Consider the following 253,823-nt stretch of genomic DNA (forward strand, 5'->3'; position numbering starts at 1 on the left):
TACAAGGAGAGCACATTGTACCATATCTATAGGAACATGTACAAGGAGCGCACATTGTACCATATCTATAGGAACATGTACAAGGAGAGCATATTGTACCATATCTATAGGGACATGTACAAGGAGAACACATTGTACCATATCTATAGGAACATGTACAAGGAGTGCACATTGTACCATTTCTATAGGAACATGTACAAGGAGCACATTGTACCATATCTATAGGAACATGTACAAGGAGAGCACATTGTACCATATCTATAGGAACATGTACAAGGAGCACACATTGTACCATATCTATAGGAACATGTACAAGGAGCACACATTGTACCATGTCTATAGGAACATGTACAAGGAGAGCATATTGTACCATATCTATAGGGACATGTACAAGGAGCGCACATTGTACCATATCTATAGGAACATGTACAAGGAGCACATTGTACCATATCTATAGGAACATGTACAAGGAGAACACATTGTACCATATCTATAGGAACATGTACAAGGAGCGCACATTGTACCATATCAATAGAACATGTACAAGGAGAACACATTGTACCATATCTATAGAACATGTACAAGGAGGGCACATTGTACAATATCTATAGAACATGTACAAGGAGCGCACATTGTACCATATCTATAGGAGCATGTACAAGCACTCACATTGTACCATATCTATAGGAACATGTACAAGGAGAGCACATTGTACCATATCTATAGGAACATGTACAAGCACTCACATTGTACCATATCTATAGGAACATGTACAAAAAGGGCACATTGTACAATATCAATAGAACATGTACAAGGAGCGCACATTGTACCATATCTATAGGAACATGTACAAGGAGAGCACATTGTACCATATCTATAGGAACATGTACAAAGAGCACATTGTACCATATCAATAGGAACATGTACAAGGAGCACATTGTACCATATCTATAGGAACATGTACAAGGAGAGCACATTGTACCATATCTATAGGAACATGTACAAGGAGAGCACATTGTACCATATCTATAGGAACATGTACAAGGAGAGCACATTGTACCATACCTATAGGAACATGTACAAGGAGCGCACATTGTACCATATCTATAGGAACATGTACAAGGAGCACACATTGTACCATATCTATAGGAACATGTACAAGGAGCACACATTGTACCATGTCTATAGGAACATGTACAAGGAGAGCATATTGTACCATATCTATAGGGACATGTACAAGGAGCGCACATTGTACCATATCTATAGGAACATGTACAAGGAGCACATTGTACCATATCTATAGGAACATGTACAAGGAGTGCACATTGTACCATATCTATAGGAACATGTACAAGGAGCGCACATTGTACCATATCAATAGAACATGTACAAGGAGAACACATTGTACCATATCTATAGAACATGTACAAGGAGGGCACATTGTACAATATCTATAGAACATGTACAAGGAGCGCACATTGTACCATATCTATAGGAACATGTACAAGGACTGCACATTGTACAATATCTATAGAACATGTACAAGGAGAACACATTGTACTATATCTATAGGAACATGTACAAGGAGAACACATTGTACCATATCTATAGGAACATGTACAAGGAGCGCACATTGTACCATATCTATAGGAGCATGTACAAGCACTCACATTGTACCATATCTATAGGAACATGTACAAGGAGAGCACATTGTACCATATCTATAGGAACATGTACAAGCACTCACATTGTACCATATCTATAGGAACATGTACAAAAAGGGCACATTGTACAATATCTATAGAACATGTACAAGGAGCGCACATTGTACCATATCTATAGGAACATGTACAAGGAGAGCACATTGTACCATATCTATAGGAACATGTACAAAGAGCACATTGTACCATATCAATAGGAACATGTACAAGGAGCACATTGTACCATATCTATAGGAACATGTACAAGGAGAGCACATTGTACCATATCTATAGGAACATGTACAAGGAGAGCACATTGTACCATATCTATAGGAACATGTACAAGGAGAGCACATTGTACCATACCTATAGGAACATGTACAAGGAGCGCACATTGTACCATATCTATAGGAACATGTACAAGGAGCACACATTGTACCATATCTATAGGAACATGTACAAGGAGCACACATTGTACCATATCTATAGGAACATGTACAAGGAGAGCACATTGTACCATATCTATAGGGACATGTACAAGGAGAGCACATTGTACCATATCTATAGGAACATGTACAAGGAGCGCACATTGTACAATATCTATAGGAACATGTACAAGGAGAGCATATTGTACCATATCTATAGGGACATGTACAAGGAGAACACATTGTACCATATCTATAGGAACATGTACAAGGAGTGCACATTGTACCATTTCTATAGGAACATGTACAATGAGCACATTGTACCATATCTATAGGAACATGTACAAGGAGAGCACATTGTACCATACCTATAGGAACTGTACAAGGAGCGCACATTGTACCATATCTATAGGAACATGTACAAGGAGTGCACATTGTACCATACCTATAGGAACATGTACAAGGAGCGCACATTGTACCATATCTATAGGAACATGTACAAGGAGCACACATTGTACCATATCTATAGGAACATGTACAAGGAGCACACATTGTACCATGTCTATAGGAACATGTACAAGGAGAGCATATTGTACCATATCTATAGGGACATGTACAAGGAACGCACATTGTACCATATCTATAGGAACATGTACAAGGAGCACATTGTACCATATCTATAGGAACATGTACAAGGAGAACACATTGTACCATATCTATAGGAACATGTACAAGGAGCGCACATTGTACCATATCAATAGAACATGTACAAGGAGAACACATTGTACCATATCTATAGAACATGTACTAGGAGGGCACATTGTACAATATCTATAGAACATGTACAAGGAGCGCACATTGTACCATATCTATAGGAACATGTACAAGAACTGCACATTGTACAATATCTATAGAACATGTACAAGGAGAACACATTGTACTATATCTATAGGAACATGTACAAGGAGAACACATTGTACCATATCTATAGGAACATGTACAAGGAGCGCACATTGTACCATATCTATAGGAGCATGTACAAGCACTCACATTGTACCTTATCTATAGGAACATGTACAAGGAGAGCACATTGTACCATATCTATAGGAACATGTACAAGCACTCACATTGTACCATATCTATAGGAACATTTTCCAAAAGGGCACATTGTACAATATCTATAGAACATGTACAAGGAGCGCACATTGTACCATATCTATAGGAACATGTACAAAGAGCACATTGTACCATATCAATAGGAACATGTACAAGGAGCACATTGTACCATATCTATAGGAACATGTACAAGGAGAGCACATTGTACCATATCTATAGGAACATGTACAAGGAGAGCACATTGTACCATATCTATAGGAACAAGTACAAGGAGCGCACATTGTACAATATCTATAGAACATGTACAAGGAGCGCACATTGTACCATATCTATAGGAACATGTACAAGGAGGGCACATTGTACCATATCTATAGGAACATGTACAAGGAGAGCACATTGTATGATATCTATAGGAACATGTACAATGAGCACATTGTACCATATCTATAGGAACATGTACAAGGAGATCACATTGTACCATATCTATAGGAACATGTACAAGGAGCACATTGTACCATATCTATAGGAACATGTACAAGGAGCACATTGTACCATATCTATAGGAACATGTACAAGGAGCACATTGTACCATATCAATAGGACATGTACAAGGAGAGCACATTGTACCATATCTATAGGAACATGTACAAGGAGAGCACATTGTACCATATCAATAGAACATGTACAAGGAGAGCACATTGTACCATATCTATAGGAACATGTTTAAGGAGAGCACATTGTACCATATCTATAGGAACATGTACAAGGAGCGCACATTGTACCATATCTATAGAACATGTACAAGGTGGGCACATTGTACCATATCTATAGGAACATGTACAAGGAGAGCACATTGTACCATAGCTATAGGAACATGTACAAGGAGAGCACATTGTACCATATCTATAGGAACATGTACAAGGAGCACACATTGTACCATGTCTATAGGAACATGTACAAGGAGAGCACATTGTATCTTATCTATAGGAACATGTACAAGGAGAGCACATTGTACCATATCTATAGGAACATGTACAAGGAGAGCACATTGTACCATATCTATAGGAACATGTACAAGGAGGGCACATTGTACCATATCTATAGGAAAATGTACAAGGAGCGCACATTGTATCATATCTATAGGAACATGTACAAGGAGCGCACATTGTACCATATCTATAGGAACACATACAAGGAGCGCACATTGTACCATATCAATAGGAACATATACAAGGAGAGCACATTGTATCTTATCTATAGGAACATGTACAAGAAGGGCACATTGTACCATATCTATAGGAACGTGTACAAGGAGAGCACATTGTACCATATCTATAGGAACCTGTACAAGGGGAACACATTGTACCATATCTATAGGAACCTGTACAAGGAGAACACATTGTACCATATCTATAGGAACATGTACAAGGAGCCCACATTGTACCATTTCTATAGGAACATGTACAAGGAGAACACATTGTACCATATCTATAGGAACATGTACAAGGAGCGCACATTGTACCATATCTATAGGAACCTGTACAAGGAGAACACATTGTACCATATCTATAGAACATGTACAAGCACTCACATTGTACCATATCTATAGGAACACAAACAAGGAGAGTATTCTACCATATCGATAGGACCATGTACAAGGAGCGCACATTGTACCATATCTACAGGAACATGTACAAGGAGCACATAGTACCATATCTATAGGAACATGTACAAGGAGCACATTGTACCATATCAGTAGGAACATGTACAAGTAGGGCACATTGTACCATACCTATAGGAACATGTACAAGGAGAGCACATTGTTCCATATCTATAGGAACATGTACAAGGAACACACATTGTACCATATCTATAGGAACATTTACAAGGAGAGCACATTGTACCATATCTATAGAAACATCTACAAGGAGGGCACATTGTACCATATCTATAGGAACATGTGCAAGGAGAGCAAATTGTACCATATCTATAGGGACATGTACAAGGAGAACACATTGTACCATATCTATAGGAACATGTACAAGGACCCCACATTGTACCATATCTATAGGAACATGTACAAGGAGAACACATTGTACCATATCTATAGGAACATGTACAAGGAGCACACATTGTACCATATCTATAGGAACATGTACAAGGAGAGCACATTATACCATATCTATAGGAACATGTACAAGGAGCGCACATTGTACCATGTCTATAGGAACACGTACAAGGAGAGCACATTGTACCATATCTATAGGAACATGTACAAGGAGCGCACATTGTACCATATCTATAGGAACATGTACAAGGAGAGCACATTGTACCATATCTATAGGAGCATGTACAAGGAGGACACATTGTACCATATCTATAGGAACATGTACAAGGAGCCCACATTGCACCATATCTATAGGAACATGTACAAGGAGAACACATTGTACCATATCTATAGGAACATGTACAAGGAGAGCATATTGTACCATATCTATAGGAACATGTACAAGGAACACACATTGTACCATATCTAAAGGAACATGTACAAGGAGAGCACATTGTACCATATCTATAGGAACATGTACAAGGAACACACATTGTACCATATCTAAAGGAACATGTACAAGGAGAGCACATTGTACCATATCTATAGGAACATGTACAAGGAGCGCACATTGTACCATGTCTATAGGAACATGTACAAGAAGAGCACATTGTACCATATCTATAGGAACATGTACAAGGAGCGCACATTGTACCATATCTATAGGAACATGTACAAGGCGCGCACATTGTACCATGTCTATAGGAACATGTACAAGGAGAGCACATTGTACCATATCTATAGGAACATGTACAAGGAGCGCACATTGTACCATATCTAAAGGAACATGTACAAGGAGAGCACATTGTACCATATCTATAGGAACATGTACAAGGAGAGCACATTGTACCATATCTATAGGAGCATGTACAAGGAGAGCACATTGTACCATATCTATAGGAACATGTACAAGGAGAACACATTGTACCATATCTATAGGAACATGTACAAGGAACACACATTGTACCATATCTATAGGAACATGTACAAGGAGCACATATTGTACCATATTTATAGGAACATGTACAAGGAGTGCACATTGTACCATATCTATAGGAACATGTACAAGGAGCACATTGTACCATATCAGTAGGAACATGTACAAGTAGGGCACATTGTACCATACCTATAGGAACATGTACAAGGAGCATATTGTTCCATATCTATAGGAACATGTACAAGGAACACACATTGTACCATATCTATAGGAACATGTACAAGGAGAGCCCATTGTACCATATCTAAAGGAACATTTACAAGGAGAGCACATTGTACCATATCTATAGAAACATGTACAAGGAGGGCACATTGTACCATATCTATAGGAACATGTACAAGGAGAGCAAATTGTACCATATCTATAGGGACATGTACAAGGAGAACACATTGTACCATTTCTATAGGAACATGTACAAGGACCCCACATTGTACCATATCTATAGAAACATGTACAAGGAGGGCACATTGTACCATATCTATAGGAACATGTACAAGGAGAACACATTGTACCATATCTATAGGAACATGTACAAGGAGCACACATTGTACCATATCTATAGGAACATGTACAAGGAGAGCACATTATACCATATCTATAGGAACATGTACAAGGAGCGCACATTGTACCATGTCTATAGGAACATGTACAAGGAGAGCACATTGTACCATATCTATAGGAACATGTACAAGGAGCGCACATTGTACCATATCTATAGGAACATGTACAAGGAGAGCACATTGTACCATATCTAAAGGAGCATGTACAAGGAGAGCACATTGTACCATATCTATAGGAACATGTACAAGGAACACACATTGTACCATATCTAAAGGAACATGTACAAGGAGAGCACATTGTACCATATCTATAGGAACATGTGCAAGGAACACACATTGTACCATATCTAAAGGAACATGTACAAGGAGAGCACATTGTACCATATCTATAGGAACATGTACAAGGAGCGCACATTGTACCATGTCTATAGGAACATGTACAAGGAGAGCACATTGTACCATATCTATAGGAACATGTACAAGGAGCGCACATTGTACCATATCTAAAGGAACATGTACAAGGAGAGCACATTGTACCATATCTATAGGAACATGTACAAGGAGAGCACATTGTACCATATCTATAGGAGCATGTACAAGGAGAGCACATTGTACCATATCTATAGGAACATGTACAAGGAGAGCACATTGTACCATATCTATAGGAACATGTACAAGGAGAACACATTGTACCATATCTATAGAACATGTACAAGCACTCACATTGTACCATATCTATAGGAACACAAACAAGGAGAGTATTCTACCATATCGATAGGACCATGTACAAGGAGCGCACATTGTACCATATCTACAGGAACATGTACAAGGAGCACATAGTACCATATCTATAGGAACATGTACAAGGAGCACATTGTACCATATCAGTAGGAACATGTACAAGTAGGGCACATTGTACCATACCTATAGGAACATGTACAAGGAGCACATTGTTCCATATCTATAGGAACATGTACAAGGAACACACATTGTACCATATCTATAGGAACATTTACAAGGAGAGCACATTGTACCATATCTATAGAAACATCTACAAGGAGGGCACATTGTACCATATCTATAGGAACATGTGCAAGGAGAGCAAATTGTACCATATCTATAGGGACATGTACAAGGAGAACACATTGTACCATATCTATAGGAACATGTACAAGGACCCCACATTGTACCATATCTATAGGAACATGTACAAGGAGAACACATTGTACCATATCTATAGGAACATGTACAAGGAGCACACATTGTACCATATCTATAGGAACATGTACAAGGAGAGCACATTATACCATATCTATAGGAACATGTACAAGGAGCGCACATTGTACCATGTCTATAGGAACATGTACAAGGAGAGCACATTGTACCATATCTATAGGAACATGTACAAGGAGCGCACATTGTACCATATCTATAGGAACATGTACAAGGAGAGCACATTGTACCATATCTATAGGAGCATGTACAAGGAGAGCACATTGTACCATATCTATAGGAACATGTACAAGGAACACACATTGTACCATATCTAAAGGAACATGTACAAGGAGAGCACATTGTACCATATCTATAGGAACATGTACAAGGAACACACATTGTACCATATCTAAAGGAACATGTACAAGGAGAGCACATTGTACCATATCTATAGGAACATGTACAAGGAGCGCACATTGTACCATGTCTATAGGAACATGTACAAGAAGAGCACATTGTACCATATCTATAGGAACATGTACAAGGCGCGCACATTGTACCATGTCTATAGGAACATGTACAAGGCGCGCACATTGTACCATGTCTATAGGAACATGTACAAGGAGAGCACATTGTACCATATCTATAGGAACATGTACAAGGAGCGCACATTGTACCATATCTAAAGGAACATGTACAAGGAGAGCACATTGTACCATATCTATAGGAACATGTACAAGGAGCACATATTGTACCATATTTATAGGAACATGTACAAGGAGTGCACATTGTACCATATCTATAGGAACATGTACAAGGAGCACATTGTACCATATCAGTAGGAACATGTACAAGTAGGGCACATTGTACCATACCTATAGGAACATGTACAAGGAGCACATTGTTCCATATCTATAGGAACATGTACAAGGAACACACATTGTACCATATCTATAGGAACATGTACAAGGAGAGCACATTGTACCATATCTATAGGAACATTTACAAGGAGAGCACATTGTACCATATCTATAGAAACATGTACAAGGAGGGCACATTGTACCATATCTATAGGAACATGTACAAGGAGAGCAAATTGTACCATATCTATAGGGACATGTACAAGGAGAACACATTGTACCATATCTATAGGAACATGTACAAGGACCCCACATTGTACCATATCTATAGAAACATGTACAAGGAGGGCACATTGTACCATATCTATAGGAACATGTACAAGGAGAGCACATTATACCATATCTATAGGAACATGTACAAGGAGCGCACATTGTACCATGTCTATAGGAACATGTACAAGGAGAGCACATTGTACCATATCTATAGGAACATGTACAAGAAGAGCACATTGTACCATATCTATAGGAACATGTACAAGGAGCACATTGTACCATATCTATAGGAACATGTACAAGGAGAGCACATTATACCATATCTATAGGAACATGTACAAGGAGCGCACATTGTACCATGTCTATAGGAACATGTACAAGGAGAGCACATTGTACCATATCTATAGGAACATGTACAAGGAGCGCACATTGTACCATATCTATAGGAACATGTACAAGGAGAGCACATTGTACCATATCTATAGGAGCATGTACAAGGAGAGCACATTGTACCATATCTATAGGAACATGTACAAGGAACACACATTGTACCATATCTAAAGGAACATGTACAAGGAGAGCACATTGTACCATATCTATAGGAACATGTACAAGGAACACACATTGTACCATATCTAAAGGAACATGTACAAGGAGAGCACATTGTACCATATCTATAGGAACATGTACAAGGAGCGCACATTGTACCATGTCTATAGGAACATGTACAAGAAGAGCACATTGTACCATATCTATAGGAACATGTACAAGGAGCGCACATTGTACCATGTCTATAGGAACATGTACAAGGAGAGCACATTGTACCATATCTATAGGAACATGTACAAGGAGCGCACATTGTACCATATCTAAAGGAACATGTACAAGGAGAGCACATTGTACCATATCTATAGGAACATGTACAAGGAGAGCACATTGTACCATATCTATAGGAACATGTACAAGGAGAGCACATTGTACCATATCTATAGGAACATGTACAAGGAGAGCACATTGTACCATATCTATAGGAACATGTACAAGGAGCACACATTGTACCATATCTATAGGAACATGTACAAGGAGCACACATTGTACCATATCTATAGGAACATGTACAAGGAGCGCACATTGTACCATGTCTATAGGAACACGTACAAGGAGAGCAAATTGTACCATATCTATAGGGACATGTACAAGGAGAACACATTGTACCATATCTATAGGAACATGTACAAGGAGCACACATAATGTTCTGCCCCATAATTCATTCTTTAGCGATTTCTTAATTCTCCTAATTTAATTATGATCACCTTGTACAATAGATGTTTTTCATCCTTCTTATTCTCCTGCAGCATTGTGTAGTTTAGTAATTGTGGACACTCACTACATACTTTATCTCTTGTGTAAACGCATAAGAGACAGTCAGCCCTGTAATTCTATGTTGGTAGAGGTGCCAAGCCTCTCAACAGTCATCTGCAGACCCCATGCAGCTACTGATCACTGAGCACAAATAAATGAAAACCCATATTTAAGACGAGCAGAAATGTTTTACTGTCTTGTTTATTTGAAGAGAACCTCTGCAATAGATTCGTATTTAATCAGGCATTTCATATTCCTTCAATGATTATTTATTAGTGAATGTACTTTCAGGTTCATGTAAATGCACCAACAACTGCATAAGTACATAGATTTTACATTCAGAATGGGTTGGAAAAAGCCGCAGTGTAAATGCCATGCTCTGATTTCTGTCTATGTGATTATACAGGCTCAAGCAATGTTTATCCATAGAAGTTTGTCTAGTAAAAAATGGGTACAGGGGGCTAATAAAAGTCCATAAGGCTCCTATATTAATAGTCAGAATAAGGAGCCTGTCCACAATGTAGCAGTTTTAGGAGAAACTGTGTTCAGGCAGTAGAAAGATCCTAGTCATCATTGTTGTCCCTCACCTTTGAGGCTCCTCAAAGGTTCAATCCCGTTATCTGTAGTTGCCGAGCCTCAAAGTTTGGTAGTTATATGCATGCCCTTGACTAGAGAAGTGAGGTACAACTAGAGCTTAAGACCCTTTACATGGGCTATTTATTGGATTCTCGGATCGCTTGATCACCTGACAATTGGGCTGTGTAAAGGGACCATCAATCAGTCAACGATTGTTCATTCGTCGGTTGATTGTTCACTTTCAACAAGCATAGAATTACTTGCTGATAAGCTATACTTATTACCATATGAACAGGGAGATATACATCCAGCCTATGAGGCGGAATGATCATAGTAGCAATTGTTAGTTCCCATAAGCTGATTCTCAGCCCGTATAAAAGAAAATGAAATGAGTGCAGATTGACATGTGTTGACTGGTATTCGTTACACCAGGCCAAGAACTTAGCCATTGTAAAAGGACCATTAGGCACCCTAACACCCTCTTAAGTTACACCCTTGCCACCTGTGAAATTTCGACTTTCCATGTCAAGTTGATATTCTTGCACTGGATCGGTCTTCTCTGAACATGAGACTGGATGGTGTTATAAAGGTAGCCATACACATTAGAAAAAGGTAGGTTAATGGTTGAACTACTGTTGAAGGAACAAACATCTGGTGAACGTTCGTTTTACAGATGCAGTCATGCATATTTTAGTCGATATTGGCTATTAGAGTTGTTTAAATTACCATACATATTCAATTACACTAGGTGAAGGACAAGCGATCTTTCTTAGAGTGTTCTTAAAAACTAAAGTTCCTTCAGGCGACAGACAGATGAAAATTTCAAATACCGCTGACTTCTTTCCAGACAATTAAAGCCTATCATCGATTGGCTAAGATGATCGGTTATATTTCACCCGATGAATGACTATTTTGGTTGAAATCATCCATTTTCATCAACTTTAGTCTAATGTGTATGGGCACCTTAATTGATGCCTAAGAGTTTGGAGTCTGCAGGACAAGGGCACAAACAGCTCCAACAGGGCTTTCCTTAAATGAATAGAATTGCTTGACCTAGTCATTCCAAATATTTTTTTCCCGGAGACCTTCTAAAAGACTATACACATTATGATTTATCTGCTAAAAATGGCTCTGGAAATATCCTTAGATCATAATATCAAGGTAGAGATGACTATTGTATAGTGATAAAGCCAATGTCAGCCTTTACAATACTTTCCAACTGTTGTCTATAACAGTTATTGTCCTTCCCAATTGAAGTTTTTTACACCAATTTTGTAGCCCTTCATCCATATACATTAAGGTAAAGCACACGTAACGATGGAAAATATCCTTGGAAATATGATTGACAGAAAGCTCATAAATTAGATAGATGCTCCCTATCACATGCCATATATTATCCTCACCCATTGGCATAACTATAGTGGATGTGGTGGACCCCATGCGCAGGATCCTTAGGTGGCCCATAAGGCCTCTCTTCTCCATATAGGAAGTCCAGTATTATGAATAAAGCATTGTAGTTGGGGGCTCTGTTACAGGTTTTGCATTGGGGCCCAGAGCTTCAAGTTACACCTCTGCCCTTACCTTTAGATAAAGAGAGGTGATGGATTACTGGACTAAAGAAGACCTTTTATTTACTTTCTATGCAGTGAGTTCAACACTATACTGTACAGAAACCTGGGAAGCGAGTATCTGTGTTCGATCACATACTGTACATATAATTTAATGGGGCCAGACAAGGCTTCTTACAGTAACAGAAACACATGCCTCAGCACTGATACACATTAAACATCTGAATAAAATTGCACAAATGAGGTTTATACTAACTTCATAAAATGCAAGGTTCTTAGCACATATTCTGATCAAACATGTGGGCCCATCCACTGCATCCAGGCAAACCCGATTGGACAAGTACCTAGCTCTAAAAGACAGCTCTTTCTAAGCAAAGGGCCTCAATGGACTGAGGGAAAGTTGGACACCTGGCTATAAACTTTTGTTAAGCCTCCTTGGGGAGATGGGTGAACGGAGTGCAAGACAAAAGTGAAGGCAGCTACCCCCCCCCCCACCAATGCAATGTATACAAAAAAACAAAAGTCAACATTTCCAATAAATGAATTAAATGGGAAGGTACGCGTAAGTCATGGCTGCAGCAATTACAGTAACAGGAACACGAGCCTCAGTAGTCCTACACTTTCAATAGCTGAATAAAATTGCACAACTGTTGCTTATATTAACCACATAAAATGTAAAATTCTTAACACATATTTTAATTCAAGCATGTGGGCTAATCTGCCATACCTAGGTGAACCTTGTTGGATGGATAGACAGTAGAGATGAGCGAACGTACTCGTCCGAGCTTGATATTCGTGCGAATATTAGGGTGTTCGGGATGCTCGTTACTCGTAACGAGCACCACGCGGTGTTCCGGTTACTTTCACTTTCCTCTGTGAGACGTTAGCGCGCTTTTCTGGCCAATTGAAAGACAGGGAAGGCATTACAACTTCCCCCTGCAACGTTTAAGCCCTATACCACCCCCCTGCTGTGAGTGGCTGGGGAGATAAGGTGTCACCCGAGTATTGAAATCTGCCCCTCCCGCGGCTCGCTACGGATGTATTCTGACATTAGTTCAAGGAAAGTGGTATCGTGTTGGAGCTGCTATAGGGAGAGTGTTAGGTGTATTGTAGGCTTCAAGAACCCCAACGGTCCTTCTAAAGGCCATAAATCGTCTCTATATGCGCTCAGTGGGGCCGATAGCAGCAGCGCCGACCCCATTGAGAACATATAGAAGACAAATCCTTCTTTTCTGCCACAGCTGTAACAGCTGTGGCAGAGAAGAACGATGTTTGCCCATTGAATTCAATGGAACCAGCAATACAGCAGGTTCCACTGAATGCAATGGGCTGCCGGCGATCGCAGGATGAATGGTCGGGAAGGGGTTAAATATATAACCCCTTCCCTGCAATTCATCCAGAAATGTGATACACTAAAAATATATACCGGCGTATAAGGCGACGGGGCGTATAAGATGACCCTCCAACTGTCACCTTATACGCCGGCAATACAGTGGAGCAAAGAATAAAAAGCATTACTTACTTCTTCAGACGATCTGCGCCGCTCCTGCAGACTGTCACTCCTTCCTGGTGTTCTGCGGTGCTCCTGCAGGCTGTCGCTCCCTCCTGGTTCCCGGCAGAGCATTGCTTTCTCTACGAAAGGCTTTAAATCCACACCTCCAGAAACACACGTGCCTTCAGCCAATCACAGCCAATGACAGTGATGTCATTGAATTGCTGTGATTGGCTGTGTTTCTGGAGGCGGGGATTTCAAGCCTTTCATAGAGAAAGCTTTAGTCCGTGGACCAGGAAGGAGTGACAGTCTGCAGGAGCGGCGCAGATCGTCTGAAGAAGTAAGTAATGCTTTTTATTCTTTGCTCCACTGTATTGCCGGCGTATAAGGTGACAGTTGGGGGGTCGTCTTATACGCCCCGTCGCCTTATACGCCGGTATATATTTTTAGTGTATCACATTTCTGGATGAATTGCAGGGAAGGGGTTATATATTTAACCCCTTCCCGACCATTCATCCTGCGATCGCCGGCAGCCCATTGCATTCAGTGGAACCTGCTGTATTGCTGGTTCCATTGAATTCAATGGGCAAACATCGTTCTTCTCTGCTACAGCTGTTACAGCTGTGCCAGAGGAGAACGATCTTTACGCTGACAGTGCGGGGGGGGGGCCCACTCTTGCCGCTATTGTGGCTTAATAGTGGGACCTGTGAACTTGAGATGCAGCCCAACATGTAGCCCCTGGCCTGCCCTATCTGTTGCTGTGTCGTTCCCATCACTTTCTTGAATTGCCCAGATTTTCACACATGAAAACCATAGCGAGTATCGGCAAAATACAAAAATGCTCCGGTCGCCCATTGACTTCAATGGGGTTCGTTACTCGAAACGAACCCTCGAGCATTGCGAAAATTTTGTGCCGAGTAACGAGCACCCGAGCATTTTGGTGTTCGCTCATCTCTAATAGACAGCTTTAAAATACACTGCTGTTTGGGCCAAAGGCCTCTAATGGACTCAGGGAAAGTTGGAACCTGGCTATATACGATCATGGGACAAGGATCAGAATCAGTGCTAACACCACCAGCACACAACTCTTAGCTGTCTGATCCTCAAATTTATCAGGTGGATCACATAAATGTTTCCTGGTGAAAATCGTCATAGACAGGATCTACATTATTTTGGATTATGACGGTTTGAATGAGTGTACCCATACACGTCAGAGTTCCTGGATGCATTTCTCTACAGCTCTATCAAGCACTAGTGATTAGGGTTTTCCCGTCTAGTGTGTTTGTATCCACATGATAGGGACTCATTTTAGGTTTTATATAAACACAATTTGGGTGTGCATCTCTGGCTCTGTGGTCTTTAGGTCTTTAAAACTGCATCAACCAGATAAGGGGTGGTGGAATTTTTTTCCTTTACCAATTTGTCCCATTTTTATTTTTTTTATGCTTTAGGAGTCAGTTCAGTGAAAACCATTAAAAATTATTTTTGATTCCTCTGCCCCAGTGTTTTTTTATATAATTATATAAAAGACATAATAAATGTGGTGCAAAGCAGGTAAGACAGTTTTCTGACATAATGTCGCCTATTTACTTAGATACAGACCAGTTTCACACACTGGTCTAAGTAAACACTGTACCCAGTTAAGAGCAACAAATGTATTAAGAAGCACATAATAATATATTTGATTAATCTGGCGGCACCTCCACGTGCCATATTAAAGCCTACGCCAGCTCCGAACTGGAGCAGATTTTTGCTAGAATCTTCAAAAAAATATATAATCTCTGCAACACTGTTAAAACATATTAAACATTTGCTTTTATGGTATCAAAAATGTAAAACCAAGGGGGAGAACAGAAATTAAAAACAAGAGGGAACCCTTACGCGTTTCAAGCTGTTGTCTTGGCTTTAATCATAACTAAGTAAAAGCCAAGACAAGTTGGCTTGAAACCCATAAGGGCTCCTTTACATTGTTTTACATTTTTGATACAATAAAAAGAACATTTTTAACATATTTTTTACAGTGCTTAATAATTTATATATTTTATGGAGAGTTACCTGTCCTTCTCTAGAGTGGTTTTGTGTCTCCGTGTACTTGCATTTATAAACATGGACTTCTGATGTGTGATCGAGGGGAACTGGTTATTTGCATACATTTATATAGTCCATGTGACACGTCAAGTGATAGGTCATGTGACAGGCCATTCCCTAAATCTGGGCCTCAGTCACTTCTTAACAAAGTGTTGAAGTGTGTCGTAAATGCCTGAAAAGTTACAGTTTTGGTGTGTGACTTAATAAATAGGCTCCAATTTATGTCAGAAAATACTAAATCTGCATCGTACTTTAATCTATACTAATAGTAAAAGCAACTTAACGATCAGTATAAGATCTAGATCTGCCCAGCTGTGTCCAGTCTAAAAGACCAATATTCCCCAAGAGCATTTCCACACTTGCGACTGAATAGATATAAAATTCACTGTGGTACAGCGGAGAAGCGATATCTGGATTTATGTGGATCTACGTTTTACCTCCAGCTATGCATAACGTTTGTTTCTTCTATAACAATTTGTCTTGAAAGAGCAAAGTGTTATTAGTCTGACCGGCATTTTTCAGGCGTAGACAGGCAGAATAAAATACTGTTCATTAATCACTGTATCAATATTGTAAGTCACCACCATCCCATTATTTGTTGAAAATAAATAAGCAAAATGTGACATTTGGAAAGGAAACGACCAGAAAAGGGAAAATATCACAACACACTATTATTATAATTTGCAGGATTTCATTACCCATCATTCAACTACAGACATTAATTCACATGTCAATAGAAAATATGGGACACAGCCATCTGTCAATTTCCATGATAGCAAGAATAGAGCAAAAAGGCAAAAAAAAAAAATAAGAGCGAGAACCAATCAAAATGTGTTTAGTGAAGAATGCCTCCAGCTCAAAGCGCATTTAAAAGAATTGTTTGTGAAAGTTAAATAAAATGGTAACCACATTGGTTTCAAAAATGTGCGGACATCATTGCAAACAGTATCATGTAAGACTTACTGTACAGTTTAATCTGTGTGATTGACAATAAAATAAGCGACCTTCCATTCTACAACACACGTAACCATGTTAAGACCAGAGATTTTTTTAGATATACATTTTTGGTTTTTTTATCCCAGAGCCATAATTTTTTTTTTTACATTTTTCCATTGACAGTGCTATATGATGGATTTTTTTGTCAGACTGGTTGTCATTTTTAAATGGCACTTTTTAATATAGCATATAATGTATTGAATAACTTCATAGAAATGATGAAGTGCGGTAGAATGAAAAAAAAAAATCCTGAGTATAGGTCATCAATAGTGAAGTCCTGGAAAACACCTTTAACAGACAGGCTTTCATTAAGCTCCGAGCTGCCATGTCAGCCCATTGACATGATTGTGCCATGGGAAAGAAGATGGGGAGACAAGGGCTTCCCCACGATCAGCTTAGATGCCATTTATTGACTGCATTTTCTAAGTGGTTAAACATCTGTGATCAAAGCTAGCTGCAATTATGGCTATTGTCAGCAGGTGTAAGCTGTTCAAAACAGTTGGCCTCCCCTGGATATAGTGTGAAATCTGCTTCCAATCTACACCTTATCATGGAATCATAGAGATGGAATGGACCTCAGGGTCATCTGGTCCAATCTCTTGCTAAATGCAGGATTCACTAAATCATCACGGACAGATGTCTGTCCACCCTGTATTTGAAGACTTCCATTGAAAGAGAACTCACCACCTCCCATGGTAGCCTGTTCCACTCATTGATCACCCTCACTGTCAGAAAGTTTTGTCTAATATCTAATCTGGGTCTCCTTCCTTTGAGTTATTTTTAAAATTGGGATGCCCAGAACTGGACACTGCATTCCAGATGAGGTCTGACTAAGGAAGAGTAGAGGGGAATAATTACCTCACGTGATCTAGACTCTATGCTTCTCTTAATGCATCCCAGAATCGTGTTTGCCTTTTTTGCTGCTGCATCACACTGTTGATTCATGTTCAGGGCTCAGTCACACGGGCGCATCGGCGCCCGTGTTACTGAAGGTAGCAGACGGCCGTACCTGAAGATGGACGTCTCTCTGCAGTGCCGGAGGAAAGAACATGTGACCGGCTTCATTGCCGATCATGTGTTCTTTCATCAGCGCTGCAGAGAGACGTCCGTCTTCAGGTACGGCCATCTTCTGTCAGTCACACGGGCGCATAGGCGCCGATGTACGGGTGCCGATGCGCCCGTATGACTGAGCCCTCAGTCTGTGATACCCAAATCTTTTTCACATGTGCTGCTAATTCTCCCATTCTGTATGTGATTTTTTTTTTCATTTTTCTTGCTTAGATGTAGGACTTTGCATTTCTCCTTGTTAAATACCATTCTGTTAGTCACTGCCCACTGTTCAAGCTTGTCTAGATCTTTTTGTATCCTCTCTCTCTTCTCTAGTGTTAGCTATCTCTTGTAGCTATGTGTTGTCAGTTGAGCAAATTTGATGTTTCCCAATTCCCTCCTTTAGATTATTTATGAAAATGTTGAACAGCACTGGGCCCAGGACAGAGTCTTATGGTACCCCACTTGAGACATTCTTCCACTTGGATTTACAGCCATTTATGACCACTCTTTGAGTACAATTACTCAGTCGTTTGTGAATCCGCCTTACAGTTGCCTTGTTAATCCCACATTTGTTCATTTTTTCAATAAGTATGGCATGAGATACTTTGTCAAATGCTTTACTAAAGTCAAGAGATACTATATCTACTGCATTCCTCTGATCAACCCAGTCGGTGATTCTGTCATAGAAGGAAACTAGATTTATCTGGCAAAACCTGTTTGTTACAAACCCATGCTGGCGCTGGTTAATTACTTCATTTTTATCCAAGTACTTGCATATATGCTGTTCAATAATTTGTTCAAATATCTTTTGTGGTATAGAAGTCAGGCTCACAGGCCTGTAGTTTCCAGGGGCCACCTTCTTCATTTTTTTGAAGATAGGGACAACATCTGCCCTACTCCAATCTTCTGGGACTTCTCCTGTTCTCCAGGATTTTTCAAATATTACAGTGAGTGATTCAGCAATTACCTCTGCAGCTGCCTTCAATATCTTAGGATTAAACTGCATTATGTAAATTTTCCTAAATATACCTCATGCAGTCATGGAAGGTGTATGGAAAGGGCATGGTAGACAAGTCTGGTCCATGCATGGCAGATGTCAGTTGTGTTCAACAGCTGATAGCTGTTGGCAATGGTCACCAGCTATTTAGATGCTGCAGTTAACACAGACCATGGCATTTAAGCAGCTAGCCAGAGAGGAAGCAACTTAATCATGGTATGACAATGGGTTTCCCTAGTGGCTGGGGGCCTTGTGAAGGCCTATTAGGCCCTACCAGTTGCCAGGCTTACTAGACAAAAGTGCAGAATACTGTAATATAGAAGTATTACAGTATATGGTAAAAGTGACCAAGTGAAGTCCTCTATGGGCAAAAAAAAATGTTTTAAAAATCTGAAAAAATAAAAATTCCAAACACCCCATTTTCACCCTAAAAATATCTAAACAATATATATTTCACTCCACTTTAACATTTTTTAGAACATTATATTGCACATTAAATGGTACATTAATAAATGCAACTTGCTAACAAAAACAAGCCCCATATGGCTATTTTTACTGAGATATAACAAAGTTATGGTTCTTGGTAGATGGGCATTAAAAAAATTGAAAATGAAAATTGAATAAGGCTGATTTGAGGTGCCAGTAATATTGCTGCATATAAGTGCCCATGTTACAGCTGCAAGACTCAGGTGCCCTGCAGTTCTACTGAATAGGACTAAAAATAGAAGCTAAAATATAGCCATGGGAAATAAGTAGAGATGAGCGCACATACTCGTCCGAGCTTGATGCTCGTTTGAGTATTAGGGTGCTCGAGATGCTCGTTACTCGAGACGAGCACCACGCGGTACTCGTCACGATTAAATGAGCACTGACCATTGAATTCAATGGAGCCGGCAATACAGCCGGCTCCATTGAAAGCAATGGGTTGCAGGCGAGCGCGGGATGAATTTTCGGGAAGGGCTTAAAAATATAAGCCCTTCCCTGAAATTCATCCAGAAATGTGTAAAAAGTAAAAAAAAAAATATACTCACCTTGTCCCGGCAAACGGAGTTCAGCCGCGGCCAGCCAGCAGTTCTCCTGAACTGCTGTGAGTAGTATTCAGCAGCCAGGGATTTAAAATCCCCGCCTGCTGAATGAGCTGCCTCTGATTGGTCACAGCCTCACCAATCAGAGGCAGCTCTCACTCACCCATTCATGAATTCATGAATGGGTGAGTGAGTGCTGCCTCTGATTGGCTCAGCGCAGGGACCAATCAGGGGCAGCTCTCAGCCCTGCATGTTGCTCCTCGCCTGCCCTATCCATTTCTGTGTTTTTTACATGACTTTGGTGATTTGCTAAGATTTTCACAAATGAAAACCTTAGCGGAGCACCAGTCATATACAAAAATGCTGGAGTCGCCCATTGACTTCAATGGGGTTCGTTACTCGAAACGAACTCTTGAGCATCACTGAAAGTTCGTCTCGAGTAACGAGCACTCGAACATTTTGGTGCTCTCTCATCTCTAGAAATAAGTTATCATAAAGTGCACTGATCAGATTTCACAAGTTCCTACACAATGTGTGCAGCATCTGAGCGAGGCACGCCAAAGTGGGGGAGACCACGGGCAGGAAAGATGATTGTCATGGGTGGCTGTGCAATCTCTCCTAACAATGGTGGCAAGGTGCCTTACTCAGTTGCCACACGGCGGCAAAAAGGGTTTTTGCTTTTTCTAAGGGTTGTTTGTCACGTGGCACCAGGACCTCTTGAGGAATCTTGGGGTTAATTATGAAATAGCTAACATGAGTCCTGTTAGCTTTTGTTTGCAAATTGGAGGTACGCAGTTTACTAGCTTTTCTGGAAACAATTGAGCAATCACAATAGCAGACTTGCAGATTATGGCAGCATACAGTTAATGACATTGCTTCACAAATCCAGTTCAGTACATATAACACTGTTCTCTTCAATGCTCTCTCTATTTATTCCTAGAGCTTACCTAACAATACTCAGATCGTCCTAGTTACCTGTTGGGGTGTTTGATATGAAGGCTTTACGGCATTAACTGTAGCTGGTTTAAAGATGGGCCTCTCCTGCTTTCCCTGAATATATTTGAGCAGGGTTCAGTGTAACTCACTGTTAGTTGTAAAGGTCACCATTTTGTTTCTCCACAATGTGAGTTCAATCAGAAGCTGGTTTAATCTTGGCTTCCTACTACAGGCAACGCTCACTTCCTCTGGTATGTCTGCGGAACACCTCCTGCACGTCCGTCTCCGACAACACGTCTGGTCTCTTCCTCCTCCTAACTACAACTCCTCTTCTTTTCCTGTCCAATCCCGCTCTCTGCTTGCTCCTCCTCCTAACATCCTGTCTCGCCCTGAGCTTTTTCCTGCTCTCTGGACTTTCACTCTTTTCCCTCTACCAATTAGTGTTTGTGTGACAACCAGCCAATTAGTAGACATATCTTGCCAAGCAGTAAGTTTAGCTTGTAGAAAGAAAGGGAGAAAACATGGGTTTTCCAATGTACGGCACCTTCTAGGTCTCTTGAATGAGCAGGTGTTCACAGGACAATGAATGTGACTATTCTGGAAGACCCTTTGGGCCACTACAATGTGCATCACAGAACTCAACAGGTCCACCAGTACAGCAATACCTTTTATATAGAAGAATACTTCATTACAAAATAGCAGATCCTTGTGAGTACTGGTTCAGGTAAATCATATTTGCAACGGCTTTTTCATTAACTGCGGCCAATTTCTATGTTTCTTATTTGCTAAAAATGTAATCTCTTAGGAGAGGGGAGTCCTACACATGATCTCATCACCTGGTAGTAAAGGGATTTCTTCATGTTCCTCATAGCATCCACATGGTTTGTGTTACGTCTGCAAATGACGTGCTGGATCTGCACCTGCGGTTATGCACAATAATAGCCCAAAGTGCAGCAACTGAAACAAACAACAAAAAATAAATGGGAAGTCTTTCCCTTAATACGAGACAAGGGAGAGAGCCCTGCCTAACATGGCAGACTGTTCGCTTCGATATATGTGGGCCTGCACTTATTCCTGGGACCTAAGTAACCCTACTTGGCCAACAAAATAAAGGACAAGAAAAACCATCAAATGAAAACAAAAAGACAAACAACACTTAGCTGGTAATGAAGCCGCAAGACACAAAGCCGTCCTCTGTTATGTCACAGTGGACACCACGCTGTCCATGGGAGCCGCTTCCTGCCAGCTCAGATAGTGAGCAACTGACAATACACAGCACCCTAGCCCAGGTAAATAGCAAGCTAATTACCCATAGATGTGAGCACATTACGTCACACCTACTGAGCAAGAAGGTGCAGAACCATATCTAAAACCCGCACCAGACTTCGTTAATCCAGCAGCGATCTCAGCACTGCTGCAACAGTTTGCTTCTATATTATGTAGACCAGTAGTCAAGGTCCACTGGAGGATTCTCTGGAACCGATCAATTAAACCTCGTATTTATCTGGAAGGTTAGTGGAAGGGGATCCCCACTCTTTCGGTATATGTAAGATGTTGCGCAAGCAAGAAAGAAAATAAAAGAAACTTTACAGGAGAATATAGAAAAGTTTTCCGTTTTACTGAGTATGAGAAGTCAAGGGGACTAAGCAATAAAAATGAAGTTACAGAAGTGTGGTGTGATGGCTAAAGAATAATAAGTTCTATACTTTTAGTGATTATGGAGTTGGCTTGACCTTTGATTTAAACAAGATACCTTTCAAAGAGGTTCTGCTGTAAAAAATAAAACAGTCAGAGACATATAAGCTCCTAAAATGAGATTGTGTTAAGGGGGTTGGTGAAGAGATCAGTAGGTTGTGTAGTGCGGAACCAGGAAAAGCCATCTCATAAGACATTCTAAAGGACAAGTTCAACATAACATGAGGTTAAAGCCCTGTGTTCCAATTTCAGTATTGGAGTGGTCCTGGTGCAGTTATACATGTCATTTTCCTACGTGGCATTGGTAAACGAAATATGTGCGTCTGCCTACAACAATCAGCTGTCTGGGCATATTTAACTGCCAAATCCATGGTGATCACAGCAGTAACCTATTTTGATAGGATGTTTAGATAGGATAACTGTTCTTAAGGGAATGTATCTTGTTTTCTAGTTTTTAATTTCAATGATGTAGTTATTAGAGATGAGCGAATGTACTCGTTTAGGGCGATTTCGCAATCGAGCACCGCTTTTTTTCGAGTAACTGACTACTCGGGCGAAAAGATTTGGGGGGCGCCGGGGGTGAGCGGGGGGTTGCAGAGGGGAGTGGGGGGGGAGAGCTCATTGCTTCCATGTGAGTGATAATATCTCGGATGAATGTTGGGCATTTATAAAGGGACACTAAATGAGTAAAGCCCCCATCTGCCTCCAGAGGCTAGGGAAGAGCAGCAATACAGCATGCAAAACCTTTCCTGTGTGTAAAGTGTAGCTACCTAAGCTTATCTAGACCTCCAGCAGTACAACAATTGAACTGACTCTTAACTAATTCTCTGATCTTCTGCTGAATCTATCCCAGTCTACACAGTAAAGCTGACAAAGAAACCAGAAAGCCACAGCCTACTGTGTCTGCTCTAGTGACCAGTGTAAAAAAAAAAAACTTGGAGTTCATTCACTTTGCATTTTGTTACCTGACAAGAATAAACTATTTGCATGTCTATTCTTACTTTGCAGTAAAAGACCGGTCTTACGCAAACAGATTTAAATTGCGGATTCCGTGATCGATGTCCATGAGTATGATATGCTGTAATACGGGAGTATTGAAATGTATTGATTTTCACTGGTTTGCTTACACTTGTGGGAGGGAGTTGTGGAGTCCGCGAGTGGAAGAAAAATTGCAGTATGCTCTATTATTCTTTGGTTTCCTCGAGTATGAGCTCTCGTGGATGCAAATTTATATGCAAGTTTGCTAGGAGACCAGGTAAGAAATAGCATGAAGAAAGCAGGAATTTGTAAGCAGACAATGCTGGATAGAGTCTGGGGAGCAACACAACCATCCAGCCTGCTGTCTGCAACCTCTGCTTATTCTTCTGGGCTCTTTTACCATTTGTTTTTTTGGTTTTTTTTAAAGTGGTTTATGCTACTTCCAAAATAAGTAGTATAAACCAGCCAAGCATGGAGAGCAGAATCCCATTCTGAAGACTCTTAGAACATCTCTCACCATGACCAAACAAGGAAATGTCACCTGGGCGGTCGCCTGAGCGCTACAAGCGTGTTTCCAGGGGTTGGGCTACTTTCTGATGTCATTTCCTGATTGCATTCGTTCTTCTGCATGGACGATACACTATTCTTAAATGTACATCCGCATAGAAAACCACACACACATACGTTACCATACGCAATTAGCTTCCATGATCAGTCACATATCCACAAGCAGAATCCGACCCGCTCCTGTGAGCCCGGCCTTAAACTTTTGCAAAGTACTATATATAGAAAAAACACACCAAAAAGCCTTTATAATAAACATATTTTCTGATGATACATTTAATTTAAAGGGAACCTGTCTCATTTAATATGCTGTCCATTCTGTAGGCCGTTGTAAAGCAGGAGGGGCTGAGCTCATTGATATATAGGAAAATAGTTGAAATCCTTCAAATTATAATATCATAGAATCGCAGCAATAAGATCTAGGGATAAGTCAATTCCAAAAAATTCACTTAATTGTTTTTTCAAAATGTGAATCCCTCTGATTTCTTGTGAATCTTGAATCTGATAATCATCTTCTGCTGTAGCTTCACGGAAACTGGTAGTTGTTTAATAGTTAAAAACATCCAAATTGCTTGTTTTGTATTGTATAGTATTGGTAAGAAATGAAAAGAAAAATAAAGTCCAGTCTGACCTTGTCTACATTGTTGGCCTTTACACCGAACTATTCATATTATTTGATTCCACAGCCATTGATGGCTGTGATGACAATGATGTTTCTTGACAACTGGAACAATTTATTTTTAATGAAAATTTTTTCAGGTCTTCTCCCCGGTGAGAAGCAGCAGATGTCTGGAAGGAAAACCTCCTGCAGTACAAAATACGAGATGATAAAAGATGGTTAGGAAATAACACTATCGTTTCTCTATCAAGTTTCTTCTTCCTTATAAGGATAGGTGATACACAAATGCTTAAAAGCAGATTTAGCTTTATGCACATGCCAACTTCGCCACTATTTTGCATGGTAAGAAGACACTGATAGAAATGCATGAGACCTTCCCTACGAAGCATTGTACAGCAGCATGGAGCGCCCTATGCAGCCTACAGGGACAGCCAATGTCAGGGAACTAGAGAGTAACTTGACAGCACCTTGAGCAGACCAAAATGACTACCGACAATACTCAGGCACTCTCCAGAGCGGTAAGATGCCTGATACATGCAGGATTGGACGAGGAGTATATTGTCTAAAGTGCACCGGCCCTTTAACCCCTTAAGGACCAGGCTGTTTTGTACATAAAGGGACAGACACTTTTCAGGGATTTCATCCATGTGGTGGTTTTACTGCCCTATTTTCTTCCTTCAGCTACCCAAATTATTTTTGCTGCATTTTTTTTCGAGATATATAGGGTTTTTTGTTTAATATCTTTTTCACTACTTTTTTCAGTTTTTTTAAAAGTTTTATTAGGGGTAAAAAGCAAAAAATATATATTTTTTTAATATTTATAGTTTTTTTTACAAATTAGTATATGTACACTAAAATAAAGTATTGGAACGGGTTCTACATTTTGTTTTAGACGTTTTGATATATGGTATGTATGGCTTTGGGTTACAGGGCGCATACAGCAACGGTTTTGGTTGGCGTCAGCTTTGTTTTTTTTTTTTTATAAGGGCGCCTACCCACTTGCGTTGCCGATTTTCACGCATGAAAGATGCGGCGTTTTCCGCGCCGTTTTTTGCGCGTTTTTCGTGGCGTTTTTTGCAGCCCTCCATTGACAATCATGGGTGCATTAAGAGAAAAATAAGGAGACATATGCAACTGACAGTTCCTATGTGAAAAAACCCCATGAAACGGAAAAAAAACCCAGATGGACAAGAACACATTCTATGCTAATTGCTCTTGGGAAAAAACACAAAACATCACAGGAAAAAAAATCGCAAGTGGGTAGGCACCCTTAAATGTATATTTTTCAATTTTTTTCTGTAATTCTTTCTTATTTATGTAACTATTTTTTTTTACCATCTATGACCCTTATGACGTCATATAAAACCCCTGGGGGACTTTCACATTTTTATTTTATTTTTTACATTTTTCCACTGTAGTTGGGGCATCCATAGATGCCCCAGTTAAAGAGAAAACATCCACATGTAGTGACAATAGTCACTAATAGAGCTGGTCGGCTAGGACCCTGCAGCTCTGTTGTGCCAGGGCGCACCCAGAGGTCATGTGACTGCCGGCTCGCATAGTGGAAGAAACACTTCCACTTTCACTCTTTAGTACAAAGTGCTCATTGAGGAAAGGAGAAGGCAGATGTGGTTAAAAATTGCTCCTTTCTTCTCCTACAGGTTCTCAGCTGTAACTAACGGCTGACAACCCGATCTGCTCCTGCTTGGTTTCAGGTGCGATCAGACAGGATTAAAGCCCTGGACCAAGTGCCGTAAATTTACGCTGCTTGGTCATTAAGGGGTTAAGAAGCATGCATGCACCCTCCAGGCTGCTGACAGTGAAAGGGCAGATACCCGGAATGAGCTGTGGCCACCAGGAGGGGTGAGTCAACAGCTGTGGTGGCAAACTGTAATATGTATGATGCGTAATACGAAAGGGGGAATTTATCAAAACCTCTGCTAATAAGATTCTTGCTCTAATTTCTCAAATGCTCTTTGGAAACTGATTATATATATATATATATATATATATATATATATATATATATATATATATAATCTTTTTCAGGACTTGTTCTTCTTTACACTGAAGATAGTTCTTAATGGCATTGACTCTATATTTGGGGTTGTTGTTCTGCTGTAGAATAAATTTGGAGCCAATCACATGCCTTCAATTTTTGAAGAAATGTTTACTTTGCAACATTTTTTCCACACCTGCCTAAAACTTTTACACAGTACTGTAGACTGACACTTTGCAATACTTACCTTACAGATTCTACTCCAGACTGCTACCAGGCATGGAATGTTCACGGGAGTGGGGGATGCCCAAGACTGGTAGCAGGGTATCAGAGCAGACTTAGTAAGACAAGTATATAGTAAAGTTTGCTATTTAGCTATTTTGAGCCCCAGTGAATAGATTTTTTTCACTCATAGACAACCCACTTTTACTGTTGTTGATCTTTCTATTAGCTTGTAAAAAAGTTTGTTCGTGCAACTCCTTCTCTTGCATTAATGTTAAGTAATACTTTTCTGCTATGGATTGCTAAATGCAAGTCATTACTTAGAGTTAACTCCAAACTTAGCAGAAAATGCTGAAGATACAGAGAGCAACCCCTCTGGTGTCTTGCTGGGCAATGAGGGAGTTTAATAAATGCTTGGGTGGAAAAGATGAATCAATTGATGTAAGACCTATATTCTATTCTATGCTTCTATCTGTAAAGGATGATATGGAAGCAATTTTCTTTTTTGTTTCTGGCACCCTGAACTTGCACAGCAGGTTCCAGAGCGGATGTACTCTAGTCATGGAACAAGACTATAACACGAGTTGCGTATTTCTATAGAGATCAGTCATTGTAATAATTCACGTCTTCAAGTGCATTTTATAGCCTATCATTGTGAGCATCTGACATCTGCCTAGCCGGATTTTCATGCTACAGTAAATATCAGGAGTCGGGCATCAATACTGTCATTTATGTGACATATTTGACAGTATTGTGATGCTGCTGAATGTGTGATATTTAAATATGTAGAACGTTTCTATACTGTTTCAAAGTGTCAACTGGAGGAGGATGAATATCTTGCAAGAACCTCCGCTAAGGAGTTAAGGGGCTGCCATGACAGCAGACTAGAATGGAGATGGATCGAGCATGATCAGAAGGATTAGGTATGATTGGCTGCTCCTCAGAGTCAAAGGAAGGATTATTGCTGTGACACAGGAAGTGGTTGGACAGAGGAACTTTTGGACTGAGAAAGTGTAGGAGCTGCACACTGGGAGAGCGGCTCTGGGGGTCTCCCGATCTGAGTGCAGTGCTGCGAGGGAGAGTGGTGCTAAGACCACTGGAGATGACCCAGATAGCCAGCCATCTGCAATCTGCACAGAGAGAGAGAGATTGTGTGCCAACTGAATCAGCTCCATTGCTTAAAGAGAAGGAGCAGCATAGAGACTGTACGTGACCAGCGCTGCCGTCTAAGTTGTAGCTGCCACCATTCCAGAGAGATTGTATCTGTGATAAAGAGGGAGGGATCAGAATCAACACCAGCCTACGAAACAATGGATCATAGATTATATTTGCAGACACTGAGAAAATCTTTTGCCAACGGGGTCATAAGTGAGGTTTGGCCTCCGTAAATGTCAAAAGACAGTGGAGAGTTACGCAAGCCTTCTAACCACACAGCACCAATTTAGGGGGACAGAGACTGAGATTTACTGTTTTCAGGTTAAAGGCTTTTGGTAACCATCTTCCAGCTTTCTACCTGTGGACTACCTTCTGGATAATTCTTCATTTATCATGAACTGTCTGTCACACTCTGCTATTGTAGAGTTAACATCAATTGTGAATATTGCCTTATCATTTATTCTTGTGTCAAAGTACAGTATATCATCAGTATTGTGGTTATTAATGGTTACAATGCTAAACTAGTATAATGGTAGTTCTGGTTGCTAGTTAGTGTAAATGATAGTCAGGATTGCGGTACAGAACTAGGGAAGGGACATAACATTCCCCACTGTTTATTCGCACTTGCATTATCATTTTCTTTTGTCTAACAATTACAATATATATATATATATCTATATATATAGATATATATATTTGTCTGTCTCGTATCCTGATACTTGTGTCACCCACCATCTGCTGTGGCATATGACAGATCTATCCCTGTGACTTCCTGGCTCCCATACTTAGTATAGGTACAACTGCTCTCCTCAATTGTTTGCTGAATGTGCTCCATAGTTCCTGTCACTTTCCTTTAATAATGTTCCACTTGCAGCAAACAGATGAAAAGTCTTGGATACAGCAATGACGTCCACCTAGACATGAATGAGCCACACTACGGGCCTGGGTAATGGACATGCATGCACTCTGTGTGTCACTATATTGTGTCTCCTTTATTAACCTAGCAACTAGAGATGAGCGAACACCAAAATGTTCGGGTGTTCGTTATTCGGAACGAACTTCCCGCGATGCTCGAGGTTCGTTTCGAACAACGAACCCCATTGAAGTCAATGGGCGACCGGAGCATTTTTGTATTTCGCCGATGCTCGCTAAGGTTTTCATGTGTGAAAATCTGGGCAATTCAAGAAAGTGATGGGAATGACACAGAAACGGATAGGGCAGGCGAGGGGCTACATGTTGGGCTGCATCTCAAGTTCACAGGTCCCACTATTAAGCCACAATACCGGCAAGAGTGGGCCCCCCCCCTCCCAACAACTTTTACTTCTGAAAAGCCCTCATTAGCATGGCATACCTTTGCTAAGCACCACACTAGCTACAACAAAGCACAATCACTGCCTGGATGACACTCCGCTGCCACTTCTCCTGGGTTACATGCTGCCCAACCGCCCCCCCCCCCCCCACAGCGCACACCAAAGTGTCCCTGCGCAGCCTTCAGCTGCCCTCATGCCACACCACCCTCATGTCTATTTAGAAGTGCGTCTGCCATGAGGAGGAACCGCAGGCACACACTGCAGAGGGTTGGCACGGCTAGGCAGCGACCCTCTTTAAAAGTGGCGGGGCGATAGCCCACAATGCTGTACAGAAGCAATGAGAAATAGAATCCTGTGCCACCGCCATCAGGAGCTGCACACGTAGGCATAGCTATGGGGAATCTATGTGCCACACACTATTCATTCTGTCAAGGTGTCTGCATGCCCCAGTTAGACCGGGCTTTTTAATTCATAGACACAGGCAGGTACAACTCCCTATTGTGAAGTCCCTGTGGACCGACAGCATGGGTGGGTGCCAGGAAGCCACCGGCGGTACATAGAAATATCCCATTGCATTGCCCAACACAGCTGAGGTAGTAATGTCGTGCGTAATACAGGTGGGGTTCGGCCCACACTGCATGCCCCAGTCAGACTGGGGTTCTTTACAAGTGTACAGATGTGTTAAAAACTCCGTGTGCACCTACAGCATGGGTGGCTCCCTGGAACCCACCGGCGGTACACAAAAATATCCCATTGCATTGCCCAACACAGCTGAGGTAGTAATGTCGTGCATAATGCAGGTGGGCATCGGCCCACACTGCATGCCCCAGTCAGACTGGGGTTCTTTAGAAGTGGACACATGTAGGTTAAACTCCCTGTGGACCCACTGCCTGGGTGGGTGCCAGGAAGCCACCGGCGGTACATAGAAATATCCCATTGCATTGCCCAACACAGCTGAGGTAGTAATGTCGTGCGTAATACAGGTGGGCTTCGGCCCACACTGCATGCCCCAGTCAGACTGGGGTTCTTTAGAAGTGTACAGATGTATTAAAAACTCTGTGTGCACCTACAGCATGGGTGGCTCCCTGGAACCCACCGGCGGTACATAAAAATATCCCATTGCATTGCCCAACACAGCTGAGGTAGTAATGTTGTGCTTAACCCTTTCCAATCCAATTTGTATATGGTTTTCCTAGGGGGCTTACTCTTTTTCTGCCGTTATACAACGGCGCTATATGCTGGCTAAAGCCAGTACTGCATGAGCTGACACGTAGGATAGGCTCCGACAGCAGAGAGGCTGGCAATATACAGTAAGAGAACCCCGACGGACGTCTACCAACAACGGAGCTGTACAGCCTTAAACCCTAATGTCTTCACAGGTCACACAGTGGACTGGAAAGGGTTAATGCAGGTGAGTTTCGGCCCACACTGCATGCCCCAGTCAGACTGGGTTTCTTTATAAGTGGAAACAGATGCATTTATAATTCCCTGTGGACCCACAGCATGGGTGGGTGCCAGGAAGCCACCGGCGGTACATAGAAATATCCCATTGCATTGCCCAACACAGCTGAGGTAGTAATGTCGTGCATAATGCAGGTGGGCTTCGGCCCACACTGCATGCCCCAGTCAGACTGGGGTTCTTTAGAAGTGGACAGATGTATTAAAAACTCCGTGTGCACCTACAGCATGGGTGGCTCCCTGGAACCCACCGGCGGTACATAAAAATATCCCATTGCATTGCCCAACACAGCTGAGGTAACGTCAGCTGTAATGCAGGTGGGCTAAAAATTAATTTGATTACACTGTAGGCGAGGGCCCACAAAAATTGCTGTATCAACAGTACTAATGTACATCCCAAAAATTGGCCATGGCCAGCCAAGAGGGCAGGTGAAACCCATTAATCGCTTTGGTTAATGTGGCTTAAGTGGTAACTAGGCCTGGAGGCAGCCCAGTGTAACGAAAAATTGGTTCAAGTTAAAGTTCCAACGCTTTTAAGCGCATTGAAACTTATAAAAATTGTTCTGAAAAAATATTTGAGTGAGCCTTGTGGCCCTAATAAAATTGCCCGTTCAGCGTGATTACGTGAGGTTTCAGGAGGAGGAGCAGGAGGAGGAGGAGGAATATTAGACACAGATTGATGAAGCAGAAATGTCCCCGTTTTGGATGGTGAGAGAGAACGTAGCTTCCATCCCGGGTGCAGCCTACGTATTGCTTACGTATCGCTGCTGTCCGCTGGTGGAGAACAGAAGTCTGGGGAAATCCAGGTTTTGTTCATCTTGATGAGTGTTAGCCTGTCGGCACTGTCGGTTGACAAGCGGCTACGCTTATCTGTGATGATTCCCCCAGCCGCACTAAACACCCTCTCCGACAAGACGCTAGCCGCAGGACAAGCAAGCACCTCCAGGGCATACAGCGCTAGTTCAGGCCACGTGTCCAGCTTCGACACCCAGTAGTTGTGGGGGCAGAGGCGTCACCAAGGATGGTCGTGCGATCCGCTACGTACTCCCTCACCATCCTTTTACAGTGCTCCCGCCGACTCAGCCGTGACTGGGGAGCGGTGACACAGTCTTGGTGGGGAGCCATAAAGCTGGCCAGGCCCTTAAAGACTGTTGCACTGCCTGGGATGTACATGCTGCTCGATCTACGCACATCCCCTGCTACCTTGCCCTCGGAACTGCGCCTTCTGCCACTAGCGCTGTCGGCTGGGAATTTTACCATCAGCTTGTCCGCAAGGGTCCTGTGGTATAGCAACACTCTCGAACCCCTTTCCTCTTCGGGAATCAGAGTGGGCAGGTTATCCTTATACCGTGGATCGAGCAGTGTGTACACCCAGTAATCCGTCGTGGCCAGAATGCGTGCAACGCGAGGGTCACGAGAAAGGCATCCTAACATGAAGTCAGCCATGTGTGCCAGGGTACCTGTACGCAACACATGGCTGTCTTCACTAGGAAGATCACTTTCAGGATCCTCCTCCTCCTCCTCCTCCTCAGGCCATACACGCTGAAAGGATGACAGGCAATCAGCCGGTGTACCGTCAGCAGCGGCCCAAGCTGTCTCTTCCCCCTCCTCCTCATCCTCCTCATGCTCCTCCTCCTCCTCCTGTACGCGCTGAGAAATAGACAGGAGGGTGCCCTGACTATCCAGCGGCATACTGTCTTCCCCCGCCCCCGTTTCCGAGCGCAAAGCAGCTGCCTTTATGGTTTGCAGGGAATTTCTCAAGATGCATAGCAGAGGAATGGTGACGCTAATGATTGTAGCATCGCCGCTCACCACCTGGGTAGACTCCTCAAAATTACCAAGGACATGGCAGATGTCTGCCAACCAGGCCCACTCTTCTGAAAGGAATTGAGGAGGCTGACTCCCACTGCGCCGCCCATGTTGGAGTTGGTATTCGACTATAGCTCTACGTTGTTCATAGAGCCTGGCCAACATGTGGAGCGTAGAGTTCCACCGTGTGGGCACGTCGCACAGCAGTCGGTGCACTGGCAGCTTAAAGTGATGTTGCAGGGTGCGCAGGGTGGCAGCGTCCGTGTGGGACTTGCGAAAATGTGCGCAGAGCCGGCGCGCCTTTACGAGCAGGTCTGACAAGCGTGGATAGCTTTTCAGAAACCGCTGAACCACCAAATTAAAGACGTGGGCCAGGCATGGCACGTGCGTGAGGCTGCCGAGCTGCAGAGCCGCCACCAGGTTACGGCCGTTGTCACACACGACCATGCCCGGTTGGAGGCTCAGCGGCGCAAGCCAGCGGTCGGTCTGCTGTGTCAGACCCTGCAGCAGTTCGTGGGCCGTGTGCCTCTTATCGCCTAAGCTGAGTAGTTTCAGCACGGCCTGCTGACGCTGGCCCACCGCTGTGCTGCCACACCGCGCGACACCGACTGCTGGCGACATGCTGCTGCTAACACATCTTGATTGCGAGACAGAGGAGGAGGAGGAGGAGGGTGCTTTAGTGGAGGAAGCATACACCTCCGCAGATACCACCACCGAGCTGGGGTCCGCAATTCTGGGGGTGGGTAGGACGTGAGCGGTCCCAGGCTCTGACTCTGTCCCAGCCTCCACTAAATTCACCCAATGTGCCGTCAGGGAGATGTAGTGGCCCTGCCCGCCTGTGCTTGTCCACGTGTCCGTAGTTAAGTGGACCGTGGCAGTAACCGCGTTGGTGAGGGCGCGTACAATCTTGCGGGAGACGTGGTCGTGCAGGGCTGAGACGGCACATCGGGAAAAGTAGTGGCGACTGGGAACTGAGTAGCGCGGGGCCGCCGCCTCCATGAAACTTTTGAAGGACTCCGTTTCCACAACCCTATACAGCAGCATCTCAAGGCTGATGAATTTTGCTATGCGGACGGTTAACGTTTGAGCGTGCGGGTGCGTGGCGGCGTACTTGCGCTTGCGCTCCAACAGTTGCGCAAGCGACGGCTGGACGGTGCGCTGAACTACACTGCTGGATGGGGCCGAGGACAGCGGAGGTGAGGGTGTGGGTGCAGGCCAGGAGACGGTAGTGCCTGTGTCCTGAGAGGGGGGTTGCATCTCAGTGGCAGGTTGGGGCACAGGGGGAGAGGCAGGGGTGCAAACCGGAGGCGCTGAACGGCCTTCGTCCCCCCTTGCGGGGTGCTTGGCCATCATATGTCTGCGCATGGTGGTGGTGGTGAGGCTGTTGGTGTTGGCTCCCCGGCTGAGCTTTGCGCGACAAAGGTTGCACACCACTGTTCGTCGGTCGTCAGGCGTCTCTGTGAAAAACTGCCAGACCTTAGAGCACCTCGGCCTCTGCAGGGTGGCATGGCGCGAGGGGGCGCTTTGGGAAACACTTGGTGGATTATTCGGTCTGGCCCTGCCTCTACCCCTGGCCACCGCACTGCCTCTTGCAACCTGCCCTGCTGATGCCCTTGACTCCCCCTCTGAAGACCTGTCCTCCTGAGTAAGCGTTGCACACCAGGTGGGGTCAGTCACCTCATCGTCCTGCTGCTCTTCCTCCGAATCCTCTGTGCGCTGCTCCCTCGGACTTACTGCCCTTACTACTACCTCACTGCAAGACAACTGTGTCTGATCGTCATCGTCCTCCTCACCCACAGAAAGTTGTTGAGACAGTTGGCGGAAGTCCCCAGCCTCTTCCCCCGGACCCCGGGAACTTTCGAATGGTTGGGCATCAGTGACGATAAACTCCTCTGGTGGGAGAGGAACCGCTGCTGCCCAATCTAAGCAGGGGCCCGAGAACAGTTCCTGGGAGTGTTCCCGCTCCTGAGCAGGTGTTATTGTAGTGGAGTGAGGAGGCTGGGAGGAAGGAGGAGCAGCAGACAGAGGATTCGGATTGGCAGCAGTGGACGGCGCAGAACTGCGGGTAGACGATAGGTTGCTCGAAGCACTTTCTGCCATCCAGGACAGGACCTGCTCACACTGCTCATTTTCTAATAACCGTCTCCCGCGTGGACCCATTAATTGGGCGATGAATGTGGGGACACCAGAAACGTGCCTCTCTCCTAATCGCGCAGCAGTCGGCTGCGACACACCTGGATCAGGAGCTTGGCCTGTGCCCACACCCTGACTTGGCCCTCCGCGTCCTCGGCCGCGTCCACGTCCTCTAGGCCTACCCCTACCCCTCAGCATGCTGTATTACCAGTGATTTGATTTCACAGGCAGCTAATAAATTGGCGCAAGACTGCAGGCCAAATATAATTTTTTCCCTTTTTTGAAAACGAAAGGCCCCACTGCCTCTAGTGAATGAATAATCTAAGTTTAATAACTGTGCTGTTTTCCTGCTAATGTGTCACAGAACGTGAGGGTAGCAGAGTTATTAACTGTGGCAGAGCAGGTATTTTTTTTCCCAATTAAGGAAAGCAAATGGCGAAGCCAGGAGTAAAACGTAGCTGGGTGCGTATGATTTTTACAGGTTGCACACGCAGCCGACACGTGTCCACCGGCGTTAGTACGGACAGAGGCAGGACAAATAGAATTATTTTCCGTTTTTTTGCACCAAAAGGCAGCACTGCGTATATTCTATGAACATGAGAAGTTTAATAACTGTGCTGTTTTCCTGCTAATGTGTCACAGAACGTGAGGGTAGCAGAGTTATTAACTGTGGCAGAGCAGGTATTTTTTTTCCCAATTAAGGAAAGCAAATGGCGAAGCCAGGAGTAAAACGTAGCTGGGTGCGTATGATTTTTACAGGTTGCACACGCAGCCGACACGTGTCCACCGGCGTTAGTACGGACAGAGGCAGGACAAATAGAATTATTTTCCGTTTTTTTGCACCAAAAGGCAGCACTGCGTATATTCTATGAACATGAGAAGTTTAATAACTGTGCTGTTTTCCTGCTAATGTGTCACAGAACGTGAGGGTAGCAGAGTTATGAACTGTGGCAGAGCAGGTATTTTTTTTCCCAATTAAGGAAAGCAAATGGCGAAGCCAGGAGTAAAACGTAGCTGGGTGCGTATGATTTTTACAGGTTGCACACGCAGCCAACACGTGTCCACCGGCGTTAGTACGGACAGAGGCAGGACAAATAGAATTATTTTCACTTCTTTTACAAGCAAAAGGCAGCACTGCGTATATTCAATGAATAATAACTGTGTTGTGGCCCTGCCTACACAATTCTTTCCCTGCAGTATCAATGGAGGGTGGAATGCTCTGCAGAGGCGATTTTGAGAAGCAAAAAAAAATGCAGCACAGCTAACAGCAGCCTGGACAGTACTGCACACGGATAAATATGGCCCTAGAAAGGACCGTTGAGGTTCTTGAAGGCTACACTCACTCCTAACACTCTCCCTGCCTATGCAGCACTTCTGTCCCTAATGCCGGGTGCAACGCTCTGCAGAGCCGATTTTGAGAAAAAAAAAATGGCACTGCTAACAGCAGCCAACACACAGCTATCAGTGGCCCTAATAAGGACCTTTGGGGGGTCTTGAAGCCTACACTAACTACCAATTCTTTCCCTACAGCAGCTCCGGTACAAACAGCACTGTCCCTCACTAACTCACACGGCATCTGAGCCGAACCGCGGGAGGGGCCGACTTTTATGTTCGGGTGACACCTGATCTTCCCAGCCACTCACTGCAGGGGGGTGGTATAGGGCTTGAACGTCACAGGGGGAAGTTGTAATGCCTTCCCTGTCTTTCAATTGGCCAAAAAAAGCGCGCTAACGTCTCAGGGAAGGAAGTGAAAGTAACCAGAACACCGCATGGTGTTCGTTACGAATAACGAACATCCCGAACACCCTAATATTCGCACGAATATCAAGCTCGGAAGAACACGTTCGCTCATCTCTACTAGCAACGCTTCGAGGGGAGAATATCTGCATAATGTGGCAATGTTGAAGCATGCAACAATTTTTCTAGATGTGGAATATGTGAAAAAAACCTCTGTCCATTAAAATACTAAAGACCGCCTGTCTGTGAGTGATGAGTGACTGTGTGAGTTACATGTCATGATGTCATTGCCATATGATCAGTCACCGAGGCTCTGAGCTCCTGATCACATGATGGCGATGTCATCTCATGTGCTTCATCCCTATGCACTGAATGAGTGATTATGGGTGAACTACATGCCCCACAAACCTCTGCAGCCTCAGTTGCTATGGATACAGCAGTACTCAGTCTGGCAATTTGTAGCTGGTTGTGAGACAGCTGGACACCTGTGTGGAGACTCCAATAAATGACACCTCACAAATTTCCGCATACAGAGCTGTCAGTGCATATTGACCAACAACACTGAAGCATATTCCTTCACCACTATCTTCACATCTCCTGAACATGATATCATGTCATCTCAAGTACTAATGCCACAAACACCAGTCCAGCATTTATCAAATTGTGAACCGTTGTCCCGCGTTGAAACAAACCATCACTGTCGTGCAAGCATGTCACCACGGAGGGTTCAACGCCGCTGTGAAGCTAATGCAGCTTACATGATACAGTGACAAGCCACGATGTCTCCTCAGCCACCAGCTGAAGTTTGTAAATCTTGTGCAGCTGATATGCAAAAGCAATGAGTGAACATATCTCTTCAGCGGGACCCCCATCCCACCCCCTCTTATTGCAAACAGCCGGAGGGGAAAAGAAGGAGAGAGGCAGAGACACGGTGAGGTGGTGGTGGGGGGGGGGCAGGGGATAGACAGCTCAGATGGTAGTGTATATCGGTTGGCCGTGAAAACGGCAGCCGATATACGCTCGTGTAAATAAGCCCTCAGTGTGACCCGTTATCTTTACTTTTCCATTGGACATCAAACTGGAACTACAGTCTAGTCAACTTGAGGCTACATCTATATCAGCACTGCTGCACTAATAAAAGGAAGACTTTGTTAAACTGTGATAAAGACCAAACTGGTGTACTGTTTCTGTAACTTCCATAAGTTGTAATGGAGAGAGCAACATGCATGCTCAACCTACAGATTTAGCAATCGTTAACATGACTGGCAAATCATAATAATTCGATTTATAGCATTTCAGTACTTTGTATCTAAGTTATCATAACGTCTTAAATGTCAAGTTAGCTTTTGTTACATCTGTACATGCCCCTTCTCCTCTCCTTATCAGCAGATGTCAGCCATTTTGCTTGACACAATGGTGGTCATGGGTCATCTGCTCTCCTGAAAGGTGGGAAATACAGTTCTGTCAAGGAAACTGACCAACAAATTCAGAGGACAACGACAGGTTGAATGACATGTAAAACACAGGAGGGTTCTGAGTTGTTAGGTGTGTGAAACAATACAACTGATGGTAGAAATGATCTTGACCTACCCTGACTGAATCTGCCTACAAACCAGAGCACTCACTCTGAAAAGGGCAACCACATGGCTGTAACCTAAATTGATTCCCTAAACGTCCCTAGGTGCACGAGGGGGTGCTGATAAGTCTTTGGCTTTGTGTTTTTTTTTGTTTTTATGGTTACGAATGTTATATCACATGAAAGCCTTATGTGTCTAATACATGTTTTCAAAATTTTGTTTGTAGCTTATGGCAACAGTGATCTAGGCACACGGGAAAACAAAATGGTGGAGTCTAAGGTGATATTCACAGCAAATGAGAGCAGAGGAGTGATAACATTCTTGTTTCTGCAAGGAAAGTCCGCAAAGGATATTCATGGGGATATGTCGCAGAAATTGGGGGAATCAATGCCCTTCATATTCTACAGTTAAGAACTGGGTTGCCAAATTTAAAACGGGCCACTTCAACACCAATGATGAGGAACGTCCTGGACAACCGAGAGAGGTTGTTGTTCTGGAGATCGTCGATGCTGTGCACAACCTCATACTGGAGGATCGGCCAATTTCAGCTAAAGTAATAGCAGACATCATGGGGATTTCTCGTGAATGTGTTTGTGTCATTATCCATGAACATTTGAACATGAAGAAGCTATCTGCAAAGTGGGTCCCCAAATGTTTGACAACAGATCAGAAGAGCATGCGAGTGAAAACTTCCCGGTCCATTTGTCAGCATTTCCGGACTGATAAGAACTTCCTGGATCGACTGGTCACTATGGATGAGAACTGGATTTATTTGTATGACCCTGAAACCAAGGAGCAGTCAAAAGAGTGGAGGCACTGTGGTTCTCCTCACCCAAAGAAGTTCAGGGTGCAAAAATCAGCCACTAAGGTGATGGAGTCTATGTTCTGGGATAAGGAAGGCGTGCTGCTAGTGGACTATCTTCAAAATGGTTCCACAATGAATGCAAGGTATTACATTGAACTTTTTGACCAATTAAAGGCAGCTCTGAAGGCCAAAAGGCGAGGCAAGCTGTCCAAAGGAATCTTGTTCCTGCAAGACAACGCCTCCACTCACACTGCACAAGCAACCACGGCAAAACTGGTGGAGCTAGGCATCCAGCTGGTTGACCACCCACCTTCTTCCCCAGATCTACCTCCCTCTGACTATCATCTGTTTCCAAACCTGAAGAAACACCTCAAGGGTACCAAATTTCACACCATTTCTGATGCTATGGCTGCTACGGATGACTGGTTTGAGGCACAACCGAAATCCTTCTTTTTGCAAGGCTTTCAGAACTTGGAATACCAATGTAAGAAGTGTGTCGACATCAGTGGGTAAAGCCAAAGACTTATCAGCAGCCCCTCGTAATATGAAGGAGAAGGAATATACAAGGACAGGGCAGAACAGAATAGACAAACTAAGGTCAGACTTCCAGAGCAACAATAGTTAGTTCCAGAAAGAGAAACAAACAATCATAATCCAAAGTCCATAAAAGGAAGGCACTCAGAAGCACAATGGTAAACACCCCTAAGCACTGACGCTGTGTCAAACCAAACCTGCACATGCACCCGATCCCCATCGTGCCTTGACATGACCATTTGTTAACACAATTTTGCTTTTACGCCCATCATTCTGTACTGATTTATTCCTTAACATATCTCTTCAAATCCCCTGCATGTAATATATATATATATCCTCCTGACATATACAAAAAATAACTAGGCATCATGCATATACTGTACATTCATTATTTATGGCCATCAAATAGAGCCTTTCCTTTGTATATGGTACAACATATAAAAATACATCTGAAAAGACAGACTGTGATTGACACGAATATCCAGGGAAGCAGAGCTGACAGATGGAGCTTTACACACAGGTAGAAGAAATACATAGATACAGATGTAAAAGTTCACATATACTCTCAAGGGCATTCTGATACTAGCAGGCTGGTGACATTACATTGTCAATCATTTGCACATTAGGGTCTACAAGAATTCTGTTATCTGAGTGATTGACAATAAACAAATATGCAATAAGTGGATAACACTGAAAGTCTTACCCTCGGCAAACAAGAATCCAGCACATCACAGCCCAGGAAAGGAATAAAAGAGCGACCAGAATGATGGATGCTATGGACGCTCGAGGAAGTCTCCCAGAATCTGAGGACATGAAAATTGTAACAACATATTGGTTTAATAGAATGTTTTATAGAAGAAATTCTGAAAAAGTCAAAAATTAACTCTGAAAACCATTTAAGATTTGGCTAATGAAACCCACTAATCATTGATGCTATTATGATACATATAAATATTTTATGGAACAGTCTTAGCTTTTAATCATGATAACCGTCTACTAAAGGAACATTTCATGATGGTCCTAATATGTTACAATCCTCGGCATAATTGTAGCTGTAAAACATATTATCGAACACAATAGGATGTTGTGTTCAACTCCAAATCGCCAAATAATGATGAAAATGTATTGTGACAGTTATGTAGCCAACGCTACAGCACAATTATTCTCATAGTCACCTGTACGCATTGCGAAAGAAGCAATTAATCTGTGACCCAGAATGTCAAAAACAAGAAGGAATATGTTTAGGAGCAGGAGACTGCTAACAAAGCTCATAGTGGTAATAGACCAGTCATTAAGGGCCATTTAAGGATAGGAAATGACAAAGCTTTAAAGAAAATTCTTTTAGATTTTATAGCTTGCATAGCAGTAGCTTTCTAAAAGTTAATGTCCAACATCTTAACAGGCCTTCTAAGATGCATAAGGCTTCCTACACACGGGCGAGCATGATATCGGGCAGTAAAACTCAGCTGATATCGAGCTCGTGGACATGCAATGTCCCTGCGGATGGGAGGCATTTTTGTGTCAAAAACTCCTCCCACCACTTCATTACAGGATCGGCAAGTTTTTTCCATTGTATGCAATGGGAAACCTTGCATTGCATGCTGTGCTATATCTTTTACGGCCCCATTGAAAACAATGGGCAATGAGTTCCGAGGGAAGGCCCAAAGATAGGACATGCTGAGATTTTTTCAATTTTCAAAAGAATGGGGTTCATATTCTTGTGTCTTTCAATGCACAAATCTCGCACGATTTTCTACGCATCACTATGATATCGCGGTGTCGGCCTCGGCCCATGTGATGTGCCTGCTGAAGCATGTTCGGTGCTATTCAATGCTGAATAGTTAATTTATCCCCTCTGTTTGTTGGCTGACTTGGGTAATGGGCAGCTTATCTAACCAGTAATTTTCTTTGGAGATTTATACCCGCTCATCTGAACAAGTAATGCCAGTTATACTATACGGGGGGTGAGGAATGAAGTGGTTATTATGGACAGAGTTTGGTGCAGTGTATATTAAGAGTCAAGTTGTACTGTTTGCCTCTTGTTCAGTTCAGCCCCTTTAGTGTATCTTCTGTCTAGTGTTTCCTGTTTGTTATTGGATCTATCCTGTTTGGCCATATTTGGGTGCCATCTTTATCTCTTACTCCTGGAGGGAAAGGTTGCTGTCGCAGTATTACCTTTTTCAGGGCAGTTGCTCCTCTTGTTAGGCAGGTACAGTCACTTTTAGATCAAAGATAGGATCCAACTCCCCTTGTTTGTGCCTTTGTGTGTTTTCTGTTCCCCACTCCTGTCTAGTCATTGTGGACACTGTGTCATCTTTGCCAGATGTGACAGTCTGGTTTGGCTCATATCCTCAGTCATGTTGCAAAGCCTATTAACCCTTTCCAATCCACTGTCTGACGTCTGAAGACATTCTGATTGAAGGCTGTACAGCTCCGATGTCGGAAGACATCCGACAGGGTATTCTTACTGTAGATTACTGGCCGCTCTGTTGTCGGGGGCCTCTTCAGCATGTCTCCTGCCACAGTACTCTAGCCAGCAGATGGCGCCATTGTATAATGGCAGAAAGAGAAAGCCCCCTAGGAAACCCTAAATCCAAAATTGGATTGCAAAGAGTTAAAAGGTTGCATATTGACTTACAGAGAAGCCATCTCCCCATACAGTAGGTGTACTGCAGAGGCATTGTGCAATCTCCCATTTGTATATTTTATTTCCGAGAAAAGCACTACATGACCTATAAATCTTCTGATGCCAACTTGGTGTTCTCCACCAGGAGAAATTATAACCTTCCCAGCATTTTTCTTGCCTGTATGGATTGTCAAGTCAAAGATAGTGAGGTCCAGAAAAGAATCTTGCCATAAGATGGTATATGACTGAAAAACACCCAGCCCAACAATAATGAGAAATGTACACCTGTTCACAATCACATAGTCTTTACTGTTCCTATCTGGCTCTGATCTGTTTGATCAGTGTTAGCCAGAAAGTAGAGTTGAATGAGTATATTGCATTAAAGGGGATTTCCCACTAAAAATATTTATTCTCTATCTAAATTTACAGTGGATCACTGTCTGATCACTAGATCCCCATCTCCAAGAAAAAAAGGTAATAAAAAGCAAGCAAAACGTCATATGGACGCCACAATGGTACTAATAGAAACTGAAGGATGTCCCACAAAAAGCAAGGTCTCATATAACTATATCAATGGAAAAAATAAAAAAGTAATGGCTGTCAGAACATAGCGGTAGAAAATAATCTCATTTTGTTCCAAAGAAATTTCATTTTTAAAGATTCGTACAACAAAAAAACACATAAGTTTAGTATTGTCGCAACCGTATTCCCCCCAAGAATAAAGTTATCATGCCTTCTTTGCCACAGTGTGTACGATGTAAAAACAGGAGCCACCACAAAGATGGTGGAAATAAATTTCTTTTCCTATTTTACTCATGCTTGGAAATTTCTCAGAACATTTTATGGTATATTATACAGTTCCACTGGCGTATGGTGGGGGGAAGCAGGGGTCGCAACGGCGACCCGGCCATGGAGCTGAGGGGCCCAGGGGACAGGCGCTGTCGGCCGCATGATGGCTGAGAAGGGAGAGGGTTGGAGAGAGAGGAGAGGAGAGAGACGGGAGGCAGCGCCGCAGGTCAGCAAGAACAGAGGGGAGGGCTGTTACACGTGGAGCCGGCAGCCAATTACAGGCTACAGACTCCCATGGCGCGGCCCTCCCACTGATAGGCTGCAGCTGTGAATGGTCACAGCTGCAGTCTATCAGTCTCTGTCGGCCAGCGTTTACCAGGGGGAGGGGCTGGTGCAGCTCTACTCACCTCCGGAGCGCGGGATGCACAGGACCTGTGGCTGCAGATCACATGACCAGGCTCTGGTCATGTGATCGAACAACGGGGGACTTTCCATTACAGGCTGCCCAGAGACTGCTGCAGAGGTGAGTAGAGAAGGAATTATAATTATATATGTATAGCTGGTATAAGTGATACCAGCTGTATATATATAATTATATACAGGAGATACACAGGTTACACCAGCATGGGACATACCACTATATACAGGGGGATATACATCCTGTATATAGCGATATGTACCATGCCGGTGTAACCTGTGTATCTTCTGTATATAATTATATATGTACAGCTGGTATAACCTGGGTATATACATGCACTAAAATACATCACGCCATGCTTTTTCCTCCGTGAGTGGAAAACCGCAATTGCTTTCCGCTCGTGTAGAGAAAAAAATGCTTTTCCATAACATGCTATGGGCGGTACATGCTGCGGAATCTGTAGGCGTACGCCCGCTCCATATTCCGCAATGCAAATCTAGCCGTGTGCAGCCGGCCTTAGGCTAATTTCACACGAGTGAGTCTGATATTGGGCCGTGAAACTATGCCCTATATCACACTCGCCAACGTGTGCCGTCCCCACGGATGTAAGGGGTTGTTGTGTTATAACCAGCTCGTATCACATCATAATATTCTCGTGCGATGCAGAGAAAAACAAAAAAAACATCGCTACTGTGTATGATCACATTCAAAAGAATGGGGTTCATATTCATGTGCGATTCGTACATCTTGCAACGCACAAATCTCACGCAATTTTTGCGGCCGTGTGAAAGCAGCCTAAGGCATTACCAACAGGTTTTTACATAGTCAAGGAAAGGAGTCCTGATGAGAAGGCTTACGCCAGAGGGCTGAATCATGTTTGTAAATTAGCATGGCTTAGGTATAGGTACGGGTACAGATGGAGGGGGGCCCAGCTGAACTTTTGCACCCGGGCCCCTTAGTCTTTAGGTACGCCCCTGCACAGTTCCATTGAAAAAAATACAACTCGTGCCTCAAAAAACAAACCCTCATACAGGTACGTTGATTGAAAAATAAAAGAGTTATAATTTTTCTGAAAGTGGAGAGGAGAAAACAAAAAAAAAAGGATCCGCATCCTTAAGGCGTTGAAAAGGTGACTTGAAATGCTCAGGATTTAAATGTAGCACTTCAGATTTACGCTGCAGACTTTTTCAGCAGCATGTGAACGAGATTTTTCCTGTAGATAGGGGATAACCTCCAAACATCCTACCCTAAAAGGCCAGGAAGCAAATATTAACCCCTCAACCATTCAAGACCACTAAACATGGTTCCATTAACCTCTCCAGTACCCTAGACTACCAGGAAAGCAAGAATAAGTCCTTCCACTACCCTATACTACCAGGGCTAATAAAATTAATCTCTCCATCCCTTTTTTTTAAATATAAATTCTTTATTTATAAATTTGAGGGGGGTACAACAGAGAAAAGGAGAATGGGGTGTGTGGGTGTAACAGCACACCCAAAATCTCACAACAAGTAGTAAAATTGCATTGCAACATCAGTGAATAGAATTACAAAAAGTGAGACAGAAGTAACAAACGTAAAGGGTAAGACAGGAAGGAGGGGGGAAGAGAAGCTCTGCTTGTTGATCCGTTTACAGAGATAAATGGAACGACATGGTCAGACAGCCTATGCGTTTTGGCCAAAATGCAGAACTAACATCCGCATTTATTAGTATGTATCAGTTTATTTTGTATGCAGTTTGCTAGAGATTTGGGGGAGCCCAAGATGTCAGCCAGTGTGGTCCACTTTGGAGATACAGGGCAACCCACTGCTATATCAGTGAGAGTTGCTATCCTGTATGGTGGGGCACACCCATCTTTGGCTGGCTTCTTTGGCATTGTTCACATGTGCAGGCTTAATCTTGGCTGGGTTGAGTGCAGAGGTGTAACTTGAAGCTCCGGGGCCCCAGTGCAAAACTGTAACTGGGCCACCAACTATAATGCTTTATTCATAGTACTGGGCTCCCTATATGGAGAAGAGAGGCCTTATGGGCCCCCTAAGGCTCCTGGGCCTGGGTGCAACCGCATCCCCTTCCTCCCCTATAGTTACGCTAGTCGTTGAGTGGGTGACTGCATAATAATCTGCACTGACCAACTTGCTCCTCCATATCGTAGTCTGGCTGACTGCATTCTATTAGGGCATACAGCAATTGCACTTGCCCTATTGCGAGTGTGCCTACCGTATGGCGACTGTGCCTGCTCTGTGGCTATTGTGTCTGCTCTGCAGCCTTTCAGGTATTGCATTTTTTGGCTTTTTCAGTGAATGGCTTTTCTAAAAGTTCGATTTGGCACAAATCCAAACTGTGGGTGGATTGTCTAGGCCAAACTTGCTAAAACTCTTCTTTTCCTACCATTTTTCTTTTCCCTCCTCTTTTTATTAAAAAGAAGGGAAAAGAATAAGGAAAAGGAAAAAGAAGAAGAAAGAAAAGACGGAAAAAGGACTAAAAAAAAGATGAAGGACAACTAATCATTTTTTCATTAACGTTGCCTTTAGAACAAGTCAAAAGTACTTAGATACCTTGCTAAGTGACCTAAGAATGTTACATAGGGCATTTATACATCAGTTTTAGGGGCATTGGGGGAAGTTCCAATTTGGACTGAACCAAACTTTTGTCGAAATTCGGTGAACCAACCAAGCCAAACTTTTCAAAAACTTGCTCACACTAGTCATGGTTCCACAGTAACTGGTTCTACAAGCAGTGCCAACAGCTGATGTACTTCTAGCCATTCATCTATTTCAAAAATATGAGAATTTGTGCAGGAAAGAACATTTCAATTACCTCACATATTCTTTGGTGCGATTGTTAAACACAAAGCAACCCCACGTGTGAGGCATGGCTGTTAGAGATGAGCGAACATACTCGGTAAGGGCAATTTCGCAATCGAGCACCGCGATTTTCGAGTACTTCACTACTCGGGTGAAAAGTACTCGGGTGCGCTGTGGGGCGGGGGGTTGCAGAGGGGAGTGGGGGGTAGCAGCGGGGAACAGGGGGGAGCCCTCTCTCTCTCCCTCTCCCCCCCACTCCCCGCTGCAACCCCCCCCCCCCCCCCGCTCACCCACAGCGCACCTGAGTACTTTTCACCCGAGTAGTGAACTACTCGAAAATCACGGTGCTCGATTGCGAAATCGCCTTACCGAGTACGTTCGCTCATCTCTAATGGCTGTATATACATTTTGGGTGATATCTATTACATTGGGCACATAGACATTAACACTAATCTTACCTTCATGAGAAGGTAAGACTTTTTGACAGAAAATCCTTGACATTTTTGGCATGAATGTAGCAGAATCAAACCAAGAATGTGGAGTACACAAACTATTCATATTTAATAACCATTTCCCTTTTAATAAGTGGCTTGACTCGCAGAAGGAGAGTAAATTATGAACACAGAATTGATTACTCTGGAGATCGCTATCTACTGCCATGAGCTCTCCGTTCTACCTCATTGATATACTCGGCTTCCCATCTCATTGATGTTACTAAACTTTGATTTTGTCATTCAGTTTCTAGTTGGCTAAAGGCTATCTGTTTCATTGATCAGCATAAAGCAGATATTATATACAAGATAATACGTTGAATTATTTTATCTTCTAACAATTTTCTTCCATGATTGCACACTTTTAATTTAATTCTGGGTGAAAGAATTAAATGTAGTGTGTAACTTATTAACTTAAGACGTTAACTGTAATTGGATTGCTGCAGATATCTGTTTACAAGGGCTAATAATATGAATAGTACAAAGGACCAAATGTCACATATTTTTTAACTGCTTCATTTCCTTCATTTTTCATGCTGGGGCATATTGAATAATACAGTTGCAGTATTTTACTTAGTTTTTTCAGTGGAAAATCAAATTTCTTAAACCTTCTGCTGTGTTTATGTGTTAAAGGGGAAGTCATTGCACACCATGGACTTACCTCTTCTATGTTTCATGGCTTGCCAGCTGTGTTGTGTTGGGACTGGGGTGATGCCCCAGCATCAGCCCCCGCCCATGTGATCCACAATGCTCAGTGTCATTTCAGTGTTTGGCAGGCCAACAGGGATGGAAGAACTGGGCAGTGCCTCTTGTACCGTAGGTAGTCGGTAAACCGTAAATCTGGGATAGTTTACAGCGGAAAGAACATGGGAAAGTGCAGAAAAATTGTGGTAGTCACAGGTAGGGGGAGACCTTGTTCTAAGGAGGGGACATCAGATGAGAGCATGGATGGAGAAAAACTGGGGGTTGTAGCCCCCAGAAGCAGTTCCAAGTGAACAAAGAAAGAGGATGACTCTTGTGCTCAGGGTGACCAAGTGTAGTACCAAGTGTGACTGCCTATATGGACACGTGTAGGTGTGTGGACTAGTGTAGTCCGTAGGACGTAATAGATAGTGACAGAGCCAATCACAGAGGGCTCTGTCACTATCTATTACATCCTATGGACTACGCTAGCCACACACCTACACGTGGTTGGATGCTAACCTGAGCCCTTCCCTGCTGGTGTGTGGATGGATTGGTTGGCTAGGAGGCATATGTCCCAACCAATGAATCAGTGCCTGTCTGTATATATTTATTCTGGTTTCTCCTGTTCATGGAGGACGCTGGTCATACTTTTTATCTGAAGGTGTTTTCGGTTAAGTTGGTGGCTCCTGCTCTGTTTCACTGTCAGATAAGTTTGTTTGGCTCCATTGCCGGTTATGTGTTCTTTCTTTGGTGCTGCGGGGAGTCATCCGTCCTGAAGTGTGGCCGTCTTCTTTATGCAGTAAGGGCTCAGTCACACGGGCGCATCGGCGCCCGTGTGACTAAGCCCTTACATACTATTTTACAATGAGAATGAGGAGAAGTTTTTGCAAGGCATTATGGGCTATCCCGAGGTCATGTGATTCTTCCTTCCTCTCCTTTCTGTCATATGGCGAATGCCACGTTATTGGGTTCACCCAAGACAAACTGCCCAAGGTCTGAGTTTGCCCTGAACTTTTAGCATTTAAGTATATGTGATCATGTGGTGGGCTGTTTTGCAAGCTACCTTTTGTCTTTTGTTTGTTTGCTATACAATTGACAGACCACATCATACTGTTTTACATTGTTAATGTGGCATACCATTCTAATAGCACACCTTGCTAATATACTTACTATGTTAATTGCTTAGTGTGCCGACTGTAATGTTAAAGCCTGTTTCATTTGTATCTATCTACAGATCTAGCAAAGTTTAACTTGACTTTTAATGTGTTATGATAACTTTCTGAGCAAAGCTTGTCTATCCTTTCAATGACCTACAATGGGTTTTGTTGTGTTAAGATAAAAAAAGCTTTTGAATATTCTTAACCCCTTAGCGACCACCCTATAGTGTTTTTACGTCCTGCAGCTGCAGGACGTGTATGGAGGGATGTAGTGCCGCTATCTCCCTCCATACAGCACGGGCGTCAGCTGTTTATTACAGCTGACACCCGCGGGCAATAGCCGTGCTCGGCCGTTCAGCCGATCGCGGCTATTAACCCTTTAAATGCCGCTGTCAATTCTGACAGCGGCATTTAAATCCCCCGAACACTGTTTGGGGGTCCTGCACGGCCCCCCCGCGGTGAGATCGGGGGAGCCGTGCAGGTGTCATGGCAGCCAGGGGCCTAATAAATGGCCCCAGGGCTGCCTTAGCAGACTGCCTATCAAGCTATCCACACAGGGTGGCTTGATAGACTGCCTGTAAAAAAGCAGTATGACGTAATGCTATAGCATTACGTCATACTGCAGGAGCAATCAAAGCATCGCATGTTAAAGTCCCCCAGGAGGACTTCAAAGTAAAGTAAAAAAAAGATCAATAAAGTTTTTTAAATTGTAAAAAAAAAAAAGTTATAAAAGTTTAAATCACCACCCTTTTGCCATATCAATTACTAAAAAATCTAAATCATAAAATAAAAATATGTATTTGGTATCGCCGCGTCTGTAAAAGTCCGATCTATCAAAGTAGTGCATTATTTTTCCTGCACGGTGAACGTCGTCCGAAAAAAAAAATAAAGAATGCCAGAAATACACTTTTTTAGTTACCCTGTCTTCCAGAAAAAATGCAATAAAAAGCGATCAAAAAGTCGTATGTATTCCAAATTGAAACTACAGGACATCCCACAAAAATTGAGCCCTTGCACAACTACGTCGACAGAAAAATAAAAAAGTTATTGCGCGCACAAAATGACCGCAGAAAATAATTGAAAAAAATTAAATATCTTAAAAAAAAAATACAAGTACTACAGCAAAAAAAAAACCTATATAAGTTTGGTATCATAGTAATCGTACTGACCCATAGAATAAAAATATCAGGTCGTTTTTGTTGCAGTTTGTGCGCCGTAAAACAGGACGCACCGAAAGATGGTGAAATGTCGTTTTTTTTCCCTTTTCTCTCCGCTAAGAATTTTTAAAAAGTTTTTCAGTACATTATATGGTACAATAAATAGCACCATTGAAAAATACAGCTCGTCCCGCAAAAAACAAGCCCTCATGCAGCGACGTCGATGGATAAATAAAGGAGCTACGATTTTTTAAAAGGGAGTAGGAAAAAACAAAAATGGAAAAAAGCAAAAAAGCCTGGTCACTAAGGGGTTAAGTTAAGACAATATGTTACAGAAAGTTATCACAGTCAAGTTGAACTTTGCTGCATTTGTACCCGTCTATTATTCTGTCTAATGGAAAATGGAGTCTTTTATTCACCCATTAGTGCCAAAGTGATTTCTTGAGAAGGAGTGCAAAAGAGAGCCAAAATTTCACATGGTTGAGTAAAAGACTCATTTTTTCACAGTATCAGCATATATTTGGACTGCTGCCTCATTTTTTTGAAGTTGCCTGAGGCGTACATCTTTAAATCCGCAGTGGCCGTGGCCGAATGGTTCCAATTTTGCCATGATTTTAGTTGCAGATCTGACGCTGATTTTGTACCTTGTATCTTATCGGGGTGAAATCTGCAGCATCAATAGGCATATTACCAGAGGTGTAACTTGAAGCTCCCGGGCCCCAATGCAAAACCTGTAACAGGGCCCCCAACTATAATGCTTTATTCATAGTACTGGGCTTCCTATATGGAGAAGAGAGGCCTTATGGGCCCCCTAAAGCTCCTGGGCCCGGGTGCAACCGCATCCCCTGCATCCTCTATAGTTACGCCCCTGCATACTAAGGACCTAGAATACACAGCAGCTTTCAAAAATGCTGCAAATTCATTGCAGAAAATCTCTGCACCAAGTGAAGAGTTTTAAATTTTCCTCCATACGGATTCTATGTAAAGACTGCAGAATTTCCGCAGCAAAATCCACAGTAGAAATTGTGTAGCATTTGTGCTGTGTGCGAAGGCTGAATTCACACCCGCAAATATCATGTAGATCAGTGAAAAACTGACCATTTTACCTGCGATTTTTATACGTGCACAATGTGTTTTTGCGATAAAAATGAGCGATATGCATAATATTTACATCTGTTTTTCACATATGCGAAAAAAATTGCATGTGGTTCCAATAGTAAAATGCTTTAAAAACGGATTGCAATGTCATGCAAATTGCCCGACATGTGACTGTAATGCTTTTTTTTTTTAACACTCCAATAGAAAATAATGGGTGATTTTGAAAAAGAATCATCTAAAAATAGGACATGCAGTGATTTTTCAAACTCAGACTATCATTCCTAATGACAAATCACATGTGTGAATTAAGCCATTCAACTTCATCTTGGAATGGGGCAGAAATTGAGCAGTAAAATTGATTATCTATCTATCTATCTATCTATCTATCTATCTATCTATCTCATATCTATCTATCTATCTATCTATCTCCTATCTATCTATCTATCTATCTATCTATCTATCTATCTATCTATCTATCTCATATTTATCTACCTAGATATCTATCTATGTATGTCATATGTATCTATTCATCTATCTATCTCTCATGTCTTTCTATTTATATATCTCTTATTTCACATCTATCTATCTATCTATCTCCTATCTATCTATCTCCTATCTATCTATCTATCTCATATCTATCTATCTATCTATCTATCTATCTATCTATCTATCTATCTCCTATCTATCTATCTATCTATCTCATATCTATCTATCTATCTATCTATCTATCTATCTATCTATCTATCTATCTATCTATCTATCTATCTATCTATCTATCTATCTATCTCCTCCAGCTTCCTCCTATCTATCTTTCTCTCTCTTATGTCTTTCTATCTATATAGCTCTTATTTCACATCTATCTATTTATCTATCTATTTCATTTCTATTTCCTATCTATCTGTCTCATATCTATCTATCTATCCATAAATCTTATATCTATCTATCTGTTTCATATCTATCTATCTATCCATAAATCTCATATCTATCTATCTATCTATCTATCTATCTATCTATCTATCTATCTATCTATCTATCTATCTATCACTAAGGGTACTAATAAGCTGTTAAACCAGCAGACACTTTTGTCTAAGCACTAATCTTTAATCACCGCAATGCATATTGCTGGATGACAGTCAAAAAACAGATGTACCATTTGGCAAATTGTTTTCTATAAACAGAGGTCTTAATTAAAACCTGAAGATGGAATGGCTGGCACTTGGTGAGGAAGTATTTCTTAGAGACCATGCCGCATTTGAGAATAAGGAGATGATATTTTATTTTATGAGCTCGTTGACATTTATTCTTGGCACAATCCACTATGATTAACTAGAGACTACAGAAGCTACTTAAGTGAGTATTTTTAATGGAGAGCGGAGCAGCACTAGATCCCAGTGCAAGTAAATAATGAAGAGTCGGAATGTATTACCTACACAGGTCCTTTTATCTTCAGCAAGCCCATATGGATCTGTGCATAGACACTGATAGCTGCCCAGCGTGTTCCTACACGATGCAGAGGTGTGACATGGGGGAGTCTGATGATCCAAACATTCATCAATATCTAGATAAAAAAATACAACAATATTATAGTAAACTGTATAAATATATCATGACGCTATCTCAAGGCATGACAAAAGAAACAGTAACAGAAACACTTGTATAACGGCCACAAAACCATCGCATTCAGTTTAAAGGAACATTCTTTAAACGTAATATGCTGTATTATGCCTAGTGCTGGCCATGGGGGATAGTGGGGTGGGGGTGTGGGGTGATTGGGGGGGCGATGCATAGTGCAAAGGAATAAAAAAAACTGAATATATAATTCTTGTGTCATACAGGAATTATTGGATAGACTTGTTTCATATGAGCATATTGTAAGACATCTGTAATACGGATCTGCATTACGGACAAGCTACGGATGGCATTACAGCTTGATTTCATCAGTATTTGATCTGTAATTGCCACAATATATTATGTTTTTAACTGGGCAATTAATGATCTGTATTTGCCGAACAGAAAATAATACTAATATGGAAGAAAAAACACAAAAAAAAGGTCATGCTGTGTTTTAAAAATACTGCTGTGATAAATATGGCCATGTGAATAGTTACATAGATTTACATTAGCTCCATATTTCAATCTGCAAAACACAGACTACATATGGAGGTAATGTCATTGTGGTAACTGCAAGAGGTCATATGTAAAAAAAACAAAAAACTGATTTTGGTTTATTGCACCCTTGTGGCCAATCTAGTGAACTACACCAACGGCAATATGTCGTACGTCAACGGACCAATAAGAAACTGTCAAATTTCGTCTCTTTTTTGAAGGACGAATCAAGATCATGAGGGCAAAATAGGAAGGTTTTTAGTCTCTCCTGTAAAGTTTGAGATATTTAACATACAACCTGTTGCAGTTACCATGATGATATGCTCATGTGAAAGCGGCCTTACTCCCCCTCTTTTCCAACTCATTGCATGAAAAAAATAACAAAAAACTAAAATTGGAATTGCTGTGTCCGTAAAAGTCCAGTTTACTAAAATATCACATTATTAATCCCACACAGTGAATGCCATCAGAAACAAGATCTGCAATTCCAGTGTTGCATTTTGCAAGAATGTAAAATGGAAATAAAAGCAAACAAAAAGTCTTGTGTAACCCAAAAGGGTATCAATAGATACTTCATATCGTTGCGCCAAAAAACAAATCCACACAGCTGCATCAGTGGAAATATAAAAAAGGTTAATGGTCAAAAGATGGTGACAGAAAGCAATTTTTTTATGCAGTACTACATAAGAAAACGACATAAGTTTGGTATTGCCGTAATCATACTAATCCACAGAATAAAGATTAGAGGTCATTTTTTCTGCAACATGAATGCTGTAACCCCATAAAAAAGTGCAATTGTGTTTTTTTTTTCCATCTTGCACCATTTAGAAATTTCTAATAGTTTTCTAATACTTTATATGCTACATTAACCTTTAATGACGCGGCCCCTTCCCCCCCCCCCCCCCCACCCCACCATTTTCGTTTTTTCCTCACCCCTTTAAAAAAAATCGTAACTCCTTTATTTATCCATCGACGTCGCTGTACAAAGGCTTGTTTTTTGTGGGATGAGTTGTAGTTTTCAATGGTACTATTTAATGTTCCACATAATGTACTGAAAAACGTTTAAAAAATTCAAAGTGCAGTAAAATGGAAAAAAAAAAGACTTTCCGCCATCTTTCAGTGCGTCTTGTTTCCACGGCGCACAAACTGCAACAAAAATTACATGATAACTTTATTCTATGGGTCAGTATGATTACTACGATACCAAACTTGTATTGTTTTTTTTTTTACTGTACTACTCTTTTTTTTCCCAAAGACATTAAATTATTTAAAAGTGTTTTCTGCTGCATCTTCTGCGCACAATAACTTTTTTATTTTTCTGTCGACGTAGTTGAGCGGGGGCTCATTTTTTGTAGGATGTCCTGTAGTTTCTGATAGTGCCAGTTTGGAATACATATGACTTTTTGATCGCTTTTTATTGCATTTTTTCTGGAAGATAGGTAGACTGAAAAAGTGCATTTCTGGCGCTCTTTTTTTTCCGATGGCGTTCACCGTGCTGGGTAAATAATGGCTACTTTGATAAATCGGACTTTTACGGACGCAGCGATACCAAATATGTATTTTTCTTTTATGATTTAGACTTTTTTATTATAGATATTGCAAAGGGGGGTGATTTAAACTTTTTTTTTTTTTTTTTAAATTAATAAAACTTAATTGATCTTTTTTGAACTTTACTTTTAAGTTCCCTGATGCCCCAGGACGTAAATGTACGTCCTGGAGCGTGAAGGGGTTAAATTGTATCATGAAAAATGCAACTCATTGGCAAAAAGTAAAAAAGTAAAGATTTTTTGAATGTAGGAATGGAGAAACGCAAATGTTAAAAAAGGGCTACAGCAAGAAGGCGTATATGGATGTCTTTTTGGATGTACAGTCTGTCTGGGATTGCATGAAAAGACAGAAGGATTTGAGCAAGCCAATATCCACAGAAGATCTGTGCTTAGCTCTGCAAGATGTCTGGAACAACCTCCCTCCCAGTTCCTTCAAAAACTGTGTGCAAGTGTACCTAGAAGAATTGATGCTATTATGAAGGTAAAGGAAGATCACTTCAAATATTGATGTGATTTCCTTTTTTCTTTTGTTCAGTTGCATTACATTTTGTTATAATGACAAAAAAAAACTATTAACATTTTTATTTATTTATTTTTTTTAAATCAATTTTATTTGGATTTTATTATATAACATGTACACAGTCACACAACGAAGAGCCCGAATGAGTAAAAGTCAGCTTTGAGTTACATAAATTTGCTCCTGGTTGAGCGTCAACAAATCGCTTTGGGTTAGCTGAAGTCACATTCAAGGTGGGGATGGGAAACATACACTCTAAGTTAAATCCTTGTGTGAGCCCCGCAAAAGAGTACAGTCAATATGAAAAATATAGAACAAACATTGGTAAAACAATATCATGAACTCTGGGGGGGGGGAGTATGAAGGTGCTGGGGGAGAGGGGAGGAGGGGGGGAGGAGGGGGTAGGAGGAGTGGGTATCCTTTTATATCAGCATGGTTGTCGTCTAGAAGAGTAGAAAAGAGAAGAGGGACTCACCGTCCTAGAAGGGGGAAAGGATGGGAGACCTCCGCTCACCGGGTCCAAACGTCCGAGTCACTTATGGCTTTCCATGGGTACCACGTCAGCAGGAATTTATCATATGTGTTATTGGACCAGCTATGCAGTTCCTCTAAATTGTAGAGGAGGTCTGCCCTGTCCTTCCATTGTTTCAGTGTGGGTGGTGTGTTTTGTTGCCAGAGAGGGGGAATCAAGGCTTTAGCGATATCAATCAGAGATGCCAGCAGCTTGTTCTTCTGCGGGTGAAAGGACCTGGAGGGTCTCCATAGGAAGACTATGTCCGGAGTGAGAGCAAAATCAGGGGAGATTTTCTGGAGAATCTTTTCTACTCCTTTCCAAAAAGGCATGATGGATGGGCACGCCCACCAAATATGGAGGTAGGAGCCTACATCGCTTTTGCACCTCCAACAGAGGTTCTGGGTGGTCAGATTGTGGTCAGACAGCCACTGAAGTGTCCTGTACCACCTATCTAATAACTTATAATGGGATTCCTGGGCAAGGATGCAGGGCGACCGCCCGAAGGAAGTTTTGAGTATCAGAGAGGATTCGTGTGGGGTGAGCGTGATGCCTAGCACTTTCTCCCACGAGGATAGAAATGCCGGTTTGTAGTCTGTGGGAGGGGTGATGAAGTTTTTGCGGAGGAACGCAATTTTTCTTAGGCAGGGTTTGTTTTCCAGGAAAGTTTTTTCAAAGGGCGATGCCTGTCTGGATGCTTGGTAAGAGTTGAAGAATTCCTCAACAGTGTTTTTAATTTGGGCTTTGTGTAAGAAGGAGAGGTTATCAGCAAAGCCCAATGCCTGAACAATGGATTCCGGGGGAAGGTGTGCTAAAGATTGTAGGTTCGAAATTGTCAAAGATTCGGCTCTCCTCCAAATCGAGGCGGAGCATGGATCGGAAGGATGTTTTAATAATCTGCCTATGGAACGTAGAGGGAGGATAGGAGAGGGGTCTAGCGCTAGTATGGGTCTCAGCATGTTCCACACCTCGCAGGGGCCTCTGAGCAGGGGATTAAAGCCTCGACCCTTAAGGTGAGTCTTTGATGGGAACCACAGGTTCGCATCCAGAGAGTCTCCGTCGCAACCTTCCGCAAGGATTCGGGGTAATCCGTCTTTAGAGGGTTTAACTAGACATATCCAATATCCCAGCTGAGAGGCCTGATAAAATTCGTAGAGATTCGGAAGGTCGATCCCGCCCTCCGCCCTCTTCCTTGTCAGCAGGCTATGGGCCAGTCTCGGCCTCCTCCGCCTCCACACGAACCCCGAGAAGGCAGAGCTGAGACATTTAAAAAAGCTTTTTGGCAGGTGAATGGGAAGCATTCGTATTTTATAGATTATGATTGGCAAGACGTATGATTTAATGATGTTTTTTCTGCCAAACCATGAGGCGAAGGGAACATCATAAGACCTTAGCAAGTTCTTCACTTGACTAATCAAGGGGGCAAAGTTGGCATTATATAGGTCCTCTGCTTTCTTTGTGAGTTTAATACCCAAATAGTCGATAGAGGTGTTTGACCAAGAAAAGGGCGAGTTAGTCCGGAGTGCGTCATAGCGGGCCAAGGGAATGGAGATATTCAAAATTGTTGATTTTGAAAAATTAATTTTAAAATTGGAGACCACACCGAACTCCTTGAGTTGCTCCGTAAGTCTCGGTATCCCCTCCTCTGGATTTGTAATTAGGAACACAATATCATCCGCATAAGCTGCAGAAGATAGAGAATTGTTCCCGCAGTTTAAGCCGCTTATGGCTGGGTCCTGTCTGATTTTCAGCAATAGAGGTTCAAGAGCTAATATAAAGAGGGCTGGAGAAAGAGGGCAGCCTTGGCGCGTGCCATTTCTTATATCGAAGGGAGGGGAGAGGACCTCGTTTATCTTGAGTCGAGCATACGGCTGCGAGTAGAAGGAGAAAATGAATGTAATAAATTCTCTGGGAAAGTTGAAATGATGCAAGACTCCCTCCATGTAGCTCCAATCTACCCTATCAAAGGCCTTTTCGGCATCTGTGCCTACTAGGGCCAAGGGTATGTTATGAGATTGGGCGTATCGGGCAGCGTGCAAAAGTCTGAGGCAATTGTCTCTCCCCTCCCTTCCCCTAGAGAAGCCTGCCTGTTCCTCTCCGATCAAAATTGGCATGCAAGTACCCAGTCTCTCTGCGAGAAGCTTGGCCCAGAGCTTCGCATCCAGGTTGATCAGAGAGATTGGGTGATAACTGCCACACAGTTCAGGATCCTTGTTCTCCTTGTGGATCAAGGTTATGTGGGCTTCTAGGGACTCTTTTGGTAGTGGGGCACCCTTCAACAGGTCGTTGAAGAGATCCACGAGTCTGGGTGCTAGGGTAGCCTGGAAGGTCTTGTAGTAGTGTATGGTTAAACCATCTGGGCCCGGGCTCTTGTTCGGAGGGCATGATGCTATCAGTTTTTGAATTTCAGCTAGGGTGACCGGAGAGGTCAGAGCGGATGTTTCTGCGGAGCTCAACTTAGGGAGATTTATCTGCTGTAGAAACTGGTCTATTAGTAGAGTTGAGTCTTTTTTTTTCCCTCAGGGGTGGAGTTAGCTTTTAAGTTATAGAGCTTAGAATAAAACGCCTGGAACTCTCTTGCTATGTCAGATGAGGCGGAGACCGAGTCCCCTTTTTCGGTTTTTATTGATTTAATTAAATTTTTTGTCTTTGTCTTTTTGATAATGGACGACATATATTTGCTCCCTCTATTCCCTTGAGCGAAGAAAATATGTTTTAGGTGGAGCTGTTTTTTGTTGAATCTGGAGTCTAGACAACGTCTCAGGTCTGTCCTGAGAGCGGCTAGGCTTTCAAGATTCAGTTTGGTTTGAGAGAGTTTGGTCAAGTGTTCCAATTTGGCAATCTCTATCAGCTTCTCATCTATCTCTTTTTGGATACGTTTTTTAATGCGAGGTCCAAGAGAGATCAGCTGGCCCCGAATGAAGGCTTTGTGAGCCTCCCAAGTTATTGCGATCGAGGTGTCGCCATTACTATTTAACTGGAAATATTCCTCAAGCGATTTATTTAAATGCTCCCTGTCCTCTAGAGATTCTAATATGGACGGATTCAATCTCCATCTCCACTCCCTTGGCACACCGTGGGGGGACCGAAGAACCAAATGAATCGGAGCATGGTCTGAAATCGTTATTGTGTCTATTTCTGCCTTCTCGAAGGTCGCGAGGAGAGCAGAGGAGACAAAGAGGTAGTCCAACCTCTGGAACGAGGAATGGACCAATGAGTAGTAGGAAAAGTCCTTCGTCGAGGGGTGAAGAAGACGCCAAGCGTCCACCACACCCAGGTCGAATAGACACCTCTCTAGTTTCCTTAATTTGGTTTGTGAAATTTGTGAGCGGCCCGAGGATGAGTCAAGAAGCAGATTTAAGGTGACATTGAAGTCCCCCGCTATCACTAGATGGCCCACAGCAAAGTGTTTCAAGGTCTCTAGTTGATGAACAAGCCACTGAATCTGGTTCGAGTTTGGAGAGTAGAGATTGGCTAGGGTAACTTTAACATTATTTAGCGTTCCTTTTAAAAATAAGACCCTGCCTTCCTCATCTCTGTATTGTGTTTCTACCGTGAATTGAATATCCTTGTGTATGTAGATAGAGACTCCCTTTGATGCCGATGAAGGGTGAGTGCTGTGAAAAGCTTGGGAGAAGTGTTTACCTGGCAAATTAAAGGTTCTGTCCCCCTTAAAATGGGATTCTTGGATAAAAAGAATTTTTGTGCCATACCTTTTGGTTAGGAGCGAGACATTATGTCTTTTAGAGGGCGAATTTAGGCCTCTCACGTTGAAGGAAGTGAGCCGGAGGTCTCCCATCAGATCCTTCCTGTTCAGAAGAGAGAGCAGAGGATGAGAAGAAGAACAAAAATTCAACTAGCAACACAGCACCTCAGTACTGGTGAAAGGTGACGATTTGTGGTACCCGGCGATAGAGATGGTAGCTAAGGAGGTAAAAGGATACAAGAAAGGGAGGGGTTATACAGAGTTGTGGGTCTGGGGGAAGGGGAGGATGGGAAGGCTAATGGGATTGGGAAAGAGGAAGGTAAATCGAGTAAGGTACAAGCGCAGACGATTAGGTCCGCTAACTATTACAAGTAGTACTTTGGGAGGGGGTGGGATACTTATAGTCCCAAATCCCCTCTCCAAGATGAGGGCGTACTACTGGGGGTGTGTAGAGCCAGTGACTCAATCGGAATCAAAAAAGCTCAACACAGCCTGGTCTGACAGGCACCCTCATGGGCCCCTTGGGCTGATCATGGGGTATACATATAACTATATCTTAGTGTAACGGCAAAACAATATTACTCAAGTTCTTGAAATAGGCTTAGGGAGAACAGGAACGTGGATACGGAACATCCAACCTGGAACACCAAAGCCTCCCTACGGAGGCGAGAGCGAGAGCCCGGGCTGGAATTAGTTATGTCCTGACGGGGAAACGGGACTCGCAGCCGGGTCTCTAAAACTCTCCGATTTGAAATGTAGCGAGTTTCAGTCGTTGAACTCGCCTGCTGGCCTGCATCGGCAATGGTGACCCTCCTACCCTGTCCATGGGTCACCAGGTAGGGGCTCTCAGACAAAAGACTCCTTTGCTGCCAGATCTCAAGGAAAGTCCTCTCTTGACTTTTTCTTTTTCCCTCTAGGGGATTTAGTGCTACCGGAGGCTTGCCCCCCCTCCGGTGCCTCCAGCGGGTGGAAGTGAGGGAGGTCCGGAGGTGGCTGCCAGCAGGGAAGGGAGATAGGTTCAATTTCTAGTAACAGCCAGACTTTTTCCAGGTCTTCCTGCGAGCGAACGTTGACTCTCTTACTCTTATATAAGAAGCCAAGACCAAACGGGAAAAGCCAGGCGTATTTTATGTCTATCTCCCTGAGAACCTCCAAGAGGGGGCGTAGGAGACGGCGCTTGGCTAGTGTAGTAGGCGCTAAGTCCTGAAATATAAGCAGAGATGCATCCGCATAGGGCACAGACCTATGGGCTCTGGCAGCTTTCAGTAACGCGAGGGTGTCTGGGAAGGAGAGGAGCTTGCAGATTATATCCCTCGGAGGCTCTGCATCGCTTGGCGGGGGTCTCAATGCCCTGTGTACTCTCTCAATCGAGATGGAGGCGGCTCTCTCAGCACCTAATAGAGACACAAAGATTTCTTTGGCGACTTTATATAGAGAGTCTCCTGTAAAAGCTTCAGGGAGACCTTTGATACGCAGATTATTGCGCCTGTTCCTGTTCTCAAGATCTTCCTGTAACAGTAAAGCTCTGTTTAGATGTGCCTGCTGCTCTTTCAAAGCTTGCTCTAACTGTTGTGCATGAGAGATAACTGCCGAGGAGGAGGACTCCAGATCTTCCAGTCTGTGCCCCATCTGCTTAAACTCCTCTTTAATCTCTGCAAGGTCTGTGCTGATGGGCCGCAGGGCTTGAGAAATCAGGTTCCTCATGAACCCTTTTGAAATGGATTCACAATCTTCCCCATCTGAGGAAGCTCCCTCCTCCTCCCCCTTACTGTGAGATGAGATGAGCTCCCGGGCCGGTGCCATCTTGGAGGGAGGCCTCGGTAAGTGAGCGCTCTTCTCCCTGAAGAAGCGCTGCATATCGGGCTGCACTTTTGCCGGGCGGGGGGTCCCTTGATGTTCCGTGCTCCTGTCCCTTGTTGTTTTCCCCATAATTGCGGCTGCTTGCTGCTGTAAAGAGGCCTGAGTGGTGCTGCTTAGATGGAGCACTTCCCTCACACTTCCATCTTGCTCAGCGTCCAGGCCACGCCCCCTAACATTTTTATTTTTGAAAGTATTCTTGCTTTACAGCATTTTCCCACACCTGCTTAAAACTTTTTTACAGTACTGTATTTTGTTTGAATACATTTTTATTGGGCCATATAAACTACTACAATACAAAAAGAATCATAATCTATATAATCTCTTCTGTTATTTTCTATTTTATTGAAGGGTTATAACAGTAAAAAAAAAAAAAGCAAAAAAATACTTTATTCTATTCATACTTAATTGGGTAAAAAAAATGTCTGCACGTGGATAATATTTACCATCATTTTTTGTCCGCACTTATTTCTAATACAATCTAAGAATAGATACATTGTGTAATTATACATGACAGTTTCAAGCTTCACAAGGTCTATTAACACGTTTTTTTAAGGGTAGTGATAGGGCTGTTGTGTTCCAAAAAGATTAGGTTACATATTTAGTCATTGGAAAGCAATGAAAGCGACGATGTCCGTGCAGTGATCTAGAGTCACAGATCAGTACTTTGCACCTGTTATCCTCTGCATTTCGGATTTTATGTGATACAAAAACTAGCAGTAAAGGAGCTGACTAGGGAGCTCATCACATAATTGAAATTGAAGGAAGCTGTCAGTGTGGCCGGCCAAGCCATAAAAACTCTTCACAAAATCAATACACACAAACTTCTGTTAACCTGTAAATTGCTGGAGGATAGTTAAAGGGCTAAAGATCCCTCACCCGTTGCTTGGCTAAAAGCAAATAAATAATTTTGTTTCTGCATTTTATTTATTGTTATTGGTATTTTGTTACAGAAATAACTGTATACTCTCATTGGGCCTTATGAAATATACATAAAATGAGATTGCAAGAGCTGGTGTACAGTATATCATGAATTCTGTCTTAAGATATTTTAAATGAAACCTAGCAGAAGTAAATTAAATTACTGCACTAGAGAAATAGAAGATATATGATATGATATTTGTAGAATGACCCGATGAGTAGGGAGGGCTTAGATGCGTCAGTCTTTCATCTTAATCTTCCATCTCAGATCAAAGATGTAGCTTTCCGACGGTCTTAATTCAGGAGCATTTTACCAGTTCTCTTACAGCTGTACCACCTCCTGCAGTTCTACGGCATCGGAATTAGATCACTTTAGCATTCCATGTAGATCTAAGTGTAGTTTAGTGGAACTGCAGGGGGTTCTACAATGTGTCTACAAGCATAAATTCAGACATCTCTAAGAAATCATGTCAAAGTATGGATGAATGTAGAAACATTTGCTCCCATGCCTCCACCTTTTTTTATTAGGTTTCTGGATTCACCCCTTTTCTTAAAAAGACCATTTTTTTTCTGAAAGTGCCAACAATTTATGAAGTCTATCCATTTTTTGTTGTTACTGTTTGTGTGTACAGCTATTACAATTTGCTAAAAAGTAGATGCTACATGGTAAGTCACTGTTCTCTCCGTCATTCAGTACTCATTTCTCAACCACTAAGGAGGAACATGAGCGTGGTAGATTTGATGCCCATACCAGACAATGTTCGGAATAAGAAGAACATGATTTTATTTAGTGTTGTACTTGTAAATGATGGCTCATTAATATAGACTTTGCTCAAGTTCTTTGTTATTTCTATATACTATTAAAACCTAGGGCTAGACAGACACACACAAATATCATAAGACCCCACTCAAAAAGCATGGTTCCATTAAACCAGAGTAATTAATAGAGTACAATAGGGGTACAATTGGAGAAATCCAATCAGGAGTACTCCAGCGCATCAATATGATCAGGTATTTCGGAAGTCTGGATGAATAAATAAGGCCCCGAGACCCAGATCATAGATGCACAATTGTCAGCACCGGTTTGGTGCGGTTTTTTAAAGGATAATCAATACCCCACGAAGCACGCACGCAGCATAGTGCCGTGATAGTTCCAATGAAATTCAATTTCGGACTATGTATGGTACTGATAGATATCAGAGTTTAATTTTCTACCAGAATAAGGTTGCATGCTTAATGTATTGTTTATTAAATTTCACAGTTCATTTGTTATTAAAATTCATTCTTCAGTTCGACCCATTTCCCTGCTTAGTATGCAGTTCATCAGGAACCATAACAGATTTTTCTCTATCATAGAACGTTGAAGTCACTATCTAATACTCAGATGTCACAGGCACAAAGACAAGTATAAATGGAGTGGAAGAGGGGACAGACCGAGCATAGATTTGTGCATACGATCAAAAGAGTTCCCACCACAGTCATATTCCCAAAATCGTGGGGGGACTCAGTAGTATGAGGGAGCACAGATTGTACCATCTTGAACTAATGACTGTGAGTAAAACATTAACTCATAGCACAGTCTTATCCGGAGCCAACATCTATAGCCTTCGATATTGAGATTCCTGTGCAGTGCTAACAAACTGTCCTATAACAGGTTAGTAGTTATCTTACCCCATAAATCAGTGGGAATATATTAACCAAGAATGGTACTATCTCTGCAGTGCTGCATATTTTTCTAATTCCTTTCCAGATCCATTTCCCTGCCTGACTATTAATTGCTCAGATGTATCAAAATATAAAAATCAAAAAGATGTAGAGTGGCCTGTAGCCTTAAATCTCAATATCAAAGTGTGCTCTGCCCATGTGAATAAAAAAAATTCTTTGTTATTTCTATACTTACTACCAAATGATCCAATGAGTTTTCAATTCAGTTGACAGAAGAACATAATTTAACATAAAAGTATATTGTTGATTTAATAGCTAGTTTACATTAATATTTTGAAGCTGAGAGCTGCCTCTGATTGGTCACAGTGTTCAGCCAATCAGAGGCAGCACTCACTCACCCATTCATGAATTCATGAATGGGTGAGTGAGAGCTGCTTCTGATTGGCTGAGGGCTGTGACCAATCAGGGGGAAGCCTATTCAGCAGGCAGGGATTTAAAATCCCTGCCTGCTGAATACTACAGAAAGCAGTTCAGGAGAAGAGCAGGCTGGACGTGGCTGATCTCTGGCAGCTGCAAAAAGGTGGGTATATATATATACAGATAGTCCCCGACTTGCGAACATTCGACTTACGAATTTCGCTAGATACGAACTATCTGTTTTGCACAGTATGATGTAATGCTATGGCATTACATCATGCTGTGCAGGGACCGGACAAGCTTCTATCAAGCCTGATAGAAGCCTGTCCGGTCAGATCGCGGTTGCTGGGCAGCCGGGGACCTTCTGAAAGGCCCTAGGGCTGTCTATGCAGAGCGCCTATCAAGCCGTGCGCTTGATGGACACTCTGCATAGGCAGCCCTGGGGCCTTTCAGGAGGTCCCCGGCTGCCTAGCAACCGCACAGCGTCCCGCAATCTCATCGTGGGACGCTGTACGGGCCCCCTGAACGTCGGGTTGCCGGCTGTTTCTTACAGCGGGCACCCGGCGGCAGCAGTTCCGACGAGCCGCGCCGCTCGTAAGAACTGTTAACACTTTAAGTACCGCTGTCAGAGCGGTATTTAAAGTGTTAACAGTTCTGACAAGCGGCGCGGCTCGTCGGAACTGCTGCCGCCGGGTGCCCGCTGTAAGAACAGCCAGCAACCGACGTTGTATGGAGCGGGATCCACCCGCGATCCCCTCCATACAACCATTTGTTCGACTTGCGAACAAAACGGACTTGCGAACGGGCTCCCGGAACGGAACCTGTTCGCAAGTCGGGGACTAACTGTATATATTTTTTACCTTTTTTTGGATGGTTTTCAGGGAAGGGCTTATATTTGAAGCCCTTCCCCGAAAATTAATACAGCGCTTGCCGGCAGCCCATTGCTTTCAATGGAGCCGGCTGTATTGCCGGCTCCATTAAATTCAATCGGAGAACATTGTTCCTCTCTGCCACAGCTGTTACAGCTGTGGCAGAGGAGAATGATTTTTAGTATATGCTCTCAATGGGGTTGACGCTGCTGCCGCTGGCCCCGATTGAGCACATATACAAGAACAATGATTTGCGCAGAACGCAGTTAGATGCATATAATTCTCAGCACATCTGCATAAAAAACGGCCATGTGGCCGACCCCATTTCAAAGCACTGGGTATATATTACTGCAGATCGCAAGCGCATCTGCAAATCGGGCAAAAAAACGCCCGTGTGACTGAGCCCTTAGTCTCTAATTCTCTGTTCTCCCTGAGCTGGTGAGTTGAAACTAGCTACTATGATGTTATCTATACACTGTACTTGGAAGAAGAAGAAGATTCTGTTCCATAACTGTCTATAACACACACAAAATAACTGCCTCATGTGAGACAGTATTGAGCAGTTTCAATGTGATTCCAATAGCTGTGAAACAATTAACTGTTCACCATTAACTATGGCATCCCTGTCCCTCTCCATAGACTTCTATGGGCAACATGAGTCATCACTAGAGATGAGCGAACGTACTCGTCCGAGCTTGATGCTCGGGCGAATATTAGGGTGTTCGGGATGCTCGTTACTCGTAACGAGCACCACGCGATGTTCGGGTTACTTTCACTTTCCTCTCTGAGACGTTAGCGCGCTTTTCTGGCCAATTGAAAGACAGGGAAGGCATTACAACTTCCCCCTGTGATGTTCCAGCCCTATACCACCCCCCTGCTGTGAGTGGCTGGGGAGATCAGATGTCACCCGAGTATAAAAGTCGTCCCCTCCCGCGGCTCGCCTCAGATGCCTTGTGAGATAGCTGAGGGACACTGCTATAGTGTTGGAGCTGCTGTAGGGAGAGCGTTAGGAGTTAGTGTAGGCTTCAAGAACCCCAACGGTCCTTCTTAGGGCCACATCTAACAGTGTGCAGTAGTGTGGAGGCTGCTGTTAGCAGTGTTGCACATTTTTTTTTTTCCAAATCGGCCGTGCAGAGCATTGCGCCCTGCAGTAATACTACAGGGACAGAAGTGGTGGTTAGGCAGGGAGAGTGTTAGGAGTTAGTGTAGGCTTCAAGAACCCCAACAGTCCTTCTTAGGGCCACATCTAACAGTGTGCAGTACTGTGGAGGCTGCTGTTAGCAGTGTTGCACATTTTTTTTTTTCCAAATCGGCCGTGCAGAGCATTGCGCCCTGCAGTAATACTCCAGGGACAGAATTGTGTAGGCAGGGCCAGAAGACATATTTTATTGATTGAATATACGCAGTGGGCCTTTCCTTTAAAAAAAAAAGGGCAAAAATTCTATTTGGCCTGCAGACTTGCGCCAATTTATTTCCTGGCTGGGAAATCACCGCTCTGCTGCAGTTAATAACACTGCAGTTCTGTGACACACAGCAGGGCCACACAACACATTTATTAATTGATTGAATATAGTCAGTGGGCCTTTCCTTTTAAAAAAAAGGGCCAAAAAATTCTATTTGGCCTGCCTCTGACAGTCCTCAGCGTTCTGGGTATGTGTGTGCTGGTTGGAGAAGGTAAAAAAAATCATACGTAGCCAGCTAAGTTTAACAGCAGGCTTGCGCCAATTTATTTCCTGGCTGGGAAATCACCGCTCTGCTGCAGTTAATAGCACTGCAGTTCTGTGACACACAGCAGGGCCACAACACATTATTGATTGAATATAGTCAGTGGGCCTTTCCTTTTAAAAAAAAGGGCAAAAAAATTCCATTTGGCCTGCCTCTGACAGTCCTCAGCGTTCTGGGTACGTGTGTGGTGGGTGGAGAACGTAAAGAAATCATACGCAACCAGCTACGTTTAACAGCGGGCTTGCGCCAATTTATTTCCTGGCTGGGAAATCACCGCTCTGCTGCAGTTAATAACACTGCAGTTCTGTGACACACAGCAGGGCCACAACACATTATTGATTGAATATAGTCAGTGGGCCTTTCCTTTTAAAAAAAAGGGCAAAAAAATTCTATTTGGCCTGCCTCTGACAGTCCTCAGCGTTCTGGGTACGTGTGTGCTGGGTGGAGAACTTAAACAAAAATCATACGCAGCCAGCTAAGTTTAACAGCAGGCTTGTGCCAATTTATTTCCTGGCTGGGAAATCACCGCTCTGCTGCAGTTAATAGCACTGCAGTTCTGTGACACACAGCAGGGCCACAACACATTATTGATTGAATATAGTCAGTGGGCCTTTCCTTTTAAAAAAAAGGGCAAAAAAATTCTATTTGGCCTGCCTCTGACAGTCCTCAGCGTTCTGGGTACGTGTGTGGTGGGTGGAGAACGTAAAGAAATCATACGCAACCAGCTACGTTTAACAGCGGGCTTGCGCCAATTTATTTCCTGGCTGGGAAATCACCGCTCTGCTGCAGTTAATAGCACTGCAGTTCTGTGACACCAAGCAGGGCCACAACACAATATTGATTGAATATAGTCAGTGGGCCTTTCCTTTTAAAAAAAAGGGCAAAAATTCTATTTGGCCTGCAGGCTTGCGCCAATTTCTTTCCTGGCTTTGAAATCAAATCACTGGTAATACAGCATGCTGAGAGGTAGGGGTAGGCCTAGAGGACGTGGACGCGGCCGAGGACGCGTAGGCCCAAGTGAGGGTGTGGGCACAGGCCGAGCTCCTGATCCAGGTGTATCGCAGCCGACTGCTGCGCGATTAGGAGAGAGGCACGTTTCTGGCATCCCCACATTCATCGCACAATTAATGGGTCCACGCGGGAGACCTTTATTAGAAAATGAGCAGTGTGAGCAGGTCCTGTCGTGGATGGCAGAAAGTGCTTGGAGCAACCTATCATCCACCCACAGTTCTGCACCGTCCAGTGCTGCAAATCCGAATCCTCTGGCTGCTGCTCCTCCTTCCTCCCAGCCTCCTCACTCCACTACAATGACACATGCTCAGGAGCGGGAAGACTCCCAGGAACTGTTCTCGGGCCCCTGCTCAGATTGGGCAGCAGTGGTTCCTCTCCCACCAGAGGAGTTTATCGTCACTGATGCCCAACCATTGGAAAGTTCCCGGGGTCCGGGGGATGAGGCTGGGGACTTCCGGCAACTGTCTCAAGACCTTTCATTGGGTGAGGAGGACGATGACGATCAGACACAGTTGTCTTGCAGTGAGGTAGTAGTAAGGGCAGTAAGTCCGAGGGAGGAGCGCACAGAGGATTCGGAGGAAGAGCAGCAGGACGATGAGGTGACTGACCCCACCTGGTTTGCAACGCCTACTGAGGACAGGTCTTCAAAAGGGGGAGGCAAGGGCAGCAGCAGGGCAGGTTGCAAGAGGCAGTGTGGTGTCCAGGGGTAGAGGCAGGGCCAGACCGAATAATCCACCAACTGTTTCCCAAAGCGCACCCTCACGCCATGCCACCCTGCAGAGGCCGAGGTGCTCTAAGGTCTGGCAGTTTTTCACAGAGACGCCTGACGACCGACGAACAGTGGTGTGCAACCTTTGTTGCGCCAAGATCAGCCGGGGAGCCACCACCAACAGCCTCACCACCACCAGCATGCGCAGACATATGATGGCCAAGCACCCCACAAGGTGGGACGAAGGCCGTTCACCGCCTCCGGTTTGCACCGCTGCCTCTCCCCCTGTGCCCCAACCTGCCACTGAGATCCAACCCGCCTCTGAGGACACAGGCACTACCGTCTCCTGGCCTGCACCCACAGCCTCACCTCCGCTGTCCTCGGCCCTATCCAGCAATGTCTCGCACCGCACCGTCCAGCCGTCGCTAGTGCAAGTCTTTGAGCGCAAGCGCAAGTACGCCGCCACGCACCCGCACGCTCAAGCGTTAACCGTCCACATAGCGAAATTTATCAGCCTTGAGATGCTGCTGTATAGGGTTGTGGAAACGGAGTCCTTCAAAAGTATGATGGCGGCGGCGGCCCCGCGCTACTCAGTTCCCAGTCGCCACTACTTTTCCCGATGTGCCGTCCCAGCCCTGCACGACCACGTCTCCCGCAACATTGTACGCGCCCTCACCAACGCGGTTACTGCCAAGGTCCACTTAACAACGGACACGTGGACAAGCACAGGCGGGCAGGGCCACTACATCTCCCTGACGGCACATTGGGTGAATTTAGTGGAGGCTGGGACAGAGTCAGAGCCTGGGACCGCTCACGTCCTACCCACCCCCAGAATTGCGGGCCCCAGCTCGGTGGTGGTATCTTCGGCGGTGTATGCTTCCTCCACTAAACCACACTCCTCCTCCTCCTCCTCCGCAACCTCTGTCTCACAATCTAGATGTGTCAGCAGCAGCAGGACGTCGCCAGCAGTCGGTGTCGCGCGGCGTGGCAGCACAGCGGTGGGCAAGCGTCAGCAGGCCGTGCTGAAACTACTCAGCTTAGGAGATAAGAGGCACACGGCCCACGAACTGCTGCGGGGTCTAACAGAGCAGACCGACCGTTGGCTTGCGCCGCTGAGCCTCCAACCGAGCATGGTCGTGTGTGACAACGGCCGTAACCTGGTGGCGGCTCTGCAGCTCGGCAGCCTCACGCACGTGCCATGCCTGGCCCACGTCTTTAATTTGGTGGTTCAGCGCTTTCTGAAAAGCTACCCACGCTTGTCAGACCTGCTCGTAAAGGTGCGCCGGCTCTGCGCACATTTCCGCAAGTACCACACGGACGCTGCCACCCTACGCACCCTGCAACATCGGTTTAATCTGCCAGTGCACCGACTGCTATGCGACGTGCCCACACGGTGGAACTCTACGCTCCACATGTTGGCCAGGCTCTATGAGCAGCGTAGAGCTATAGTGGAATACCAACTCCAACATGGGCGGCGCAGTGGGAGTCAGCCTCCTCAATTCTTTTCAGAAGAGTGGGCCTGGTTGGCAGACATCTGCCAGGTCCTTGGAAAGTTTGAGGAGTCTACCCAGGTGGTGAGCGGCGATGCTGCAATCATTAGCGTCACCATTCCTCTGCTATGCCTCTTGAGAAGTTCCCTGCAAAGCATAAAGGCAGATGCTTTGCGCTCGGAAACGGAGGCGGGGGAAGACAGTATGTCGCTGGATAGTCAGAGCACCCTCCTGTCTATATCTCAGCGCGTTGAGGAGGAGGAGGAGGAGGGGGAGGAGGATGAGGAGGAGGGGGAAGAGACAGCTTGGCCCACTGCTGACGGTACCCATGCTGCTTGCCTGTCATCCTTTCAGCGTGCATGGCCTGAGGAGGAGGAGGAGGAGGAGGAGGAGGATCCTGAAAGTGATCTTCCTAGTGAAGACAGCCATGTGTTGCGTACAGGTACCCTGGCACACATGGCTGACTTCATGTTAGGATGCCTTTCTCGTGACCCTCGCGTTGCACGTATTCTGGCCACTACGGATTACTGGGTGTACACACTGCTCGACCCACGGTATAAGGAGAACCTTTCCACTCTCATTCCTGAAGAGGAAAGGGGTTCCAGAGTGTTGCTATACCACAGGACCCTGGCGGACAAGCTGATGGTAAAATTCCCATCCGACAGTGCTAGTGGCAGAAGGCGCAGTTCCGAGGGCCAGGTAGCAGGGGAGGTGCGGAGATCGAGCAGCATGTACAGCACAGGCAGTGCAACACTCTTTAAGGCCCTGGACAGCTTTATGGCTCCCCAGCAAGACTGTGTCACCGCTCCCCAGTCAAGGCTGAGTCGGCGGGAGCACTGTAAAAGGATGGTGAGGGAGTACGTAGCCGATCGCACGACCTTCCTCCGTGACGCCTCTGCCCCCTACAACTACTGGGTGTCGAAGCTGGACACGTGGCCTGAACTCGCGATGTATGCCCTGGAGGTGCTTGCTTGTCCTGCGGCTAGCGTCTTGTCAGAGAGGGTGTTTAGTGCGGCTGGGGGAATCATCACAGATAAGCGTACCCGCCTGTCAACCGACAGTACCGACAGGCTTACACTCATCAAGATGAACAAAGCCTGGATTTCCCCAGACTTCTCTTCTCCACCAGCGGACAGCAGCGATACCTAAGCAATACGTAGGCTGCACCCGCGGATGGAAGCATCGTTCTCAATCACCATCCAAAACGGGGACATTTCTGCTTCATCAATCTGTGTATAATATTCCTCCTCCTCCTCCTGCTCCTCCTCCTGAAACCTCACGTAATCACGCCGAACGGGCAATTTTTCTTAGGGCCACAAGGCTCACTCATATAATTTTTCTAAACCATTTTTATACGTTTCAATGCTCTTAAAAGCGTTGAAACTTTAACTTGAACCAATTTTTCGTTAAACTGGGCTGCCTCCAGGCCTAGTTTTACCACTTAAGCCACATTAACCAAAGCGATTAATGGGTTTCACCTGCCATCTTGGTTGGGCATGGCCAATTTTTTCTGAGGTACATTAGTACTGTTGGTACACCAATTTTTTTGGGCCCTCACCTACAGTGTAATCATAGTAATTTCTATGTTCTTCGCTTGCACTCATGGTACAGAAAAGTGTGTGGGGTTGGCCTACACTTTAGCTACATAAATGTAACTGGGGCCTTGTCTATACTGCAGCTACTGAAATGTGAAAGAGACTGTTATCTCCCTAAACTGCTGCAATGGGAATGTTACTGGGGCCTGTCTTGAGTGCTACTATTACTGAAATGGAACTAAGACTGCGCTCCCCCTATACTGCTGCTAGTGATATGTTAGTGGGGCCTGTCCCTAATGCTACCGCTAAAATGTTAATAATTCTGGGCTCTGCCTATACCACTGCTAATGGTATGTCACTGGGGTGTGGAAACACAGGCTTCACAAAGACATGATGGCGGCGAGGCCATTTCCCACCAACGCTAACCACGGACACGTGTAGAGGACACATAGTGCCTCCAAAACATCCCCCTCCTCCTCCAACAATGAAAACATTCTTGGCAAATACCTTTGCATTGGTCCGTCTGGTGGCAGTCCAAGAATTTCACCTTTAACGACACAACAAGAGAGCACCACCACCATCCCCCCGCCACGGCCCACTTAATCCTGGCCACATTCCGAAAACCAACTACATAAAACCGCGCTACTAGGTCCGCAGTCACCACCACATTACCACCAACGAGGTTACTGTTAAGGTACATATTACCAGTCTGACTGGGGCATGCAGTGTGGGCCGAAGCCCACCTGTATTGTATCTGACTTTGGCTCTGCTGAGTAGGGCACTGCAATGGGATATATTTATGTACCGCCAGTGGGTTCCAGGGAGCCACCCATGCTGTAGGTGCACACGGAGTTTAACCTACATCTGTCCACTTGTAAAGAACCCCAGTCTGACTGGGGCATGTGCAGTGTGGGCCGAAGCCCACCTGCGTTAACCACGACATTACCTCAGCTGTGATGGGCAATGCAATGGGATTTATTTATGTACCGCCGGTGGCTTCCTGGCACCCACCCATGCTGTCGGTCCACAGGGAGTTGTAAATGCATCTGTTTCCACTTCTAAAGAACCCCAGTCTGACTGGGGCATGCAGTGTGGGCCGAAGCCCACCTGCATTAACCACGACATTACCTCAGCTGTGATGGGCAATGCAATGGGATTTATTTATGTACCGCCGGTGGCTTCCTGGCACCCACCCATGCTGTGGGTCCACAGGGAGTTGTTACTACATCTGTCCACTTGTAAAGAACCCCAGTCTGACTAGGGCATGCAGTGTGGGCCGAAGCCCACCTGCATTAACCACGACATTACCTCAGCTGTGATGGGCAATGCAATGGGATTTATTTATGTACCACCGGTGGCTTCCTAGCACCCACCCATGCTGTCGGTCCACAGGGAGTTGTAAATGCATCTGTTTCCACTTCTAAAGAACCCCAGTCTGACTGGGGCATGCAGTGTGGGCCGAAGCCCACCTGCATTAACCACGACATTACCTCAGCTGTGATTGGCAATGCAATGGGATTTATTTATGTACCGCCGGTGGCTTCCTGGCACCCACCCATGCTGTGGGTCCACAGGGAGTTGTTACTACATCTGTCCACTTGTAAAGAACCCCAGTCTGACTGGGGCATGCAGTGTGGGCCGAAGCCCACCTGCATTAACCACGACATTACCTCAGCTGTGATGGGCAATGCAATGGGATTTTTTTATGTACCACCGGTGGGTTCCAGGGAGCCACCCATGCTGTAGGTGCACACAGAGTTTAACCTACATCTGTCCACTTGTAAAGAACCCCAGTCAGACTGGGGCATGCAGTGTGGGCCGAAGCCCACCTGCGTTAACCACGACATTACCTCAGCTGTGATGGGCAATGCAATGGGATTTATTTATGTACCGCCGGTGGCTTCCTGGCACCCACCCATGCTGTGGGTCCACAGGGAGTTGTTACTACATCTGTCCACTTGTAAAGAACCCCAGTCTGACTGGGGCATGCAGTGTGGGTCGAAGCCCACCTGCATTAACCACTACATTACCTCAGCTGTGATGGGCAATGCAATGGGATATTTTTATGTTACGCCGGTGGGTTCCAGGGAGCCACCCATGCTGTGGGTGCACACGGAATTCCCATTGTGGAGTTGTACCTGCCTGTGACTATTTATAAAAAAACCGCGGTCTGACTGGGCCATGCAGACACCTGGACAGAATGAATAGTGTGTGGCACATAGGTTCCCCATTGCTATGCCCACGTGTGCAGCTCCAGATGGAGGTGGCACAGGATTGGATTTCTCATTGCTTCTGTACAGCATTGTGGACTATCGGCCCGCCCCTTTTATGGGGGGGGGGTCGCTGCCTAGCCATGCCAACCCTCTGCAGTGTGTGCCTGCTTTTCCTCCGGCAGACGCACTTATAAATAGACATGAGGGTGGCGTGGCATGAGGGCAGCTGAAGGCTGGGCAGGGACAATTTGGTGTACGCTGTGGACACTGTCGTGCGGGGGGGGGGAGGGGGCAGCATGTAACCAAGGAGAAGTGGCAGCGGAGTGTCATGCAGGCAGTGATTGTGCTTTGTTGGAGGTAGTGTGGTGCTTAGCTAAGGTATGCCATGCTAATGAGGGCTTTTCAGAAGTAAAAGTTGTTGGGAGGTGGGGGGGCCCCACTCTTGCCGGTATTGTGGCTTAATAGTGGGGCCTGTGAACTTGAGATGCAGCCCAACATGTAGCCCCTCGCCTGCCCTATCCGTTGCTGTGTCGTTCCCATCACTTTCTTGAATTGCCCAGATTTTCACACATGAAAACCTTAGCGAGCATCGGCGAAATACAAAAATGCTCGGGTCGCCCATTGACTTCAATGGGGTTCGTTACTCGAAACAAACCCTCGAGCATCGCGAAAAATTCGTCTCGAGTAACGAGCACCCGAGCATTTTGGTGCTCGCTCATCTCTAGTCATCACCTGTCCCCATTTTCTGTGTTTCATCTTGTTATTTTTGTTACTTGAGACAGACTTCACTTCACACTCAGTGGACAGCAAATTAGAGGAAAGGGAGACCCCTAGTAGCTACAGTTTTAGTTGGATTTTTCAGCACAAAAACATCCATTTGAGTAAATAAAGAAAATTATACGTTTGCTGGTTATCACATCTGCTATCCTATAAACACAGGTTTGTTGAAAAGTTAATAACTATTTAAATAATACATTATTTAAAAAAAAGAGCAAACTTTTGAAAAATTTGGTTCGGATGATTCGCAGAATTTTGGCAAAAATTTTGTTTGATCCAAATTAGCTTGAACTGTACTAGAACCTCACCAATACCCCTTAAACTGGTGCATATCACTGTCCAAGAGCCATAAAAGTCTCGTACAACACTCTTTGGCCACCTAGGAGTTTATCTAAGTACTTTTGCAAACTTAATGAAGAAGAAGAGCAAAGAAGGAAAAGGAAGGAAAAGAAACAGAAGAAAAAAGAAGGAAAGAAAGAAGGTAGGAAAATAAGATGGAAAAGTATTTTTCCTTCTTTTTCCTTTTTCTCCTTCCTTTTTCACCTTTTAGCAGGTTTAGTTGAGACAAACCACCCAAAGTTCGTTTTTTTGCTGAATCAAACTTTTAGCACAGTTCGACCCAAAACAGAGTTCTACTTTTTTAGTTCACTCAACACTACTTCCTAATAACAAATTGGCAAATCATTTTGTCAGCATAAATTAAGAAATAGAATTGAAGCCATTACATTTTTGTACAATACTTTAAATGTAATTTTAAGTAAAACATGTTAATGTAATGTTATATTTTTACATGACCCTATACATCTTAAAGGTAGACAGTGGAGCAGTGAATTTTAGTTGTGCACAATTAATTTGTCATTTTTGTACCAGATGCTTAACTCTCAGGTTCCCCCTACTCAACATTCAGCTCACCTCCCATAGACTTATTGTAGTGCTCCACATTAAATGGTACCTTTACAGAATGGAGGTTGGGTATTCCATTGATTTCCTTGACAGGCTAATTTTTCATGTCCTTCTAAGCGAAATCCAGGGTAACAGAAATAAATTGAGAGTGTCTCTGAACAATATGCAAAATCACCATTCTCTATCTTCTTTGGAAGTCCACAGGATGCACCTACAATAAGATATTGGGCTGGTTAAATCCATTTCAAGCTTTATCTTGGCTTTCTTTCTCTAATCAAAGTATTGCCTTTGGATAAAAATGAGAAACCATTTATATATTTCCAAACAGAATTGTAAATTTGTAGAAGACAATTGAAAAAAAAAACAAACAACAGATAACAAATCTTCTGTTTTCATGTTATCTAAATCAGCTCTCTCCGGGCTTTGTCTGTGCCAGATGATGTATCCCATCTCTCCTTGTAATATATGCTGAGTGCATTGAGTAGTATAGCAATATGTTGAAGTGTCTACAACTGCTACTGGCTCCTATGTCTGGAAAGCCAGCAGGATTCTCTACCTTAGTTGGCAGAGTATTAGACTCATCAACAGACATTGCAATATAGTGAATAACTTTCAACTCTTTGGTCAACTGCTTGTCCTATTACCTGCTCGGCTCACAAGGTGTGCCCACACAATTATATCATTAGTTGTAGTTTATCTAACTAGGATAGGCTGCCCCTACTTGTAAGAAGGGGCACAAATAGCCCTCACTTGACCTCTTACATAAGTAAGAACAGTGCTGGTACGTTAACTTATGTAGTGAAATGGACTCCAAAGACGTAAAATAAAATCTGATTAGCTTGAACAGTGCTACTATCTATCATTTTTTTTAATATGCAATATCTTTTGTGTGCCTTAGACATTGTTGTATTGAAGTTAAAGCTTGGATATATTTTACTGACCAAAATATGACCAAAATGTGGGATTGACAAGGCAACTGTTAGGTGAATTCACAACTGGCTGAGTTATGGAACTCAAAGAGTGGTCATAAATGGCTGCACATCCAATTAAAAGAATGTGCCAAGTGGGGTACCACAAGGCTCTGTCTTGAGCGCAGTGTTTATCAACATTTTTATAAATGATCTGAAGGAGGGAATTGAGGGGAAACTGATCAAATTTGCTTACGATACAAAGCCAGGAGAGAGAGACTCTAGAGAAGAGAGGGAGGATTCAAAATGATCTAGACAAGCTTGAACAGGGGGCGGTGACTTATTGATTGGCATTTAACAAGGAGAAATGCAAGGTCCTACATCTGTACAAGAAAAATGAAAAAAACATATACAGAATGAGAGGAATTAAACTAAGTGGCAGCACATGTGAAAAAGACTTGGGTATACTAAAAGATCACAGACTGAACATGAGTCAACAATGTGATGCAGCAGCCAAAAAGGCAAACACAATTCTGGGATATATTAAAAGTTGCATACAGTCTAGATTACGAGAGGTAATTATCCCCCTGTACTTTTCCTTAGTCAGACCTCATCTGAAATATTGTGTCCATTTCTGGGTACCCCACTTTAAAAAAGACATAGACAAACTCGGGCAAGTTCAGAGAAGAGCAACCAGGATGGGTAGCAATCTGTAACCATGTCCTATGAGGAATGGTTAAAGGATCTCGGAATGTTTAGCTTGCAAAAAGGAAGGCTCAGAGGAGGCTTAATAGCTGTCTACAAATATCTGAAGGGCTGTCACAGTACAGAAGGATCCGCCCTATTCTCATTTGTATAAGGAAAGACTAGAAGCAATGCGATGAAACTGAAAGGGAGGAGACACAGATTAGATATCAGAAAAAACTTTCTGACAGTGCGGGTGATGGATGAGTGGAACAGGTTACCATGGGAGGTGGTGAGTTCTCCTTCAATGGAAGTCTTCAAACAGAGGCTGGACAGACATCTGTCTGGGATGATATAGTGATCCTGCATTGAACAGGGCGTTGGACCCATTGATCTTGGAGGTCCCTTCCAACTGTATCATTTTATGATTCTATAATACTGAAACATGATCAATAGTATACAATTCAATCAAACTTAAAGCTGTTGTCCTTTTTCTAGCTGCTTGCTGCAGGAAGCAGAAAGCTTTGTACATTGTGCAGTGGCCCTGGTTTTCACTGCCAACTGAGTCCTATTGAAGTGAATGGGCAATAAGCATGAACATCTGGGCAAGAAAAATGAAAAAAGCACATACAGAATGGGAGAAAATTGGGATAAGCAGCAGCGCATGTGAAAAAGACTTGGGTATACTAATAGATCATAGACTGAACATGAGTCAACAATGTGATGCAGCAGCCAAAAAGGCAAAGAAAATTCTGGGATGTATTAAGAGAAGCATAGAGTCTAGGTCATGTGAGATAATTATCCCCCTCTACTCTTCCTTAGTCAGATCTCATCTGGAATACTGTGTCCAATTCTCGGCAACAAACTTTAAAAAAGACATAGACAAACTGGAGCAAGTTCAGAGAAGAGTTACCAGGATGGTGAAAGGGCTGCAAATCATGTCCTATGAGAAAACAATTAAAGGATCTGGGAGTGTTCAGCTTGCAAAAAAAAAGGCTGAGAGGAGCCTTAAAGGGGTTGTCCCGCGAAACAAAGTGGGGGTATACACTTCTGTATGGCCATATTAATGCACTTTGTAATGTACATTGTGCATTAATTATGAGCCATACAGAAGTTATTCACTTACCTGTTCCGTTGCTGGCGTCCCCGTCTCCATGGTGCCGTCTAATTTTCAGCGTCTAATCGCCCGATTAGACGCGCTTGCGCAGTCCGGTCTTCTCCCTTCTGAATGGGGCAGCTCGTGCCAGAGAGCTGCTCCTCGTAGCTCCGCCCCGTCACATGTGCCGATTCCAGCCAATCAGGAGGCTGGAATCGGCAATGTACCGCACAGAAGACCTGCGGTCCACCGAGGGTGAAGATCCCGGCGGCCATCTTCGCAAGGTAAGTAAGAAGTCACCGGAGCGCGGGGATTCGGGTAAGTACTATCCGTTTTTTTTTTTTAAACCCCTGCATCGGGTTTGTCTCGCGCCGAACGGGGGGGGGGGGGCTATTGAAAAGAAAAAAAAAACGTTTCGGCGCGGGACAACCCCTTTAAGAGCTGACTACAAATTTCTGAAGGGCTGTCACAGTGCAGAGGGATCAGCCCTATTCCCATTTGTACAAGGAAAGCCTAGAAGCAATGGGATGAAACTGAAAGGGAGGAGACACAGATTAGATATTAGAAAAAACTTTCTGACAGTGAGGGTGATCATTGAGTGGGACAGGTTGCCGCAGGAGGTGGTGAGTTCTCCTTCAATGGAAGTGTTCAAACAAAAGCTAGACAAATATCGGTCTGGGATGATTTATGCTGCCTGTCCACGGGCGATTTGTCATTGCATTACCAGCGGCGATAATCTGGCCGCGGGTAACGCAGTGAACCCTTTTAATAGACTTACTATGGAAAGCGCAGCCAGACATCCATGAGCGGAGAAGCATAGTGATTCTCCGCTTGCGGGATTCAAATTGCGGTATGCTGTGATTTTCCTTCAGTGATCCTATCTATTAGATAGACTCACCACAGAGGTCTGTCAGTTCTCCCCCGTGGCGGAATATCGCTAGTGATATTCCACCTTGGACCGGCAGCCTAAGCAGGGAGTTGGACCCTATGACCCTGGAGGTGCCTTCCAACTCTACCATTCTATGATTCTAACCCAGGCCACTGTGCAATTTACAGTGCTATCTGCTTCCTGCAGCAAATAACTAGAAGTGGGACAACCCCTTTAAAGGGATTGTTTAACAACAGGTTTTACCTGTTTTGCAGGTACCCAACAGTGGCTCTTCCTAAATTGCATGGCAGTGTGTGCCTGCACATGTGCATTACAGCTCCATTCACTTTGGTGGGACCATCAGAGATAGCTGACTAGGATGGCCCAAGATAAGTGGAACAATTTTTTTGCAGCTTAGATTTAGATTTTTTTCAGAACAGGATTAAGGACAAGCAAGATTTAACAATAACTGTTATGTTTCGTGTTTCCAATAAGAGTATTTTTTACCTGAGCATAGGTAGTTAAAGGGGTTGTGCCACAGGATAGAGGATAATTAACTGTTTCGCTGGGGTCCAACTGCCGGGACCCCCAAAGATCATGAGAATAGTGATTGCAAAGATCCTTGAACGAATGAAGAGGTGGTGAAGTATGTGCACTGCTGCTCCATTCATTTCAATAGGACTGCCAAAGATAATTCAAGCTTGTGGCTGTCTTTTGAAGTGCTATTGAAATGAATGGAGTGGTGGAGTCCCGAAAATTCATCCCGCGCTCGCCGGCAGCCGATTGCTTTCAATGGAGCCGGCTGTATTACCGGCTCCATTGAATTCAATGGGCTAACATCGTTCTTCTCTGCCACAGCTGTTACAGCTGTGGCAGAGGAGAACGATCTTTATGCTGACAGTGCGGGGGGGTCTCACTCTTGCCACTATTGTGGCTTAATAGTGAGACCTCGGAGCCCGAAATGCAGCCCTGCATGTTGCTCCTCGCCTGCCCTATCCATTTCTGTGTTTTTTACATGACTTTGGCGATTTGCTAAGATTTTTACAAGTGAAAACCTTAGCGGAGCACTAGTCATATACAAAAATGCTCGAGTCACCCATTGACTTTAATGGGGTTTGTTGCTCGAAACGAACTCACGAGCATCACTGAAAGTTCGACTCGAGTAACGAGCACTCGAGCATTTTGGTGCTCGCTCATCTCTACTGCTGATCCATTCTTTTGGGGATCTTCTCAACCCCATTCTTTTGATCGTGGGGGTCCCATCAGTTGGACCACCACCAATCAGTTAGCTATTCCCTATCCAGTGTATAAGGGTGGCTTCAGAGGAACGTGTATTTTGTGCGTGCATATGCATGCACAAAAACACGAATCTATTAGCCCCAATGCATTGACTATGGTGTGTTCACATCTCCATGCTTTACAGGCGTGTGCCTGCAAAGATAGGACATGAGTGCACCATAGTGAATGCACGCAATGAAGCCGCGGCTGCTGACGGCAGCTGAATTGAAAACAATGGTCTGCCGGCACTCCTGCATTCTTTTTCAGGGAAGGGCTTTACATATAAGACCTTCCCTGAAAAAGAAAAATTTTAGTGTAAAATAAATAAATAAATATACTTACCTGTCCGCCGCTGCTGTGTCCCCTGCGGGGATGAAGAACACATCAGCCGCATGCAGATGTTTCCCCTTATTCCCATTAGTAAAAAGAATTCCCTGCTGCTACATCTGCCCCATCTGTGACAGATGCAGCAGAGAAATTCTTCAATTCTCTCCTGCAGCTGTCACACATGACAGCTCTGGTAGAAGATTCTGCTGCTTTAAATATCAGCCCTTTCCTAAAAATCCAGTAAAAGTGCTTTAAAAAACAAAAAGAATAGATACTCACCTCCCTTCAGCTGCCAGGGCTCAGCCGCATCTTCTCCTGCTGTTCCCTGCACTGTGGTGTTGATCTATCAGCAGGCGAGGATTTAAAATCCCTACCTGCTGAAAGAGCTGAATGTGATTGGCTGAGGTGCTCAGCCAATCACAGGCAGCTCTCGCCCGTCATTCATTCGGGGAGAGCTGCCTGTGATTGGCTGAGCACATCAGCCAATCACATTCAGCTTTTTCAGCAGGCGGGGATTGTGAATGTGTTCTTCATCCCTGCGGGGGACACAGCATCAGCGGACAGGTAAGTTTATTTATTTTTCTATTTTTAATAGAGATGAGCGAACGTACTCGTCCGAGCTTGATGCTCGGGCGAATATTAGGGTGTTCGGGATGTTCGTTATTCGTAACGAACACCACACGATGTTCGGATGTTCGGGTTACTTTAACTTTCTTCCCTGAGAAATCTTTTCTATATGCGCTCAATGGGGCCGGCGGCAGCAGCGCCAACCCCATTGAGAACATATAGAAGACAAATCCTTCTTCTCTGCCACAGCTGTAACAGCTGTGACAGAGAAGAACGATGTTTGCCCATTGAATTCAATGGAACCGGCAATACAGCCGACTCCACTGAATGCAATGGGCTGCCGGCGATCGCGGGATGAATTGTCGGAAAGGGGTTAAATATATAAGCCCTTTCCTGCAATTCATCCAGAAATGTGTAAAAATAAAAAATATATATATACTCACCTGGTGCCCGCAGACGGAGTTCAGCGCGGCAGGCTGCAGTTCTCCTGAACTGCTCTGAACAGCTGTGAGTAGTATTCAGCAGCCGGGGATTTAAAATCCCCGCCTGCTGAATGAGAGGCCTCTGATTGGTCACAGCCTGACCAATCAGAGGCCAGCCCTCACTCACACCCATTGATGAATTCATGAATGGGTGAGTGAGGGCTGCCTCTGATTGGCTCAGGGGCAGCTCTCCTGCCCCTGAGCCAATCAGAGGCAGCCCTCACTCACCCATTCATGAATTCATGAATGGGTGTGAGTGAGGGCTGGCCTCTGATTGGTCAGGCTGTGACCAATCAGAGGCATCTTATTCAGCAGGCGGGGATTTTAAATCCCCGGCTGCTGAATACTGCTCACAGCTGTTCAGAGCAGTTCAGGAGAACTGCAGCCTGCCGCGCTGAACTCCTTCTGCCGGCACCAGGTGAGTATATATATATTTTTTATTTTTACACATTTCTGGATGAATTGCAGGAAAGGGCTTATATATTTAACCCCTTTCCGACAATTCATCCCGCGATCGCCGGCAGCCCATTGCATTCAGTGGAGTCGGCTGTATTGACGGCTCCATTGAATTCAATGGGCTAACATCGTTCTTCTCTGCCACAGCTGTTACAGCTGTGGCAGAGGAGAACTTGCTGTGTCGTTCCCATCATTTTCTTTAATTGCCAAGATTTTCACACATGAAAACCTTAGCGAGCATCGGCGAAATACAAAAATGTTCCGGTCGCCCATTGACTTCAATGGGGTTCGTTATTCGAAACGAACACCCGAACATCGCGGGAAGTTCGTTTCGAATAACGCGAACCCGAACATTTTGGTGTTCGCTCATCTTTAATTTTTAACACTAAAATTTTTGTTTTTCAGGGAAGGGCTTATATGTAAAGCCCTTCCCTGAAAAACAATGCAGGGGTGCCGGCAGACCATTGTCTTCAATGGAGCCACCGGCAGCAGCCGCGGCTCCATTGCAAACAATGCACGGACCTGCATTCATGTGTGTTTTTACACGTACATGGGTGTGCACCTATGTACGCAGCTTTGTATGGACAAAAACACACTCGTGTGAAGCCACCCTAAGGGATAACTTAATTCATGTGACAGCCCCTTTTAAGGACTACTTAAATAAAATAAATCACACAATATTACAAAAAATCTATGATTCCACTTATCAAGTGGATTCAGAAATTACAGATTTTTACTTTCCTGTTAATAATACTTATTGATTATTCAAAAATTGCTTTTGAATACAATGACAGAAAATGGAGCCAAAGATAGACATTCTAGAGGTCTACATACACCTGTTCCCCTGAAAATAAGACCTACCCTTAACATAAGACCTAGCACGATTTTTCAGGATTTTTGAGGATGCAGAATGATTTTTCAGGATTTTTAAGGGCTTAGTCACATGGGCGCATCCGGGCACCAATGCGCCCGTCTTCCTGCAGGATAAGACGGCCGCACTGCAGGTACGGACGACTCTCTGCAGTGCCGGAAGAAAGAACACAGGACCGGCAATGGAGCCGGTCATGTGTTCTTTCTCTGCACCTACAGTGTGGCAATCTTATCCTGCAGGAAGACGGGCGCATTTGCGCCCGGATGAGCCCGTGTGACTAAGCCCTGAGGATGCTTGAACTATAAGCCCTACTCCAAAATTAAGCCCTAGTTACAGTTAATACAAAAATTCAATTTAAATAGTGTCCAGGCAGCTACACATGTAAAAAAGTGAAATCCTTTGGAGCAAAGACTAATATAAGACACTGTCTTATTTTGGGGAAACAGGCTATTATGCATAATAGATTGTAAACAGGTGGCAATATCTGCTGTAAAATAACAATATATCAAATGTGCTAAATTGTAGAGATATGGACATTCAGCTGTGTGCATACCTTGTTCTGGATTCTCCTTCCAGGCTTCTAGATTCATGCTGGGTACAATGTCACAGGACTCAAAACCTTCAGGAAACGTTGCCATCAGAAAGCTATCAGAAGGTACATGTGTTAGTCCTGTATTGTCACAAATCACACGAGACAGAGAATGTCTTTCAAGTTCCAACTTCTGTTTCTCAGTGAACACATTTGTATTTTCATACCAAAACCTAAATATGTTAGAAAAAGATGACAAGTTAGAGCATTTATATAGCTGAAATTAAAATGTTACTAGTTTTCATAGATTAGGTCAAATATGGAGGAGATGTCGCAAATCTAATAATGTCCTTTTTTTGTAAACTGCACAAAACAAGGGAAGTCTGTGATGACTCTACATTAAAATGTGTGGCAAAATCCTCATACTGCATAATGCATGCATACAGAGGTGTAACTTGAAGCTTCTGGGCCCCAATGCAAAACCTGTACCAGGGCCCCCAACTATAATGCTTTATTCATAGTACTGGTCTCCCTATATGGAGAGGTGAGGCCTTTTGTGCCCCCTAAGGCTCCTGGGTCCAGGAGCAACCACATCCTCTGCATCCCCTATAGTTACGTCAGTACATGCATATTTTCCTGCATATGCAATCCTAGAGATCTGCTCTCAGGACGAGGTTTTAAAGGGGTTTTCTGAGATTAAAAAAAACCCAAACAAACAAAAAAAACATTACGGCTGTGGAATAGTGTAAAGTTAAGAAAAGTCCCTTGTTTTAGGTGCTACCTGCCCAACACTGGAGCCCTGATGACTGCTCCTCCGAACCTGGAAGACGCTGGCTGTAGTCACATACTGTTCATTGTGCATGAGACCACTTACTTACCCAAATAAAGGCTGCATTGGCCATGACAGAATCACTGCGGCTTACTGTAGTGGAAACCCAATATATCTATATTCTGGACTGTGGGCCTTTGGTAATGGACAATGAACCTGTTTTTATTATGTATACTAAATGCCAGTACTTTTCCATTACTGTTACAAATATAGATATGCCTTCTTTCATGTATCCAATGTATCTACTTCCTCTTATGAAACTTCTGTTCTCAAAACGCTGACAAGATATATATAGTATAAACACGTTACATTTTCCATCTGTTTTTGTGCATTTAGAAGAAGCAAAGAGTAGACAGTTAACCGCATTTGAGACAAGGTACTGCTTTTAGATACCGCAAAATTCCCCCAGCAATTTTACTGGAAACAGACGCGAATAACATGGGAGGTCTATGCTATTATTAACTCATGATGTAACATCCAATCATATCGAAGGAACCACACGTGGGTCCAAGACAACCCACTCATCTAATCCACCACCTGATGGCCAATCACAGATGACCGGAGGATGGAAGAATTGCAAGATGCTTATCCAATAATTAAACAATACGTTGTGTCTATGTAATCTTTGACCTGCCCAGATGGGCGGATATGTTAAACTCTTTTAAAACAGGCTACGCGCCCAACAATAAAGTAGAATTGAGGAAGCTATACATGCTGAACCTGTGTCAGTGTGAAAACTTCTTATGCGCATATAATCAATTCAGAATTAATATGGAAGGGTGTAAACATTCCAAATTGAGCAAGCCGTGGTTCCACAAAGGATTTCCACGACATTACAGAGCTGGGTGGGAGCCATTTTTTCGTTTTACAACATTTCATGGCTGGAAAATGATTTTTGAATCTCTGAAAACCTCTAAATATGGAAAATGTTTATTTGACTCATTTATATAGTGCATACATATCCCACAGTGTTTACATAGAAATTATGTAGAGTTTAAGGGCCCTTTTAGACGAGCCGATATGTCGTTTGAACAAGCAAACAACCAAACGATGTCCGAGTTCGCTTGTTCGCTCGTGCAGTCTGCTTACACAGGCAGATACGAGAAATAGTTCAGAATCATTCATTCTTTCACATTCGCTGTACAAGTGAATGAGAGCGACTGAGCGGTTGCTGTTTAGGGCTCCTGCACACAAGCGTGACGTATAAGCGCTAATGAGAGCATGATGTGATTTTAAACTGAATGGAGGAAAATCATGTGTTCTCGCAAGTGTTTCTGCGCATTTTACTGTAATTTTTTGCGCTGCTACCAGGGGAGTAAAGAATCCCCTGCCACAGCTGTGACAGAGGATCGCAAAACTCTCCCATTGATTTCAATAGGGCCTGCTGGCGACCCCATTGAAAACAATAGGATGCCAGCAACCCCGCGTGATTTTCGGGGAAGGACTTTAAATATAAGCCCTTCCCTGAAGATCAATCCTAATTGTAGTAAAAAATAAAAAAAAATACATTCAGCCAATCAAAGGCAGTGCTCGACCATTCAATGAATTCAATGAATGGCAGAACGCTGCCTATGATTGGCTGAGCACTGTGACCAATCACAGGCAGCGCTCAGCTGTCATTCAATGAATGGCTGAGCACTGCCTGTGACTGGCTGAGCGCTCAGCCAATCAGACCCAGCCCTTTCAGCAGGTGTGGATTTTAAATCCCCGCCTGCTGAAAGAACTTCATTACAGTCATGGGACCCAAGCGGCTAGACGCGCCTGAGCCCCCGGCAGTGGCGGGGAGGTTAGTATATATATATTTTTTATTTTTACACCAGATAGGAATGATTTTCAGGTAAGGGCTTATATTTAAAGCCCTTCACTGAAAATCACTGCAGGGGTTGCTGGCAGACCATTGCTTTCAATGGGGCCGCTGGCAGCAGCCGTGGCCCCATTGAAAGCAATGCTGCACGGACCTGCATTTACGTGTGTTTGTGCACGTACATTGATTCGCCGGTTTTGGAAGCACCAATGTACGCACCAGCACATGCTCGTGTCAATGCACCCTTACTGTTGATGATCACACAGCTATAATAGAGGAAATCACAGCTCATCCTCTTGACTGTATACTTTTGGCCTGTAGCTTATTTAGGTGACTATAGAAGTTAATTCTAATTAAACTGTCTATCCAACAGGCAGAAATGATACAGCCTCAGCTAAGTGAGCAAGCAGACAAGATGCTCCCTGATAGGTATCAGACAGGAGACAGCACTGCATGGAAAAAAAATGCAATATACAGAGGAGACGTCCAGAGTGTGTCAGGCAATTCGGTGAAGGGGGCAAGGATGAAAAAATGTGTTTTCACTGAAGCGGCCCTTTAAACTTTGCTACATCTATAGATTGTTATCACATACATTAGACACACAATCTATATTTGACTATTAGTTAGAGATGAGCGAGCATGCTAGATAAGGTCAGTTACTCAGTTACTTAGTCGCTCTTCTCAAGTAACTGCCTTCTCGTCCGAGCGTGCTCGGGGGGTCGGCGGGGGTGAGCGGTGGGGCGAGAGAGATCTGTCTCATCACTCTCCCCCCGCTCCCCTCCACTGCCCCCCCCCCCCAAGCACGCTTGGATGAGAAGGCAGTTACTCGAGAAGAGCGATGCTCGCTCGAGTAACTGACCTTACCGAGCGTGCTCGCTCATCTCTAGTATTAGTATGTTTTTGGAGTGTAGGACAAAACTCATGCAGATCTTGCCTTGGGTCAAATGTAAACTTGTAACTCCAGCTGCATGGTCAGCATGCTATCTACTAAGAGTTAATATTAGAATTTCTAAAATGGAACGGGTGGGGCAGAGGTTTGTTGAAGACCTCACAATAAGAATATTATTAGATCGCATACATTATGCAGAAATAATTGCAACTGATGACTACTTCCAGCTTAAATTCTCTCTACATTTTTCTGAAGTTCTTTAGGAAGCCCTTATTTTGTATGAATGGATTCTGACTTTGCAGTGATATCTCTATTTTTAGCAGGTGCCTTAAGCTGGTTCATGTTTTAGTTTTGGATATTGTTGGATGTGCAATACAATATCACCTCAATTTTTTTGCGGCTAGATAAGTGTGTCCCAAGATGTAGGTTGACTTGTGATAAATTAATCAATGTGCCCCAGTTCAGTCATTTTAACACTGCAGGGAGACTTCAGTTAATCATGAGCAGTCAGTGGCATGCTATATTTTGCTGTAGTACAAAGGTACGGTGCTGGTTTGTCTATTAGTGAGCTTAAGCACCAGTAATGCTGATACTGTACAGTATCTCTCCACATTGTACTGTAGGTTAAACTGAGCTAAAAACAAACATATTATTTCAGAAAGTTCTTTAGAAAACTATGCTTATAAATAATATATAGTACATAACTGCATAAAACAATTGAAGTAAAGTAGCATTCCCATCTTCTAATGTTACAACATATCGCTAAGAGGTGCCATAATATTTTAATTGGAGAGTATATGACTTTTAAAATTTCACAGATCCTAAGAGCAAAGTAGAGCCTCATGTGGCGCAGAGTGTTAAGGCAGCAGAAATGCAGTAGTAAACTCTTGCTGATGACCTGAAGGTTGCAAGTTCAATCTGTGAATGGTTCAGGTCAACTCAAGGTTGACTCAGCCTTCCACCCTTCCAAGGTCGGTAAAATGAGTACCCAGTGTCACAGCATATAAATTGTTATGTTTCAGAATACAATAAGTGTATGTATTTCTTATCTGATTGGACTAAAACCTATGCTGTGTAGTGCCGGTAACAAGGATTAAAAGGATAAGAGGAGTCAATAGGAAGAATAGCACTACTAAATTATGTTAACCCGTTTAGGACCAGCCACTGTAAATTTACGGCGGCTGGTCCTGGGCTTAGAGCACTGCCGGTAGTAAAATTACGGTGGTGCTTTAAGTCTCCTGGCTCTGCAATCAGTCAGAGGCAGGAGCGGGTTATCAGCTGTTAGTGACACCTGATAACCCAGAGCAGAAGGCAGGAGGGGTTTTTAACCCTTCCTGCCTTCTACTTCCCCGATATACAGTGCTCAATGAGCACTGTGTGGGGAAAGTGAAAGTAACATGTACTTTCACTACGGGAGCCTCGGGGGTCATGTGACCATCCGGGATTCCCTGCTACTGCAGAGCTGGAGGGTCAGACTAGATCCTGGCAGCTCTGCAAGTGACTAATGTCACCACAGGGGTTGCTTTCCCCTATTACTATGGCTCCTATAGATTCCCCAGCTATAGTGGGAAAGTGTCAAATAAAGAAAAAAATATATGTGAATGTCCCCCAGAGGTCTTTCATGACGTCATGGGGGACACAGATAGTAAAAAAACACAATTACATAAATAAGTAAAACAAAATAACAGAATAAAACAACAATACATACATAAGAAAGAGAATAACACAAAGCCGACGCCAACAAAAACCGTCGCCGTATGCGCCCTATAAACCAAAACCATACATACTATATATCAAAATGCCCGAAACAAATAGAGGAACCCACTCCCATACTTTATTTTAGTGTAGATATAAAAGTAATTTTAAAAAAATTATAAATGTTACAAAAAAATCATTTTTTTAAAGCTTTTTACCCCTAATAAAACTAAAAAACGAGAAAAAAAAGTCAGTGAAAAAGATATTAAAAAATAGTCCTATATGTCACGGAAAAAAAAACGCAGCAAAAATAATTTTGGGAGCTAAAGGAAAAAAAATAGAGCAGTAAAACCGCCACATGGGTAAAATCACTAAAAATTATCTGGTCCTTAAGGTACAAAACAGCCTGGTCCTTAAAGGGGTTGTCCCGCGAAAGCAAGTGGGGTCATACACTTCTGTATGGCCATATTAATGCACTTTGTAATATACATCGTGCATTAATTATGAGCCATACAGAAGTTATTCACTTACCTGCTCCGTTGCTGGCGTCCCCGTCTCCATGGTGCCATCTAATTTCAGCGTCTAATCTCCCGATTAGACGCGCTTGCGCAGTCCGGTCTTCTCCCTTCTGAATGGGGCCGCTCGTGCTGGAGAGCTGCTCCTCGTAGCTCCGCCCCGTCACGTGTGCCGATTCCAGCCAATCAGGAGGCTGGAATCGGCAATGGAACGCACAGAGCCCACGGTGCACCATGGGAGAAGATCCCGGCGGCCATCTTCGCAAGGTAAGTAAGAAGTCACCGGAGCGCGGGGATTCGGGTAAATACTATCCGTTTTTTTTTTTTTAAACCCCTGCATCGGGTTTGTCTCGCGCCGAACGGGGGGGCTATTGAAAAAAAAAAAAACGTTTCGGCGCGGGACAACCCCTTTAAGGGATTAACATAAAGACATAGTTAGTAAACAGAAATATAGTATAATGAGATAACCAGACCCTGATTGCAGCCATTTACTTGTCTAGACAAGCCTTAAGCACTTTGAGACTGTTTTGTAGATGTCAATAAGCCTTATGATCAATAATCTTTGTAACCTTTGTATGATAACACCCTCTTTCTTTCTGTATAAAAACTGGCAATGTCTTCAATTAAAACAGAATTCTCCTGGCTTCTCATGAGAAGAGCATCTTGCTATAACAAGAAAGTGCTTTCTGTTATTAATAGACACTGCTAGCAATCTTCTCATCACTGGCTTCCATATCTACCAATTTGGCACCTGGCAACGAGGTCATCAAATCGGTACCAGTGTGGTCCGATAACACCAGCTTGGTGGGGGGTAGTAAATAAATTACTTTAAAGCGCTGTGGAATAAGTTGGCACTATACAAATAACAAGATATATATATTTTTAACAGAAGTCACTTTGTCTTTTTTTATGTGTAGCAACTCTTTTGTCCACCTCTGCATAGTTTAAAGATGCATCCATCTCCATCATTATGTTTCCTCTTGGCTCAAGATATCCCAAGATGAGTGGAGCAAGATGACCGGCTTTGGAAAAAACAGAAACAGTAATGCAAAAGTTTCTTATTTTCTTTTCAATCAAAGCTGGTCATATTGTACTTCTCATCTTGAGATATCTTGAGCTAAGAGGAAAGGTAAGGAAGGACACATCTGTAACTGCATCAAAGCTCCACTCAAGTGAATTGGGCTGTATTTTAGTTGTTTGCTCAGTACGTAGCCGGGAGCGCTGCAGTGGATAAAAGATCTGTGTGAAGATGGTAGCAATTACTAGTGTCCTTTTCAAGTCTGCAGAGTGACATGACCACAGGAAATTCCTTGGGTGTTATTATCACAGTGTTCTCTTGGCTGAGAAGTGCTGTCCTGATTTTTTTTTAGGACATTCGTATTTACATAATTTCTTTAATGCTTTTTCTTCATTTTAACATTAAAGTCATTTCACTAGGATATACAGAGATATGTGAATGGGGGATTTATGACCCTAGGCGATCCTGAGAAATAACAGGTTGTTACATTTGGTGGAGGTCTATAGTTCCTTCGTACTTTTACCAGATATGGCAGTGGCTTCATTGAGGCACTGATATGAAGTGTAAAAAGCAAAAAAACTGGTGGAGTGGCGCAACTTTCTGCAAATAAACCACAATAGTTTGGATAGGTGACTATAGTTTTCCTCCATTGGGTGATATTAAAAACCAACAAATAAATCCTGAAATCTACTCTACTGGTGGTCTGGAGCCTGTTCATCATGTATCTGCACCCTCATGTAACCACTGCTTCCAACACCGCCTAACAGCCTAGATGGCGGGCAAATAATTGAAACGACAATCCTGCTTTTCTCATTGTAATGATGTGCCCCCTATCAAAGTCTGTTAGAGTACATCATCGTCATATGTCCAGTTGGCAACAATCTCTCAACAAGAGGTACACTACATAAAAGTAGCCTCTGAGAGCCTTTTTATAGGGCAATGTGGGAGGCACTTTTACAGCCTCTGGTGGCAAGACCACAACTGTAATCATCTATGTATCTACCTTAGATATAACTGCATGCCGAGTTTTGCAGCAATCTAATAATTCTATTTGTGTGCGTTATTTTTTTGCCATGAGTGTATTGTACCCAGTTATATAGTGCATACATATTCCGCAGCACTGTACATCACTTGATATTGGGTTTTTTCCACATTTGGGCTCACAATCTAAACTCATTCTTTAGTATATTTTTGAAAAGTAGAAGAAAACCTACGCAAGGACAACATACAAATTCCATTAGTCAGATTTGACCCCAGGATCTCAGCGTTGCAAGACAACTGTGCTAACCACAGAGCCAACGCACTGTCCCTCCATCAACCTTTCAAGGCCTCCATGGAGCAAATGCATCCAAGGAGCCCTGATTCTACATTGTGGGCCCAAGGAATTCCAGTTCAATCATACTCTATAGACATTCAGTTTACTATTTTTATTTCTTTGCCAGATATTAATTTTTAGTAAGGAGGATAATTTGCATATGCACTAAAATTGTGTAAATGGCTAATTCTGCTTACCAGTCACCATCTCGCAGAGCTCGAATTTGCATTCCAATTAAACATGCAAATAAAGGTCCTGTTCTTCCTCCTGGTAGAAGATCTTCTACTAGACCACCCAGCCACACGTCAATGTTGTCAGGATGTCCATACAACTCAATCATTTTCCTTGTGATGCTTTCTTCAGAAATAGCTTTCTTCATGTCCAAAGTTGAGTTCAGTCTTGGTAGTCCACAAAACTCCCTCCAATCATTGTATCCTTAAATAAAAAAGATCTATTCAACTGATAAAATCGTAACTTAATAAATGTATATCCACGGGGTGAACTACAATACCCAGAGCGGTTATCAAAATGGAGGCTATTTAGTTTAGAAAAATGGACTGTGTCTGTAGCAAGGGGGCATCCTCTACATCTAGATGAAAGAAGTTTTCTACACCGACATAGAAGGGGGTTCTTTACTGTAAGAGCAGTGAGACCATGGAACTCTTGCCTGAGGATGTGGCAAATTTGATAAAAGAGTACAAGAGGGGCCTGGACACCTTTCTTAAGCATTACAATATTACATGTTATAATCACTGATTACTTCAGAAGGGTTGTTGATCCAGGGATTATTCCGACTGCCAGACTTGGAGTCAGGTAAGATTTTTTTCACTTAAATAGGGAAAATTGGCTTCTACATACCTTCTTGTTTTTTTTTGCCTTCCTCCGAATCAACATTGGGGGGTAACAGGCTGAACTGGATGGACACATATCTTTTCTCGGCCTTACATACTATGTTGCTCCAAAATGTTTAGATTCTGAGATGTATGAAGGACCTGACTGCTCAAATTAATAACTGAAATTATCCTATCCTTTCCCATCCTATCCTGTCCTGTCCTATCCTTTTCTATCCTATCATATCCTATCGTATCTTATGCTTTTCTATCCTACCCTTTCCTATCTGTTCCATTCCTATCCTATCTTATCCTATTCTATCCTTTCTAATCCTTTGTCTTATAATGGCCTCTGGAAGGTGCCAATCCAAAAACTGATAAACATTGCCAATTAAAACTGCAATCCTCAATACCCTGGTCACCGATCCCCTCTATTGATAGCAGCGCTGTAGACTCCCTTCTTCTCCATGTAAAATTCCACATTATTGCATAGGCTTTTTGCACCTGATTCTGCAGGATAGGCTGCAGCTTTGAGAGGTTATTCAGAGTGTTATGACGTCCGCGCAACCATCACAGGTCCATGTTTTCCACTACTGATACTCAGCACATCCTGTTACTGGAGGTCCCCTGCACTATGGAGTGCTTTTCTTCTTTTGTATTTCAATAATACCATAAAGATAGGCATAAACATAGCTCTCCATTCGGATATGATCACACATCGCAGACTAAATACACACAAAAATCCTCATATGGACTTTGGTGCTGGTTCTGATGCGGATTTTCACTGTGGAATTCATTCATTCACCATTGCATTGTATTATGGGATTATTCTGACTGCCATTATGGAGTTAGGATGGAATTTTTTCCCCAAAAATGGGGTAAATTGGCTTCTGTTTCTTGTTTTTTTTTTTACTTCCTCTGGATCAACATGGGGTGGGGGTGGAAACAAGCTGAACTGGATGGACATTTGTCTTTTTTCAGCATATTATGTTACTATGTATTATAATGAATGAATTTCACGATGAAAACGCATAACATTTCTGCAACAAGTACAGTATGCTAAGGATTTGAAAATGTACAGTATGACTATCTTCCTCTGTGGATATTATCCGCTGTAAGTGATTGGGATTTGTTAAAGCCTCAGTTACTTATATTGTTCTGTATATTGCTGCGACTTGCATTTTGTAGCTGAAATTCTGCAGCAATTTTGTAGCGTGTGAACTCACTCTCAGAGCTGTAGCCACTAGAGATAAGCGAGCACCGAAATGCTCGGGTCCTCGTTATTCGAGTCAAGCTTTTCGTAAAATTCGAGAGCTCTACTCGAGTGACGAACCCCCTGGACTACAATGGGAGACTCGAGCATTTTTGTATGTGGGCCACTGGGTGCCGAGCTTTTTTTTTCTTTTTCGTTGGCTCGTGTTCTCTCTCTCTCTCTCTCTTTTTCTCTGCCAGCCAGCCAGCCCAAAAATTTGCCGTTGACGCGGGGAGGGCTTGTAGAAATGTATTAGAATCCACTAACAGCAAGCTGAGCTCCTGAAAATGGTTAAAATTTTCATTCAAAAAGTTTTTATAAGGAAAGAGAAAAAAACGTAATTTAGCAGCGAAATACGGATACACATTTATGCATCGTAAATGGTCAGCATTTTAAACACATTGCGTATTAGAAATATGTGCAGGTTCTATTTATCTAAAACTGGCAAACAACTGTTAACTCAACCTATTATAGCTGTAATGTAATCTATGAGTACTCAAAATAATAGAACAAAAAAGGGTCATTTTAATATAAAAAATAAACCATCTGAAGATAAGTTGGGATTTGTATGATAAAGGTAAATGGTGTCAAAGTGCTTCATACTGAAGCAAGGAATAGACAGAACTGACATATGTAACTCATGACGGCTCCTTAGAAAATGTACAAACGTTCTTACAGCAGCCACTAACTGATCTCTTCTTTAGAAAGAGCTTTTCTATTGACTAAAGAGAAAGCTGACCTGGTAAGCCGTGGTCACGACCTCGCTGCAAATTAAGAGATGCCAAATCCATTGAACCATTATTGGAAAGTACAAGCAGTTTTTCGGTTAACTCTTCATTCATAATTTCTTGCTGGGTTTGCAGCTTTGCAGGTTTTCCAAGAAGACCTCTTATCAAGGGATCAAGGCCTCCTAAAAAAAGTTACGCAGTAGTATTGATATATAATATTACAAGAAAGTTAAAGAGCCATGCTGGCAAAGACAGACTTTTCCATCCTTTCCTCCCTCACCAGACTGCCTGTCATATTCTGGAGGTCTCCTACGTATGTTGCAGTCACTTCCATGCAGTGCAGCCTGCTGTCTGATATTTATCAAGCACTATCTTGCTATGCTAACACTTACACGATTCATCAGCACAGCATCACATCATTAGCTAGCACTAGAACCATCTCTGCCTGCTGGGAGGACACTACCATTACCTTCTGTATTCACCTAAATGAGCTACAAACCATAAGTATACAGTTAAGAGAATGACCAGTAATCTCCTTTGTTATATTGTGACAGGAGCCTCTAGTCACCAGCAGTTTTTGTCCCCTGTGAAGAGCTTCTAAGGTACAGTACTTGTAACATATCCCATGGGAATGCTGACTGAAAAACTGACTTCTTGAGAGAACATAAAGCCAAGTAATTCTCAGGTGGTCACTTGATCCACTTGAGGAAAAGGGCTCCAGTAAGTTTCAGATAAAAAGAAATAACTAAACAAGGTAATACTAGCTGGCTTATATATGTTGGACAATTAGTTACATAGTGAATAGTGATTAGCAAACTTTTAAAAAGTTCAGACCGCAGTGCTGCATGGTAACAGTGCTAATTGCTGAGCCACAGGAGAAGGCCGCCACCTTCTTCTTTTAGTGGGTTTGGCCAGGACAAACTGCCCAACGTTCACGTTGATTCCAAACTGTTAGGAGAATTTGACCTGAAACAGGGTTCTACTGGTTTGGTTTGCTCAATGATGTATGTAAAATAAATTTCACCAGGGTGGCCCTTTAAGCAAAGCAGGAAAATCAAAATAGTTGATAGGCATTTTAATGACTCTTGGAAAAAGGACGTGCTGGAACCGTAACCCGTAGATCTTGCACATAAACACACAAACTGCGTCAAAACAATAATAAACTAAACATGGGAACTCTTTCTAAATCTTGTTTGTCCAACAGCCCCAAGCTAGCATCATATCATTAATATTAAGAGGAAAAGGTTCCATAGAAAACAGGAAAGTTATATTGGGCCTTTCTTGGCAAAATTAAGAGATGAAGGTAATCTGGTTAAACATGTTCTACGTGAGGGTTATGTAAGACAGGAGGCCATTGTATTTCTTATAAAGCCCATATGTCCCTGGAAGCAGTCTACTTTATGGTGAGGGATGTCCCTGATGTGTACAGGCTGCCTATGTGGAAACAGGATAGGCTAAACCTAAGCTGCTCCATCGCCATAATTTAAAGATTTTTTTTAGCCATCACAAAATTGGGCACATGGAACATATTTTGAATCTGCACTCACGTAAAACAGATATACTGGAATATTACTCATGTCAACTTACATTCAACAACTGATGTTTGTGATTTGTGTGACAGACAGTGGAAAGAAATAACAATAATCAAGTATGACTGTGCTGCATGGCTAATCACGAAGCAGTCCTAAATGCCTTGAGATGTTACTATATACAAGTTTAAAAGGACTTGAGTAGAGTTGGAAAAACATAGGTTATGTCTGATATTGTAGCTCAGCGCTATTGACCTCAATGTATCTGAGCTGCAATACCACATATAACCCATGGACTGTTGCGGCACTGTTTTTGAAAGATAGCAGTAATGTTTATTGAGTGCTGTACAACCCCTCTGTCACCGGGTCTCCTATATCGAAAAAAAACAAACAAAACAGGTTACTTACCTCTTTCCACTCTCCAATTCTTCCACCGCTGCTAGCCCCAGTCTCCACTGTCAGTGTTGATGTCCTGTAAACCTTTTATGGCAGCCAATGGCAGCGCCCAGCCATGATCAACGATTGCTGAGTGCTGTCAATGGCTGCTGCAGCTTGTTTGTTGATGGGCTGAGCATGAAAAGTGATGTTAAAGCAGAGAGTGGAACCAGGGGTGGAGGATGAATGGGGGGAGTAGGGAGAGGTAAGTAACCATTGATTTTTTATTTTAAGGCATAGGAGACGCAGTCACAGGGGAGTCCTTGACTCAGACAACCTCTTTAAAGTGTGCATATTGGGGAAGATTTAATAAGACCGGAGTTCCAAACGCTTAATATTATCCCTGATGGTGCACCTAATATTTGGGGCACATACCTCTTCATATATTAAAGGGGTTGTCTCACGGCAGCAAGTGGGGTTATACACTTCTGGATGGCCATATTAATGCACTTTGTAATGTACATCGTGCATTAAATATGAGCCATACAGAAGTTATTCACTTACCTGCTCCGTTGCTAGCGTCCTCGTCGCCATGGATCCGTCTAATTCTGATGTCTTCTTGCTTTTTTAGACGCGCTTGCGCTGTGCGGTCTTCTCCCCTTCTGCTCGGTCCAGGCACGAGCGGCGTTCTGGCTCCGCCCCCTTCTAAGCATCATCGCGTAGCTCCGCCCCGTCACGTGTGCCGATTCCAGCCAATCAGGAGGCTGGAATCGGCAATGGAACGCACAGAGCCCATGGTGCACCATGGGAGAAGACCCGTGGTGCACCATGGGAGAAAACCGCAGTGCATCCCTGGGAAAGGACCGGCGGCCATCTTGGGAGATTTTTTAAAGTCCTTATTTCGTTGGATTGGTAAGTAGCAAGCGGCTTAAAAACTGCTTTACTTTGCTATTTTATGCCAGGGGGGGTGACAGGCGGAATGGGGTAAGGTAAAATTTTGAGGTTTGCCGCGAGACAACCCCTTTAAGTACATCTCTGGCAGTCCTTGTGCCTACACAGAAATTATGCCAGCTAGGGGCTTGAGTGGAATTCTGGCAAAAGTTAGGCCCGTTTCTGGAATAAATTATACATTACTATGTCAGCAAGGAGCAGCCACAACCCCTCCCAATAAGCCACACAACTTTTGAGGAAAGTGGCATGGAGTAATACATCTGTCAAAAAGTTACAAAATTTGAGTGCAAGCAGGGCTTGTGCCAAGTTTTGTAACTTTTGTAAGTCGAGAAGGGTTTGATAAATCTTCCCCATTGTTTTCTGTACGTAGAGCAAGTAAATTATTTATAAATAACGATGAAACATGCAAGGAATATCTATATGTTTGTAGGGATAAAACCAGACAGATAGCTAAGGGCTTTTTCACATAGCTGTTTTGATTTCTATTTTGAATGGATCCATGAATAGTAAAACAGAATTCAAAGAGAAAGAACAGTTCCCTTTTTTTAACGGCTCTAGTAAGTGGAGTCATTAAAAAAAAAAAATTCTATCAGTTTGTTTCCCTCTGCTTCCATTTATATCTACTTTTAATGGATCCGTTTTTTTAATTTTGTTTTTTGTATGCTTCTGCACATGCTCATTTAAAACTGATTAGTTAAAGGGACATCAAAAAAGAGACCAAAAAGCAGCTTTTTTTGTTCAGGTCCATCACCCATTGACTATAATGTTAAAAAAAAATGGATCTGTGCAGTTTCCATTTTTTAAATGGAAATAATAGCACAGAGTGCTGTGTTAATGTTTCCAGGAAAAAAACGGAAATTAACCAGAAAGGAATTGAACTCAGCATGAGTGAAACTCAGAAAACCCCACTGAAATCAATAGGACTTAAAATGGAACAGTTATTTTCCCCTGCTTTGCTTCTCTACCGACAGAAATGCAAAATGAAAGTCAAAAACGGTGATTTGAACGAGCTCTAAGCTACCAGGTTTGTTCAAATGTTCTATTTGCAACATTGCTGTATAGTTTAAACCAGTTTTCATCGGAAGTAAACACCTAACTTCTAAAGTTTGATTGGGTCCAAATTAATTTGAACCAAACCATAAGTTGATCAAAACCCCTAAAACTGGTGTATAACATTGTCTAAGGCCATGACAGCCCTGTATAACACTCTCGGGGTGTTATACAGGGCTTTTATGGCTCTTAGACGGTGTTATACACCAGTGTTCAGGGCTAGTGATGACTGAACCAGTACAATCCTGTTTTGGTTAGAACTTTGCTAAAAGCACAATTCAGGTTTGTGCCGAACAAAACGTTTAGCAAAACTGGATTCTCCTGGTTTGTTACACTGTTAACCTATTAACCCTCTGTTGAAGCACATTAGTCCTAATTGCCTCTGGCTTCCTACTGTAAGGCCCAATGTCCACGGGTGGATTTTGGCTGTGGAATCCAGAGCAGGTGTTCTGACACAGCTTGTCGGTCGCAACAGTGTCGTGACATGGTGGCCTCGACTCAGGCCAAGACCTGTCACCTTGTTATGCAGGAAAAGGGTTAATGCTCCATGTGCAGAGACTGCTGGTGCTGTCTTTCTTTGCTGCATAGATGCATGCTGGATTAGTCATGCCTGGAGTAGGGTGGAGGTGGGGAGTGGATTTATATTCTCTCCCCTCCCTTTACTCAGTGCTGTTTATTCCATTCCTCAGTGGAGTACTTGGAGTTTGGAGCTCTTCTGTGCTGGCTATATTGCTACTTGCAGATAAGTTGCTGTGGGTTCCTTTTCAGTTGTATTTCTGCTTTTCATTTCTGTTTTGCTTTGCTGTTCAGTTCATCTCTCCAGGGGTTCCTAAAGGGACAGTTAGGGCCCAGAATGAAGACTGTGGGGCCAACTCTATTGAGACGATTACTCAGCTTCTAGGCAGGGACCCTACACCTCCCCTGCTAGCTTAGGGCCAGGCTTCCCTCTCCCTGGAGTGGTGCTACTGTTCAGCATAGCGTGGTTTGCGGCAATTTCCAATAGTGTGTACATTCCTTGTCACCATAGTGAGTGTAGTACTCTGATGTCGCATGGGCTTTACATCTGGGTTACGTATTTCAGTGGTTCTGCACACAGTTCTTCAGTGCATAAATCTATCTACTACAGTAGTAGTTTCATCCGTGCTGAACGTGATGCTTGTGAGCCGCACAGACATGACAGTTCCGCTCTGGATTTTTCAGTAATAAGACTCCATAGCATGTTTGGTAAAACGATCCTCCTTGTCCATGAGCGGAAACCAATCGCGGTTTCCGCTCGTGCATAAAAAATGGCAGCATGCTCCATTTTACTGCGGTTCTTACACTGACGGTGATAAGGGCCAAGAGGGGCTGTAAAGAAATTAATATATGTCGCTAATCAAAAATGAGAATATATGCTTATCAATCCATTTTAGCAAAATGTATGTATTGCAATATATTGTATGTGTAACAGAAGTCATGACTGTTTTTGTGGTTTTCTGTCTACACTGAAGGTCTACGTCTGACCTATTGGAATCAGGAAGTTCTAAGGTCAGATGTCTCGGGATGTAGCAAGACAGGGCCTAACCGCAAAGAGTTTTCAGCTCTCTCTGTCTAAAATTAATATGTTGTCTGAAAGTCATGTGAAATCAGCTATTTCTTAAAAGTCATATATCAAGCCTAAATGTCATAAGTTTATTGTCAGATATAGAAGTCATGAGTTTAAGATGTATGGAAATCACGAGGTTATTCCCTGTATTACCAGAGGTCGCATCCCTGCGTGGGCGATCTTCTATAAAGACTGAGACTATGCCAATAAAGAGTTAGAGTTCATTACTTCACCATATACCGTGGGTAATGGTCAGTACTTTGACTCTCAAAAGAGCGCTCCTCCTGCTTAGGTCAATTTGGAACCGACAACATAACTGACCAGTCTGTTTGAACAAATTAACCCTCGACAGTTCTTGGCGCCCAACGTGGGGACATCGCAACCAGTAGACTGAAACAAACTCCTGGCCCGTTGACGTGGATACTGGATTCGGAGACCCCAGACTAAAACACCGGTGTACAGGTAAGAGCTTATCTTACTATTATACAGTCTGGATTCTTTTGATCTGTGTCTCTAACGGACTAGAGGTATGTTGTTGCCTGTTTCCTATATTTTCTGCCCCGTCAATATTTTAGAGTGAATAAGTTCATTTAACTGTCCTAGACGGAAGAACTCACTCATTGGGACTTAAAGAGTCATGTTGTCTGTATTGGAGATTGAAATAATTGTTATTGTTATAGTCTCATTTCTGGCAGTCATATTGTTACTCTGGATCTGTTATAATATTACTAAAAGTTCCCTAAGAGGCGAAGTCTGGTCTCCCCTGAATCCTAGTGTTTGAAGTTGACCACGTTTTAGTTCTGTAAATCTATTCCGGGACAGGGAACTGTGTGTTCCCAGATAGTCTCAGTGATTATCTTAGTTTACTGTGTGAAATATACGTCCTGTATACTTAGTGAAGAATAGTTGGAAGTGGTCAAGATGGGGTCTGAACAATCTAAGATATATCAGACTCCTATTGAGATAATTAAAGATAGAGAAGGGGAGGACATTTGCAGACAAGCCTATAAAGTTTACAAACGTATAGGCCTTAAGAAGGCGGGAACATTCAATTATGAATTTTGGTCACAATATGAGGATAAGCATAGAAAGGAAATAAGAAATAAGGGTTTGGAAAAAGGCATGAAGGCTATTCTGGACTGCTCTAAAACAGCAGAAGACGAACACTGGGACTCCGAGTCCCGAGGCAAGGGCATTTTAGTTTATTGTCCTATGCCCCGGCCACCAATAGACGTTCCCATGGAAACCCCTACGGTTCCATTAGTCTCTCCTGTCGTCCCGGCCGTTCCACCAATGTCTCCAAATAATCCCTTTAATTCTCTGTATCCCAATTTGCCACCCTTGCCTCCTACGTATCCACAGGCTACTGCCCAGATGGATACACCTCCCTACAGCCCTCAATCAGGATCCCCGGGCCCTGAAGTAAATAGAGGTCCGGCTTGGGATTGTCCACGTTGTGGTCAACAGAATGCCTGTTTTAAAGAACTCTGTACAGTATGTGGGACTCCACGTCGCAGGGATCAGTATAGACAACCGATTCCCTTGTTCCCAGTTACAACCTCCACTACCCATTATAGAGAAACAAACAGACCGAGTCCACCATTGGGCACGGTCAGACAAGAGGACACTGACAGACCATCGTCTTCTAATGACAGACCTACGGACGCACATAGACCAACTCCCGGGTCTACAGTCACTACATGGCGACCCTGGAGCGCCACAGACCAGATGGCACTGTGTCAGCAACTGCCCGATCCCCAGACAGAGCCAGCAGCTTTCCATAGAAAGTTGGAAGTCATACAGAAAAACTACTCTGCCACTTGGACAGATATGGAATGTCTTATGAATGTAAAATGTCCTCTGGGCCTTTACAATAGTATTGCTCAATTTTGTGGTCTTGAAGATCGCCCAGATGACCCCCAGACATTACTTAGTGGTACTCAATATGTTGACAAGGTTAAAGCCTGGTTTAAGGACAAAGCCCAAGAGAGACGTACAGCCCTAACCCAGTGTAGACAGAACAAGGGCGAGTCTATTGAATGTTACTTTGGCCGTTTAGAGGAAGTTGGCAGAGATCTGGGTTTATATGATTGTCCAAAAGCAATACGTAATGCTGCTTTTTGTGAAGCCTTTATGCAAGGAATAGATAAGCGCCTGTCTGAACGCGTTAAAGCATGTACCCCCGATTGGCGACAGGCCAGACCGCGTGATCTATATAAGAAAGCTGTAGGATTTGTCATGGATACAGAAGACCACGCAAAGGGTGTTATGGTTAAACATTACACCATGGAGGGGGACACAGTCCGACTTAACGACCCCAGGCGGGAGACCCGTAAGTGTTATAACTGCGGGAAGACTGGACACTTGGCCCGTAATTGTAGAGCCCCTAAACGCCCTAGACAGAACATGTCAGACGAAAGAGGGCAACAGGGAAGTACGGCCAATACCACATCATCCCGCCCACAGGGAAATAACGGGTATACCAATTACCAATGAAGGTCTGGCACTCCTTCCCCCGTGTCCCTTATAGTTACTGACGCACGTGGGCCACAAATTTTTCAGCCTCTAAAAATCCAGGGGAAGGAGGTGCCCTTTTTAATTGACACAGGGGCCACTAAATCATGTGTCAGTACCTCACAAGTCAATGACCTTAGTATTCCCCTCTCAGACTCCATAGCCATAGCCGTTGGAGTGTCCGGTGAACCAACACCCATGCGTGAGACCGAGCCCATAGAAGTCTCCTTTCAAGGGTCACGAGTCCTCACTCGCTTCCTGGTGTCACCCGCTGGGGATTGCATCATGGGAACCGATGTGATGGGACCCCTGGGGTGCTGTATTCAGCTCCATCCTTCCGGTGAGGCTCATGTCAGTACCTCTGCGGCCGACCACCAAGTATTCTGTCTCATGGCAGCAGACTTGGTCACTCCGCCTCCTTCTTGTACTGTATATGTGTTGACCCCAGAAGATACACAGGTTCTCTCAGCAGTGCCAGAGACCCTATGGGCAAAAGGGAAGACAGACTTGGGCCATCTCCACGTACCCCCAGTCATGGTATATCTCAAAGATGGGGAAAAAGCCCCCATGATCCGCCAGTATCCCCTAGCCATGGCACAGGAAGACGCAATAGCCTCCACTATTACAGAGTTATGTGCCTTGAATGCTTTAAAACCTTGTGTCTCACCCGCTAACACGCCACTCTTCCCAGTTAAAAAGAAAGGGAAGAAAGGTGAACCTGATACCTACCGGATGGTTCACGATCTAAGAGAAATCAATAAGGTGACCATCCTAGAAACACCTTTGGTCCCCAACCCTTACACTCTGTTGTCCACCATACCTTCCGGAACCTGTTGGTACACTCTGATCGATTTAGCCAATGCATTTATGTCCGTCCCGATCCACCCCGATTGCCAGTACCTGTTTGCCTTCACATTCCGAGGAAAACAGTACTGTTGGACTGTCCTACCACAAGGGGCACAAAACAGCCCAAATCAATTCACCCGATGTATGAGGCTTGTACTTGATGCATGGACGGTCCCACCAGGTGTGGCCCTGCTTCAGTATGTTGATGATCTCCTACTCTGTGCACCAGACAGACCTACCTGCGTTGCGGCCTCACTCAGCCTCCTTTGTTTTCTTGCAGACAGTGGGTGTAAAGCCAGTAAAGACAAATTACAGTTTTGCAAATCTCATGTTGTGTTTCTTGGTCACTGCCTAGGTCCTGGTACAAAACACCTCACGCCAGAACGTACCAAGGTGGTGGAGGACATGCCACTCCCCGCCTCCCATGCTCAGTTGCGGACATTTCTGGGGTTAGTTTCATATTGTCGGCCGTGGATTCGCTCTGCCTCCATGACCATGCAGCCTCTGTACGACTGCGAGTTCTAAGCCATTTGCTTTGTCTCCGGAAGCCGAGTCAGCTTTCCATCAGCTGAAAATACAGATTACCAGTGCTCCAGCACTGGGTCTGCCAGACTATGATAAACCCTTCCAGATGTTCGTGACTGAGATGGCGGGACATGCTACTGCCGTCCTCACACAAGAGCATGGTGACAAAAAGCGCCCTGTAGCATACTACAGTGCACATCTTGATGCAGTAGCCAGGGGTTCACCCTCCTGTGTAAGAGCAGTTCTGGCTGTACAAGCACTACTTGAGAAAGCTTCTGAGGTGGTCCTAGACTACCCTCTTGTGGTCCTCACGCCCCATGACGTACATGGAATTCTGACACAGGTGAGCCGTAGACATCTTTCTCTTGCTAGACAGGTTAAAATGGAACTTGCAGTACACTCTTCATCCAATGTCTCATTTCAACGTTGCACAACTTTGAATCCGGCCACCTTACTGCCATTAGGTGACACTGATTCAAAAGGGGGAGTAAGCACAGGGGATCAACTTTTTGTCAATTCCCTAGGCGAAGAGGAAGCTTTTGACACCGAGCACCAGCATGACTGTGCTGCTTTGATGGAGCAGGAGACAGCTGGATTTGCTCATGTCACAGATAAGCCTCTCCTGAACCCCCACCTTGAAATGTTTGTGGATGGATCACGATACCAGAATGAGATGGGCAGATTTGTGACAGGGTTTGCTGTAGTATCAATGAATGAAGTACTGATAGGCCGCGCCATGCCCCCACATATGTCAGCACAGGAAGCGGAGCTGTGCGCTCTGACCGAGGCCTGCAAGTTAGCCCGGGGAGTCACTGCTAATATCTACACGGACTCCAGGTACGCGTTTGGCGTTGCGCATGACTATGGGCCGATTTGGCGCGCGCGGAGCTTCCTAACAGCTCAAGGCAGACCGATAAAGAATGGTGAGGCAGTAAGTAGTTTAATGTCAGCTATCATGCTCCCGAAGCAGGTAGCCATAATAAAGGTAAAGGCACACACCCAAGGGGACTCCTTGGAAAGCAGAGGCAACGAGAAGGCAGACGGAGCAGCTAAGGCTGCAGCCCTGCTGGACTGGAGGGCACCCGTGTGCAGAGTTCAGACCAGGTCCTGCCCAGCGGAGGAGGATCCTGATCCCCCTGCCAAGGACCAGACCCTCTCTGTCCCACCACAGAAGGAGGTGGACCTACTCCCCTCAGGGCAAGAGCAGGAGCACTGGGCAAGTGCAGGGGCAGTAAAAGGAAATGAAGGTTGGATGATGGGTTTCCGTATGTGTTTACCTGCGGCTGCCTATCCTAGTATGGCCCTTTTTGCTCATGGAAAGGTGCACGCTTCTCGTAATGCCATGGTAGCCCTGGTGGAGAAAATGTGGTACGCTCCGGGATTTGACAGGATGGCAAAGGCATACGTCAAGGCTTGTGAAATCTGTGCACTACACAACCCCGGTCAAGTAGTAAAGACCCCTCGGAAGTGCACTCCGCGACCTTTGTACCCCTTCCAGAGACTACAGATAGATTACATCCAGCTGCCCAGGTCAGGAAGGTATGAGTATGTCCTGGTATGCATTGACCTCTTTTCTGGGTGGGCTGAGGCCTACCCGGTCACGAAGGCCACTGCCCAGGCCACTGCAAAGAAACTTGTGTCAGAGTTAGTGTGCAGATTTGGGGTACCAGAGACCATTGAGAGCGACCGTGGTACTCACTTCACTGGTGAGGTAATGAAGGAAGTCATGTCCGCCTTAGGAGTAGAGCAGGCGTTTCACACCCCCTATCATCCGCAGAGCTCCGGAAAAGTAGAAAGGCTCAATGGCACCCTCAAACTTAAGATACAGAAAGCCATGGTTGAAACAGGAAAACCTTGGCCCGAGTGCCTACCTCTGGCCCTCTACTCAGTACGAACCACGCCAAATAGGAAAACAGGACTGTCTCCTTATGAGATTCTCTTTGGCTCCGTGCCTAGGTTAGGACTGTATCACCCCCAAGCTCTATCCCTGGGTCATGATAAAGTTACTTCCTTTGTGCAGGATTTATGCCAAAAGCTAAAAATAACGCACGACCTAGTCTTCTCTTCTATTTCAGACCCTGATAGTTTGGAAGGATCCCACTCTCTGAATCCCGGAGATTGGGTGGTGGTAAAGAGACACGTCAGAAAGACTTTGGAACCTCGCTTTGACGGACCATACCAAGTGCTGTTAACCACTCCCACCTCGGTCAAGCTAGAAGGCAAACCCACTTGGATCCATGCCTCACACTGCAAGAAAGTTCCAACGCCTCAGCACCACGAGGGGGGTGGAGAGTAAGCCCAACCCAGGGTGGGGGAGGAGGATGGCAACCTGGACACCAGCATTGATAGTCTGGATAGGTGTATTATTTACCCTTTGTTTTCTTGGACTACTCTCTTTTCGGGACAATTCTTCATCAACTGTCGATGTAAGAAGAAGATGGACTGTTTGGGCGGAAGGACACCCCAACATGTGGGAATACTTTGCAAAAGACGTACTGAATATTTCCCACATGTGCATGCCCAACCTGCGGAGTGGGGAAGATATCTTACGGACTTGCTTACTGTCTATCCCCACTCCAATAAAGACACTTCGCGATATATATTCAATAGTGCATAATGATAGTGATGTGGAAGAGAGCAATGTTGTTCAGGAAAATACCTTTCTTAATGTATATGAATATTGTTCCTATTGTGATACGGTCGAACATACACTTTATATTTCACACAAACAAATGGTAAGAGATTTGTTTAGATTCATGAAAACAATAATACATTTTAAAAAGTCAGATGTCGGCTGTGATCTTGGGACTTGTTCCGATCGCCATATTTGGGGTCAGGAAGGAATTTTTCCCTTTTATACAAGGATAATTGGCTTTTTCCTAAAAGGGTTTTCGCCTTCCTCTGGATCAACTCAGCCTCAAAATTCCCCATAATTGTCATTCCTGTGTGTGACTTCCTGATGTCCAAAATGGGGGAATGATAAGGGCCAAGAGGGGCTGTAAAGAAATTAATATATGTCGCTAATCAAAAATGAGAATATATGCTTATCAATCCATTTTAGCAAAATGTATGTATTGCAATATATTGTATGTGTAACAGAAGTCATGACTGTTTTTGTGGTTTTCTGTCTACACTGAAGGTCTACGTCTGACCTATTGGAATCAGGAAGTTCTAAGGCCAGATGTCTCGGGATGTAGCAAGACAGGGCCTAACCGCAAAGAGTTTTCAGCTCTCTCTGTCTAAAATTAATATGTTGTCTGAAAGTCATGTGAAATCAGCTATTTCTTAAAAGTCATATATCAAGCCTAAATGTCATAAGTTTATTGTCAGATATAGAAGTCATGAGTTTAAGATGTATGGAAATCACGAGGTTATTCCCTGTATTACCAGAGGTCGCATCCCTGCGTGGGCGATCTTCTATAAAGACTGAGACTATGCCAATAAAGAGTTAGAGTTCATTACTTCACCATATACCGTGGGTAATGGTCAGTACTTTGACTCTCAAAAGAGCGCTCCTCCTGCTTAGGTCAATTTGGAACCGACAACATAACTGACCAGTCTGTTTGAACAAATTAACCCTCGACAACGGCTTCCAATGAAGTCAATAGAAGCCATCTGATCTGTGGCCTGTCCACAGTTCCTGAATTCCACGGGAAAGGGAGTTTAAAATTTAAAAAAAAAGTACTGCGCATGTGCACCGGCAGCACTTCCGCAAATATCAGCAGTACAGAAAAAAGAAGACAGATAAGCAAGGTCCTCGGACGTTGGCAGGGTCATAGTCCACTGCGGGCTGTTGCATGCGGAATTTGACCCGCCCACAGACATGAGACCTAATTCTCAGAGGCAAAAATTAACCATGATATACAATACATCGTAAAGTGTTCATTCTGTAAATGCTGACACTTATAACATACTTTTATGGTTGCATTTAACCTCATCGGGTAGTGAAGTTTATCTACGAGTGACAAGATGGACTCCATTTAAAAGGGCATACGAAGTTTCTTCCTATATCCTTGTACTTGGGGTACATTACTTTAGTGCTAGTATAGCAGAGAATGTAAACTTAGGTCGAGTTTCTATTACAACTTGACTTCCATTTCATCCACTTTATTTTCCTTTAGCCGGCTTACAACTGATGGAAAAATTGATGACATTGATTTTAATCCATCACATTAGTTTTTCCACTAACTTCAATGTAAAAAAACAACAATTGAAAAACTCAATTTTTTACTTTGTCAGTTGGACAACATCAGTAAAACAAGTGACACGTCTTGGTTTCTATTCTTTTAATCCAATTGGCTCCAATACAAAAAAATGATGGATGGCAAAATACAATGTAGGCTATTCTATATGTTGAATTGTTTGGTAGATTGTAAAGGATTAAAGTCATGGAGGCCAATGAAATCGGAGATAATTTAATTGCCAACAATTGTATTCGTCATCTTTCAAGAAGGTTTCTCTAACGGGACAGCTAGCATTTTGTAAGATTCTCCTTAGTAATTGGCTACTTAGCAAAATACTGTAGCATCATTTCTAAGATTAAACTTGTTCTTGTCAATGGTAATTTGTTAAATCACAGATAATCTTGGTTTAATGCAGGTTTCTTCATTGAGATTAAGTATTGTTTTAAATATTAGTATTGCTGCCACCACATCCATGTGATGCTCCACTAAAAATGATAAAGCACAGTGTAGAATTAGAATTAGTTGTTTTTGACAGGGGACACTGAGTTACTTTCCCCAATACTCAACATCCGCATTTTGAATATGATAATCGTATGGTCTGACACAAAGTTGGGTTCCAATTCAAAGTTGTGCTGCATCTACATTTCTCAACAATATGATCACAGCCCCAACTTCCAGTTGTAAGCAATATGGCGGCCTTGCAGCCAGTTCCAATGAATTCAAAGGCTCAACAGTACTCTATTCTGAACATTGATAGTGGTGTCAACAGAAGTGTATGTGAAAATGTGCCCTGGTATCTCCATCAAAAACAGAGCATTGATGGTATCCATTGTATTATTCCTGTGAGCCAAAATTACTTGTTCGCAAGGCCAAGAATGGTGAGCGTTCCTCCCTCGTGCAAATATCTGAGCAATGCCAGGAAGAGATGGTATACACAGAAAAAATGTGACATCTTGCCAGTATCATTTCCAATTTTTTGCAAATATGTCATGAGCAGTAGGCCCTAAAGAGCTGATACCTGGTTTAAAACCTTACGTAACATCTGATTTACCCATGTGGCAAATTTGGTGCAGATTGGTCCAGTCAAGTGGCATTTCCAATTTTTTGTGAATATGGCACGAATGGTAGGTCTTAGAAAGTTGGAACCCTGTCTAAAAACTTCCGAAACACCTGATTTACCTATATAACAAATTTAAAGGGGTTGTCTCGTGAAATCAAGTGGGGTTCAGCACTTCTGTATGGCCATATTAATGCACTTTGTAATATACATCGTGCATTAATTATGAGCCATACAGAAGTTATTCACTTACCTGCTCCGTTGCTAGTGTCCCCGTCGCCATGGATCCGTCTAAATTCGCTGTCTTTGGCAATTTTTAGACGCGCTTGCGCAGTCCGGTCTTCTCCCTGGTGAATGGGGCCGCTCGTGCCGGAGAGCTGGTCCTCGTAGCTCCGCCCCGTCACGTGTGCCGATTCCAGCCAATCAGTAGGCTGGAATCGGCAATGGACCGCACAGAGCCCACGGTGCACCATGGGAGAAGACCCGCGGTGCATCGTGGGTAAAGATCCCGGCGGCCATCTTGGTAAAGGAAGAAAGAAGTCGTCAGGTAAGTAATAAACTTTTTTTTTTTTAATCCATCCCTTGGGTTTGTCTCACGCCGAACGGGGGGGCCTGTTGAATTTAAAAAAAAACTGTTTCGGCGTGAGACAACCCCTTTAAGGCAGAATGGTAAGTTTGTGTGGTGTTTCAGATTTTTTGTGAATGTCGCGAACGTTAGGTCCTAGAGATTTCAAGCCTGGTCTAAAACCTTCCAATGCAGCTGTTTTTCCCTATTTGGCAAATCTGGTGCAGATTGGTCCAATCAAGTGGTGTTTCCGATTTTTAGTTATTGTACTTTAAAATGCGCCTCACTTGCAGTTTAAAAATGCTTTTGTAGCTAAATGAAAGGTGGACTTACCCGGTGCCAGAAGGGTTAATCCGGTGGTGAAGGAGTTAACCCCTCTGCACCTGTTGTCCATGTTAGCCTTCAGCAGGTTTCTTGCTTCTCCATGTTTCTTTTTTGGAGTGGCGTCCAGGGATATCCTTTCACCGTGTTTGCAAGCACGGTCGGGCTGGATAACTTAGTATAAAAGTAAAAAATAAAAACTATCCCGCGCCTTGGCAGAAAACCAATCTTTTTTTATTCTTTAAAACAACGCGTTGCAACACAATATGTGTCTTTTTCAAGTTCATACAGACATTTCTGTATGAACTTGAAAAAGACACATATTGTGTTGAAACGAGTTGTTTTAAAGAATAAAAAAAGATTGGTTTTCTGCCAAGGCGCGGGATAGTTTTTATTTTTTACTTTTACTTTTATACTACGATTTTTAGTTATGTGGCATTTCCAATTGCTTGCAAATATGTCGCACACGGTAGATCAGAGAGAGCTGAAACCTTTCTAAAACCTTTGAAAGTGCCTGATTTACCTATGTGGCAAATTTGATGCAGATTGGTCCAGTCATTTGGCCGTCCATACAGAATAGACACCACACAACAGAAATCTTTTATATTAGATATACACACTGCAAACCGATGATTTTCTTTTTTTAGTGCAGACCAAGTCCTTCATAAATATAGACTTAAATTACCGTCTACATCACCTAGACTTTGGCCTGGGTAATTATTCTCCTTTCTATTACTTATTTAGTTATTAGTTTGATAAGAATGAATGCTTTATGACATATGTTACTGAGGGGCACAGTGCTATGTTCACCAAATGAAATGTGTTAAGTATAGCAATTAGTAGAAATAACATCTGCCGCAATAATATTTTTGCTCATTGCACAGATATAAACTAAGTTCATTAATCATTCATATGATACTAAAAAGGGAAAAAATACATTAATTAGTTCTTGGCTATTTGATGATAGGCATAGAGATGCCATTCAGAAACCAATTTTCAGAAATTAACAAAGATAAATGCATCTGAGTTACAAAAAATGTGTAGTACGGTATTTCATTACAGAAGCATCATCAGTGCCAGTCTTAGGTTGGATGGCACCCTGTTCTCCCGTAATAAGAAAAAAAACACTAAATATTCCACTGCTAAGCAGTCTGCCTATATTCTGCTTGTGCAGAAAGATAGTAGCATGGACACAACAGAACAGCCCAGTGAATAAATACAGCATCATAACCAAGCTCATAACATAAATACGGTGTCAAAGCCAAGCTCAAAATATAAATACAGCACCAGACCCAACCTCAGTACATAAATACAGCACCAGACCCAACCACAATACATAAGTACAGCACCATACAAAACCACAGTATACAGCAACAGACTCAACTTCAGTACATAAATACAGCACCAGACCCATCCTTAAAACATAGATACAGCACCAGAACCAAGCTCATACCATAAATACAGCACCAAACTCATCCTTAATACATAGATACAGCACCAGAACTAATCTCATACTATAAACAAAGCACCAGAACCAAGCTCATACCATAAATACAGCACCAGAACCAAGCTTATAACATACATATAACACCAGAATCAAGTTCATAACATAAATACAGCAGCAGAACCAAGCTCATAACATAAACAAAGCAACAGACTCAACCTCAGTACATAGATACAATACTAGAACCAAGCTCATAACATTAAGACAGCACCAGAACCAAGCTTATATCATGGGAGGTTCAAGATGGCACAGCGATGACAGACAGAGGCAGAAGATTATGCTTTACTGAAGCATTAACCAATTGAATATTATTATGCTCCATAGGGTACATATAATTAACTGGATTTTTACACTAATCACGTCTCCATAGAACAGTCTCCTCTCTTCGGGGTGACAAGGCACTTCAAGCACGATCATTTACTATCCACAATCCTAGCATGGCTCCCTATTCATCATTGTACTCACTCGTACTGTAGGTCCATGGCATGTGGATGCGGGAGATGACAGAGATGTTCTTTATTTTGTATGTATATTTTTGTTTAATCAGCTGTGTAGGACTAAGTTGGAGGAATTGTTTTTTGTGTTTGAATCTGCTTGTGTCAGCAGCCATCCCCCATACACAAAAAAAGGAATAATTTCTTTTCTTCTTTTATCTAGAGACATCTCTTAAAGTAAACAGGAAAAAATGGCTCTCAGCAGAGAGAGAAGATTCTTCAGTCTATTGTTAATTTGGCCATGTGGCAAAATCTCTACTGAGCATGTGTGATAATCTCCTTCCCTCTTCTGATTACATCATAAACACACCCCATGAGAATAACCTATCAGCACACAATATGTTGTAATGTATTTGAATGTCAAATCTTCCTTTGTTTGAACTACTATATAAGCTTTTCCGCCAAAATTAAACCAGATGTCCTATGGTTCACACACTATAATGGCATGTCTTTTATTGGCTTCTCAGAGCCCATATTAACCATTTCTAATATGGTACTCACAGTATATCGAACAGCACAATTGCACTTACATGGACATCATGGCTTAATGCCCTGTAGATGCCAGAGCACATTCTAAATTTCAGAAGCTCTGTGTCCCTTCGGGCCTCATGCACTGTAGGTATGAATCAACATATCCTTCATCACATTCACTTTTGTAGGTGCGTAGAGCTGTAATCTACAAACTGCTCTGTCCCTCATCATATCACGTTTTACACATCACCTTAATGATCATCAGATAACTCTCATTGTGTGAACAACATATAACTCCTGTCATGTAAACATCATAGAACTCTCATTGTGTCCCAGCAGAACTATAATCTCCCTCAGTCAGTAATCTCTACAGTATGGGCACGCTAATGCTGTTCCAGTCCCGAGGTGATATCAGTGTCTTCGAAGATCGAGTCCCTGCAGAATGGGAGACTCCCTCTCTTTCAATACAGTTTCTTGTCATGTTCAGACCCGGTATCTTCCCTGCCTGCACTGGGGCTGTGACACAGATAGCTTTATAGTGCACCCCGTGATGCAAAAATCTCCCATGCTTCTGGAGGGGGCAAGGGCCAAACCCTGCATTATTGTCATACCTGCTGCTGCGTCTTCTCGGTGGTGACACTAACTGCATCACCATCCATGTCATAACTTGGGGAGGAACCCTCTATTATCAGCCTCTATGAGGCTATGAAAAAGTGGCGCCATCCGATGGGCTACAACATAGTGCTCACATGCACCTAAACTCTTGTGCTCTCCCCTCCCCGAGTGTGACTATGGCGGGGAAGGGGAGTGTGTTACACAGTTCCACTGTGTTCTTCAGACCAGCGCCAGTCTGCTGTGTTCCTGTCCCTCTCCCAGATGGGTCTCACACCGAAGGTGGTGGGGTTAAGCACACCCATCAGCCACTACTCTGTGCTGTTCTATCCAGTAAGGATATGTCAAATTATAACATAAATACTGTAGCACCACTAACCAATTGAGTTGTGTGGGTGCTTATGGGCTAACAGCTACTCATTGAATTATCAGAGGGGAGACAGAGCCAGGAGGAGGATGATTCATGAAGCTCCAAAAGACACCGCTACACAGAGGAGGAAGATCATCTGCCCAGACGGAACTAAATGAGGTGATCTCCCCCAGCCTACACCCACCTGGTTCCCCCTATAAGATGGTGTCTGTGTGACTACATGGGTTGCATGAAGCTAAGGCAGCCATGACCATCATGATAGTAAATGGAGAATATGAAATCACATGGACAAATGAGAAAGACTCTGGCTTTACTTGCTTTTTGGGACCGAGATGCTCTTATTGTAAGATCATCTATTTGTAACATAACTGTATGTAGCATTAACCCCTTAGGGACCAGACACTTTTACCCATGTGGTGGTTTTACTGCCCTATATTTTTTCTTCAGCTACTAAAATTATTTTTGTTGTGTTTTTCTTTTCGTGACATATTGGGCGACTTTTTTTATATCTTTTTTTCAGGGACTTCTTTTTTCTGTTTTTTAGCTTTATCACGGGTAAAAAGCTAAAAAAGGTGATTCTTTTAAATTTATGTTTGCTTATTTTAGTGTAAATATACAGATTTAAAAAAATAAAGTAAGGAAATATGTTCCTTATTTTGTTTCAGATGTTTTGATAGATAATTTGTATAGTTTTGGATTACAGGGCACATATGGTGATGGTTTTGGTTGGGGTCAGCTTTGTGTAATTTCTTTTTTCATATATATATATATATATATATATATATATATATATATTTTAAGTTTATTCTGCAATTTTTTTAAATTATTTTTTTTACCATCTATGTCCCCCATGAAGCTACATCCATAGGAGCCCTAGTTACAGGGGAAAACATCCCCCTGTAGTGACATCACTAACAGAGCTGATCAGGGTCTGTTAGGACCCTACAGCTCTTCTGTGACAGAGGACACCCGGTGGTCACATGATCGCTGGGTTGCATAGTGGAATAAACACTTCCGCTTTCACTCTTTAGTACTTATCGCTCATTGAGCACCATATAGCGCTATGTCTGATAGCTGAGGACTCGACTTGTTCCTGCTTGATTGCAGGAGCAGAGACTTTAATCTCATGCTGTACTTCTAATATTGGCCGGGAATAAAGCGCAGGTCCAAACACCATATATTTTCCGCACTAGGGTTTAATCATAGTTTCTCCCCAGGCCATTCTTGGTCGTTCTCACAACACTTGTATATAAGCATTATTCAGATAATCTCTTATAACACAACACACTACTCTGTTGTATCTACAGCCTCACTGCACATCGCTCTATTATAGCTTTCTGAACTTGGCAAGTAACAGCAGAGAGCTCAAGTCTAGGATGGATTTGCTATTCTGATAATAAAGGACACATATGATTCATGTTTTAGATTACACTGTGCAACATAATTTTTCTAACAGGAAAACAGGTGGCTCATAGTAAATTTAGTGCGCTCAATTCAAATATGATATCCGTTTTTTTCAGCCATGTAAGGTTTTTGAGTTATGGGGAATCATGGAATCCAATTGCCGTTGTATTGTATTTTTTGGAAATATGCCTATACAATTAATCCAGTAGGCTCGTCATTAACCTTGCTTAATAAAAAGAATTACAAAAGTGATTGCGCAACTATTTTGCAATTACTGTTACACACCGCATGCTGACTGAACACTAAGGGTAGGTTTATATAACATACAGGGTATGTTTACACGTGGCGGAAGCGCTGTGAATCATCTACCAGTAAGTTATAATTAATGAACTAGATTTTCACAAGTCATTTATTAACAATATGGCTGAGCGGCGTAGATGTCTCAACAACCCAGATAATTTCTGCTTTGTCTGCAGACTGTTCACAACAAAGACACAGTGGAGGAAAATAACATTCTTGGTAAAGTGGGCCTATTACAGGTATTTGGAAATAAAGCTTGGTGACCAAGATAAGAAGTGGCACCTAGAGATGAGCGAGCACCAAAATGCTCGGGTGCTCGTTACTCGGGACGAAATTATCGCGATGCTCGAGGGTTCGTTTCGAATAACGAACCCCATTGAAGTCAATGGGCGACCCGAGCATTTTTGTATTTCGCCGATGCTCGCTAAGGTTTTCATGTGTGAAAATCTGGGCAATTCAAGAAAGTGATGGGAACGACACAGCAACGGATAGGGCAGGCGAGGGGCTACATGTTGGGCTGCATCTCAAGTTCACAGGTCCCACTATTAAGCCACAATACCGGCAAGAGTGCCCCCCCCCCCTCCCAACAACTTTTACTTCTGAAAAGCCCTCATTAGCAATGGATACCTTAGCTAAGCACCACACTACCTCCAACAAAGCACAATCACTGCCTGCATGACACTCCGCTGCCACTTCTCCTGGGTTACATGCTGCCCAACCCCCCCTGCACGACCCTGTGTCCACAGCGCACACCAAATTGTCCCTGCGCAGCCTTCAGCTGCCCTCATGCCACGCCACCCTCATGTCTATTTATAAGTGTGTCTGCCACAGGAAAAGCAGGCACACACTTCAGAGGGTTGGCACGGTAGGCAGCGACCCTCTTTAAAAGGGGCGGGACGGTAGCCCACAATGCTGTACAGAAGCAATGAGAAATATAATCCTGTGCCACCGCCATCAGGAGCTGCACACGTGGGCATAGCAATGGGGAACCTATGTGCCACACACTATTCATTCTGTCAAGGTGTCTGCATGCCCCAGTCAGACCGCGGTTTTTAATTCATAGACACAGGCAGGTACAACTCCCTATTGTGAAGTCCCTGTGGACCGACAGCATGGGTGGCTCCCTGGAACCCACCGGCGGTACATAAAAATATCCCATTGCATTGCCCAACACAGCTGAGGTAGTAATGTTGTGCTTAATGCAGGTGGGCTTCGGCCCACACTGCATGCCCCAGTCAGACTGGGGTTCTTTAGAAGTGGAAACAGATGCATTTATAATTCCCTGTGGACCCACAGCATGGGTGGGTGCCAGGAAGCCACCGGCGGTACATAAAAATATCCCATTGCATTGCCCAACACAGCTGAGGTAGTAATGTTGTGCTTAATGCAGGTGGGCTTCGGCCCACACTGCATGCCCCAGTCAGACTGGGGTTCTTTAGAAGTGGAAACAGATGCATTTATAATTCTCTGTGGACCCACAGCATGGGTGGGTGCCAGGAAGCCACCGGCGGTACATAAAAATATCCCATTGCATTGCCCAACACAGCTGAGGTAGTAATGTTGTGCTTAATGCAGGTGGGCTTCGGCCCACACTGCATTCCCCAGTCTGACTGGGGTTCTTTAGATGTGGTTTCAGATGCATTTATAATTCTCTGTGGATCCACAGCATGGGTGGGTGCCAGGAAGCCACCGGCGGTACATAAAAATATCCCATTGCATTGCCCAACACAGCGGATGTAACGTCAGCTGTAATGCAGGTGGGCTAAAAATTCATTTGATTACACTGTAGACGAGGGCCCACAAAAATTGCTGTATCAACAGTACTAATGTACATCCAAAAAATTGGCCATGGCCAACCAAGAGGGCAGGTGAAACCCATTAATCGCTTTGGTTAATGTGGCTTAAGTGGTAACTAGGCCTGGAGGCAGCCCAGTTGAACGAAAAATTGGTTCAAGTTAAAGTTTCAACGCTTTTAAGAGCATTGAAACGTATAAAAATTGTCTAGAAAAATTATATGAGTGAGCCTTGTGGCCCTAAGAAAAATTGCCCGTTCGGCGTGATTACGTGAGGTTTCAGGAGGAGGAGCAGGAGGAGGAGGAGGAATATTATACACAGATTGATGAAGCAGAAATGTCCTCGTTTTGGATGGTGAGAGAGAACGATGCTTCCATCCGCGGGTGCAGCCTACGTATTGCTTAGGTATCGCTGCTGTCCGCTGGTGGAGAAGAGAAGTCTGGGGAAATCCAGGCTTTGTTCATCTTGATGAGTGTAAGCCTGTCGGCACTGTCGGTTGACAGGCGGGTACGCTTATCCGTGATGATTCCCCCAGCCACACTAAACACACTCTCTGACAAGACGCTAGCCGCAGGACAAGCAAGCACCTCCAGGGCATACAGCGCGAGTTCAGGCCACGTGTCCAGCTTCGACACCCAGTAGTTGTAGGGGGCAGAGGCGTCACGGAGGACGGTCGTGCGATCGGCTACGTACTCCCTCACCATCCTTTTACAGTGCTCCCGCCGACTCAGCCTTGACTGGGGAGCGGTGACACAGTCTTGCTGGGGAGCCATAAAGCTGGCAAAGGCTTTGGAGAATGTTCCCCTGCCTGCGCTGTACATGCTGCCTGATCTCTGCGCCTCCTCTGCTACCTGGCCCTCGGAACTGCGCCTTCTGCCACTAGCGCTGTCGGATGGGAAGTTTACCATCAGTTTGTCCACCAGCGCCCTGTGGTATAGCATCATTCTCGAACCCCTTTCCTCTTCGGGTATGAGAGTGCAAAGGCTCTCCTTATACCGTGGATCGAGCAGTGTGTACACCCAGTAATCCGTAGTGGCCAGAATGCGTGTAACGCGAGGGTCACGAGAAAGGCATCCTAACATGAAGTCAGCCATGTGTGCCAGGGTACCTGTACGCAACACATGGCTGTCTTCACTAGGAAGATCACTTTCAGGATCCTCCTCCTCAGGCCATACACGCTGAAAGGATGACAGGCAAGCAGCATGGGTACCGTCAGCAGTGGGCCAAGCTGTCTCTTCCCCCTCCTCCTCATCCTCCTCATGCTCCTCCTCCTCCTCCTGAACGCGCTGAGATATAGACAGGAGGGTGCTCTGACTATCCAGCGACATACTGTCTTCCCCCGGCTCTGTTTCCGAGCGCAAAGCGTCTGCCTTTATGCTTTGCAGGGAACTTCTCAAGATGCATAGCAGAGGAATGGTGTCGCTAATGATTGCAGCATCGCCGCTCACCATCTGGGTAGACTCCTCAAACTTTCCAAGGACCTGGCAGATGGCAGATGGCAGTGTGCCTCTTCTCTCCTAAGCTGAGTAGTTTCAGCACGGCCTGCTGACGCTTGCCCACCGCTGTGCTGCCACGCCGCGTGACACCGACTACTGGCGACGTGCTGCTGCTGACACATCTTGATTGCGAGACAGAGGTTGCGTAGGAGGAGGAGGAGAAGGGTGGTTTAGTGGAGGAAGCATACACCCCCGCAGATACCACCACCGAGCTGGGGCACGCAATTCGGGGGGTGGGTAGGATGTGAGCGGTCCCAGGCTCTGACTCTGTCCCAGCCTGCACTAAATTCACCCAATGTGCTGTCAGGGAGATATAGTGGCCTTGCCCGCCTGTGCTTGTCCACGTGTCTGTTGTTAAGTGGACCTTGGCAGTAACCGCGTTGGTGAGGGCGCGTACAATGTTGCGGGAGACGTGGTCGTGCAGGCCTGGGACGGCACATCGGGAAAAGTAGTGGCGACTGGGAACCGAGTAGCGCAGGGCCGCCGCCGCCATCATGCTTTTGAAAGCCTCCGTTTCCACAAGCCTATACGGCAGCATCTCTAGGCTGATCAATTTTGCAATGTGCACGTTTAACGCTTGAGCGTGCGGGTGCGTGGCGTCGTACTTGCGCTTGCGCTCAAACTGTGGCGCTAGCGACGTCTGGACGCTACGCTGAGAGACATTGCTGGATGGGGCCGAGGACAGCGGAGGTGAGGGTGTGGGTGCAGGCCAGGAGACGGTAGTGCCTGTGTCCTCAGAGGGGGGTTGGATCTCAGTGGCAGGTTGGGGCACAGGGGGAGAGGCAGTGGTGCAAACCGGAGGCGGTGAACGGCCATCGTCCCACCTTGTGGGGTGCTTGGCCATCATATGCCTGCGCATGCTGTTGGTGGTGCCTCCCCAGCTCATCTTGGCGCGACAAAGGTTGCACACCACTGTTCGTCGGTCGTCAGGCGTCTCTGTGAAAAACTGCCACACCGTAGAGCACCTTGACCTCTGCAGGGTGGCATGGCGCGAGGGGGCGCTTTGGGAAATAGTTGGTGGATTATTCGGTCTGGCCCTGCCTCTACCCCTGGCCACCGCACTGGCTCGGCCTGTGCCCACACCCTGACTTGGGCCTCCGCGTCCTCGCCCACGTCCACATCCTATAGGCCTACCCCTACCCCTCAGCATGGTGTATTACCAGTGATTTGATTTCCCAGGCAGGAAAGAAATTGGCGCAAGCCTGCTGTTAAACGTAGCTGGCTGCGTATGTTTTTTGTTAACGTTCTGCACCCACCACACACGTACCCAGAACGCTGAGGACTGTCGGAGGCAGGCCAAATAGAATGTTTCCCTTTTTTTTGGTAAAGAAAAGGCCCACTGCGTATATTCAATCAATAATATATGTCTTCTGGCCCTGCAAATGTGTCACAGAACTGCAGGGTTGCAGAGTTATTAACTACAGCAGAGCGGTGATTTTTCCCAGGCAGGAAAGAAATTGGCGCAAGCCTGCTGTTAAACGTAGCTGGCTGCGTATGTTTTTTGTTAACGTTCTGCACCCACCACACACGTACCCAGAACGCTGAGGACTGACAGAGGCAGGGCACATAGAATTTTTCCCTTTTTTTTTAAAGAAAAGGCCCACTGACTATATTCAATCAGATAAGAAATCTGTTCCACAGAAATGCAGTTATATGAAGTGCAGCAGAGCGGTGATTTTTCCCAGGAAGGCAGGAAATAAATTGGCGCAAGCCTGCTGTTAAACGTAGCTGGCTGCGTATGAATTTTTTTACTATTTCCACCCACCACACACGTACACAGAACGCTGAGGACTGACAGAGGCAGGGCACATAGAATTTTTCCCTTTTTTTTTAAAAGAAAAGGCCCACTGCGTATATTCAATCAATATATGTCTTCTGGCCCTGCCTACACAATTCTGTCCCTGTAGTATTACTGCAGGGCGCAATGCTCTGCACAGCCGATTTTTGAAAAAAAAAAAAGCAACACTGCTAACAGCAGCCTGCACAGTACTGCACACGGTTAAATGTGGCCCTAAGAAGGACCGTTGGGGTTCTTGAAGCCTACACTCACTCCTAACACTCTCCCTGCCTAACCACCACTTCTGTCCCTGGACTATTACTGCAGGGCGCAATGCTCTACAGACAGCCGATTTTGAAAAAAAAAAAATTGTGCAACACTGCTAACAGCAGCCTCCACAGTACTGCACACGGGTAAATGTGGCCCTAAGAAGGACCGTTGGGGTTCTTGAAGCCTACACTCACTCCTAACACTCTCCCTGCCTAACCACCACTTCTGTCCCTGGACTATTACTGCAGGGCGCAATGCTCTGCAGACAGCCGATTTTGAAAAAAAAAAAAAATTGTGCAACACTGCTAACAGCAGCCTCCACAGTACTGCACACGGATAGATGTGGCCCTGAGAAGGACCGTTGGGGTTCTTGAAGCCTACACTCACTCCTAACACTCTCCCTACAGCAGCACCAGCAGCAGCACTTTCCCTCAGCTAACTCAGTCACAAGGCATCTGTGGCGAGCCGCGGGAGGGGCCGACTTTTATACTCGGGTGACATCTGATCTCCCCAGCCACTCACTGCAGGGGGGTGGTATAGGGCTTGAACGTCACAGGGGGAAGTTGTAATGCCTTCCCTGTCTTTCAATTGGCCAGAAAAGCGCGCTAACGTCTCAGAGAGGAAACTGAAAGTAACCCGAACATCGCGTGGTACTCGTTAAGAGTAAGGAGCATCCCGAACACCCTAATATTCGCCCGAGCATCAAGCTCGGACGAGTACGTTCGCTCATCTCTAGTGGCACCGCATATCATCTGTGTGTCATGTAACACTGATCTCACACGGTGGCTGAGAGGCAAGAGTAAAACACCATTCACCATTCGATGGTATGGCGAGAACAAAGAGACCCCCCCCCCCATACTGACTGTTATTTCTGCAAGACAAATACCAAAGGTTTCTATAGTAAACAGAAAGATAACAATCTGTATCAGATATACCTTCTGCAATAAAACCTCATGACGCCAGATTACCTATTCCTGATCCAATGGGAAGGTTGCTATTGGCCTCTCGCTGGGCAGCATCCCTGGGACTACTATGGTGGTCACTATTACTACTCAGGCCAATATAGGGGACTCTTTTACTACTGGGGCCACTATAGGGATTACTTACTACTGTGGCCACTATGCTTGAGAAAGGCCATTGCAATGGCCAAAACGTTGCAGATTTTACTGATGGAATAAAGAAAATTCTTTTTATTGCACCTGGATTTGAGCTGCTGTCACTATATCTGGATATCACTATGGGGTCACTATTTCAACTGAGGCCACTGTGGGGGTCACTATTACTACTGGGGCTACTATAGGAGTCACTACTGGGGCTCATTCCCATTGACATAAGCACATTTCAATCATGAAAATGCAATATGTATTTGAACAACCAAAAATCGCCTACACCCGCGTTTTTTGCCTGCTCTGGCGTGTTTTTAAGTCCACAGATACACTGCATATTTGCACATGTAAAAAAGAACGTAGACAGGCTCATTGAAGTGATGGGCAAATAAGCAGGTGTTCTGCGTACTCACTGCGTATTTGTGCCCACTAGAGATGAGCGAACGTACTCGGATAAGCACTACTCGTCCGAGTAATTTGCTTTATCCGAGTATCTCGCTGCTCGTCCTGAAAGATTCGGGGCGCTCCGCTGCTGACAGGTGAGTCGCAGCGGGGAGCAGGGGAGATCGGGCGGGAGAGAAGGAGAGAAAGATCTCCCCTCCGTTCCTCCCCGCTCTCCCCTGCAGCTCCCCGCTCCGCAGCGCGTCCCGAATCTTTCAGGACGAGCGGGGAGGTACTCGGATAAAGCACATTACTCGGACGAGTAGTACTTATCCGAGTACGTTCGCTCATCTCTAGTGCCCACTCATTAACTTCAAAGGCTTACTGCAGTGTGTAATACGCACCAACAATGTCAAGGTGCGTATTTTTTCACATGATTGTACATTGTACCAAAAAATATGCTCATCTGAATGAACCCATTAAAATCAATGGGTTTTATTCACTGCATATTACGTACAGAAGACATCTGAGTCATTGAAGACCGTTACAAAGGGAAGTACAATCCGAATATGATGGGTGACTTCTGCTCGTTCTTACAGAGGGAAAGTAATGCTTCTTACAGGAGGAAGTCAAGATCCAAGCGTCAATTTCCACTAAAAATAGTCGAATAGTAATATTATGGCACATCCAAATTGTTATCTTAAACAAAGGAAATGGTCCGTAACATGAAAGTGAGACATGCTACTATTATTTACTGTTACCAGTGTAATCAGCAGGTTTAAATTTTACCAAAATTACTTTCTGTTATGAACATTTTTTAAGCATTTGTTGCACAGTGTAATTATCGAAATCAATTAATTTATGTAATATTCAGTATCGGTCTTATAGTGGCCCAGAACATATATTCCTGGCCCCTCCATAAATGTCATGCATGTAATGTCTTGTGTAGATGCACTGTGCAGAAATTGTCTAGTCATTTATTATGTGTATTGCACTGCTGCAGCAAATGAAGAGTTAATGTCTGCATGAGGCTGGGATATGTCTGCAAATGTAACAATTCATGTCCTGTTACGTGGTATGCTTGAGATTATAAGTATAAGTGATTTGGGTGTGGTAGTCAGTCACCAAGAGTCAGAGATCCATCAGAGAGTCTATCAGAGAGTGGGGTTCCGTTCTGACCTGATCTGGTGTTGTCTTGGCATTGAGTGGAGTGCCAGCCGCATGGGGGTACCATCAACTCCCATGAGGTGAATAATGGAGAAGAAGAGTGGTTCCCTGAAGCCTGCTATGCCAGGGACCACTGAGGAATAGAGAGAAAGAAAGAGAGAGTGAGCTACAGAAGAACTTGATCACTATGCAGAGTTATTGTGTCTAGAATGTATCTATGGAGAGTCTGTCCCTTCCCCCTTCCAGGAGCGGTCCCAGACAGATAATAAGGACCGGTGTCATCCTGAATATATTTCCTTCCAGGAGTGGTGCCATACAAGTATCAAGGACTGTCGGGCCAGCATCATCCTGAGTTCCTCCCAGACATTCTTTCTCTGTGTTACCTGCATCAGTGTATCATTGTGCTTTTGTAAAGTGTTCCAGTTATATACAGTAAAGTTTGTCCAGCCACTGATCGTTCCCAGGGACTGAGGTATTTAACTAATATACAGTGTGTGGACTTGTCTTATTATCGCCAAAGCTTTATTCTGGTGAAAAAGGGAACGGTGGTGTCACGTGACAACCTACAATTCAACTAAATGTTTATTAGCCACCCTGTCATAGGGCTGTCCAGAAGAGGCCTCATGGTACTCGGGACAAGGTTTCGTGTAGTCCTCCGGGAAGGAAACTGGTGAGTGCCAGCGTGACTCGGGACAGCTGTGGCAGGGGATTCCTTCATCCCCGTGGGGAGTCCCCTCATCACTTAACACTGTGACAAGCATTGAAGGCAACCCCCGCAGGGATTTTTGGGAATGGGTGGGTGGGCCTTGAAATATAAGCCCTATTCTAAAAGGAAGGACTAGTTGCAAGAAAAAATAAATAAATAATACATCACCTAGAAGCGTTGTCCGGGTCCCTGACTCTTCTTATTCATGTTCTTTTGGCCAGGGATTGAAAAATCCCCATCTCACAGAGGCATTGCCTCTGATTGGCTGAGCGCTTTAACCAATCACAGCCATTCAAAGAGTGTCGGGGACCCGAGGAGAAGATGTGCCTTTTTTTCTTACAGCTAGGGCTTATTTATGTGCTTTGCCAGTAGGATTTCCTACTGTTAAAGTTTTCACAAAAACTGCAAGTGTCCTATTTTTTCCCGGAGTGAATTTTAAACGCATGTAAAAAACAGACATCTGACCGCTTTCGTTGGAAAACAGTGGCTCTAACAGATCCATTTTAAAAATGTGCCTATACATGTGTTTAAAATTTGCTCACCTGACTGAGCCCTAAAGGGCCACAGATTTTTTTAAAATCATCCATTATGTAGCTATTCCCCAGCATATATAAATGAGCTAGTGTTACCTTGGTTAGTTATTTCTTACTGTCTGAAACTCTTGGCTTCTTTTTTTTCATGTCATCTTATTTCTAGCCAGCTTAGATCTGATTGGGGGTAATGGATTCATTTTCTAGTCAGTTTCTAAGTCTGTGTGATGCTGTTATATGCATCTACCACTGAAACTGTGTTGAGGGGCGGACAGGCAGTTTTATCACAGTTACTGATGATGATCACACACTTCCTGTCATACAGTTATAATAGAGGAGATCACAACTCATCATCTTGACTGGATAACATAGTAACATAGTATGTAAGGCCGAATGAAGACATTGTTCATCTAGTCTAGCCTGTCTATCCTACTGTGTTGATCCAGAGGAAGGCAAAAAACCCCAAGGCCAGAAGCCAATTAGCCCTTTTGGGGGAAAAATTTCTTCCAGACTCCCTAATGGCAATCAGAGTAAATAGTCCCAATTTGGATAGCCTCTCTGGGTATTCCAGTCCCGTCATTCCATGTATTAGTTTAGTTGCCCTTCTTTGAACCCCTTCAAGCACTGTGACATCTTTCCTGAGCACCGGTGTCCAGAATTGTACGCAGTATTCCATGTGAGGCCTGACAAGTGCCTTATATAGTGGAAGGATAATGTTCTCGTCCTTCGCTCCTATACCTCTTTTAATGCACCCCAAGACTTTATTTGCCTTTGCAGCAGCTTACTGGCATTGGTTACTATAGCTTATTTATAGAAGGTAATTATAATTACACACACACCCCATCATGAAGAATAGTATAGCCTGCTGTGCTTGATTGAAAGTGAAAGTAAAATGTTTTACTTGTGGGCCCTAGGCACTCGAGACCAATATTGTATATTACTTAAATTCATTGATTTCAATAATTATTACATTAAATTAAAACATGAATCATATCTGTACATTAATATTTGTCACACAGTTATAATAGAGGAGATCACAGCTCATCCTCTTGACTGTATACTTATGGTCTATAGCTTATTTAGGTGACTATAGTAGGTATAATTATACTCTCTCCCAGCATGAAAAATAGTATAGCCTGCTGTGCTTGATTGAAAGTGAAAGTAAAATATCTCCCTTTAAAGATGGTACCTGACAAGCATCAGACTGGCATGGAAGTGTTTAGAATATAGAAGACTTCCAGTGTCAAAGGCAATCAGGTGTGGGGTACAGGAACAAAGAACTTTGGTTTCACCGGAGTGGCCCTTACACAACAAGACCCATTATGAATCATGATATCACTTTAAGAGTCAAGCTGAAGGATAACCCATCTGAGCATGGAGAATACGGTGAGAAGGAATTGCTAGACCCCCATTTACCCAACAGGTGAAGATATCCTGCAAAAGGGTGAAATCACACATAACGGCGCCAACATGGCCAGGAATTATTGCAAATTGCCAGTTTTGAATTAAATTTTTAATAGCTGTTCAGTTTTGCGGGAGAACAGCACTTATACTCACAGAACCTTCTGGCTATTAACTATTGAAAACCATACTAATTTGCAGTAAGACCACGTGTCTGTGTGGTTTTCAGGGGCGTTATCCTTCAAAAGGTTCCTGTAGAATACAATCCGTGAGGAAAACTACATATCCCAGCAGATCCTGAAATTCTACAGCTGTTAGGTCATGCTGGGAGTTATAGTTTCCCATGCATGGGAAAAGCATGACAAGAATCAGAAAATTAATATATTTTAATTACCTAGTAGATGAGGACTCATATGTTTCTTCCATTAGCAGCTGCTGTCTGGCCCCTATTGCACCTTGGACTGTTGGACTAGGGACCCTCTCAGCTCTATGAGTCAGGCACAGTCGTGCATACATGGCCAAGCCGCAGGCAGCAGTAAGAGGCTGTAAGATGATTGGTGGTGGGGGCCCCTTCAATGACGTTGAGAAGAGAGAGCCCAGGAAGGGGGGTACTGTCTGTCCTGTCAATGCACCTAGATGCCATCTCAGCCATCTGATGTGTCTATATACGTAAATAAACTACCCAGTTTATTATATAGATGTACAGTATAGACTTTCTGAGATGCTGTATGTTGCCTATCTGTATCTGGTGCAACTGCTTGTGCAGGAAAGGGGTTGTGGGCCTGTAAGCCTGTGCAGCAGGTTGGGATGGGCTCATTGAAAGAATAGGCAGGGAATACATGCTGGTTTAAGAGCCTTGCTGGGAAACTACCATTGGGACTTAATGGGAAATGTAGGAAACAACAATAAACCGGGGATCCATCGGGGGCCATACTTGTGTGGTAGCACTCAGGGGAGCTCCTCTGATCCATGCTGCCCTCTTAAATTCCTTAGGACATTTCCACATGATTGCAGTTAACCAAAGAACAACATTTTTTAAACAAATTCTCCGGTTATGGTCACTGGGGCGAAATAAACTTTATAACAGAGGTTTATGTGAAAATAATCAACAATGTCTCTTCTGTAGTGTGGCTCTAGTATACAGTCCTCCTAAGGGAAATCAGAGTCTTGGCAAAAACAAAACATCAGAGTCTCTATGGTTGTCCAGGTTAACTCCACCAGAGAATATTTACCTTTAGCAATGGAGGAGGGCACAAAACTGGATGCCTGTCAAGAAACGCCCAATATTACTTACTGTTCTGGAGTGTATCTGCACATTCTTCTTCTTTCTGTAGGAGAAGTGGAAACCAGCCGGTTTCTCTCTCCTCCGCTATCTCGTACTACAGCACATCAACCTCCCCTACCATCTGAGTACCTGCCCCTTCTTTCAAAAATAACTATATTAATAACCGTACTGTATATATATATATAAAAGAATTTTAACAGCATACAATAAATTGGGGAACCAGGGTGTACAACCCTTACAGGCCCACCCTTGGCTCATGGCCCATCGGGGGATTCACTTGCTTTTCTTTTGGCCAGTTTGAGCCAGGTAATTTTGATGTGATCCATTTTAGTGCATATAAGTGTCATACTTAACTTAGTTTATGAAAATACTGTACATTGTTACGAATTGCTCAAGCTGAAAATAGTGTCTGGGATCAACAACTTTTAGCTTTAGCAATTCAATCTTTAGGATAGTTCTTAAATGTATGATTGTAGTTGTGCCCGATACTGCAGCTCAACCCATTCAGCTGAACCACGGAGAGGGAGGCTAACATGGAGGCATATTGGCCATCAATTAAAAATTCTGGGACATCCTTTTAGGTAGAGATTCAGCAAATTTTACCATCATTGTGATATCATGGCATAGAAATGTATCTTAACTAGAGATGAGCGAACGTACTCGTCCGAGCTTGATACTCGTTCGAGTATTAGCGTGTTCGAGATGCTCGTTACTCGTGACGAGTACCACGCGATGTTCGAGTTACTTTCACTTTCATCTCTGAGACGTTAGTGCGCTTTTCTGGCCAATAGAAAGACAGGGAAGGCATTACAACTTTCCCCTGCGACGTTCAAGCCCTATACCACCCCCCTGCAGTGAGTGGCTGGCGAGATCAGGTGTCACCCGAGTATATAAATCGGCCCCTCCCGCGGCTCGCCACAGATTTATTCTGACATAGAGGAGGGAAAGTGCTGTTGGTGCTGGAGCTGCTATAGGGAGAGTGTTAGGAGTATTTTAGGCTTAAACAACCCCAACGGTCCTTCTTAGGGCCACATCTAACCGTGTGCAGTAGTGTGGAGGCTGCTTTTTGCAGTGTTGCACATTTTTTTTTTGTATATCGGCCGTGCAGAGCATTGCGCCCTGCAGTAATTATACATAGTCCAGGGCCAGTAGTGGTGGTGTGGCAGGGACAGAAGACATATTTATTGAATATAGACAGTGGGCCTTTCCAAAAACATTTGTGAAAAAAAATCTATTTGGGCTGCCTGTGACTGTCCTCAGTGTACTGGGTCTGTGCTGGGGGTAGTTGTCCTCCTAATTCATACGCAGCCAGCTAAGTGTTAGAGCAGGCTTGTGCAAAATTATTTCCTGGCTCTGTGTTGGCTGTTACATCACCGCTGTATTCCAGTCCACAGTGCAACAGTCTGCAGTTATTTTACATACTCCAGGGCCAGTAGTGGTGAGGCAGGGACAGAAGACATATTTATTGAATATAGGCAGTGGGCCTTTCCAAAAACATTTGTGAAAAAAAATCTATTTGGGCTGCCTGTGACTGTCCTCAGTGTACTGGGTCTGTGCTGGGGTAGTTGTCCTCCTAATTCATACGCAGCCAGCTAAGTGCTACAGCAGGCTTGCGCAAAATTATTTCCTGACTCTGCTGTGCGTTCCGTAAGCGAAGTAAGCCTCCAACCACAGGCCAATAAGTGGCACATTTAATTACAGCGTTCTGTTTCTGCACTACTGGTAATACAGCATGCTGAGGGGTAGGGGTAGGCCTAGAGGACGTGGACGCGGGCGAGGACACGGAGGCCCAAGTCAGGGTGTGGGCAAAGGCCGAGCCAGTGCGGTGGCCAGGGGTAGAGGCAGGGCCAGACTGAATAATCCACCAACTGTTTCCCAAAGCGCCCCCTCGCGCCATGCCACCCTGCAGAGGTCAAGGTGCTCTACAGTGTGGCAGTTTTTCACAGAGACGCCTGACGCCTGACGAACAGTGGTGTGCAACCTTTGTCGCGCCAAGATCAGCTGGGGAGCCACCACCACCAGCATGCGCAGGCATATGATGGCCAAGCACCCCACAAGGTGGGACGAAGGCCGTTCACCGCCTCCGGTTTGCACCACTGCCTCTCCCCCTGTGCCCCAACCTGCCACTGAGATCCAACCCCCCTCTGAGGACACAGGCACTACCATCTCCTGGCCTGCACCCACACCCTCACCTCCGCTGTCCTCGGCCCCATCCAGCAATGTCTCTCAGCGCAGCGTCCAGACTTCGCTAGCGCCACTGTTTGAGCGCAAGCGCAAGTACGCCGCCACGCACCCGCACGCTCAAGCGTTAAACGTGCACATTGCCAAATTGATCAGCCTGGAGATGCTGCCGTATAGGCTTGTGGAAACGGAGGCTTTCAAAAGCATGCTGGCGGCGGCCCCGCGCTACTCGGTTCCCAGTTGCCACTACTTTTCCCGATGTGCCGTCTCAGCCCTGCACGACCACGTCTCCCACAACATTGTACGCGCCCTCACCAACACGGTTACTGCCAAGGTCCACTTAACAACGGACACGTGGACAAGCACAGGCGGGCAGGGCCACTATATCTCCCTGACGGCACATTGGGTGAATTTAGTGGAGGCTGGGACCGAGTCAGAGCCTGGGACCGCTCACGTCCTACCCACCCCCAGAATTGTGGGCCCCAGCTCGGTGCTGGTATCTGCAGCGGTGTATGCTTCCTTCACTAAACCACCCTCCTCCTCCTCCTATGCAACCTCTGTCTCGCAATCAAGATGTGTCAGCAGCAGCACGTCGCCAGCAGTCGGTGTTGCGCGGCGTGGCAGCACAGCGGTGGGCAAGCGTCAGCAGGCCGTGCTGAAACTACTCAGCTTAGGAGAGAAGAGGCACACGGCCTACGAACTGCTGCAGGGTCTGACAGAGCAGACCGACCGTTGGCTTGCGCTGCTGAGCCTCCAACCGGGCATGGTCGTGTGTGACCGTAACCTGGCCGTAACCTGGTGGCGGCTCTGCAGCTCGGCAGCCTCACGCACGTGCCATGCCTGGCCCATGTCTTTAATTTGGTGGTTCAGCGCTTTCTGAAAAGCTACCCACACTTGTCATACCTGCTCGGAAAGGTGCGCCGGGTCAGCGCACATTTCCGCAACTCCAAGACGCACGCTGCCACCCTGCGGACCCTGCAACATCGGTTTAATCTGCCAGTGCACCGACTGCGGTGCGACGTGCCCACACGGTGGAACTCTACGCTCCACATGTTGGTCAGGCTCTATGAGCAGCGTAGAGCTATAGTGGAATACCAACTCCAACATGGGCGGCGTAGTGGGAGTCAGCCTCCTCAATTCTTTACAGGGGGCCTGGTTGGCAGACATCTGCCAGGTCCTTGGAAACTTTGAGGAGTCTACCCAGATGGTGAGCGGCGATGTTGCAATCATTAGAGTCACCATTCCTCTGCTATGCCTCTTGAGAAGTTCCCTGCAAAGCATAAAGGCAGATGCTTTGCACTCGGAAGCGGAGGCGTGGGAAGACAGTATGTCGCTGGATAGTCAGAGCACCCTCATGTCTATATCCCAGCGCGTTGAGGAGGAGGAGGAGGGGGAGGAGCATGAGGAGGAGGGGGAAGAGACAGCTTGGCCCACTGCTGAGGGTACCCATGCTGCTTGCCTGTCATCCTTTCAGCGTGTATGGCTGGAGGAGGAGGAGGAGGAGGATCCTGAAAGTGATCTTCCTAGTGAGGACAGCCATGTGTTGCGTACAGGTACCCTGGCACACATGGCTGACTTCATGTTAGGATGCCTTTCTCGTGACCCTCGCGTTACACGCATTCTGGCCACTACGGATTACTGGGTGTACACACTGCTCGATCCACGGTATAAGGAGAACCTTTTCACTCTCACTCCCGAAGAGGAAAGGGGTTCGAGAATGATGCTATACCACAGGGCGCTGGTGGACAAACTGATGATAAACTTCCCATCCGACAGCGCTAGTGGCAGAAGGCGCAGTTCCGAGGGCCAGGTAGCAGGGGAGGCGCAGAGATCAGGCAGCATGTACAGCGCAGGCAGGGGAACATTCTCCAAGGCCCTTGACAGCTTTATGGCTCCCCAGCAAGACTGTGTCACTGCTCCCCAGTCAAGGCTGAGTTGGCAAGAGCACTGTAAAAGGATGGTGAGGGACTACGTAGCCGATCGCACGACCGTCCTCGGTGACGCCTCTGCCCCCTACAACTACTGGGTATCGAAGCTGGACACGTGGCCTGAACTTGCGCTGTATGCCCTGGAGGTGCTTGCTTGTCCTGCGGCTAGCGTCTTGTCAGAGAGGGTGTTTAGTGCGGCTGGGGGAATCATCACGGATAAGCGTACCCGCCTGTCAACCGACAGTGCCGACAGGCTTACACTCATCAAGATGAACAAAGCCTGGATTTCCCCAGACTTCTCTTCTTCACCAGCGGACAGCAGCGATACCTAAGCAATACGTAGGCTGCCCCCCCGGATGGAAGCATCGTTCTCTATCACCATCAAAAACGGGGACATTACCTCAGCTGTGATGGGCAATGCAATGGGATATATTTATGTACCGCCGGTGGCTTCCTGGCACCCACCCATGCTGTCGGTCCACACGGAGTTGTAACTGCATGTGTCCACTTCTAAAAAACCCCAGTCTGACTGGGGCATGCAGTGTGGGCCGAAGCCCACCTGCATTAAACATGACATTACCTCAGCTGTGATGGGCAATGCTATGGGATATATTTATGTGCCGCCGGTGGCTTCCTGGCACCCACCCATGCTGTCGGTCCACAGGGACTTCACAATAGGGAGTTGTACCTGCCTGTGTCTATGAATTAAAAACCCCGGTCAGGTTGGGGCATGCAGTGTGGGACGAAGCCCACCTGCATTTAATCGGACGTTACCTCAGCTGTGATGGGCACTGCAATGGGATACATTTATGTACAGCCGGTGGGTTCCAGGGAGCCACCCATGCTGTGGGTGCACACGGAATTCCCATTGCAGAGTTGTACCTGCCTGTGACTATTTATAAAAAAACGTGGTCTGACTGGGGCATGCAGACACCTTGACAGAATGAATAGTGTGTGGCACATAGGTTCCCCATTGCTATGCCCACATGTGCAGCTCCTGATGGCGGTGGCACAGGATTATATTTCTCATTGCTTCTGTACAGCATTGTGGGCTATCGCCCCGCCCCTTTTAAAGAGGGTCGCTGCCTAGCCGTGCCAACCCTCTGCAGTGTGTGCCTGCGGTTCCTCCTCATGGCAGACGCACTTATAAATAGACATGAGTGTGGCGTGGCATGAGGGCAGCTGAAGGCTGCGCAGGGACAATTTGGTGTGCGCTGTGGACACTGGGTCGTGCAGGGGGGGGGGGGGGGGTTTGGGCAGCATGTAACCCAGGAGAAGTGGCAGCGGAGTGTCATGCAGGCAGTGATTGTGCTTTGTTGGAGGTAGTGTGGTGCTTAGCTATGGTATGCATTGCTAATGAGGGCTTTTCAGAAGTAAAAGTTGTTGGGAGGGGGGAGGGCCCACTCTTGCCGCTATTGTGGCTTAATAGTGGGACCTGGGAACTTGAGATGCAGCCCAACATGTAGCCCCTCGCCTGCCCTATCCGTTGCTGTGTCGTTCCTATCACTTTCTTGAATTGCCCTGATTTTCACAAATGAAAACCTTAGCGAGCATCGGCGATATACAAAAATGCTCGGGTCGCCCATTGACTTCAATGGGGTTCGTTACTCGAAACGAACCCTCGAGCATCGCGAAAATTTCGTCCCGAGTAACGAGCACCCGAGCATTTTGGTGCTCGCTCATCTCTAATCTTAACTCATTAAAAAGCTTTTGTTCTCTTATCTGAACAAAACAAAACCCATTGTAAAGTAATTCAAAGTGTAAATAAACCCCCCCCCCCCCCCCCCCGAAGGCATGGCACCATGATATAATATCACAATAAAAGGGGCTTTTACAGAGGAAACTCAACGATGAATGAGAAGCAAACAACTTTTTGCTCATCATTCTTTTGGGACATGCGTTTAACTAAACGGTAATCTGCCCAGGAATTGCGGTTGATATAATCGGCTGGTTAACAGGAATCCGAATGATTAGCGGCCATGTAAAAAAGCCTTAAGAGTAGAGATGAGCGAACACCAAAATGTTCGGGTGTTCGTTATTCGAAACGAACTTCCCGCGATGTTCGAGGGTTCGTTTCGAATAACGAACCCCATTGAAGTCAATGGGCGACCAGAGCATTTTTGTATTTCGCCGATGCTCGCTAAGGTTTTCATGTGTGAAAATCTGGACAATTCAAGAAAGTGATGGGAACAACACAGCAACGGATAGGGCAGGCGAGGGGCTACATGTTGGGCTGCATCTCAAGTTCACAGGTCCCACTATTAAGCCACAATACCGGCAAGAGTGGGCCCCCCCCCCCCTCCCAACAACTTTTACTTCTGAAAAGCCCTCATTAGCATGGCATACCTTTGCTAAGCACCACACTAGCTACAACAAAGCACAATCACTGCCTGGATGACACTCCGCTGCCACTTCTCCTGGGTTACATGCTGACCAACCGCCCCCCCTCCCCCCCACAGCGCACACCAAAGTGTCCCTGCGCAGCCTTCAGCTGCCCTCATGCCACACCACCCTCATGTCTATTTAGAAGTGCGTCTGCAATGAGGAGGAACCGCAGGCACACACTGCAGAGGGTTGGCACGGCTAGGCAGCGACCCTCTTTAAAAGGGGCGGGGCGATAGCCCACAATGCTGTACAGAAGCAATGAGAAATATAATCCTGTGCCACCGCCATCAGGAGCTGCACACGTAGGCATAGCAATGGGGAACCTATGTGCCACACACTATTCATTCTGTCAAGGTGTCTGCATGCCCCAGTCAGACTGGTAATATGTACCTTAACAGTAACCGCGTTGGTGGTAATGTGGTGGTGACTGCGGACCTAGTAGCACGGTTGTATTTTGTTGGTTTTCGGAATGCGGCCAGGATTAAGTGGGCCGTGGCGGGGGGATGGTGTGGGGGCTCTCTTGTTGTGTCGGTAAAGGTGAAATTCTTGGACTGCCACCAGACGAACCAATGCAAAGGCATTTGCCAAGAATGTTTTCCCTGTTGGAGGAGGAGGGGGATGTTTTTGAGGCACTACGTGTCCTCTCCACGTGTCCGTGGTTATATGCACCTTAACAGTAACCGCGTTGGTGGTAATGTGGTGGTGACTGCGGACCTAGTAGCACGGTTGTATTTTGTTGGTTTTCGGAATGCGGCCAGGATTAAGTGGGCCGTGGCGGGGGGATGGTGTGGGGGCTCTCTTGTTGTGTCGGTAAAGGTGAAATTCTTGGACTGCCACCAGATGAACCAATGCAAAGGCATTTGCCAAGAATGTTTTCCCTGTTGGAGGAGGAGGGGGATGTTTTTGAGGCACTACGTGTCCTCTCCACGTGTCCGTGGTTATATGCACCTTAACAGTAACCGTGTTGGTGGGAAATGGCCTCGCCGCCATCATGTCTTTGGGAAGCCTCTGTTTCCACACCCCAGAGACATACCATTAGCAGCGGTATAGGCAGAGCCCAGAATTCGTAACATTTCAGCCGTAGCATTAGGACAGGCCCCACTAACATATCAGTAGTAGCATTATAGGAGGAGCGCAGTCTTCGTTCCATGTCAGCAATAGTAGCACTCAAGACAGGCCCCAGTAACAATTCCGAAGCAGCAGTATAGCGGGAGCGCAGTCTTCGTTCCATGTCAGCAATAGTAGCACTCAAGACAGGCCCCAGTAACAATTCCGAAGCAGCAGTATAGCGGGAGCGCAGTCTTCGTTCCATGTCAGCAATAGTAGCACTCAAGACAGGCCCCAGTAACAATTCCGAAGCAGCAGTATAGCGGGAGCGCAGTCTTCGTTCCATGTCAGCAATAGTAGCACTCAAGACAGGCCCCAGTAACAATTCTGAAGCAGCAGTATAGCGGGAGCGCAGTCTTCGTTCCATGTCAGCAATAGTAGCACTCAAGACAGGCCCCAGTAACAATTCTGAAGCAGCAGTATAGTGGGAGGCAGCCCAGTTTAACGAAAAATTGGTTCAAGTTAAAGTTTCAACGCTTTTAAGCGCATTGAAACTTATAAAAATTGTTCAGAAAAATTATTTGAGTGAGCCTTGTGGCCCTAAGAAAAATTGCCCGTTCAGCGTGATTACGTGAGGTTTCAGGAGGAGGAGCAGGAGGAGGAGGAGGAATATTAGACACAGATTGATGAAGCAGAAATGTCCCCGTTTTGGATGGTGAGAGAGAACGTAGCTTCCATCCGCGGGTGCAGCCTACGTATTGCTTACGTATCGCTGCTGTCCGCTGGTGGAGAACAGAAGTCTGGGGAAATCCAGCCTTTGTTCATCTTGATGAGTGTTAGCCTGTCGGCACTGTCGGTTGACAAGCGGCTACGCTTATCTGTGATGATTCCCCCAGCCGCACTAAACACCCTCTCCGACAAGACGCTAGCCGCAGGACAAGCAAGCACCTCCAGGGCATACAGCGCTAGTTCAGGCCACGTGTCCAGCTTCGACACCCAGTAGTTGTAGGGGGCAGAGGCGTCACCGAGGATGGTCGTGCGATCGGCTACGTACTCCCTCACCATCCTTTTACAGTGCTCTTGCCGACTCAGCCTTGACTGGGGAGCAGTGACACAGTCTTGCTGGGGAGCCATAAAGCTGGCCAGGCCCTTAAAGACTGTTGCACTGCCTGGGATGTACATGCTGCTCGATTTCCGCACCTCCCCTGCTACCTTGCCCTCGGTACTGCGCCTTCTGCCACTAGTGCTGTCGGCTGGGAATTTTACCATCAGCTTGTCCGTAAGGGTCCTGTGGTATAGCAACACTCTCGAACCCCTTTCCTCTTCGGGAATGAGAGTGGGCAGGTTCTCCTTATAGCGTGGGTCGAGCAGTGTGTACACCCAGTAATCCGTTGTGGCCAGAATGCGTGCAACGCGAGGGTCACGAGAAAGGCATCCTAACATGAAGTCAGCCATGTGTGCCAGGGTACCAGTACGCAACACATGGCTGTCTTCACTAGGAAGATCACTTTCAGGATCCTCCTCCTCCTCCTCCTCAGGCCATACACGCTGAAAGGATGACAGGCAATCAGCCGGTGTACCGTCAGCAGCGGGCCAAGCTGTCTCTTCCCCCTCCTCCTCATCCTCCTCATGCTCCTCCTCCTCCTCCTGTACGCGCTGAGAAATAGACAGGAGGGTGCCCTGACTATCCAGCGGCATACTGTCTTCCACCGCCCCCGTTTCCGAGCGCAAAGCAGCTGCCTTTATGGTTTGCAGGGAATTTCTCAAGATGCATAGCAGAGGAATGGTGACGCTAATGATTGTAGCATCGCCGCTCACCACCTGGGTAGACTCCTCAAAATTACCAAGGACATGGCAGATGTCTGCCAACCAGGCCCACTCTTCTGAAAGGAATTGAGGAGGCTGACTCCCACTGCGCCGCCCATGTTGGAGTTGGTATTCGACTATAGCTCTACGCTGTTCATAGAGCCTGGCCAACATGTGGAGCGTAGAGTTCCACCGTGTGGGCACGTCGCACAGCAGTCGGTGCGCTGGCAGCTTAAAGTGATGTTGCAGGGTGCGCAGGGTGGCAGCGTCCGTGTGGGACTTGCGGAAATGTGCGCAGAGCCGGCGCGCCTTTACGAGCAGTTCTGACAAGCGTGGGTAGCTTTTCAGAAAGCTCTGAACCACCAAATTAAAGACGTGGGCCAGGCATGGCACGTGCGTGAGGCTGCCGAGCTGCAGAGCCGCCACCAGGTTACGGCCGTTGTCACACACGACCATGCCCGGTTGGAGGCTCAGCGGCGCAAGCCAGCGGTCGGTCTGCTGTGTCAGACCCTGCAGCAGTTCGTGGGCCGTGTGCCTCTTATCGCCTAAGCTGAGTAGTTTCAGCACGGCCTGCTGACGCTTGCCCACCGCTGTGCTGCCACACCGCGCGACACCGACTGCTGGCGACGTGCTGCTGCTAACACATCTTGATTGCGAGACAGAGGAGGAGGAGGAGGAGGAGGAGGGTGCTTTAGTGGAGGAAGCATACACCACCGCAGATACCACCACCGAGCTGGGGCCCGCAATTCTGGGGGTGGGTAGGACGTGAGCGGTCCCAGGCTCTGACTCTGTCCCAGCCTCCACTAAATTCACCCAATGTGCCGTCAGGGAGATGTAGTGGCCCTGCCCGCCTGTGCTTGTCCACGTGTCCGTTGTTAAGTGGACCGTGGCAGTAACTACGTTGGTGAGGGCGCGTACAATGTTGCGGGAGACGTGGTCGTGCAGGGCTGGGACGGCACATCGGGAAAAGTAGTGGCGACTGGGAACTGAGTAGCGCGGGGCCGCCGCCTCCATGATACTTTTGAAGGACTCAGTTTCCACAACCCTATACGGCAGCATCTCAAGGCTGATGAATTTTGCTATGCGGACGGTTAACGTTTGAGCGTGCGGGTGCGTGGCGGCGTACTTGCGCTTGCGCTCCAACAGTTGCGCAAGCGACGGCTGGGCGGTGCGCTGAACTACACTGCTGGATGGGGCCGAGGACAGCGGAGATAAGGGTGTGGGTGCAGGCCATGAGGCGGTAGTGCCCGTGTCCTGAGAGGGGGGTTGGATCTCAGTGGCAGGTTGGGGCACAGGGGGAGAGGCAGGGGTGCAAACCGGAGGCGCTGAACGGCCTTCGTCCCACCTTGTGGGGTGCTTGGCCATCATATGTCTGCGCATGGTGGTGGTGGTGAGGCTGTTGGTGTTGGCTCCCCGGCTGAGCTTTGCGCGACAAAGGTTGCACACCACTGTTCGTCGGTCGTCAGGCGTCTCTGTGAAAAACTGCCAGACCTTAGAGCACCTCGGCCTCTGCAGGGTGGCATGGCGCGAGGGGGCGCTTTGGGAAACAGTTGGTGGATTATTCGGTCTGGCCCTGCCTCTACCCCTGGCCACCGCACTGCCTCTTGCAACCTGCCCTGCTGATGCCCTTGACTCCCCCTCTGAAGACCTGTCCTCCTGAGTAAGCGTTGCACACCAGGTGGGGTCAGTCACCTCATCGTCCTGCTGCTCTTCCTCCGAATCCTCTGTGCGCTGCTCCCTCGGACTTACTGCCCTTACTACTACCTCACTGCAAGACAACTGTGTCTGATCGTCATCGTCCTCCTCACTCACAGAAAGTTGTTGAGACAGTTGGCGGAAGTCCCCAGCCTCTTCCCCCGGACCCCGGAAACTTTCGAATGGTTGGGCATCAGTGACGATAAACTCCTCTGGTGGGAGAGGAACCGCTGCTGCCCAATCTAAGCAGGGGCCCGAGAACAGTTCCTGGGAGTGTTCCCGCTCCTGAGCAGGTGTCATTGTAGTGGAGTGAGGAGGCTGGGAGGAAGGAGGAGCAGCAGACAGAGGATTCGGATTTGCAGCAGTGGACGGCGCAGAACTGCGTGTTAACGATAGGTTGCTCGAAGCACTTTCTGCCATCCAGGACAGGACCTGCTCACACTGCTCATTTTCTAATAACCGTCTCCCGCGTGGACCCATTAATTGGGCGATGAATGTGGGGACGCCAGAAACGTGCCTCTCTCCTAATCGCGCAGCAGTCGGCTGCGACACACCTGGATCAAGAGCTCGGCCTGTGCCCACACCCTGACTTGGCCCTCCGCGTCCTCGGCCGCGTCCACGTCCTCTAGGCCTACCCCTACCCCTCAGCATGCTGTATTACCAGTGATTTGATTTCACAGGAAGGAAATAAATTGGCGCAAGACTGCAGGCCAAATATAATTTTTTCCCTTTTTTGAAAACGAAAGGCCCCACTGCCTCTAGTGAATGAATAATCTAAGTTTAATAACTGTGCTGTGGCCCTGCTAATGTGTCACAGAATGTGAGGGTAGCAGAGTTATTATAACTCTGGCAGAGCAGGTATTTTTTTCCCAATTAAGGAAAGCAAATGGCGAAGCCAGCAGTAAACCGTAGCTGGGTGCGTCTGATTTTTAAACGTTGCACACGCAGCCGACACGTGTCCACCGCCCTTAGGACGGACAGAGGCAGGACAAATAGAATTATTTTCAGTTTTTTTCCACCAAAAGGCAGCACTGCGTATATTCAATGAACATGAGAAGTTTAATAACTGTGCTGTGGCCCTGCTAATGTGGCACAGAACTTGAGGGTAGCAGAGTTATTAACTCTGGCAGAGCAGGTATTTTTTTTCCAAATTAAGGAAAGCAAATGGCGAAGCCAGCAGTAAACCGTAGCTGGGTGCGTCTGATTTTTAAACGTTGCACACGCAGCCGACACGTGTCCACCGCCCTTAGGACGGACAGAGGCAGGACAAATAGAATTATTTTCAGTTTTTTTCCACCAAAAGGCAGCACTGCGTATATTCAATGAACATGAGAAGTTTAATAACTGTGCTGTGGCCCTGCTAATGTGGCACAGAACTTGAGGGTAGCAGAGTTATTATAACTCTGGCAGAGCAGGTATTTTTTTCCCAATTAAGGAAAGCAAATGGCGAAGCCAGCAGTAAACCGTAGCTGGGTGCGTCTGATTTTTAAACGTTGCACACACAGCCGACACGTGTCCACCGCCCTTAGGACGGACAGAGGCAGGACAAATAGAATTATTTTCAGTTTTTTTCCACCAAAAGGCAGCACTGCGTATATTCAATGAACATGAGAAGTTTAATAACTGTGCTGTGGCCCTGCTAATGTGGCACAGAACTTGAGGGTAGCAGAGTTATTAACTCTGGCAGAGCAGGTATTTTTTTTCCAAATTAAGGAAAGCAAATGGCGAAGCCAGGAGTAAAACGTAGCTGGGTGCGTCTGATTTTTAAACGTTGCACACGCAGCCGACACGTGTCCACCGCCCTTAGGACGGACAGAGGCAGGACAAATAGAATTATTTTCAGTTTTTTTCCACCAAAAGGCAGCACTGCGTATATTCAATGAACATGAGAAGTTTAATAACTGTGCTGTGGCCCTGCTAATGTGGCACAGAACTTGAGGGTAGCAGAGTTATTAACTCTGGCAGAGCAGGTATTTTTTTTCCAAATTAAGGAAAGCAAATGGCGAAGCCAGCAGTAAACCGTAGCTGGGTGCGTCTGATTTTTAAACGTTGCACACGCAGCCGACACGTGTCCACGCCCTTAGGACGGACAGAGGCAGGACAAATAGAATTATTTTCAGTTTTTTTCCACCAAAAGGCAGCACTGCGTATATTCAATGAACATGAGAAGTTTAATAACTGTGCTGTGGCTCTGCTAATGTGGCACAGAACTTGAGGGTAGCAGAGTTATTATAACTCTGGCAGAGCAGGTATTTTTTTTCCAAATTAAGGAAAGCAAATGGCGAAGCCAGGAGTAAAACGTAGCTGGGTGCGTCTGACTTTTAAACGTTGCAAAGCAGCCGACACGTGTCCACCGCCCTTAGGACGGACAGAGGCAGGACAAATAGAATTATTTTCAGTTTTTTTCCACCAAAAGGCAGCACTGCGTATATTCAATGAACATGAGAAGTTTAATAACTGTGCTGTGGCTCTGCTAATGTGGCACAGAACTTGAGGGTAGCAGAGTTATTATAACTCTGGCAGAGCAGGTATTTTTTTTCCAAATTAAGGAAAGCAAATGGCGAAGCCAGGAGTAAAACGTAGCTGGGTGCGTCTGATTTTTAAACGTTGCACACGCAGCCGACACGTGTCCACCGCCCTTAGGACGGACAGAGGCAGGACAAATAGAATTATTTTCAGTTTTTTTCCACCAAAAGGCAGCACTGCGTATATTCAATGAACATGAGAAGTTTAATAACTGTGCTGTGGCCCTGCTAATGTGGCACAGAACTTGAGGGTAGCAGAGTTTTTAACTCTGGCAGAGCAGGTATTTTTTTTTCCAATTAAGGAAAGCAAATGGCGAAGCCAGCAGTAAACCGTAGCTGGGTGCGTCTGATTTTTAAACGTTGCACATGCAGCCGACACGTGTCCACCGCCCTTAGGACGGACAGAGGCAGGACAAATAGAATTATTTTCAGTTTTTTTCCACCAAAAGGCAGCACTGCGTATATTCAATGAACATGAGAAGTTTAATAACTGTGCTGTGGCCCTGCTAATGTGGCACAGAACTTGAGGGTAGCAGAGTTATTATAACTCTGGCAGAGCAGGTATTTTTTTTCCAAATTAAGGAAAGCAAATGGCGAAGCCAGGAGTAAAACGTAGCTGGGTGCGTCTGATTTTTAAACGTTGCACACGCAGCCGACACGTGTCCACCGCCCTTAGGACGGACAGAGGCAGGACAAATAGAATTATTTTCACTTGTTTTACAAGCAAAAGGCCGCACTGCGTATATTCAATGAATAATAACTGTGTTGTGGCCCTGCCTACACAATTCTTTCCCTGCAGTATCAATGGAGGGTGCAATGCTCTGCAGAGGCGATTTTGAGAAGAAAAAACATATGCAGCACAGCTAACAGCAGCCAGCACAGTACTGCACACGGTTAAATATGGCCCTAGAAAGGACCGTTGAGGTTCTTGAAGGCTACACTCACTCCTAACACTCTCCCTGCCTATGCAACACTTCTGTCCCTAATGCCGGGTGCAACACTCTGCAGAGCCGATTTTGAGAAAAAAAAAATTGCCACTGCTAACAGCAGCCAACACACAGCTCTCAGTGGCCCTAATAAGGACCTTTGGGGGTCTTGAAGCCTACACTAACTACCAATTCTTTCCCTACAGCAGCTCCGGTACAAACAGCACTGTCCCTCATCTAACTCACAAGGCATCTGAGGCGAGCCGCGGGAGAGGCCGACTTTTATATTAGGCGGACACCTGATCTCCCCAGCCACTCACAGCAGGGGGGTGGTATAGGGCTTGAACGACGCAGGGGGAAGTTGTAATGCCTTCCCTGTCTTTCAATTGGCCAGAAAAGCGCGCTAACGTCTCAGGGAAGGAAGTGAAAGTAACCCGAACACCGCATGGTGTTCGTTACGAATAACGAACATCCCGAACACCCTAATATTCGCACGAATATCAAGCTCGGACGAACGCGTTCGCTCATCTCTACTTAAGAGTCAAGCTAAAGAAAAATACATCTGTATAAAAATCACAAAACACATGAGCAGAGGCATAACTTGAACCTTCTGGGCCCCAGAACAAAATATGTAACTGGGCCGCCAACTATAATGCGCTATTCATAGCACTGGGCTCCCTATATGGAGAAGAGAGACCTTATGGGCCCCCTAAGGCCCCTTGGCCCGGTAGCAACCTCATCCCCTATAGTTATGCCCCTGTACATGAGTATAATTGTACAAAACTTAACAATTAATTATTTAATAAAGATGCTAATTACCTTCTTTTATTATTCTCCAGGGACGAAAAAATACTTCGCTTAGTAGAAGACTTGGGTACTGCGGATGTTCTCGATACTGAGAATCCAATCTGTGCACAGTTGGAGGGATAGTGGCATGGCCAAAGCGAAATGCTGCTGTAGAAAATATATTAGAAATTGAGGGATTAAGGTTTTCATTGTATCCTTGGTAAGTTCCAATGTACTTTCGAAAAGCTGAGGGACCCAGGATTTTCGGAATGTAGTCTCGTATGGTGATGACCTAACAGAAACAACGGTATATGAATGAAATGTTATTTTGTTATTTTACTTTACAATTTAATTTACTTTCCTTTGCATACTTCTTAGGGCTTAGTCAGGCGGGCGTTTTTTCGCGCGATTTGCGCATGCGCATGCGTCCGGCGATTTTTTAAAACCATTGCTTTGCAATGGTATCGGACACATGAACGCTTTTTATGCGCTCGTCCGATAAATTATAGAACAGAAATCGCAGATCGCACCTATCTGCGATCTGCGATTCCTGTTCTCTTCTCTATATGCGCTCAATGGGGCCGGCAGCAGCAGCGCCGACCCCATTGAGAACATATAGAAGACAAATCATTCTTCTCTGCCACAGCTGTAACAGCTGTGGCAGAGAAGAATGATGTTTGCCCATTGAATTCAATGGAGCCGGCAATACAGCCGGCTCCATTGAAAGCAATGGGCTGCTGGCGAGCGCACGATGAATTTTCGGGAAGGGCTTAAATATATAAGCCCTTCCCTGCAATTCATCCAGAAATGTGTAAAAATAATAAGAAAAAAATATACTCACCTGGTCCCAGCAGCCGGAGTTCAGCCGCGGCCGGCGGCAGTTCTCCTGAACTGCTCTCTGTAGTATTCAGCAGCCGGGGATTTAAAATCCCCACCTGCTGAATGAGCTGCCTCTGATTGGTCACAGCCTGACCAATCAGAGGCAGCTCTCACTCACACCCATTCATGAATTCATGAATGGGTGAGTGAGTGCTGCCTCTGATTGGCTCAGCGCAGGGACCAATCAGAGGCAGCTCTCACTCACGCCCATTCATGAATGGGTGTGAGTGAGAGCTGCCTCTGATTGGTCAGGCTGTGACCAATTAGAGGCAGCTCATTCAGCAGGTGGGGATTTTAAATCCCCGGCTGCTGAATACTACAGAGAGCAGTTCAGGAGAACTGCCGCCGGCCGCGGCTAAACTACGGCTGCCAGGACAAGGTGAGTATATATATTTTTTTTATTTTTACACATTTCTGGATGAATTGCAGGGAAGGGCTTATATATTTAAGCCCTTCCCGAAAATTCATCGTGAGATCGCCCGCAGTGCATTGCTGTATTGCCGGCTCCATTGAATTCAATGCGCTGGATAGCTCCAGCCCGTTTTTATTGAAACGCGTCTAGGAGCAGTTTTTTCGGGTGATTTTTCGGCCCCGGTCACGCGATTTGCGGATGCGCATCTGTCATGCGATCCATAAATCGCGGGGAAAAACGCCCGTGTGACTAAGGCCTTAGGCATCTTTCTATTTTTTTAACAACATGAGAGATGTTGTGGCTGCAGACTTCTTGAGGCATACGGGTTCATATGGTTTGATCAAAATGTGGGTGAAGAACCTCACATTTATATGTATCGTTATAATCGCAGCAATGCAATTAAAAATGTTTATATTCCATATTTACATACTCCTTAGCGCTCTTAAGAGAATGCTGTCACATCCCTTGTGCTGGTTTGCTTTTGTATTTCACACATAGCAGCATGCACCTGAATATCTTCATTTCACTTTGTTTGGATGAACTGCCTAAGAATATATTCACATGGGTGACTGCGAATTCAGGTTGTAAAAATCGGTTCAGTTTTTGCACGATTTTGTGATTTTTTTACATGAAATTTCCATTTTATATGCATGCTAATTTAAAAAAACACCTTCTGACTCTCTTTTTAATTATAGTTACATGCATTGAAAATGGATCAGACTCGCATGATGAAAGTTCAATTTATTTTTTAACCCCTTAGTGACCTAGCTTGTTTGCACCTTAATGACCATGCCAAATTTTGGAAATCTGATATTTGACTTTAACATAGAATAACTCCGTCAAAGTTTTGCATATCCAAGTAATTCTGACAGTGTTTTTTCGCCACATATTGGACTTCATTTAGATGGTAGAAATAGACTGATAGATTTTGTGTATATTTATTAAAAGGGCCAAAATTGTGAAAATTTTCAACTGCAATATGTCAAATATGTACAAACATACTGTACAGATTTTAGATGATATATACATTTCCATCTATTTACTTTATTCTGGAAGCACATTAGAGAAAATTTAGTTAGTTTTTTTAACATTATTAGCATTTTGAAGAATATTTTGGTTTCCTACACCAAGGAAATTGATTGCAAAGGCACATAGGTGTCAGAATGATACATACCCCCACAAATGACCCCAATAATAAAATACTCTCCTTAACATATTTACTGAGGGGTGTCATGAGTTTTTTGACCCCACAGTTCTTTTCAGAAGGTAATGCAATTTAGAGGAGAAAAAACAAAATGTCATAGTTTTGCAAATATGTCATTTTAAAGACAGTTTTTTTGTCTATCATGCACAACAAAATGAAGATTTGCACCCCAAAATTGATACCCCTGTTTGTCCTGTGCTTAGAAACATACCCACTGTGGCCCTAATCTTATGTCTATATGCACAAGGGGGCCCAAACCAAAAGGAGCAGCTGGTGGCTTTCAGAACAGACATTTTTCTTGAAGTTGTTTCAGGCCCCATTGCCCACTTGTAGAGCCCTTGAGCGGCCAAAATGATGGAGAACAACCACAAATGACCCCATTTTAAAAACTAGACCCTTTAACAAATTCATCTAGGGGTATACTGCGTATTTTTGCCCCACCACTTTTGAATGAGTCTAAGCAAAGCAGAAGGAAAATGTTAAAATTTTCTTTTTTTTGTTAATTGTGTCATTTTAAAAACTTTTTTTTTTTGTACAGCACACATAAGAATGAAAACTTACACCCCAAAATGGATCCCCCTGCTTGTCCTGTGTTTAGAAACATACCCATTGTAGTCCCAATCTATTTATTGGACACATGGCTAGGCCTATAATGGAGGGAACACCCATTGGATTTCAGGGCACAACTGAATAAATTCCAGGCCCCGTTGCTCACTTGTGCAGAAAAAAAATTGACTCCCTAAAAATAATCCCCCCTTTTTGGAGTTCCCTAAATCTTAAATAAAAGTAATAATGTAAACTGTGTGATATGTCTGAAAACAGGGGTAAATATGGAGGTCCAGTTGGGATGGGCATATGGGGCAATGAAACCGGGTATCCCTTCTCCTCCCTTGCTTTCTGCAAACCCGACACTTTTTGGGGGGTATTTTTTGACCTGAGCGGCAGGGATGGGGTGTAAAAAGTGGCATTCTGTGAGACTTCGTAACCTTGCTAAGGGGCGGCGGTCTCAAACAAAAGGTGTTCAACAAGCTGCTCCTGGAAGTGCAGGGAGGGGGACTTCTTGTAAATTACGTAGGCATTACAGGTAGAATCTGAATAATGTCTGACTCACACTTCAATATGTGGAATCTGCTTGCGGAGGCCCACAGCGGATCCCACCTGTGAACCTGGGTGTGGCCCTGCATACGGCCAAGTATTCTACTGGGTATAACTACGTACTCAAACAGGCGGTCATGCACAGTACATCTTTTTTTGTTTGTATTTCCTGCGCTGTCACTTAGCAATGACGCGGGGACTCGCAGCCTGTACACAATGTAATTGCATATAGGCTACAGGTATATCCGCAACCACAGAGCACAATGGGCTCTATGTCGCGTATATCCGCGGTAAAATAGAACATGCTGTGTTCTGTTTTCTGCAAGGGAATTACGTAATTCCGACCCACTAATGTGAGCGGAATTGTGTAATCCAGTGCATTTGATTGACCTGCATATTATCGTGAATCAAACGCATATGGAATCCGCAATTCCTATCCGGTTGTGCGAGTTTGGCCTAAGATAAATTGCTACCTTTTTGTCACCAGGGACCGCTTAACAAGGCCACCAGTTACTGATCCAGGCTCTCGGTGACCGTTGGTAGCATGGAGCAAGGAGATTTTAAATTTTCCAGGCTCCCCGGCTTCTGCGCATGTGTCCATCATTTTACCTGAGCACACGCACAGAAGACGGGAAAGGTCCGTGGAGGATGATCATGTCGGGGGACATTGCCGAAAGCCTTAGGTAAGTAATTTCACCTCCCCTCAAAGATCGGATCTGTGACGGGAGGTGAATCTTCAACTTTTTTTTCTTTTACATAATCACCGTTATCCATTGGATAATAGTAATCACGGGACCAGGGACTGCCTACCGCGGCCCCCAGTGAAATCTGCAGGCCGATGGGCGCATGCGCAGAAGCCGAGGTAAGGTCCACAGGTAAATCTCGGGGCCTTACGTATGAAATTTCATCTCCCCTAACGGATTCGATACGTGAGATGAAACTTACAGTTTTTAAATGTTTTTTTACACAATTTTTAAACTTTACATGATCGCTGTTATCCATTGGATAACAGTGATCACGTGACCGGGGACCGCATACCGTGGCCCCTGGTGACATCTCCCTGCTTTCGGCTATCTTTGTGAGCCGGGAGCAGGGAGATTTTAAATTTCCAGGAGTACCCGACCTTCTGACATTTTACTTCTGGTGCGAATGTACAGAAAACGGCATTGGGTCACATGCAGAGTCCCCGGGGCCTAACTCTGCAGGGTCGTCGTGTTTTTACGGCCCTGTAGAATAAAGCCCAGACATCCAGGACAAGAAAGCACATGGATGGTCACTAAGGGGTTAAAATGCATCTATAGGTTTGCATGATTTTGCCTAAAATTAGAATCTCAATTTTTTTTTTCCAAGACTTTTTTTCTAGACTTTCCATTTTAATCTCGGCTTTTTTTTATTGCTTAACAAGCTAAGGCCTCTTTCACATGAGCATGCAATTGCACGTGCATAGGTGAGCACAAATATGAGCATCCACACACGTGCCAAAACATGTGTGACCGAAGCTCCATGCAGCATTGCTCTCAATTGGGTCGCCGCCCTCATTGAAATCAATGGCCCGCCGGCAACCCCTGCTATGATTTTCGGGGAAGAGCTTTGAATATAAGCCCTTCCCTGAAAATTATCCCTGGCTGTTGGTGAAAAATAAAAAAATATATACTCACCTGTCCGCTGCTGCCGGGCTCAGGCGCGTCTAGCCACTTGTTCTCCCTGCACTGTAATGAAGCTCTTTCAGCAGACAGGAATTTAAAATCCCCGCCTGCTGAAAGGGCTGCGTCTTATTGGCTGAGCGCTCAGCCAATCACAGGCAGCACTCAGCCATTCATTGAATGAGAGCTGAGCACTGTCTGTGATTGGTCAGGCAGTGTAAAAGGGACTTAAAACATAGGGTTCCACGCCTTCAGTCACCACAATGCGCTAAGCATATCACAGCAGACCCCAGTCAGCACAGGGGCCAAGGTACATCACAGCACCCCCATCCAAAAGAGTGCAGAGGTACAGTATACACTAGGGCAGTGTGCAGACTGTCACATGCCAGGTTGTCTCCTCCAGTGTCTAGATAAGGAGCAGCTCATAAACTACACTATAACAAACTCTGCCCTACACTATAGAGCCAAACAGACACAGTAGAAGAAGCCCTCATGTAGAGCCTGACACGAGGAAGGGAACAGGGTTTCTCAGGCTAACCCTTTCACTGCTATGGATTTTGCTCAGCACGTCTTTTCTGTGCCCGCTGCAGCCTCTGCCTACTCCAGCAGCCCTGCCACCCACTGCCACGTCCTAAGGCATTCTCTCCCACGCAACAATTCCGCAAAGACATACTTTCTACTCAAGGCTGTATGACTGCATCACATCACATATATTAGAAGCATAGGATAAGATTTTACAGCAATTTCCCAATTTGGGTGAATGCAGTATAAGAATAACAATTATGAGTTATCTGTTGAGGCAGACGGAAAATTGTCTGTGTCTCAGATTCTCAGGGCAATTAGGGTCATGAGTATAACTCTGTGACACAAAGCCTTGGATCTAGATCTCTATGCAATCCATACCTACAGTATAAAAATGCAGTATATGGTCCTGATTCACTATGGAAACCCCTAATGCTCTGAGGCCTTGGTCCATGTCCAGTTGTGTAGATTCTGACAATTACCTAATCTAAATCTGAATGCATTTAATAGTCAACACAGCAAGAACTGAAAAGTTCTAGACTCATGATAGGCTGCTACATACTCCTGGCAGTGTGTGTTTCTAAGGCGCTCCACTAAGGGGTTAAAAGGTTGCTAAGGCCATGGGCCGGAAATGTACCAATAATTGTGCAAAATCATAGTGTACGCCAAAATTTTGGCACAGCAGAACTGAGCAAGCTAATAGGATGCTTGTTGATTGAATGAGGTTCTCGCATAAAAAGGACAATTTATGCTACACAGCAGTAGAGCGCAGAGACTTGGAGTATTGAGTAGAGTTGCTGCCTGTGAATTAGAGGGAGATATTAGTGCTCTCCAAGGGAAGCAGAGAGCGCCCTCAGAAAGAGAAGGGAAAAGCAGGAGGAGTTGCCTGGAGCGGGCAGTTGGCTGAGGAACCTGAGATTGCTCACCGTGTAGAGCCAAGAAGAAGAGAGCAGCTGCAAAACATCCTCAACTTGGTGAGGACCACTGTACAGGGACAAAGACCATGGAGAATACTGGTAGAGTTGCACTCCTGATCCCGGACAAGCCTTGGCTAATAGTAGCGATGACTCACAAATAACTAGCTGTAAGTGAAGCCGACCTCATTAGAAGACACTAGGTGTGCACACCAATAGGGACACAAATATAACCTAGGAGAATGCCGGAAATTATAAACTTTATTGATTAACTAAATGTATTAGAACAAATTCTGTTATTTTCACAGTAAAGCAATTTTCTGGCCTGCAGGATAGTGCAACATCCAGAAACACGTGCCAGCAAATTTTTGAGGAATCCTTATATCTCTCTGTACTCTAATAAATAGTGTGACAGCATAAATGGTGCAAAAAAGTAAAAAAGATACTTTATTCCTCCTTACAAATGTGCAACGTTTCGACTTGGTAGTCTTTATCATGCTTGATAAAGACTACCAAGTCGAAACGTCGCACATTCGTATGAAGGAATAAAGTATTTTTTTTTAAACTTTTTTTGCACCATTTATGCTGTCACACTATTCCTTTTGCTGCATTTGGTGGATCCTTGATTTGGGCTCTTAACTCGGCCCATTTTTTATCTGCCTCACTGGGAAGATCAATCTAGGTTGTACTGCTGGCATATGGTTTTCTTTCTCCGTACTCTAATGAGTCAGCCACTCTCAAATGTAAATGGCCACACACATGGAGTTCCAACATAGATTCTTAAAAAGAAACCAATTGTCTCGGACGCATAGTTTTAGCGCCTAGCGTGGAAAAACATTTTCTGGCTCAAAGTCAATGAACAATTAATTCTAGCTGAACAAAGCGAATTCTGACTGAGTTCAACAGTTAGATTCTGTCTATGATTCAACGCGTTTCACCAAGCCGTAATTGGGTCCTCAGGAGCCCAATGAACCTTGAAACTGAGGTAGATTGTTACTCAGTACATCAACAGGCCTATTGTATAAGAAAGCATTATGCCTAAAGGACTTGAACTTTTTAGTAAATCTCCGTTACTCACAGTTACGGACTGAGCTATTGCTACAAGGGCACAAGCCTTAGGCAACAGAGACACCCAAGTGTGTTTTGTATGCTGTGTTTCCATAGACTGTGTTGAAAGTAGCAGAGTGTTAACCCCTGAAGCACAACTCTATGCTATAGTATGTTTCAATAAAAAAGGAACAATCTTTGGAAAGCATTATAAGTATTGTTCTGTAGGTACTGCTCTTGTTCACATATTAGTATTACCCAAAGTACTATTCTTCCTAGGACCTAGCTAGCCATAGCTAGTGACAAGTTGTTCAGAAGGTAAAAGTTCACTGCCTTAATCTTTATTGTTTCCTTTCATTCCTTTGTTCTTAACTATTGTATATTTTGGTTACTCCATCTGCTGCATCATATCCTGAATTCTGTGTCGTTACACATCCACTTGCAACATAGCCCTTGCAGACAAGTAGAACAGCAGTGACTGTTCACTCAATGACCACTCGCACGTCTTTTATGTGTGTTCTGCAGACTTGGAAACCAATGAGCGTTCTTTGGGGAGCGGTCAAAATTATAGATGCACGCCTGCAAAAAGAACTTCCGGTTCCCCCAACTATATTTCCGCCCCTGTAAATGCTCCCAAGAATTAGTTCAGTAATTGTGAAATTGAACAAGTAAAAAACAATCGCTCTGTGTAAAAGAACACAAAAAACATACATTTGTATGCTTTAGGGACTATTTTGAGAGAATATTCAGATGACATTTGTCCCTATTCACGCGTCAGTATTTTTCACCAGTGTCTTGTGAGCCAACATCAGGAGTGGAACATACAGAGAGAAAGAATAATAGAAATATTTGCATTTCTTTCATATTTTGAACCAACTCTTGGTTTTGGACAAGAAATCACTGGAGCAGGAGGAACACCTGGTTTTGGCTCACAAAATACTGATGAAAAATACGCCCATGTGAAGGCACCCTTAAGGGGAATCCTGATGGGGCAGATTTATAGTGGAATTTCCATGCAGACTCCCCGTATGGAAATTCTATAGCATTTACTGTAGCAGCAAAGTGGCTGACATTTTGAAAATATGGAAATAATCCACACAAAACCTGTGGAGAAATGGACATGCGGTGCGGAATTCCATTCGTTAGCATATCAATTTAGCACCATTTGTGTTGCGGAATTTACCTTTTCTTATTGAGGAGGTTCCACACAGGAAAATGCGATAAGACCTGCTTTGCACTAAATGAACTGACATAAAGGGAATAGTGTCAGGCATCACCCACCTGGCACGCACATGATATCAGACTTCTGGAGGCCGCACCTCCAAAGAGGAGAGGGGAGGGGGTCTGCATCAGATGCAGATGGGGAATATAGGTGTCCAGACCATCCTCAGGGAAGGTGGGAGAAACACTTCCGACTAACATGCAACAACACCAAGCTCTGAGTGGGAATGAGATAGGATGAATAAAAGACCAGCACCCTCTAGTGAGAGGGCTGGTTTTTATATGCAGCAGACCAGCCGCAGCCTATGTGCAATTAACATTGTGTATGGCCTGCAAGTACTAGCGTCATTTCATTTGCGGGAAATGCAAATATTGAAAATAAAACTGTACTGCGCTTGAGCGATGGCAAACCACCACGGTCATCTGCAATATAGAAAAAGCTGGAATGCAGGGTGACTGGCGAGGCTCACAGTTGGAACCGTTTGCGGGCATCCTGTATGTAGAATCCGGTCCACCTGTGTGAGCCCAGCCTTAGGCAGTCATTAGAAATGTTATAGTTGTCCTGTGACTGCTTTTACCTGGCTGTGATTCCTATACAGAGCTTATCTGATACTGCATCTATAGTAAAACTAATTTTCTAATATTTGCTGAAAGTGTGGCCACAGTTGAACTATTCAAATATCCCTCTCATCTCAGTCTTTTTGTATCTCACCCAGTAAGCATAATACTAGCTATGCCTACTATTACATGTGTTTTTTCCATAACTTCAATTACTACTGTAAAACCTCAGCCGCTCATGCTCTGCTTCCTCATCACTTTTCTTTTGCTTTGTGCCCATATCCCTCTTCCACGCTTGCATACCAATCAGTGAGCTCTATATAGCCGGTCTGTAGTCTTAAGATGCACAGGCTTCCTCTGCTTTCTCTTGAGCTTCTTGCTTCAGATAACAATAACTACGCTTGTAAGCAATCTTTACTGTTTCTTGTCAAAAATCTAGATTTGTGATGTTAGCAAGCTACTTATTAAGACATGTACTCTAAAAACTTGCCAACCTTACACTTTTTTAGTTCTCTATTAGCCTTGATGACCTTATCTAAAGTACTCCCTCTCTGGCCAGCTGCTACTTCTGGAAATTGAAGACACAAAAATTGGTTCATAATAGAATTCCTGACCTTATATTTATTGCCAAACAACCATACTATGACTTAACATTTCCATGTTTCTGTGTTATTAACACTGCTAACATTTTTTATCTTTGGCACAGGGTTTCTGCAGAAACAACCATAGCCTTTAATCTAATATCCGGGCCCCTTATCTGCTTTCTTTGTGCGGACGAATATCTAATGTGTGTTCCTGTCCACAGCAGGGATCGATTGAACAGCGTGCAGATATTTAATCAGATTTGCACCTTCTAAAACACATTTCAAGAAGAAAAAGAGAAAGAAAATTTTGTGAACATATCATTTTACCTCAAAACAATGTAAGGTTATTGTTAGCACACTCGTAAGGAGCACAGATTCAACTTGGAAACAATAATGCTGCCAGGAATGCTAGGATACATTTTATAACCTAAAGTACTGTGAAAACTGGAGAACAATATTAGTAAACTGTCTAAAGTATACTTCAAGTGGTCCACTTAAAGGGCAACTCTGGTGATTTTTCACCCCATTCACTATGTAACTATTCCCCACTTGTGTGTATATATATATATATATATATATATATATATATATATATATATATATACATATAGTGGCAAGGTAGTTTACTTGCCTGCAGATTGCCAACCTCAACGTCTGGAAAATGGGTATAACACATGTATAAAAGGCTCCAGGAACAAGATTTTCTTTTAAATCTGTCAGCATTTATTTCAGCACAGCAATCTTGTGTACAGCATACAATAGTCCCAGGTTTACAACCCACTGGGTTCCCGTCACTAACCTCCCACTTGGGGCGTCTAGAGGGCATCCTCCTCTGTCAGACGGGGTGACGAGTCCTAAACTAGTCTGCACCAGACCTCAGGCTAGCAGCCCTTCAGCTCCACTGAGCTATCACTTCCACCTGAGTCTGGCAGGAACTGGTTCTTTTGTATCCCCTCCTGTTAGCATTACCATGGTTAGTTATTTCTTTCTATCTGAAATTTCTGGAGGCCTTTTCCTCAAGTAGTCATGTGATCTCAATTCTGACTAGTTCAGATTTTTTGGGGTTTATGTATTCTCAAACTAGTCAGTTTTTCAGCCAGCATAACACCTTTGTGATGGGACCTACTTATCACGCCTGACCTAATTGTAATGCACACCATGCCCAGGATGAATGCAAAAAGAGGCTTTAGAGAAAGGATGGGGATAGGGAAATGTGCATACACTCTGAACACCATAACAAACTCAACTGAAAACGAGACTTGTGAGCAGACATTCAACAATGACTGACAAACACCAAAACACTTACCTAGAATAGCCACAAGCATTAGCAGATGGAATGCCTAAAATAGTATGTACGAGGTATCGGTTCGTATTTTGGCCAAGAGAGGTAAGCTTACAAGCCCATCTAACAAGAGTCTTCGTTGTCTTGTGAGTCCCTACACTAACAAGACAATCCCAGGAGTCCTGCCTGCAAGCAGCGTGATCGTCCCAATAGGGACAGCCCCACGCTAGAACGTAGGGGCCTGGCTCGCCTAAGATGGTAAAAGACAGGACGCCATTCACACGTACCAACAGACAAAGGACATCTACCTGAACAGGTAACTGTTCATACCAAATGTCTGGTCACCTACACAGACACTGAACACGTCGCTGTTCGCACTAACAGACAAAAACCCACTCATAACTCTCATGCATACAGATATTAAACAATAGCTAGAGCAAGTGTCCTCACATCAAGGGGAAAGAGAGTCAGACACTAAACTGACATAAAGGGAACAGTGTCAGTCATCCCCCACCTGACACACACACATGATATCAGACTTCTGGAGGCCGCACCTGCAAAGGGGAAGGGGAGAGGGGGTCCGCATCAGATGCAGATGGAGAATACAGGTGTCCAGACCATCCTCAGTGAGGTGGGAGAAACACTTCAGACTAACATGCAACAACACCAAGCTCTGAGTGGGAATGAGATAGGATGAATAAATGATCAGCACCCTCTAGTCAGAGGGGCTGGTTTTTATATGCAGCAGACTGTTGGTGATTGGCTGACTAGAGAACTCTACACCTTTAGCCAGCCAAATCGTCACACACCTGCAGCAGTGTGCTCCTGGAAACCAGCAGAGCCACAGGTCCCAGGAGCACAAATGTGCCACTACTACAGAAACTGCTTAGAGGGGGGATACAGACACTCCATCACAGTTACTGTGGATGATTAGAAGATTTTGTCAAACAGTTATGAAAAGATCCTAGCTCATCCTCCTGACTGTATACTTATCGTCTGTAGCTTATTTAGTGTTTTCCCTGCAGGCAGAAATGGTACAGGCTCTAGCTACTCATGTAATGCTGTGTGGATTCATCATGGTATTGATGACACAGAATAGTGAAAATGAAAGCAGAAATCTCAGCATTAAGATGGTGCCTGATAAGCCCAGCCAGATTTGCTACCCTAAGCACTTTTAGTGCTTATGCCCTTACCGGAGGGCTGTTGCTCAAAAACTTCAGATATCTGTTGGCTAAACACTCATTAAGGTGACAGCTATCCCTCCTGACTCTCCCATACACATGCATTTTGGCTGAGGTTTATCTGAATGACATCATTGAATGGCTATAATTAGCTGGCGCTTGATCCAATCACAGCACTCGCTTTGCTGGAGGTGGGGTATTCAAAGCCCCACCACCAGGAAGAAGCTGAGATATCAAAGCGGAGGACACTGCAGTTTGCTGTAGCGCCGCTGGAGACCATTGTGAGGCATCAGGACGCCGAGGAACAGGTGAGTATTGATTTTCTTTTTTTATGCAGCTTGCTGGGGCTTATTTTTGGGGAGGGCTTATATTTTAAGTCTCCCCCAAAAGCGGGGTAGGTCTAATTATCGGGGTAGATCCTATTATCAGGGAAACACGGTGTGTGTGTGTTTATATATATATATATATATATATATATATATATATATATAGTGCACACACTGTATAATTTATGTATATATATTTTTACAGTGGGCAATGGTACATAAGAAATTGTATATTACAAAATAAGCTATTCGAACTCCCCATACAGAGTTGACGCATCATTTGGAGTCTTGTCTGCCATTTTTCTCAGGATCGGTAAGGTCATTTGTAAAACAGGAAGAATCCTTCCTCCCTCAGCAAAAAATCTGCCTGGGGCCCTTGATACCAGCAAGGGGCCCCCAACTTCAGTAGAATTAAAATTGCATCCTCTACGATGTTTATTAACTTTATTCATTCATTCGCAGCCTACACATTATATTTCAATGGGAAATTGGAATTACTGTACTGCAGCCCTTCACTTCCCCTAATCAAAAGAGATATGGGTAATGTACTGTAGCTAGACAGATAAAGAATAAGATGGGTAGAGTACCACTAAAATACCTTGAATATCTTACTCCAACATGAAATTAAAAACTGTGTCTGTGTCTTGAAGGAACTTCTTACCAAAGAAAGTCCTGTGATCACAGCAGCACTGACACTGATTCAAATCAGTCTCTTTCTAGTGCAAGAGGTTAGGGGGCAAGTATAGGAAGTGTGATGTGATGAGTAAAGTGTAATAAATGCAACTTCTTGTGAATTAGAAAGGTTAAGTCTGCAACATAAAGTGAGCCGTGAAGGGAAAGGCTTTACACATATGCCATACAAAAGAATCTAAGAGAACTGTCAGATTTGTATTTTCCACTGAAGGTATTGTATGCTTTAAAGGTGCTTTCCAACAATGTATGACTTTCTAGCTTTCACCCAATGAATCATTAGGATGACAATTGGTCAAAGAACTATTATAAAAATGCAGTTTTTTAAGACATATTTGTAAAATCAGAGTTTTATATGGTAATGTCTGCTATACAGGTGTTCTACATAATGAGTTACTGGCGTGATCAAATCTGCTTTTGGGACAGTATTCAGGCTGCGACAAAGGGAATGCGGAAGAGTCAAATCCTTCTGGCAGCACTGAGCAGAATAGTTCTGCGATTTATAGGTTCAGAAAGAATACTTTGCCTTTAGATCTTATTGCACAGCCAGTTTAACCCATTAAGGACTAAGTGCCATAAATACACGGCGCTTGGTCCTAGGATTTAATCCCAGCCAACTGTAAATATACAGAGCAGGATTAAAGGGGTTGTCTCGCGAAACAAAGTGGGGGTGTACACTTCTGTATGGCCATATTAATGCACTTTGTAATGTACATTGTGCATTAATTATGAGCCATACAGAAGTTATTCACTTACCTGTTCCATTGCTAGCGTCCCCGTCTCCATGGTGCCGTCTAATTTTCAGCGTCTAATCGCCGGATTAGACGCGCTTGCGCAGTCCGGTCTTCTTCTTATCTGAATGGGGCCGCTCGTGCCGGAGAGCGGCTCCTCGTAGCTCCGCCCCATCACGTGCCGATTCCAGCCAATCAGGAGGCTGGAATCGGCAATGGACCGCACAGAAGACCTGCGGTCCACCGAGGGTGAAGATCCCGGCGGCCATCTTCACAAGGTAAGTAAGAAGTCACCGGAGCGCGGGGATTCAGGTAAGCACTATCCGGTTTTCTTTTTTAACCCCTGCATCGGGTTTGTCTCGCGCCGAACGGGGGGACTATTGAAAAAAAAAAAAAAACGTTTCGGCGCGGGACAACCCCTTTAAAGGCTAATGTCCACGGATGGATTTCTGCTGCGTTTCACACGGCGTAAATCCATGGCGTTATCCTGCAGCTATTAGGTTCTATGGAACCTAATAGCTCAATGTTCACACTGCAGAATTCCACCACGGAATTCCACAGCGTGAAAGAAATCTTGGGAAAACGTGCGGCCAACTTCCATTGTAGTCAATAGGAACCGTCCATCATGCCATACTTCCACCGCTGTCTACGTCATCGCCCACTGCTGGTGCATCATGCACTGTACTACGAATGCATTCTGGCTCGCCAGACAGGACTCGCGCGGCGGATCCGTAGAGGTGAGTAGGGGGCTTTTGGGAAGGGGGCACCATGTCAGTCTCTGCTGCGATATTCTGCTGACAAAGTCCAACATGGCCGTGGGCATTAGGCCTGAAGATCCTGCTCATGCAATCAAGCAATCGGACACAGCTGAGGACCCACTTTTCCTTTACAGGCTACATAGCTCTGAATGAACACTATATAGAGAATGCAGGAAGTGGCACTGCCATTTCCTGCATGGCACCCAGCGATCACGTGACAGCCGGAAACCCCCACCATTTGGGGCTGCAGGGTCTTAACAGACCCCTAAGCAACTCTGACAATGACTACTGTCACTATAGGGGATGTTTTCCCCTGCAACTGGGGCTCCTGTGGATGTTGCACCTATTGATGCTCCAGTTACAGCGGAAAAGTGTGAAATAAAAAAAAATATAGTGTGAATGCTCCCCAGAGGTCATGGGAGACACAGATAATGCAAAAAGTTACAAAATAAATTTAAAGATTACAGAATAAAATAAAAATGTATACAAAAAACAAAGTGATCCATCGTTGACGCCAGCCTAAAACATTGTCAAATCCGCCCTGTTGTTGGAATTTATACAAACTATATGTATCAAAGCATCCAAAACAAAATTCCTATTCTTTATTTTAACATAAATATAATAATTTAAAAAAATTAATAATTATTTAAATTATATTTATTAAACTATAAAAATCTTTTTTTTTTTTTGCTTTTTGTACACTAGAGATGAGCGAACGTACTCGGTAAGGGCGTTTTCGCAATCGAGCACCGCGATTTTCGAGTACTTCACTACTCGGGTGAAAAGTACTCGGGTGCGCTGTGGGTGAGCAGGGGGTTGCAGCGGGGAGTGGGGGGGAGAGGGAGAGAGAGAGGGCTCCCACCTGTTCCCCGCTGCTACCCCCCACTCCCCTCTGCACTCCCCCGCCCCACAGCGCACCCGAGTACTTTTCACCCGAGTAGTGAAGTACTCGAAAATCGCGGTGCTCGATTGCGAAATCGCCCTTACCGAGTACGTTCGCTCATCTCTAGCGAGCACCAAAATGCTCAGGTGCTCGTTGCTCGAGTCGGACTTTAAGCGATGCTCAAGAGTTCGTTTTGAATAACGAACCCCATTGAAGTCAATGGGCGACTCGAGCATTTTTGTATATGACCCATGCTCCACTAAGGTTCTCATTTGTGCAAATCTGCAAAACCTACGAAAGTTCTGGAAACGACACAGAAACGGATAGGGCAGGCGAGGGGCAACATGCAGGGCTGCATCTCAGGTTCCCAGGTCTCACTATTAAGCCACAATAGCGGCAAGAGTGGGCCCTCCTCCCCCCCCCCCCAACAATTTTTACTTCGGACAAACCCTCATTAGCAAGGCACACCTTAGCTAAGCACCACACTACCTCCAACAAAGCACAATCACTGCCTGCATGACACTCCGCTGCCTCTTCTCCTGGGTTACATGCTGCCCAACACCCCACCCCCCTGCACGACCCTGCGTCCGCAGCGCACACAAAAGTGTCCCTGCGCAGCCTTTAGCTGCCCTCATGCCACACGCTGGCCTCATAGCCACACCACCCTCATGTCTATTTATAAGTGCGTCTGCGATGAGGAGGAACCGGAGGCACACACTGCAGAGGGTTGGCAGGGCCAGGCAGCGACCCTCTTTAAAAGGGGAGGGGGGGGGGCGATTGCCCACAATGCTGTAGAGAATCGATGAGAAATTGACGTTCGATCTTCATTCCAATCCTGTGCCACCTCCGTCAGGAGATGCAAACGTGGGTATGAAGGGGACTCAGCTGCCAGCCCAGCACTTCTACACATCTCCACAATGCAGCAATACTCTGTGTGGGAAGTATGTGAGCGGGCCCTGGGTCAGCCTTTGTCCCAGCAAACACCTTGTGTGGCCCAAGGTGCTGTGAGTGACATAGCAATGGGGAATCCATGTGTCCACACACTGCTCATTCTGTTTGGGTGTCGGATACCTCATCGACAACACAATGGGTAAACGATCTGCACTCTGCACCCTACCCAAGTCTGTCAGTGTATTGGGGACAGACAGGTAAAACACCTCTATGGGAAGTCTGTGTGCACCCACAGCATGGGTATAGGTATAAGCTGACCCCAGTAGCATTTCAGTAGTAACAGCATAGACAGACCCCAGTAACATTTCAGTAGTAACAGTATAGACAGACCCCAGCAACATTTCTGCAGTAACAGTATAGACAGAGCCGAGTAACATTTCTGTAGTAACAGTATAGGCAGGCCCCAGTAACAGTAGCAGCAGTATAGGCAGACCCCTGTAACATTTCAGTAGCAGGAGTATAGGCAGAGCCCAGTATTAGTAACATTTCAGTAGTAACAGTATAGAAAGACCCCAGTAACATTTCAGTAGTAACAGTATAGACAGACCCCAGCAACATTTCTGTAGTAACAGTATAGACAGAGCCGAGTAACATTTCTGTAGTAACAGTATAGGCAGACCCCAGTAACATTTATGTAGCAACAGTATAGACAGATCCCAGTAACATTTCTGTAGCATAAGTATAGGCAGACCCCTGTAACATTTACATGGCAGCAGTATAGGCAGACCCCAATAACATCCTTGTGGCAGCAGTATAGGCAAACCCCTGTAAAATTTACGTGGCAGCAGTATACGCAGACCCCTGTAACATTTACTTGGCAGAAGTATAGGCAGACCCCTCAAACATTTAAGTGGCAGCAGTATAGACAGACCCTAGTAACATCCTTGTAGCAGCAGTATAGGCAGACCCCTTTAACATTCAAGTGGCAGCAGTATAGGCAGACCCCTGTAACATTTAAGTGGCAGCAGTATAGGCAGACCCCTGTAACGTTCTTGTAGCAGAAGTATAGGCAGGCAGACCCCAGTAAAATTTCTGTAGTAATAGTATAGGCCAACCTCTGAAACATTGGGGTACCATGAGCGTAGGCAAAGGCCGAAAAATTTGGTTGGATAAGAGTGTAGGCATGGGCCCGAAAAATAAGTGTACCAAGAGTACAAGTGTACCTCTGAAAAATTTATCAACCGAGAGGGCAGGTGAAACCCATAAATATTTTTTGAAATATACAGCTCACTGTTGCTTAATTTGTAACAGAGCCTGTAGGCAGCCCTGTTGAAAAATTGGTTCGTGTTAAAGTATCAATACTTTTGAAACTTTGAAAAATCGTAAAAATATTGGTAGATGTAGGTGAGCCTTTTGGGCCACAGAAAAATTGGCCGTTCAGCGCGATAACATGTTGTTTCTGGAGGAGGAGTAGCAGGAGGAGGACTAATGTCAGAGACAGATTGACAAAGAGAAATGCCCCGTTTTCCCAGTGATAGAGAGGAGTGCTTTTATCTGCGGTTGCAGAATCTTTAGGTTCCGCTGCTCTCCGCCGGTGAAGAAGAGAAGTCTGGGGAAATCCAGGCTTTGTTCATCTTTATGAGTGTAAGCATGCCAGCACTGGCAGTTGACAGGCGGGTACGCTTGTCCGCGCTGATTCCCCCAGCTGCACCCCAGCTGCACCCTCTCTGACAAGACGATAGCGGCAGTGCAAGCCAGCACCTCCAGGGCATACAGCGCACGTTTGTGCCACGTGTCCAGCTTTGACACCCAATAGTTGTATGGAGCTGAGGCATCACGGAGGACGGTGGTATGATCGGCTACATACTCCCTCACAATCTTTTTACAGTGCTCCCTCTGACTCAGCCTTGACTGGGGAGTGGTGACACAGTCTTGCTGGGGAGCCATAAAGCTGGCAAAGGCCTTAGAGAGTGTTCCCCTGCCTGCGCTGAACATGCTGCCTGATCTCCGCTCCTCCACTTCTACTTGGCCCTCGGAACTGCGCCTTCTGCCGCTAGCACTGTCAGATGGGAAGTTTAGCATCACTTTGTCCACCAGGGCCCTGTGGTATTGCATCACTCTCGAACCCCGTTCCTCTTTGGGAATGAGAGTGGAAGGGTTCTCCTTATACCGTGGGTCGAGAAGGGTGTACACCCAGTAATCCGTAGTGGCCAGAATGCGTGTAACGTGAGGGTCACGAGAAAGGCAGCCTCACATGAAGTCAGCCATGTGTGCCAGGGTACCAGTACGCAACACATCGCTGTCCTCACTAGGAAGATCACTTTCAGGATCCTCCGCCTCCTCCTCCTCGCCCACAGGCCATACACGCTGAACAGATGGGAGGCAAGCAGCATGGGTACCCTCTGCAGTGGGCCCAGTTGTCTTTTCACCCTCCTCCTCCTGCTCCTCCCCCTCTTCCTCCTCCTCCTCCTCCAAAACGCGCTGAGATATAGACATGAGGGTGCTCTGACTATCAAGCGACATACTCTCTTCCCCTGTCTCCTGCTCTGACCGCAAAGCGTCAGCCTTTATGCTTTGCAGCGAACTTCTCAGCAGGCATAGCAGAGGAATGGTGACGCTAATGATTGCAGCATCGCCGCTCACCATCTGGGTAGACTCCTTAAAGTTTCCAAGGACCTGGCAGATATCTGCAATCCAGGCCCACTTCTCGGTAAAGAATTGAGGAGGCTGACTCCCACTACGCCACCCATGTTGGAGTTGGTATTCCACTATTGCTCTACGCTGCTCATATAGCCTGGCCAACATGTGCAGCTTAGAATTCCACCGTGTGGGCACGTTGCACAGCAGTCAGTGCTCTGGCAGATTAAACCGATGTTGCAGGGTCCTGAGGGTGGCAGCATCCGTGGTGGACATGCGGAAATCTGCGCAGACACGGCGTACCTTGCCTAGCAGGTCAGACAAGTGCGGTAGTTTTTCAGAAACCGCTGAACCACCAAATTGAAGACATGGGCCAGGCATGGCACGTGTGTGAGGCTGGCGAGCTGCAGAGCCACCACCAGGTTACGGCCGTTGTCACACACGACCATGACCGGTTGGAGGCTCAGCGGCGAAAGCTAGAGGTCGGTCTGCTCTGTCAGACCCTGCAACAGTTCGGGGGCTGTGTGCCTCTTGTCACCTAGGCTGAGGAGTTTCAGCACGGCCTGCTGACGCTTGCCCACAGCTGTGCTGCCGCGCCACATCGACTGCTGGCGACATGCTGCTCACATTTCTTAATTGAGAGGTAGAGGTTGCATAGGAGGAGGAGGAGGGGTAGGGTTTAGAGGAGGTGGCATAGACCGCCGCAGATACCCGAACCGAGGAAGGACCCGCTATTCTGGGTGTGGGTAGGATGTGTGCGGCCCCAGGCTCTGACTCGGTCCCAGCCTCCACCAAATTCATGCAGTGTGCCGTCAGGGAGATATAGTGGCCCTGCCCACCAGTACTTGTCCACGTGTCAGTGGTTAAGTGGACCTTGCCAGTAACCGTGTTGGTGAGGGCACGATTGATGTTGCAGGAGACGTACTGGTGTAGGACTGGGACGGTACACCGGGAAAAATAGTGGCGACTCGGGACCGAGTAGCGTGGGACCGCCGCCACCATCATGTTTTTGAAAGCCTCCATTTCCACAAGCCTGTATGGCAGCATATCCAGGCTGATCAATTTGGCAACGTGCACGTTTAAAGCTTGAGCATGAGGGTGCGTGGCAACGTATTTGCGCTTGCGCTAGCGACAGCTGGATGCTGCGCTGAGACATTGCTGGATGGGGCCAAGGACAGCAGAGGTGAGGGTGTGGGTGCAGGCCAGGAGGCACTCATGCCTGTGTCCTGAGAGGGGGGTTGGATCTGAGTGGCAGGTTGGGGCACAGAGGGAGAGGCAGTGGTGCGACCCGGAGGCGGTGAACGGCCTTTGTCCCACCTTGTGGGGTGCTTCGCCATCATATGCCTGCACATGCTGGTGGTGGTGAGGCTGGCAGTGGTGGCTCCCCGGCTGATCTTGGCGCGACACAGGTTGCACACCCCAGTTCGTCGGTCGTCCGCGCTCTCACTGAAAAACATCCACACCTTTGAACACCTTGGCCTCTGCACGGTGGCTTGGCGCGAGCGGGTGCTTTGGGAAACTGTTGGGGGATTCTTCACTCTGGCCCTGCCTCTACCCCTGGCCACCCCACTGCCTCTTCCAACCTGTCCTGCTGCCGCACTTGCCTCCCCCTCTGAAGACCTGTCCTCAGTTGGCTTAGCAAACCAGGTTGGGTCAGTCACCTCATCGTCCAGCGGCCATTCCTCCGAATCCTCTGTGCGCTCCTCCCTCGGACTTACTGCCCTTACTACTACCTCACTGATAGAGAAATATGTCTCATCATCATCGTCCTCCTCACCCACTGAAAGCTCTTGAGACAGTTGCCGGAAGTCCCCAGCCTCATCAGCTGCACCCCGGGAACTTTCCAAAGGTTGGGCATCGGTCACGACAAACTCCTCAGCTAAAAGAGGAACCAAGGCAGGGGCCCGAAAACAGTTCCTGGGAGTCTGCCTGCTCATCAGAATGTGTCATTTTCATGAAAAGAGTAGGCTGGGAGGAAGGGGGAGCAGCAGCGAGAGGATTCAGAGTTGCAGCAGTGGACGGCGTAGAAGACAGGGTGGTCGATACATTGCTGAATGCATTTTCTGCCATCCACGACAGGACCTGCTCACACTGCTCTGGTTGTAATAAAGGTCTACCACGTGGACCCAAAAATTGTGATATGAAGCTAGGGACCCCAGAAACTTGCCTCTCTCCTAATCCCACAGCAGCCGGCTGCGATTCACCTGGACCAGGAACTCGGCCTGTGCCCACACCCTCAATTGGACCTCTGCGTCCTCGCCCGCGTCCACGTCCTCTAGCCCTACCCCTCAGCATGGTGGATTATGAATAGAGCAGACACAGAGCGGTGTAAATAATTATGGAATTATTGGCGTACAGTTGGAGGCTGACAGCGGTATTGTAACGCTAACTCCAGGCAGAAACAAAGAATACAGAAGGCTGCAAACAGGCCTAGCCGTGCAATACGGATGCACTAGAACTCCCACCAGACAACCTGTAAAATGCACACAGTCAGGGGTAGCTCAACGAAGGAGCTTTTCTTGTAATTTCTTTGAAAAAGAATACAGGCTATATAGCCTGTATATGACTTTCCCTCTATCAGTGGCTGTCACCGCACGCTGTGCGTCAAGTTGACGGCAGGCACAGAACGGTGTAAATAATTATGGAATTATTGGGGTACAGTTGGAGGCTGACAGCGGTATTGTAACGCTAACTCTAGGCAGAAACAAAGAATACAGAAGGCAAACAGGCCTAGCGGCGCAAAAGTGATTCACTCCAACTCCCACCAGACACACAGTAAATTTCAGACGGTCAGGGGTAGCCCAATGGAGGAGCTTTTCTTGTAATTTTTTGGAAGAAGAATACAGGCTATATAGCGTGTATATGACTTTCCCTCTATCAGTGGCTGTCGCCGCACGCTGTGCGTCAAGTTGACGGCAGATACAGAGCGTTGTAAATAATCATGGAATTATTGGCGTACAGTTGGAGGCTGACAGCGGTATTGTAACGCTAACTCCAGGCAGAAACAAAGAACACAGAAGGCTGCAAATAGGCCTAGCCGTGCAATAGGGATTCACTACAACTCCCACCAGAAACACAGTAAATTTGAGATGGTCAGGGGTAGCTCAACCAAGGAGCTTTTATTGTAATTTTTTTGAAAAATAATACAGGCTATATAGCGTGTATATGACTTTCCCTCTACCAGGGGCTGTCGCCGCACACTGTGCCTGAAGCTGACGGCAGACACAGAGCGGTGTAAAAAACTAGGGAATTATTGGCGTACAGTTGGAGGCTGACAGCGGTTATGTTACGCAAACTGCAGCCAGAAAAACATTATACGCAAGGCTTCAAAAAGGCCTAGCTGCGAAATAGTGAAACACTACAACTCCCAGCAGCCACGCAGTAAATTTCAGATGGTCAGGGATAGCCCAACGAAGGAGCTTTTCTTGTAATTTTTTTGAAAAACAATACAGCCTATATAGCGTGTATATGACTTTCCTTCTAGCAGGGGCTGTGACAGTACGCTGTGCGTGTAGCTGACGGCAGACACAGAGCGGTGTAAAAAATTAGGGAATTATTGGCGTACAGTTGGAGGCTGACAGCGGTTATGTAACGCAAACTGCAGCCAGAAAAAAATTATACGCAAGGCTGCAAAAAGGCCTAGCTGCGTAATAGTGAAGCACTACAACTCCCAGCAGCCACGCAGTAAAATGCAGACGGTCACAGGTAGCCCTAAGAAGGACCATTGGGCTTCTTGTAGACAGGATTCTAACTATCACTCTCCCTGCCTCATCAGTACTGCCCCTATACTCTGTATAATTGACTGCAGACTGAGAACGCTATAACTGCACAGCCCGAGATGAAAAAAAATTTTTGGGTGCAAAACTGCTCCCAGCAGCCACAGCAGTAGTGCACACAGTCAGATGTGGCCCTAAGAAGGACCGTTGGGGTTCTTGAAGATGCTAACACTATCCCTGAATGAGCAAAAGCACCTTCCCTAATCTCTGCCAGCGTGTGTCTGAGGCGTGCCGCGGGCGGGACCGCTTTAAATACTCGGCGGTCACTTGATCTCGCCAGCCACTCACTGCAGGGGGGTGGGATAGGGCTGGCACGTCACAGCAGGAAGTGGTAATGCCTTCCCTGCATGTCTATTTTCCAGAAAATGGCGCTAAACATGCAGGGAAGGAAATGGAATTGACTCGAGTACCTCGTGGTGCTCGTCTCGAGTAACGAGCATCTTGAACACCCTAATACTCGAACGAGTATCAAGCTCGGACGAGTACGCTCGCTCATCTCTATTCACTTGCCATTCTTTCCTCTTCATTCAACCCAGGGTTAATAGAGAACTTTGTTTTATTCATTTCAACACATCTATGCTCTACTTTGATGTATTTATTAGGAGACATATTAGTGATCATAGCTCTTTTTTAAATATATCATGCATTGAAGTTCTACAGAAGAACCTTTAGTGATATATGGGTGCAACTCAGATCGAGCATATCTGTGCTGTTGGAGCCCCATTGGCATTGAATATGGCATGGGATGGGATTCTTTGCATGGACTGTGGGTCTATGGAAAAAAAAATCACATATGTGAAGTAGCCCACTGAACTCAGTGGGTCTATATACCATCCATATCTAGCGCATTGCAAACATGAACTGCATATGAACAAAATACACACATATGTGAATAAGTGATCAACTAGTATTACCAGCATGATGTGGGCAAAAAGTTGTAATATTGCAGGATGCCAGTTGATATGAATGAGCAACCATACTATATGGTCACACAATAGCCTCCAGAGTGGGAGCCCAAGCGTATAGAATGGGTTTCTATTAATAATGTAAAGTTTATTGTACTATTAAAATATAAATCTATCACAGATCAAGAGAATTTCGGTATGAGATGGCATTGGAAGTACAATATATTATTGTGCCCCCTAGCACCCATTCTCAGGACTGCTACAAACTTCCTGGAACTTCCAGCAACTAGGAGGCCACAACCAAGGACCTGATAACCCCATATAGCGCCTGAGACCCTTATGTATAATCTAAATATCTAAAGCGCATTCTCATTGGTTAATATGACGTATAAGAAAAGAAGATACAACTTTGGGTTGTATATTTTGAGTGTCATTACTGTTGCCAGAAGAGTTTGTTTTATCTAATGCTTATGATGGAGAAAAGCCATATATTCAAACAAATATGCTGTCTTGCAGCTTTCTTCATTATATCCTCAAGCTTCCATACTTTATTCCTTTTCATATAATATTCTTTTCATTGGCAAAGCACACCAGAAGAAATGTTCCTCCTCATACAAAGGGAAAAAATCCTTTTAGACTCTGAGAACTTCACTTACAAAATTTACAAGCATGGCAGCATGCAGAGCCTTTGTGTAAAAGAGAAATAATTCTAATATTGTATTTTAAATAGGAAGCCTCAGAACCCAAAGCTATCCTCATAAACTACGACAATTCATCTTATCTGATACAGATCGTCTAGCGCTTGATTAATAATTCAGAAAACCGCATGTGGAAAACTGAGTCAATAGTGACAGTGGTAGCTTTAATGTTTTTGCTACACCCTTAGACTTATTGAGCTTTGTGTCGTACGGAATCCGTATGAAAAGAATTGTGCAGGAGCGCTGCTTTAATACAAAATGTAAGGCCCCATTGTGCCCCTGCACAGGGTCAGCTCGTAAGCCTTTGCCATGTGCAAGAGTCCTTATGCTATTACTATTACTAATTAAAGATATGTACACTGTCACACTCATTTTTTAATCAAATGGTTTTTGGAAATGAAGACGTTTTGTACTTGGTTCTCATTAAAAACATGACTAGGGGCACCATAACCGTAACTGTATGCTCACTTACCTATAACAAACATATACTTACACCTTCTTGCTGTAAAAACGTGGGTTGGCCACAGCTTTATTAACATATTTTAAAACATATATTAATCTTCAATTTAACTTAATTTAACTTAATTTAACTTTCTTCTGACTAACACCTTCCCATGCCGTAAACTGCTGAACTTTAAAACCGTAACGGCCCACAGGACGTTCGTAAGACCCTGATCTTCCTTGGGCCTGAAAACCTTCCTCTACGCCGTAGCACGCATGGGAAGCTCCCGGCCTACCTTCACCAGCTGTGACAACTTCCATAAAACAGTCCAACATCAAGTCCTCTTTGCTTTCACCCTACTGGGCGGTTGGGCGGGCATCTTCACCGCTGCGTCCTTCTTCTTCCTTGCCCCAGCCGTTTCTGCTCCTTCCCGCTCTCTGCTACCTCCTTCCTGTATTAGCTCCACCCCTTCCCTTCCTAAGCTTGCTGTTAACCCCTTCCTCCCCTGCCCCCAGTCCCACGCCGCCTCATTATGCATTTTGCGGCATACAATTCTAATTGTTTGGTTTCCATGTTCTATTGTTTTCTAAGGCGCTGCAGATTAGAGGACTGAAATTTTAGCAAATTCTGTTAGAGTAAACTGACAGCCCCTCCTCTAACCTGCTGCCCTGCTGTGAAGGTGCATTCAATGCCTTTCCACTGAGCTATTACTGAGGACTGTATGGCAGTGATGAGGATAATGGAGGAAATCAAGAGGTCAGAGAGCAGAGAAAACTACTATTACAGAGGGCTATATTCCAGTACCTGGTGGGCGTATGGTGGAGGAGATCAGGAGGACAGAGAAAGCTACTATTACAGAGGGCTGTATGACAGTACCTGGTGATGGTATGGTGAAGGAGTTCAGGAGGACAGAAAGGAGAGAAAGCTACTACTACAGAGGGCTGTAATTCACAGAAGGTGAATTTTCTACCAACAGCTACTCAGAGAGAAGATGAGATAGATAGCCTTGTAGTATTTGGTCAGCTATAAACTAATGGATTTGCATTGCAGAATCCATGGTCGGTGTCCACACTAAAGATCCACAGCAAATTCCATTTGTTACATGCTATGCAAAAGCGAATTGTGATTTTTGCAAGCGGAGGAAAAATCACAGCTTACTCTATTTTCATGTGGATTCCCCAAGGGCGGCTTCCATTGAAGTCAATGGAAGCCATCCGTCCTGCGGCCCTTCCACTATTAACATTGCAGAAAGGGCGTGGATGCCATGTCATCGCCTTGCGACAGTGTGGGAGAAAAAAAAAAGGAAAAAAAATCCGGACTGCGCATGTCCGATAGTGAGCTGTCTGGACCATCCATAGAAAATACAGGTAGCCGGCTGAGCACAGGGTCGGATTCAGCTGTGGGCTCCCGCAAGTGGAATCTGGCCCATCACTACAACTACTGTACAAGCACAGCTCCCATTGATTTCAATGACAGCTGTGCCTGCAATTACAAATGGCGGCTACTACACAGGGGTCGGAGCAACGCTTCTGCTCTGACCTGGTGTATTCTAGCGAGCACTGCCTGGAAAACCCATTTAATGTCCACTGAGTGATTCCCCAGCACTGCGGTTGGGAATGACTGCATTAAGGACTTCATGGTTAATACAAAAAGGTAACAGTATTGCAATGTAAATAATTTAAAGAGTTGTATAAGGCAGTCTGACAGACTTTGCCAAAACTGGATCAGGTGCATTTAAAGCCCAATAAAGCAAACCAACAACGCTTATACTATCAGTAAACATAAAGCTTTTTTTTATCGGGAGAGAAAACAGCAACTTCATTACAACTACAATACACATTGAATGAAGAATAAGATGATCCAGTCTGAGAAGGGCTGAATGAAGCAAAGTACTGTAGATAGAAGACGTCTCAAACACAAGCAGTAATCACTAAACTACATAGGAAAGGAAACCAGGCCAAACTGTTGGTACTCTATGTCACTTACAAAATTTACGATAGCTGCGGCAAACCTTTTCAACAGTGTAGCAGAGATCCTGAACCTCTTTCGGTAAAACTGGGGTAACACTGCAAAAGTCTAAGGAGAAACCCTAAAGAGTTAAAATGCTGTCATGGAGATAAACTGTGACTTGTGCCAAAATCACTGCATGCACTAAAATTTGTGCCAATTTCGGCACATTGGAACTGAACATAGGAACTTTCTAGAGACTGGAGTCTTGGTTACAGTTCAAATAGGACCTTTTAGGGCTAAATCACAGTGGAAAGACAGTACAGAGCACAGTTTGCTAGAGACGATGCAGAAACTAGGTCTGAGAGCAGAGAAGCTGCTGCCTGTGAGGGGTAGCTGCAGGAGCTACTGAAACGGAGAGTGGTTGGAGCCAAGAGAGGGAGCCAGCATTGTGTCACCAGACCAGTGGGAGACCTGGACAGCAACAAGAATCTACAGAAGTCGTAGAGAGCTCTCCTTACCTTAAACTAGTTGGGGTCAGTCAAAGTGAGTACTCCAATGTGACATATTGTAAGTGAGGCTAGCCTCAATCTGGTAATAGGTGTGCACACCAAGAACAGTGTGTTAGCAGGTCTGCAATAGGAAATAGGGCTCATATTGTGCACACTAACATTGTGCAAATTTCTGTTGCTTGATCCCCGGTTATGGACTGTATTATTTAAAGGGCCGTTATATGTGGATACAGGAACCAGCTTTTCTAAGAGACGATATTGGAGTGTTAACCACTAAGGGGAAGTTGTGTCACTGTGCCATATATTCCATAACTAGACATTGTGTGATACAGTGCGATAATAGTCGAGTGCTATTTATATTGTTTTTTCCTATAGTGTAAAAGGTATTATTCTCAAGATCTAGTTAGCCGTAGTTAGCAATGGGTGATTCTAAGTAAAAATGTTTGATTGTGTAATCATTATTACTATATCATAACTGTTCATTACTATTTCATAGTTTATCAATACGTATTGTAAACTTTGGTTACTCCATCTGCTACATCATATCCTTAATCAGGCATTACACCACCCACAACAATAGTACTCCCATAGCAGTGATAGTGTACTCAAGAACAGTAACATCTTCAGGATGGCAGTTACAAGGACAGCTGCAAGATTCGTAGTAACACAGAGGGACCTATAAGAGCAGCCAAAGAACTAGAATACTAATAAGTACTTTGCATTTCTGTCACCTTGGGTGAGCAGAGGAGGACAAAAGAAGGGCAGAACATTGACTGGAAGGGACTAATCATCACTTGATATGCTGTACCATAACTTCTGTATCAGGAAAAGTCTGTGACATGCCCAAGGCAGCATGTTCCAGGTGTTCATCACCTATGACTAGAAATGAGCGAGCATGCTCGTCTGAGCTTGAAGCTCGTTCAAGCATTAGCCTATTCGAGATACTCTTTACTCGAGACGAGTACCATGTTTTCAATGTAGGTGCGGCTGCTGCTGGCGGCTCCATTGAAAACAATGGTCTGCTGGCACCCCTGCATTCTTTTTCTGGGAAGGGCTTTACATATAAGCCCTTCCCTGAAAAAGAAGAATTTTACAGTTAAAAAAAAAAAAAAAAAAGTAAAAAAAAACTTACCTCTCTGCCGCTGCCATGTCCCGCAGGGATGCAGAACACATCTGCCGCGTGAGGCAGATGTTTCCTGCATCCCAGCAAGGAAAAAGAATTCCCTGCTGCACCTGCCACATCTGTGACAGATGCAGCAGAGGAATTCTAAATCCCTGCGGGGAATAAAGGATTCCGTACCGCAGCTGTCACACATGACAGCTGCGGTGGAGGATCCTGCTGCCGGCACCCCTGAAATGTTTTTCAGGGAAGGGCTTTAAATATAAGAGAAACAAGGAAAAGTGTTTAAAAAAAACACAAAAAAAACCATACTCACCTCCCTTCGGCTGCCAGGCTCAGCTGCATCTTCTCCTGGCTGTCCCCGCCTCTGTAGATCTCAGCTATCAGCAGGCGAGGATTTAAAATCTCCGCCTGCTGGTAAATCTGATTATGATTGGCTGAAGCAATTCAGCCAATCACAATCAGAGCTACCAGCATTTGGGGATTATAAATCCCCGACTGTTGATAGCTCAGAACTACAGAGCCGGGGACAGCGTCAGAAGGTGAGTAGCTATTTTTTTATTTTTTACACTATTTTAAATGGATTTTCTATTACTAAAGGTCAATTTGTGAACCATGAAGCTCAAACATAGCAAACCAATTCAATTGCAACCTATATAACAAATTGAAGAGGACACATCACACAGTGTAGACAAAAAAACCCATAATATATAAACCTGATGGAGAGCTCCAACAATTTTCCGAGTTTCCTGGTAGGTTGTTTCAGAACTCCAGTGGGGATTGAGTTTCTTCAGAACTTTGGCCACGCGGTTGTGTTCTCTGAACCACAGTGTATGCATTGCCGCTAGAGTTACGACTTCATTTGACCTGGTTTCACCTGCAAAGAAGCATTCAATTCTCTCATCATTGGTAGCATTAGGGTCTTGTATACAGGGTGATGGCGTGTCATCGACAAAAGGCATATACTCTTGTCCGAGATCCGAATGTTGAATGTTTACTCTCAGAAGACCTTCCTCACTGGAGTGATTCCTCAGTTTATTTTCGATAGCTTCTGTGCTGCCATAGACTGTCGATGCATCAATAAATGCTGTCAAAACATTTATTTGTTCTCTGGAGCTTGTAACAGAGGGAATTCCAAACATTGCACTCTGATCTCCAGTGTCACAGGCTGCTAGGGATCGATAGAAAGGTATGCATCCTTTTTGGGATAAGGAGTCGTTTATGGACACCTACAAAGAAAATAAACAGGAAAACATGAAATGTGTATTTGGCTGCAGAGGCGTAACTTGAAGCTCCTGGGCCCCAATGCAAAACCTTTATAAGGGCCCCCAACTATAATGCTTTATTCATAGCACTGAGCTCCCTAGATGGAGAAGAGAGGCATTATGGGCCCCCTAAGGTTCCTGGGCCTGGGAGCAACTGCATCCCCTATTGTTACATCAGTGTTTGGATGTAAGATATATACATGGAAATTTCTGAGTGTGAACATGACCATATAGAAGATGCAATACCTTGTAAATAATGCAAGGACGCTCAGTGGCTCAATAGTTAGTACTAGAAATGAGCGAACGTGCTCGTTTAGAGCAATTATTTGATTGAGCATCACTTTCTTCGAGTAACTGCCTAATCGGGCGAAAAGATTCGGGGGCGCCGGGGGTGACAGGATGGAGTGGGGGGGGGGGAGAGAGAGAGAGCTCCCCCCTGTTCCAACCTGCTACCCCCGGCTCCACCCCGCCCCCCAAATCTTTTCGCCTGAATAGGTAGTTACTCGAAAAAAGCAATGCTCGATCGAGTAATTGTCCTAACCGAGCACGCTCATCTCTAATTAGTACTGTTGTCTTGCAACACTGGGGTTTCAGGTTAGGACAAGATGTGCAAGGAATTTACATGTTTTGGTTGTATTTGCTTGGTCTGTTTCTTAGAGCTTCTCCTCACGACCGTACTTGCACATGTTTTTGCCTATGTAAAATATAAGGGTGCAATGTACAGAGAATAGAACCCATTGATCTCATGAATGTTTTTTGCTTGCTGAAAAAAAAATGGTCCTGTTCTATCTTTCTGCATATTGTGCAGCAAAGGCCCTAGTTCATAGGACAAATATGTTGCGCTGACGCGAGCGTATAAAGCTTGTGTGAAGATGCTCTTACTCTGCAAAAACATAATGTACCAATATGAAATTGGCGAGTGTTTTAAGGATACGCTTACGTGGCAGAATCCAGTGCAGATTTTTCCATGTGAATTTGGACTCTAACAACCACAACAGCAATTTGTAGCTGCTCCGCGGAGCAGCCCATTCACACGTCCGTGATGCAGACTGCGTGTTTCCATGGCTCCCATACGAGCCTACGGTAAGCACCCTGGACAGCACGCACCATGAAACTGACAGTCTATTTTTTTTAGAAATGCAGATTCTGCGCTTCTAAAAAGGGTCCGTGTGAGCGCTTATATAGGAAAGTATTGGTATATAAGCGTGGTTTTACATGCCGCTGTAACAGTGTGTAAAGCACGGTCATCTGACCGATCCCTGATCGATTGCGTGCGACAATTGTGTGACAATTTGAACTTGACCAGAAGAACTTTCAGGCTGATAAAAGGAAATTAATTGCTGCACTACAAATAGAAGAGCTGGTTGTGCAGAATGGAGTGCAGCCGGTGACAGAGTGGGACCCAGGAAGGGAGAAATGGCGCTGCAACGACTGCAAAGTGCACAGAGGGAAAGTGCATCCAATGAAGAAAAATACTCTGCTGCATGGGCTAGCTGAATGCTGGGTGTGATAACAAGCAGAAAAGCACAGAAGAACAGTGAGTGTGTAACAGGTGCAACTATCTGCAGGCCACTTAAAGACTACAGGAAGGGAGGGAGAAGTTTCTGCTAGAAAGCAATCATCTGCAGGGACAAGAGAAAGAGCCAGATGACTGAAGGAAAACTGAGGGAGCCTCGATGTGGGTACAGGACAGCTGGATCAGAACCAGGAGTACTCCTGCATCTGTACCGTAAGTGATGGAGGCCTCAGGAAACAACAGACAGTGTGCCTACTTAGGCTTAGTAGACCTGCTGTTAGTGATACAGAACAAATGTCATTACATCGGCCTCATGTATCACACTGGGTGTTGGGACTGTAAATATCAACCAAAACTAGCCTGGGGCAGCAAGACAGCTGCATTAGAGATCTGTTAAAACCTTCTTTGGATTCCGCCCATTGCGGAGCACATTCCATTGTCTATGTACTGTGAGCATTACACTCTAATTTGCAATATTATTAGACTTTGGTAAAGTTCAGTTGATCTGTTCTCCAAGGAGTGGTTAATTGTATAATTCTCTAATTCTAAGTGTGAGAGATTGTACGCATACAACTACTGTTATTAGACTAAGCTAGACGCTAATTTGGAATTATTTACCATGCTGTAATTGCTTATTGGTGCTTGTACTGTTTCCTATATTGCAGTATTTTCCTTCTTTTCAGTTAGTCAGTTCCAATAAAAAAAGTATAATTTTTAGAATTCTATGGTCTGTCTGGTATACTGCTACCTGTGTTGGAACAGCCGCAACAAACGTTATGGACCTTTACTATTGTCTGGCTCAACAGAAGAAGAGAGAAGTAAGATAAAAGAGAGTGAAGCCTGGTATTGCAGCTCACCACAGCCCCATTTAAGTGAATGGGACTGAGCTGCAGTACCTAGCACAGCCACTACCAAATGTATGGTGCTGTGCTTAGTATATAATGAAGGGAATGAGGTATTTGCCAGAGCACCATGGCCCCTTTCAGTTAGATGATTAGAGGGGATGCTGAGAGTGGGACCCCCAATATTGATGGTCTGTTCCAGGGATTAAATATTACACATTTCTATTTTGCCTCATGCTAATATTGTCTAGAAACAAAGAAAACAAGAAGCTTGTCAGTCCTGAAATTGATGAATATGTTCAGTACCTGTGTTATGAGAGGCTATATATTTTGTCTACTCCTGCAAATTACATATTGGAAAGGCATGGTAAAAAAGTCCTATCCGCTCTCAGTCAAGCATTGCCGAGAGAACTCCATGTATTAGGATTGGATGGGAGCAGTTGAGAGACAGGCCTCTTGTGCTAATATAATCATGTGGCAGCATACGAATAAGACAGATGCTAGTATATGAAGACCTGAAGTACAAATCCAATCATTACATATTTACATTGATGAGATACAAACTAGTGTGCGGTGCAACCTTCCAGCAAACCAAACAGGATGCAAGAAGAGAAATATTACTTCTCTTTGGATTGTGTCAACCAGCGTTAAAACACATTTCGAAGCAGCAGATTCACACAATAAACCAAGAAGTTGGATCTATCTTCTTGCAGCTTGTTGCTTTGATCGGAAGGTTGCGCCTGTAATGCCCACTTCCAGCAGGGCAATCATCTGGCTGGGCAGCACCTCCTTAACTGTTACCTTCATGACTTTACTATAACCTTATAAGCCCTTAGGCACCACATCAGGGTCACTCCACTCAAGTTTTTCCCTTCCGTAGCAATCTCATACCATATATTGATGGCACACAGAGGAATAATGTGTACCTTCTGGTCTTCTCATATGGGACAGATAAACCACTTCTTTGACACTTAGGTTCCAAGGTCCTGGTGAGACTCAAACCTCTTCACCCTTTATAGTTAACCCCTGATGACGTCTTGTAGGATGACTGTAACCATTGAATCTATTTGCAGAAGGATGCACAGAGATTCTATATGGAATGCCATCATTAGAACGTTGGTAGATGACGTCCTTGTTGACTAGGTCAAGGGCCCACGTAAATCTTCAGCACCATGCCTAGAACACTCAAGTTACTCCTTTGATTAATAACAAACCTACATGATGTAATGTTGTATAATGTCGTTACTATTTTTCTGTTTCCATCTAGTAATAAGAATATGCATAATAGGATAAGTTTAACAAGCAGGAAAGTTTTCTGTGAAATTTATGACAAGTACATTAAATTTGGATGAAAATATAATGTGAGCCTTGATGTTGGGTGGTGGTTTTAAAGAATTGTTCTAAATAGTCAGGAGGAACATAAAACTCAGTAATGATTATAACATCATCTCTAAAGACCCCTTATTCACTCATCTCATTAACGTAGTAAAGTGTCTAATCCCTGGGAGACCAGAGGTAAACTATCTACCATCTGTTAGAGAATAGTATCCAGAAAGCGAGAGCATCCAAATTTCAGAGGAAACATCTAATAATATAATAGTTACAGATCCGTTCCCCGGTGATAAACTTTGAAAGTCTCCTAGATGTCTGAAAACTGATCTTGTAAATTTCCAGTTATTTGTAAAGTTCCTTCTTCCATATTGCTGTAAAGCTGCCGTTTTAGTGTAGGTGAAGCTTATTTATCTACCAGCCGACCTGAGTATTAACGATAGTAATTGTGCTGCTAATTAGTAATTACGATCTTGTCTTTAGGCTATTAGTAAGATACCCAGAGATAAAATGTATATGTTATTATATCGAAACTATTTCACATTTTTCATGTTAGTCTTGAGTGCTATCTAAGCAACAATACAAGATGAGAAGTCCTATTGACAGCTATCATCAATAAAGCATATTGCTTTCGAGAAACATGACAGGGCTGCATTCTGTTCCTTTTTTATGATCAAACGAAAGGTTTTGTCAGATGGCTGCCAATAACCAGAACTCTGTTTATAAGAGATGTGTGTAAGGGTTTTAATTGCCTGAGAAAGGAGTTTTTTCTTTGTATAGTTAGTAACATAGTAACATACATAGTATGCTAGGCTGAAGGGAGACAATGTCCATCTACTTCAGCCTGTTTCCAACCCCCCCCCCCCCCCTTTGTTGATCCAGAGGAAGGAAAAAAAAAACAAATGAGGCAGAAGCCGATTAGCCCATTTGGGGGAAAAAAATCCTTATGTTTCCTCCGAAACACGTTGCGTTTGGCTCTTATGTAGCCATAATAAAACATAAGCTTGGAATTCCATTTGTCAAGTCTGCCCTTGATCTGGGCCCAAGATAAGATATTAAATTTACTAATCAGTGATCCTGGATTAAAGTAAAGGGAGCTGATGTTACATTATCCTACCTGGAAAGTAAGTGGCTTAGTACCTTTTAATGGTATGTATTATTAACTGTGGCACAACCATGAGCGTTGGTTTGCAATCTTTTTTCTTTGGTTATTGGCTGCCCTTTGCTGCCAGAACTATTTGGATCTTTTGGATTATGCCTAGTGCCTTCCCATGTGGATGTCCCTTGGATGTGGTTCTCCTGATTAATTACACCAGTATTGCTTACACTGGGGAACACAATTTTTGGTGACTGAGATGTTAGAACTTTTTGGGGGTATTTTGGGGGTCATAGATTCTGGAAAAAAAATCAGTTTTTCTTCATCAGGTCTGCTTATCAAGATATGACATATGTCCATATAAATTATGGCCTTGTGGGATTTTGTGGTCTGCCCCAAGTGGATAAATCCGTCACACCAGGTGAGTCTATTTGTTTTTTCCATTTTCCTTTCCATTTTGTTTACCAGTCTGTCCTTCCTATTTGACATTGTCTGTTCTCAGATGGAACCAGGAATGTTGCTAGGGTCTAAAAAGATCAGGAGAACAAGCGCCAACACATATGTTGTCTCCCGCCCGAAAAATAATAATATTACCACCATACAGTAATTACAATACCTTTATAATGCTAGTGAATAACAAGCACTATACGAAGACCAGTATTAATAATGACACCTTCATACAAGGCCACATCATAAACACTACTATGACCACTGAATACAAACTGATCAAAGGGCTTTTCCCCTTAGAAAAAAAATCCAATAACTGGGCATGGCATAAAATAAAAAAGAGCCAATACTAACCTCTCTTAAGCCCCCCAGGAAACAGCTAAGCAGCTCCAGCTCTCACTTGCGGTATGTATGTCCAGCAGAACTCAGGTGATCAATGCAATCTTAGGCTGCAGCATCGCCATTCAAACTCCTGGTAACAGTGCTCACATCCTGGGCGCCATGATGCCAGGAGTTTAGGTGACACTGCGGCCTATAATTGGCTGCTTTGGTCACCTAATGTCTGCTTGACATGCATACCAGGATTTGGCGCCACCAAAATTTAGGCTGACATTTGACAATCATTATCAAATAATATATTTCAGTACAAGAACTGAAAGTGAATTTCCTACACCACAAACCCACCACGCATACTAGAGAAGGAGTGTCAAACTTCATTTTCATCAGCATTAGGGCATAAACAGGGCGTGATCTTGTCCCGTTTTCCGGCAGTGATAATTATGGCTGCATAATGGGACAAAATAAAACCATTGATTTCACTAGCGGGATTCTCGCCCATTATTAGTACAGGTGAGAAAAGATAGGACTAACTTCCCACTTTTTCTTTTCAAACTCGGGCACACTAGCGTGGAACTTGAATACTTCAAAAAAGCTCTTTAATGCGCAACTGCACTCTATAGCGGCGAGCGTAGTTGCACACACACCCATCTGAAGATGCCCTTAGAGCTTCTTCACACCGGTGTAAGTGCAACTACGTTAGCCGCTGTGGAGTATAGTTGCACATTCTTTTATCTTTCAAACTTTGTGCTATTCTGCTCAAGGTGGAGAGAAAATTGTGTGTAGGTAGGTCCTGCCCTATCTTTCTCATACATAATATTAAAGGGGTTTTCTGGTGAAAAATCCTATGGATGAACTATCATCAGGATAGGTCATCAATAGTTGATCGTCTGGGGTCTGCCGCTCGGGCCCCGACCGATCAGCTGTGCAGAAGCAAGCTGTCAGAGCCGCAATAACAGAGGTTGGAGCGAAAGCCTCCACGCCGACCTACCATGTAGTGGCTGGCGTTGGTAAATTCAGGCACAGCTCTCATTGAATTCAATGAGAGCTTGCGCCCGCACAGCTAATCGGTCAGGGTTCCAAGTGGAAGACCCCAGACGATCAACTATTGATGACCTATACTGATGATAGGTCATCAATAGTATTTTTGACCACAAAAGCCCTTTAACTACATGCAGGAAACATAGGGCAAGTCCTATCTTTTCTCACCTGTACTATTAACGAGCGAGAATACCGCTAGTGAAAACAAAACCAAATTTTGAGTGTGCAAAAATGTGTGCAAATATGCTCGTATAAAGGAGGCCTAATGTGTTTCTCCCCTTCCAACTCTTTAGCACTGAGCTTTCTAACTTGGAGGTGGCTAAGGTGCTCAGGTAGGGGGTCAGAGCTGTGCCACCACCTGTGAGTTGCTGAACAGAGTGGTGCAAAAGTGTGCGCTGGAGCTCAGAATCCAAGATGACGCTGCCTCCTCTGCCAAGCACTGGCTGCGTCTTTTTGGGAAAGGGAGAGCTGTTTTTTCTGCATCTGGATCTCATTGCAGGTCACATAGAGAGATATGGCGGGCTGGATTTGGCCCGCGGGCATTGAGTTCGACACATGTGTACTAGAGTCTTAGCTGCATATAAAACCTGTATTTGCAAATAAAGAGGTATAACTTGGAGCTACTGGGCATTTGCAGTGGGTATGAACGTACCTTAGCGCTGAGCCAGAGGTTGCGCTCTTTCTCATTTCTGAGAGCATTTTCTCTGCCTAAAAACCTCAATAGTCTTCTTTACAAGCATAATATACTGGTGCATTCCATGGTAACGGACAGGACACGCACACACACATTTTTTCCCTTTTTTAAAAAAATATATTTCTCCGAAACTTTAAAAATAGCTATAGGTAGTTAAACTATGCACTGTGACAAATGTATCTATGTCATACCTACCTCCTAACTTTCTATCAACTTTCTATCAATAATGACATGTGACTTTTAGTAACAGACAGGACATGCAAATGAATAGCACAATTTCTGTTCTCCTAGTTAATATATAATCAAGACTCTTTCACATTATTTTCAGTATACTCTTAAAAGATTGTCTGTTTTGTACATGTTCTGATCTGTTAGTTATGAACACCCCTGAATTATTTTTTCATATGGTAACAGACAGGACGTACAGGTAACCGACAGGACGTGTTTAAATGTAAACTTACTAAAAATAAGAATAATCTTTTCTTTTTAGATATTTTATTCAGTAACAGGTAACTGCAATATAAGACTTAAGTTAAGAACTTTTGTTGTAAATGATAACGACCATTAACTAACAGAACGATTAATTACACTTTCTTGGTAATAGAGCGGACATCTAGTTGGTGGGCTATTAATTCTACTAAAAATTACATAATATAACACATATAATAAGTTACATTGCCTCACTGGCTTATTTTTGGTCACATGTGTTAGTTAAAAACATCTATTCACTTCTATACTGAAATGCAGAATGAATAAATGTTTCTCTTCAATCTGTCAAAACATGTGGAAATACGTGGAAACTTGCACGGTCGAGTTTGAGTGCAGTATTAGATACGATTTTGTTAGAATAAATGTTTGAGAATAGCAAAATATTCTCTAAGAGTCATAAAAACATAAATCATCAAAAAATATTAACATAAATATATTTAGATTTTTTTTTTCAAAAATACCCTCTTTAAATGGAATGAGCCTACTAATATATGCAGACATATAGATAAATAAGGGCATTAAACAAATTACAGACCTACAGTACTGTGTAAAATTTTAGACAGGCGTGGAAACAATTTTGCAAGGTAAGAATGTTTTTAGAAATAGAAGGGTTAATAGTTTATTTTTGTCAGTTAACAAAATGCAAAGTGAATGAACAAAAGAGAAAACTAAATCTCATCATTATTTGGAGTAATTGCCCTTTGTCTTCAAAACAGCATCAATTCTTCAAGGTACAATTGCATACAGTTTTAGAAGGAATTCACAGACTGGAGGGCTCTGTGAGGCTATATCATCACTTTCAAGACTCCTTGTACTTCTATACACTGAAGATAGTTGTTAATGAGCTGGCTGGATGTTTGGGGTTGTCCTGCTGCAGAATAAATTTGGAGCCAATCAGACACCTACCTGATGATATTACATAATGGATAAGTATTAGAGATGAGCGAGCACCAAAATGCTCGGGTGCTCGTTACTCGGGACGAAATTATCGCGATGCTCGAGGGTTCGTTTCGAGTAACGAACCCCATTGAAGTCAATGGGCGACCCGAGCATTTTTGTATATCGCCAATGCTCGCTAAGGTTTTCATTTGTGAAAATCTGGGCAATTCAAGAAAGTGATGGGAACGACACAGCAACGGATAGGGCAGGCGAGGGGCTACATGTTGGGCTGCATCTCAAGTTCCCAGGTCCCACTATTAAGCCTCAATAGCGGCAAGAGTGCCCCCCCCCCCTCCCAACAATTTTTACTTCTGAAAAACCCTCATTAGCAATACATACCTTTGCTAAGCACCACACTACCTCCAACAAAGCACAATCACTGCCTGCATGACACTCCGCTGCCACTTCTCCTGGGTTACATGCTTATAGCCGGTTCCACTGAAAGCAATGGCCTGCCGGCGTGCGCGGGATGAATTGTCGGGAAGGGCTTAAATATAGAAGCCCTTCCCTGCAATTCATCCAGAAATGTGTAAAAATAAAAAATATATATATACTTACCTTGTCCTGCCAGACGGAGTTCAGCGCGGCCTACAGTGGGTGTGAAGGGGGTGTGAGTCAGACCTGCCCCCTGATTGGCTCAGCCTGGATGAATTGCAGGGAAGGGCTTCTATATTTAAGCCCTTCCCGACAATTCATCCCGCGCACGCCGGCAGCCCATTGCTTTCAGTGGAACCTGCTGTATTGCCGGCTCCATTGAATTCAATGGGCAAACATCGTTCTTCTCTGCCACAGCTGTTACAGCTGTGGCAGAGAAGAATGATTTGTCTTCTATATGTTCTCAATGGGTCGGCGCTGCTGCCGCCGGCCCCATTGAGCGCATATAGAGAAGAGAACAGGAATCGCAGATCGCAGATAGGTGCGATCTGCGATTTCTGACTATGGCCTAAGAAGGACCGTTGGGGTTCTTGAAGCCTAAAATAACTCCTAACGCCAGCTCCGGCATCAGCAGCACTGTCCCTGATCTCTGTCAGAATGCATCTGTGGCGAGCCGCGGGCGGGCAGATTTTAATACTCGGGTGACACCTGATCTCGCCAGCCACTCACTGCAGGGGGGTGGCATAGGGCTGGAACATCACAGGAGGAAGTTGTAATGCCTTCCCTGTCTTTCTATTGTCCAGAAAAGCGTGCTAACGTCTCAGAGATGAAAGTGAAAGTAACTCGAACATCGCGTGGTGCTCGTCTCGAGTAACGAGCATCTCGAACACCCTAATACTCGAACGAGTATCAAGCTCGGACGAGTACGCTCGCTCATCTCTAATAAGTATCTTTCTCTGTTTCTCGGCATTGAGGACACAATTAATCCTGGCCAAATCTCCAACTCCTTTTTTGAAATTCAGCCTCAAACTTGCAAGTACTCACTATCATGCTTCACTGTTGTCTGCAGACACTCATTTTTCCTCTCCAGCCCTTTGGTGAACATACTGCCTTCTCTTACAGCCAGATATTTCACATTTTGACTCATCAGTCCACAGCACCTGCTACCATTTTTCTGCACCCAGTTCCTATTTTTATGTGCATAGTTGAGTTGCTTGTAGAGATGAGCGAGCATACTCATTAAGGACAAATACTCGGGCGAGTATCGTCCTTTTTGAGTATCTGCCTGCTCGTCCGCAAAGATTCGGGTGCCGGCGGGGGGCGGCCGGGGAGAGCAGGGGTGAACGGGGTGGATCTCTCTCTCTCCCCTACCCCCCGCTCCCCCCTGCTCACTCCAGCAACCCACCACTCACCCCCGTCAGCACCCAAATCTTTGCGCTCGAGTATTTGTCCTTAATGAGTATGCTCGCTCATCTCTAGTAGCTTGGCCTTGATTCTACATCAAAGGAATGTGTTAGATTGTTCTTCTGGGACCTGTACTTCTACAGGTTTCCAGGAGCACACCTTCACTGGTGTGGAATAATTGTGATAGCTGGGAGTGAATTTCTCCAGCCAGCCATTCTCCAGTGGTCTGTTGCATATTTATACCCATCCCTCTGGAAGAGGAAACTGGTATCCCTTTACTCTAGGGTTTGCTTTCATGCATAATGTGCAGTGTGTGTCTGTGCAGGTGGCTGCACATGTGTGTGAACAGTGATGTGTTCTGTTGGGTCTGTGCAGGTGGCTAGACATTAGGTATGAACAGCTCTGTTCTGTGTTAATTGCAATCCCTGGTGTGTTGGTGTGAACTGTGTCTTGTTCTGTTTTGGATCGCTTACCATCTCTGGGCTAGTTAGGTCCTTAGGTTCCAGCGTAGGGCCGTTCCTATCGAAACAATCACCTAGCTTGCAGGCAGGTTTTCTGGGATTAGTTATATTGTTAGAGTAGGGACCCATGAGAGAACAAAGACCCTTGAAGTGGGCTCACGGGCTTAAGTATCTTGGCCAAAATACAAACTAATACCTCATACTTTTATAGCTATTTCATTTGGTTATGTGTGCAGGTATGTATGGTGCGTGTTTTAGTTGTCAGTTCAGTCATGATTTATGTTTGTCCGTGAGTCCTGTTCCCAGTTTGCAGTTCACTCTCCCTTTATTGTTCCGTGTGTGCATTTGCGCAGTATTTCTGGTTTCGAAACTAGTGTGTCCGTGCTAAGGCATGGTGCACCCATTGGACGTAACAATATGGGTTTTTGAAAACAGAAACATCTGCCACCTGAGCTGGTATTTTGAATTTGTATGTTTTTTTGGCCATAGTTCTTCCAAGAAGACTGCTTCTGGCCACACAAACTGCCCGGACAGTAGATGGGTTGACTTGGGTTCTACTGGTTTCTGAGCTGATGGCACTGATGGACATATGATTTCGAAAGAAGTAAGCATGATTTGTCTTTTATCTGCTGCACTAAGTTTCCTTCAAGTTTCCTGCCAATCTCTGCGTACATTGCCGGTTTCTTTGTTCTCCTTCAATAGAACTTGAACTGCACATCTTTAAACCCTAGTCTGCGTTGTAATTTTTGCCTGGGGAAACAACTTGCTGATGCAGTATAACTACCTTGTGTCTTGTTGCGATGTTTAGTCGTGCCATGGTGTGTGACCTAATACATGAAACTATCTTCCACAGCCTCACTTTTGTGTCTGCACCTCACCCAGTTTTTAGCTGTTTGTGTTTTCAGTTAATGACTATCATTATCAACTGTTTAGTATAACTGGTTAATCGTACACTGACTATAATCTTGCAAAATCACAGACTTTGTACAAGTGTACCTAGAAGAATTCATGCTGTTTTGAAGGTATTTATTTCAACAGGGCTTCTCAAACGATGGAAGAGCCAGGAGCAGGAACTGAGCTTCTGCCCCTTGCCACTATTTGCAATAGGAGGGGGCGATATGGGGGCAGAGCTAAGTCCCGTAGCTTAGCTCCGCCCCATCCCGTCCCTCCCATTGGAAATAGTGGCGAGGGGTGGGGAAGGGACGGGAGCTCAGTTCCTGCTCCTGGCTCTTCCATCCCCCCCCCCCCTGCAGACAAGGACACTGTATATTGGCTCAATGTGAAAACCGAGCCGATATACGGTCGTCTAAATAAGCCCTTACTTTGCAGCATTTTTCCCACACCTGCCTAAAACTTTTGCACAGTACTGTTCTTCCTGCAAAACTGCATTAGTGCAGCATCTTCTATACGCATAAATAAAAAGCATACTATTCCATAGTGCCGCAATACTGGGTATACCAAAACCTTATAAAAGCAATCAAATGATTGCATTATGAAGCTCCTTAGTGAGACTATTGTAATGCCTTGGTCTCTTAACCAAGATGCAGTCAACTTCCCTGCCCGAATCCCTTAGAATAAGCACATTATTTCTAGATAGACACTTAATGAGTCATGATCTTGTTGACATCTTCTATTCATCTGTGATGGAGACCCACACCTTTTTGTCTAATTTATCAACCCAAACTAATTTTCTAAATTAGCAGTTACAAAGGTCTCTGTGTAGTTAATTAGCCGCTGTCTCACTTATTGTCACAAAAGCCTTAAAAAGGAAATGAGTTTAAAAAAACTTAAAGTATGAGGAAGAAATAAAAATAAAAATAAAATGTAATTTCCCCAATATTTATAAATATGCATTTATTCCCTTTTTTGTATCTCATTCCAAATTTTTTAATTTCCTTTTTTCACTTTGCCTACCAGCAGGGGAATTATAATAAAGTGGAAAGAAAACTAATTAATATCTACAAATTTATGTTAAAAAAATCTGACCCTCAAGGCTACCTGGTTCCATAAAATGAATTATAAAAAGAAAATGTTAAAGTAAATTGCATGGTACAAACAACCATAATAGTTTAATATGATAAAATAAAGTGAAATAAAACAACATAAAAAAAAGATTGGACCAAACAAACAATAAGCACATGGTAAGTATTTCCAGTATAATGAATAGTAAAATATATAGCATGTAAGGAAATGAGTATCAGCAGTAATATTTCAAATCCTGTAATTGTTTTTTGCGGTGCCCTTGCGAATGAACACTTAGTCGCACTGTGCATGAGTCCGTTGCAGTACTTGTTATAACATATAATTATCTGTATATACACCTGGAATATTCAAAAAATCCCAGTTTGAGAGGTCCCTTTTTGGAGTAAGTGCTATGCTGATATATGCCATCATAAAACTAAAATGAAGCAGAAGAAAATTGCCATAATATCAATGTGTTATGACTTTCAGGTTTCCTCTTGGGTCCGGGGTGACATCAGCATGGCACCCTGGACCACATGACATGGTGGTGATTGTGCTGCGTCATTCAGCCCTGGGCACCAACGAAGTAACATGTCCCTCTGGTGTCAGCGCTGATAGGCTGGCTGTGTTGTTGTCAAAGACAGACAGCCTATCAGGTATAGTTTTAAGAGATGTAAACTGGCCCCTTAGTCTTAAAGGCACTGGTTATACTGTTGGTGTACTTGGCTTTGCAGTGCCAGAGGTAGCTTAGGGTAGACGTCAGGGATCATAGTGTTCTCTAATAGGGATTTTTGTCTGTTAAGTACTAAGGGTTTTCTAGCATCTTAGCTATGGTATGTAGTGCATTTGTTGTCTAACTATCTCAGACTAATTTCGATCTCTGTTCTGTAGTGGGGTCGCCCTTCTCAGGACGGGTGCTCCGGTTGATAGACCGGCCCGGTTTGGATGAGTCTAGCTATTTAGTTCATGTAATCCCCTGTATTTTACTGTATTCAATCTCAAAGTCTCTGACAAATCTGAAAAGACCTGTATTACTAGTTGATCCAGGCACAACAAAAGTGTTTCAGCACTTGACAGTAAAACATATTTATTTACAATTAGTTAACATGTATACATATACATTTCTACTAATTCTTAATAATTATGAAGTTTTACTGGTGAGACATTCCTGTGCTGGGCCGCTTTCTTCTGTTTCATTTGTGGATCTTCTGCACTCTGGATCTCTCCATGCTTGCCATGTTGGCTGTGTCTGATCTCTCCAGGTGACCTGACTCTTATTGGAATTTGCTAAAACTTGGCTCAACTTATGCCAGAAATCCAGTGCAACACCAGTAATAATTGTGACCCAGAATATACTGGAGTGAATTGCGCCAAATGTATTTAGAAAAGCATGCCTCTTAATAAATTTGGTGGATCTCTAGCTATATGGTGAATCTCTTGAGCCATGGTGGTCATGATCCCTTTTTACCAGCCTCTGCTCACTTTTTGAGATGTGTGGGTAGGGTACAAAAAGTTTCAGCTTCAGAACATAAATTGGTAAAATTGAATACATGAAATCCTTCTTACATTTCTCTTTAATACCCTAGATCTGGTCACAAAGTTTTCCTGCTTCAGTTCCAAATACAGTGATGTGAAAAATTACGGTATGTCGCACTGATCCATGGGGGCCCAGGAACATGGATTTCAATTTTGTGTTGTGGCCCCTGTAAGTAAAAGAGAGCAAGACCCAATTGCACAGTTGAAGAGTAGCACGTGAGACGCAGAAATCCATTTTCTGTGTTTCTCTAAGTCCCGTTGGACCGCTGCTATGACTGAAGTATGGAAAGCGTACTCGGAATGTCCTCCTTCTACTATGACAGGGACAGATCATCAAGGAAGTCATCCACTCTCTGCAGGAAAATCAGGTACCGATCTACGTTGAGAATCCCTGAAATGAACACAGGTCTGACGATGGCTTAATGCATGTATCGTAACAGAAGGAGGCAATTTCAAGTACACTTTCTTTACTTCAGCCATAGTAGTAATCCCACGGCACTTCGAGAGACAAGGCAAGAGGATTTCTGCTTCTCACATGCTACTTTTCAACATTGCAATTGGGTTTTACTCTTTATCTCTTACAGGGGTCATAAAACAAAATTGAAACTCATGTTCTGGGGCGCCCGGGGACTTATAGACTATCGTGTAGCGAATCCATGCCTTCCTATTCAAGTACACTATTTCTATTCCAATATAGCTCACCAGTATTTAGATATAGCGCTGGATAAGTCTTTTTGACTACATCCTGTATACTGTTTAAATGAAGATCCAATAATGAAGTTCCCATAAAACACATGGGGGGGGGGGGGTCCTCATTTTTTATATGACTCTACATATTCATTTGACCCAACAATAAGACTTCAGCTGTCTTGTTTAATTTCTCTATCTGCACTGACTAGGGTGAATAGAGAACAATCTAGGTAGACCAAGAGCTTTTTCTGCAGTGTCCGTCAATTTTGAATGCATCCAAAATGGAATCTATTGCATATTTATCTTTCAACAAAATATATCCAGGTATTTTTTCTTTGTCCACTTCTGACATTTTCAGTAGAAAATTTAGAAAATCATGATAATAAGCTATTGCATAATATTTTTTTGTTTTAACTGAAAAATATCTTCCTGCATGATGAAAATATAATGAGCCTTTCTTTTATTCTGTAAGTCGTTAAAAAATAAAACTGTATGCCCAAGTGAAGAACTGTATATAATTACATTGATTTATATGACAACTTCATGGTTGCACTGAACTGCTGGGAGAATATTTTTTTCCAATGTATGATATTCCTAGTAAGTAACCCCTTATTATCGAACCCTTCTGACAAACTGACAGAAAATAAGTAAAAAACTAGAGACCACTGAGACACAGATTTATGCAGCTCTAGTTTTCAAGTCTTTGTGATACTTTAGTTTGTAGAAAAAGTATCATGTTTGGAAAGGTAAAGAAAATGGAAATGTATATTAGTCGTCCATTAATGGTTTTCGCCGGTCTAAAGCTGGCCATAAACAGTAAACGTTGACCTGTCACAATGTGGACAATCAGTCATGTATGGCATCATTCATACAAATGATCCTACCAGACGCTTGCCAGACAAAACTGGCCAATGAGTAACACAGTCACATCACCAGACCACAGATTTGAGCTGCAGGAAGTTCATTTACATATTCCTTGTGCATTCTGGGTAGAGCAAAGAATTTTCACTACAATCAATAGTAACTTCACTACAATTCTTGACTTTTAGAAGTTTGGAAGTGGACCTCATTGGACAATATGGAAAAGGAGAAGAGCCATAGGAAAAGCCAAACTTCACCTGCCAGAAATGCAAGCTTGTGTCTCTACTGGAGGAAAGGTGCGTAAAGGTCTCTCTTCAGAAGAGAATAGCTACATTGAAACCTATTAAGGAAGGTGAGGACTTTCTTGACAGAGCAGAAGAAAGTCTTCAAAATTTGAAGGAAAAGAAATGTCCAGTATACCTGCAGAAGTAGAGGAATGGAAGCATGTGACCCAAAGAAGCAGGAGGATCAAGAGTCAGCCAGCACCCATACTGCTCAGGAAACAGTACCAGGTTTTTAAACAGAAAGAGAAAGAGGTACAGCAAGAAATGACTCTACCCATAAAGAACAGAGCAGTGGAGACAGAGGTACAGAGCGAAATGACTCTACCCCCAAAGAACAGAGGGGGGGAGAAAGAGGTACAGCAAGAAATTACTCTACCCTCAAAGAACTGTGTAGTAAGCACACAGAGTCCTCTTGAATGGAGAAAAAGAAGTGCTGTTGTGAAGAAGAAAAGGAGAGAGGTGGTTGTGGGGATTCCCTATTGAGTGGAATAGAGGCCACTGTTTGCAGACCTGACACCTCAAGACAGGTGTGCTGTCTTCCAGGTGCACAAATCAAAGATGTGTCTGATAGGCTGTCAAGACTCTTTAGTCCTACAAAACACCACCCATTCCTACTAATACATTGAGGGACAAATGACTCTGCAAAAAAGGACCTTGCAACTATCTTCAAGCCTTTGGAAAGATGGTGAAGGAACTAGGAGCACAGGTGGTCTTCTCATCCATCTTCCCAGTGGATGGCATGGAATAAGAAAATGTAACAAGATTCTAACAAGGTTAACAACTGGCTACGTCAATTGTGGCATTAGTAAAGATTTGGAATTCAAGACCATGGACGGAATTGCCTATACGATTGATTGCTTGCTAGAGATAGGTTATACCTTACAAAAACAGGTAAGCATATACTTGGTTGGCGCCTTGCTTCATTCATTAGGAGAACTTTAAACTAGAACAATATGGGAAGGGAAGTGAAAGGCCAGGTAAAAATATACAAGTAATTAATACATTTGAGAACCTTGCTATTGGGAGTGGAAAGAAAGAACAAAGACAAAAAATTCTGAAGGAAATTAGAGGAGCAAGAGACACTAATCACAAACTAAAATGTTTCTACACAAATGCTCGGGGCATGGGAAACAAGCAAGGAGAGCTGAAGCTCCTAACACACAAAAAAATATATGATGTCATAGGTATCACGGAAACTTGGTGGAATGATACACATGATTGGAATACAAGGTTTGAAGGATGTAACTTATTTTTTAAGAAACAGGCCTAAAAAAAGGTGAGGAGGTGTTGTGTTGTATGTTAGGGAAACATTCATCTCCACAGAGATTCAATCTTCAGAGCATGGGAGTTCTGTAGAAACTGTTTGGGTAAGAATACAAGGAGAGAACAACAGAAAGGACACCATTGTAGGCATTAATTATACAGGCCATCTGAACAAGCAGAAGATATGGATGAACTCTTTCTACATCAGATGGCCAAGCTCTCTAAAAAGCATGACAGTGATCATGGGAGATTTTACCTATCCAGACTTTTGTTGGGAATCTCTCTCAGGTAAAAGTAATGGATCCAACAAATTCTTCTGCTTTTGCTCACAACTTTATCTTCAAAAAGGTAAAAAAGAAAACAAAGGGATCTGCTATCTCAAACCTATTTCTTACTAACAGGGAGGAAATGGTTGAGAAAGTAAGAGTGGCTAGGACCTTAGAAGGCAGTGATCATGCTATCCTTGAATTGTAGATAAAAATAGGAGGAAGACCTGAAAAGACCTCAGACCTCAAGGTTGAATTTCAGAAAGGCAGAATTTAATGAACACAGAAAGAGGATAGGAAAAATCCAATGGCTGGATGTTTTTAAGGACAGAAATGTCCTAGATGGTTGAGGAATATTGCAAAATGAGATTCTTAAAGCACAATCATTAACATTTTCTAAAAGAAGGAAGAATGGGAAGCTTTTAAAAAGACCAGCATGGATGAATGCAGATCTTGCACACATGTTAAACAGGAAGAAAAACATGTTTATCAAATGGCAAGAGGGGGGAATATCTAAAGAGGAATATATAATGCAGTCTGCAGAAACTGTAGGGCTGGTGTCAGAAAAGGTAGATCTAATAATGAATTGAGGCTCGCAACAGAGGCCAAAAGCAATGAAAAAGGCCTTTGGGGTATGTCAATGGCAAAAGAAAAGTCAAAGATGCTATTTGATGCTTACAAGATGAAAATGGTGAATGGTTAAGAATGATGTTGAGAAGGCCAAACTTTTAAATTCCTATTTTGTATCTGTTTTCTCTCAAAAAGTAGATGTAACATCAACTGATCTTTTCAGTAGGTCCTTTATTCATAACAAAGCCTATATTGGCTTGAGAAAAGTGCCTCAAAAGGATTGAAACACGTTGCCTTTATGATTGTACTGCTTGTTTATTATGAATAAAGGACCTATAGTAACTTATCCAGAGTGCTTGGACCAAAACCTCCTCTGGTAAACCCAGAGTCGACATTCTCAGGAGGGGGCTTCTGCTTGTCATACCCCCCTCCTTCAGAGTAAGTGTCAATCTGGTGCTTTGTTTATATCATTTTGGTAACTACTGAACATAATCCAGGAGCGCAGTTTTTTTTCCTGACTGGCAGTGTGTCTTTTTGCATTTTCAACTCTACCATTCTAAGATTCTATAACAATTCCGAAAACAAAAGATTGTAATTGCTGAGCAGTGTACAGACTAATAGACTTTCTATTAAGCCCATACACTGATTGGAGGAGAGCAAAAAAACAGCCGATTGGACACAGAGCTGAAATGAACTGTTCTATCCCTTCATTTTAACGATCGTTGGGGATCTCAGCACCCAGACCCCACCGATCAAAACTTCTGACATGTCTCAAGTTTTTTGAAAGTTTAGTTACTTCTCAACTAGAGATGAGCGAGCACCAAAATGCTCGGGTGCTCGTTACTCGAGTCAAACTTTCCGCGATGCTCAAGGGTTCGTTTCGAGTAACGAACCCCATTGAAGTCAATGGGCGACTTGAGCATTTTTGTATATCGCCGATGCTCGCTAAGGTTTTCATTTGTGAAAATCTGGGAAATTCAAGAAAGTGATGGGATCGACACAGAAACGGATAGGGCCGGCGAGGGGCTACATGTTGGGCTGCATCTCAAGTTCCCAGGTCCCACTATTAAGCCACAATAGCGGCAAGAGTGCCCCCCCCCCTCCCAACAATTTTTACTTCTGAAAAACCCTCATTAGCAAGGCATACCTTAGCTAAGCACCACACTACCTCCAACCAAGCACAATCACTGCCTGCATGACACTCCGCTGCCACTTCTCCTGGGTTACATGCTGCCCAACCCCCCCCCCCCCCGCACGACCCAGTGTCCACAGCGCACACCAAAGTGTCCCTGCGCAGCCTTCAGCTGCCCTCATGCCACACGCTGGCCTCATAGCCACACCACCCTCATGTCTATTTATAAGTGCGTCTGCCATGAGGAGGAACTGGAGGCACACACTGCAGAGGGTTGGCAGGGCCAGGCAGCGACCCTCTTTAAAAGGGGCGGGGCGATAGCCCACAATGCTGTACAGAAGCAATGAGAACTCCAATCCTGTGCCACCTCCGTCAGGAGCTGCAAACGTGGGCATAGCAATGGGGAATCCATGTGCCACACAGTATTCATTCTGTCAAGGTGTCGCATAGCTCAATCCACACTGCAAGGGGAAAGCCGTCAGCACTCTGCCCCCTACCCAAGTCTGTCAGTGCCTTTGTGCCAGACAGGTCAAACACCGCAATGGGAACTAAGTTTGCACCAACAGCATAGGTGGGTCCTAGGAAACCCAAGACATGAACCAAAAATTGATCTGAGCGGCCAAGCATTGCAGACTTGCACCGCGCCCACGGCATAGGCCTCAGCCCACAGATTCAGCAATCCTAGGCTGGAAGCGGACTTTCACTGCACCCAGGACATAGGCCTCTGCACAAACCCTCAGCAATCGTGTACCTACAGCGGACTCCAATGCTAGCGTAGCTGTGCACGTCTCATTAGCGCTGTATTGATCCTGTAGTTCGTCCCAATGCAGTGCCCCTGATAGTAGAGCTAATGTCAGATTAAATACAGCTGGGCTTTGGCCCACACTGCATGCCCCAGTCCGACCGGGGTTCTTTATAAGTAGACACAGGCAGGTACAACTCCAGCATGGGTGGGTCCCAGGAAGCCATTTTCACAAATGAAAACCTTAGCGAGCATCGACGATATACAAAAATGCTCGAGTCGCCCATTGACTTCAAATCCCATTGCATTGCCCAGCACAGCTGAGGTAACGTCAGATAAAATGCAGGTGGGCTTCGGCCCACACTGCATGCCCCAGTCTGACCGGGGTTTTTAATACATAGACACAGGCAGGTACAAATCCCTAATGTGAAGTCTGTGTGGACCCAAAGCATGGGTGGCTCCCTGGAACCCACCGGCGGTACATAAATGTATCCCATTGCAGTGCCCTGCTCAGTAGAGCTAACGTCAGATATAATACAGGTGGGCTTCGGCCCACAGTGCATGCCCCAGTCAGACTGGTAATATGTACCTTAACAGTAACCGCATTGGTGGGAATGTGGTGGGGACTGTGAACCTAGTAGCGCGGTTTTCTTTGGTTGGTTTTCGGAATGTGGCCAGGATTAAGTGGGCCGCGGTGTGGGGATGGATGGGGGGGCACTCTTGTTGCGTCTTTAAAGGTGAAATTCTTGGACTGCCACCAGACGGACCAATGCAAAGGTATTTGCCAAGAATGTTTTCATTGTTGGAGGAGGAGGGGGATGTTTTTGAGGCACTACGTGTCCTCTCCACGTGTCCGTGGCTATATGCACCTTAACAGTAACCGCGTTGGTGGGAAATGGCCTTGCCGCCATCATGTCTTTGGGAAGCCTTCGTTTCAACACCCCAGTGACATAGCATTAGCAGCGGTATAGGCAGAGCCCAGAATTAGTAACATTTCAGCGGTAGCATTAGGGACAGGCCCCAGTAGCATATCACTAGCAGCATTATAGGGGGAGCACATATTAGTTCCATTTCAGTAGTAGTAGCAGTCCAGACAGGCCCCAGTAACAATTCCGAAGCAGCAGTATAGGGGGAGCACAGTCTTAGTTCCATTTCAGTAATAGTAGCACTCAAGACAGGCCCCAGTAACAATTCCGAAGCAGCAGTATAGGGGGAGCACAGTCTTAGTTCCATTTCAGTAATAGTAGCACTCAAGACAGGCCCCAGTAACAATTCCGAAGCAGCAGTATAGGGGGAGCGCAGTCTTAGTTCCATTTCAGTAATAGTAGCACTCAAGACAGGCCCCAGTAACAATTCCGAAGCAGCAGTATAGGGGGAGCGCAGTCTTAGTTCCATTTCAGTAATAGTAGCATTTAAGACAGGCCCCAGTAACAATTCCGAAGCAGCAGTATAGGGGGAGCACAGTATTAGTTCCATTTCAGTAGTAGTAGCAGTCAAGGCAGGCCACAGTAACATTCCCGTTGCAGCAGTTTAGGGAGATAACAGTCTCTTTCACATTTCAGTAGTTGCAGTATAGACAAGGCCCCAGTTACATTTATGTAGCAAAAGTGTAGGCCAACCCCACACACCATGCTGTACCATGAGTGCAGGCGAAGCCCATAAAAATTACTAGGATTACACTGTAGGCGAGGGCCCCAGAAAATTGGTGTACCAACAGTACAAATGTACCTCAGAAAAATTGTCCATGCCCAACAAGAGGGCAGGTGAAACCCATTAATCGCTTTGGTTACTGTGGCTTAATTTATAACTAGGCCTGGAGGCAGCCCAGTTAAAATAAAAATTGGTTCAGGTGAAAGTTTCAACGCTTTAATGAGAATTGAAACGTATAAACATTGTTTACAAAAGGAATATGACTGAGCCTTGTGGGCCTAAGAAAAATTGCCCGTTCGGTGTGATTACGTGAGGTTTCAGGAGGAGGAGCAGGAGGAGGAGGATGAATATAATACACAGATTGATGAAGCTAAAAGGTCCCCGTTTTTTATGGTGATAGAGAACGATGCTTCCATCCGCGGGTGCAGCCTACGTATTGTTTAGGTACTGCTGCTGTCCGCTGGTGGAGAAGAGAAGTCTGGGGAAATCCAGGCTTTGTTCATCTTTATGAGTGTAAGCCTGTCGGCACTGTCAGTTGACAGGCGGGTACGCTTATCTGTGATGATTCCCCCAGCCGCACTAAACACCCTCTCTGACAAGACGCTAGCCGCAGGACAAGCAAGCACCTCCAGGGCATACAGGGCGAGTTTAGGCCACATGTCCAGCTTCGACACCCAGTAGTTGTAGGGAGCAGAGGCGTCACGGAGGACGGTCGTGCAATCGGCTACGTACTCCCTCACCATCCTTTTACAGTGCTCCCGCCGACTCAGCCTTGACTGGGGAGCGGTGACACAGTCTTGCTGGGGAGCCATAAAGCTGTCAAAGGCCTTGGAGAGTGTTCCCCTGCCTGCGCTTTACATGCTACCTGATCTCCGCGCCTCCCCTGCTACCTGGCCCTCGGAACTGCGCCCTCTGCCACTAGCGCTGTCGGATGGGAATTTTACCATCAGTTTGTCCGCCAGGGTCCTGTGGTATAGCATCACGCTCGAACCCATTTCCTCTTCGGGTATGAGAGTTGAAAGTTTCTCCTTATACCGTGGGTCGAGCAGTGTGTACACCCAGTAATCCGTAGTGGCCAGAATGCGTGTAACGCGAGGGTCACGAGAAAGGCATCCTAACATGAAGTCAGCCATGTGTGCCAGGGTACCTGTACGCAACACATGGTTGTCCTCACTGGTGTCTGCCAACCAGGCCCACTCTTCTGTAAAGAATTGAGGAGGCTGACTCCCACTACGCCGCCCATGTTGGAGTTGGTATTCCACTATAGCTCTACGCTGCTCATAGAGCCTGGCCAACATGTGGAGCGTAGAGTTCCACCGTGTGGGCACGTCGCACAGCAGTCGGTGCACTGGCAGATTAAACCGATGTTGCAGGATTCGCAGTCTGGCAGCGTCCATCTTGGACTTGCGGAAATGTGCGCTGACCCGGCGCACCTTTCCGAGCAGGTCTGACAAGCGTGGGTAGCTTTTCAGAAACTGCTGAACCACCAAATTAAAGACGTGGGCCAGGCATGGCACGTGCGTGAGGCTGCTGAGCTGCAGAGCTGCCACCAGGTTACGGCTGTGGTCACACACGACCATGCCCGGTTGGAGGCTCAGCGGCGAAAGCCAGCGGTCGGTCTGCTCTGTCAGACCCTGCAGCAGTTCGTGGGCCGTGTGCCTCTTCTCTCCTAAGCTGAGTAGTTTCAGCACGGCCTGCTGACGCTTGCCCACCGCTGTGCTGCCACGCCACGCGACACCGACTGCTGGCGACGTGCTGCTGCTGACACATCTTGATTGCGAGACAGAGGTTGCATAGGAGGAGGAGGGTGGTTTAGTGGAGGAAGCATACACCGCCGCAGATACCAGCAACGAGCTGGGGCCCGCAATTCTGGGGGTGGGTAGGACGTGAGCGGTCCCAGGCTCTGACTCAGTCCCAGCCTCCACTAAATTCACCCAATGTGCCGTCAGGGAGATATAGTGGCCTTGCCCGCCTGTGCTTGTCCACGTGTCCGTTGTTAAGTGGACCTTGCCAGTAACCGCGTTGGTGAGGGTGCGTACAATGTTGCGGGAGACGGGGTCGTGCAGGGCTGGGACGGCACATCGGGAAAAGTAGTGGCGACTGGGAACCGAGTAGCGCAGGGCCACTGCCGCCATCATGTTTTTGAAAGCCTCCGTTTCCACAAGCCTATATGGCAGCATCTCCTGGCTGATCAATTTGGCTATGTGCACGTTTAACGCTTGAGCGTGTGGGTGCGTGGTGGCGTACTTGCGCTTGCGCTCAAACAGTTGCGCTAGCGACGGCTGGACGCTGCGCTGAGAGACATTGCTGGATGGGGCCGAGGACAGCGGAGGTGAGCGTGTGGGTGCAGGCCGGGAGACGGTCATGCCTGTGTCCTGAGAGGGGGTTGGATCTCAGTGGCAGGTTGGGGCACAGGGGGAGAGGCAGTGGTGCAAACCGAAGGCGGTAAATGGCCTTCGTCCCACCTTGTGGGGTGCTTGGCCATCATATGCCTGCGCATGCTGGTGGTGGTGGCTCCCCGGCTGATCTTGGCGCGACAAACCTTGCACACCACAGTTCGTCGGTCGTCTGCACTCTCAGTGAAAAACTGCCAGACCTTTGAGCACCTCGGCCTCTGCAGGGTGGCATGGCGCGAGGGGGCGCTTTGGGAAACAGTTGGTGGATTATTCGGTCTGGCCCTGCCTCTACCCCTGGCCACCGCACTGCCTCTTCCAACCTGCCCTGCTGCTGCACTTGCCTCCCCCTCTGAAGACCTGTCCTCAGTAGGCGTAGCAAACCAGGCGGGGTCAGTCACCTCATCGTCCTGCTGCTCTTCCTCCGAATCCTCTGTGCGCTCCTCCCTCGGACTTACTGCCCTTACTACTACCTGACTGATAGACAATAGAGATGAACGAACGTGCTCGGCCACGCCCCTTTTTCGCCCGAATACCGCGATTTCCGAGTACTTCCGTACTCGGGCGAAAAAATTCGGGGGGCGCCGTGGCGGCACGGGGGGTAGCAGTGGGGAGTGGGGGGGGGAGAGGGAGAGAGAGAGGGCTCCCCCCTGTTCCCCGCTGCTACCCCCCGCACCGCCACGCCTCTCCCCGCCCCCCGGCGCCCCCCGAATCTTTTCACCCGAGTACTGAAGTACTCGAAAATGGCGGTACTCGGGTGCGTAAGTACTCGAAACGAGTACGTTCGCTCATCTCTATTAGACAACTATGTCTCATCGTCATCGTCCTCCTCACCCACTGAAAGCTCTTGAGACAGTTGCCGGAAGTCCCCAGCCTCATCCCCCGGACCCCGGGAACTTTCCAAAGGTTGGGCATCGATCACGATAAACTCCTCTGGTGGGAGAGGAACCATTGCTGCCCAATCTCGGCAGGGGCCCGAGAACAGTTCCTGCGAGTCTGCCTGCTCCTCAGAATGTGTCATTTTCATGGAGTGAGGAGGCTGGGAGGAAGGAGGAGCAGCAGCCAGAGGATTCTGAGTTGCAGCTGTGGACGGCGTCGAAGACTGGGTGGTTGATAGATTGCTGGATGCACTTTCTGCCATCCACGACAGGACCTGCTCACACTGCTCAGTTTCTAATAAAGGTCTACCGCGTGGACCCATTAATTGTGAGATGAATCTGGGGACCCCAGAAACTTGCCTCTCTCCTAATCCCGCAGCAGTCGGCTGCAATACACCTGGATCAGGAGCTTGGCCTGTGCCCACACCCTGACTTGGGCCTCCGCGTCCTCGCCCCCGTCCACGTCCTCTAGGCCTACCCCTACGCCTCAGCATGGTGTATTACGAGAAGAGCAGAAACAGAACGCTGTAATTAAATGTGCCGCTTATTGGCCTGTGGTTGGAGGCTGACTGAGCTTACGGAACGCACAGCAGAGCCAGGAAACAATTATGCGCAAGGCTGGGTATTAATCACCGACTACTCCCCCCAGCAGAGACGCAGTAAACTGAAGACAGTGACAGGCAGGCCAAATATAGTATATTTTTAAACTTTTTGGGAAAAAGCCCACTGCCTCTGATAGACACTGTATTTCGATTTCCCTGTTGGAGGCTGACTTTGCTTATGGAACGCACAGCAGAGCCAGGAAACAATTATGCGCAAGGCTGGGTATTAATCAGCGACTACTCCCCCCAGCAGAGACGCAGTAAACTGAAGACAGTGACAGGCAGGCCAAATATAGTATATTTTTACACATTTTGGGAAAAAGCCCACTGCCTATATAGCCAGTATACCTCTTTCCCTGCCTCACCAGTACTGCCCCTATACTCTGTAAAATGACTGCAGACTGCGGACGCTATGGTCTGCACGCCCGATATACAAAAAAAAAAAATTGTGCAACACTGCTAAAAGCAGCCTCAACAGTACTGCACACGGTCAGATGTGGCCCTAAGAAGGACCGTTGGGGTTCTTGAAGATGAATATAACACCTAACACTCTCCCTATAGCAGCTACAGCAAGACAGCACTTTCCCTGATCTCTGTCAGCATGCATCTGTGGCGAGCCGCGGGCGGGGCAGATTTAAATACTTGGGTGTCATCTGATCTCCCCAGCCACTCACTGCAGGGGGGTGGGATAGGGCTGGAATGTCACAGGAGGAAGATGTTATGCCTTCCCTGTGTTTCTATTGGCCAGAAAAGCGCGCAAATTTCTCAGTGAACGAAATGTAATGGAGTCGAGCACCACATGGTGCTCGTCTCGAGTAACGAGCATCTCGAACACCCTAATACTCGAACGAGTATCAAGCTTGGACGAGTACACTCGCTCATCTCTATTCTCAACCACTTCATTAAGGATCTGCTTTATAACCCTCTGTGATACATCCTAGGTCACCCCCTGGCTTTCTGTGAGGCCAGGCTTGCTGGCTCATAACCATACACTACCTCCCCTAGACACACTTAAACTCACTCACTACAATAAGCATTAACCTATGTATCACTAGCAACAGATCACCTTCAAAGCCCATGCTCTAAATTCCACTGCAACAAAAAAAAACACCAGACTGAACAGGTCACTCACTACCTTCCTCAAGTTTAACCCACCCAAGTACATTGATAAAGTACCACAGAGACAGAATACACAACTTCTATGGGATCTTTGGAAAACAAGAATTTTGCTATGGGACCAAGAGCCTGAAGAACCCTTGTTTTATAGAGGACTCCAACTTGTGGCTCTCCAGCTGTTGCAAGGCTAAAACTCCCAGTGTACTCTGACAGCCTTCAGTCACAGATTAGAAACCAGTAAAGTACAGCAAATATATAACCAAAAAAATTTAATGTTGGAAGTACTGATGAGCGAACATTTGAAAACTTTGCCTCGGCCGGTCCTCCTTACAAATTAGTTTGAATCGAAACGGAATTGTACCAATACACCTATAACACTGACTAGGAGCCATACAAGCTTTAGCCTTAGAACTCAACATTGGTGTTCAGGACTAGTGTTGAGCAAACCAAACCAGTAAAATCCTTTTTTAGGTAGAACCTTGCCAAAAGCTTGGTTTGAGTTCATGTCAAACCGAACTTTCAGCAGAGTTCTACTGGTTGGGTTCATTCAACACCAGTTGCAAGTTTCAGAAGGAACATCTGGTGATGAATCACCATATACTGTACTTTAAATGGAGAGTTCATTATAGGATTATTGAGCACTACTTTATACCTGTAAACTGTAATGCAAAAGAACTTACCTTTATAGGAAAACATGACTTCTGCTTCTCATTGGTACAGTGACAGTCTGAGCCCCACATACTTTTCACTTTGTTAATACTTTGTGGAGTAAAAGCCAAGTCATGATCTATGTATTGACCCCATTCGATTATAATGTGGGAGTATGAACTGTCATCTTGAACAGCTTTATTTGATGTATGAATTATTTTATTTGTAACCTCTCGTACCTGTAAGAATAAATAACGAGTTAGTAAAAATAAGTAACTTTTTGTGTATACAACATTTGAAAATAGCTTCAATAAATTATAGAATTAAATAAGAGCCAATCATGATATTACAATGTGCTACATGTTTTTACAAAGAGCAGATGTACATAAAGGGTGGAGTTGGTTGTGCAAACGGTGGCCAGGAGTCAATGCTCCCCAGATGATTTCTTTGGTGACAGTGTAAGAGGGGTACAAAGTGTTATTATTCAATGTTAAAGGGGTTGTCCCGTGGCAGCAAGTGGGTCTATACACTTCTGTATGGCCATATTAATGCACTTTGTAATGTACATTGTGCATTAATTATGAGCCATACAGAAGTTATCAAAAGTTTTATATTTACCTGCTCCGTTGCTGGCGTCCTCGTCTCCATGGTGCCGACTAATTTTCGGCCTCCGATGGCCAAATTAGCCGCGCTTGCGCAGTCCGGGTCTTCTGCTGTCTTCAATGGGGCCGCTCGTGCAGAATGCCGGCTCCGTGTAGCTCCGCCCCGTCACGGGCCGATTCCAGCCAATCAGGAGGCTGGAATCGGCAATGGACCGCACAGAAGAGCTGCGGTCCACGGAGGGAGCAGACCCCGGCGGCCATCTTCAGCAGGTGAGTATGAAGACGCCGGACCGCCGGGATTCAGGTAAGCACTCTCCGGTTTGTTTTTTTAACCCCTGCATCGGGGTTGTCTCGCGCCGAACGGGGGGGGTTAAAAAAAAAAAAAAAAAACGTTTCGGCGCGGGACAACCCCTTTAAATACTTTACTAATTATTAGTATTATTAGTAGCAGTGTTTCTGGTGGCGCAAAACTAATATAATAATATGTATAGTGAAAGGAATTGGAGTTGGTCAAAATATTTCCATGCAAATAGTAAGCTATTGCCATTATTTACAATTTTTCTGAACATTGCAAACAGTTATGAAAAAGAAAACTTCAGTAAATGTACAAAATAGCAATACCATTACTGCAACTTTTAAACCTATAAAGCTTCTGAAGTTACAAACTTCAGCAGCTCGCTGAGGAGACATGTTTGCTTGTAACTTTTGCATATCTGCTGCACGAGATTTGCAAACGTCAGCTGTGGCTGAGCTGACATCGTGGCTTGTTGCTGTGTCATGTAAGCTGCATTAATTTTGACGTTGAACTCTCTGTGGTGACATGTTTGCATGACCGCAGTGTTTGTTTCAACACTGGCCAACGGCTCATGATTAAATGAAGACTGGTCTGGTGTTGGCAGCATCAGCACTTAGGATGACAGGATATCACATTTAGGAGAAGTGAAGATAGTGGGGAAGGACTATGCTTCAATGTTGTTGGTCAATATGCAACTCCAGCTATGTATGTGTACATTTGTGAGTTGTCATTTATTGGAGTCTCCACACAGGTGTCCAGCTGTCTCAGAACCAGCTACAAACTGCCAGATTGAGTACTGCTGTATCCATAGCAACTGAGGCCATGGGGGTTTGTAGTCCACCCATAACCCCTCATTCAGCTTAGAGAAAATGTGACTGATCACATGACAGTGACATCATCACAGGTCCTGTCAGCACACTAGCTATGTATGTGTAAATTTGTGAGGTTTCATTGGAGTCTCCAAACAGGTGTGCAGCAGTCTCACAACCAAGTACAAACTTCAAGACTGAGTACTGCTGTATCCATAGCAACTGAGGCCACAGTGGTTTGTGGGAGATGTAGTCCGCTCATAATCCCTCCTTCAGTACACAAGGAGGATAAAGAACCTGTGATGACGTCACTATAATGTGATCATGGGGTGGAGCTAAGAGCCGTAACTGACATCACAGGTGCTGTCAGGCTCCGCATGTAGTTCACACAGCACACACGGATGGATGGAAAAGTGGTCGTTAGCACTTTGATTGCTTTTTATGGTACTCTCTCTTTAAAAGGGGGTGGTAACAGAGGTCTGAGTTGAGTGAGAAGGAACAGGAAGTGCAGTCTGGATAAGGCAAATAAGCTGTAGACAGAGGATAAGGAGTTGAATGTATACTTTGGCAGCTTGATGCAGAAGTATTGCAGGTACCCCATGTTAACTGTCCCAAGAACTTACTAACTGAAGAACTTGTTGTTCATTACCGATCCAAGACTACTGGTCATAGGGACTAAAAAGGACCGTGTAAACAGACTGAGTTTCTGGTTAAACCAATTGTTAATTGTTGAGAATGAAAACTGTTTACTTGTTCAGCAATGACATTTTCTGTGGTTCACGTCAGCTTACCCTGGAGTCCCTGGGCCACGGCTATCTACGGGGACTATTTTAAAACCAGACCCTCATCTGAACTGGCATGGACAGAACTGGGTCATGAATCTCTTATGTCCAAATTTCCCACAAGGGGACTATGACCTCGTTTGTGGTGTGTGGCCTCACACTCCCTACTCAAGAATCAGAACTAGACTAACTCTAACCCAGAAAACAGGAAGAGCCTAGAACCAGCTGCCCGTGGTCCCTTACAATTGAGCAAAGTGATTCAAATGACAACCTCACAATCCTCTCTTCCTTCTGCCATAGGTTGATCTCCATGACACAAGAACAGTTAGAGGAAGTTGAACAAGCTTTACTTTCCTCTCGCTGTGTTGGTGTTTGCACAGTTGCATTGCTGTGTTTAGTGTATCCCTCCTGGTGTTTTCTTAGGGATAGGTCCTAGAAGTAGATAGTGGGGCCATCCTTTCCAGGACACTAACTCCCCATTTAGTTAGGGGTTACCCATCTTCCTGAGCAGTAAGGGCAAGTTACCGTACTTCAATTTCCTATGGTCTGGTATGGTGTAGTCTTTCCCAGCATAATACTGTGATTGCTTTTGCGGTTCTGTGATGATGCCACCCTCATCCGTGCTGGGCATGGGGCTCTAGCGCCCCACTGACATGACACTTATGTTGTGTTAAGTGATAAAGCTTATAGAAACTATGTATTTAATGCATTGCATCAAGTTAACATTTGCTACATCTGTAAATGAACAGCGTTATTTAAAATGCCCCAGATATTATCAATTTAATAGAGTTTTATTAGGAAAAAGCTTCAGAAAGTAGCACATTCACAGTAGGAATAAAGCACAAAAATATCAGATTGCATTTACATGACAAAGCCACTGTGAATTTACTTGTCTTGAAGGTACTTACTGGAGGCAGAGAAAAATTATTGTAGAGAAAATCCATATTCCATCCCTTTGGCTCACTAATTCCATCCTCATACTGTGATGGTAACCATCTAGATAAAACAGTATTTGATGCTCCCCAGGAAGGGTGCTTTCTAATCAGAGAAAAATAGAAAAAAATGTGCAAGAAATGTTATAATAATATAAAATGTTTTTCAATATCATCATAATAATCATTAGAATAATCCATGTACATGGATGACCTGAAACTGTACGGAAAACCAGAAGTAGACGAAAAATGTTTGAATCTTCAGTACTGATTTCGCCATGGAATTTGGTCTGGATACGTATGCAAATGTGGCACTGAAAAGGCAAAAATCATGGAAAGGGATGGCATTGAAATGCCCAATGGTCACATTATAAGATGTCAGCAGCCCAAGGCTTATAAATATCTTGGCACTTTGCAGTTTAAGAACATTAAGCATGGGCAAATGAAAAATGTGATCAGTAAGAAATACATGAAACGAGTGTGGAAAATACCAAAGACAAAGCTGGATGGAGGGAATACATCAAATCCATTAATATCTGGGCTAAACCCATCATAATATACACTGCTGGTATCATCAATTGGACTCAGCGCAAAAACACATGGGCAAATGCGCTAATACGCTTGCCACTACAGAACGTATTAGCACATGAACCGGATTTTATTGGGTTTTTTTTCGGACTATTAAAACACCATGCTATAGCTACGAGAAAGATAGGGCAAGACTCCTGAGTGAAAACAAAACTATTGAAATCAATGGTACCAACATACATTAAGACTTTATGGAAACCACAAAAATAATGTGTGAAAAAACATACAGCACTCCGCAAACAAATGCAAAAGGACATCAAAAAAATTATCATAACATGCACTTATAAACAAACAACTGTAAAAACATTTAAAAATCCCAAATAATGGCGGCTGCAATTGCAATAATGTACATGCTAGTCAGGATCATTCAGTGTCTACTAGATCCAGTATATAAAACACTATGCTTACCTCAGCTGCCTTATATCTGTGCTACTAGTGCTGAAGATTCTAGTATAAATCAGTACCTGTGGTATTGCATATACATTGACATGCTGGCTTTTTGTACTTTCTCTAGGAAGAGTCTCTAAATCGCATTGTTTAAATGGCCTGCCTTTCCATTCACTTATTAGGCAAAAAAACATCCTAAGGGTGGCTTCACACGAGCGTGTTTTTGTGCGTACATAGATGCGTACATAGGTGCGCACCCCGTACATACAAAAAAACACGCGTGTTTGAAGGTCCGTGCATTGCCTTAAATGGAGCCGGCGGCTCCATTCAAGACAATGATCTGCCGGCACCCCGTAATTGTTTTTCAGGGAAGGGCTTTACATATAAGCTCTTCCCTGAAAAACAAGAATTTTAGTGTAAAAAAAAAACTTACCTGTCCGCAGCTGCCGTGTCCCGGCGGGGATGAAGAACACATCTGATGCATGCGGCAGATGTTTCCTTCATCCCCGCAAGGAAAAAGAATTCCCTACCACAGCTGTATAAGCACTTCCCTGAAAAACAAGGAAAAGTGGTGTTGAAAATGTAAAAAAAATCATACTCACCTTTCTTAAGCTGCCAGGGCTCAGCCGCATCTTCTCTGCGCTGTCCCTGGCTCTTCAAAGCAGTTCTTTCAGCAGGTGGGGATGCTGAAAGAGCTGCTTCTGATTGGCTGAGGCACTCAGCCAATCACAGGCAACTCTCGCCTGTCATTCATTCAGCGAGAGCTGCCTGTGATTGGCTGAGGTGCTCAGCTAATCAGAAGCAGCTGTCTGTGATTGGCTGAGCACCTCAGCCAATCACAGGCAGCTCTCGCTGCATGACTGACAGCCAAGAGCTGCCCATGATTGGCTGAGTGCCTCAGCCACTCAGAAGTAGCTCTTTCAGCAGGTGGGGATTTTAAATCCCCACCTGCTGAAAGAACTGCTTTGAAGAGCCAGGGACAGCACAGAGAGGACGCGGCTGAGCCCTGGCAGCTGAAGGAAGGTGAGTATATATATATATATATATTTTCTTTTTACCCTAGTTTGGCTTGTTTTTCAGGGAAAGGCTTACATTTAAAGCCCTTCCCTGAAAAACAATTACAGAATGCCAGCAGCTGGATCCCCTACCGCAGCTGTCATCTGTGACAGCTGTGGTAGGAAATTCTTTATTCCCAGCAGGGATGAAGAATTCCTTTGCTGCATCTGTCACAAATGTGGCAGGTGCAGCAGGGAATTCTTTTGCCTCGTGGGGGTGAAGGAAACATCTGCCGCATGCAGCAGATGTGTTCTTCATCCCCACGGGAGACATGGCAGCGGTGGTCAGGTATTTTTTTTTACACTAAAATTCTTGTTTTTCAGGGAAGAGCTTATATGGAAAGCTCTTCCCTGAAAAAGAATTCAGTGGTGCCAGCAGACCATTGTCTACAATGGAGCCGCCAGCAGCAGCCGCGGTTGATTGAAGACAAGGTTCCTCCTGCTGGTCTCCGGCACTCCAGTAGGCTTTAATGTCGTCCTCAACGCTGATGGAGCATCTTTTGCTTGTGATGAGGCTTAAATACCCCGCCTCCAGCAAGCAATTGCTCTGATTGGTTCCAGAGCGCCACCTCAGCCAATCAAAGACGATACTCGATGAACCAATCACAACCATTCAATGATGTCATTCAGTAAATGTCTGTGATTGGTTCATTGAGCACCAGCTCTGATTAGGTGAAGTGGCGTTCGTGAACCAATCAGACCAATCGCTTACTGCAGGTGGGGTATTCAATCCACCAGCAAGAGATGCTCCGTCGGACTTGAGGACTGCACGGAGGCCTGCAGTAGCATCGGTGACCAGTGGAGGGACCCAGCCCGTGCCTGCTAGATGACTAATGCTTTTTTTTTCATGTAGTGTAGCTATGGCTTATTTTTGGGGCAGGGCTTATTTTTTTTAAGCTCCCTTAAAAATCAGATGGTCATAGCAGCGAGACGCTCGAAACAGTTGACCTGTGACAAATTGGTGTTAGAGACGTGATCGGTCGGGGTCCCCTATCTCCCATCCGTAACACCCATATTGTGATATTTTCATATAGACATTTAAGAGAAGATGGAACAGGTGCCACGTCCAAGGAGATAGCGGGGTAGAGAAAGATCTTGTCACTGGGCCCTACCATCTCCTTCCGTGAGGGTAGCTCAGGACCCAACTGTGTTACTGCTGGGGCAGATCACAGGGGGAGTAACCAGGGGTTACCTTGAGTCCATTTGTCACACGTGACACCACTGTTCTGTCCTCTGGGGTGAAACTTGACAATGAAATAAACAAAGTCCAAAAGACATGAACAGTCCTGGCATGGGTACAACAAATCAGAGTGGTGTAACAGGGTGGATTCTCGGGGTATCTCAGATGATCCACAGTCCAAGTTATCTGTGTGATCCCGGTCTTGGCGACTCTTTCTCTCTCTCACTCTCTACCGGTTTACACTCATATTAGTTGTGCCCTCCCTTCTTTAAAGTAGCTTGTCTCACTCTCAGCACTCAACAGCTTTACTGAGTTTTCCTGGGCAGGCTGAACATAAGGAAGTCGCTCGGCCTCCTCCATGCTCCATACACAGACGGATCACTCTTTGTCAGACACTCTCAGAGTTCTAGACTGTCTTTTCCCTTGCACTCTTGCAAACACATTTATATATATAAAACATAATCACATGACTCACAAAACGTTACATTTTCCAGACAAGACATCACATGCCAGACATTAACCCTTGCAGCTATGCAATACACACAAACCAAATGCATACCACACATAAGATGCTGACAAGACAGACATAAAACATAATGAAGGGTCCCCACTAACTCTGTGCGACTACACAGGATCATGCAGATGTTCTAACTTAAGAATGTTGCCTTAAGGCTGGCTTCAAATGAGTATATATTTTTTTTCAACTTTGTCTTTATTGAACAGGTCACGACAAACACTTGGCATTACAGTGAATTTGTTGGGTATCTTCTCTTTACATGGATGTGCTGTCATAGCCTGTCTTTTTTATATTTTTTATGTTAGACATGACAAACAAAACATTAAAACAAGTAAATTACATACATTAATTCAAACTCTTGACCCATTATGACTACAGATGTTTTTGGTCTACTGACCTGTACCTTGAAGATCTTCAAAATCGTGGAGTCCCCACATGGCTACGGCACAACCTAGATGTATCACCCTAGATGGGTATGTCCCCTGTTATCATTTGTTCCTGGAACCAGCAAGTGTAATAGACGCAATCTCTTAGTTTGTCTTTTACCCTTTGTGGTAGTAATTGAATAAAGCTCCCCCAGGTTTCAAAGAAGGCTTGTACCATCTTTTCCTTGAAAAGTGATGTCTCTGTCCAGTCCATCTGGAACAGGAACGCTAGTTTGTCCAGGAACAGCCTGAATGGGGGCCCTGTTGGTTGGATCCATGTTTGTAAGATGGCCTTCAGACCTGCCGCTGCTATGAAGTGTAGTAATTTCCTAACGCCTCTTGAGCACCGATATGTTTCAGGGTCTAAGTACCCAAATATTGCCCATGTTGGCTCTTGTGGGCAGAAATTCGTCAGGTGTGTTTTTGTATATTCGCTTATTCGTGTCCAGAAAGCCTGTATTACGGGGCATGTCCACAAGCTGTGATATAGGTTTGCATGAAGTGCCTGACATTTGGATCATTTTGAAGTGGCGTAAATTCCTATATGAAATCCCTTGTTTGGGGTTATGTATGACCTGTGGGCAATTTGTAGCCTCATCTCCAGAAACCTTGCCGATGGCAGGTATCTGTGTGCTGAGGTCAGTGATTGCATTATCAGTGTTGGGGTGAAGTCTGGGTTATCCAGGGCCCATTTTCCGATCCCCAGGTCTATGTCATCTTGTTCTCTCATGTTTCTTATCGCCCTATACAGCTTGGAGATCATGCCCCGTGGCCCTGTTTTTTTAGTTATCCATGTATGTCCTGTCTGTGTCCAATCGAATTCTCGGAGTTTTGGTATAAGTTCCGTGATGTAATGTCTAACTTGTAGGTATGAGAACAATGGAATTTGGAGTTCAGGGTATTTTTGTTTCAGTTCATCGTATGTCATTATACGTTGTTCCCTTATGTGTAGCAGTTTTTCTATTGAATCTATTCCCCGAGCCTCCCATTCAGCAAAGATGTTGTGAGGGTTACCGTCCTGAAAGTTGGGGTTATTTATTAGTGACAGGTGTAATGATACTTGTGGTGAGGCTTGACTGTCTTTACGTAGCTTGTTCCATGACTTCCAGGCCGTTAATATCAGGGGGTTCTTTTTGATTTTTCCTGAGAGTTCTGTATATGGGCTATGGAGTATATTCGCGAGTTCCGGCCGGAGACACAGAGGGAGACGCGCTCCCTCTGTGAACTCTTTCCCAGCCGCGATCTACTTAGATCGTGACAGGGAAGGGGTTAACAGCGGGGGCGCATCTCCGATGACCCTCCGCTGTTGCAGCGGGACGCCGGCTGTGACTGACAGCCGGCTCCCGCTGCAGGATAGCGCGGGATCATATGTGATCCCGCGCTATCTCCAGGACGTAAGTTTACGTCCTGTTGCGGGAAGTACCAGGCTGCCAGGACGTAAACTTATGCCCTGCAGCGGGAAGGGGTTAAAGGTGTTAGTGTTTCCCTGGGGTTGTTTACCACCAGGAGCAGATCGTCTGCAAATGCTTCTGTCTTTATTTTTATGTCTCCGCAGTTTGCTCCTGTGAAGAGTGATGTCTGTGCTTAGTATCTGAGTAATGGGTCTATCGATAAATTAAATAATAGCGGAGAGAGCGGGCAGCCCTGTCTAGCCCCTCTAAATAAATCTATTCTGGGGGTATTGAGTCCATTGATTGTGAGGGTCGTGGTAGCGTTTGTATGTGTTGTGTCTATGTAGTTCATAAATGTCTGTCCGAAGCCCCGTCTTTCTAGCAGTATATTTAAGAATGGCCAGGCCATTTTGTCAAAAGCTTTTTCTGCGTCCAGACTCAGCAACATCGTTGTTCGGCTTTCAGGGTTTTGTGCTGCGACCGCCGCCGCTATGGCGGCTCTGATGTTTTTTATTGCACTTCGCCCTTGTGTAAAGCCTTTCTTTGCTGGGTCTAGTATGGACGGAAGAATTTGCTGAAGTCTGTCTGCTAGTATCTTGGATAGGAATTTGTAGTCGCAGTTCAGTAACGCTATTGGCCTGTAGGACTTTAGGTCTGTTGTGTCCTTGTTTGGTTTGGGGAGCAGGATCGTTCTGGAGTTTCCAAAGTCTTCTGTTTGTGTGTCGTTTGTGTATATTGTGTTGTAGAGTTGAGTCAGTATTGGCACGATGTCTGTTGTTAATATTTTGTAGTATTCTGTCGAGAATCCGTCAGGGCCCGGTGTTTTTCCCCCTGGTGCCTTCGCTATTGCCTCCCGTACTTCTTCTTCCTGTATGTCCGCGTCTAATAAGGATTTTTGTTCTTCAGTTAGTTTTGGTAAGTTCACGGAATCTAGGAAGTTGTTTATGTCTTGTATGTCTGTTGGTTCTGCTCTATATAGGTCTTCGAAATATTCTTGTAATATTTGGGCTATCTCGTCCTGTCTCGTTGTGAGGCTGTCTCCATTGTTGTGTCTTAAAGTCAGTATCGGTTTATGTGGTTGTCTTTGTTTTGTCAGGTTAGCTAGCAGTCGTCCTGTCTTGTTTCCCCATCTGTAAAATTTGTTTTTTGTTAATTGGGTTTGCCAGTGTGCATGGGTGTGTACAAACTTGTTTAGTAAGTGTTTTGCTGTGATGCAAGTTTGATACGAGTTATCGTTTCGTGAGTTCATGTGTTCTTTTTGTGCTGTCAGAAGGGAGTGGTGTAGTGTGTCGAATTCTGTTTGGAATTTTTTCCTTCTGTGTGACAGGTAGCTTATAACTAGAGATGAGCGAACGTGTTCTTCCGAGCTTGATATTCGTGCGAATATTAGGGTGTTCGGGATGTTCGTTATTCGTAACGAACACCATGCGGTGTTCTGGTTATTTTCACTTCCTTCCCTGAGACGTTAGCGCGCTTTTCTGGCCAATTGAAAGACAGGGAAGGCATTACAACTTCCCCCTGTGACGTTCAAGCCCTATACCACCCCCCTGCTGTGAGTGGCTGGGAAGATCAGGTGTCACCCGAACATAAAAGTCGGCCCCTCCCGCGGTTCGCCTCAGATGCGGTGTGAGTTAGATGAGGGACAGTGCTGTTTGTACCGGAGCTGCTGTAGGGAAAGAATTGGTAGTTAGTGTAGGCTTCAAGACCCCCCAAAGGTCCTTATTAGGGCCACTGATAGCTGTGTGTTGGCTGCTGTTAGCAGTGGGAATTTTTTTTTTCTCAAAATCGCCTCTGCAGACCGTTGCACCTGGCATTAGGGACAGAAGTGCTGCATAGGCAGGGAGAGTGTTAGGAGTGAGTGTAGCCTTCAAGAACCTCAACGGTCCTTTCTAGGGCCATATTTATCCGTGTGCAGTACTGTCCAGGCTGCTGTTAGCTGTGCTGCATTTTTTTTTGCTTCTCAAAATCGCCTCTGCAGACCATTGCACCCTCCATTGATACTGCAGGGAAAGAATTGTATAGGCAGGGCGACAACACAGTTGTTATTCATTGAATATACGCAGTGCTGCCTTTTGGTGCCAAAAAACTGAAAACAAATCTATTTGTCCAGCCTCTGTCCGTCCTAAGGGCTGTGGACACGTGTGAGCTGCGTGAACAACATTGCTAAATCATACGCACCCAGCTACGCTTTACTGCTGGCTTCGCCATTTGCTTTCCTTAATTGGGAAAAAAATACCTGCTCTCCAAGAGTTATAATAACTCTGCTACCCTCACGTTCTGTGACACATAAGCAGGGACACAGCACAGTTATTAAACTTCTCATGTTCATTGAATATACGCAGTGCTGCCTTTTGGTGGAAAAAAACTGAAAACAAATCTATTTGTCCAGCCTCTGTCCGTCCTAAGGGCGGTGGAGACGTGTGAGCTGCGTGAACAACATTGCTAAATCAGACGCACCCAGCTACGCTTTACTGCTGGCTTCGCCATTTGCTTTCCTTAATTGGGAAAAAAATACCTGCTCTCCAAGAGTTATAATAACTCTGCTACCCTCACGTTCTGTGACACATAAGCAGGGACACAGCACAGTTATTAAACTTCTCATGTTCATTGAATATACGCAGTGCTGCCTTTTGGTGGAAAAAAACTGAAAACAAATCTATTTGTCCAGCCTCTGTCCGTCCTAAGGGCGGTGGAGACGTGTGAGCTGCGTGAACAACATTGCTAAATCAGACGCACCCAGCTACGCTTTACTGCTGGCTTCGCCATTTGCTTTCCTTAATTGGGAAAAAAATACCTGCTCTCCAAGAGTTATAATAACTCTGCTACCCTCACGTTCTGTGGCACATTAGCAGGGACACAGCACAGTTATTAAACTTAGATAATTCATTCACTAGAGGCAGTGGGGCCTTTCGTTTTCCAAAAAGGGCAAAAATTATATTTGGCCTGCAGTCTTGCGCCAATTTATTTCCTGCCTGTGAAATCAAATCACTGGTAATACAGCATGCTGAGGGGTAGGGGTAGGCCTAGAGGACGTGGACGCGGCCGAGGACGCGGAGGGCCAAGTCAGGGTGTGGGCACAGGCCAAGCTCCTGATCCAGGTGTGTCGCAGCCGACTGCTGCGCGATTAGGAGAGAGTTACGTTTCTGGCGTCCCCACATTCATCGCCCAATTAATGGGTCCACGCGGGAGACGGTTATTAGAAAATGAGCAGTGTGAGCAGGTCCTGTCCTGGATGGCAGAAAGTGCTTCGAGCAACCTATCGTCTACCCGCAGTTCTGCGCCGTCCACTGCTGCCAATCCGAATCCTCTGTCTGCTGCTCCTCCTTCCTCCCAGCCTCCTCACTCCACTACAATAACACCTGCTCAGGAGCGGGAACACTCCCAGGAACTGTTCTCGGGCCCCTGCTTAGATTGGGCAGCAGCGGTTCCTCTCCCACCAGAGGAGTTTATCGTCACTGATGCCCAACCATTCGAAAGTTCCCGGGGTCCGGGGGAAGAGGCTGGGGACTTCCGCCAACTGTCTCAACAACTTTCTGTGGGTGAGGAGGACGATGACGATCAGACACAGTTGTCTTGCAGTGAGGTAGTAGTAAGGGCAGTAAGTCCGAGGGAGCAGCGCACAGAGGATTCGGAGGAAGAGCAGCAGGACGATGAGGTGACTGACCCCACCTGGTGTGCAACGCTTACTCAGGAGGACAGGTCTTCAGAGGGGGAGTCAAGGGCATCAGCAGGGCAGGTTGCAAGAGGCAGTGCGGTGGCCAGGGGTAGAGGCAGGGCCAGACCGAATAATCCACCAAGTGTTTCCCAAAGCGCCCCCTCGTGCCATGCCACCCTGCAGAGGCCGAGGTGCTCTAAGGTCTGGCAGTTTTTCACAGAGACGCCTGACGACCGACGAACAGTGGTGTGCAACCTTTGTTGCGCAAAGCTCAGCCGGGGAGCCAACACCAACAGCCTCACCACCACCACCATGCGCAGACATATGATGGCCAAGCACCCCACAAGGTGGGACGAAGGCCGTTCACCGCCTCCGGTTTGCACCCCTGCCTCTCCCCCTGTGCCCCAACCTGCCACTGAGATGCAACCCCCCTCTCAGGACACAGGCACTACCGCCTCATGGCCTGCACCCACACCCTCATCTCCGCTGTCCTCGGCCCCATCCAGCAGTGTAGTTCAGCGCACCGTTCAGCCGTCGCTTGCGCAAGTGTTCGAGCGCAAGCGCAAGTACGCCGCCACGCACCCACACGCTCAAACGTTAACCGTCCGCATAGCAAAATTCATCAGCCTTGAGATGCTGCCGTATAGGGTTGTGGAAACTGAGTCCTTCAAAAGTATCATGGAGGCGGCGGCCCCGCGCTACTCAGTTCCCAGTCGCCACTACTTTTCCCGATGTGCCGTCCCAGCCCTGCACGACCACGTCTCCCGCAACATTGTGCGCGCCCTCACCAACGCGGTTACTGCCACGGTCCACTTAACTACGGACACGTGGACAAGCACAGGCGGGCAGGGCCACTACATCTCCCTGACGGCACATTGGGTGAATTTAGTGGAGGCTGGGACAGAGTCAGAGCCTGGGACCGCTCACGTCCTACCCACCCCCAGAATTGCGGGCCCCAGCTCGGTGCTGGTATCTGCGGAGGTGTATGCTTCCTCCACTAAAGCACCCTCCTCCTCCTCCTCCTCCTCCTCTGTCTCGCAATCAAGATGTGTTAGCAGCAGCATGTCACCAGCAGTCGGTGTCGCGCGGTGTGGCAGCACAGCGGTGGGCAAGCGTCAGCAGGCCGTGCTGAAACTACTCAGCTTAGGCGATAAGAGGCACACGGCCCACGAACTGCTGCAGGGTCTGACACAGCAGACCGACCGCTGGCTTGCGCCGCTGAGCCTCCAACCGGGCATGGTCGTGTGTGACAACGGCCGTAACCTGGTGGCGGCTCTGCAGCTCGGCAGCCTCACGCACGTGCCATGCCTGGCCCACGTCTTTAATTTGGTGGTTCAGCGGTTTCTGAAAAGCTACCCACGCTTGTCAGACCTGCTCGTAAAGGCGCGCCGGCTCTGCGCACATTTCCGCAAGTCCCACACGGACGCTGCCACCCTGCGCACCCTGCAACATCACTTTAAGCTGCCAGTGCACCGACTGCTGTGCGACGTGCCCACACGGTGGAACTCTACGCTCCACATGTTGGCCAGGCTCTATGAACAACGTAGAGCTATAGTCGAATACCAACTCCAACATGGGCGGCGCAGTGGGAGTCAGCCTCCTCAATTCCTTTCAGAAGAGTGGGCCTGGTTGGCAGACATCTGCCATGTCCTTGGTAATTTTGAGGAGTCTACCCAGGTGGTGAGCGGCGATGCTACAATCATTAGCGTCACCATTCCTCTGCTATGCATCTTGAGAAATTCCCTGCAAACCATAAAGGCAGCTGCTTTGCGCTCGGAAACGGGGGCGGGGGAAGACAGTATGCCGCTGGATAGTCAGGGCACCCTCCTGTCTATTTCTCAGCGCGTACAGGAGGAGGAGGAGGAGCATGAGGAGGATGAGGAGGAGGGGGAAGAGACAGCTTGGCCCGCTGCTGACGGTACACCGGCTGATTGCCTGTCATCCTTTCAGCGTGTATGGCCTGAGGAGGAGGAGGAGGAGGATCCTGATAGTGATCTTCCTAGTGAAGACAGCCATGTGTTGCGTACAGGTACCCTGGCACACATGGCTGACTTCATGTTAGGATGCCTTTCTCGTGACCCTCGCGTTGCACGCATTCTGGCCACGACGGATTACTGGGTGTACACACTGCTCGATCCACGGTATAAGGAGAACCTGCCCACTCTGATTCCCGAAGAGGAAAGGGGTTCGAGAGTGTTGCTATACCACAGGACCCTTGCGGACAAGCTGATGGTAAAATTCCCAGCCGACAGCGCTAGTGGCAGAAGGCGCAGTACCGAGGGCAAGGTAGCAGGGGATGTGCGTAGATCGAGCAGCATGTACATCCCAGGCAGTGCAACAGTCTTTAAGGGCCTGGCCAGCTTTATGGCTCCCCACCAAGACTGTGTCACCGCTCCCCAGTCACGGCTGAGTCGGCGGGAGCACTGTAAAAGGATGGTGAGGGAGTACGTAGCGGATCGCACGACCATCCTTGGTGACGCCTCTGCCCCCTACAACTACTGGGTGTCGAAGCTGGACATGTGGCCTGAACTAGCGCTGTATGCCCTGGAGGTGCTTGCTTGTCCTGCGGCTAGCGTCTTGTCGGAGAGGGTGTTTAGTGCGGCTGGGGGAATCATCACAGATAAGCGTAGCCGCTTGTCAACCGACAGTGCCGACAGGCTAACACTCATCAAGATGAACAAAGGCTGGATTTCCAAGACTTCTGTTCTCCACCAGCGGACAGCAGCGATACGTAAGCAATACGTAGGCTGCACCCGCGGATGGAAGCTACGTTCTCTCTCACCATCCAAAACGGGGACATTTCTGCTTCATCAATCTGTGTCTAATATTCCTCCTCCTCCTCCTCCTGCTCCTCCTCCTGAAACCTCACGTAATCACGCTGAACGGGCAATTTTTCTTAGGGCCACAAGGCTCACTCAAATAATTTTTCAGAACAATTTTTATAAGTTTCAATGCGCTTAAAAGCATTGGAACTTTAACTTGAACCAATTTTTCGTTACACTGGGCTGCCTCCAGGCCTAGTTACCACTTAAGCCACATTAACCAAAGCGATTAATGGGTTTCACCTGCCCTCTTGGCTGGCCATGGCCAATTTTTGGGATGTACATTAGTACTGTTGATACAGCAATTTTTGTGGGCCCTCGCCTACAGTGTAATCAAATTAATTTTTAGCCCACCTGCATTACAGCTGACGTTACCTCAGCTGTGTTGGGCAATGCAATGGGATATTTTTATGTACCGCCGGTGGGTTCCAGGGAGCCACCCATGCTGTAGGTGCACACTGAGTTTTTAATACATCTGTACACTTCTAAAGAACCCGTCTGACTGGGCCATGCAGTGTGGGCCGAAGCCCACCTGCATTAAGCACGACATTACTACCTCAGCTGTGTTGGGCAATGCAATGGGATATTTTTATGTACCGCCGGTGGGTTCCAGGGAGCCACCCATGCTGTAGGTGCACACTGAGTTTTTAAGACATCTGTACACTTCTAAAGAACCCGTCTGACTGGGCCATGCAGTGTGGGCCGAAGCCCACCTGTATTACGCACGACATTACTACCTCAGCTGTGTTGGGCAATGCAATGGGATATTTCTATGTACCGCCGGTGGCTTCCTGGCACCCACCCATGCTGTAGGTGCACACGGAGTTTTTACTACATCTGTACACTTATAAAGAACCCCAGTCAGACTGGGGCATGCAGTGTGGGCCGAAGCCCACCTGCATTAAGCACGACATTACTACCTCAGCTGTGTTGGGCAATGCAATGGGATATTTCTGTGTACCGCCGGTGGGTTCCAGGGAGCCACCCATGCTGTGGGTCGACAGGGACTTCACAATAGGGAGTTGTACCTGCCTGTGTCTATGAATTAAAAAGCCCGGTCTGACTGGGGCATGCAGACACCTTGACAGAATGAATAGTGTGTGGCACATAGGTTCCCCATTGCTATGCCCACGTGTGCAGCTCCTGATGGCGGTGGCACAGGATTCTATTTCTCATTGCTTCTGTACAGCATTGTGGGCTATCGCTCCGCCACTTTTAAAGAGGGTCGCTGCCTAGCCGTGCCAACCTCTGCAGTGTGTGCCTGCGGTCCCTCGTCATGGCAGACGCAATTCTAAATAGACATGAGCGTGGTGTGGCATGAGGGCAGCTGAAGGCTGCCCAGGGACACTTTGGTGTGCGCTGTGGGGGGGGAGGGGGGGCGGTTGGGCAGCATGTAACCCAGGAGAAGTGGCAGTGGAGTGTCATCCAGGCAGTGATTGTGCTTTGTTGTAGCTAGTGTGGTGCTTAGCAAAGGTATGCCATGCTAATGAGGGCTTTTCAGAAGTAAAAGTTGTTGGGGGGGGGGGGGGGGGGGCACTCTTGCCGGTATTGTGGCTTAATAGTGGGACCTGTGAACTTGAGATGCAGCCCAACATGTAGCCCCTCGCCTGCCCTATCCGTTGCTGTGTCGTTCCCATCACTTTGTTGAATTGCCCAGATTTTCACACATGAAAACCTTAGCGAGCATCGGCGAAATACAAAAATGCTCTGGTCGCCCATTGACTTCAATGGGGTTCGTTGTTCGAAACGAACCCTCGAGCATCGCGGGAAGTTCGTTCCGAATAACGAACACCCGAACATTTTGGTGTTCGCTCATCTCTACTTATAACGTGTCCTCTCATTACTGCATTTGAGGCTTGCCAAAATAGGTTTATATTGTCTATGTGTGCCCTATTGTCATCTACATAGTTGTTCCAGTTAATTTTTATATATGCTCTAAAATCTTCTGACTCCTGTAGGTATGAGGGGAAGCGCCATATTTTGGTTAGTCTTCGCGGTGCGATCAGTTGCAGTCTCATTGCTATTGGCGCATGATCACTAAGGGATATTGGATGTATTACCGATTGGTGGTGATATTGAAAGATGTTGTTTGAGATTAAGAAGAAGTCTATGCGTGAGAATGAGTGATAGGTGTTGGAGCAGCATGTATATTCCCTATTGGTGGGGTTCAGGAGACGCCATGGATCGCATACGTTGAGTTGTTCTTTTAGTGTTAATAATGCGTGTGTGGTTGATAGTGTTTGGGTGGATGGCCCTGTTCTGTCCAATGCTTCATCTTGTGTACTATTGAAATCTCCTCCCATGATTATTCTGTTGTTTAGGTATGGTTGTAGCTGCTCTATTAATGTGGTGTAGAATGTTGATTGATTTGTGTTGGGAGCGTAGATGTTCACTAAGGTATAAATTTGCTCGTCCAGGTTTATTCTTGTTATCAGGAATCTGCCCTGCAGATCAGCTATGTTTTGTAGTATTGTGTGTGGCATATTTTTCCTGATCAGGGTGGCTACTCCTCGTGACGCCGATGTGTGTGAGGCCGTGTAGCATGCTTCTATCCATGGTGCTCTTAGTTCGCCCCTTCCCTCTTTTTTCCAGTGTGTTTCTTGCAAAAACACTATATCGGGTTTGTATCGTTTCAGATGTGCAAGTACTTGTTTTCGTTTAATTGGCGTGTTTAGTCCATCTACATTCCAGGATAGTGTTTGTATCGTGGTGGGTGTTTGATAGTCGGTTATTTCTGTGTCTATAGGCATGTTGGTATGTTTGTGTTGGTTATAGTTACCGTTACTTTTGCCTCTTTATCGTTGTCACATCCCTCGGTCCCAGTGAGCCGCGGATGTGACTGAGTGCTGGTCGTGCTGGTCGTGCCGTGCCTGCGGGGTCCTCCGATCTTCCTTTTGGTCCTTTTTCTAGAGGTCAAATGGGTCAAGAAAAAAAACATCATGAGAAACATGTGAAACATGTGAAACTTAATAATAAACATATAAGCATTTAACATTAAATGCGCCTTTCACGTGGCAAGTGCCACATCCACGATGTTTGGATCAGGTTTGTTGTAAAGAGCAACGAAAGTTCCTTTTTCTTAGCTGTTTCAACCCTGTTCTTCATTTTCCTCCATTTGCAGATATCTTCTTGTTTCCTCCGGGGTGTTGAATATTAAAGATTTGTTACCGTCTTGTATCCGGAGTTTTGCTGGATACAGCAGTTGGAAGCGCGTGTTTCGTTCATGTAAGATTTGGAAGATCGGGGTGAACAGTTTGCGCTTCTGTGACACCGCCACCGAGAAGTCTTGAAACAGCAGGATCTTTGCCCCTTGTATTATCAGTTCTCCTTGTCGTCTGTAGGCTCGTAGAATTGCTTCTTTTGTTGTCCAGTGCATATATTTTGCTATAACTGGGCGAGGTCTGCTTCTATTGTTGCGTCCATCCCCCGGTGGGCCGATTCTGTGGGCTCTTTCTATTGTTAGGGGGTCATTGGGTATATCGATCTGGAGCGCTTGTGGTATTTCCGTGGTTAAGTAGGTTATAAGCTGGCTGTTGGATATTGTCTCCGGTATTCCCACGAAGCGGAGGTTATTGCGACGGTGTCTATTCTCCAGATCGTCGACTTTTCCCCGAAGCAGTTCAGTTTCTGTCTGGCTTCTTTGTAATGCGGTTTCTAGCGTTGTGATAGTCTGTTCTATGTTCTGGTTTTTTGTTTCTAGTTCTGTCAGCCTTTGAGTGTTGTCTGTTATTTGTGACATTGCTGAGTTTATGGATTTGTGCAACGCCTCTTGTCTGTTGTCAAATAAAGGGAGAAGCAGTTTTGAGACCTCTTGTGCCACTAGTGTCGCCTGCGTCATTTCCACGCTGTTGTTCATGGGTTGTTCGTTAGTTTGTGTAGAAGAAGTGTCCATTACTTCGTGCTTGGGATTTGGCGAGACCGCTGCACGTGGTGGAGTGTTTTTTAGAGGGGATGCAGATTGGTGCGCAGTCTTACTCTCTTTTTCCTTGATGTTTTTAACGTGTCTACTTTTTTGTTTTCTTCCTGCAGTTGTTTTGTCTATGTCTGACTGGCGCATTGCTCGTGCTGGGGTGCCTGCGCTTCTTTCGTTTAGATATTTGTCCATTTTTCTTTTATGACTTCTCGGTGTCAAGTGTTTTGTGCGAGTTTATTGTGTTAGAAGTTGTTTCCCTGTATCCGGGTTGTTGGTGTTTTATTGCGGTTTGTTTTTTGTTGTGGATGTGGCTTTTTTCCTAGGTTTATTTATTCATGTCTTTTTTGTCTAGTGTCCTTATGTCAGGTCCTGGTTTTTCCCTTTTGATAGTGCTATCTCGTTTTCTTTCTTTCCCACTACACTTGTGTCCTGATCTTTCTTTGTTTTATGTGGGTATTGTTTGTGGTTAAAGTGGGCTTCGGGGGAAGGGCTATGGTTTCCTGCAGTTTTTGTTTATTTGTGTGTATCTTTTGTTTGGAGGGTTTGTGTCTTCTGTGCTCCTGGTTTTGTTTTGGGACCCTTTTTATTGTGCCTGTGCAGATGTTTTGGGGTTTTCCTTTGCTGTGGCTTCTATTCAGCTCCTCCCCCTAGCTCTTATCGTGGGCGGGGTTTTCTGACATCACAGCAGCAAATTTAGGCCACGGCTTCAAGCGCCGCTAGGCCACGATGTTCCGGCCGTTCTCCTGCGGGGTCGCCGCTCCGGGGATGCCTCTCGGGCCGTCCGGACACCTCCCAAGGCTTCCCTTCCTGCCTGGCGCTGAGTGGGGACTCTCTCTGCTGGGGAGCGGGGCCGCGGCCTCTGCCGCCGCCCGGCCCTGACTTTCTGGTGGCCTCCCGGTGTGGCTCGTTGCCCTCGAGGGGGATCCCGTTTCTCTCCGCTGCTCCCCAAGGCTCTCACCTTCCTTGCGGCCCGGTCGGCAGTGGTCGCGGCTCTCGCGGCCGGAAATCTAGGCCCCGGTCTCAGGTGTGAGGCCTAGGCCGCGGCGTCTTTTGTGCTCCCGGTGCACCTCGAGAAGGAGTCGGCGGTCTGCGCGCCTTACCGGAGACCTTCTGGACAGGTAAGGGCCAGGTGGCTTTTAGGCTCGGGGTTTTTCTTTTCTTCCCGGCCACGTCCCGGTTCTTTTCTTTTATTTTTTTCCCCGCGGATCGGGTCGGGTGATTCGCCGGGGGTTTTCCGAATGTCCCTCTGATGTGGGGGCCTTCCGCCTAGCAAGCGGGGGTGGAATCTGTTCCCCGCAGCTGCTATTTTTTGGACACTAGAGGGTCCCGATGGCTCTGGGATATAGTGCCGGCAGGAGCTCTGTGAGGCACGTCCTGCTCCCTCTGCGTCTTGTGCGGAAGTCCAAATGAGTATATTTGTGTGAACAGTGAATAGAACCCATTCATTTCAATGGGTTTGTTCGCATACGCGTATTTTTCCTGCACATTTCGGTTGCACAAAAAGGAAAAGTAGCATGCTCTGCTTTCATGCACATCAAAAGTCCCTGTAGATAAGTCCGTTTTCTGGCACAATGGGGCGTATTTACTTAGACTGGTGGTTCATATGCCAGTCTAAGTAAACTATGCACTGGCATGCCTGCCACAAATGTATTAGGATGCTTGTGCCTCTTAATACATTTGTCACATTTTGTGGTACTCACAGCGTACATTATAGTAAATGTGATCATCCGACGAAAATCTAGGCTTTTCCCACTGTTTGAAAACGCGGTGGAGCCTGGCTTAAAAATCCAAAAAGTCACAATTTTGGCACATGCACCGAAATTACAACTTTTGAAGGCCAAAAACTAGTGTACAAAATGATAGCCATGCCAGATTTTGAATGAAAAAACTGTGAGGTTTTTAGTAGTGAATCTGTCCCATTAGAAAGACATAGTTGGAGTCAGGTGCCCGGGCCATGGCCGAAAAACTATTTTATATAGTCAGTCCTACTAAGTGGATCACCTGACAGATCTTCTTTAACTAGGAAATGGATAATCTACAGACCCCTACACTAGGATTGATGCGATTCAGGAGCGCAAGCTGCCCTGGCAACTCAATGCCGATGATCACTTAGCGGAGAAGAGGCATGGCCAGATCTACTAGGGCCATGGCAGAGAGAAGACGATGTTTGTAGAGTGAGGAGCAAGGAGTCCAATAGTTTAAGCATATGTTCCAGAAAACAAATGAATCAGGCAAGATGAAATCCAACCACTTAATCCTTATCTTTCCCAATATCTGCCATCTGGGGAGAGTGGGTAGGACCCTTTATACTTTAGATAGTAATGGATCCCACTAAAATCAGTGGGTTTGACTTTGTGTGCAGTCAACTGAGCAATTCAAATAGGAAAACATTGGTTTTCACTGGCATTTAAAGCAGGTACATATGCAAATGACGATAACATTTTTATTTTAAGAGAAATTGTATTTAACATCATGTCATTCAGCTTCAATGTTCTGGATGGCCTGCTGATAAAGTGGTGCATAGCAAATTCCCACCTGCTAAGCACCTACAATGAAGTCTTTTCAAGCTATGCAGTGATTTCCAAAAGTTTTAAGAAGTCAAATATGAACTGAAATTGAACATTGGCCTCCGGGGAGTCTGTGTTTTGGTTATTGTGTTAAAGCACTTAACCACTGGGTTACTGTTTTAATGTTTCCCACTTACAGGTTCATTTACTGTAACGTTCCTTCATTTATTTTTGTTAAATAAGTTACAATTCTATAGAAATTCCAAACAATCTAATTTATAAATATACGTTACTTATTCATGAAGGAGAGAACCACAAATATTTCATTAGGAGAAAGATGTGAACTATAAAATAAATACTGCAAAAATGACCTAAATCCCAGATATCGTATACTGTACTTGCTGCTTTGATTGATCTTGTTTATAGAAGTTTAAAAAAAAAGAAAATGTTTAAAAACAGATTAAAATGATGAATTCCTCATGTTTTAATCATTTACAGAAGGATTTGGTCAATTAAATCTATTCTAATTCTTTAAACATTTACAAATTAATCTGGGTAATGTTTTCCAAATTTGTTAGACCCATATTAAAAAATGAGCTTATTGTTTCGCAATGTCATTATGGGATGCTGAGTAATGCCTTTCATTTCATTAGCAACAGAGTGCATAAATAATAACCGAGATACTGTGCATAGTAATATTAGTTCTGCTAATTACCCAAACTAAAATTTGCCTTTAAAGTTTGTAGATTGCTTCAGAGGAAAATTGTGTTTCAAACGGAGACAATAAGGTCACATATTAGCAACTATACTATAGCCACCATGGCTGGAGCTTCTGCAATTCCATAAGCCCACGTTACCACTAAATCTTGGACCTTCCTTTAGAACTGTAGAAATTGATCATGGCATAGATTGCACTAGGTGTTGAAATCATTTAGGAATATTGGACCTAGGTGGTTTGAAGAAAACATTCCCTACATCATTACCCCACTTCCATCTGCTTCAACTATTGACATCTGACAGGAAGGGTTCATCAATTCATGCTTTATTTGCCAAATTCTGACCCTCCCATGAGCATTGTGCAACAGAAATCTGTATTCATCTGAACAGGCGAGATTTTTCCCACCACTCAGTAATCCAATTTTTGCTCTCTTTTGACAATTGGTGTCTTGCATTTCTCTTAGGGCAAAAACACATTGCTGTAAGCGCAACTATACACGGGGCGTAGTTGCACATAAACATTTTTTTTGGTCTCAGAGTATTCAAACTATAGCGTGTGAGTTTGAATAGAACAGTGGGAAAATATGTCCTGCACTATTTTGACTATGTGCGGGAAAGGTAGGACAAGTCATATCTTTTCTTGGGCAATGTTTTAACACCCGAGAATCCCGATAGTAGAAACTAAACCATTGACATCAATGGTTTAGTTTCATCCCGTTATGCGACCATGCTTTTTTAAGGCTGCATAACAGGGCTAAAACACACCCAATATATATTTTATCTTTCTCTTAGTTTTCGTATATGTTTTCTTGTATATTTTACCCTATTATTTTCTGGATTTCTTTATTCATTTTCTGTAACCTAGTCTGACTCAGATTGACTGATGAAGGGGCCTACCCCGAAACGCGTATCTGCTGGTTTTAATTGACACAATAAAAAGAGAAGTTGGATAAATCTTATCCCACTGCCTGTTGAAATTCATTGGAGTGCGGCGCCGGATTACCAGTATTGTTTCTGCTTTTGCTCCATATAGTATATGAATTAGTCACAGTGGCAGAAAAGTCCTTATAAATCTTACAGAGTTACTGAAAAGAACTAAAATATAACCTTTATTTAATCTATTAAAAAATCATGGCATGATACTTCTCAAAGTATTAAAATAATAAAGAAGAAAACTGTGAGACTTGATCACTGTTTTTATGACCAGAGTCCACGGTATATTCCTAGATGTAAATGCCCTCTTTCTTTCAAGGATACACTTGAAATATAAATAAGCCTACATGCTTTTTCTTGCACCACACGTTGACCCTTTTGCTTTACCTTTGGTGCATGATAGTAAGAGAGACATTGAGAGAAAGAGTGATAGAAAACACAGAAAGCAATAGAGAGACAGAGAGAGAGCGATAGACAGAAAGAGAGAGATAGATAATGAGACAGACAGAGAGAAAGCAATAGAGAGACAGATGAAGCGATAGAGAGACAGAGCGACAGACAGACATATAGAGAGAGCAATAGAGAGACAGATAGAAAAAGAGCAATAGAGAAACAGACAGAGAGAGCGCAATAGAGAAACAGACAGAGGTAGAGTGATAGAGAAACAGAGAGAATGATAGAGAGACAGAGAGAGAGTATAAAGAGACAGAAAGAGAGAGCATAGAGAGACAGAGAGCCGATAGACAGACAGAGAGAGCGATAGAGAGACAAATAGAGAGAGATAGTAATAGAGAGACAGAGAGAAACAGAAAGAGAGATAGAAAGACAGAGAGAGAGCGATAGACATACAGAACGAGAGCAATAGACAGTCAGAACGAGAGTGATAGACAGAACAACAGCAATAGGCAGACAGAAAGAGCAAAAGACAGACAAAGAGAGCAACAGAAAGAGAGAGAAAGCAATGGAGAGACCAGAGAAAGCAATGGAGAGACCAGAGAAAGCGATAGAGAGATCAGATAAAGCGATAGAGAGACATAGAGAGAGCAATAGAGACAGAAAGAGAGAGGGATAGAGGGATAGAGACAGACAAACAGAGAAAGGACAGACAGAGTGAGAGACAGAGAGAGAGAAAGACAGAGAGAGAGAGAGACAAACAGAGAGAAAGACAGACAGAGAGAGAGACCTGTAGGCTTTTTATATTAGATATCTGCTCCAAATACAAAGTGACACTCTAAATAATCACCTAACCAGGCAGATTTAGTTCACAACTAGAGATGAGCGAGCACCAAAATGCTCGGGTGGTCGTTACTCGAGACAAACTTTTCACGATGCTCGAGGGTTCGTTTCGAGTAACGAACCCCATTGAAGTCAATGGGCGACCCGAGCATTTTTGTATATCGCCGATGCTCGCTAAGGTTTTCATTTGTGAAAATCTGGGCAATTCAAGAAAGTGATGGGAACGACACAGAAACGGATAGGGCAGGTGAGGGGCTACATGTTGGGCTGCATCTCAAGTTCCCAGGTCCCACTATTAAGCCACAATAGCGGCAAGAGTGCCCCCCCTCCCAACAATTTTTACTTCTGAAAAACCCTCATTAGCAATGCATACCTTAGCTAAGCACCACACTACCTCCAACAAAGCACAATCACTGCCTGCATGACACTCCGCTGCCACTTCTCCTGGGTAACATGCTGCCCAACCCCCCCGCATGACCCAGTGTCCACAGCGCACACCAAAGTGTCCCTGCGCAGCCTTCAGCTGCACTCATGCCACACGCTGGCCTCATAGCCACACCACCCTCATGTCTATTTATAAGTGCATCTGCCATGAGGAGGAACCGCAGGCACACACTGCAGAGGGTTGGCAGGGCCAGGCAGCGACCCTCTTTAAAAGGGGCGGGGCGATAGCCCACAATGCTATACAGAAGCAATGAGAAATCCAATCCTGTGCCAGCTCCATCAGGAGCTGCACACGTGGGCATAGCAATGGGGAACCCATGTGCCACACACTATTCTTTCTATCAAGGTGTCTGCATGCCCCAGTCAGATCGGGGTTTTTTATAAATAGTCACAGGCAGGTACAACTCCGCAATGGGAATTCCGTGTGCACCCACAGCATGGGTGGCTCCCTGGAACCCACCGGTGGTACATAAATATATCCCATTGCATTGCCCATCACAGCTGAGGTAACGTCAGGTTTAATGCAGGTGGGCTTCGGCCCACAATGCATGCCCCAGTCAGACTGGGGTTCTTTAGAAGTGGACACATGCAGTTACAACTCCGTGTGGACCGACAGCATGGGTGGGTCCCAGGAAGCCATACATAAATATATCCCATTGCATTGCCCATCACAGCTGAGGTAACGTCCGATTAAATGCAGGTGGTCTTTGGCCCACACTGCATGCCCCAGTCTGACCGGGGTTTTTAATACATAGACACTGGCAGGTACAACTCCCTAATGTGAAGTCCCTGTGGACCCACAGCATGGGTGGCTCCCTGGAACCCACCGGCGGTACATAAATATATCCCACTGCATTGCCCATCACAGCTGAGGTAACGTCAGGTTTAATGCAGGTGGGCTTCGGCCCACACTGCATGCCCCAGTCAGACTGGGGTTCTTTAGAAGTGGACACATGCAGTTACAACTCCGTGTGCACCGACAGCATGGGTGGGTCCCAGGAAACCACCGGCGGTACATAAATATATCCCATTGCATTGCCCATCACAGCTGAGGTAACGTCCGATTAAATGCATGTGGTCTTCGGCCCACACTGCATGCCCCAGTCAGACTGGGGTTCTTTAAAAGTGGACACATGCAGTTACAACTCCGTGTGGACCGACAGCATGGGTGGGTCCTAGGAAGCCACCGGCGGTACATAAATATATCCCATTGCATTGCCCATCACAGCTGAGGTAACATCAGGTTTAATGCAGGTGGGCTTCGGCCCACACTGCATGCCCCAGTCTGACCGGGGTTTTTAATACATAGACACTGGCACGTACAACTCCCTAATGTGAAGTCCCTGTGGACCCACAGCATGGGTGGCTCCCTGGAACCCAACGGCGATACATAAATATATCCCATTGCATTGCCCATCACAGCTGAGGTAACGTCCGATTAAATGCAGGTGGTCTTCGGCCCACACTGCATGCCCCAGTCTGACTGGAGTTCTTTAGAAGTGGACACATGCAGTTACAACTCCGTGTGGACCAACAGCACGGGTGGGTCCCAGGAAGCCACCGGCGGTACATAAATAAATCCCATTGCATTGCCCATCACAGCTGAGGTAACGTCACGTTTAATGCAGGTGGGTTTCGGCCCACACTGCATGCCCCAGTCTGACCGGGGTTTTTAATACATAGACACTGGCACGTACAACTCCCTAATGTGAAGTCCCTGTGGACCCACAGCAGTTCGTGGGCCGTGTGCCTCTTCTCTCCTAAGCTGAGTAGTTTCAGCACAGCCTGCTGACGCTTGCCCACTGCTGTGCTGCCACGCCGCGCGACACCGACTGCTGGCGACGTGCTGCTGCTGACACATCTTGATTGCGAGACAGAGGTTGCGTAGGAGGAGGAGGGTGGTTTAGTGGAGGAAGCATACACCGCCGCAGATACCAGCACTGAGCTGGGGCCCGCAATTCTTGAGGTGGGTAGGACGTGAGCGGTGCAAGGCTCTGACTCGGTCCCAGCCTCCACTAAATTCACCCAATGTGCCGTCAGGGAGATATAGTGGCCCTGCCCGACTGCGCTTGTCCACGTGTCCATTGTTAAGTTGACCTTGGCAGTAACCGCGTTGGTGAGGGCGCGTACAATGTTGCGGGAGACGGGGTCGTGCAGGGCTGGGACGGCACATCGGGAAAAGTAGTGGTGACTGGGAACCGAGTAGCGCGGGGCCGCCGCCGCCATCATGTTTTTGAAAGCCTCCGTTTCCACAAGCCTATACAGCAGCATCTCCAGGCTGATCAATTTGGCTATGTGCACGTTTAACGCTTGAGCGTGCGGGTGCGTGGCGGCGTACTTGCGCTTGCGCTCAAACAGTTGCGCTAGCGACGGCTGGACGCTGCGCTGAGAGACATTGCTGGATGGATCCGAGGACAGCGGAGGTGAGGGTGTGGGTGCAGGTCGGCAGACGGTCGTGCCTGTGTCCTGAGAGGGGGGTTGGATCTCAGTGGCAGGTTGGGGCGCAGGGGGAGAAGCAGTGGTGCAAACCGGAGGCGGTGAACGGCCTTCGTCCCACCTTGTGGGGTGCTTGGCCATCATATGCCTGCGCATGCTGGTGGTGGTGAGGCTGGTGGTGGTGGCTCCCCGGCTGATCTTGGCGCGACAAAGGTTGCACACCACAGTTCGGCGGTCGTCTGCACTCTCAGTGAAAAACTGCCAGACCTTTGAGCACCTCGGCCTCTGCAGGGTGGCATGGCGCGAGGGGGCGCTTTGGGAAACAGTTGGTGGATTATTCGGTCCGGCCCTGCCTCTACTCCTGGCCACTGCACTGCCTCTTCCAACCTGCCCTGCTGCTGCACTTGCCTCCCCCTCTGAAGACCTGTCCTCAGTAGGCTTAGCAAACCAGGTGGGGTCAGTCACCTCATCGTTCAGCTGCTCTTCCTCCGAATCCTCTGTGCTCTCCTCCCTCGGACTTACTGCAATTACTACTACCTGAGTGATAGACAACTGTGTCTCATCGTCATCGCCCTCCCCACCCACTGAAAGCTCTTGAGACAGTTGCCGGAAGTCCCCAGCCTCATCCCCCGGACCCCGGGAACTTTCCAAAGGTTGGGCATCGGTCACGACAAACTCCTCTGGTGGGAGAGGAACCATTGCTGCCCATTCTGGGCAGGGGCCCAAGAACAGTTCCTGGGAGTCTGCCCGCTCCTCAGAATGTGTCATTGTAATTGAGTGAGGAGGCTGGGAGGAAGGAGGAGCAGCAGCCAGAGGATTCAGAGTTGCAGCAGTGGACAGCGTAGAAGTCTGGGTGGTCGATAGATTGCTGGATGCACTTTCTGCCATCCACGACAGGACCTGCTCACACTGCTCATTTTCTAATAAAGGTCTACCGCGTGGACCCATTAATTGTTTTTTTTTATAAATCAAATTTTATTAGTTTTATTTTTCACATGGACAATTAGACAACAAATGCAGGGTACAATTATCAGTGACAGATGGTCGTGATGGAACATCAACTAGCGAAAGGGCCAGGGTCGGCATACAAAATTGACATAATGAGGATCTGATAGCCGAGAAAAAGAATAAGCAACTCATTAACTCAGAAACACTCTGATGCTGTCGCCGTTGGGTCTATGCTGGAGAAGGCTTCTTAGGAACATGTATATAATACTCCAATATTTAAGCGGCCGAAGACGTTGACTTTTATTGTTAGCATCAGAGAAAGAAAACCATCTTTGCCAGTAGACAAGACATCAAGGGGGTGGGGGCATGGGAGGTGGTATGGGAGGTGGGGGGGAAGAGGGGAATGGGAGATGGGAGGGAGCGGGGAGAACGGCGCAAAGTACCATAGATACCGTCTCATTCGTACCATATTGGTGAGGATCTCACTGTCCACCAAATGGACCAAATTTGACTGAATTTTTCATGTGTATTTTTGGACCAGCTGTATAGTTCCTCTAAATTGTAGAGGTTGTCTACTCTCTCTCTCCACTGTCTCAACGAGGGGGCCACCTTCTGTTTCCACAGGGAAGGGATCAGGGACTTGGCAGTATCTAATATCATGGCTAACATTTTATTTCTCTGCGGGTGGAAATGTTTGGAGGGCTTCCAAACAAGAACCAACTCCGGTGTTACTTTTAAGTTCGGTGAGATTTGTTGTATTATTTTTTCCACTCCCTTCCAAAAGGGTGCGAGCGTCGGGCATGACCACCAGAGATGAAGATACAAGCCTAGGTGGTTGCCGCATCTCCAGCAAGAGCCATCGTCAGTGAGGTTGTGGTCAAGTAGCCACTGTGGGGTTCGATACCAACGAGATAGCAGTTTGTAGTGTGTTTCTTGTGTGAGCACACTGGGAGATAGGCCAAAAGAGGTTTTTAGGATCATTTTCACCTCGCTTGAGGATAGCGTAATACCCAGGTCCTTCTCCCAAGAGTACAAAAAAGCTGGTTTGTATGGGAGGAGAGGAGCAACAAAATTCTTACGTAGGTAGGACATTTTTCAGAGGGGCGGCTTATTGTCTTGTAGTGCTTTCTCAAATGGGGTTGATGGTCTGGTGGATTTATATCTATTAAGGAATATCTTTAATACCCTCTCTAACTGTGCTTGCTGTAGGAAAGACAGCTTTTCCTCAGGGAGAAGTCTCTGAAGTATTGTAGCCGGTGGCAGATGTTCTAGGGGGTATAGGTCAGACAACTGAAAAGGAGAAAGCTTTTTCCAGACCGAGGATGAGGACGGATCTGAAGGCAGATCAAGTATTTTCGTGATAGAACGCAGTGGGAGTATGGGGGAGGGGGACGGGGACAGGTCCTTTCCAAGATCATCCCAGACTGCGCATGGGCCCTTAAGCAGTGGATTAAAAGACTTAGCAGTGTATCTGGTCTTAGAGGGGAGCCACAAATCTTCGGTTAATTGATCCTTGGTATAGCCTTCCACTAATGTGGTCAGCAGTTTGTCACCGTGTGAATGGGTTAGGTCCACCCAGTATCGAAGCTGGGCAGCCCGATAGAAGTCGAATAAATTTGGGAGGTCAATACCACCCTCGGATCTCCTCCTGGTCAGCAGGCAGTAAGCTAGTCTTGGCCTCCTCTTCCACCAAACAAATCCCGTAAACGCAGTACGTAGTGATTTAAAGAAACTAGTCGGCAAGTGAATGGGGAGCATTCTGATTTTATAGAGAATGGAAGGTAGGATGTATGATTTGATAATGTTTTTTCTACCAAACCAGGACACAAATGGGATATATTTCTTTAAAAGACGTTTGACCTGGTCCAGCAGGGGGATAAAGTTTACGCTGTATAGGTCTTCAGCTTGCTGAGATAGTTTAATGCCTAGGTATTCAATTGAGGAAATCGACCATGTGAAAGGCGAGTTGGCTCTCAATGCGTCTGTCTGGGGCTTCGGGATAGAGATATTCAAGATAGTCGACTTTGTGTAATTTATCTTGAAATTGGAAGCAAGGCCGAATCCTTCCAGCACTTCCGTCAGCCTGGGAAGACTCTTTTGGGGGTCTGTTATTAAAACAATATCGTCAGCAAACGCAGCTACCGAGAGCACTTGTCCACTGAAATGGAGACCTCTAATTTCTGGGTCTTGCCTGACCTTTAGGAGTAGTGGCTCCAGGGCCAGGATAAAAAGAGAGGGTGATAGGGGGCACCCCTGCTGAGTACCATTTTTTATGTCGAAGGGAGGGGAGAGAGTGTCGTTGATTTTAAGTCTTGCGTAAGGGCATGTGTATAGGGAGAAGATTGCCCTGATAAACTCCGGTGGGAAGCCAAAGGAGTGCAGGACCCCTTCCATATAGCGCCAGTCTACCCTATCAAATGCCTTTTCTCCATCCGTGCTTACTAAGGCTAGAGGTATTCTGTGGCGTTGTGCGTAGCGTGCAGCATAGAGCAATCTGACGCAGTTGTCTCTCCCCTCCCTTCCAACAACAAAGCCTGCCTGTTCACTGTCTATTAGGGTTGACCTAAAAGGCTCTAATCTCTTTGCGAGGAGCTTAGCCCAAAGTTTCATATCTACATTTATGAGGGATATCGGGCGGTAACTTCCACACAACTCCGGATCCTTGTTGTCTTTATGGATCAGAGTAATGTGGGCCTCCTGAAACTGTCTCGGCAGGGACCCCCCCCCCCCCCCAACAAGTTGTTGAATAACTCTGCTAGTTTGGGTTTTAAAATGGGAAGGAAGGATTTGTAGTACAGAATAGGTAAGCCATCGGGGCCAGGGCTTTTGTTGGGCGGACATGACGCTATCAATTCCTCCACTTCTGACTGAGTAACCTGGGCCATAAGTGTCGTGACTTCTGTGGGATTAATTTTAGGGATGGTAAGCTGACTTAAGAAGTTATCTATCAAAGTTGAAGGGTCAACCGGCTGGTTGGGCGTGGAGGTATCTTTTAGATTATATAAGATAGAGTAGTAACGCTGGAACTCTCTTGCAATCCCGGTAGTTGAGGAGCAAGTTCCGCCCGTGGAGGTTTTTATAGGGCCGATGTGGTTTTTTGCACGTGCTTTTTTGATTAGCGAAGTCATAAGCTTGCTGCCCCTATTGCCCTGGGCGTAGACCAGGTGTTTTAGATGTAGTTGTTTTTTATTAAATTTGGATTCTAACAAAAGCTTCAGGTCTGTCCTCAGGGCAGTAAGGGCATCTAGATTTTGTTTTGACTGGGAAAGCTTCGCAGCTAGTTCCACTTTTGCTATCTGCAAGAGTTTCGTGTCAATTTCTTTTTGGGTGCGTTTTTTAAAGCGAGAGCCCAGGGCTATCAGGAGTCCACGGATGAAGGCCTTGTGAGCTTCCCACACAATCGGGACTTTAGATTCGTGAGAGGAGTTCACACAGAAGTATTCCTCTAGTGCTTTGGATAGTAGTTCCCTTTCTTCAATTGAGTCCAGAAGTGACGCATTGAGAGACCACCTCCACTCCCGGGAGATTGGGTGGGGGTCCCTTATGGTCATGTGGATCGGGGCATGGTCAGAGATTGTCATGGAGTCAATCTCTGCCTGAATCATGGATGTAAGGAGGTTGGAGGAGACCAAGACATAGTCCAATCTTTGATACGAAGAATGGACCGTCGAGAAGTAAGAATAGTCTCTGGTGGCAGGATTCAAGGTATGCCAGGAATCCACCAATCCTAGTTCCTGTAGGGCTTTGCTAAGTTTTCTCAACCCCCTTTGGGAGGTCTGAGATCGACCAGAGGAGGAGTCCAAGGAAGGATTGAATGTGACATTAAAGTCCCCTGCCATAACTATTTGGCCCACTGCAAAGTGTTTTAAGACTTCTAGCTGTTGGAGTAGCCAGGGTATCTGATCTGCATTAGGAGCATAAATGTTTGCGAAGGTCATTTTAACATTATTTATTGTACCTTTCACAAAAAGGACTCTACCCTCGCCGTCCTTGTTTTGGGCCTCTTCAACAAAATTAATTGTACAGTCGTACAAAATATATTAACAGTCGGTACAAGTTATTGAGAGACGCCGTTAGTCTGGGTGCCTGGGCGCCTGGAGTTCCAGAGGGGGTAAGGAGTATTGGAGAGGGCACAAGAGGAATGAGGGGGTAAGGAGGCAGAAGGGGGTAGGGAGAAAGACAACGCAAAACGGTGAGTGCACTATACGTGTAGCACAGTAAACAAACAAACTTAGCTTGAACAAATAACTTAAAGGGGTTGTCTCGCGGCAGCAAGTGGGGTTATACACTTCTGTATGGCCATATTAATGCACTTTGTAATATACATCCGTGCATTAAATATGAGCCATACAGAAGTTATTCACTTACCTGCTCCGTTGCTAGCGTCCCTGTCGCCATGGATCCGTCTAATTCTGATGTCTTCTTGCTTTTTTAGACGTGCTTGCGCTGTGCGGTCTTCTCCCCTTCTGCTCGGTCCAGGCACGAGCGGCGTTCTGGCTCCGCCCCCTTCTACGCGTCATCGCGTAGCTCCGCCCCATAACGTGTGCCGATTCCAGCCAATCAGGAGGCTGGAATCGGCAATGGACCGCACAGAGCCCACGGTGCACCATGGGAAAGGACCCGCGGTGCATCGTGGGTGAAGATCCCGGCGGCCATCTTGGTGAAGGAAGACGTCGCAGAGCGGGGATTCGGGTAAGTAATTTTTTTTTTTTTTTTTAAACACATCCCTTGGGGTTGTCCTGCGCCGAACGGGGGGCCTATGGAAAAAAAAAAAACGTTTCAGCGCGAGACAACCTCTTTAATGCTTTATGGGAAGGCGAGGAGGAGGGGGTCCGGGATACCCCAAATCTCCCTCTCACGGTTGGGCGGGCTACTGAAGTCCCGCAGGGTCACGGCCCCAGCGAGAGATCAGAGTTTTTATAACAGCCTGGACGGACCAGCAACCCCACGACCCCTAGGGAAGAAAAAAGAAAACAGGGGTAGCTGGGCCAACAGCCCAGAATGCAATAAACTGTAGCAGTCAAAACTCGACGGAATTTTCAACTTGAATGTACATAACAATTCTGTAAGCGTAGGATATAGAAGGAACACTTGGTCTGGCCTCCAAACCGTCCTCCCCACAACCCACGGCGCCGAAGCCAAGGCCCCAAGATCTAGATCAGGAGACCTTTAACCACGGCGGCCGCAGACGGGGGGAAGTCGGTGGCAGCGTCTGATCGTCCAATTGCCAGACGAAAATCGGAGTTCCCCAGATGATACTCAGCAATACTGAAGGGGGACTCAGGTCGAGTCGTCCCTGGGTTTCTTCTTTTTCCCTCTGGGGGATTTAGAGCTACTCGTTGGAAGCCATCTTTCCGGATTCTCCAGTTGGTGAAATTGGGGTGGGTCCGGGAGTGGTTGCCAATTAGGGAGTTCAATAGGGTCGATCTCAAGGATTGTCCAAAGATTCTGTAGATCTTCGTTGGTGCGAATATTGATTCTTTGGCCCTTATGGAAGCAGCTCAGTCCAAACGGGAAAAGCCATGAATATTTTATATCCATAGATTTGAGTGTCTCCAAGAGTGGTTGAAGAATGCGGCGCTTTGCCAAGGTGGAAGGGGCAAGGTCTTGAAAGATTTGTATTGGAGACTCATCATAATTCAGATCGCTGTTAAATCTTGCAGCTCTCAGTATGGCGGCAGCATCAGGGAAAGCGAGCACCTTACAAATGATGTTCCGGGGAGGGTCAGAATCGTTCGGCAGGGGTCTGAGCGCTCTATGAATTCTTTAGATAATTATGGAGCTGGCCCTCTCTGTTCCCAGAAGTTATTCGAAAATTTCTTTTGCGATTTTCGGTAAACTTTCGCCGGGGTGGGATTCGGGCAACCCTTTGATGCGCACGTTATTGCGCCGATTTCTGTTTTCAAGATCCTCCTGCATCAGGAGGGTCTTGTTGAGGTGATTGTGTTGTTCCTTTAAGGCCAGCGCTAACTGCAGGGAGTGGGTAGTGATGGCTGACGTTGCGGTCTCAAGCTCTTCCACCCTGTGCCCCATCTGTCTAAAGTCCTCCTTAATCACGGCTAGGTCAGCGCTTATGGGGCGCAGGGCATGGGAGATCAGGTCTCTCATAAAGGATTTAGAGATCGTTTCCCCTTCTTCACCTTCGGAGCACATCTCCTCCTCCCCCCCCCCCCCCTTGCTAGGAGCAGATATGAGTTCCCTTGCCGGCGCCATTTTGGCGGGGGGGGGGGGGCGCGGGGACCTTGCAGACCGATCTCTGAAGAATCGCTGCATATCTACTTGCCCTTTTGTAGCTCTAGGTGTTCCTTGAAGGTCAGTGTTCTTTTCTTTTGATAGCTTGCCCATTGTTCCGTCATTTGACTGCTGCTAGGGGTCAGCGTGAGTGCTCGGTCAGAGGAGCGCTTCTCTCAAGCCGCCATTGCGCTGGGCGTCCAGGCTCCGCCCCCGTGGACCCATTAATTGTGAGATGAATCTGGGGACCCCTGAAACTTGCCTCTCTCCTAATCCCGCAGCAGTCGGCTGCGATACACCTGGATCAGGAGCTCGGCCTGTGCCCACACCCTGACTTGGGCCTCCGCGTCCTCGCCCGCGTTTACGTCCTTTAGGCCTACCACTACCCCTCAGCATGGTGCATTACGAGTAGAGCAGAAACAGAACGCTGTAATTAAATGTGCCGCTTATTGGCCTGTGGTTGGAGGCTGACTTCACTTACGGAACGCACAGCAGAGCCAGGAAACAATTTTGCGCACGCCTGTAGTGAGACCTAGGTGCGTAGGACTGAGCTAGTGGAATTCACAGCGCAGAAGCAGTCAAGTCGCCAAAGGGCAGTGGTACGCCTTAAAGGGGTTGTCCCGCGAAAGCAAGTGGGGGTATACACTTCTGTATGGCCATATTAATGCACTTTGTAATATACATCGTGCATTAATTATGAGCCATACAGAAGTTATTCACTTACCTGTTCCGTTGCTGGCGTCCCCGTCTCCATGGTGCCGTCTAATTTCTGCGTCTAATCTCCCGATTAGACGCGCTTGCGCAGTCCGGTCTTCTCCCTTCTGAATGGGGCCGCTCGTGCTGGAGAGCTGCTCCTCGTAGCTCCGCCCCGTCACGTGTGCCGATTCCAGCCAATCAGGAGGCTGGAATCGGCAATGGAACGCACAGAGCCCACGGTGCACCATGGGAGAAGACCTGTGGTCCACCGTGGGTGAAGATTCCGGCGGCCATCTTCGCAAGGTAAGTAAGAAGTCATCGGAGCGCGGGGATTCGGGTAAATACGTTTTTTTTTTTTTTCTTAAACCCCTGCATCGGGTTTGTCTCGCGCCGAACGGGGGGGCTATTGAAAAAAAAAAAAAACGTTTCGGCGCGGGACAACCCCTTTAAGTATTTGGCTTCCCTTTTTTTTAAATGGTGAGCTGAAACAGCAGACAGATACTGTATGCAGCGTATATTATGTTTACTGTTTCCCTCTGGCGCTATGACGGCGGTGATGTAACGGGCACAGCAGAGCCAGGAAACAATTTTGCGCAAGCCTGCTGTAATGCTTAGCTGTGTATTAATTAGGACTACTACCCCCAGCAGACACGCAGTACACTGAAGACGGTCATAGGCAGCCCAAATATAGTATTTTTCCCCAATATTTTTTAAAAAGCCCACTGCCTATATAGACAGTATATGTCTTTCACCTTTCCCTCTTTCCCTGCCTCACCAGTACTGCCCCTATACTCTGTACAATGACTGCAGACTGAGGACGCAATGGTCTGCACGCCCGATATACAAAAAAAAAAAAAAAGTGCAACACTGCTAAAAGCAGCCTCAACAGTACTGCACACGGTCAGATGTGGCCCTAAGGAGGACCGTTGGGGTTCTTCAAGCCTAAAATAACACCAAACACTCTCCCTATAGCAGCAGCAGCATCACCAGCACGTTCCCTGATCTCTGTCAGAATACATCTGTGGCGAGCCGCGGGCGGGGCAGATTTAAATACTCAGGTGACACCTGATCTCCCCAGCCACTCACTGCAGGGGGGTGGTATAGGGCTGGAACATCACAGGAGGAAGTTGTAATGCCTTCCATGTCTTTCTATTGGCCAGAAAAGCGCGCTAACGTCTCAGAGATGAAAGTAACTCGAACATCGCGTGGTGCTCGTCTCGAGTAACGAGCATCTCGAACACCCTAATACTTGAACGAGCATCAAGCTCGGACGAGTACGCTCGCTCATCTCTATTCACAACCAACACTTTCGAAACATTTTATGTTTGCATAGCGAACATCAGGTCAGTCTAGTGAAAGGAATATTTTAATAGGCACCTTGAAGAATATTCTAACGGTCGCCTGTATAATTGTATTCACATCTTATAATAAACGGAATGCCAGTGTCTATTAGTTATTACAGAGATAGATTTGGTGACATATGAGCAACCACTTCTCTGCATCTATAAAAAGGAGTAACTCAAATGATTTATATATAGATACTCAATACCGACACAGTGCTAAAATTAATTTTCATTCCCCAACACCTGATTCACATGCACATGGCTGGGGATGAAGGTTGATTATAGCAGCGATGAAGATGTTAACAGTCTTTGTAAAGATATGATCTAGCCCTGTTCCCCAGCCCCTACATAGGACTATTGTAAGGCATTAACCCTGTCTCTACAGGGTTATCATGCTAGATGTGTTTAAAGACCTTCCAGAGAGGTCATACCATTTAATTATGATACAGTATTAGAGGACCTTTTGGCTCTGCCCCCTCATGTGACTCTGCAGAAAGTGTCCATCTTGGAAGAAGACATAGGCACCCAAAGAGTATAAAAGAGTAACATGGCGGTTTTTACAGAGTATGTGATTGAGCCAATCAGCTAGCATTTTAAAGTGGCAGAGGGCAACAGTAAGGGAAGCACTGAGGGGTCAAGTGATTAAAAGCCCAAGAGCCATAGGTCCTGGTTATGTGTCTGCACAGCTGCTGCTGCTCTGACACAGAAAAGGCCTGCTATAGTGGCAGCTACAGCAGGTGAAGAAGTGGCCATTAGGCATGAAGGAGAAGTGGACCACCAGGGCAGAGGACCCCGCAGCACGTGGGAGGAGAGGGATTCTCCCTCCCTGCTGTTTCCTGGCATCAAGGCAGCTGTGTTGAAGGTCGAATGCTGCTAGACCGTTAATGTGGAAGCCGGTGAAAAGACCGAGCAGTATGGAGAGGGCTATATCTGGGAAAGTGGACACCAGCACTGGTCATGACTGCAATCTATGAACTCTATCATCCGGGTTCTGTTAGGTATAAAATCCCTGGTCATGGTGGACTATTGGACTAACTTAACGGGCTTATATTACTGTACAGTGATGGTGTCATAGTTAGTGCAAAACCTTGCAAAAGACTTAAAGTTAGTTAATGATAAGTCAATTACATAGGTATCTGGTAGGCAATTACATAGGTACTTGGTAGGTTGTAATGTTATATGTCTATGATGTAATGGGATATGTTTATTACACTTGTTATAGTGCTGCAAGGCTCCTGGGCTAGTAACATTCCATGTTTTACAGTTATATGTGACAGTGATACATTCGTGGAAAGCAATATATCAGGCTAGGCTTTGGCACAATACTGAGGGTGTTTCAATATGCGCGGCTCTGAGTGGTGTGGGCAAATGGAGTATCCTGAAGTAAGTTATGGGAAGTGTAACTTTAAGAAAAAGGCTTCCACGCATATACTAGGTGATACAATGTTGGCAGGGATGTTTAGCGTCCCTATGTGCCATATCTATGGTACTATAAGTCTGTGTAGCTAATAGGCTTCTACATGACATGGAAGAAGGAAGCTGGGCGTGGGCTCTGAGCAGCCGCTAGGATGACTGAAATCATGGTCAGAGCCTTGTGGGCAGGTTTATCAGAACTACTTAGAAGTGCAGAGGTTGACATGTGCCTTGCTGCTGCCACATGGGCAGTGATTTACCAACTGATGTGGTATGCCGGCCAAAGGGTCATGCCAGATAGTGTAAACTATATTTGGTTAATATCACTTTAACCCTTTCCAACCCACTGTCTGACCTCTGAAGACATTATGATTTAAGGCTGTACAGCTCTGATGTTGGAAGACGTCCGTACGGGTTCTCTTACTGTACATTGCCAGCCTCTCTGCTGTCAGAGCCCATCCAACGTGTCACCTCATGCAGTACTGACTTTAGCCAGCAGATAGCGCCGTTGTTTAATGGCAGAAAAAAGTAAGCCCCCTAGGAAAACCAAGATACAAATTGGATTGGAAAGGGTTAAGAGATTGAGAGTGAAGCACAGTGGGTTGTTTTAAGATTTAAGCACATGAACCGTCCCATAGAGTGACAGATTGTAAAGAATGTTCAGTACATTTTATTTTAATATAATGAGCTGTCTTTGTCTCCGCCTGTCACCGTTTCACCATCACATACCATCAACCTGATTCCCTGTCAACAGTTTTGCATTGGCAAAAGTGATGACAGACTCCCTTTAAGTGATGTCTCAAAACATGGTCTTAAGATCAGAGAAGCGGCCCCCTCCATTTGTTTGATTAGGGCTCAGTTTGTCAGTTCAGCACACACTTCACACTATAGTTTTCCTGCTCCTTGTTCACTAGGGAATAGCAAATAATGCAGTTAATACAAATAATAAGTAAATGTGTGCACAAGGCAGTGTACCAAATAACATAGCCGTAAAGGGTATTCCAGACTTCTTTTTAAAGAGCGGACCTCTCCTGCTGCTCAGGACCCCCATCCATCAGCTGATCGTCCTGCCCGCTGTGAGTGCATCATCAGTGCTTAGCGGAAGCCAGGGCAGCACCAGATTCACTTCCATGAATGGTATTCCCGCACTGCCCTATACTTCCTGCTCAGGGCCATGGTCAATACATCATGTCCTGTCCAGAGCAGAAATTATCAGGGCAGCACAGTGCTCCCGTTGACTTCAATGGGAGTGCAGTTGGCTCTGCTCCAGCTTCCTCTAACCACTGATGATGCACTGACAGCAAGCAGGACCATCAGCTGATGGACGAGGGTCTTGAACTCCAGTCCCCGTCCATCAGCTGATCATCCTGCTTGCTGTCAGTTCATTATGAGTGATTAGAGGAAGCCTGGGCAGTGCCAGATTCACTCCTATCAATGGGAGCACCGCACTGCCCAATACTTCCTGCTCAGGCCATGGTCAATACATCACGTCCTGTCCTGAGCAGGAAGTATCAGGGCAGCACAGCGCTCCCGTTGACTTCAATGGGAGTAAAGTTGGCTCTGCCACGGCTTCCTCTGACCACTGATGATGCACTGAAAGTGAGCAGGATGATCAGCTGATGGATGAGGGTCTTGAACCACGGACCCCTATCCAACAGCTACTGATGACCTATCCAGGGGATAGGTTATCAGTGAAAAAAGCCAGAAATACCCCAGTAAATTGTCATTGAGTACACTCAAGAAAGCATGAGTTAAGGGTTTCTATAAATGCAATTCCAAACAGTAAATAATTTGCAATATTTAAAACAAAATCTCCAAAACTGACCTGGTGTTGGCACTAGAGCACTGGACATTGGAAATACTGCCTCCAGGGCTGAATCAGATGACAAGCTATGTACTGTAGGTCTGTAAATCGAAGCTGAGTAATGTAATGCGGTGCATTATTACTAAGAGACAGCAGGTAGTGCAGTACCTGGAAAGCTTGACCCTGTTATAATGGTATTATAAATATTACATGCCCTCTAGTTTGCTAATGACAGCAAGTCTCCAGACTGAATTTTAAATTGACTGACACATCATATCTGCCTTCATTTCCCACAATGCAAGCAACACACGGTGTAAATGTATCTTATTGTTATTATTCCAGCCGAAGAATATTCAGAGACAAACGCAATTGTTTAGGGAAAATTATATGTTAAATAGAACGTTTAACTTGGCATAAATTATACCACTGCTGGCAGAAACAACATTAAAATGTATATAGTCTATAAAAATGTATATATTTCATATATCTATCTAACATAAGATTTGTTGCTAAAGTAATCCTTAAAGGGATTATTCCAAAATCCAACATTTTTGTTAAAAGCCCAACACCTTTCTGACATCATTAAATAGAATGCTGCGTGCCCAAATGAGCCTACTATGTGCCCCCCTTCTATGTATTAAGACAAGTTACTCCCTGTGGGGAAGGTTTCTTCACTGAGCAATCAGGATAATGACTAGCATTTCTAACTGGGAAACTACAGTTCCCAGAAACACTTTCATCAGCTCCTGGCATCCAAATCTCCCACACTTATACATTTACCAGTACCAGTACTCCACCAGTGCATTGAAAGGGTTAATTGGAAAAGATTAATTTATTGTCCTTCCCAGAGTTTCATTTCCACAGTGTGAAGAGTGGGGCGGTTGGAGCTCTTCAAAACCTCTCACAACCCTAATGAGTAAAGATGAGCGAACACCAAAATGTTTGGGTTCGCGTTATTCGAAACGAACTTCCCGCGATGTTCGGGTGTTCGTTTCGAATAACGAACCCCATTGAAGTCAATGGGCGACCGGAAAATTTTTGTATTTCGCCGATGCTCGCTAAGGTTTTCATGTGTGAAAATCTTGGCAATTCAAGAAAATGATGGGAACGACACAGCAAGTTCTCCTCTGCCACAGCTGTAACAGCTGTGGCAGAGAAGAACGATGTTAGCCCATTGAATTCAATGGATCCGTCAATACAGCCGACTCCACTGAATGCAATGGGCTGCTGGCGATCGCGGGATGAATTGTCGGAAAGGGGTTAAATATATAAGCCCTTTCCTGCAATTCATCCAGAAATGTGTAAAAATAAAAAATATATATATACTCACCTGGTGCCGACAGACGGAGTTCAGTGCGGCAGGCTGCAGTTCTCCTGAACTGCTCTGAACAGCTGTGAGTAGTATTCAGCAGCCGGGGATTTAAAATCCCCGCCTGCTGAATAAGATGCCTCTGAATGGTCACAGCCTGACCAATCAGAGGCCAGCCCTCACTCACACCCATTCATGTATTTAAATTGTATTTAAACTGTATTTAAATTCTCATTGTTTGGTCATTAACATGATTTAGACCAAACGCCATACATGTACAGCGCTTAGTCCTAGACTTTAACCTGCATGATTGTAAATGTATGGTGCGGGGGTTTAAAGCTTCTGCAATCTAACAGGGGCAGGTCTGGGGCTCAGCTGGCTCAGTCAGCCACGGACCCCGTGGAGAAGACAGAAGCGGTTTATAACTGCTTTGGCCTTCTCTTTTTCAGTTTACCATGGTTCAAGGTGTCATCAATTTGCCTCAAATTTTGCAAGTGGCAATAAAACTTTTCAGTTGATGTACATCCTTAATGATGGCAATGCTTTTTCTTCATGACCCTCCCCTTGAGGCTCTCGCTGTTCAACAGGAGCTCAGACATTGACTAAATCTGCACTGCCTGGTGGGCCTGCCTACAGGGAAGTGAGCTATGTGACCCATGTTGCCAGCAACTGCCAACAAGGATTATTACCTGAGAGGAAAGGAGAGAGGATGAGCGGACTTGACTATGGTGATTCTGAGAGTATATGGATTGCTGGCTCATATTAAGTGAGTAGGAGGAGAGGGAAATGACTGAGAACAGCTTGGATCCTGTTGATTGAGATAGTAGCTTGTCATTGTACTGAAGTGGGGCAGGCGCTGATTGCCATTATATTGAGGGTGGAGAGGAAGCTTTCAATGTGGAATGCACTGGATATATACCACAACAGGAACACTCCAGCAGGGTTGTGGAGTTGGTAAGCGAAATCCTGACTCTGGCTCCTCAATGTTCGACACTCTACTCCAACTCCTAACTCCACAGCCTTGGAGGAAATATACAGCGGCCTTTTGATTTATGCAAAGTTTGTTGAAGGTGTAGGTATGCTTTTACTTGCCCTATTACTGTCTTCCTGTTCTCTTTAGCACTTCTGAGATGAGTGCATACATTCCCACTGCATTCTTCCTCTAGTCTACAGAGGAGGAGCTTCACTACTGAGCATGTGCAGATAGTGCAGCACAGATTCATTTCAATTAAAAGCCTTGAAGAAGCAGCATAAGGATACTGAGTCTAATGGAGAGGAAAGGCAATAACCGATTTTCTGTTACTGTTTCCTCATCCCAGTTATCAATATTTTTGGCACTCTGGAAATGCATATGTAATTTATACTACCATAGAGTATAGTACAGTAAGTCTTTTTTATTATTACATTAATGACAGTATACACGTATTGAAATTTGGCGACTAGAAAACTTCATTTGGCTCTTAAATTTTACAGTTTAGGAGTCAATAGCTCATCTGTATTTTTTTTTTCTTTGGAGACCTGCTCAGGCTTTCCACATATGGGGGTATTGCATAACAATAGGAAAATCTGTTTGTAAGGCTAATCATGGTAAAAAGTGCAAGTCTGAGGGTGGCCTTAGGCCGGCATCACAGGAACATAATGACAGTACTTGCTGCTGGCCACCAATTGCCATGCACTATCTTGGCATGTATGTGTGTAATATGCACCAAGGTAGAGCATGCTGCAATCTTTATTGTGCGCGTATTTCACGCAATATGTGTGATCGGCCGCATGTGAGTCCATGGCAGATTGGCACAACGTATTTCGCATGCAAAAGCCGCACGCTGATTACACTGTAACAACACGGTCACTTGAAGGAGCCCTAATGTGTACAGATTATTATCACATTTAATTTACCTACTGCTATCATATTAATATATGTAATTGGGACAAACATTAGAAGTGCTGCTCACCTACCTGTTGTTGCAGGCTCCTGTGATTAATCTGTACTTTAAATCCGGGCAAGTATTTGTACAAGATGGTGGATTGTATGACACAACACAACCGGTCATATTGGCAACGATATCAAGTATGTGGGGAAACATTCCTGAAAATAAACAGATTATTTTAGAAAACTTTAGTTCTAGTTATACTAGCATGTTATAGACAATCTCAAAAAGGTTTGGTACGGTGTTAGCCAGTAGAGCAAAGTGTGATTGTTTCCAGCAAGAGAAACCACGTAATCTTGTAGATATGATAGCTTTTAATGGCTAACAAAAATACATGATGATATAGCGAGCTTTCAGACTTGGCAGGGTCCTTCCTCCCATTATGCCTGAGGAAGGACCCTGAGTAGGTCCGAAAGCTAGCTGTAAAATCATGTTTTTTTGTTTGCAACAAGTCTTAAGCATGACTGGCGGCGCATCGTAACAGCTTGACTTACAGTATTGCAGTATGTTATATTTAGGTTATTACAACACATTATATGTCAAGTTAAAGTTTGCTATATCTGTACCATACAAGGAGTTAAAATGGTGACGAGTAGAGGTGCAACAACTTGGTCACGTGCAACAATTTAAACTGGGCATGCCTAGAAAGACTTTCAGTGATTGGCTACTTCCCAGATGATAAAAGGGAATTAGTTGCTGTGCCACAGGCAGATGGAGCTGGGGCTGTAGAGTGAGTAAAGAGCAGCCAGTTACAGAAAAGGATCCAAGTGAGGTGAAACAGTGATGGAGTGACAGCAAAGGCCACAGAGTGAAGGTGCATCCAGGAAAAAGAAAATAATCCAGCTGCACAACCTAGCCAAAATTATGGTATGATGCCTGCAGAAAAGAACAGTGGAAACATTGACTGTGTAACAGTTGCAGAGATCTGCAGAATGCCTGGTAACTATAGGAAGTAAGGAGAAATTGCTGCTAGAGAGCAATCATCTGCAGAACTGGGGAAGCTTAAAAGTGTCTACAGGACAGCCTTATCAGAACTAAGAGTGCTCCTGCATCAGGACTGTAAGTGAGGGTGGCCTCATAAAACACCAGACACCTTCTGCACTAAAAGCAAACCTATATAGAATTAGCAGGCCTGCTGTTAAAGGATTTAGGACTGATGCTATTTCATCAGGACTAAGCAACTGGCTGTGTATTAGAACTATGGTTGCTAGCCAGAACTAGCCTTGGACAACAGGATACTTGCATCAAAGAACTATTGTTTATACTATTTTCAGAATTTACATGTTTCCTGATCTATGGGTTGTGAGCGTTATGCTCTAGTTTGTTAGCTTTATAAACTGTGGTGAACTTAAATTTATCAGCTTTCCTATGTGTTACTGATCATGTAATCCTTTTATACTAAGGGTTTGGTCAGATGAGCATAGTTTACATGCTGCTAAGCAACGTGTAAACCACGCTGCTAACATGCAGGGATTACGCGCATGAACGGGCTACCCCTAGCTGCGCAGAGCAGCCCGTTCACATGTCTGTGGTGTTGCCAGCCTGCTTCCACTGCTCCCATAGGAGCCCATGGTAAGCTCCCGGGACAGCGCGCACCACAGAGCTGACAGGCGAGTCGGCACTTACTATCCGTCCATTTTTAGAAACACACTTCTAAAAGGGGTCAGTGTAAGCGCTTCTATAGCAACCGACTGGTTGCTATAGGAGTGTGGTTTACACGCTGCTGTAGCAACGTGTAAAACACGCTTATCTAACTGAGTCCTAAGTGTGAAATATAGTCATTGTTTTTATACACAAACAGTCACTGTTACTAGACTAAGTTAGATGTTAGTAAGGATTCTATACAGTACGGTAACAGTCTATTCGTGCTTGGGCCATTTTCACATTGCTTAATCCCATTCCTTTTAAAAATCTTTAGTACAAATAAAAGTTCCTATTTTAGGATGATTTTATAAAAACGCATTCTTTCAAAACAAGCAGTAGCTAAACTATTATGATAAGGGTTAGTATAAAAAGTCAAAGTAAATGCATATCAGTCTTCTTGGCCATTCACACTATTACTGCCGTTTCATAAATGTGCTTGAGACACGTCTTGTGAACTACACATGAAGAATCTAGGCTTTCTTCTGAATATCCCAAAGGACTGACTAAGAGCTGACCTGATATTTTCATGCAGAACATAAGGTGGTTTAGCCGGTGCACAGGCACAAACAAAATCCTCTTTGCATTTGCTATGAGTTAAATGTACAGATGCCCTTTCAAACAATTCTTTCGTGCTGATATTTAGATTGCACCATTTAAACTTGGGTATCTAAGAACAACAACCACCATATTTTAAGAGCTTTTCATGTTGATCAAAGGCATTATAGATGCAGCTTACAATAATGCAACATTGTGTTTATTGTGTTGTACAATGTAGGTGTTTAAACATTACATTGTTACTAAACAGTACCGGCTTATTAAATTATGCATACGGTAAATATTTTCAATAGTGTTACTGAACAAATCCATTAACATTGCAAAAAATATGTTGTGTGAAATAATTGACTTCATTAAGGGTATTCATTATAAATAGGAACATTCGCACCTGTCATTTACTGGAGGAAATGTAGTTTATTCATTTGTTGCTTTGTTTAAAAATAAAAGCTTCTTTGCATAAAGATTCCCAACCTGAGGTTTGGTATTATATATGTGGCCAAGTACAATCCCATCTTAACAAATTAGTACTTTGACAAGTCAGTTATTGTGTTACAGTGAGCGGGTAAACTGGGGTTTAAATTAGATCATATTTTCTTTATAAACAAATAATGGAAATAATTACCATTGGGCTGAATAGACGCTTTGTCTGTTTTATTGTTCTGAGTCTGCATCATACGTTTTAATTTGGTTTTCATATTCATTTTGTTTTCTTGTTCTGACGCAGACATTTCTCTCTCACTTTGGTTTGAATTTCTGCAAGAAAAAAAATATAGTAGTTTGGTTCAGTTTAATAAATATTGGATTTAAAAAAGTGGTTTCTTTAGAAAAAGACCCTTCCAACATATACCCAATGGGATGATCAGGTGGGTAGCCGCTAGGTCCACCTTTCAGCATCCTTGGTGAAGAGCTGATTTTGTCGGGGCAAGCCAAAAACCAGGAGCTCAAGAGAAAATCCACCTCTAAATGACTGACATGAAATAAATGATAGCATGAAACTAAGTTATAAGGGATAGCTATCTGATTGATGGGGATTCAACCACCGGGACCTCCACTGATCACAGGAACAGTGGCCCTGATGGTCCTGAATGGTTGGAGTAGTGGTCACACGTGTGCACTACCGTTCCATTAATTTTAATAGGACTTGGCTATCTCCTGTAGTCACATAGAAATGACTGGAGTGGCAGCATGCATGCTCAACCAACATTCCATTCATTTGCGGACCATTGGGACCCCTATTCTCATAATCAGTGGAGTCCCAATAGTTGGATTTCCATGATCAGGTACTATTTCCCTATCCTGTATACAGGGGATAGGTTAATTTTCTTGGACACCCCACTTTGAGGGCTTAGTCACACGGATGCATTGACATTCGTACACGGGCACCGATGTGCCCGTGTGACTGAGCCCCTACTGCAGGAAGAAGACGGATGCACTTCAAGACGGACGACTCCCCGCAGCACTGAAGAAAGGACACACCACTGGCAATGAAGCCGGTCACATGTTCTTTCCCCCGGCGCTGCAGAGAGACGTCTGTCTTGAAGTACGGCCATCTTCTTCCTGCAGTAACACGGGCGCCGATGTGCCTGTGTGACTAAGGCCTAAAGGGGTTATGCAACCTTGTAAAATTGATGACATATCTTCAGTTTAGGCCATCAATAACTGATTGATGGGGTCTACTGCTGAGGATAGGCCTTCAATTTTTAAGGCCAGATAACCCTTTAATGTTTTCCAGTGATCTTGAAAGCTAGTGAAGATAAAAGTTATATAGTACAGATCTATCTACATTGGATTATAATGAGGGACAGGTGCATGTGGCAACTACAATGTTGCAATAAAAATATTTTCAGTAAGTCTGACTCTTAAGTAATCTGTTCCCACCTTCTCAACCACATCTGATTATACTTTTAAAAAGTCTTTAAATACTCATAGTAGTATCTATAGTGCCAGACTCATAATAGTGCCTTTTTGCCATTGTAAGCATCACGTTCTTACATGGGAGCTGTTTATCAGTGGTTATTGCAGATATTGCCTCTTTCCTATCATACTTATGCATTTACTGCTGTTTACACCCTGTTTTATGTTTGTAGGTTTTGAGTTTCATGTGGTCTTCCCAATTTTTCTATTTCCCTGCTGTTTGTAATCTAGGAAATCTAGCATTCTGCCAGTGGTTCACTGTCCTACACTCCCTTGCCATGACTTCCCATGGTGCATTGCTTAGTTTGTGGTCCAATCAATAGGAGGGTAGTATCTAAATGCCCTCCTCTCTGCTCTCTCAAGATAATTCAGGCATTCTGGCCAAATGGTGAGCAAGCCGAATATAATATGTGTATACACACACATACACGAGGCAGAGATTGCGGAGATCGTTATCACAGTGTCTGCAGCACTGTCAACCTGCAGCCTCTGTGTGCATGGGAACTACCTATCTAGCGCCTCTCCTTGTTACTACAGATGCTCTGTACCTAACAACAGGGCAGATTTTAGACAAAGTGTATCCCTGGGCAAAATTAAAAGTGGAGTCCCAAATACAAAAATATTCTACCAACAACACAGTCACATTCAGTCAATTTAATAGGCAGTGTGCAGAGCGCTGGAGTGCTAAACTATACCACTTCCAGAGGCAGTGTTAAGATTATAGACAATGAGTGGGCACAAGTCCCAAAGCATACTGTATGCCCAACTCCCCCCCCCCCCCCCCCCCACACACACACAAAAATTATTTATATACATTTATAGTTAACAAATAACATCACCATACAGGACCGAACAAATACTGCCATACTATGACCATTACCATTATACAGCGAGAAATATTATAAAACCATAAAAGGGGAATATGGGAAGTAAAAAGCAGCTTTATGAATTAAAATGAAAGTTTTAAGGTGTTTTCTACCTTTTTTCCATTGATGAACTATCCTCAGGACAGGTCATCAATGGATGATCAATGTGGGCCTACCGCTTGGGATTCCCACCGATCGGCTGATTCCTAGTGCCACTGTCACTATGGACAGCGTAGGAGGCAGAAAAAGGCCTGGGTTGGTATTGCAGGCACAGCTCTCTGCCGGTCATCTATTGACCAACCTGTCCTGAGGAGAGATCATCAAAAAAGAAAGTTAGAAAACCAATGTAACCTGTATTGGAGAACACATTAAGATTAAAGCACTTTTTACATCCATTCACATCTTCTGATGAAACATGTCAGTTTACGTTTCCTGGGTAAACATAGCGGCACGCTTTACTTTCTGTCACTGGAAAAAACACTACAAGGACCAATATTATCCTTATACAGTGACCATATAGTTATAGATAGCAGTTCTATACAGACAATCTGCAGAACATATAATTCATTACAGTACCATTATATCCAGTGATCACAGTTGACAACCTGTCTGATTGGAGCTTTTTTTTTCTGCATGCGGCCAGACCGCCATGATGGCTTCTCATGGTCATGACTTGTCTCTACAGAATCTGACCGACAGACATCTTTGACTCCTCACTGTTACAGCACCTTCTCTACATTATCCACACATCTATACAATCTCCCCATCTATACTGCCCTAAATAGTAATAGTGCCATCTGTGCGGTTCCCCACAGTACCAGTATACCCCCCTAAGTGCTCATTGTAGGCCCCATATAATAAATTATACTTTCAATGCTCCCTCTTAGTAATAACATTTTTTATCCCTCCCTTTATGTCCCCAATTAGCAGCAATGCCCCTTTTATGCTCTCAATCTTTAATAATGCCCCCTTCATGCTCCCACTCTTAAATAATACCCCCAGTCCTTGATAATTCCCCCAGTCTCTGACATTTGATAATTTATGCCCAAAGTCCCGAGTCTCTGATGTTTTTTTCCTTTATACCCCCAGTCTCTGATATTAATTTATGCCCTAGTCTTTGACAATGTCCTTTTTTCACTGTGAAATCAAAGAAAATCTGTTTTTACTCACCTCACCTCTCACTTCTCTAGTTGGTCTGGTCCATGCTGCTTCAGCATCCCCTGACTTCTGGGCACTATGATCATGTGACCACTAAAGTCAATCTCTGGCCTCAATGATACTATTGCTGAAGCCAGGGATTGTCATGGTATTAGTTGCTAGGGGTGAGCGGAGAGTGGGACAACAGACTAAAATGCTGCTCTGTAACCAGGCAAGGCTGCTTCCAGAGTTAGCTATGACCTACACCTATCAAACATTTATAATAAATGTGAGTGATGAGTGAACTCTTCAAAAATTCAGTTTGCTGCATTTGGGCAAAAAGCTTAGTTTGGTCAGAATTAGTTCAAAATGGCGTATGATAGTGTCTAAGAGCCATAATGGTCCTGTATAATATTCTTAAGGCCCATTTACACGTAATGATTATTGCTCAAAATTTGTTCAAACGACTGGAAATGAGCGATAATTGTTACATGTAAACGTGAGCACTGTGCACTTTTCGTTTGAACAATGATTTTAAGGTGAACTTAAAATCCATCGTTTAACTACTGGAGATGAAGTAAACACATTTATATCTCAGTAGACCACAGGATGTTATCTCCGTGGCAAGCCAGCAGATAACATAGCAACCTGCCAGCAGCCGCAATAAGAACAATGCAGCTGTGTGCACAGCTGGGCATGTGATTAATCACACGCTGGGCTCTGCAAACAGCTCATGGAGGCCCTTTTACATGCAAATGAAGATGATAAAGTGTAAATGGCCATCAACACTTTATGCAACACGATTGTTAAATCTTTCAGTTGTTTGAAAGATTAGCGTTGCGTGCTAAAAAAGACCTTTAGTCACCTAGGAGAGTTTCTAAGCACTTTTGAGCTGTTTTAAGGCAAATTTAATGCAGAAGAGGAAGAGAAAAAGGAAGAGTGGGGGGAAGAAGAAAAGGAACAGTAAAAGGAAAGAGAAGAGGAAGATTATTTTAGTGGATTTGGTTGAGACAATCCACCAGAGGTTCCGGTTCATGCTATACCAAAATCTTAGCGAAGTTCGACCCGAAATAGGTCAGTTCATTCAACAGTAATAAATGCCATACATGTTTGTGATGGGAATAGCCCTTTAAAGCAACAGAAGATAAATACATTCTAATATCTAATCGGTTAATGAGTTTTTGTAAAATCTACTTAACTTATTCCTTTCCCTTTGGTATAATACATTGTTACACTATAACCCATTTGAACTGTCTTAAGTTATTGCCAGTGACAATCTTAGAGTTTTATAGAAAAGTGAATATTGCAACTTTTACAGGCATCATATTAGCAGTCAATTAGGCACCATTTCCAGCAGAGAACGGGCACTTTTGTTGGTTTATATTGTCAATAAAATTCTAGAAAACTTCAAACGAAACTAGTGTAGTAGAAGTGACTGAAATTTCATGGATGAAATGGCTTTGTTTTGCATGTAGGTATCAGCAAGACGTATAATGGATATGATTGATTAGCTAATGTATAGTTAATTACATACTGCATAACATATAGAGAAATCATTTGTATATTTCCAGTGATCAGGGTACAATTATTAGCCGCCAACTGAGTGTTCTATTAAAAAAAGATATTTCACAGAGTTAATAATGCATGCCTTATAATGATGACATAATTATGAAAGTAATGGGCAGCACGATCTATCTCCCGCAGTGTAGATCAATGTAAGACCATGCAAAAACATAATTGAAATCAACTTAATATTGTACTCATTTGCATGAGCAATGTTCTTGTCTTATGTCTGAAGGCTCATATGTGCACATATTCATTCCCCATAGAGCAGGCGGTATGTTATAATGTATTTTACAAAAACTTTCCGGGCACAAATTCTTAATTTTATGTAACCATTATCATTTTTCATCAAGTTACCTTTTTATTCTATTATGAGTAGTTGAATTGCTAATGAATTCCGGGTTTTCATTTGTCACTAAGAATAAAATAAACAAGGCGAGATTTTTTATTGAAAAATGCAGAAACAGAGAGACAAACAATCAATAATATTGTATTGCCATTAAAGATAATTAAGCAGGCTGTCTGAGTAAAGGTATTGATATTGCTGGTATATGCCATCAGTGTCCAATTGGTGGGGATCTGTCCGCTGTTAGCATTGGCCCTAATTAGAATAAAGTGGAAGTAGGTTGTGAAAAGTGCCGTGCCACTTTGTATTCTTTCAGCCCTGCTCAGCTTTTTTAGGGGCTGCATAGATGACCCCTATAATTTAGCCAATAATAGACCACATCCTTAAGAAAAAAACATAGCAGAGCTGAAAGCAGACAAAAAGGCGGAACAATTTTCTAGCCCTGCTTCCATTTTTTTTATGATTCGCGGTCACAGCAGTTATGTTGCCTCATCTGTCCCTGCTGATGCCTGCAATGCATGCTCTCCTCCTGTCCATGGCAGAAGCTGTGCATTGACCTCCTAGTTGTCTCTCACTGTTACCTGAAAGGTGAATGTACCAACACGCCTGCAGTCCTAAAGGGCTTGTGCACATCCTGAAACCTGTCCCCCTCCAATCACTAATCACTGGCTATATCAAGCACCTGATTAAGTTTTAGACCTTCTTTATCTGGTTTATCCTGACTTCTCTGCATTCTCCACTCCTGACCTTCGCTTGCTTTGTCAACCATTCTCATGTCTGCTGTCAGACCCGACTCCTGGCCTTTTTTTCACTGCGCTCAACTCTCTGTGTGTGTGCTGATCTCTGGACTGTCCCAGGTGTATATGTTGACTTTTTTGATTCCCTTCTCTGGTCTCAGTTACCCTGTTACTTACAGGACTTCTAGGATTCCCATAAACTCTTCGAACTTTGTCACACCTGGGTCTCCAATTATTTGTATGTTTTAATCCAGCCAAACTGACGAAGGGGTGTGACCCCGAAATGCGTTTTCACATGCTGGCTTTGCACATTGTACAATAAAAGAGACGTTCTTCACTACTCTATCCATGACCTCCAATTTCTACCAAGTAAAGAGTGTTGGTGCCTATTAACCAGCCTTTTTAGCCCTTTCTCCTTGTCACTTTCACGCTAATCTAGGTGGAGCGTTATCTATTAGACAGCACCTCGAACATTTCAAACACATATCCCCCCTCTACAATTCCAGATCCTTTTGGCTAATGACCATCCTTCAGGTTTTTCTCCACCCTTACTTTTTTCCTCTTTCTTTACTATTCTCTGATTCTGGACTCCACCAACTAAGTCTCTGTTGACATGCTTAGGTACAGCACCTTGATCTTTAGTTGTACCAACAGGCATAACAAAGACTACGTCTAGTGTAGCAGACTGGGGACCCTTAGGCAAAGCCTATATTTTGACTTGGGGTGTCAAAGGGTGAAGACTGGAGTTGCTCAGATGTCACCTCTAGATTTGGTCTAAAGTCAAACCACTGTGTGGCACAGCAGGTCCATTGATTCTGACAACTGTGTTCTGGCATGAGTTATAGCAGTTGGCTTCCAACTGATTGAACATTAAAGGGGTTATCTTGGATTTAAATATGGATAACCTCTCCTTAGCATAGGTAATCAAAATCAGATCCATGAGTATCCAACCCCTGGAACTCCCACCAAACAGATATTTGAAGGGTCCACAGTGGTCGAGCAAGCGCTGCAGCCTCTTCATCGTATGCCAGAGCTTGACAACTGAGGGTACTGCAAAGAGGACAGTGCATGTGCATGAAAAAAGGTACAGTTGTGATCATCCACATCTCATTACAGACTAGCATAATATCATGTTGTAGTCAAATGCTGGTCATCTAGTGGCACTTATCTCATGATATTTTGAGTCATTAATAAATGTGTGGAAAGATATATTTGTGCTTTGCATGTCACTAAGGAGTTAAAGGGATTGTACCAGAAATAATAATAATCTTTATTTATACAGCGCCAACATATTCTGCAGCGCTTACAATACAGGGAACAATCACATTTTATAGAAGAGGGAGAACAGAAACAAAACCAGAAGTGCATCTAGTAATCAGTTGATTGAGACAGTAGGGGCGAGGGTCCTGCTCCAATGAGCTTACACACTACAACTAATGGGGTGATATAGAAGGTAAAGGGGCTGGAGATGTGCATGGTATGGTGAGGGGGAGAGTATGGGATGCTATACACAGACAATGGTTGAAGTAAGTCATATAGTGGCTGAATCGGTATGACTGCAGGGGCGGTTGATGGCAGCTAGCAGGGATTTCAGTCAGTAGAACAGGGAGCATGTTATCAGGCGGAGTACAGAGGGGTCTGGTTTAG

The 253,823-nt window shown here is 44.9% G+C and overlaps 1 protein-coding gene across 1 annotated transcript; it reads right to left on the reverse strand.

The window, feature by feature from the left end:
• Positions 1-40,637: 40,637 nt before the first annotated feature.
• TPO (thyroid peroxidase) lies at positions 40,638-243,570 on the reverse strand. Its single transcript, XM_066596549.1, has 11 exons — positions 243,443-243,570; positions 203,513-203,642; positions 200,121-200,355; positions 172,006-172,487; positions 142,465-142,723; positions 94,594-94,764; positions 91,970-92,207; positions 83,732-83,940; positions 75,691-75,852; positions 52,595-52,720; positions 40,638-40,741 (listed from the first exon to the last, which is right to left on the reverse strand). Exons 1-11 carry the CDS (start codon positions 243,568-243,570, stop codon positions 40,638-40,640), a joined length of 2,244 nt encoding a protein of 747 aa, XP_066452646.1.
• Positions 243,571-253,823: the final 10,253 nt, after the last annotated feature.

This window comes from Eleutherodactylus coqui, chromosome 1 (genome assembly GCF_035609145.1).
Source record: "Eleutherodactylus coqui strain aEleCoq1 chromosome 1, aEleCoq1.hap1, whole genome shotgun sequence".
NCBI classification, from domain to species: Eukaryota; Metazoa; Chordata; class Amphibia; order Anura; family Eleutherodactylidae; genus Eleutherodactylus; species Eleutherodactylus coqui.

Bases quoted from the DNA above. Each gene is read 5' to 3' on its own strand.
- TPO (XM_066596549.1), bottom strand. From the start codon at position 243,570: ATGTTTCCCCACATACTTGATATCGTTGCCAATATGACCGGTTGTGTT. The intron at 75,853-83,731 runs GTATGCACACAG...ATCTTATTGTAG, and splicing joins GAAGGAGAATCCAGAACAAG to GTGCATCCTGTGGACTTCCA. The intron at 52,721-75,690 runs GTACCATTTAAT...TTTTTTATCTAG, and splicing joins CCAACCTCCATTCTGTAAAG to ATATTGATGAATGTTTGGAT.